This window comes from Hippocampus guttulatus, chromosome 2, assembly GCF_054856545.1.
Source record: "Hippocampus guttulatus isolate MCC_2025c chromosome 2, RoL_Hgut_1.0, whole genome shotgun sequence".
Lineage (NCBI taxonomy): Eukaryota > Metazoa > Chordata > Actinopteri > Syngnathiformes > Syngnathidae > Hippocampus > Hippocampus guttulatus.
In genome coordinates, this window is record NC_141262.1 from 17741282 (window position 1) to 18011703 (window position 270422).

The 270422-nt window shown below is 42.0% G+C and overlaps 10 protein-coding genes and 4 long non-coding RNA genes across 30 annotated transcripts; 9 read left to right on the forward strand and 5 right to left on the reverse strand.

Annotated features, from left to right (window-relative positions):
• Positions 1–70591: 70591 nt before the first annotated feature.
• tmsb2 (thymosin beta 2) lies at positions 70592–72243 on the forward strand. Its single transcript, XM_086099851.1, has 3 exons — positions 70592–70727; positions 71555–71659; positions 71802–72243. The coding sequence occupies exons 2-3, from the start codon at positions 71560–71562 to the stop codon at positions 71837–71839; spliced, it is 138 nt and encodes a 45-aa protein (XP_085955977.1). The 5' UTR covers positions 70592–70727; positions 71555–71559; the 3' UTR covers positions 71840–72243.
• Positions 72244–72666: 423 nt separating this feature from the next.
• LOC147208721 (protein Wnt-8a-like) lies at positions 72667–77414 on the forward strand. Its single transcript, XM_086099864.1, has 6 exons — positions 72667–75516; positions 75613–75646; positions 75769–75907; positions 76225–76350; positions 76453–76595; positions 76695–77414. Exons 1-6 carry the CDS (start codon positions 75446–75448, stop codon positions 77259–77261), a joined length of 1080 nt encoding a protein of 359 aa, XP_085955990.1. The 5' UTR covers positions 72667–75445; the 3' UTR covers positions 77262–77414.
• A 312-nt stretch (positions 77415–77726) lies between these two features.
• On the forward strand, positions 77727–79442 carry LOC147208722 (protein Wnt-8a-like). The gene is made up of 6 exons (XM_086099900.1): positions 77727–77788; positions 77857–77890; positions 77981–78110; positions 78327–78452; positions 78561–78703; positions 78885–79442. Exons 1-6 carry the CDS (start codon positions 77727–77729, stop codon positions 79440–79442), a joined length of 1053 nt encoding a protein of 350 aa, XP_085956026.1.
• A 3730-nt stretch (positions 79443–83172) lies between these two features.
• On the reverse strand, positions 83173–86033 carry syce3 (synaptonemal complex central element protein 3). Of its 3 annotated transcripts, XR_015097588.1 has the most exons (5): positions 85233–86033; positions 84900–85066; positions 84591–84753; positions 84192–84303; positions 83173–83184 (listed from the first exon to the last, which is right to left on the reverse strand). XR_015097588.1 is itself a non-coding variant. In XM_086099927.1 (3 exons), the coding sequence occupies exons 2-3, from the start codon at positions 84985–84987 to the stop codon at positions 84587–84589; spliced, it is 255 nt and encodes an 84-aa protein (XP_085956053.1). In that variant the 5' UTR covers positions 85233–86033; the 3' UTR covers positions 84459–84586. The 3 variants fall into 3 exon arrangements, 2 of the variants coding, with proteins under 2 accessions (XP_085956053.1, XP_085956040.1); XM_086099927.1 differs by lacking the exons at positions 83173–83184; positions 84192–84303 and having other exon boundaries at positions 84459–84753; positions 84900–84987; XM_086099914.1 differs by lacking the exons at positions 83173–83184; positions 84192–84303 and having other exon boundaries at positions 84459–84753.
• A 67-nt stretch (positions 86034–86100) lies between these two features.
• Positions 86101–88622, forward strand: foxi3b (forkhead box I3b). 2 transcript variants are annotated; one of them, XM_086099885.1, is made up of 3 exons: positions 86103–86233; positions 86309–86858; positions 86982–88622. In XM_086099885.1, the coding sequence occupies exons 2-3, from the start codon at positions 86345–86347 to the stop codon at positions 87557–87559; spliced, it is 1092 nt and encodes a 363-aa protein (XP_085956011.1). In that variant the 5' UTR covers positions 86103–86233; positions 86309–86344; the 3' UTR covers positions 87560–88622. The 2 variants fall into 2 exon arrangements, with proteins under 2 accessions (XP_085956002.1, XP_085956011.1); XM_086099876.1 differs by having other exon boundaries at positions 86101–86858.
• A 13307-nt stretch (positions 88623–101929) lies between these two features.
• gabrp (gamma-aminobutyric acid type A receptor subunit pi) lies at positions 101930–107696 on the forward strand. Its single transcript, XM_086099990.1, has 10 exons — positions 101930–102198; positions 103790–103855; positions 103933–104045; positions 104117–104184; positions 104294–104511; positions 104986–105068; positions 105250–105387; positions 105493–105645; positions 106597–106790; positions 106872–107696. Exons 2-10 carry the CDS (start codon positions 103803–103805, stop codon positions 107202–107204), a joined length of 1353 nt encoding a protein of 450 aa, XP_085956116.1. The 5' UTR covers positions 101930–102198; positions 103790–103802; the 3' UTR covers positions 107205–107696.
• A 201-nt stretch (positions 107697–107897) lies between these two features.
• afap1l1a (actin filament associated protein 1-like 1a) lies at positions 107898–133594 on the reverse strand. 6 transcript variants are annotated; one of them, XM_086099944.1, is made up of 19 exons: positions 133449–133594; positions 117989–118114; positions 117820–117903; positions 117658–117737; positions 117140–117275; positions 115765–115860; positions 115471–115685; positions 114997–115176; positions 114705–114788; positions 114042–114117; positions 112966–113070; positions 112682–112893; positions 112401–112546; positions 112231–112300; positions 111514–111628; positions 110590–110757; positions 109200–109375; positions 108995–109120; positions 107898–108769 (listed from the first exon to the last, which is right to left on the reverse strand). In XM_086099944.1, exons 1-19 carry the CDS (start codon positions 133504–133506, stop codon positions 108743–108745), a joined length of 2280 nt encoding a protein of 759 aa, XP_085956070.1. In that variant the 5' UTR covers positions 133507–133594; the 3' UTR covers positions 107898–108742. The 6 variants fall into 6 exon arrangements, with proteins under 6 accessions (XP_085956070.1, XP_085956064.1, XP_085956099.1 ...); XM_086099938.1 differs by having other exon boundaries at positions 114693–114788; XM_086099973.1 differs by lacking the exon at positions 133449–133594 and adding an exon at positions 126456–126566 and having other exon boundaries at positions 114693–114788.
• A 1322-nt stretch (positions 133595–134916) lies between these two features.
• Positions 134917–176150, reverse strand: ablim3 (actin binding LIM protein family, member 3). Of its 6 annotated transcripts, XM_086100040.1 has the most exons (23): positions 175754–176132; positions 169531–169665; positions 155563–155746; positions 152896–153011; positions 151438–151564; positions 150767–150860; positions 147793–147880; positions 147569–147627; positions 147374–147445; positions 145224–145388; positions 144781–144810; positions 144546–144672; positions 143355–143450; positions 143014–143064; positions 139311–139427; positions 139120–139190; positions 138799–138967; positions 137404–137433; positions 137060–137115; positions 136801–136867; positions 136688–136698; positions 136522–136602; positions 134917–136092 (listed from the first exon to the last, which is right to left on the reverse strand). In XM_086100040.1, the coding sequence occupies exons 1-23, from the start codon at positions 175764–175766 to the stop codon at positions 135979–135981; spliced, it is 2073 nt and encodes a 690-aa protein (XP_085956166.1). In that variant the 5' UTR covers positions 175767–176132; the 3' UTR covers positions 134917–135978. The 6 variants fall into 6 exon arrangements, 5 of the variants coding, with proteins under 5 accessions (XP_085956166.1, XP_085956140.1, XP_085956128.1 ...); XM_086100014.1 differs by lacking the exon at positions 134917–136092 and adding an exon at positions 171532–171570 and having other exon boundaries at positions 136599–136698; positions 175754–176134; XR_015097617.1 differs by lacking the exon at positions 136688–136698 and having other exon boundaries at positions 147374–147627; positions 175754–176134.
• On the forward strand, positions 135995–150772 carry LOC147208728 (uncharacterized). Its single transcript, XR_015097622.1, has 4 exons — positions 135995–136130; positions 147203–147245; positions 147334–147452; positions 148698–150772. It is a non-coding gene; the product is annotated as an uncharacterized LOC147208728 (long non-coding RNA).
• A 6299-nt stretch (positions 176151–182449) lies between the features above and the next one.
• LOC147208729 (uncharacterized) lies at positions 182450–185499 on the forward strand. Its single transcript, XR_015097628.1, has 3 exons — positions 182450–182766; positions 183040–183124; positions 185076–185499. It is a non-coding gene; the product is annotated as an uncharacterized LOC147208729 (long non-coding RNA).
• A 44-nt stretch (positions 185500–185543) lies between these two features.
• sh3tc2 (SH3 domain and tetratricopeptide repeats 2) lies at positions 185544–201547 on the forward strand. 2 transcript variants are annotated; one of them, XM_086100060.1, is made up of 23 exons: positions 185544–186926; positions 186997–187139; positions 187724–187822; positions 189499–189630; positions 190265–190392; positions 190531–190636; positions 190740–190883; positions 191667–191862; positions 192002–192075; positions 192179–192374; positions 192592–192728; positions 192849–192899; positions 193431–193735; positions 194037–194231; positions 194613–195473; positions 195562–195782; positions 196792–196958; positions 197097–197274; positions 197358–197508; positions 198350–198472; positions 198549–198699; positions 198777–198973; positions 200627–201547. In XM_086100060.1, exons 1-23 carry the CDS (start codon positions 186856–186858, stop codon positions 201251–201253), a joined length of 4653 nt encoding a protein of 1550 aa, XP_085956186.1. In that variant the 5' UTR covers positions 185544–186855; the 3' UTR covers positions 201254–201547. The 2 variants fall into 2 exon arrangements, with proteins under 2 accessions (XP_085956186.1, XP_085956193.1); XM_086100067.1 differs by having other exon boundaries at positions 190268–190392.
• Positions 201548–202862: 1315 nt separating this feature from the next.
• On the reverse strand, positions 202863–209972 carry LOC147208731 (uncharacterized). The gene is made up of 3 exons (XR_015097635.1): positions 209779–209972; positions 206818–206882; positions 202863–203103 (listed from the first exon to the last, which is right to left on the reverse strand). It is a non-coding gene; the product is annotated as an uncharacterized LOC147208731 (long non-coding RNA).
• On the forward strand, positions 209580–218192 carry LOC147208732 (uncharacterized). Of its 3 annotated transcripts, none has more exons than XR_015097630.1 (5): positions 209580–209658; positions 209858–209893; positions 210589–210813; positions 214327–214453; positions 217452–218192. It is a non-coding gene; the product is annotated as an uncharacterized LOC147208732 (long non-coding RNA). The 3 variants fall into 3 exon arrangements; XR_015097632.1 differs by having other exon boundaries at positions 209596–209658; positions 210382–210813; XR_015097633.1 differs by lacking the exons at positions 214327–214453; positions 217452–218192 and adding an exon at positions 211133–212910.
• A 1639-nt stretch (positions 218193–219831) lies between these two features.
• adrb2a (adrenoceptor beta 2, surface a) lies at positions 219832–224042 on the reverse strand. Its single transcript, XM_086100109.1, has 2 exons — positions 223887–224042; positions 219832–223592 (listed from the first exon to the last, which is right to left on the reverse strand). Exon 2 carries the CDS (start codon positions 223590–223592, stop codon positions 222342–222344), a length of 1251 nt encoding a protein of 416 aa, XP_085956235.1. The 5' UTR covers positions 223887–224042; the 3' UTR covers positions 219832–222341.
• Positions 224043–270422: the final 46380 nt, after the last annotated feature.

Below are 270422 nucleotides of genomic sequence, written 5' to 3' on the forward strand. Positions count from 1 at the left end.
GATGAAACGCTAGCTTCGGTGTTAGCACCGACAATAGATGTGAAAATGAGTGTGAGAAAACACAGGTGCCCCTGTTCTTTTTTGTGTCAAATGTGCTCATTTACAGTAATTGTGCTGAGTGCAGTGGAAAACAGAAGACGGGGGGGGGGGGGGGTCGGACATGTTGAGGGAGAGGTGTTGTAGCATGCAGCATGGGGTTGGATGGGACGATCCAAGAGGAGGTGTACGGAACAGCGAGGGTGCGAGCACACTGTGTGCTTTCATTAGCACTCTAAATGCTAATGAATAAGTTCCTAGCTTTGAAGATGCAGCCATGTTAAATATGCAGGAGCTATCCATTGCAGCACATCGAGAAAGAAATGGAAGAAGGGAGAGGTGCAGAAGTAGGGGTGGGAGGACGGGAAAGGGAACAGCGAGCTGTCCCCTTTACTCTAATGGGACATGATGTTTTAAAAATGGGCCATATGGAACCTGGAACTTCCGAGAAGAAATCCGTTAGGAAAACTGATGAAATGAGAATCGCTGCATTAATTGTTGCAAAGAAGCATTTGCGTTACATGTCGCTGCGTATCCGGCCGCTCTTTCTCCCTGCGAGACAGATGCAGAGTTAGTCATTAGTGTTAAGTCAAAAGACATTAAGCCAAGCTGCGTGTGGCGCAGTAATGACCAGGCAGTTTGAAACGATGACAACCAGGGACAAATCTTAACGGTTTCATTTTCATTCCTCCCTGAAGGAATAAAGAATGTGCCGTTTGGTTTTAGGGGAAAAAAACTACACAAGTATATGAATTCATTCATTTTGCATCAATACCTTCCTCAAAAAGTGAGTCAATGCGTGCATAATGATACTTAACTGATTCGGATACCATGTCGTTCATTCGCAGGTTGATGACTTCCCATTAATACCCTTGCCAAAGTGAACGCCGAGCTGACGAGGCCCTTTTCTTTGAGTCGCAATTAATATGCACGAGAAGACCTGTGCGTGAGACCTGATATGAAGATGACAAAGCTATCTGATGCCTTGGCTGGAGGAAAGAACGATGCTATTTATTGCTGAAACATCAGAGGAAGGACAGACAGAGGGTGGGAAGTCAGATAGAAGTGAGGTTAGATTGGAGGACTGAGTAGGATGTAAACAAAATAGAAAGCTGGATCGGTGACTTCAGAAATACGCTGATGTCAAACGCGAGCCAGGGAATCAAGGAAAGTTGGATGAAAAGGTTTAAAAGCTGAAGGAAATTTGCATTTGTAGGCAGAGGGAGCATACGTTGGAGCCTAAATCCCACAGAATGTGTCACGTTTGCTGGGGAAATACTTTGATGTCAAAAATGCTGTGTTTACCGGAACATCCTTTGGAAACGATAACACCGCTGGAGCATCCACGCTTTCCGTACCGTCTACAGATAGTTGACAGCATTAAAGCACATTACTGTTCCATCGGCACTGCTGTTCGTTCACGGTGTTATGAATTATGCCGTTTAAATGGCTTCCCCTCTTTATGTGAGCTCTGGGCAGGGTCTGTGGAGAGCAATCTAATGGCAGTAAATGAATTCATGCCCAGATAATGCGTAGGCTGCACACACAGCAAAGCAACAACAGCTGTCACAGAGAGATGGGGAGGTAGGAGAAGAGGAATGCGGAGAGTTGCATGAGCAACAGCAAAGAGAGACGGGAGCTGCAGAAGAGCGCAAAAAGCAGCACGCCATAGATGTGCAGAAGTGTAACAACAAATGGCTTGCGTTCGTGTGACAATGGGAGAAGATCAGTGATGCAACAATACCTCCTATGTGGAGGGGAAACCGGTTGAGACCGAGAGAGATGTGAGAAAATCTGGTGATTACCTCAGCATTTGTTATTCTCGAAGTCAGAGGTGTTAAATTCAAGGACCAGGGACCAGACCTGGCAGCCCAGATCATTTTTTGCTGCCTGCTAAAGCTTAAGTTTTCAACGCCTCATGTTGCAAACTGTCTTCACCTTTTTGAGAATTGCAAGATTTTTTTTTTTTTGTTACCAGTCCCCTTTTACTAGTTAACCATCAATTTGTTGTGCATTAGGAATAATATGAGGCAACATTTTTATGGTTGCACAGTCAAAACAGACCGCTGATGGAAACCATTACCACACCGTGACCCCCCACCCCCCTGAAAAATGAGTTTGACACCCCTGCTCCAAGTCAGAGGAAAAAAAACCCCCACAAATGGGCAAGAAGAGAATGCAAACGATACTTCACAAGCCTTCAAATTGTCTCTCTCTGAGAGCCATCATATTCCAGTGGTCAGCGCTCACATATTGATTCATATTATTTTTTTAAGGGCAAAATTCTCTTTCTGCATTTGGCAGCACTCACCAGGCCATCTATCGCAACATCTGTGTACCCGCCCATGAAGTTTTTTAATTAATAAGATTTAAAAAAAATAAAGTGAATGACGGTTGAGTATTTTCTCCTGCCAATGACCTTCATCATTGTTGAACAATGGATTGAACATTTTTTTGTCACAAAAATGTGTGCGTGTGTGTGTGTGTGTGTGTGTCTGTGTCTGTGTGTCTGTGTGTGTCTGTGTGTGAATCTTTGCCGTAGTCACGCTTCACCCGAGAGTAAGTAATGCTACTGCTTGCGGTGGGGAGTGTGTGTGTGAAAGGAATTGAAACATCTCTCAACAAACGATGGTGCTGTAGATGCTTATGAATCATGGATGGCAGGGGGAGCCTGTTTCAGAATGTCAGATGTCTCTTTTATCTGCGGGGAGCATTTCAACACAAAGTAAGGGGAGGTCATTCAAAGCGGGGTGGTGCAATGGTCAAAAAGTAAAAAGGAAAGATGGTGATTGAACAAGTGGGAAATGCTGGCAAAGGGAATACGATCACACCGTCACCTCGTCAAATGTTACTGCCACCCCCGCTAATCGCTAATGAGGCCCGGAGGAACACTATGCAGTCTTAACCGGGCGTGGACTACAACCTCAAAGCAGGGTCCCTTGTCATTACATTTGATTGGTTCTGCTCCTAATTGTCACCTCGACCAACCATCTTCGTTTCTACCCCACTTTAAAATGTCTGCTTTGTACTACTGAACAGGTCAAGGAGTAATTTGAAAATGTCAGCGTTTTCAACATTTACCCTTTAAACCTTGAAAAGGAATAAAATCATCAAAATGAAACATTGATCAGTGCGAATGTTTTTATTTCATCAAATCATTCATGACTTTTCCATACAATTTATTCTGTCAAGGGTGATGAGGAGCCGGTGCCTCTCGAAAAGCAGACTACACACTGAACTGGTCGCAAGGCTATCCAAGTGCACATAACAAGATAGGCAACCATTGTCTCTCACATTCATACGTACATTCCCTCTGAGTGGGCACTCGACTGATGGTGCCTCTAATAGATGTCAGAGACAAGTGAACCATCACACCATCAGTGACACTATTTATTTTGGTATTTATGATAAAAGATGGCGGCCCGGTAGTCCAGTGGTTAGCACGTCGGCTTCACAGTGCAGAGGTTCAATTCCAGCTCCGGCTTCCCTGTGTGGAGTTTGCATGTTCTCCCCGGGCCTGCGTGGGTTTTCTCCGGGTACTCCGGTTTCCTCCCACATTTCAAAAACATGCATGGCAGGCTGATTGAACACTCTAAATTGTCCCTAGGTGTGAGTTTGGGCATGGATGGTTGTTTGTCTCTGTGTGCCCTGCGATTGGCTGGCAACCAATTCAGGGTGTCCCCCGCCTACTGCCCGAAGACAGCTGAAATAGGCTCCAGCACCCCCCGCGACCCTAGTGAGGATGTAGCGCTTCGGAAAATGAATGAATGAATGAATGATAAAAGACATTTCATGACACATAACATTGACTATTCAATGCTAAGAGTCCAAAGTACAGGGATTTTAGAGTGAATGCCCCTAATTAACTTTGCGGAGCTGAAGCTGACCAGCAAATTTGCAGGCTTCTGCGGCAGTACCAGAGGTGCAAGGGGAATAGCACTGCGACGAGATGTGAAGTATCACACCTGAGACTATTCAGGTCTCTTGGTGTGGAAAGCAATTGTCATTATCAGAGATGCTGGCGTGGATGTTAACATGTATCTAATTATCAAGAGAAGCCAAATCATGTTATATGATCGCAAGGTTCTGCTTTCAGTGAAGTCTGTGAAAGAAATTATCCACTGTACCCTCCAGTTTGGAGGAAAAGCAGTGTGAAAGGAGATATTGATGTGAATTTCCTTGCTGCTTCCTTTTGGGGATTGCTGTTTCAAACCAATCAGTGAAAGGCACGCTGTTTTGGGTCGTGATCATTGGACTGATTTTGCCAGTGACCAATTTTCCAGTTTCTTTTCAGTCGGATGTCTTCACTTTCGACAAGCAGCCTGATCAGACGATAATTTGATGAATTGATGACGTGAGGATGAAATTCAGTCCAGGAAGTGTGGCCCAAACTAGCATCCGCGGCGAAGTCGAGGGGGTGGGCTAGTTGGAGCAAACAACATGTGCCAAACGGAGGCGAAATCAATGCACAAAAAAAGTCAGAAAAAAGGCTGGAATACATTCCAGATGGAATTTGGAGGATCATTCCTGAGTGATGGCTCATCAAGCTTCTTTCACAGCACATCTAATTGCTTTTAGATCTGTTCCTATGGAAACTGCCGTTTTCTTTTAAGCTGCTTAGACGGGGATGTTTCGTCACCTTTTCTCATGTGGGGTTGCTGCCTCTGCTACACGTGAGGTTTGGGAAGAATGCGACACACTTTAATATGCACATTAGCTTATTGTGCCTCTGAGGTTAGACAATCCAACAGAAGGTATACGTGGAGAGCAGGAGAAGAACGTTTACTAGCAGACAAACATATTGCATGTAGAGTGATGTAATGAGATCATAAAAATGGCCACGAAGCGAAATGTGCATTGGCTGGTGTTTGCACAGTATAATGAGATTGTGAACATACCATGAATAGAGTCAATGATACAACCGATGCAGACAAAATTGCCTTTGTTTTTCATTTATACCTTGAATTCTTACGGTACAGATAGTAAATGGGTTTTTCTAATGGATTTCGAACCTTGTTAGCGAACACATGAGGAAATGCGGTAAGGAGAGAAAAAAAAACGGTATGTTATATGAGTATATTACTGTATTTTATCCATTTTCTGCCTTTCATTACAGCTTTTCCAACTCTCGGGTTTGCAATAACACTTCATAAAATAAGCTCACAAGTGTGTTTCTTTTGCCTCAAACTTGCTCTTGGCAGTCTGACGTCAATTCTAGTTGTCATGCGATTGATTCTGTGTTGTGTGGGACCACCCACACTGCCACTTTCATCTAGTCTCTGGGTTTTTATAGAGTGATGACACAGAATAACATCTTTGGACAGACTGTATATAAAAGGGATGGCGGACATATTTAAGACTCATCCAAGCCACAATGGTTTGATTCTGTCTCAGTCCAATTCATGACATAAACTGGTATGTAAAGCTCTCAGCTCATTGAGTCAGGTCAAAATTTAGTTTCAAATTCCTCATTCCTGTTCAGAATTGTCAAACAACGAGAATTCACTGAAAATCAACACAATGATGGTAGATTGTTGGCAATCGTGGCAAATTTGTTCAGCAAAGTGTATATTGCCCCCATTCCCTTACAGCAACCATAATAGTTTGATGCTATCAAGATCAAGTGCATGCAATGCAACAAATGTGGTGTTTTATCAACACAGGAACAAAGTGCTTGAGGAGATGAGGAAACAAGACTATGGGCTACAATTCACTGGAGATGCATAATAAGGCTTGAATTGCATTTGATGATAGGCCATGAGTATGTTTAATGTAGGTTGTGTTGTGGCTCTGAGGGATCATCAGACTATTATTATTATTATTATTATTATCACTAGTATCTCTATGCAGAAATCTTGGAGATCAACATACTTGCAAGCGAGTCCGCAGCTTTCACTTGAGCTGATGTGAAAAGAGTCTGTCTTCAGCATATCTTCAACCCAGACTTATTCATCCATTTTCCGATCCGCTTATCCTCACATGGGTCGTGGGGGGTGGGGGGGGGGGGTTCTGGAGCCTATCCCAGCTGTCTACGGGCAGTAGGCGGGGGACACCCTGAACCGGTTGCCAGCCAATCGCAGAGACGAACAAGCATCCACACTCACACTCACACCTAGGGACAATTTAGACTGCAGGGGTGTCAAACTCAGGTCCTGGAAGGCCGCTGTCCTGCATGTTTTCCAAGTCTCCCTGTTGCAACACACCTGATTCAAATGTTCAGATCATCAGCAAGCTCTGCGGAAGCCTGACATCGAACCTGTTCATTTGAATCAGGTGTGTTGCAACAGGGAGACTTGCAAAACATGCAGGACAGCGGCCCGCCAGGACCTGAGTTTGACACCTACGATTGAGAGTGTTCAATCGACCTGCCATGCATGTTTTTGGAATGTGGGAGGAAACCAGAGTGCTCGGTTTCAGGGAGGCCGGAGCTGGAATTGAACCCGGTACCTGTGCACTGTGAGGTTCAACCCAGACTTATACATCAAATACCTGTACACTACACCCAGAAAGAAATATTAAAGTGAATCATTTGGCACACTGTTTATCACAATTTGACTGTTGTCCATATTTTACATCATCTCTTATAGATAGGGAGATATGCACAAGAAAAAAATGCCACGTGGAATTAAAATCATTGTTGAAGTGAAGGTGAATTGGAAGTGAAATACCTTATCCTACATGATCATCACAAGCACTAATGCACTAAGTACTGTATTTTAATTCCGTTTAAATTCTGCCAATCCACATCCCAGCCACAGTGCGCCTCTGCGCTCAGATGCGGACAGCTTCCAGAAGATGCTGACGAGTTTACAGGTTCGGCCAAACAGCTCTTATCTCCAGCTGGCAGCTGGAAGTGGCAGAAATAATTCAATGTAATAGCCATTGCTGTTGCGTGATAATGGCCACACTCCTGTCATGATGGGAGACTTCACACCTTTTTACCCCTTATAGCATTGCATCTTTTCCGCAAGCTACTGCCATTAAAAGCATCAACAGCTAAAATTTCATCTTCCCTCAGCTTTTTTGTTAATGGTTGCCGAAGTGACTCACAGCAATGATTCAGGGTATACAGTATTTCAGCAATCTATTGAAAATGGTGTCGTTATTCTTATTTTTTTCTTTTAAATGTACATGTCCAGTTGGCAATAGGCATATGCAGTCATCAGTGCAAGCAAAGTGACACGAGCAATTCCCCAGCCACTGTTGGTGATAGGGGTCAGTGAGCGCGATGACTTTTCCCATTGGCGAAAAAGTCGGCAGTATTCAGATTTTCTCAGGTACTTGCCTACTCGGCTACTTTCACTCTTTATCATGGGAAAGGATGGATTTGCAAAACATGCTTAAGAGAGGATGCTGTGTGAGGCAAGACCTCCAGCACAACCACACTTATGAGTGTGTCACCCATCGCTCTGTGAGAAATTTAAGGCAAAGTTAATGTAATACTGTCACGCTGTTTACATTTGGGGAAACTGTGATATTTTTGCTCACAGTTATCATCCCATCGGAACCTGTTAACGGCCCATGCCGAGTTGGCAATCTGACTAAGGAAACAATAAACACACGCGCACTAACAAATCCTACTCCCATTTTATAGTTTTTTTCGACGCTGACATTCGCATATATCTCATGTGGGTTTTATTACATGGCACACTTTGGTCATGTAGATGAGGTTCTCAAAATCTAAACCCATGTCAATGTCAATCAGTACAGAAGTCCCGGGTTCGAATCCGGGTTCCAAAATTCCTGTGTGGAGTTTGCATGTTCTCCTCGTGCCTGCGTGGGTTTCCTCCGTGTACTCTGGTTTCATCCCACAATCCCAAAACGTCCATGGTTGATTAATTGAGCACTCTAAAATTGTCCCGAGGTGTGATTGTAGAGTATATGCATTGTTGTTTGTCAATGGGTGCCCTGCGATTGTTTGACAACCAGTTCAGAGTGTATGGCGCCAACTGCCCGATGACAGCTGGGATAGACTCCAGCATGCCTGCAAGCCTCGTGAGGATGAGCAGTTCGGGTAATGAATGGACGAAGATGATCTTTCCATATATTATGCATTAACATTTGCACAACTAATATCCAAAAACAGCTTGCCAAAGACGTCATCTTAATTCATTCCCGCACATCGCCTACTATGCAACCATTGAGGAACATTGTTTATCTACTGAGAGAAATTAGTGAGTTTAGCAAAATGATGCTGTTGTTCTGGCATGTGACAAAAGGCGGCGTGATATTATTTGGGGAGCCTGTGTGGACATGTCTCTGAATCTCCCTCCAACACTTTGCACATCTTATTCACGCCCACACGCATATACACAAGTGACAACACACTTACACACACACACACACACACACTCACACAATCAGAACGACGGTGACAGGCTTATTCATTTTCTTTTAGGAGACAGAAGTTTCCTTCATTCTTTAACTGTGATTGCTTTTATTTTGTAGAGGAAACAATAATTGTTGTTCAGAAGTTTACCAAAAAGTCAATCAATACAGGACACTTGATTTTACTCTCTTGATGCTTTACCACCTGCCTACCACGAGAGCCAGTTATGCAAACCTGTTCCGTATGCTTCAAGTCATCACCTCCAAAGCTTGTGTATGTTGCAAACAAACACGATTCTCATAAGCAACATTCAAATTATTATTTCATAAAACGCTAGGTTCACAAATTGACAAATTTGGTCATTTGCAATGCTAATGTTTTTTAGCAGTGAGTAGATTACTAAAGAAACAAACGGCATCGTAAATGGCACAACAAGCAGCATCTTACAGCTCCCGGGCACAGAAACAAAGGTCATGGCAACTTTGGCGAATGAGAGCAAAACTAGAGTAATACAACTACAATATTCTAAGGCTATGCTCTGCTTGGGGAACAACAAAATGGGTGGAGCATAATTTGCAGCAAAAATGACTTTTTTTTTTTTTTTTTTTTTGGACAAGCAACGGCTGATCATTTACCAACGGATCTTGTCAGTAGACTTGTATTACAGGAAGCCTGAAGTATTTCTTTAAACGTCCTCTCTTTGAAGCAGTTGTTTTGCGAATATTGTAGCACATATTTTTTTCCCGCTGAGCATTCAGTGCACCTATTTTTTCTTCCTTTATTCATCTCACTTGCGCTAGTGACTGGCTGTTACACCGTAAAATTTAAAGATTACACCTAACACTGTATTAACGTTTGCGCAGTCGTGTTTTAGGTTAATAATTGGACAAACAATTGTCATTTTTTATGGTGTATATATATATATTTGAAAGGACAAATATATATACTGTATATACATGTATATTTGAAAGGACAGGGTATATGAATGTATATGTTTATGAAGTGCAAATGTCTAATTCCATCGTCTTGTAATAATTACGGTGGTTAAGAAGACGAAATGACAACTGTGGATTTAGTTTATAAAAAGTGCTGTGCAAAAGTCCCAAATTCGACAATGTCGGTTTCCAGGATCATTGCCTCGTCCTTCGACACAGAGAAGAAGTCACAAAGAAAACCAACGAAGAAGAAGTGCATACACCGTGGATTGAAAGCGTAGTTAACTTTGTTAGGCCATCAAGTGGGAGCTCAGTCACGTGTACACTCATCTACACGCATGCGTGAATTTATTTTTATGAGGTGTTTAAAAAATAAGGTTCTCTCATGAAAATGTAACAGGTTTGATGTTAAGACTGGTTAAAAAATAACCTGGATGAAATTCAGAGTTAAGTTAACAAAGTTAAGTCAAAACTTGATAGATTTAAAACACCCTACCAAACCACCTCTAAAACTGGACAGTATTTATCAACATTTATAGATTTGTCACTCTGGCGATGACGAACCAACCAGTGAACAAACCACCACTGGATTACGTTACCCGTGTTATATTGGCTCAGCATGCTTGCATCATTCGGTTGGAGAAGGTACCTTGTTTTATTTCCATTAAAAAGTATCACTAGACATAGAGCATTGTCCAGCCATGTGCTGTAAGTACTATGCAGTGGAAAAGGGGCATATACCATTTGCTTGGTTGTAAGCTTGAATCTTTCGGGCCTCTGTTAACCTGCATATAACCCGGTTGATTTATTTAACGCTGGTGAATGCTTGCACACAAACTTTCCGGAAACGGATTTAACCCATGGTCAATCCCTCAGACCTCATGGCGTGAACTCGCCATTTGAAAGTTATCCCACCTAAAAGGCCCCATTAGTCAGCCCTGAAGTACTGCCACAGCCCAGAAGGTTAACTACAACTAAATGCAATTTCATCCCTGGCTCTGGTCTCTGAGACCTGTATGTGAAAATTGGACGAGGAGTGGACTGACTGGGTAAATAAAAGGCAGAGAACGGAGCTGCTGGCCACAGACGGAAGGGTATCTGAGAAGAGACATATTTCACCACACTGAGACTCTATTTTCGGTCTTATCATTGTAGATGAACATTTTTACGCATGTGAAATTAACCTTGAATTTCCATACCCATGCAGTACAATGAGGGGCTCATGGAAGAGAGATTAAAGCAGAACCTCTTTATTCCACAGGATGGGTCTAATTTAAAGCGTTCTCACAGCCTGTGAATTCAGGAACAATACTGAGTCGTCGTACATCAAGGTCACCTCTCATAGCTCTCAATGAGGTTGAAACGTTGCTGGTCTCACCAAACAATGAATTCATTATTACAGTGGCATTCCTTATTTGTCGTAGGAGTTTCTTCAGTGGTCTGACTGGCAAACAGTCAACGGTCAAGTCTGCCTTTTGCATGAAGTCAGCGGCCGCAATCCAGAAGAAGAAAAGCGCTTTTGAAAAAGGAGTTCCTCCAGTATTGAGTCTTCTTACGAGATCAGGGGTTGGCAACCCAAAATGTTGATATATTGATATATTGGAGCAAAAAAAAAAAGTCTGAAAATTAAAAAAATATACGTATATTTAAGCCTTATGTAAACCTTACAATGAAGGCAACACATGCTGTATGTATCTATATTAGCCTACTATCAAAATGACTGTTGGCTACAAATACACAATAAGCCTTCATGATGAAATGTTTTTTTCCCCTGCAGTGAATCCTGTAGAGCATGGGTGCCAAACCCACTTTGACCGAAGATCTACTTTTTGATCAAGCAAACTCCCGCAATCGACCCGTTACTGCAGACACGTGCATACGCATGCACTTACACACGCATGCCATAATGAGCAACAGCCATAACGGCCCCTAAGATGAATGAGGCTTGGGATGCACTTTTGCAGCGTGTTTACTATCGTAGCTTTCGTTTCGTTTTGTTTCGTAGCTCACGTGTACCATTTAAAAATGTTTCTCTTGGCCCTCCACATTCAAATTCTTTGCCAGGACCCTCAGTGAATTCTACATGAAATGCTGTTTGTTTGTTTTTATGTTGTTTTTTTACAACAGCCACCTGTCCTGCTCCTGCTCATAAAAACGTGTCGCAGGCTACAATGCAAATCTTCGTTGACAGAAATGTTGAAATTTAATTCAACAACTTTTTACAGCATTGGAAAACGTTAAAAATGTGTTTGTCCTCCGACAGAAACCATATAAAAACAAAACATATATTTCCCTCCCCCATCTTTTTCCATTTTTAAACATGTTTGAAAAAGCTCCAGGGAGCTACGAGGGCGGCACTAAGGAGACGCATGCGGCTCTGGAGCCGCGGGTTTCCAACCCTTGTACTAGATGGTGTGGTTTTATGCTACCTCAAACAGTGAGGAAAAAAATATTGATTTGCCTTTTTGTGTTGTTGTACGGGAGTAAAACCTAATCTTTGGTCCTACTAGAATGCAGTGGTGGGGAACTGCTACACTTGATGGTATTCACTGTCCCACAGGGCAGTGAATCAGAGATGATCTTTGATCGTGTGGAAGGCATCAGCAGTCAAAGCCTAAACTAAAATGTTTTTTCATCATAGAATTTTTCTATTTTAAAGATAGAGATTAAATCCTTCTCACACAGCAGACCTTGTACACACACGCACACATACACACCAAATTCACTAATAGCCCAAGGCTTATAAACATAAACAGCAAGCACAAATGCTTACATGAAATTGCCTTTGACAGAGAGGAAGCCTAGAAATTGGATTCATGAAATGTCTTGCAACTGACCTTTGGTTCTGCTGAAATAAAGTTACGGTTTATTGTCAGTGTTTTACTGTGTCGCAGCAATGGAAACATGCAAAGACCTCATCAGACCTTGTGTATCAATGTATTTTTTTGAACGCATGGCTCGGCCAATTGAATATTCCTCATCAGACTTTGTCATACAGAGACTAGAAACGAGAGCCAATGTTTTTGAGAAAAAAATGTTTTCTTGTGCAAAGACCAATGTGGAAAAAGAAAACCCACCAAATGATTATTTCCTCTGCAGAGCACACTGCCCACATTCAGAGGGAATAACAAAGTAAATAAAAATAAAACTAATTTGCCATTACTCAAGCAAACCAATCTCCTCCTGGATTTCTTTATGGTACCTTTGAATATGTATATCTATGGAATATTTTGGCTGTGTCTGTAATTGCCGCAATTATCTCCTAGTTTTGCTCGTTTTTGACTTGCTTGAACAATGATTTTTAATTAGTTATTTTCTTTTAATATCCACAACAATCAGAGTTACGGGCATAACAAGTTAATTGATTTCTGGAACAAAATATGGATGATGAGTGACATTTGGCAGCTCTGTACTGGAAAACCACAAATGTATCAACAATTAGGATACTGATTGATAAAGGATGTATTTTTAATGAACTTGAATAGGAGCCTGATTGACAAGAATCTTGAATCCTTAAGATTGTGGCTATTGGACAAAACACAAGTTGAGAGCAAGACAGCGTGTTGGAAGTGGAAAGACCTGAACTATCCTCTCAAATATGGCGCCGCAAAGCTTCAGCTAGTCACAAGATCAATATGGAAAAAGTGTTGGAAACCAACAAATCTCTCGTTGACATTCGGATGACTGCCTACCTTTGTGTTTTTCGAGCCACAGAGCAGGATGGCTGTCACTTGTGATTTACGATTCGTTTTGCCTCAGCACATCACTATAAATCACTGTCAGCACAATTAGCCAGCTAGGTTGTTCATTGCATGTGACGTTCCATTAAGGTCAGAGGCGAGTCAGATTTTTTGTCATTTGTGATGCAAGATGTATCATCTTTAGAAGAGTGAACGCCCCTGCATAGAAAGCTACTCATGTGTTCAGGAAGATATAATCCCATCCAGACATGACTACTACTGTCAGAGCAACACACAACTGTTCAACTGTTGTTATGACGTATGAGCTGAAAAGCTCCATGGGCAGATATCATTTACAATGGAAGGGTGACTCACCGTCTCTCCCAGGGATGCGAGCATCCTGATGCCTCACACCAGAAGGTGTTCAACATTGCAAATAAACCGACAACAATTGTGAAACAGATTTATTATCTTTGGACCTTGGAGACAAATCAGATATTGGTAGCTTTGCAACAAGCTTCAGATAACAATAAACAGTGGACAATACATCGATTAAAAACTCACTGATGGAAAAAAAAGAGAGAGAAGTTAGGATTTCGTGTGTGTGTGTATAATTGATCATATGTTCCTTATGTTGACTTATAGAGTGGGAGGAGTAACTCCACCTCCTCTTGTCGTTGATTTGCGGATCAATATTTGATGAAAACAAGGGGTAGCTGCATGCGTGCAAGCACATCCATACAAGAACCTGCTCAGTGTGGTAGTGTTGGGCAAACAACAGCACAACCAGCAGGAGGACGACGAGCTGGGAGAGCATGACGACGTGTTTCATTAGCCTGCCCTTTTTTTGTATTTTACTTACTCAGGCTATTTCCTGCGGGCTCAAGAACCTCATGTAAATACATTTAATAAGGGCATTCGAGCATACTAATTTATGATCAGAACCCTCACGGTACACCTCACCTAACCATTATGTTAATAAGGTCAGCCATTGCCCAAGTGCATTACTTAACAAATCCTTTCATGAGTTCACACCAGCATCTTCGATTCATTTATTTAACTCATTCCTCCAGTAAACGGTTCCAGGGACGCTTGAGCCAACCCCAGCTGACTTAAGGTTCATGGCAGGCTTCAGCCTAGATGGTCATCACACTCGTCAATCACAGGGCGGAGTCCACATCTGTATAGTAGAATACTGAGGGCAATTCAAGGATACTTACCCTCGAGTCTTCATTAAAGACCTACAAAATAAAATACAGAGGTTATGTTTTACAGTCTCTTTTATCCATGGGTTGAGGTCAGGGCTCTGGGCTTCTTCTCCTCCAACCGTGCTGGGTGCATTTGCATGCGGAACGGTGCCCATTGTAATTGCGAGCCCACAGGCCAAGTCCTCTTCGCTAATTCAGGATATGTTCTAATGCAACTGTTTGGCATCACAGTGGCACAACGCAACACATTATATTTACGGCACAAAAGGAAGAAGGAAAGGCAGAAAGTAAATTGAAGACAAGATTATTTGAGTCAGTATGGCTACCCAATGTTGCATAATAACCTCACTTTCACCACTGATGTTCCCGAAAAAGACTGAGCTATGGGGTCAGAGGTTGAGCTGAGCAGAATGTGGACCGATGGAGTGAGGAGAAGAGTATAATGGATAGATGTGACTGCCAGGACCTGTCGGCAGAGACGAATGGATGTTTCCAAGATGAACCAAGTAAGACATTAGAGAACGGTGATGTCGTGAATCATGTTCCAACAAGTCTGCTCCCTGTGCGCACTTTAGTGACTGTGTGGGCGAACAAAAGATTAAGAAGTGTGTGCGTGTGCAGAGGAGGGTCCCAAGCTGCGGGGTTCTACCCCTAACAGTGGCCCTCCAAGATGGGAAAAGTGTTCTGAAATTGATGTAGGTGACATCCGAGGGGGACAAAGATGGATCTGTGTGTCTGATTACGGGAGAAAAAATAGCAAATCAATGAGATAGAAATGGCAAACAAAGAATACCAGAAAGAATGGGGAGCACGCAGCGGGGAAAAAGACAGGGTGATCGAAAACCTATAGAAAACAACGTTGTGAATATGTAAATAAATGACCAAATCATAGTGAGCAGAAAAATGCCTCCTAGAAGAACACAGATGGAATGTAAAATTTTATTGTAACGGCTGTTTTAGATAAAGCATGTGGAATTGAAACATGGGTGCAGATGGAAATGGGGACAGAGAGGACACGTCTCCCTCAGATTTATGAAAACCACGATGTGTGCCCCCCACTTTTGCCACGTTTGGCGACAGAAATTCCCAAATAAACAGAGCACATTGAGGCGGCGTAGCGTATACTCTGATTAAACTAGCGATGCATTTCAATTATACATTAATGTCGAAATTTTTCATCCTAAATAAGAATTTGATTCACTGCTCTTCCTGAAGTGGGCTTACAAGCCAGACATAGGCTTCTTTTCCTGACTTCTGACTTATTTTCCCACATCCAGGATGATAACGGGCATGAAAACACTTGACAGCGTGAGTATTATCTGGCCTGCCCAAGTGACCTGATGGACATCCTTAAATCTTTCCCTCCCATTTCCCTGTTTTCTCTTAAGCTCCACACACAAGCCTCAGATGCGTGGGAGAGGCTTTTAGCACAACAGACGGCAGGAATGATTTTCTGTCCGAGAAGGGCACCTTGGTTCACAGGGAACCAGATTCTGCTAAAGCTCAACAAAGGATTTTTGTGGTTTCCCCTAGCAGAAAAGAAAATTGTTTTAAAAAACAAACAAACAAACAAACCAAAAAAAACGGACTAACTGTAGAGTTAGGGAATCTTTTGTGTTGTGTGTGTGTGTGTATTATACTTGTTGAATGGAGCAGTTGTTTAAAAAAATTTAAAAAATACCAAATTCCAAGAGGTGGGTCTATGCTTGCATGATTCAACACATTACAGTTAAAACCAAACATTAGCCAGTTTTAACGGTGTCTTTAGTGCCGATCTTTCAACTTTAATAGCCTTCAAATTACGTGTATGATGTGAGGAGGAAACATCTGGTCAAACACTTTTACTCGGCAAGTACATTTCAAAGCCTGTAGCTTTTAAATTTTCCATCCATCCATTTTCTGATCCACTTTATCCTCCTAAGGGTCGCACGCCGTGTTGGAGCCTATCCCATCTGTCTTTGGGCAGTAGGCAGGGGACACCCTGAACCGGTTGCCAGCCAATCGCAGGGCACACAGAAATGAACAATCATCCGCACTCACACTCACACCTAGGGACAATCTTGAGTGTTCAATCAGCCTGCCATGCATGTTTTTGGAATGTGGGAGGAAACCGGAGTACCCGGAGAAAACCCACGCAGGCCCGGGGAGGACATGAAAATTCCAAACAGGAAGGCCGGAGCTGGAATTGAACCCGCTACCTCTGCACTGTGAGGTTGATGCGCTAACCACTAGACCACAGGGCTGCCCCTTTTAAATTGTATTTGAGTGATTATTTGAAATAGTATTTTTAATATTGCCGTAGTTTTTTTTTACTCAAGTAATTGCACTTTTACCCAAGTAGAGAATGTCAGTACGTTTCCCATCTCTGCTGGACAAGCATTTGTCCGTTAGGCTGGGAGGGAGATGATGGTATTACAAGAACCACACTCAGTGATATTTTTTGTGATCTGGTGTGGTGCCGCCCCACCCCCCCACCCCCACCACCCCTTCCGGCCAACGCAAATAATTGCTGCTCTTTTGGCTATTGACATTCGGCATGGGCGTTAGAAGACAACTTCAACAAATAATTATTTAGTTTAATATGCTGATTCCACATTTAAACTACGTAACGTTTGCCTTGTTGATGAAAAAAGAGATGGAGGACCTCATCAACACATTGGATTTACAGGTCAGGTTTGGTTGGGGAGCAGATGGAAACTCATTGACCATGTGCCTCAATGCCCACCCCAACATGCAGTCTGTTCCCCCCCAGCAATATCCATAAATCTGTCTCATATCCAGGCTTCCAAAGGCTCCCTCTGGGCCATGAACACCAGCCAAAGGTCCAGACTTCATTCACTGTTTAAAGTCCATTGATAAAGCAAGACCAGAAGCACTCGAAAAACTTGGTCCTCTGTCTTGCGATCTAAATATTGGAACACCAACCATTCTAGACTGATGGAGTTCAGGGATTACTTGCGAACCCAGACGCCTACTTGACTTCATGAGCACAGTCACTAGAATCACCAGTGGATGTTGCTGCCAAGTTCAGTGAGCCTGCGTATGCGCATACCGCAGAGTCATTGGTACTAGACTGAAAAAAAAGAAAATGAAACACTAGATATCTTAAAAATACTGAAATAATCTGTTAGAATCAATATTCAGGCTTTGATCAATTCAAAAAATATTGAATTGGTGCAACCTGAACATTTTAACTTGAAGTAATACTATTTTATTAAGTCAGACAAACCCACTGGTTTTGGTTGTCCTAATTTAAAATAAATATAAGGGGAGTCTTCTTTGCAATAAGCTCCATTCAAGCCTATAAGTCTAAATATGGCATTCTGAATATTATGAGGTGTTGCCCCCGTGACCCGACCCAGCATAAGCGTTAGAAAAATAGTGTGGATGGATGGATGTCAGTTAGTCTGTCACACAGTTAATCATTGGTACCCTGAGTCATATCTGGTGAGAACATGCAAACCGCACCTGTCCTGCCAACAATTTGGAAACAAAGACCATCTTGTGCTGCATCGCTCTCCTGATGACTTCAAGGGGTTTGTATTAAACCTTTTCAATGCTGGAAATTACCACAGAAAAGTAACGCGATAGAATTCTTATTAATCGATGAAACAACAAGATCATTTTTTTCCGTGTTGGGGGTGGGGGGGGGCGTTTGGGGTAATACGGCATTATTACAACTGATGTAATTTCACTGGAAATCTCCATACTGACACAGCACAAGGGCAAAAACATTGTTCCATCTTCAGTACTTTTCTAACAGTATGTCTTTGTTTCTTTTTCATCTAATACCTTTTCGTTCAATTTCTTTTTAAATGTAACGTTCTGCGTACATGACCTTTGGGAGCAGATACTGAAATGCATCTTGGACAGAGGAGAATGCTGAATGATTGCATCCATCGAGTGTCCTATCTGGTGAGCGTGAGTGTCAGCAGATGCTCTGTGCTTCTCCCCGCACATCGGAACATATGGCTCTATTCGGAGAGGTGCACTTGTATGAATATTAATCCACTTCCAGCATGCAATAAATGCCCTCACAGGAGGCCAGTTTAACTTGAGTTCCCCCCTGGTGGCATGAATACTGGTGGCATGTATTCAAATGATTCATCCCACGAGTTAGGATGCTGAAGGAGTGAAATGAAAGACGGCCCCACCCGAAAGCGAATTTCACTGTTCTGATTATGTTTTTATTGTTTTGTCCTGTTGCGCAGTCAATATTCCGTCTCACCTCATCCCTCATAATTTAGCGAACAATTGGATGATATTGGCCAGATTATTTATTTTGTTCCAAAAAAGGTTATACGGGGTAGTTCAATAAAGATGCAGATAATTGTTCAAGAAGGTAGGCGGCGGGCGGCTTTATCCATTCATCCAATTTTGATAGAGCTTTCCCTCATTAGGGTCACGTGTGCATGGGAGCCTGCCCTTGCTTATGACTGGAAAAACTAATAATCATGATTATTTTGATTCATATTAAAACCACCATTAATCAACACGATTATTCATTACTCATTGATTTTGTGTGTCGTGTGTTTAGTTTTACAGTAAACTCCAGCGTCAAAAATGTTAACGTATGCTCAGGGAGAGCAAATGAGCATGTCACACAATTGTTATTAACAACGCAGGGGCACCACACCACATCATTCAGCACATTAAACGTTTTTGTTTGATTCTGATCTTTTTGTGATCACGAGAAGCCAAAATTCAAATGACCATTAACTTTTGATCAATTGCCCACCACTAGCCTTGCTGTCTTTGTGGGGGGGGAGGCGGAGTTCAGCCTGCAATGGTCACCAGTCAGCAACAGGGCAGCACTATCACCTTGCAAACACAAAAATCCAATTCAAATCCATGTCATCGTAATCTTCAGTTTTGTGCCGGGAAGGGCTTTGTGAATAAACCAATTGAAAGATTCCGAAGAATATTGATAGAACCAGCACTGAGCTTTCTCATCAACACACCTTTGATGAAAAAAAGTCCCAATCGTAGAGCACAGAAGTCTTGAAAGCAGTTGCCGTGACCTCTTGCATGAATGGATGAAGCTTGACAGCAAGAGATAACAACAGCTCCGGCTGGCTCAGCGCTTCATTCTGGTTCTAATCGCTTGTTGTTGGTGAGATTGTCTCTCGGTACTTTTCCAGGATGTTATCTTGATAACGTGATCTGGTTGTTATGGAAACACAAAGTGAGAAGCCATTAGACTGAATAATATACTGAGCTCTTCAGCTGAGTTGAAAGGTACAAAGGTAAAAATAGGCAAATCTAACAGTACAGCTCAACAGAAGTAGATTCATATCAACTGTACAAGAAACTTTATGATGAATTTGGAATTCTTAACATCTTTCAACGTGAACTGTCTGAAAAACAAAATGATAGGAATTTGAATTTGAAAGAAGTCTGGAATATGATAGTGGAGTTTCCGTGGCACAGCAACAATAGGTGAGCAACACTTTTTTTTTCAAAGTCAAGATGTATGAATGAGTTCTTAATTTTTAAAATCTATTATTAATTATTATAGTATTGTAATTAATCTTGTTGCATGTTGTCTTGAGAGGGAAGAAATTTCATCTGTGCTGTACATACAGCATATTTGACAATAAAGTTGTACTTGACTTGATTATTATGCATCCATCCTTCCATGGCTCAGCGTTTCCCAACCCACAGGTTGGTCGTTCAATCCCCGGCCATTGAGACCATGCCAAAGTGTCCTTGAGCAAGATATTGAACCCCCAGTTGCTCCTGATGCTGCGTCATCAGTCGAATGAGGTAACCGCGCAAAGGTTGAAAAGCGCTATAGAAGTGACAACCCATTTCCCATTTAACCCTCCCAACCCTGCTTTGTTGCACAATGTGACCAGGGATACATCGATACTTCATCATACATCGATACTGTCTTTTAATTCGGCTCTTTTTCTGAAAATGCATTAGATTGATGCTTTTTTAAATGTGAAATATTCGACAATTTCTTCCAGGGAGCATGCCCCCAGACTCTCCTAGAGTGGTTGGATGCGCTCACACCCCCCCCCCCCCCCCACCCCCCGAGTTGTTTCATCGGACCGTAACATATTTTCCCACATGCATTTGAGAGCGTGTTTCAATTTTTCTTTGTAAGATCAGTGCTTCTGATGGTCTTTAGGCCAGCAGAGAAGGCTTTGAAGACCCTGACCACATGCCACTGGTACAAGTGTAGGCAAGGAGACCCACCAGATATTCCCTGTCATTATGAGGTGGATGATTACAAAATGTGTCAGTTGATAACATGAATAATTATCCACGCTTGCAGTGAATCAAAATCTTTTTCAAGGACCCATGGCAGTCGACTGGTAGACTGTGAGGGATGTAGGGGGAGAGAAAAAAAACAGTTTGTCCATGTTGTCATATCTTTTGTGTTAGTGTATGTTACAGCTTGTGCAGCGTATCAGTCTCACAGTGGTTCTTTTCTTGCTGTCCTCTCTTGAATAAAAAGGAGCAAAGTGGAAAACCATCCACCGCAAACTGAAGAATGTCAAGCTGAATGCAGCTGAGCTGTGCAATGGGGCCTGAGAAAACCACCACACCACCAATGGCCCTTGTCGAACACTAATCGTCAGTTCACAATCCACCGTTTTCTGAAATAAATCTGAATTCAATCCCGTCAGGAATATGAAATGTAACACTTTTGTATCTTGCCTATCTGAGGTTTGTCGGTCCTTCCAAGAATCTGAGCATTCTTCGAATGAAAGAATCTGCACTATAGATACACATTTAGATCAGGGATTGGCAAGTGGTGGTCCCGGGCGATGTGCGGCCTGCGCCCATACTCAGTGGCCCCTCAATTATTTGTTTTTAAAATCAGAAACATGTTTCCTCTACCACACCGGATCAGTTTTAAGTTTAATTTAAATAACACCATTCACCATTAGAAGGAAGGCATCACTTCTTTGCGGGTTTTCTACATCAGAGAAGAAGTGAGAGCACGCCATGACGGTAATCAGAAAATTGTGTTTTTCGGGTAAAATAGGAACCAGGTTATATATTCACCGAATATAAAGGCAGACCTCGGTGCCTCATTTACTTAGAGACCATGAAAGGTTTTGCAGCTCTTATGACTTGCCCAAAAAAAAAAAAAAATCACTCAGCCATTATCTTGTACACTGAAGCTAGCAGGACTGCTCTCGTGGCTTACCTCAAATCAAAGCTACACAAACAACAGTGATTTTTTTTTCCTTATAACAACCATTGATAGTTCCTTTAAAGTGCATGGCGGGTTATTATAATTTATGTCCTCCAAAAACATGAACATATTCAATGTTGTGAATTTTTAGCATCGATCAGTGGTAGTTTTAAGAAATGTTACAGAATATGTCCTGAAGTACAGTGTGGTGTACCTCTGACAAAGACAGTTCAGATGTTCTTGATCTTGCTTCCTGGCATTAGCTATTTGCCCTAATGGTTCTACTCCTCCCAACAGTGAGGAGTGCACCTGCCCACCTGCTCCTGTTTAATTGACACAGGCTGGATGTTTTCACCCAGCAAGAGACCCTAAATGAACAAACTGCCATCAGGCTGCTCTCTGCGCTAGCGTAACTCAGAGATCAGAGTTGTGGGGACAGACACTCCCATCCTTTAGCCCTTCCAGGGGTGGAAGCCAGGCCTTTCATCCCTGCCCAGGCCCACTGCCAACAACAGAGTGAATAATTCACCACCTTCTGGATAGTCCAGCCAAAACATAGTTTTGCTATATGTTCGCATCAGCATATAGCATAACATGCTACTTTTTCGTTTTGTCACAAAGGATGTCGTTATACTGCTTATTAAACAAAGACGTGTTGGTATTGACTCGATGCTACTTTTGGGTAATTTTGTGAGTTTCTCTGAAAGATGTCACAAGAAAGCTGATAGGCATGAGTCCTTGGAGATTGCACAGAAATGAATTAGATTGTTTCTTTCTCCCTGATCTAAATTGAAGTTCCAGGAGCAGGTTTAGTAAAATCTGCTTTTATGATTGAACAGCTTATGACCTACTCATCACTTTCAGGAAAACCAATTTCCTTGATCTCTTTGTACACACTCTCCACTCAACACCTTATTACAGGTATTTGAGTGATGTGTGTGTGTGTGTGTGTGTGTGTGTGTGTGTGTGTGTGTGTGTGTGTGTGTGTGTGTGTGTGTGTGTGCGTGTGTGAGTTTTAGGCGTTATTATGATGTCAACAAAGGGGCTCTTGATTTTTCATTTTAGCTCAGAAATGAACTGGAATTTCAGAAATATTCTGAAATGATTGCAAAATGACAGAGAAGTGTGAATTCATCCTTCCTTTGTCTCAAAACATTGTGTTACGAAAGTGAAACACAAAAACACAAATCACAAATACTATTTTAGTGGTCAGCAAAACCGAGGACATTTATCTTGTCTATGTGATCAAAATTGGAAAGATGGCAAAACAGTATTAGTATGTGAAAAATAATGCAAGAAGAACCATATGTTATGTTGCATTTCATCTCTACAGAAAAGAATAAAGTTTGTGCATTATTTGTGACAGTGGCTTGTCTCTGAGTGAATCTAACCTTGATTTGTCTATTCACATGGACTTGAAAACAGTTCATTTTAAAAAACAGAAAGTTATGCGGTTGTATCTTGAATCTTGTTTACTTTTGAAATGTATTCTGCTACGGCTTCTAGTTATCTGTTAAAAATGTAGTTAGTAACATCATCCAATTGCAATAATATTAAACGTTATTAAAGTTTAGTTTATTATTAATCCTTAGTTCTGGGGTTGTAGAAATTGTAAAGCTATTCAAACGCTTTGCAGTTTTCCCTGTCACTCAAGCCAATATTGTTGTCACTCATTTTCCTTCATATCCACTTCCAACAATTTGGACAGTATATAGAAGAGTGACAAAGCATATAAAGAAGGCCTAAACTACAATGATGCAATAATATACGGTTTAAATATTGTGCAATCATCTTCCAAGAGACTTCATTTGAAGTAATACTGTCTCTCCTTTGCCATTTCAAGAAAAGATTTGACGCTGAGATGGAATTTGTTCAAAATGTTGAGCTGCACAGTCAGGCCTTGTTTGCTGTGCTTTGGAAACATCCACATTCTTTCTGATCAGTTAATCGTGAGCGCAGAATCAAACCACCAGCAGTGGAAACATGGAGGTCAACTACTCCTAATGAGATTTTTCTGATGGGTCTTCAACTTGGCAACCGACCACATGGAGCACCTTTCCCTCATTTAAACCAGAAAACCGTCTCCACAGATTTTTTTTTCAAATTAAATGGATGATAGAACAATGGAAATACTTATCTTGGAATATTTTATTTTGCCCTTTAAGTTCAAACCCCATTATCTTTTTCCCAATCACTGTCAATGCATCAAAATTCCCCCGCACAGAACAGCACTTTAATACCCTGAGCACAGAGGTTGCGAAGATGAGGAAATTAAATGCTTAAAGCATCAAAAAATTCAGTGTTGCTAGACTTAATAGATAAGATAAGCGATTCATTTCTGCCCTTATAGTGGTGTGGTGTGTTTTTTTATTTTTTCAAAGCACTAAACTCCCCCTAAAAAGGAAGGCTATGACATTTTCTAAACTGTTAACCAGCCAAGGTACATGCCATTGCTTTCGGGAAGAAATGTCCTTCTCATCTACAGTAGGCATTCAAAAGGACGATATGCTTTTCATAAGACTATAAAATTATGTTTAATTCAAGAATGTGCAAGAGGAAGTTCACCCATCCATCCAGCTTCTTCCATTTAACGAGAGTTGGGTCACCGGTGCAGCAACTTGATTAGCGAAACAGGGACTTTAGACAATTTTATATGATGAGTTTAATGTTTTGGTATCTATATGTAATACAGTACCCGGTAATGTACTCGCACTAGCTAATAGTAAATGTACTGTGTTTGCTATATCTGGGTACTTGACATGCCATGGTTTGAGGGCAAGCAACAAGCTGTGATTCCATTTTCCAAGCTCATTTGATGGACTCTGTATGACATTTGATATTATAAGTTCTAAATATTGATTAGCAATATGATCTATTTTTTTTCTTTCTTATGTCCTTCCCACACAATGTACATGCCTATGTTTAACACTACAGTAGTACCTCAACATACGACCGTCTCTTCAGGCGAAATCTTCATCTCCATACGAAACACTGAAAAGATTGCCTCTTATTACGAAAGAAATTTCAAGATACGAAAGGTAAAAATACAGTATGGGCTGCTAATCGCAGCTCCGAATTGCAACATACGTATAGCTTCTCTGCCATTGGCTATTAACGAGCATCTTCCTGGCATCCCATTGGTCAAGAGGACCGCATAAGTACCGTATACGTCTACATGTGTAGATTCATAGATAGGTAGATATGTGTGGATGCAGCATCCTCGTCATCCACCCCTCGGGCCATGAGACGTCCCAATAGTCTTACGTAAATGTGAATCACCCAGAAAAAGTGTTCACCAGTCGGGCGATCGCTCACAATGCTGATGTTTGCCTTGGACATTTTCGGAGGATTGTTCGACAAAAGCAAACCGTCCTTGGATCAGTCCTTTCCAAAACACCAGGCAAAAAACACTTCTGAAATAGAACATGAACTAAAGAGGGCAAAAAATGATGAGGATACAGTTCAAAGTTAAATTACCATTATTTTTATTCTTTACACTTTTCCTTGTTTTTTCCATGATCTACAATTCTCATTTATTGTGCAATAATCTAATTGTAACACGGATTTGTTACATATTTTGATGCATTTTTATGGTTTAGAAAACATTTATGTCTGTATTTTTTTTGGGGGGGGGGGGCGCTTGGAATGGATTCGGGCATTTACATGGAAAACGTGTCTCGGCTTACAAAATGTTCAAGTTAAATTTCTTCCAGAGCCAATTAATTTCGTACTGTTCAACAGGAACTAAATACACTACAAAGATCAACCAGCATGGATGAATTACCTGGGACATCAGGAGACAATATAGGAGGATCTAACAAAGAAAACAAAACGGGCCAGGCTAACATTCTTTTGAGCCATTGTCAAAGGTTTGGTCATCTCTAATAAAAGCTAGTAGGGGTTGCTCAATTAATAGAATGAAAAAAAAATCTAAAGGGAATGATCAAACTGTTTAGCAAGATTAATCCAAGAGAGATTATTTTAATTTCTCAATGCCCCCACAGCGGTGACCTAAAATTAATTGTTTCTACAGAGGAAGAACCCTTGAGACGGACACGGGAATGTCGAGAGAAATTCTGGGTAATTACATAAGTGTGGAACATTTTTATGTGAAAAGACAATCTTGGGTGATGCAAGGAGAAAGCTGACCTGAGGCGAGGGAAGAGCAAATTGTACTGTTGACATTATTGCACTGCTGAGACTGGGATGGCTTTCACAAAGAATGGCATCCTGGAACATTCATTACTGCAAAATCAGCCCCTATCTCATCAGTATCTACTGTAAATAGGGCATTGATGTGTGTGCTTAAATCGGAGAACTAACAACAGAGAGGTCCATCTAAGGCCGGGTCTAGACAGGCAGGTATGAGGGGGGGCAGCCACAAATCTTGAGGGGGCATTGTGCCCCATCACCTTTTACCATGTCTAACTGACAAATTCACTCACTCGATGCGACCACACAGTCTCTTCTCGGAGAATCGGCTACGGCTTTGCTACGAGAAGAATTTAATTACACAGTTTTGGTTGTTGTTGATGACTGAACAAATAAACATTGTTTGAAACTTTCTTTCAAATAAATGTTTATATGAATTGAAATTAAAGCAAAAAACGTAAAGGGATATTTAATATATTATTATATTATATTTATGTTCTGCATTTGCAGCAGTTTTTTTCTATAATTACTGTAATTTTACAACATGAGGAATTTTCACGTACATTGAATAACTCTTAAAATGATTTTTAAAAGAACATAACTGGTCATTATGTTTGCTATTATTAAACAGTGACTTTAGTACCAGGACAGTTGTCACTTTAATGCCCCATAATAAAATTAAGTGGTAACAGATCACCTTCATATCACACAGACACTCACTTTCCTCGAGTTTATATATTGTGCCAGTTAACTTGCGAAGGACTGGGAGCATCATATTTTATTTTCCCGTGTGATTGTGTTTTGGGGGTCCCCTCTGTAGGCTGTAATGCACTATTGATTTGTTGAGCAAATGTGTCTTTGTTTTTTTTTTTCTTGCTTCCCCCACTGAACAATATCATGAAAAAAAATAATGAAACACTATTCCTCTGGATTCTTTGTTACTTCTGGTCGTAAGGGGAATACAATATAATTTGGTCATGTTTAATCTGAAATAACAGCATGTCAAATTGCCCTTGTCTCTACAAATCAATAGCTTGGGGATTTTAGAATATCCTTGAAGAGCAGTCAGGTCGAGAGCTGTCACTGCTAAGCCAACATACCCACTCTGATCTGCCGCCCCCTCTGGGTTAAAGAGATGCAAGAAAAAGGTTAAGCCTGTGATAATAACCTAAAAGGGCAAGATAGTTTCGCAGTGTAATGACTGTGAGTGGCACATTTTTGTGTTGGGCGGGGCACAGGTAAGTGAACCACAACAGTTCAGCAAAATATGTATCACTGAGCATGGTCCTTGTAATACCAGGTGGTCTCCAATTGCGCACATCCCATGCGTGGCCGACAACTTTGCTCCAAATTATTGAAAAATGTACAGTAGCCTCGATCTTTTCAGAAATTCAGTCATATGTTTGTTTGGTTTCCACTGACATTTCCAATTCCATCATTTCATTTTGCTCATGTGTTGCTCTCATGTGTGTTCCATGGTGAGAATCATCAGTGCAAACTAAGGCATCAGTGCAAAAAAACCCCTTCAAAATAATGGCATTCTGCACCACTTTGACACCTGTTCCCAAAAGCACATGAAGTCTGTTCAGGCTAACACGCCATTTAGCGCCTGCTATTTCAGATCTTAAAAAATCAGGCCCTGAGACTCTTACAACGGCAGTAGTGACATACCATTAATTTAGTGACGACTCATTACTGCCACTATCAACATTACATTACACCAATTAAGGCAACAAAGTGATTGTGTTACATCCAAACTGTGAATGAATTAAGTGTAAACATGAAAGTGTAAAATGTAAATGAAATAAAAGCAATTCAAACATATTATATGGGTGATAGTAACATAACCAGAAGATAACATTTGTCAAGAAATTTTCCAGTTTAGCGGCAGAAGTCAACATTTGCATTTGGCACCTCATATACACACATTGAAAAAGCAAAACTGCAAGAGGACGTATAATTGACACAACTCACCTATGTCGTGTGCGTGTGTGTGTGTTTGTGTGTGTGTGTAAAGGGTCGGGGAGGGTGGATAAATCTCTACAAAATGGAGGGATTGAATTGTGGTGATGCTTATGAAAGAAGACAAAATGACCAGTTATCAATGAAAGCACATCAGGTTTTCAGCATGCACAGCCTATTTTAATGTCAGCTAGATACGTGTTGAGCCCAGGAACCAAACCAATCCTCTATCTGATGGAGTCAGTGAATTGGCTTGTCCTCAGCATACAGCAGGCAAAACTCAGGGCATAGAAACAAAGACATGTCTTGCAGCGATTTTGACAACTTTTCTTTTCCTACTTCTCTCATCGAACTAAGCTATTGTCCTTTGGGCACTATCCTGACCCCCCCCAAAAAAAACAGGCTCTTTCAAATTCTTGACAGGAAGCAGATTTTCTCAACTTTGCACAAATCTCACAAGAATTCTTACAAGCCCTGCAAATAGTGTGACCTTGTCACAAACATCCATTTGGAGTAAACATGCAAAACAGTACCTTGAATTCTACTTCTGTGCCACTGATGATCCCACACAAAGTGTTTGGCTCCATCAACGAATCATGAACCATCTGCCCAGCCGAGTCTGAGCATGGCATGAGGGATGTCTCTCTTGTTATCCTTTATTAATGAGGCATTGTACGTTTGCCAAAGAATTACAGCGCCACAAGCAGATAATATGCAAATGTCCCTTGCTTCTGTGAAACGTCAGCGCTGTGTGGACACTTGGCTGAAGAGAGGGGTGGAGCTGTCAACTGATCACCACCTGGTGGTGAGTTGGCTCCGATGGTGTAGTGAGAAGCCGGTCCGACCTGGGAGACCGAAAAACTATGGTGAGTGGTTGTTGGGAAAGTCTGGCAGAACCCCTGTCAGAAAAGGTTTCAACTCCCAGCTGGCCAAGCGGATTTCAGCTACAGCGGTTGCTGAGGCAAAAACTCGGCTGTGGGAGGAGTTTGGTGAGATCATGGTGACTGACTCCTGAACAACTTTGAAGAAATTTTGGTTCACTATCCAGCGCCTCAGTGCACCATGAACACTGTGCATAGTGAATATGGAGCACTGCTGACCTCCACTGGGGACGTTGTGAGGCAGTGGGGAGAATACTTCGAAGACCTCCTCAACTCCACCAGCACGTCTTTCTTGGAGGAAGCAGAGTCTGGGGACTCTGAGGTGGGCTCTCCTATCTCTGGGGTTGAAGTCACTGAGATGGTTAAAAAGCTCCTCGGATGACATCGGCCCGGATTTCCTAAAGGTTCTGGTTGTTTTGAGGCTGTCCTGGTTGATACGCCTCAGCAAAATTGTGACTATCGGGGACAGTGTCTCTGGATTGGCAGACAAATGTAGTGGTCCCTTTTTTTAAAAAGGGGGACTGGAGAGTGTGTTCCAAATAGAGAGATCACACTCTTCAGCCTCTCTGTTAAGGTCTATTCATGGTAACCGATTACTGTCCAGTGGGAAGTTAAATCTCAGATTCAGGAGGAGCAATGTGGTTTTCATCTCGACCGTGAAAAAGTGGACCATCTCTACAACCTCTGCAGGGTCCTCGAGTGAGCATAGGAGTTTGCCCAACAAGTCTACATGTGTTTTGTGGCCTTGCATAAGATGTTCGACCGTATCACTTGTGGAGTTTTTTCGGGGGTGATATGGGTTGTTCGGTCCTTATACCACCAATGTCAGGGTTGGTTGGCATTGGCAGCAGCAAGTTGGATTCGTGTCCAGTGAGGGTTGGACTCTGCCAAGGCTGCCCTTTGTCACTGATTCTGTTCATAAACTTTATGGACAAAATATCTAGGTGCATCGTCTGCTGTGATGCAGACTAATTCGTTCTATCGTGCTTAAGAAGGAGCTGATCCAAAAGGTGAAGCTCTTGATTTCCTGGTCGATCTACATTACTGCCCTGAGCGATGGTCACGAGCAGAGGGTCATGCCTGAAAGAACGAGATCCCGGATACAAGCGGCTGGAATGAGTTTCCTCCACAGGGTGCCCAGGCTCAGCCTAAGAGATCAGGTGAAAAGCTGGGTGATTCAAGAGGGAATCAGATTCAAGCAGCTGCTCCTCTACATCAAAGAGAGGCTTGAGAACTCCTTGGGATCCCCTGGGAAGAGATAGAAGTGGCTGGGGAGAAGGAAGTGTGGGCTTCCCTGCTAAAGCTGCTGCTGCAGCGACCTGGCCACAGATATGTAGTAGAAATGGATGGATTAATTGATGGATGCATGGGTGAAGTTTCAGATTAAACCTAAAATGCTCTCTAACCTTTCAGGTGAACATACTTCAAACTACATTTTGCACAACTTGCAGCAGAATATCAATATATGCAGTAATAATGTATTGAGATCAAGTAAACCTTTAGGTGTTGTATTCTTTTAACACCATATACTGGATGGTAGATGTCGGACAAAGAAAAACGTCATCTTTAATCTGTAAAAAACATGCCTAATTCCCTTATAGAAAGTCTTACTTCACTGAGCAGGATGAAATGGAACAGCTTTTCAATTTGTTCACGATGGTCTTTGACATTTCAAACGTTGTACACTTTCCGTTTGATTTCTTTTGATGCCTTTTTAAATGGCTGTGCAGATCCACTTGCAATAACTTTCTATAGTGCAAGCTGTGCTTGCAGAGGTTTGATCAATAGTAGCTTTCGTGATTTAACAGCACACCGAAGACAAAGAGAATGTCATTATGGCTCGCAAATGGCAGCATGCGGTGTAATTAGAAGGAAATTACCCAGAGGTCAACTCACACCTGAAGCGAAATTCCATGGCTTGGGCAAGACGGTGATGGAGCACAATGTTTGGTCAGGGTAGAGACATTAGTTTGGATTCACTAAACCACTGGGTTGTACTGTATGTGTAGTTTAAAAAAACGTCTCTGCAGTAAAATATCTACTGGCTCTTCTGAGAAAATCTGAAAAAGGACTACCCAATCCATAAATCCACTAAAATGACGATGACCGAATGACCTAAAAAAAAACCCCCCAATAGCTGTAAAACAGTTGCAGCACAAACAAACGTTTTAACGGGACAAATGAAGCATAAACGTAACAGACTATTTGCCCCAATTTTTGCATGGGATTGTGGCCAAACTTCAACCCAGGTCTAGCATGGCTGCCATCTAGTGGTGAATAGTGATATTACAACTTGAAACTCGTTGATCCCTGCACACCCAAAATTTGGCACCCGTGCATTTGCATATGTGCAACGTGTATGTTTTTAGGTATTTGTCAGTGTTGGTTGAGCTGGGCATGGGTCGCAGGCATGCTGGAACCTACCCCAGGTGTCTTTGGGCAGTTGGCGAGGTACACCCTGAACTGGAGGGTATAGAGCTCTGCCAAGGTTGAATCATCTTAAACATATTACACTCCGACCTTTTAGGGGCAGCTCCATCTGCTGGATTTGGTTGCTCCTCTTGGCCTCGCTGTAAGTGGACCATAACCTGACATCAATTCTAAAAGGAAAATATCTGGTTTGGAGCTGATAAATAATTAAGATGCATTACAACCTCCCCTACTGTGACTTACATCGACTACAAATCAATCTCAGCTCCCTTCCTACCACTCCCTGCTTTTCAGGACATGAACCAGGTCATTATTCTCTTCCTACTGGCATGGAGTTCAAGCATATCAGCTGCTGACCAAAATGCAGATCGTGCCTACTTTCACTTAAAATTGTACTCCAGGGTGTTGAAGTCAGAGTTACTATTTTTGTAAGCTTGCAAATGTACTTACAGATTCGTTTGCTGTTGTCTTCCAAAATCCGACTGTTCAGGATACCTGAAAGCACGGTAACTCTTGGTTGGGATGAGGCCAAGGCTTTCAGGGGATGCCTTATCCCAGTAACACACTAATCTTTAGTGAAGGGAGAATGAACATACATTAGATCATACATTACACTGCTGCATCTGGCTGCCACTGAGCTGGAGTAACCATGGCAACAGGCTGCTGGGAGACATTCGAGTGAGTGTCAGCTGGAGTCAGTTGGCCTCCAGCTTATGAACACCGAAATAGATTAGTCTATTGCGAAACCATAAACATCACACTTGCATGTAGCTTGATGGCTTTCGTTGTCGCTGGAAGTTGAAGTAAGATCATGGTGGGATGCACATACTCACGCACATGTTTTCGGGCAAGGATCCAACAAAATGGTCGACATCAACGCGCTTGGGTGCACGCACATCCGCTTTCAGACACTGCTCAGGGCAACGTGCAATGCAAAATTATACGGAGAGCATCAAACAGATGAGGGCAGGGCAAGGACAGGAAGATGGAGATAAGCCGTCCTTTGATTTGTTTGCGATTGCTGCAAATGGCTTCACCAGTGAGCAGGGCATCAACCTCTGAGATGAATCAGGTCATTGGGAGATGTGAAAGTCATTGCCATGTTTTTTTGAACGCGTTATAATGGCAGTAGAAAACCATAAACATGCAAGTGTCTAAAAAGAAGAGGGTTGTTTACATAACTAATAGCCAAAGCATGAAGACTCTCTGCCAGCTACAAAGCGAAAAGGCAGAACAGCGAGAGGAAGGAGGAGGAATGAAATGATAAGAATAAATCCATAGAGGAAGAAGAAAAGAGCTTCGATGAAGACTGTTTCTGGAACCAAACAGATTCGAAAACAAGCAAGAGGCTGAGTGATATCTAATCCTGTCAAGTGCTTTTAGGTCGGTTTAGCAGGTCATGGATTATATAAATGAGCAGAAATAAGGTGGCCTTGACAAAAACATTCAGGTGCGTAATACGAGAGGAGAGATTATTTACTGAAGAATCATATCATGAAATAAACATGAGGAATCATTTTCTCACCCCCTTTAATCCACCTACTCAAGTAGGGCATGGTTGTCTCTCTCCTCACTGTAGCAAATTTACACTTGGGAGAATTTATGCATCCTCCCAGAGAGGACGCTCATGCTACTGAATATCCACACCATTCAACACAATATTTACAAGATAAAGTTCACTTGCCAATAGTGCATGCTGAGTCTGCCATACACAAAAGTGATGCGCTTCATCGGGTTAAAGATTGGTGTTGCAGCTTTTTTTACCTCTCCACTCTTCGATTATTTTCCTGTCCAACCACTCTTTAGGCGGATGCTTTTCTCCCTGCGATCCCATCTCATTTTTATGGCACGTTAATGTCCGTGCTAATTAATCTCATTTGATCCTAGATGAATTGATGTCATTGTTTTGTCACTTTTGGACTCAGGTAATTAAAAACAATACAAGGAAGATTCTAGTGATGCAGGTTCATACCAATTTGTTCAGCGCTCCTAAGCACCATTGCGTTTTCCGCCGAGCATAATTATCTAGCCTAGAATAAAAGTGAGATGTGAGCTGCTTTGGGAATATGTGAAAGCGAGGAACTCTGTTCCAAGTAATTGAATAATTTGTGACATATATACAGTGCCGTGAAAAAGAAATTGAATTGTCATTTGTAAAACTGCATTTTGTATTTCTTTGGGTTGTCTCTGAGTGATATTCGAATCGGCGTTCATGGTTTTGAATGTTTTGTGTGTGATAGATATGAACCACCCCCCCCCCACCCCACCAGCCCCCAGAATTCAGGACGGGGGGGCAAATACTTTTTCACGGCACTGGACTGTATTTTCTCAAATCGTGTCTGGTCGATTTATTTATTCACCTCTAGAGAGTCTGCAGAACATTCATTAAGAAGAAGTGTCTATTTCAGAGGAGACCGCTACTTGTATGAATGCTTGAGCATTGTCTTCAATATCGACTGACTGGTCAATGGATAGTTGTTACTACTGTGTTATACGTCATTCAAAGTGGTGAACTATTTTATTTTCTATTGGCTGCGTGGCTACAATGACTTATGCTCATTTAGGGTAATTTCGGGGGGTTTTCGACTCTAGTGGGTTGCTTTGTCTGAGAAATAAAGCCTTGGTTGCCTTTCCTTTCTACACGCGATGTCCTCACGCGGCACGGTACTCCGAAGCATTTTTCGTTGCCGGTAAATGTTGAACAATGCGATTGAGACTTGGCAACTGGATGAGGACTATTTGAGGATTGAACCTCTTACATTTATGTTGGGTTGATATCAAATGATATGCACGCATCAAGCTCTGTGATAAACTGCTGGCTCACACCCATCTATTTGATTAAATTGATCCAAAAAACTATTCAGAGCCATTAATCATTAAACTATAAGCCTCTAAAACCATTAATGACTATTTAAAAAATGATTGAAGTATGTGTAATAATGTCAAATTAACTTTCACTTGGACTTCAAGGTCACTGCTGATAAGTAGCAATATTACTGATTGAAAAAAAAGTGTGTTTTTAGCAATTGGCAATTGCTATCGTAAACAATTTGCATACAATCTTGAATCAACACAAAATCTGCAAAACTCATTTCTGATGGATGAGCACATCTGCTGCCTATTCATGCTTGCGTTCACATTCAACTTTGTCAACATAATGTACGGGATTCCTTTTTTTTTAACGTATCATTTGACATTTCTGTGCGTGTATACTTTAGTATTTCTAAACATGAATTGTTGCCACATGCACTGCTACTGCTCCGTCTGCTCAGTCTTACTGCCTCATGTTGCCTAGAGTTTGGAATTTTTAAAGTTATGTTTTTATTATTATTACCTTTCCTCACTGATAAAGCTTTATTCTATTCTATGTGATTCTATTCTGCACTGCATTATATCTGGGTAGCTATCTTTCAACCAAGTGATGAAATTGGTGTATACTGTACTTTACTTCCTTCAAATCTCGATTGTTTAATTCCTAATTGACAAATTTTCGTAGAGACGTTTTCTATTGCTTTTTTTTTTTGTGCCAGCTTCAGTCTATCCCGCTCCTCAAGGACCAATCCTACCTCTCCCCAAATATCAATCACTTGAATGAGATTGTGCCATTAGAAAGGCCTTAATGAGTTTAACCAGTGAGGTGGGAGATGAATTGTGGAATCAATTTAACACATTGTTTAATACTGACTTCACACTGTATGTGGCAACTTAAAAAGATGACTGGAAAAAGGTTTTGCTTATACAAACCCCAGGCGACACAATGATCTCTCTCTCTCTCTCTCTCTCTCTCTATATATATATATATATATATATCACACATACACATGCACAGACATGCACGCCTCCATGCATGGACATACACACACACGTGATATAGTTCACAGAAAATTGTAAATATTGTCAACACGAGTTGTACCTACTGCTGATACTAAAGAATAGAGAAAGAGAGAAATATTTTTTTTTCCGAATGAAAGAAGCCTTGAAAGAGCATTGAAAATCTTTCAAAACGGCTGACAAGAAGGTGAGGTGGCTGCTTGGAAAATGGCTGGCAGTGAATGAGTCAATGCATTTCATGTATCAGTGTGTGTGTGTGTGTGTGTGTGTGCGCGCGCCAGCAGTTAGTTTACTGAGAATTGTCACACGGAAAAATGCAATAGCCCTCCTATTTAGCCGTGTTTGGAAAGGGCACTGGAGAGCTCCGGAGGCAGGGTGTTGGTGGCACTGACCAGGAATTGTAACCGGAGAGAAGGCAGCAGCATGCTCCACGACACTGCCAGCACCCTGATGAAAATATATGTATGTTATCATGTCAGTGAATGAGGAAAAAAATAAGTTTACAATTAAGTGAAGAGCTGAAAGCCTTTTTTTCTCAAACTGTCCATTGAGTTGCTTGGTTGATGTGCATGAGTATAGATTTCCAGAGTTGGGTGTATAATTCATAAGGAGCCTCCAAGCTTTGTTTGAGGAGCGCACTCAACACGTATAAAAGGCTGCGAGCTTTGCTATTTGAGTGTTGAAAACTTCGGAAAGGTCGAAGATGTGTCTCGGTCTTCAAATGAATCTCGCAGAAGAAGTCCGTTCGGATATAACAAAGTTCCCTTTAAGTCAGTTCTTTTGGTACAAGTTCAAGACTCGAATTAAGTGGTTTCACATCGCAGTCTGCAAGTCAAAATGCTTTTATTTTGCGCTTCATTAAAACACATTAAATAATAAAACTGAAGTAGCACGGCCAAAAAAAATGCAGTCATCACGACTTACAATGAAAAGTAAATGAGAAAAAAGAATGCAAAACTACAGTACAAATTACAGTGGAAAATGGGTGGAGCTCTTGTAACTCCCTGCCAACTCAAAAGGCCCATATTATGTTATGTTATGTTATGTTACGTTTAGTTATGAGTACCACTTCTATTGGCTAAAGAAGAGGACCGAGGTGCAACACCTGATTTCACCGCTATTGATAAGTGTTGGTGTAAGTGACTATAGAAATGAGTTAGTGTACTCTATATGTGTGCAAGTAGGTCGTGACGTAAATCAACCGAAAGGCATTTTTATAGATGTCACGACTACAGTATATGCCAGGTGTCACCAACCTTTTTGAAACTCAGAGCTCCTTCTTGGCTACTGATTAATGCGGAGGACTACCAATTTAATAGTATGCAGTTTTGAAATAAATTTGCTCAAAGTACCTTCATATGTTACAATTAATGATTAATGATCTTCACTTCTGAGATGACACTGATCACATTCGCGATTTCTCACAATAATTATGAAACAGATTCATCTCAATTGGCCACACTTTCTTATAAATATCTGCCAGTGTTCACATTTTGAAATGATTGCTTTGACAATATTCCTGGAGAGTCACAGACACCGGTGAGCTATTTTTGGAATAGGCCCGCGGGCTACTCATGTTGTCCTTGAGGGCTCCCTGTTGCCCGCGGGCACCATGTTGGTGACCCTGGCTATACCATGTGTTGCATGTAGTTCCTCTCCTTTAGGGAACATGTTCTATTATCACATTTCGTGATGCCTCCCTTATTCTTCTGATTCACAGTAGCAGCAATTTGAAGCAAAGATTATCATTCAATACATCCTGATTTATATAGCGCTTTCGCAACTGGTGCAGCTGTAACAAAGCGCTTAACAAAACAGTTAACATAAAGTAAAACAATAAACACAACAGAGAATAAAACATCCATTGTTGATGTCCGGTTGCCCGTCGCATTACGCGCTGATTATAAACAATCCCATGGTTCATTCTGAATGCTGCCTTTGTCATCTTTGTCAAATGTTACTGTATACAGATGATTTCTAATTCATATGCATGTATTCATCTTTCATGCTTCAAATAAATGTCATCTGAAATCAACTGGGTTCTTAGTCAAACAGCTGAATGCCAGGCTTGCACAGGACACAAGAATCTCTGGTCTCTGTACGGTCTTTGCCTGGGGATTTTCCACACCTTGGAAAAAATAGCAACGCCTGCCATTCAAGTTCTGCAGCTTGAAGTCTACAAGGAATTTGCTGAAAAGACTCAACTGGGGGGCTAAAATGGGGCAGATTTATTGTCTCCTAACAATTTCATGGCATCCTCAGCATCGAAATGGTCGAGTCCTCTCTGTTATTGGAAAGTCATCATCCACGAACCAGAAAGTGCAAACTGCATCGCTCAGTCAAAGGTTATGCAGTTTCTTTGTCTCACACCATCCCATTTGAACAGCGAAGAAATCTGCTAAGATGCAGAGTGATGAACAAACACCGACACAATGCTTTATTATGTGTTTGTGTTGCATTGTTTTCGTCAGTCAAGTCAATTTTATTAATATAACACCAATGAAACGTAACAAGCACAAGCTAGGCAAACTCTGAAAGGCAATAAGAAAAGTTGAACACAATCCAGGCTCTGTGGGGCTTTTTGTTGATGGATGGGTTTTCCTGGCTCCTTGTGACCAGCAATTTCTGTTTGTACTTTGTCGGTGTGTGCTTTTCTGGAAAGATTTTTTTTGTTTTTTTTTTTGTCTGAGCCTGCATTTCTAGGATCCAAAAAAAGATGATTCGGTTCGGTTCTGAACCAGACATTTCCGACCTCTGGACAGCGTCAGGAAGGTCATTCCACAGGAGAGGAGACTGATCTCTCTCCTTCATATCTCATGATCCATAACGAGTGAAAATATATCTGTGATATGACATCTATGCTGTTTGTAGACTGTTTCCAAAAGGTGACAAACGCCAAAAGGCGGTAACATGAAAGGGATTAGATTTTAGCGCAGTTGTTATGTAGGTTTGACACTCCTCATTCAAATACTGACCCACTTCATGATTGCCCCACGGCCACACAATTAAGGAAAAAAGGATAAGAACCGACAACGTGCCTGCGGCTTGTAAAATTTTGCATCAGGGGCCAACCTTGGAGGAGCTGAGCAATAACTGTTTCTATTTCTATTGTGGGGAAACGCCTACATTTTTTGGAACCATAACTGTGCTGTTTCTGGGCGCATTTTGTGGAGGAGGGCTTCGTCAACGTAAGCTTTCACATCCACAAAAAATATATATTTTTTTCATGTTTCAAGTCATACAGCCACACCTATACGCACACACACACACACACACACACACACACACACATACACTAGTCAGTCCACCACAGAGTGCTCTGGGCAGCCCCAAGGGCGCGAGGCACCACAATGCTTCATGCTGGTCAACCCCCCCCCCCCCCCCCCGCCCCCGAAGTGTCCACTGAGGCAGCAAGTTCGCCAGGCGTTACCATGGAGGTGGGAAAATGTTTCTCCAGTGGGCACCTGGCCGTCGTGCTCCCATGGCCACCTCAGAGTGCACTATGGCAGGCCATATTTACACATGACGTCTCGCTGAATTTCAACCGAGCCAACGCAAGTAGAAACATGCCAGCCACGACAAAACTCCCGAATATCGGCAACTACCAAAAACAGACTGTTTTCCATATTAAGGACAACAGCAACTCAATCAGAGGAAAAGCTTATATTATATATTTAACCCATTTAATCCCACCGGTTTGTGAAGGACAACAATCAGCCATCTCGTTACCTCTGTGTCCCGCGTCCGAGACGCGCAATTTTCCCGCGGGACGCACAGTTCCAAATAATGTGCGTTATTGGGAAGCAAGGAAATTTCTCAGTCAAGAAAAAAACTAAGGTCAATAATTTTTCCAGCAACGATCGCAATTTGATAATCGCCGCCATTGTTGTTTTGATCTCGCGTTAAGTAATCTCGCGTGACGAGATTTCCGTTCTCAGATTGGTGAGATTGGCCTTCACGTCGCGGAAAGCAGACGATTGCCAAGTTGTGTAACGTTAAAAAAAGTGTTGCGAAAGTTTATTGCGGAGATATCACAGAGGAAGCAGCTAAAGTTGGATAGTTTTTTGGGTTATTAATCTTGTATGCCTGAATTATTTACATTTTTGCAGCATTTGTTTCTAAGAAATAAACCTAATGTCAATGTATATTGTTGTTTTTTGTGTTATTGTCATATACGATTGAATAAGTAGACCATTTCAGAATTTGAAATTTGGGACTCTCTAAATGCATAATGGGTCTCATAATTTTCTGTTCAGCGAGTCCCTGGGACTCGCAGGGCTCAAACTATAAAATTATCACTGAACAATGATTTAATTTACAGGGCTCTAAATTTTTTTATTGCTGATTACTTAAAAGGGCTCCCAATGACACCTGATTTTGACTTTTAAATGTCTGGGAAAAATTTGGGATTAAATGGGTTAATATGAATGAGAAACTAATTAGAATGTTTAAAACGACAAGGGGCGGCCCGGTAGTCCAGTGGTTAGCACGTCGGCTTCACAGTGCAGTGGTACCGGGTTCGATTCCAGCTCCGGCCTCCCTGTGTGGAGTTTGCATGTTCTCCCCGGGCCTGCGTGGGTTTTCTCCGGGTGCTCCGGTTTCCTCCCACATTCCAAAAACATGCATGTCAGGCTGATTGGACGCTCTAAATTGTCCCTAGGTGTGAGTGTGGGCGTGGATGGTTGTTCATCTCTGTGTGCCCTGCGATTGGCTGGCAACTGATTCAGGGTGTCCCCCGCCTACTGCCCGGAGATGGCTGGGATAGGCTCCAGCACCCCCCGCGACCCTAGTGAGGATCAAGCGGTTCGGAAAATGGATGGATGGATAAAACGACAAGCATTTTTGGTCAATGAAAATAGCTTGAAAAGGGGCGTCCTGGCCATTTCCAACCCAAAATACTTTGTAAAGCCGATAAATGGTCAGAGATTAAACCTTTCAGGGACAGTGTTCACTGCGGTGGACAGCTTATGATGTTATCAGGTGATAGGGTGCATGAAAGTGTTGAAAAGTAAAAATAAATTCTGGCATGTGACCCTGGAGGCGTGATGGCGCCAGTTCACGTAGAGTGTTGCATGTCAGGAGGAGGATTTCAAATGTATTCCTAAATTGTATTAACCTTTCAGTTAGTATGCACAATTTTTCAAACAAATGGTCCTTTTATTTATTTATTTTTTTGCATATATAAAGGGATTTGTGCTGCTCTGGTCTTGTCATGAGCAAAAGTGTGTTTTTGTAATCTGTCTGACAAAAATGAGTCAGAGTCAGTCTCAGCTATGTTAAAGTGGAAGTCAAGTCAAATTGGTCCAAGGTTCATGCTTACGGTCTAATCATATTGAGCACTTACAGTAAGTGGCCTTTCTGGTGGTCAGGAAGAAAAAAATGCATTCTTTCGTGAATCAACACTTTGGCATTTCTTGACAGAGTACAAGGATGTGTCTATCTTAGTTTCAGAAAGTGGCAAAGACTCTCTGTTGGGGCTGCATGCTCCATCCCCGGCAACTCTGCGGGATCATGATCATTCTGTGAGATGTCAACAGGAGTTAATGAATATTGCCCTCCACGAAGCCGGGCTAATCTTGCCAACAAAATGTCCCCTCATTTATAAGATCTGCCATAATACCAAGTGGGAAAAAGACAGCATGCAGGGCTCAACCGACCACAGAGGGATTTTTCACACTTTGATGCCTAAACTGTATTCCTTTCTTTATTTATTTTGCTCGTAAGTTGAAATTGGGTGCTGTTATTATGAGGGGATTTGTTGCAAAAGAAGACAAAGGAGCAGTCTGGAGTCCTACAAGGAGTGCCTTTTGTCTTATTTTATTATCGGTCCCTTTTCCCACTCTCTTTTTGTTCTCGCTCCACTTTACTCAGTTCTCTCTGATCGTGATCTCCTCCCAGGTGTGAACAAGTAATTGGCTTAACCTCTTTCATGTCTTCGTTTTTGGGAGGAAAATGTATTTTGGTCTCAAAAGGCGGAAGGCAACTAATTTACCGTGTCACACTTTCATAGAGTTTTTGAGAGACGGAGATTTTTGATTCAACTGAAAACTTATGCTGCGCAAACTCAGAACTTCACTGGATTTGAGGTCAGAATATGCAATGATTGTCATACCTCTATTTCTTCACTGAAACAAATGACTCCGATGAAAATTAAAATAAATAAAAACTGGTTTTGTAACAATATAGCAATCAAAGTGAGCCTTTAAAAATGCTTATGTACCATTAAAGGGCAAAGGAGAATCAATCGAAGCAGTTTTACAACATTCCACATTTGTCTTTATTGTCTTGAGAATCGCAGGACACACAGAAACAAACAACCATTCGCTCTCACAACCACACCTATGGACAATTTAGAGTGTTCAGTCAACCTACCATTTATGTTTTGGAACATGGAAGCAAGCTGGAGTACCCGGAGAAAACCCACGCACGCATGAGGAGAATATGCAAACTACATGAGGCCGAATCGAACCCTGGATGTCTGCACTGCGAGGCGGACATGCTAAAGAGTCGGCCACTGAGCCGCCCTATAACATAATTGAATTAATTTGACTAATTAATTCATTTCTTTGATTACCCACCATTTATTGAACTGATTTAACTAAGCCTATTATATGACCATTCATCATTCTTAATCACATAACCAGTGAGGTATGATTAGTTAAATCTATTCTTTGGTAGTTTCCCTGTTTGGTACGCAAGGGCTGTCTCCAATAATGACATAACAGACCGATTATTCCCAATTTTAATTCAGCAACTCACAGGGAATAAACAATCCTCTCCTTTTTCTTGATCCAAATTATTCTGCTAACTTGCATGCTTTCATCTTAATCTAAATGAGAGAGACAAAAGCGCGTTACATTTAAGTAGCTGTCTGTTCAAAGTGCTTTCTGTCACTGTCACGCCGCACCGCGAGTGATTAGAGTTGAGCGGCTCTGGATGGTTTCCACCTGTCAGCCAGTGATCAAAGAAAAGTCTGTTACTTGCCTCTAACATCTTATGCTAATTCACCGGTTTAGTTAGGTTGATTTGAAACATGAAAAAAACAGTGGCCTCTGTATCCTGCCTCTTAAGATGCCTTTACTCCTGAAGTGTGCTGTAAAGATGCTTCCACTTCACATTTAGCTTCTTTGGTTTAACTACTTGTAGTTCTTTTCCTTCGTGAAGACACGGGTACTTGTAGGGCATGTATTGAGTTAAGTGTCACATCTCGGATATACAGCAGGTTTGGACTTAGTCCAACATAATATACTGGAAATATCACCGGAGTCAGGCAGGAGCCTTGCACAACCCCCAAATCATCACTTGTCAGCAGACCCCAAAAACATCATGTTTTTTTCAACTACCGGTATTAACATTGCATCATCAAGGAGACCATGCCATTTTCTACACCTTCGATTGGTCAATAATTTGTAAAAAATAAGAACATTCTGTCAGATCTATGTCCCACTGAGCAAAAAAAGACTCATTTCTCATTAAGGGCACTTTTACCCTGCCTGGAAGAAATCAAAACCTGGATGGCACTAAAGTTCTTGAATTTCAATGAAAAGAAGACAGAGGTCATACTATTTGGTCCCAGTGGCCCTTGTACATCCTGTAGACTTGGACCCCCTGTCTCCTTATCTTAAGTCAACAGTCTCAAACTTGGGTCTTAAACTGGACAATGATTTTAATGATTTGGCCGGCAAATTGGTGCTGTTGTTAAATCCAGCTTCTTTCATCTTAGACAGCTGGCCAAAGTAAAACCTCTCCTCTCTCATGAACACTTTGAGACAGTAATTCATGCCTTCGTCACATCCCGGCTCGATTACTGCGATGCCCTTTACTTTGGAGGCAGCCAATCCTCCATTAAGCGCCTCCAGCTGGTCCAGAATGCCGCTGCTCACCTCTTGACTGGTACTCGTAAGAGAGAGCACATAACTCCTACTCTAGCATCCCTTCACTGGCTCCCCATACATTTTAGAGTTATTTTCATGATCCTCTTATTTGTTTTCAAATCTCTAAATGACCTCGCGCCACCTTACCTCTCTGAGCTCATCCGCCCCTACACACCTGCCCGGACCTGCACCAGACATTAGTCGAAGTACCAAGAACCAAACGGAGGCTCAGAGGGGATCGTGCCTTTTCCGTTGCTGGTCCCTCTCTCTGGAATGACCTCCCACTGAACATTCGGCAAGCCTCCTCACTGCCCATCTTTAAAACCGCCTCAAAACTCACTTGTATTCTTTGGCATTTGACTCAGCATGACTCCGATTTGTTCCTGGTTTTGCTGTTCAGTGCCTTGTACCGTCTTTGTTACTGATTTGTTGCTTTACTGTTGTTCGTTGCTCCATGTACAGCACTTTGTGTGCAGCGATGGCTGTTTGAAAGTGCTCTATAAATACAGTTGAGTTGAGTTGAGTGTTGTTGTTTGGTTTATGAATATAAGTTGCATGCAGACAATTGTTGGATATTATAACGTTTATTTTGGCTGGTAAAAATGTTCAGTCATCGACTGACAACAAAACATCACTCCAAAAAGTGAAATTTGGCAGAATTATTTTGTGTAATAGCTAGCTAGAAAAGCTGTAAAAAGCTTTTTGATTACCTTGTTTGTTGGCTAATGGAAGGTGTGTCTTTAGAAATAACACAGGAAGAAAGGTTTGAGTCCTTTTTTAGATTCTTTTTGAGGGCATTACCAGTGAAAGCAAAGTGTACAATTTCATAGCTCCCAAAGATAAATAAACATTGCAAATGGAAAATAGGTTGCCTTTAAATGTATTATACATTGTATCATCTCCTGTACACATGCATAGGGTTGCTTACTTATAAAACTAGTCTCTTGAAAACCCACTGCCGTCCAAACAAGAGGGTTGTCTGGTCCACTCCCACTGGCCTAAGACTAAACTCTAACAATAGTATTTTTTTCCGCATTTCGTAATTTATCTAATTTCCCTGATATGATTAAATATCTCTCTATTGATCTTTGTTTCAAGACCAAGCATGTCCTTGTTAATTTCGCTTCGCATTGTATCTTCGTTAATATCACACTCTTGATTTGTAATGACCACAGTGACTTCAAAGTGAACTACACTTTACTTTGCACATGAAGGTGTGTCTAGCTCATGACTTTAAAAGTCTGGTTGGAATTAAGAAATCAATTATTTTGCCCTTCAGCTACCACTTCAGTTCAAACGAGAAGATGGCACAGAAGGCCAACCTCCAATAACGGACACATGCTTGTGAGCATTTCATGAAAATGATGCATGATGGCACAGAGTACGATATTTAACTTCATCCATGTGGTAGCCTTTAATCAGACAACCTTGACAAGTTGCCATCACAACAAACAACATCAGTGCAAGTTATAAAAAAATATTTTATTTTTATAACTGCTGAATAAGATAACATTTAAAAAGTTGGTTGCAAGTCGCTGATGGTGTGGTGGTGCACTCGGCTGACTTGTGTGCGGGCAGTGTGGGATCGCTTCCCGTTCAATGATGGATTGGATGTGGGTGTGAATGGTTGTTCACCTTCAGGTGCAGTCCGCCTTTCTTTCATCTTTGAGCCCAATTCCAATGAAGGTGGGACGTTGTGTTAAACATTAATTAAAAACAGAATACAATGATTTGCCAATCCTGTTCAACCTATTTTATTGAGTAGTGTTTATCTGGCATGTGCGTGCACAGACTTGCTGGAGCAGAGGCATCTCCACGAGGATTTTGGAACAGTTTCCATGAGGGATTGGAAGGGGGAAAAAAGAGAGAAGGGTACATTCTCCAGCTAGTGGAAAACAGACTAAATCATTGTAACATCAAGAAAGAGCTGAATAAGAAGGCAGTGTGTGTTCAGACCGCGGGTCTGTAGAGAAATGGAATAATCTCATGTCCTTGGGCTTTTCAAATGGTTTACACACCTTTTTCGAAGGCCACTGAGGGTTAGAGTGAATTATATTCCAATTTCCACCACAGACAGTTTCATATTACGTGTAGATAATGTCTTCCAAGGGGCAATGCCCCGTATCAACTGGGACGTTTTTAAACCAAGGATTTAGTTTACATTTTGTTGTTCTGGAACCTTCTACTTGAATGAATGTCCCATTCTGCTTCCGAAATGGGAACTCCAATTGCAATGAATTATAATGGAGATTGTGAGTGTGATTTTTTTTTTGTTTTGTTTTGTTTTTAGGCAGCTTCTGATCTTAAAGGTGAAATCCCTTTGTGACAAGTAGGCTTTAGCATACCAAAAATCAAATTACGAACTAGCACGTTACTCAAACATATCTCAACCAGACATGTTCTCTTCTCTCCCCCATTTAGGTGAATGTTGAATATCGCAGCACGCAGCGCGGTATTTAGTGAGCTACTGCGTGATGTGTGGCAGCAGAGAAAACAGTGTGCCTCGTTATCCTCCATTTAGACTGTTCCTTAAATCAGTGTGGAGGCCATGTAATGAGTGCTGCTGAAATCACAGAGGACAGGCTGAAGCTAAGTGGCTCACAGACCAGGTGCCTCTCAGACACAAACCGCACACAAACCAGATCTTCTGCATCTCTGCCCGGGTAATAGCCTGCTGTTGCTAAGAAGCACCTATCTAAACACACTTGCATCGCTCTGCATGCAGAGAGAATAATCAATCGTCATTCAAGAGACAACAGAAGCAAAAACCAGCTCTTTTTGACAGCGGTAACCCAATCTCGCACAATGTTACATTGCAATTAATGCTACTTGGCATATCCTGCATCTTATTTGGCTTTTCTGTCCTTTCAGGAAAAAAAATGTCACGCGCCCCAACTCCACACCGTTGTCACACGATGGAATCATCACAAGGCTTCTTTCTACTGCACAAAATGACACTGGTTCATATGCCTTGATTTCTGTCGCACTGCTTTCAGGCAGTGGCTGCAGTTATTGTTCTTCAGAAGCAGTCTGGGACATGCTTGTCAGTAGCTGACACAGATTTTTTTTCCTTCCGTTTTTGAGGAAAGAAATGTAAGAGCCGCTTTCTTGCAGTCTTTTCCCGTAGCTCATCTCAACTGACAATTTTGGAGATTGGAGGATGAGCTCAATTAATCTTCTACGGTTTACCAAAAGCTATAAGTAAATATTTTTGCTTTTCAAGTGACTCATCACACCCTATTTTGTTGATCGTCGCTGTCATCTGTTTCAACAAATATTTGGAAGCAACTAACTGTGTGGTTTGTGGCATGTATTGCTTGTTTGGTTGAACAAAACACTGCAGTTCCGCTGTTTGAATTGCAAACATGATTATTTTGGATGGGTGGCATGGTGTTAAACTGTTACAACAAAGACTTTTTAAGCGACTTTTCAACCTTTCTTGCGGAAATCAGGCTGAGATATGATCATATCCTCCTAATGGGGGATTTTAATATCCATGTGTGCTGTCCGGAAAAAACGCTAGCAAAGGACTTCTTAAGACTTATCGACTCTTTTAATTTCGTGCAGTATGTGACCAGCCCGACACATGAACAAGGTCATATTTTAGACCTTGTCCTTGCTTATGGTCTACCGGTGTCAAATCTGGAAGTCCTTGAAAATGGGATTTCTGATCACATGGCAGTTTTATTTGACGTAGTCTTATCGCGTGCTGCTGTGAAATCTGCCGCTCCTAGTTTTAAACGCCGAATTTTTAACCCTCGCACTGCTGGTCGTTTCTCTGATGCCTTTAATAACCTTTGCGTATCCTCGTCTAACACAGAGGAACTCACCTCTTGGTTCAACTCATCATGCTGTGCCATCCTGGATTTGGTGGCTCCTTCAAAAACTGTGCTCCCAAAACCTAAACCCGAGCCATGGTTTAACGACATTACCCGCGCAGCTAGGCAGGGGTGTCGCAAAGCCGAACGCAAGTGGAAAAATGACAAATTGCATGTCTCTTATCAAATTTGGAAAGACTGCTGGCGTAACTACCAGCTCACAGTAAAAGAGGCCAAAAGAGAATATCTGTCGGACCTTATTCAAGCTAACCGTCACAACCCACGCGCACTATTTAAAACAATAGATTCTGTACTCAAACCCCCTCTGCCTACTTGCTCGGATTCTTCACCCGAGATGTGCAACAGATTCCTTCAGTTTTTCATTGGTAAGGTCTCTACAGCTAGGACTCCGGTCTCAAATACCGCATCTGACCCCTCTGTCCATGTTCCATGTTCAGCTGTGCTAAATTCTTTTGAAACTGTGTCCTTGGCGCTTTTGGAGGATGTAGTTCGCCAGACAAAGCCATCTGGCTCCCCTTGCGACTCTCTTCCCCCGCACTTCTTTCAGGAGGTTCTCCCGAGTGTTGGCGCATCAGTCTTGGATATCATCAACAGCAGCCTCTCTTCTGGTGTAGTTCCCCAACAGTTTAAACATGCTGTGGTCCAACCCTTGATCAAGAAAGCTGGCCTTGATCCAGATGTGCTGTCAAGTTTCAGGCCCATTTCCAAGCTGCCTTTCATTTCCAAAATTCTGGAAAAAGTCGTGCACATGCAGTTGAAAATTTTCTTGGATGAACATAACATCTTGGAGGTCTTCCAGTCAGGTTTCAAGACGATGCATAGCACGGAGTCAGCCCTGTTACGCGTTTCTAATGACATCCTCCTGGCAAATGACTCTGGAGACCACGTGTGTCTAGTTTTATTGGACTTAACTGCAGCATTTGATACAGTGGATCACAGTATTCTGCTGTCTCGTTTGCAGCACTTGGTGGGCATTGGCGGCAGTGCTCTTGAGTGGTTTAGGTCCTATTTAGCTGACAGAACCTTCTGTGTCAGCCTTGGCTGCTCTGAGTCACGCACTGCTCCCCTGTCATGTGGTGTTCCACAGGGCTCAATTCTGGGGCCTCTGCTGTTCTCGCTGTATCTGCTCCCATTGGGTTCCATCTTAAGGAAACATGGTATTCCCTTCCACTGCTATGCAGATGACTGCCAGATCTATGTCCCACTGAGCAAGAAAGACGCCTTCTCATTAAGGCCACTCCTATCCTGTCTGGAAGAAATCAAAACCTGGATGGCACAAAATTTCTTGGGATTCAATGAAAAGAAGACAGAGGTGATATTGTTTGGTCCCAGTGGCCCTTGTACATCCCATCCTGTAGACCTGGGCCCCCTGTCTCCTTATCTTAAGTCAACAGTCTCAAACTTGGGCCTTAAACTGGACAGTGATTTCAAACTCGATCGGCAAATTGGTGCCGTTGTTAAATCCAGCTTCTTTCACCTTAGACAGCTGGCCAAAATAAAACCTCTCCTCTCACATGAACACTTTGAGATGGTAATTCATGCCTTTGTCACATCCCGGCTCGATTACTGCAATGCCCTTTACTTTGGAGTCAGCCAGTCCTCCATTAAGCGCCTTCAGCTGGTCCAGAATGCCGCCGCTCGCCTCTTGACTGGTACTCGTAAGAGGGAGCACATAACTCCTACTCTGGCATCCCTTCACTGGCTCCCCATTCATTTTAGAGTTATTTTCAAGATCCTCTTATTTGTTTTCAAATCTCTGAATAATCTCGCGCCACCTTACCTCTCTGAGCTCATCCGCCCCTACACACCTGCCCGGCGCCTCAGGTCTGTGGACCAGACTTTATTAGAAGTACCAAGAACTAAACTGAGGCTCAGAGGGGATCGAGCCTTTTCTGTTGCTGGTCCCTCTCTCTGGAATGACCTCCCACTAAACATTCGGCAAGCCTCCTCGCTGCCCATCTTCAAAACCCTCCTCAAAACTCACTTGTATTCTTTGGCATTCGACTCAGCATGACTTAGATTTGTTCTTGGTTTTACTGTTTATTGTGCATGTTAAATTGCTCCATGTACAGCACTTTGTATGCAGCGATGGCTGTTTGAAAGTGCTCTATAAATACTGTTGACTTGACTTGACTTGACTTGTTGAGCACATCCGCCTCGCAGTACAGAGGTCCAGGGTTCGATTCTGGGCTCCAGTTTACATGTTCTCCCCGTGCCTGCGTGGCTCTTATCCGGGTACTCCGGTTTCCTCCCGCATTCCAAAAACATGCATGGTAGGTTTCCATGAACACCCATTCGAGCATTGTATCTACTGCGCGAAAGAACCATGCCACGTACTGAAAGAAAAGATCAACCATGGTCTTGACGATCAATATTTGCAATCATCTCTTTGATTCAACGTTCAACAAATAAACAAAATATAACATGCCATGTGTGTCTTGCGCAGCAGGGAATACATCCAACTTAATAGGTCAAGACACGACATAACCCTGCGATCTCGCTTCCTCTCTCTCTCTGACTCTCTGATAAGCAATCTGTAAATTTGAAAGGTGTGGAGAATATTTCTTGTTCATGACAGTTGTGACCGGCTGTCTTGCAGCCACCATAGCTCAGTAGCCCAAAGCTCGCACAATGTGGCAGAAAACTGATCATAGCGAGTCCTCCATCTTTTTTGTTGGCTGGAGGCTTACACACCGAGGCATTCTGTGCAAGGCTTAGGCTGAGATCTGTTCACTCGCTCAGCTATCTAAGCACTACAAATGCCCTACAATATGCTAGAGTGCCCACAGGGGAAATAAAGCTTCCAGACATGAGACTCCATCACCACTGCGCTCAAGTGGGGGAAATCGAGGGGCAGAGAGCGTTTAAACATGCCTGCCTCACTGGCCTCCTGCGTCTTGTTAAAAAGCTGATGGCCACTTATAACAGAAGGGATAGCCGCGATGATGAAATGGAGGACAAACCGACAGCAGATGGTGAATTCGGAATAGAAAGAAAAACACAGTGTCTGCGCCCAGCGTGTGACATGCCATCGGTAGTCTATCAGCGGTCGAAAATATATCGTGACAGATGAAAGGGAAAATGACGCACTTTTGTTTTTGCTTCCATTTTTCATGAGTTAAACTCAAGGGTTTAAGGTTTTTTCTTTACAGAAAAATCCTTTTTGTCTCATAAACTGTCTGACTCTGTGCTAGTGAGAACCTCCTGTGGGAATATTTGAAAAATAAAAGTGTCCCTTTTTCGGACAGAGAAAATAAGGAGCAAAAACAAACGTGTTGAACTGATATTTTCATTTAGTGTATGAAATACGCTTAGCTATTGATATTCAAATGCCAAACAATTTGCTTAGATTGCTCTCTGAAGGTACAATTAAGCCAAAAAGCTTCAGAACTGCTTTAATTGACATTTTTGCAGATGTGGAACGTGCAAATGCTGACGGATAACAACACCTGTCTTTCGGGTCTAAGAAAATTTAGGTAAAGACACTAACAATTTCCTTGGATGGGTTTTGGAAAATATTCTATCCAACAAGCAATGACTCAGAATCTATGAGAGGAATGTAAATCTTTTTTTTTCAAAGCGGCAACTGCTCAAGAATTGATCCTTTCATTGTAAAGAACTTTGGCAAGGCTCACAACCGACTGAGTGAGTGTGAGCGCGGATGGTCGTTTGTCTCTGTGTGCCTGCGATTGGCTGGCAACCGGTTCAGGGTGTCCCTCGTCTACTGCCCGAACACAGTTGGGATAAGCTGTTATAAAGCGGATCAGAAAATTGATGGATGGGTGGATCTTAATTAATCAAATTGATCTGTTGGAAATGTCCAAATATAAGTGAAAATAAACAATCACAAACTTTACAATGCACATGGTTTGGGCTGGACCTTTTAGGAAATCAAACCTTCGCCAAACACTCACATGGTAGTCAATATCACATAACTACAATAATTACAAGTCTGGACGCAAACTCTCTTTTTTCTTTTGTTCATGTGGTGAGATGTAACTTCTTGATCATTTCTTTACCTTTTTAAGTGACAACATAAATACAAAATTGGGCCAACTAGTATTATGTGTCATATGTGTTACACAGTCCATGTGAACCTACTCTTGCTTCACTGCGAACACTGCTTTTGCTTGGCAAGTCATCCGATGGAGGAACGCAAGTCCTCAGGCCAAACATCACACCAGCAGCCTATGACCTTAGCTGTGTTAATCTTTCATGAGAAGATGAAACCGCTTTATCACACTGTGTTATTTGAAACGGTTAAATGTATCCAAGATTAAGGTGATCCAAAATGACGCTATCTTCCCTTTGACTGGATAGAAGGGCTGAGGCCCTTCAGGCTTGATGGCAAATCAACGGATTTTAATCATGCTGCTTATTGTATAACTGCCGGTAAAAAATAAATAAATAAAACAGAGAACAAGATCGTTAAAAAGTAACATCTGCTGCAAAACATCATGGAAAACTGTTATTTGTGTCCCGATAAATCACAAAATGAGTCTAACCCCCCCCCCCCCCCCCCAAATTGGCAAGGAATCATAAAATTTAGGGCAACAAAAGGAAGAAATCTCGAGAGGGGACCAAAGATGGAGAAATGTTCCTTTTCCGGATGACCAAGCTGCAACGGATGCCGCTGTACAGTGTCAGTCCATTCAACAACCCCGAATATAACATACCAGATCAAAGAAAGAACAATCAATGGCAACATGTCAAATTTTGAATAGCTACGAAAGAGCTTTCAGAATTTTGTCACGTGATCAATATTGTGTAAAAACAGGACAGTCAACCATTCACACTCAAGTCCACACTTATGCTCACTGAGTGGCAATCGATCCCAGAAACGGATCAGGATTTTTATTGATTATATTTTTATTGATTTCCTGCACAGCTACAACTTGTGCTACCTCCTTAACTCTGTGCATCTATAGATTGTGTTTCTGTCGCCTTTCTGTCTCTGAGCAGACAGCTTGGTGTCTGTGTTAAGCTGTCAAAATGACTTATCCATGCAGTGGCAAACATATGGGCTTTACGTGTGTGCCTGTGTGTGTGCCCGTGCGTGTGTGAGTGTTTGTGTGTTCTTTTAACGTATGTCAGCACAAAAAGGAGTGTGAAGCTGATGAATACACTGGTTGAAAATGTCACTTCACATGAGCGTGATTGTAATTTCAAGCTACTCTCGGAGTCATCGTATGGTGCATTGACAGCAAGGAGATAACTGGTCAAGGCGAGCAAAAATAAATAAATAAATGCATCCCCGCTCACTTCTGTCTGCACTTACAGCCCGTCGCTTCTATCTATTATATTTTTGACAAAACAGTGTATTTAAAAACAAACGCTTATTGCAGGGAATATTTTAATAGTTGATGTGCACATAACCACATGGTGTCATATCTTCCCCCCCTACCCCCCCTAGTGGATACCTGCTGTCACAAGCTCAATGAGTGTGCGCGCAGATAACTGCGGTCCCCACAGCAAAGTCAGCTAAGCCCACTGCCCTTCCTCCCAAAGATAAACCTCTAAAGCTTGAATGACAGTTTGAGCACTGTAAGACCTCACACGCACCCACACGCGCCCTGCTCTCTTCCAACGCCTCTTCGTCTATCATCCTCTGCTCCATTACAGTCCAACTGCAACTCCTCTGTTCATCACTGGGGCTCAATTTCAATAGTTTCAAGGCAATATGCAAACGTGAAGAAAAAAACCCCGACATCTTACAGACCATATTTTATGAATGAAATAATTCAACATTGAGTTTTGACAGCTCTGAAAGTTGTTATTGTTGAGTTAGGGTTTGACATCACCTCACTGAAACACACTGAACTCTCCTGCACTGCAGACAGCCATGCCCCACCCAGCATGTTTATGCCACAGCTTTTCTGTTATTGTATTGAAAAATGAAACATCCTTTAAAAAAAATCTTTCCATGTTAGAAAAGTAAAGTTGTTTTGGGGGGGCAAATATTATGATTCGAGTCAAATGTCAAACCAATAAATGTACTGAGAAACAGCAATGTAACAAAGTAACGTTGTCACGTAGCAAGGTGGGGGTGGACCCCAAAAAGCAGGCAGGAGGGAGGAGCAGGGTGTATTTGAAGAATTGTATTTAAAACAAAGAAAACTAAATCCCAAACAAACAAAGTCCAAAGTATCAAACAAAACCCATGACTAAAGCTAAAACATAACAATTAACTAAACATAACAGAAACTAAGAGCAAACAGCAACACACATGACAGTAGCAAGAAGCAACAATGACCCGACACCGAGTGTTCGGGCTGGGAGTCCTTTTAAAGCCCTAATTAGTTATGACCAACAGGTGTGCAGCTTCCGGGGGAGCCCTACAGTGCCACCCGTTGGTCCCTAAACCGAATCATGACAAACGTAAAGTAAAGGTACTTAGGCCAGGTCCACATTGCAGATAAATCCGACCCATATGCGACCTGTACCCCATTTACTTTAGTTTTATTTATTTATTGTTTGATTTATTTTTTTTAATGACAGTCTGAACGGCTCGACTTTGATTTCTTCAAATCCGACCTGGACCACTTTGGCTAAATTGACACTGTAAGTCTTCATGCTCAATTTGGGTGATTTCCAAGTTTTCTTTTTGTGCGTGTGTAAGCGTTCACATTCCATATGAAATGCAACCTCAACCTCAACGTAGTGTTTAGGGAAGTAAATGTGGTCCAGCAAGTAGTGGCTCATCAACTCATAAGATAAGATAAGATAAGATAAGAAAACCTTTATTTGTCCCACACTGGCTAAATTTGCAATCTACAGCAGCAGAATTGAAGGGGGGGAGAGAAGAAAAACAAAGTCTTGCATGCACATAATAAATGTTTCAGAAAAAAGAACTGTACACAGTACAGAATGCAATATAAAATATAGATACAGTATATAAGCATGTATGCTATGTAAGGTGGATGTGCTATTTACAATGTATGGATGGGGTGAGTCCAGGTTTTCATGTGTGTTTATACTACAAAGGAGAGATGCAAGAGCCGGTATAAATATTATGGGGAAATAATACATTTAAATCAAATATAAAGTCAACACTGTGACTCATCAGGATTTTGCAGATGACATGACTTTGGTGACGTCTCCATGAAGTGAGATCGAACAGCCTTACCTCATTTCTCTCCAATATATATAACTCCTCTCACATTGGTGCACTGAAGATATATGATGACTTGATGGTGCTTACAGTTTTTTTTAACTGTCTAATTTTGAATGTTTACTCTGTGAAGAGCACTTTGGATGCAGCAATGTTATTATTATTATTATTATTTTTTTTTTGCAAATTCAGTACAGTCTAAAATTGTAAACATTTATGAGGAGTCCATTTTATTTTTTGAACAGGTTCTATGGGGCCAATCATCTTTTAGCATGACCAAATCTGCATGTTCTGTGTCCTTAAAATCAGGTTAGCAACTAACGATAGATGTCACGAAAAGAAACTTCTGTTTTTTTCTCTTTTGTCACATCGATAGTTAAACATTTTCATCACCAGACTTTGCAAAATCAACAGTCCTATGTGATATCGAAGACGGCAAGCTATTTGTTGTTTTAATGATGACAGAGCCTCAAGGAGTGAAATGTTGTCTCTTAAGTTAAATCCCTGTGTGACGCAAGAGCCACAAAACTAATCTTAGCATTAAAAAGTGGCCAAATGGGTTGAATAAATCAATCATGAATGTATTTACTCTGATAGTTTTACATGACTGTGAAATGACCTCAACTACCTTTCTGCCTCTGAGCAGCAAATTTCTCAGAGCGATTATCATCACCTTTCCTGCCAGCGGAGCTGCCAGCGTTCAGTGAGTGGCACATTATCATTCTTCATCTTACTAGTTCAGCATATTGGAGTGTGACACCATCCCAGATGTCATCATCTCAAGAAGAGCCTTCATTTCTGTATGATAGAAAATAAAAATATAACATTTTGAAGGAAGACTTGAATCCATTCAGAACAGGATTTTTCGAACAGATGTAGATGCGTATCCAGAATATGTCTCAGATGCTACAGATGTTCTGCACATTGCACGACGTGGCTGAACCCGACTGGAATGGACCATGGTTTGAAAAAAAAAAAAAAAGATCTCACACACACACACACACACACACACACACACACAAACACACACCTGCACACAAGTGAACAATTTGATCTATGGACACACTGCAGTGGAAAACTGCAACCATGTGTGTCTAGAGACTCAGTGTACAGTATACTGTCCTGGATCAATTTTATGAAATCATAAAACTAGTGTGATGGTCCAGCAGGAAGTGGCTTACTACAAATAGAAGAAGTGGGTGAGAATAAATTAGAATGTGGATCATATCAGATGCTGTCTCACACCTATTCACTAAGTGTGCTAAGAAATGTTTTGTTTGGGTTTTTTTGCATTTGTGAATGCTGACGTGCTTTTTGACTGGCTGTTACATACGAAATATTGCGCTACTAGCGGCTGACTGTTGGCCACTCATGAAAACAAGATGCTGAACCCTGCACACTGTGTAAATGTTCTGTCGGGTTCGTCACAAGGGGGCCGATTTTCTTGCCCATTGCAAATGTAGCACAAATGCAGTCAAACAATGCGCTTTGATATTGGCACGCACAAGTGCGTTTTGCCACGTTTGCGAGGTGGTGGAGGACCCCAAAAAGCAGGCAGGAGGGAGGAGCAGGGTGAACTTCATAAGTTGTATTGATAAAAACACAGAGAAAACTAAATCCAAAACAAACAAAGTCCAAAGTATCAAACAAAAACCATGGCAGAAGCTCAAAACTAATAGTAACAGAAACATGACCTAAACATGACAGAACAAACAAACATGACAGCAGCAAAGAAACAAACAAAGACCCGACCCTGAGTGGTCGCGCTGGGAGTCGTTTTAAAGCAATTATTACATAACGCCCAACAGGTGTGCAGCTGCAGGGAGAGCCCTACAGTGCCACCTGTTGGTCACAAACAGAATCATGACACCCTTATGCAGTCTAACTGCAAGATCTCACCTAGTGGATGATGTAGTCAGCCGTGCATGTGACCCAGGCAATTGGAGACCACCATGCACTCTTGATCGTGCGTCAGTGTGTGACTACCACAACCCCAGCCCCGCCACCCAATAGTTGTGCCACCTGGTGAGAGGGGCACTATTAAAATATTTTACAGATTTTAATATTAATCATTTCAATAGATTAATTTCTACAATTATTTAGATTGTCCCATGTGGTTGTCATGTTTATGAATGAATGGGGGCGCAGCAGCACCGTCTGACGGTGGTCCCAAACACAGTAAACTAGCCTTTCCCCACCACGAAAATAAAGACTTGGCCATTTTTATGGTGAGCGCACAGGCAGGCACCTGTCTACGAAAACACAGCTGAGGGGGCCTCAGTGTGCAGCGGGCTTTAAAAGATCTCGCTGCTAAAATGTCACCAGAATAATATGCCGGTAAATGTGGCATGAGATTCCTTACACTCCACGATACAGCATGCGCCCAGTAAGTCGCAGTTCATCGTTCACGTCCCCCTTATTTGAAAATTTTCCAAGTAATATTCTTTTTATGGGTTTTATAATGCACGAACAAGTCCCAATTTAGAATGTGCGCCTTCAGTGTGGTGCAACGTGCCGCAACATGCTGGGCAGCACTGAGGTCTGCTGGAAGAGATACAGCCCCATGCTGCAGTAATAGCTATTGTAATAAATGGATACATCACCAGGCGGCCCGGTAGTCCAGTGGTTAGCACGTCGGCTTCACAGTGCAGAGGTACCGGGTTCGATTCCAGCTCCGGCCTCCCTGTGTGGAGTTTGCATGTTCTCCCCGGGCCTGCGTGGGTTTTCTCCGGGTGCTCCGGTTTCCTCCCACATTCCAAAAACATGCATGTCAGGCTGATTGGACGCTCTAAATTGTCCCTAGGTGTGAGTGTGGGCGTGGATGGTTGTTTGTCTCTGTGTGCCCTGCGATTGGCTGGCAACCGGTTCAGGGTGTCCCCTGCCTACTGCCCGGAGATGGCTGGGATAGGCTCCAGCACCCCCCGCGACCCTAGTGAGGATCAAGCGGTTCGGAAAATGGATGGATGGATGGATGGATACATCACCCAGGCCTTTCTGTGAAAGTTAATGTTAAAGATTGAGTTGTGTGAGATTCATCAGAGGTTTCGTCGACATTCAACCTCTATAACCGTCATTAAAGTGAAGAGTGTGATTCAACATGTTATCACTTTATAAGACCAAAATGAAGTTCAACTAACGTCACAGAGGTTTCAGGTTACATTTACATAAAAATGAATCTTCTGTTTTAATTTGCTCTTTTGCTACAGTTACTATTCCAACGGCCACTAGAGGTAGCCTATTTTTGGTACTGGAATGGTCTAGTGATTTAAATTGCATACCTGTCAACTTGTACGTTTTCCGCATTTTTTATACGTTTTTTTATCATTTCAAATCATGTACTGCATATCACACCTTTTATACGGAAAAAAAAACAATTGTGAACCGATCTCACAAAGACCATTTTGGCTCAAATCCAGATCGTCTCACCTGCTGGTAGCCAACGACAATGCCGTCGTAGATCGCTCATATTGTTACGGCAAACCAGCAAAGGTAATCCTCAATCGTATATTGTTTTTTTTCATCGCTGCGTACGGTCGGATTGTTAAAGCATGATGTGCGCATGCGCGGCAAACTGTTGTATGGGTTTTTGTTGGTTTGTAAGGGGAATCATAATCATTTATAAGGGCAGCTATTAGCCGAGGTTGACAGGTATGAAGTTGTAATGTCTTAAGAATATTTTGAGCTAGACAATATTGAAGTTGTGGGGCTTTTTATTTTTTGATCGCACACTGAAAATTGAGTCACTGTGGCAGATAAGACGCAAGGAGAGATGTGAGGGCAAACAGAGATGACCCATGTTGTGGGTCAAACGTCTCACCCTCTGTGGCATTTGTTGAAGAAAACATCACTAATGAGATCAGAGTAGGTCAGGTCACACTCGAAGACAAGTGCAAGTTAAGAGTTGCAAGCTCACACACATCTTAGTCGTAGTTTTGGCAAAAGGTGTTCAGGGTTCGAACACATTGAACGAGAGGGGAAGAGATTGGCGGTGGGCTGTTAGAACTTGATGAATTGGAAACATCTGGATGCACAAGTGCTTCCATCCTTCTAATTACCTTCATCTGCCTCCTCACTTGCACTCTCATTTTGCATCTTTCCACCGACAAATCTATAACCAATTTCCCCATCTATTCATGAAGTGCCCTTCTGCTTATCTTCCAAAGATGTCCATTCTCCAGCTATGGGTTTGACTAAAAACCGCATCGAGTACAGGATTTGCATGCAAAAAAAAAAGAAAAAGCATAACTAAAAGACATAAATATACACGCGTTGTTTGAAGTAAGATTGCTCTCTAATGCCATCGTCATGGTAACACTCCCTCGCTTGCAACAGAGCGCATCCAGCAGGAACCAGTGTGAGAATTCTTATGTAACGACAGAGCCCCACGCATTTGTCAGGAGACAGGCAGATAGATGGCGTGACTCAATGCGAGCCCGCATAGTAAGAGCATCTGGATGTATCTGGATGTACCCCTGTGTTTCCTCAGCCATGCACACGTGCACATCAGAGACTGAGGCATTGCTACACAGAAAAATGTGAAACTAGCTGGTTAACGAGACGTGGCATCACAACAGGCTTGAGCATCGGCATACAAATTAGTACTTCTCCTTCCCAAAGGCAGAGGAGGAGGATAAATGAAAATGCGGTCACTAGGGGTATCTCTGCGATCGAGTTAGTAGATGGGTACTTTCTCATAGCAAAAGCAAAATGGGTATTATTGAGGAAACAAATACACCTAGACGTGCAGCACTGGGTGTTAAGTGTGAGGAAATGAGCAGGTGTCCACCCCCTCGCCCACTTGTTTACTTGAGCGGCCAGCGATGATTTGGGTATCAGACCTTCAACATCACATTTGGAGACGTGTGATATATGGCTCACATTCATGCTTCTTTTTACCAGGCTTCCGCTACTTTTTTTTTTTTTTGGCAACGTTGTAGCACAGTCATTAGTGGAGCTCACACATCCAATCAGCCAAAGGCACATTTCCCATGAAGAGCAGACAAACAATGAACAAATCATGTAGAACAAATAATTCCTTCAATTGAGCGTTCTCTGAAGAGTAAGCAATTGTGATATCCAATATTCAAAATATACCGTTTTTAGCACTGGCCTTGAGTATGCACACACACATGCGCACACACACACACGCACACACATTTTAAAAAATGCCCCCCCTGGACATTATAATGAGTAATAAATGTGGTCAGCAGTGGGCCAAAGGCCATAGCGGTCTCAGTTTTAGATCAAATGTTATACATGGTGAAATTGATTTTGGTTTGGGGGCATTCAGAAGTACATTTAAAGTGTGTATGTTGTTCTCATATATGCAAAGAGCCATTGTTGGGCAACTCAAGTTAAGTGAAATTATGCAAACATTTGCAGATCTGTTTGAGGAGAGATACTTAAAGGAAAGACACAACCTCAAATCTTACAGATATATCTATATCTATCTATCTATATATATATATAGAGAGAGAGAGAGAGAGAGAGATAATCCAAAGAAAAACAAAGCAATACCGATACCGCTGGTCAGGCTTGGGGATTAGCGGAATTTCACATGTTGGTGGCTTGTATTTTTATATATTTTTTAAAATAATTATAGTGGAATCTCGGTTCAAATATGATTTGGTTTAAAAAATGATTTGGTTTCTGAACAAGTTTTTAAAAGAAAAATTGCCTCGAGTTCGACACTATTTTCAGTTTACGAACAGTTTTGGCATGGCTGTGGAAGCTACTGCTACTTCTTTGGCTGTCGCTGCTGCTGCTGCTGCTATGTGGCATCCAAGAAAATGTATTTGTACACATGTTATACACAAATCACCAATATATTTGTGGATATGAAAAATGTGAAAACCGTGGATGTATTTGTGTGCATAATTTCGAGACACTTACATTAGGACAATTTAGAGTCTTCAATGAACCAACCTGGGAAGGCCGATTTAATTTAATGTATTTTGTTCAACATGCAAAAGACGGGGACAGTATAGATTATGCACAGCTTTTTCTTCAAAGTTCTGAAAAAACATGCAACAATGACAGCAGCAAAACCATGACAATTTATTTGCCACATATTTGTCTTCATACCGTATTTTCCACACTATAAGGCGCACCTAAAAGCAGGTCATTTTCTGAAAAGCCGGCAGTGCGCTTTATAATCCCATGCGCCTTATATTTGAATCAATATTCTGATTTCTTGGATGTAGTCTTTTAAATGTTGTGTAAAGTGCTTTGTTACATCTGCAGCGGTTGTGAAGACTCCAAATAAATAAAGCTGTATTGTATTGTATTCCCTTTAGCGTAGCTCCATCTCGTGGATGCATAACGCAACCCTGGGCACTCTTGTAGCTTCTATTCTATGCACCTTATAATGGGGTGCACCTTATATATGAAAACCGTTTTAAAATAGGCCATTCGTTGAAGGTGCGCCTTAGACTCAGAAGTGCGGAAAATACGGTAATTAAGAAAATAAATAAATAAATAGATCCTGATCAGAACGGCAGCCTTCCAACCGCTGAGTTCAAATCATCTAAGCTTTGTTGTGGAAGTTGCAGTGGCAGTCACAGGCCAGAAACCAACTAACAATTGCTGCTTCAATTTGTCTTGTTTGTGAAAGCTTCCTGGAAGAAGCCCAGCCCCAATCATCCGGCGCGGTCTTTGGTGCATGAAATCTGACTGTCAGGGTCCGCTGATCTTACCTGCTTTTGCTGTTGCATTTCATTGGCACGCACAAAAACGCACATACTGAGCTAGATAATTGGACTCGTAAAGCTAAAAGACAAGTGCACAATCTCCTTTCCCCGACGTCGTCGAGTAAGTGTTTTGTACGTGCGTCGAGCGTGGAAGCCTTTTTCTCTTTCAGGCGTGCCCCCCTGAAACCAGGCAATTTCCTGTCGAGCAAGCGGACTGTGACAGCAGCAGGTGCGTAATGGGTAAATCTTTGGAAAGAGGCTGTTGCCAGAATCCAGCAAACTCACTCGTATTAATCCTCGGGATTAGCAGCTTTAATTCTAAACACGTTTTAAAAGTTTTGTTTCCTTGCTGAAAATGGGTGCTGCACACGAGGTGAATGTTGAAGTTTGCCGAAGCAATCCTCGACTGGATGGTACCCGCTTTGACTTGTAGGTGCTCTGATAAGAGAGTCTCTCGCTAATTAAGCCTTTGATCAAACCAGTGTTTATACAATAAGTCACTACAGTATTACGAAACCCGCACTCAGCATGCCACCCTGAAGACCACTGAAAAGTGGCAGTTTTAATCTCCTTCGCTGACACATTGCTCCCATCCGTCTCTTTTGGGAGGGATTTAGACGAGGGCATAGAACAGTAAGGGTGAGTACTTGGTGTGCGAGCCTTATTGGAATTCATCGAGCGTTGTTGACTCCGTTCATATAAACAGGTGGCTGCCTGGAGATAACGCTGCATGCAGCACATCGTGTGTATGTTGCACCCTTACATACACACACACACACACACACACACACACACACACACACACACACACACATGCACATGCACACGCATATACACACATACACACACACGCATACACACGCATACACACACACACACACACATGCACATGCACACGCATATACACACATACACACACACGCATACACACGCATACACACACACGTATGGAGAGTTTGGGATGTGTATTGTTTTAAGGCATGCAAAGGGGAGCATATTAACGTCCCCAATTCAGAAGAAGCCTTCCTCAACAGATGTACGCGCATATCCATGCGGTAGGAACAACAAAAGTGTTATTGCTCGGTTGCCTCTCTTGCAGGAAAGTACATGATAAGAAGACGGGGGAAGGCTGAGGTGGGAATTTGGCCCTCATTTTCCAGAACATTACATGACTGAAGGAGGTTTGACGCTGTCATTCACCTGTGTTGAGCGTTTGTTTTGTGATGCCAACACGGAAGGGTGCCAGTGGTGACAAAAAGAGTAATATGAGGACACATTTATTGCATCTATCATGGCTGATCAGTGCAGTCGACAACAGCAATTCAAAATTCAAAACATGAATGGGATGAACATTTTTATGGCAGGTATAAATGAGGAAATGTTCCTTGTGTGGGTAATGAAGGTTTTACAACGGTGACCATGGAACCCTTGGTCCGACTTATTTTATTGCCATTATTGTTTCAAACATTGTCTAAATTCAAACAATTGAACCATTAGCAGAAACTGTTCAAAATCCTTTACCTATTTACGCAAGGTCTCATTGACCTCATAGCCCTCCAATTGTACCAGTTCATTTTAAAAATGGAAAGAAAAAAAAATTGCAAGACGCATGAGCACACACACTCGAAATGATTAAATTTCAGACAGTCAGTGGTCCATAGTTCCTGTTGAACTGAATAAAAGCAACGTGTGCGTGTGTGTGTGTGTGCGTGCGTGTGCGTGTGTGTGTGTTTGTGGGTGTGTGCGTGGGTGTGTTTGTGGGTGTGTGCGTGTGTGTGTTTGTGTCTCTACTGCTGATATCTGTGAGCTTGTCCCACTTTAAGAGCCCATCTCAATGCTGACCTTGGCACCTCATTTCAAGCTCTTTATTGATCTCTCAATATTACAATTTATCCTGACTAAACCAATTATACATTCAAAATGTGTCATGAAGACTTAGATTTGCTGTTAAGGCATCCTTTAAATGGGATTTGCCATTTCGCATGTATTGTATTGTATTGTATTTCCGTTTATGATGTGAAAGATGTGGACATTTCATTCAATAAATATAACTGACTATTCTTTTTCTCAGCGGTAGCGCATATCTGACCTACTTACACAGCTCGACAAAGAAACCTATGACACAATTATGAACGGTGGGAATAAGATGGGGCACCACGGTGCTCAACCTCATAGTACAGAGGTTGTAGATTCGAGTCTGACCTTTTTGAGTGGACTTTGCATGTTCTTCCCGTACCTGCTTGGGTTTTTTACGAGTTTTCTAGTTTTCGCCCACATTACAAAAAACATGCATGTTAAATTATTGCAACACTCTAAATTGTCCCTAGGTGTGATTGTGAGGGTGCATGGTTGTTTGTCCATGTGTGCCCTACGATTGGCTGACAACCAATTTCAGGGTGTCCCCCGCCTACTGCCTGCAGACAGTTGGGATAGGCTCCAGCATGCCGTGACCCTTGTGAGGATTAGCAGATTAAAAAATGGATGGATGGCTGGATGGTAATAACATGAAGAAATTTGTTATTTCAATAAATAAATTTTAAGATTTAGCATAAATTGACATTTCTACCTTAGTAAATACTTCATTTATGAAACACCCCTTTGTGTGACTCATATATAGCAATCTTGTGTGATGTGTAATACCGTAAAGTACATTGATCATCAAAATAAATTGGGATACACTGAGAAATAAGGTATAGTAATTCAAGGGGGGATGAATATTTGTTCAATCAAATATTCATGTGGTGAATGCTTTATAGGATGCATAACTTAGTTGTCCATAAATCCCACATAAATCTTGCAGAAACTTGAGTCACTGACTGAAGAGGCGCCGTTGACCACAACACGCTCCCCACTGCTTGAAAATACCCACAATTTATCATTAATCATTCATGTTTTAGCCTCATTACATATATTTTGGAATCTAAAAGAAAAAGTTGTTAAATGAACTAGTGAATTTTGGCTCCCTGCAGCTGAATAGGAGTAAAATACATGGCTGTTTCTAGGTCCATTCCACCCCATTGCTGACACTCCATGAATGAATGAAGTGAGGCTACTCCCATATATATATATATATATATATATATATATATATATACATATATATATATATATATATATATATATTTTTTTTTTTTTTTTTTGGCCAACTGTGAGAGACTGCCAAACTAGAGATTAAACTCTTAATTGACTTATTGGCAGCCAAAGGGATGGGAGGGAAAGGATGAATTGGACTTTGGGGCCTCTGATTTGTTCCGGAATTGCTGTTAAAGAGGAATGACACTGCGAAATTTGGCCATTTTGACCACCTGTGCCGCGGTTTTCGAATTTTATGGCTTCGAGGCCCTGTTGGGACCTCCCCACCCCACCCCCACATAATGAATCGTGCTGCAGAAAGGTTGACTTCTGGAGCCCTGTCACTCCTCAGAAATGGCCATTAAGTCCCGTTTTGATGAAAAGTGAGATGCCATTTTTTTGATCGTTTAACATTTTATGCATGCAAAGGGGTGCTGACTGGGTTTTATACATATAGATATTGTATCTATCTATCTATATATCTCTCTATCTATTGGGGGTGGGGGGACTTTTCTAAAATGAAAGAAAAGAAAAAAAAGAAAACCTGGCCATTGAGAGAATAAGTCATAGAGCACTTGTAGCTGGCTGGGTTGGCGAGAAATAAACATTGGCCACATAACTACAAGATTGTCACAAAAGACGATGAAGTTTGTCTCCAAATAATAAGTATCTCTGTTGAGTGTAATGCACTTTATTTAAATTATTTTATTATTACGACAAGGTTTTTAGACAATGATTGTGCATTCTTATACTGTACTGAAGTGATTTTGAGATGAACATTATAATGGAGTCACTGATAATGGAAACTGAGTGTGAATGGTTGCCCGTACGTTCACCTGACTTGTTTCAGTTAGTGTGGGTTCAGTTTTCTCTTGGTGACGGAGTGAAACAGAGCGTGAATGGTGGCTTGTCTCTGACTGGCGACACGCTCTGGGTGCAGTCTTTCGCCCGTAGTCAGCTGGGATGAATTCCAGCACCCGTGACCCTGAACAGAAGTGGTGTCGAGAATGGATGGGTGGATGTTGTCATGGAAGATAAACAGTTCAACTATTTTCATCACTGTGGCTACTGGTTTCCCAATGTGGCACTCACAATCACAATGTGGTGTATAGTATTGAAAAAGTGACTTGAAAAAAAGGAGAAATACTGGAAAGTATACATACCATTTCAGTCTCCTTAATGGAGACTTCTTTCTTCTTACTTTTTTCTTTTCTGATTGATATAAAAATGATTTATTAGATACAATCACATAACGGGGTAGGACTAGATAAGTTTTTTACTTCTTCCTACTCCCTTGAACATAATAACTGTGTTGAATGAAGATTGATTTCTTTCTTTTTACTTTTTTTATCTACCTTATTTTCTGTCAAATTATTACTGTATATATGTTTTATGTTCAATAAACAAACAAACAAACAAACTCATGCTATGTTCGGTAACTGCAAAGCGAGTAGCTGGTTTGCAAATGTGCTGTCATGAAATAAATGTGCTCTCTCAAGTTCTTTTTGGAGAATGGAAGGTCCATACCTCTCCCCACCATCCAGGAATGGGTACAGACTCTCTTTGTTTTCTTTCTTTTTATTTTTATTTTTCTGAACATAGAAACAACTAACATGCACATAATGACTACAGCTGCCTGTCCTGCCTCCCCAACGGACCTGCTCCGATGGACTTAATCTTGACGGAATCACAAACGATTGGGTGGGATCTGGCTGGTGACGGACTTTGTCATGTGACATTTCCCCTAGTCTGAGTTTCAGAACAATATTTATCTGGTAGTCTGACAGCATGACCGCTGTGACCAACAAAAAAAGTTGTGCAATTTGATAAAACCATCAGTGAAGGCCTACTTCTGAAAGCCATGGGTTGCTAAACTATACTTTTTTTCTTTTTCTTTTTTTACTTCGTACTTGTTTGCGAAAGGGTCAAAAATAAGAACAGTATAGAGGACAATAAAGCCATTAGATTTTAAGAGGAATGTTTCCCACATCAACAGGTCTGAGCAAAAAGTTATGACTCTCTGCTAGCTGATAACATGGAGTACAAATGTGCTTTGTTCGTGGCATCCCTCAGCTCCTGTCCCTGTCCACTATCATCCCTCATCACGTTCTATCTCTGCCATGGTCCTCCGGCTGGCAAGGTGCGATAACTCCACACCAAGAGACTCCGCTTGGTGGCCCGGCTGATAGAACACAGGACACCAATCAAACGCAGCATCATTAGTCGAGGAGAGTTCATGAGGCGAGACAGAGCTCTTATCCGGTCACACTAAAGCTGCGCTGTACTAACTCATCCTGCACAAACACCAGCTGCCCTGAGATGCCTCCCATTTGTGTTGACCTGCGCTCTAACACTGTCTCATTGCTGTGATCGTATTTGTGTGAACAGTGGATTGTTGTAGACTGCTTTTAATGCGTGTTTGTTAGCCATGACACCATGTACAGTACCTAGCACCAGAAATGACAATTTACTTAAGCCATAAGTGATTTTGAAGTGTGTTGTTTATCACTTATGATAATCATTGATTCTGAGATTTCCTTGTCTTCATTGGGACCACACATACATTTTTTTTAAATAGTGATTGTCCACATTTGGGTTACATGGAGCCTATACCAACTGACGTTGAGCAAGAGGTAGGGTACAACTTGCCTCTAGCCATTTGCAGGGCACATTTGGTCAAATAAGCTTTCATACTCACACCGATCGTTAAATTGGAGTCTTCAGTGAACCCGACATGCTTGTTCTGCAAAGTGGGAAAAAGGCCGAGTACACAAAAAATTTCCATGCAAGCACAGAAAAAAAACATTCTCACTCTCCAAAGTATCCACAATGTGCCTACCATACACATACATACAGATATATTTGTAAATATGCCTTCAGAGCATCAGTTTTGACAAAACGGATGTAGCCTTTTCTTTCATTGGAAACACAAGAAAGTACGTATTTATAGCATCTATCGCATCTCGCTTTTGGGAAAACCTGATTTACTTTATGAAACCAACATTGCACAGCTATGCATTATTACTGGGGCTAAAATTGTGAACCTGGATCAGTTCGTATGAGGTTCGTTACATAAAAGGCATGATGCTGCCATCTTGTGGCCATTGTTATACACAACCCTAATCATGCAGTAGTACATTCATAGTACATCAATGGTTCTCAAAAAATCTCTCTCTCTCTCTGTCTTCGGGCATTAGGCGGGGGACACCCTGAACTGGTTGCCAGCCAATCGCAGTGAGGGCGTCGCAGGGCACACAGAGACGAACAGCCAGCCGTGCTCACACTCACACCTAGGGACAATTTTGAGTGTTCAATCAGGCTGCCATGCATGTTTTTGGAATGTGGGAGGAAACCAGAGTACCCGGAGAAAACCCACACAGGCACAGGGAGAACATGCAAACTCCACACAGGAAGGGCGGAACCCGGTACCTTTTCAGTGTGAACAAAGTAAAAATAAATATATATTCATCTTGACATTCTCAAAAAGCAGCATCGAGACATCGATACACACAGTGGGTCACGAGAATATTATTTTCCATCGGCAAGCTATCGCGTCAGACCGACCTGCCAGATTTTTCATTGATCTTTGTCAGTCAGGAACCAACCAGTTTGTTAACATTTCACACAAAAAGGTTAACAGGAAGGTTGAGGTCCATTCTGAAGGTCAAAGACTTTGCAAACAAGATAGGAACTCAATCTATGATTTGTAACGCACGGATTAGAATGGGTCATCTCTTCGTGTTATGTGGTGCATCAAGGGTAAGTACCATGCCAAGCAACCACATGTTTTATCTTGCATTGACTACAAATGTAATTGAGAATCCAAAATCTATTTCATTTCATTTCAGTCCACGTATATTGATTTTTAACACTGTTTTAAAATATGAGTGACCCAACACAACACAAAAAAAGTCACCATAGTCTGTGTGTTTACTGCTCCATCGCTAACGACACACCACTTAATGTGTGGTGTACTTTAGTTGCCCAAATTTTATACACCTTGTTCACCGTTTAAAAATAAATAAATAAATAAATAAAATGTCCTCTTCAATAGCACATGTTCATGGACATATTGCTGTCAAATCAGTTTGTTGTATGCAATGTCTGCTTTTGGACCATTTACCTGGTTCAGGGTCACGAGTGAGCTTGAGCCAAAGCCAGCTTACTTTTTTTTAATACCCTGCACTGGTTCCCAGTCAGTCGTGGGGAATATATAAACTAGATGTAAATTTTCATCAATGAATCTAATATGCATGATGTTTTATTAAAATGTGTGAAGAAAGGGAAAATCCCTGAGAATGTCATTTTCTTTCTTAACAATTCTAAAGGTTAAGAAGGGATCAAAATTGGAATTATGGTGCAATGCAAAATGTCAAACACCATAAATGTGTTCAAGTCATGGCGTTTGATCATTTGCGGAGAGCTCGATGATAGTTTGTACATCATCCCACTTCTCTTTTGCATACGGAATCCGAACTCTCCAAGAAGTGTGTCGTCTTGACGTGTCAAGTGGGCCCAAGCGTCGTTTGAATGGCCGACTCAGAGTGAGTGATGACGGTTGTGACGGTCAGACATTTCTGTGCATTTGGGCCTGAGCTGAACCCCAACCTGCTCAAGTGTTTGCACAAGCCTCAATCATGCACAAAACTACCTTATTCAATGCCCATCGGCTCTATTGTCAGTTTATGTCTTTTGTGTTTTTTGATTATCTGTGAAATGTTATAACATGCACCCTGGGGCTGCATGGTGAACCATTTAGTTAGCACGTCTGCCTCACACTCGAGAGGCTTTGGATTTGAATCTCATCTTAGACATTTCTGTTTGGAGTTTGCTTGTTCTATCATTACCTGAGTGGGTTTGCTCTGTGTACTTCTTTCTACATTCCCAAAAAAATATGCAGAGTAGGTTTCGTGAATACTCACAATTGCCCTTATGTCTAAATGAGAGTTTGAATAGCTGGGATCGGCTTTACTCATCCGACACCCTGAACAAAATAAGCAGCAATGGATGGATGGATGGCCAGAAAGACATTTCTGTCTATTTGTCGCATATCCAGTTCAGAGTTGCTGGAAGCTCAAGCATAACTCAGCTGACTGCAGTAGAAAGGAAGACTACTCGTAGAAACAATCACCCATTTACACTCACATTCGCATCATCATTGGATGAGAGCAAAAGCCATCTAGTTCTCTGTATGGTGCGCACCACACATATACAGCAGAGGTGATTGCTCTAAGATCTCAGCTTCCCTTGCAGTGATCAAATATATGTGTGTACATACAATTGTGTGGACATGTCATTCACTAAATATGCGCTACAACGTGCTCAACCTTTGTTCCGAATCAGCTTCTTTTTACTGGTTACGACGGGAATCTCTTCTCATTCGTTCCCACAGCTTCACTGTGCTTTAAACTGTGTGGAAGCTGAGCGTCGACGGACGCCGGGCGAGTAGAGAGTTCAGTTGGTTGGTTGTCCCAATGCATTCAAGCGAGACAAGTCATTGGATAAATGCTGGTTTTGTCCCGCCCATTGGACGCTCAGCGTCTCTGGGAGTCTACGGACAGTGGGAGTGCAGCGGCTCAGTTTTTCTTCATGATGATTGGATGATCTCGCTAAGGCTGAATCTTTTTTGATTGACAACAAAATGAGCCAATGATCTTATGGTGAGAGCATCCTTTTCATTTTTTGGAAAAGGAACGGAGTAATAATAATAATAATAATAATAATAGATTTTATTTATAAGCGCCTTTCAAGACACCCAAGGACACTTTACAATAACAAAAAACACAAAACAATACGGTAGAATTCACGTAAGAATAAACGGACATATGTTATCATGTAGGCCGAAATTGAGCTTCCCCTCTTTGACAGACCAGCATTCGCCACTGATATACAGCGATGTGAGTTGAAATTCTGCGTGTGGGATTATGAGTAAAATTGAAAATAGAATACAGTACAAGGAAATATAATAAAGTACAATAAAATCCAATAAAATAAAAACTTTGTTCGCCAAAACGGTCGAATCTATATTTGAAGTGAGGTTACATTTCATCTGTGCTGTATGTTGCGCATAGAGCATATTTGACAGTAAAACTGACTTGACTTGACATTTATCATGTGAGTTGTTGGAGAGACGACAGGAAATGTATGTTAGAGCTTAGGCTCATTTTATATTAGTTTCCATGGAAAGAGGATGACGATTTCAAATCACTTTTTGTCTCGTCATAGTCCTCTTGAATGAAAGCCCGGTTAAAACGTGCAGTTCCAACATTTGACCAGCAGGTGTCAGGCTGCGTCTTGAAGGAGCGCCCTACTAATCATGACCACAACGAGGCGCTGTTGTCAAATGCATTCCAAAGGGCATCTCGTAAATAGTGCCAGAATAGCAATGCACATGCTGGCCAGACTCACAGATTGAGGGTTTCGCTGACTCACCCCGATACGTATTATGAGAGTGGCTTATATATACGGCAAGTGCCCTCACTAACTGGCAACAACCAGCATGCAGTGAACCCTTGGGAAGATTAAGTGGGGCAACTCCCATGTTTCATGAGCTCAGCGATAGGAACAATTCCGGGCTCTCATCATCACTGTTCTATTAGAGTCTGATGTAATCAAGTGCTGCTATCAGACACTAAATCAAGGATTTGACAAACGTCTCTCAAATTTTGTTGTTCTACTCCTTCCTTTCATAACTTTGCTGCTGTGAATTGGGAATTTCTCCATTGCAAGACTAATAAAGGTTTTCTTATCTTTCTTATCTTAAATTAGACACCATGATCAACTCAAACAGACTATTTTTTTTCCTACCAATGACATTTACACTCAAAAACAATCTTTTGAATTCTCTAAAAAATATATACAGTATATATATCAAAAACATTATTTGCTTTAACTGCAACCCACACCTTAAAATAAAGGCCGTAAAACATTGTCTCCAAGTTTTGATTACCCCTGAGTAATTTCATCTGCTATTATTGAATATTCTATTTGCTTGTTTACTGCAATATTTTGCACTGTAATGTTTTATTCTGGCTTTCAATTAAAATAATCAAGAGCCACCTAGACTAAGTGTACCAACCGTGGCAGTAGTCTCTGCGAAACGTACTGTATATGGGAGAAAATGACTTTCAGAATAAAAATGGTGTTAATTTAAAAAATAAATAAATAAATAAGAAAAACATTTCTGACTACTTGTGATACTGTCCAAAATTATAATGAATTTGATATATAGACTGAACATCACACAATAACTCATCTTTCGCCCATAAGAGCATGAATATTGATGCCAAAGAAGAAGACTGACTCAGGTCTGAGTCATTCCCACTCTTTTCTCTCTCTCTCTCTCTCTCTCTCTCTCTCTCTCTCTCTCCCTCTCTGTAACTCTCCCACTCCCTCCCTCCCTTTAATACCCCACACCCTGGATACAGGCAAGCGTGCACTCACCGGCAGATACACTCAAGCTCCCCTCTCACTCTCTTTAACACCACCCTTCCTTACTCTCCTCTCCGCCGGTGGATTTGAGGCCGCTGTTCGCGTGAAACCTCGGTAAGAACGTGCATTGTGTTTTCCAGCGTGTTACTCACTTCCGTGTGCCTGTGTGAGTCTTTGGATTGCTTGTCACTGGGAGTCAGACAAAGGATTGGGGTGTGGCTGGAGCACCGAAGGCAGCCTGCTGATGGCAGAAAGGGAAAGAAGATGAGTACAGGAATGGTTATGCACATGGTGATGAAGTAAGAATGGGGATTAGTGTTTGGGTAATTAGTTAATTGAACTGAGAAGATGCTCTTATCAGGGCTTGGCAAAGGTGGGTGTAGCTATCATTAGTGTCATGATCCAGATGACTTTGACACTCAAGATTAAAACATCGAGTCATGTGACTACTTGGTGGAATTGTGTGGCAGGCTTGTTGACAGTGCAATGAGGGCAGGACAGGCGTGACTGTGCCATAGGACACGTCAGACCTGAGGCTAGGTCGGGAAAATGACTGCAGTCGAGCACAGCCGGACTGCAGGGGGTGTATGCAGAGGGACAGAACAAAGACTTGGGCCTCATAGAAGGAAAAACAGAGACAAAGGAAAGTGTCGCCGGTTGAGTAAAACGAGGTGCTACATGAGGAGGTTGTGCATCATGATGGAAGGTGCTTCCACTCAGGCATCCATGTGGACACGTTGTTAGCTGCGCAATGCCACTCCCTTCACATGCAACCACTTCAGATGCTCCTATTTGAGTCATTCAAAGCCACTGACAAATTTGTCAACTCTTGTGATCATCTTCCCTAAGCAATATAACACTTCCTAAGGTTAAAGAAAATCTGTTGAATATTTGACTTGATCCGGCAAATGCTAAGGTGATTTTTTTTTTGGTCTTTACAGTCAAAATGTCCGACAAGCCTGATATGACTGAGATTTCCCGTTTTGACAAGACAAAGCTGAAGAAGACTGAGACAAAAGAAAAAAACCCTCTGCCCACCAAAGAGAGTGAGTCTCCGGCCATTATTCTCCGAAACAATGCACCTCATAGATTCTGTTCACTGCACCCCGGATGCAAGTAATGAACCGAATGAACTCCCCTGTCTCCTGGTGTGATGCTGTCCATTTTTTCTGCCCCTTTTTTTTGCAGCTATTGAGCAAGAGAGAAAAGGAGATGCCACACCTTGACTACTAAGCACATGAAGAAAAGAAGCTGGGATGCCACGGCAAAATGCACTTTCTTTTAATTATTACACTACTCAAATCTCCTACTTTGGTCTTGAAAAAGGGTGCTCTGAGCTCCCAGGGGGTTTTACCCTTACATGGGGTCCCTCTACCCCTTGAGAGAAAAGCGATTGCCTGGTTGCCCTTCTCATTCTGTTAGCTCGTAGCTAACAGCTCACCAATATTGCCAAACTGGTGAGTGGTGTTGTGATGCAGCGTCAAAGAGGCGGGTAACCAGGCCAAGAGTGGATGGGGGTGGGGAGGTCTCGTAAAAAGAGGAGAACCATTGGAGCCAAACTATCAAGGATGTTTTCTTAAACATTTTTTTACTTTTCATTTTGAAATAAATATCAAGATGTGGAACCTAATGATCATATGTATTTTGTCAGTCTTCTGTACATTTTCTGCAGTCCCAGACATCATAGATAGAATGAATGTGAACAGCAAATTCTAAAGCTGCCAAGTCGCACACACAAGTGGGTAGACACTGTAACTCTGACTCCCAGCAATCACCTTCTTGATGAGTGGTTGCTGCGTACGGAACCTCAGCTTTGCGATAAATGTAAATTCCGAAGTGGGAAATGTTTGTTGCTGTCAACGCCAGATTACAGTACAGTACTTTAAAAATGTCATTAAACTGCAGATGAATAATCAGCAGGTGCGGTGTATTACTTTATTGCATTTCTGCCTTGGAGTCGACTTATTTGTGTTATGTGAATATTCCAAGGCTATTTGAAACCCCCATCACTAATATATGATAGCCTTAAATCTTAGTCGCTAACTGCCGTTGCCAGTCATGACACCCCTTCCGGTCCTAAAGAAGGCTGTCACCCATGTGCTTTCGTGGTTCTATTTCTCCCACCTAACGTCTCCATAAATCTGCCATCATCGTATACATACAGTACATGATCCCCTAATTTGCCCATAGAATTTGTTAAAATGTAATTAATTGCGTTGCCCCCTATTTGACATCATTGAGATTTAACACAAATGATATGCTTGAGGTTTTTGAATTAAGCAATAAAATGATTAATAAAGATAAATAAAAGCCAGCAATACCCTAATAGTCGTACAAGTGCTACCAATAACAACAAAATCATCAACATCATATACTGTACAAGAGACTAGGAAATTCAATTAAAATCATGATATACAGTAAATATGATGGGCGCCCCGGTAGTCCAGTGGTTAGCACGTCAACTTCACAGTGCGGAGGTACCGGGTTCGATTCCAGCTCTGGCCTCCCTATGTGGAGTTAGCATGTTCTCCCCGTGCTTGCGTGGGTTTTCTCCGGGTACTCCGGTTTCCTCCCACATTCCAAAACCATGCATGGCACACTGATTGAACACTCCAAATTGTCCCTGGGTGTGGGTGTGAGCGCGAATGGTTGTTCGTTTCTGTGTGCCCTGCGATTGGCTGGCAACTGGTTCAGGGTGTCCCCCGCCTACTGCCCGAAGACAGCTGGGATAGGCTCCAGCACCCCCCGTGACCCTTGTGAGGAGAAAGCGGTTCAGAAAATGGATGGATGGATAAATATGATATACAGTACTGAAAACTAATCATTGGTCCTAAAACTGGAACGAATGCCATTTTATTCTCTGGAGTAGAACCTGGCTTTTTAGCTAACTCTTACTGCTGAGCAAGAGGACAAATTTACTTCAATAAGTAAAGAAAACATTTGAACAATTGTCTTATTCTGGTCATATGCATAACATATGAATAAGGTAGAGTGGGACATTTATAAAAATGTGTAAAATAGATGAGAGGACACACTTTTGCTTTATCCATTCTTTTGGAAAACTGTTGAATGATGTCGAGTAAATTATGTGATTCACTGCTTTCCTCTTCTACCATGCTGAAAAGGTGATGGTAACAGGGGTGTGTGCATGTTGTGGGACACACATTCCATTAATAATTATTATTCAAAATATGCTTATTGAAAGAAATGTTCCCACAGTGACAAGAGACAGCAATTAAAAAATGAAAATAAAATATTTAAAAAGTGAAATGTAAATTTCATTGTAATTGTTTTATTTAAGATTCAGTTTGGTGGGTGGAACAAGAGAACAATGGCATTTTAGGATGTAACATTTGGACTTATTTGGTATTTTGGAAACTATTTTAAATTTTTTTACATTTGCTCTCAGGACAAGTAGATTCACTCAGAAACTGCATGGTTGGGTAGTTGTTTTTGTTTACAATTGTTTACATTTTTTTAACATCCAAAATTAAGGCGAATGTCACATTTGCCCACGTAATTCGTCAGGATAGTTTCGATGGCACCAATACAATAAGACGCCCATATAATTTAGAAGACTCTTCGCACGTTAATTATCCATTAAAATTGTTAAGCGCTCCCTTAATTAAGGGCGGGTGGATTTAAATTAGCCGGTAATGCTGTATATCCTATCCAGGTCTGGAGTGCATCTGTGGTTTCAGTCATGTGGCGAAATGAATGCCAATGTTGCGGCCGATATCTAATTATAGGGATTATCCTTCATCTATTTATCTTTTCTATTGTGGTGATGTTCTCGCCCATTCGCCCGTCCATTGTCCTACACGCTGAGTGCGTTGTTATTGTCGGCAATTTTGAGTGGTTTATTGGGGGATTTGGACACGAGGAGCACATGTTGAAATCGAATGTTAATATATTGCGTCTCAGGGCGAATAACGCAAAGAAATGACAAAAACAGACGCGCTGAATGTCGATGACCGACTGCAGTCATTTTAAGATAAATCACGAAAATAATCAGAAGGTGTGAATAAATTGATTTACATTCCCAAATGTTGATTTTCAGAACCGGACGGGTCTCTGTTATTATTCGATTCCAACTCCAAGCTCAACCTGCATGTTTTCCGCAATAACGCTCTCATGGATTTATTTATACCGTCGTAAATTCCAGACTGTTTTCACACCAGGTTGTTTCGGTAGGAAACATCTATTATCCTATTATCACCAAGATGCCAATGTCGGCGATGTGTGAAGAAGTATTTACATGACTATATAGGCTCAGCTCCTGCAAGACTTTATGGCTTTGTCGTCACCGTGTGCCCTGTGGGACACTGGTGCCATTTCCCAAACCTGGAGGGGAAAAAAAGAGGGGGAGGAAGAACATCACCTTGTAAGCTAGGCGCATCATTTCAAATCTTATAATCTAATTAGTGTATTCTCCATCGTCTGTGCATTATACATATTTGCGAGGGGTATTTCCAGGATATTGAATTTTAATGCGAACGTATAAAGTTATGACACGTCGTCACTGGGTGGGAAAGGGCCCGGGACCAGATCGATGCAGGTGAATTCATGAGGGGTTGTTGAAGTGTCTGCGTTGTCTCTTTGAAGTGCACTTGTGCGCGGACGGCTCCTATTTGTCTACAGGCCGAGAGCATCACTGTCGTCTTTTTCACAGTGGACCGTTACTTGTTCGACAAACGTGTCAATCAAAGGGTCCACCACCATATAAATAAAATCAGCGTGGAGGTTGGGGGTACGCCTTGAGCTGACTCTTCTCTTTTTGCTTCTCTCATCTGGGACTCGTATAAACCGACGTTAGCACTTCAATCACCGTGATGGGAGCCTTGACGCTGCTTACTGTGACGGTTCTCTACACGAGTTGTGTTTTGCAGTCCGCATCCACTTGGTCTGTCACTTATACTTTTCCAAGGACGTACTTTAAATCTTACGTTTGCTGGCATTTGAATTTGGACTAATTTCTATGACTATTTTCTTTTCATAGGACGGTGAATAATTTCCTCATGACTGGACCAAAGGTAAACGCACCACGCGGTGATTTATGCAAATTCAGCGAAGGACTTTATCAGATCAATAATATGAATGATCTCGCGTTTGGCTGGGCGCATCAAGAAAATGAATTCCGTCTCGCTCCCTTCAGGCTTTTCTTACCTACGCTGGCAGCGTGCAAGTGGGCGCGCAGAGTGGAATACAGGAGTGCAAACACCAGTTTGCTTGGGACAGATGGAACTGTCCACAGAGTACGCTTCAGCTATCCACACATAACGGCCACCGAAGTGGTAAGAAACAATTCGTCGTTTTCAGCAATTGCAATGAAGGAATGCGCTGAGAAATTCGAGCGTCGCAGGCTGCCACGCGGCTCTTATCTCTTCGAAATCATCAAAATTGTACACGCTGACAGTCATAAGTACGACACTACTTGCGCAAAATATTCCCACCATAAGCGTCTCCAAGGTGGAACTGAACTGCATGTTACGCACTCATTACACGGGACTGTTGTCATTTACGCACACATTACGCACGGAGTAACCATGCACGCCAATTAATTGCACAGTCTAATTTTGTTTTGTTTTTTTGATACTCTGACTTCTCCTAGCTACAAAAGAGACATCCTTTGTCCATGCCATCAGCGCTGCAGGGGTGATGCATACTCTCACGAAGAACTGCAGCATGGGAGACTTTGACAACTGCGGCTGTGATGACTCCAGAATAGGACAGACAGGTATGACGCGCAAAAAGACATTCGGATCAAATTATTCAGTATCACTATTTTTTATTTATTTTTTTGTCTTTATGGTGTATTACGGTTTTTATTCATCTTCAGGAGGCAGAGGGTGGATTTGGGGAGGCTGCAGTGATAACGTGGCGTTTGGAGAAAAGATCTCCAAACAGTTTGTGGACGCATTGGAAGATGGTCACGACTTTCGTGCTGCGGTCAACCTGCATAACAACGAAGCCGGGAGATTGGTAGACATTGAACTACTAATGCAGATTAATAAACACAGCCCGCAGGCAAAAATAATCGTTTTATCGTTTCAACTTAAGAGGATCTTTCTGTCTTTTTAGGCAATCAAAGCCACCATGAGGAGAGCCTGCAAATGCCACGGAGTGTCCGGAAGCTGCAGCATCCAAACATGTTGGATGCAGCTGGCCGACTTCAGAGAGGTGGGCACTTACCTGAAAAATAAGCATTCTCAAGCCAAGAAGTTGGAAGTAGACAAGAGGCCGCTGAAGGCTGGCAACAGCGCAGATAACAGAGGCGCCATTACGCACGCCTTCCGCAACATCCCGCGGACGGAGCTCATTTTCTTCGAGGACTCCCCGGACTACTGCGTCAGGAACCGCAGCCTCGGCTACGAGGGCACCGAGGGACGGGAGTGCCTGAAGGGGGACAAAAGCATGCGGCGGTGGGAAAGAAAAAGCTGTCGCAGGCTGTGCTACGAATGCGGCCTCCGAGTGGCGGAGAAGCGCATCGAAGTCGTCAGCAGCTGTAATTGCAAATTCCACTGGTGCTGCACGGTGAAATGTGACAGATGCACGCACATCGTTACTAAATACAACTGCGCGCCCAAGGAAAGTGCCAGAAAAACACACAACAAAGCAAAACGAAAACACCGCCAGCGTGGACGCTGATTGGCACCTTCGCGCCGCACGGATGTGGTTTTCTGAACCTAATATGCTCTGTATGCTGTCGAATTGCACTTCATGTAATACACTGGATTATGAAGACCAATCACTGTTTAAAAAAAAAACCCCCGCTGTGCTTGTTGAGCATACATGGTCAATTTTCTCTCCAAACTGTGATGTTGTATATTAAAATGACTTCATAAAATGTTTTTTTTACAATATGAAATGAACACGTCTGGTTTGTCCCAAGATGGTCTCACTTGTATATTGGTGTCATGCAGCTTTGGAAGGAAAATAAACTATCACCTATAACACCAAGTCTTTGAAGTGCGCATATAGGCGTTTCCTAAATCCGTTATCCAATCAGCTTTTTGGCCGCTTGGGGGACAAGGCACAAAGGCTCCGTTTGTTTCTTACTTAAGCTGCAGAACACGGGCGCAAAATAAGTTTGCCGGTCGATAATTGGTCAAAATGGCGTACACGCCGTGGCTTCTTCCTGCTTTTCTTTGCATGATGTGCCCAGGACACGCCTGGTAAGTGAACCACAACTTTTAGTTATTTGTACTCTGAGAAAGGAACTTTAATCTTATTTTCTTCCCAGGATTGCTGGTAACTTTTTGATGACGGGTTCCAAGGTAAACGACAATTGCCACGTGAATGCAGAGGGGATACTTGGAATAAATTAGCTCAAATAATGAACACAAGCGCCTTCGCCTTTCCTATAGGCTTATCTCACCTACGCCAAAAGCCTGCAGGTTGGTACGCAGAGCGGCATCGAGGAATGCAAGCACCAGTTTACGTGGGACAGATGGAACTGTCCAGAAAGCGCTGTCCAGCTCAAGGGACTGAGACGCGGTGGGTGACCTCCCAAAATACGCCTGATTATAAACGTGGAGTCACGCATTTGCAGGACCCCCCCCCCCCCACACCCACACACAAATTTCGGGGGAATTGGGGGATAAACTGCACAACACTTTCATGCACTGTGAATGCATGTTTCCAAGTAAATGCTCGGCTTGAAAAAAAAGTCATTCGAATAAATAATTAGGATGCATCTGTGGTCCTTTTCAGCCACTCGTGAGACGTCATTTGTACACGCCATCAGTGCTGCAGGAGTCATGTACGTTCTGACCAGGAACTGCAGTATGGGAGACCTCGACAACTGTGGCTGTGATGTGTCAAGGAATGGCAAAATTGGTAACCGCGTTATTACAGATTGTTGCTTATCACATTCTGTTAGAATTAAGTGCACCCCGCTCGTTGAAAACAAATTCCCCGCACTTGAATTGCGCTTTGTGTGTCAAGGTGGACAAGGCTGGCTGTGGGGCGGCTGCAGCGATAACGTGGATTTCGGTGAGAGGATTTCCAAACAGTATGTGGATGCACAAGAGAGCGGTCAGGACTCGAGAGCTGCTGTCAATCTGCACAACAACCAAGCTGGACGTCTGGTAAGTGTTGTCACTTGAAATGGATGCTTGACTGGGTGTCTAAGTGATAAGATCAAATCAAAATGGGGGGGAGGGGGGACGTTTTAGTAGTAGTTAAATGCGAACATGAAAAGCGTGAATGAACTTGATGGGTTGATTGACGGGAATTAAGGGGAAAGACATCTTTCTGGTGTCCCAACAGGCCGTGAAGGCGACCATGAAACGTATCTGCAGATGCCACGGCATGTCTGAGAGCTGCAGCGTCCAAACATGCTGGTCACAGTTGTCCGACTTCAGAGGAATCGGCGATTATTTGAAGGTCAAGCACAGTCAAGCCCAAAAACTGGACATTGACAAAAAGCGCAAAAGGGCAGGGAACAGTGCAGAGAGCCGCGGGGCCTTGGTCGACGCCTTTGGCAGCGTCCCCGAGACCGAACTCATCTACCTGGAGGATTCCCCAGATTACTGCAAGAGAAACATCTCCCTCGGGCTGTACGGCACTGAGGGCCGGGAGTGCGTGCAGCATGGCGAGGGCCTGACACAGTGGGAGAGGAGAAGCTGCCGCCGGCTATGCCACGAGTGCGGCCTGAGGGTGGAGGAGAGGCGAGCGGAGGTGGTGACCAGTTGCAACTGTAAGTTCCACTGGTGCTGCAAGGTCAACTGTGACGACTGCTCCCAAATTGCGGTGAAACACGTCTGCACCAGGAGGGAAGCCACTGAAGGACACGCCCTCAGACGCAGACACCGCGGACCCAAGTAAGACGAGGTTGCGCGACAGTCTTCTCGATGAGGGCCGATGTCTGAATTGTCATCATCTTTGCACTTTTTAATCCTCCTTTCACATTGCGTGTATTTATATTAAATTGTCTCCGCCTTTGAATAAATGGTTCAACATAGGAAGCACTGTGTTGTTGTTTCTGCATGCCAAACGAATAAATATTGCTTTTCTTGGGAAGCAAGGCATTTTATAAGAACCTGCAAGGGAAGTAAGTTGTGGGCATTCGAATTAGAATTGCATGAATACACTAAACAGAGGATTACAGGGATAACATGGTGCAGATGACACCTCTGTCAAGGTGTTGATCCAGCAGCACTTTGATGCCAATGTGTATTGAATTGGTTCTCAAGCGGCTTTGACTGACAAATTAGTCAAGGATTTGCACCACTGGAGGACGGGCGTGTGTCTTTATAATCTGGGAGGATGCCAAACTCAGTCTTGTTGTCACATCCCACATTCAGAGCATGCTAATGGAGAACACAATACATCAAAGTTCAAAATGGAGTTGGGTGGGAGGGGGGCAGACACTGACCATTTTCTCGATTTTCTCCAAGTAAACGTGCGCACAAAGCATACTCACAGTTATGCAATGAAAAGGGAATTGTTTTGGTATCAATTGTTTCACTTGCATGCAAGTTCTGTAAGACCTCCTTCCATAGTTCAATGACTTAGCTCCTTCTTTCCTCTTTGACTCCTTGTCGCAACTAAAAATCTTCACTCAGCTAGACATGTCATAAATCTGCAACTGTCTCAGTTGAATGAAAGATGGCATGACTATGTATTGACTCCTTTGTGGGGTGCATCCTTGGGGCAGAAGGGGGTAGGAGTCTTTTTCACATTTTTGTCATACCTTTGGGCCAAGAAAGGAGCAAAACCAGCATTATATACAGTTTCACAATTAATAAGGCTGAAAAAAGTGGGCTTCCGTTTCAGGCAATGAAGGACAAAATAACCTAAGTAAAACACTAAAATAAAATATTGACTCTGAAAACAAGAAACCTCTTAGCCCCTGATCCTTCCCATTTGCCTGTTTGCTCCTGGGAAAGGCCCATATTTCCCATGCCGTCCTGCTGTGCACTAATGAAGGCTTTGCCCCACTGGTGGTCCTCTCCGACCCAGCCCTTATCTCTTTCTCTCCACTGGCGATATCCATGATTACTTCCACATTGACACCATAAGGGAATCTGACCTGAAGTCTGCTCAAAATGACCACATTTGTTCTCAACCATTGTACTTTACTGAACTTGTTGTCCAATAAGGTCAGATTTAACACTCTTTTCAAATGGGGGAAGCCTGTTTCTTTGTTTGCACTTTTCCACAACGTGGTCAAACGTATTTCACAATTACAGCAACATTTGCTCTATTATCATACCGTGCTCCATGTTGACCCCACGGTGGCAAGATCCTGCCATTTAGCAGCGGTAGAGTGCGTCTCAAAATCAGGACAGTAGAGTATAACAGTAGAGGGGAATGGAGGACCCTCACAAAGACCCCCCAGGAGGACTCATGTATTCACCCAGACAGACTTGAGGGTCTAGGGGGTGGATCACACCGTGATTGATCACCCCCCCCCCTTGCTGCCCTCCTCTATCACCCACGTGTGAGATACAAAGACAAGTCTCGCTACATGATTGGATTTAGACAAAGCTGTGATTTGAAATACAACGATCAGATGCGGTTTCTATGACAGCAACACTAACGGTCAAGTCACTCACTACACTGCAACTTTTAATAGGTCACAACCTCCAAACAAAATGTCTGTGATGACGACATTCGGGTGGGGGAATGAGCACAAAAGTGATTTTCATGTAGAGGAGCCGTGTGCATGTAGTCATGTGTCACTTGTACATTAATAATGACAGCCCATAAAAATCAAGAATAAGGATACTACAGGTGAGTAAAAGGTTAACTTTTGATTAACTTAACTGCTACGCACACAACACGTAATATGCTTCACAAAATGTCACTAATTTAAAATGATTTAATCCATCACACAGAAAAAAGATACTGCAGACGATGTAGTGACTTTCAAGAAAAAAAAGTGGACAATACCAACTATGACCAATAGATGTCAGTGTAAGACTTCTGGCTACAGATATTTTTTTTAATCAAGCCGTTGATTTTGTCTGTCTGCCTGTCTGTCTGTAAAAGATCATGTTTATATGCAGTGGTCATCTCTTTGAATTGATTTAGCAGTTTATTAGTCACACCCCAAGTAGTTTCCAGTTGGAACTATCAATTACCACCAGAAAAACAAACAGGATGATGTCAAGCTGTTTTCCCCTGCGACCCTGGTGAGGATCAGCGGCTCGGATAATGGATGGATGGTTATTTTTTAACCTTATGACAATGTACCTCATTTGAAATGTTTCAAATATGGTCCTTCATTTCCCACACGAAAATAATACGTTTTTTTATCAGGTTTTTTTTTCAGCATTGTCACGTTCGTTTGAATCTACTCATACAATAATCTTCGGGATTTAACTGCTTTATTGTTTTCTACATGCAGAGGTTTTGTTTGAGATTAAACGCTCATTTACACGCATACGATATGACAAAGCACAAAAATGAGCATTGGGATCGTCCTGCAAAACAAAGAGGGGAATTTACTAAAAAATAAAAAACCAAAAAGTGCACAGGTAAATCACAACGCAACTCGCTTGCACCCATGTCTTTCAGAAAATGAACAGCAGAGGGTGGCGTTGTCAAAAGAATCCTACAACAGAGACCAGTTTCGAACCCAAGTGGAATACCTGGCTTGCCATACCGTTAAATCGATGTTGTGCTTTTGGTGTCTTGGTTTTATGGTAGCTTCAAGGTTGGCCTCCTAACTGGTATGAAGAAGAAACGCACACATGCACATCTTCCTTTGCCTCTCTCTGCAGGAAAAAACAGAGCCAAGTTATTTTAAAAAAATGCAAACGTCCAGGTGTGTTTCTATTCATGCGACTATGTGTGTGCGCTAGGCATTCCCACACCATGATGCTTCCCAATTTGTTTACTCCTGTCACTGTTATAAACCTTGCCTCGCTAATAGCCTTAAGATCAGTAAGCAAGGCAACCCGACTCGATTCACTACTGTCACAAAAAATCATGAATCAAGAGAGTAAAACATGACATGATCACGAGGAGAAAAACGTTGTGGCCGTTCACTCAATGCAAACGGCAAAGTGTGCACGCCACAGGCAATGTTTGATGCTCGAAGACGAGTGTAGCAATGCATCATTTGGTCCAAGTCAGCTTTTTATGGGCGCTTTATTGTTCAGATTCCCCAGGGGAAAGGAGGTGATTACCCATCACACACACACACACACACACACACACACTCACACAGAGCACAGAAACCTGAAGCCAAAAGGTTCAGGATTGTGTCCTGTGCCAACACCATGCATGCATGTTTCCATAAGCAAAAATGTCCATATATGGGAACTAACCCAGAAAACCCAAATACATATATTTCTTCAAAGGTCATTGCTATGAATTTTTTAACAGTGTTAAATAATAATTGCCCAAAATAATAAAAACAAAACAGTGCATCTACTTTTGCACTCATGATTGCTAGTTGACTTCACTGAGTTATTAGAAGATGACCTCTGCTCTCTTACATGGTTTCCAGGAGAAGCTTGCGGCGCCTGCTGGGGCGCCTCCCGGATTTTCAGGTGTTCCAGCTTGTCAGGGTGGCCGACACAAAGGATCAGATCACACTGCCTGAGCTGGGTTTGGACTGCAGGTAAAAAAAAAAGAAAAAAAAAGAGGCGAAACAAAACCTGGCTGACTTTCTAAAGATAATCAATTTAAACAAGTTGAGCGTTGCACACTTTTAAAGATGTACGCAGACTGTGAAACAGATTGATAACTGCCATTCAATTATTCATTGGCCTTATACTGTAAAGTACACGTGCATTATCTACTGAGATCAAATCCAAGAAAATTCTGCCTTTACATGCCGAACACGGATCAGTTTCGATTGGTTGTTGTTTGCATTGATAAAGCTAAATAACGTGCCAACATATTACCCTATGCTTATCTCTTGATAAGCTTCAACTATATAAACTAAAATCGCAATAATATTCCTATAGTTGCATGAATAACTCTCAGTGTCCATCAACCTCTGATCATTGTAATGACTACATATTTGACACAGATCTGATATGGCCGAGCGTCATTGTTGTGGCTAGAGAGTGCATATTTGAACAATAGCAGGGAACGCAGGATCTCTTTTATGTAATTAGCTGTTTGTATTTTTTTTAACTTCATCATGTGACAGGTTTATTAAAATGGTTTGAAAAAGAATCGTATTGAATGAAGGTCGTTTGGGATTAAACAAATCTTGTGGCTTCTTTAATTTGAGCTGGTAGGGAGAAAAGGCACGTTTACTGATCGTGCGCTTTATTTTTATTACTGTAACTGTCGCCTTCGGCAGAGAACAAGTCACAACATTCTGCTTGATGGATAAGCCATTTGAGTAAACCTTCAGTTACTTTCATCTAACCCACCAGCGGGTTACAATCTGACAGGTGTCATGTATAACAATGCAACCCAGCATCGGGGACACCTCCAAGCGAGGCTAACTTGCATAGCAGTTATCCACGTGGGGCTATCCCATTGCAGATCGAGGGCAAACTGTTACATTTTGGGATTTGCATAGTTGACAATCGATTATCAATGTCATCCTCAGCCTTATGACAAACAGTAAGTGATGCTTTACTGACATTATTATGAAAGACGTACGTGCCAGTTGATCCATGCAATTAGACAGTGAATCCAACCCTTTTAGGATACATTCCAGATCAAAGCAGGTGGTTGAGCAACACCGTTCAGTGCTTGTCCCTGTGTTATTCATCTGGGGGGAATCAAAAAAAGAAAATAACATGAGGAAATTACTCTGAATGTGACACGTCACTAAATTTGAAATGATATCACACCTATTATGATTACTGGTTGTAGTAAATCAAAGGCGGACCATATTCGTAATGTGAATGTGTATTTTTATTTGAATTCATGAGCATTTAATGACTGCAACAAATGTACTACAGTGAAATGTATGCAGTATTAATATGCAGATTAGAACTTAAACTTGTCGACTACTTGGCGCTGCTGTTGAAAACTTGATTGATTGTAAAACTTCACATCTGAGTGCGTGGCGCGTCATTGGGAGCGGGTTCCTGCAGTTCGTCCCCTGCCACTGCGTTTGAGGTTTTTTGACAAGCCTCTTCGAGAAGCAGCATTGAATCCCACAGTTCGGGGTCGGTCCGCAGAGCCGACATGTCGTACGCCATCCACGTCAGCTGCGCTGTCGGTGGACAGAAGCGCAGTGTGGTTTTTGGTGTTTTTGAAAGTTTTAAAAAAACGTTTTTTTAATTGCCCTTTGGCCGATGCAACTATGACAACATTTCCCACACTTCAACGCAACCCAGTAATAGTTCAAATGTTTCGTACCAGATATGTTTTCCATGTCCTCTATCATTCGTTCCAACGAGTTTTCGACGCCCGCTTGGTCCCCAGGAGGCAATGTCGGGTCGGCCATCTGCCCAACAGGTCCACAAATTACTTGCGACAGCGAGACGTCGTTCGTTCAGTTGTTTTGGATTACACCGCTAACGACGCTAGCCAACAGAAAATGTATGATACTAGGTTACGAGGCCATTTTAGATTCACCAATATCCTCGTCTTTTCAACCATTTATTGCGAAAACAACAGAATCTTCCCCTAGATAACAGGCTCATAATAAATATTGTACAGTGAAATAAAATATAATGTCGAATAACTTACGTTAGGCAAGAGCTGGTCAGGCTGTCGAACAGGGCAGTGGGAGCGCTAAGAATATGGTAGACAGTTGGCGCATGGAACTTTCGCTGTGTTAAAAAAAAATAATAAAAACGACACGTTCTGGACGTTCTCAATAAAATAAAGTTCAAATTACAAGAGTTGCAATGATTTTAGGAAATTTACAATAACAGTTTTATTTAATTTCAAACAATTGCCTTGCATGATATGTGGAAAAAATATTCCTCTGAATGTAAAACAACACACAGAAATTACACAGACCTTTTCAATATTTTAATCATGGAATTGAAAACATATTTTCACCATTATTTATATTCAGTAAATGGCAAATATTAAACTTATCTATGTAGAGCACGTTAACTACAAATTACAATCAGAATAATGTGCAGTTGAATTATTATGCCTGATTGTATTAGTTAAAACAGAATAAGATCGTCTTTGTAAAGACAACAAACTATATGGCAGAGATGTATAGTCACGGGATACAAGCATATCAACGATTTGTGAAAATAAATAAATAACATAACAAACATAAATAATACACATGTTGGAATGTGACATTTGCATTGATATCAAAATCTCCATGTTGAAAGGACATATACTGTACTAATCTAAAGTCATTTTAAATTTTATGTATTCGCGTGATAAAATGCAAATAACTAAAAATAATGTCATAACGTCACTGCTTAAGTTTTAAGAAAAGACAAGGTTGAACAAAACGCCTGAAGCAACTCTACAATCCCAAGGGAAAAGAAGGGCTACTCACTCACCTAAGGAGAGAACCAATCAAATGAGAGTGGGGGCGTTTCCAGGAAAATAGATATAGCAGGTATGACAGGTGACAACTGAACATAGGAAAGGGAAAAGCTGACAAGCAAAGAGAACAGATACCACCCTTTGGATCAGCTCACTATCTTCAACAAGTTGAAAGAAAGAACTCGGGGGAACAGTCAAGAAAACTGACGGTTAAAGGAGCTCTCTTCAAGGTAAGAAGAAACACTGCTTCGACAATGTCTGGATTTGAGGCCCAGGAACAGTCTCCTCCACGTTGTGGCCCTCAGTTCCCGAGCCTTGGCCAGGAACCCCCTGAACTCAGCATGTACAGTGACTGCTTCTACCCTCCGCCATCCCTGCCAAGTCCTCAGCGCACCACGCCGACCTCCTATGAGCTGGGTGACTTCAGCACCACGTCCCCAAACCCTTACCTTTGGTTCAACAGCTCTGGGCTCAACACACCATCATACCTGACTGCCAGCGGTCCACCCGGGAACCCGGGACCTCCCTTTGTCCCGCAGCACTACGGCATGCAGAGGCCTTACCTGGGCTCGGCCGGAACAGGCGGCCCAGGAGGGGAGTTGAGCTGGTTTTCCCTCCCCTCACAAGAGGACTTGATGAAGCTAGTGAGGCCTCCTTATTCTTATTCGGCTCTCATCGCCATGGCTATCCACGGAGCACCTGACCGGCGGTTGACCCTGAGTCAGATATATCAGTATGTTGCAGACAACTTCCCTTTCTACAACAAGAGTAAAGCAGGATGGCAGAACTCCATCAGACACAACCTATCACTAAATGACTGCTTCAAAAAAGTACCAAGAGATGAGGACGATCCAGGTAATATTTTCAGAATAGCTTGAATTTATTTCTCTGTCTAATAAATGTGTGCGTGTGTGTGTGTGTGTGTGTTTAAATTATTATTGTACATCCTGTATTGTTTACATATTTCTCACTTAACAGGCAAGGGCAACTACTGGACACTTGATCCAAACTGTGAAAAGATGTTCGATAATGGAAACTTCCGCCGCAAAAGGAAGAGGAAGTCTGACTCCCTCTCTGGGGTCGATGGGAGTTCAGGAGCCCCCGAGTCAGGTGAAAGTGAAAGAGGCAGCCCCAAACACTCGGCTAACTCTTCCCTGAGCATCTCCCAGACGCCGGACAGAATTCCCTCGCCATCATCATCCAGTCCTACACCTTGTCTGAGCAGCTTCCTTTCTGAGATGTCTGGAGTGTCCAGTGGACCAGCCGGTGATGTGGGAGGTGATGCATTGAGCAGACCCATGCAGGTCAACCTCCCTCTCGATGGGCCACACAGGCTTCCACAGGCTGCAAATTATAATAGCTACTCCCCAAATTCTGCTGGCCGAGAGTGGCTTCCTCCGGTGCAAACGACCCCTATGCTCTCCTCTTCACCCACCCACTCTTCACTCGGGTACACTAGCCCCATCCTCAGCCACTACAGTGCGTCCAGTGGACACTTCTATCCCCCGCCGGGCTCAACAGGAATCATCTATCAACGTGAGGGCACTGAGGTTTAAATTAACACTAATTGAACTGAGGGCGGCCCGGTAGTCCAGTGGTTAGCACGTCGGCTTCACAGTGCAGGGGTACCGGGTTCGATTCCAGCTCCGGCCTCCCTGTGTGGAGTTTGCATGTTCTCCCCGGGCCTGCGTGGGTTTTCTCCGGGTGCTCCGGTTTCCTCCCACATTCCAAAAACATGCATGTCAGGCTGATTGAGCAGTCGAAATTGTCCCTAGGTGTGAGTGTGGGCGTGGATGGTTGTTCGTCTCTGTGTGCCCTGCGATTGGCTGGCAACTGATTCAGGGTGTCCCCTGCCTACTGCCCGGAGATGGCTGGGATAGGCTCCAGCACCCCCCGCGACCCTAGTGAGGATCAAGCGGTTCGGAAAATGGATGGATGGATAATTGAACTGATTGTAAAGACCAGATTTTCCGCAGAATTTAGTTTTCTTTTGCAGTAGAAATTAGTTGTCACTTTGAGAGGCAAACACAAACGCGTGCACACACACACGCACACACACACACACACACACACACACACACACAACCTACGCATGTTTGCGCTGACAGAGACAGTTGAGGTCACAAAAGTGTGTGACAACAGAATGAAACACCTTAGATTCCCACAGAAACATCTGAGTCAGCAGCAAAGAGCTGAAACTGTCTGAAACTATCAAATGAAGAGTCAGCTATTATCCCGACCAAAGCTGGTCCCTCTCAGAGCTGACTCATTTTTCACTGATCTGAGATCTGATCTGCTGACATCAGTCTGTTCCGCTTACTGTCTGTGATTCCTTGATGGTATCACACAAACACAACGTACAGACAGCAGTTTAGATGAGCGGTTAAATTACACCTTTGTCTACATATTATATTCATGAGAACCATTTTTGTTTTGCTGTCCCCTAAATCTGATGTGGGGATTTTCCAGCGTCTTGAAAATAGTCTTTGTAAATACGTATGTGTCTTTTAATCTTAATCCTTTTCATAACTCGGTTATTTTTACACCTGTTAATGTATTCTTAATGTCAGGTAAATGCTATGTTGTCTTTTTGATATGAATAAAATACTTTTGACATGCTGCATTTGCCACTTATTTAAATCAAATAAACAGTTTTTGCTTTAATTTCAAGAAACCTAAAAAGAACAAGAGCCAAAAGTAGAACGCAAGATTTATCAAGGAAAAAGTCATCGAAGAAGCTCCCGCAAGTGAAAGCGATGACCAATGGAAGCAGCGGGTTAGTGAAACCTGATCTTTGTGTGATAAATTGTTGAGGAGATTCACCGAAATGATAAACATCCTCATTCCCATGCTACCCCTCCCCCGACTCAACAACTAAACAGTCCCGGCACATCTGAATGTACTGCTGACTGGATGCAGCCCGATTCAACGGTCACAAGCATCATCGATGCTGGAGTGGGAACTGACTGCTAATTAAACACAGTTTTATCGATATCAATATGGGTCATGTTAACTGTCACCAATATGCTGCAGTCTTCTACTTCAACAATGAAAATGCAAGAAAACAGTTGAAAACAAAGGTTTTATTATCATTAGTTTGTATTTGTGCCCTTTATGTACATTTAAGATGAACACAAATTACATTGGTTCCATTTTAGTAAACTCATGACATGATATAGTAAACATTTCATAATGTACTTTGGAACTTGTGATTTGCTCATTTACTGTGGTCAAGTTGTATGGATGGTTACTATGGTGTACCTTTGTCTGACACTCCTGAACATACTAACATACAGTAAATTACCCACTGATAAATGTCAGCCCGAGGCCTTTATTTACCCTGAAACAGAGGCAGCATGACATTCATTTACACCAAACACAGAATGAAAAAGAAAGAACGAATAATGAAGGGAAGACAGAGAGAGAGAGAGGAAGAGAAAAAGATGTGGATAACCAGAATTTATGGCATAAATGACAACGCAGATTGCGTGTGGTTGCAAGGTGAAAAGATCAGCGTAAGAAAATTTGCATTCTGGACTGATTTCAGAGTAAGATATGAGGTGTCATTCAAATAAATCCAAAATATGAATTTACTTTTAACCATGCATAATGTCATGCCTCACTCACACTCATTTGGGGGTGGGGGGTGGCGACCTTGCCAAATTTATATGCAAATTGTTCCTCTTCACCTATAATCAACACCATGGAGCGACTATTCAAAGATGTTGCTTTCACATTCTAAAAGTTGAATAGTTTATTCAGCCCAACTGTTTTTTTTCTTTTCTTTTCTTTTTTTTGTCGTCCACACTTTAGTGCTTTGATGTTTGAATCGTGATATTCCAAATGTCCTGCACAGAGGAATAAGTCTGGCCGCTCACACACGTCATATGACGTGTTATCCCGAATGTTTCAGAAACCAGAATTCTGACCTTAATGTTGATGGCATGTAAACATTGTCAATGTGGTCTCACAAATCCACAGAGAAAAAGGTTTTCTTGACTTTACTCAATTTTATTTCCTCAAGGGGCTGCATGACAATACGTCTCCTTAAAAAATGTATCTGGATACAAATTAATTATTTTTTTACTGTACAGATGGTCATATCCATGAGACTCCGTTATCAGCACATCCTGGAGTCTCATTTGGACCTTCAAATGAAAAATGCAAAACTGTTAATCACACCATGGAAAGGGATGACAAGGTCAGAGGGAGTCACTTTTGATTGAGCAACGGCGAGCAAAATAATTTACTTTGTGCTCCCTGAAAAATATGGGGCCCTATTTTTGTGTGTTCTAACTGCACATAGGTGCAGTTTTCTTTCTTTTGGTATTTTCGGAAATGATAAATGGGCATTTGCGCCGATGTGGGAGTAAACACAGCCGATTTGCTTCCCAGTCAATCGACGCAGCTCCTCTCATTCCCTTCAGCGTAGGTGAGGCGCGCAAACCACATGGATTAAAAATAACCGACTCGCTCGAGTCTCGGCAAGTACATTTATAAGGAATTGGAAGATCACCACTTACAGAGGATTTAAAGTTGGCTGCTGTGAAGGGGACATTTGGTAATTGCCTTTAATTCCCTGATTGCACATATGTTGCTTGACACCCCTCACTGAGGTGTTGTGCCACCTGGCCACCCCACTGAAGAATGTCTGGCTACGCACCTGACGGAGCACCCGGTCAGGTGCAGCATGGGCAGTCAAAGTCCCAAACATGGTGAAGTAAACTTGCCCCAAAACAAAATGAAATGAAGATGTGCCAGTTATAATATCAAGCCCACGTGTGTCTATGAAAATAGGACCTCTGGTATCAAGTTGACTTCATTTGAACAAATTCTTAACCGGGGAAATCCCATTTACTAAATAACATAAACATGAAACAAACATTAAAATGACTGTAAATATGCAGACATAATGACTGAGGGATGTCCCATGCGGCATCCATCACACGCACCTTCCTTTGCCTTAGGCTGTGGAATTATTGCTCAATACAGTAATGCGATTAAAATCTAATAAATCCTCTCCCCCACCTGCAGCCTGTCTCGTGGCAGTCTCACACACACCTGTCGAAGTAACGGAATTCGCCCACACGTGTTGTTTGTGTGTGTGCGTGGTGCGTGCGTGAGCAGTGCAAGATGTTTATATAATAAACTGAGAAAAGAGCGATTATCACCAAGCTGCAGAGCAAGAAAGCATTAAAAGCACGTCCTTGCACTCTCACAGCATAAAAATCATTTTCAGGTGGAGGTTGTAAATCCAGACAGGTAGTGGAGTTTGTAGAAATTAATGTGAGCAAATGTATTCCTTCACTTCAATACGATCTGAATTCAAATGCTAAATGTCCTGGTACCACATGAACCCAAAACAGACACACGCGCACCTCCTGTTTTTACTTAAACAGCCATGCTCTATAAAGGCTGTTTAGTAAACGGCAGGGGAGAACGTCAAGCCTGGAGAAATGTGGTCATGCTCTGTGCTCCAGCAGTGGGTTTAGGATTTACCAGTTTACTGTTATGTGTAAACACACACACACACTCCAGACACACGTAAGCAGGTGGTAAACACACCAAATACCTTGCCATTAGTCCACAAGTATTGTGTCCTTTAAAGGTCAACAGAAAATATGATTGTCCTCAACCACATCTTGACTCAGAATGCACAAAATTGACCCAATCCATAATCTTTTAGTTAAAAAAAAAAAAAAGATTAGAGAAAGCATTCCTGACAATAGCGTTCAGGATACGGTCTATGAAATAGACAAATTCCATAAACCATGACAAAACAACTTAGTCCCAAACTATAATCCAGTTAAGGCAAAGTCCGAAAACCTTTCCAGACAGTGTTCCAAAAATGCAGCGTCCTCTGAGTAACATCCATCCACATCAGATCTTGTAGAGTAAGGCTATGAGTGTTCTCCCCTTCCTAAACATGGCTTATATACACGATTTGTGGAAAAGTGAAGTTTAAAGACAAACAGGAGCACAGAGAGAGGCTGTGTATATATGAATCATTGCTATTTCACCCTAAAATATTTTCCATGTCAACAGGCAGTAAACATGGTGATATGAAGAGGGCTTGCAGAGAGGGAGGGAGAGGGAACTCCACCAAAAGTGGGAATCATTCTGAGCTGAAGACTAAGTCCAGTATATTGCAAACAATGTCTTTCATTTTCATTTGTTTTAAATCTACCTTGTGGTACGTGTCCATCACAAATTTAGGAGGGACCGTGAAATTCAACATCCTCACATGCGTGATGCTTAAGTTCATGTTTCCTCTAAAATTGTGATGGACATGCACTTGGAATTATATTTCAGAAAAGAATAATGAATTTTCAAATCAATATTTTGGGGACTTTGTGGGGGGGGGGGGGACCACACCACAGTACAAAGAGAACACAAAGGGTGGTCTCATGGTTTGCCCCACCTCAGTGCGGAACGCCCCAAGAAATAAAGTTTTTAAAATGATCTGCAAAAGCTTCCTACCATAGTCCAAAAGAATGTAAACCCACAGCATACCTGCCAAGTCCTCTTTTTTTTCTCTCGATAAAAAACATTTGGGCTTGAAATTCAGAAATGAATATAAGATAAGATATCCTATATATATATGAGACAAGAAATCAACATTTCCGCCTTTATTTTAGTAGTGGGGGGACGGGTGTGCTAAATTGACTGTGTGTGTCCTATAACAGCAATTATTCAAACAATAAATTGTGCCAAACATTGACACTTACTGTAGTTTCAGATATGGGTTTTGCCTGTGAAGACTATTTTTTTGTATTAGTTCGAGTTGCAAGCCACAAATTAAAAAACAAAACAAAACAAAACAGAGAGCAGCCTAGAGAAGAGGGAACATTTACAGTATTGCGCCATTGCACAATCATTGGTTATTAACCATTTAGAAGAAGAAAGAAATTGCTAGTATACGAAGTAACAGACATTAAATGGGCAGAGCAAAGAAAGCAAGAGAAGCATTTTGAAAGCTGGAACGGAAGACCCAAGGCCAGGCTGGAATTTTCCAAAACCTATCCAAAACAAATTTGCTCACCCGCAATTTTGAATGTCAATGGATTCCTCAGCATTGACCAATTGTGAGATGGAACGAAAGGCCCGTCATTCCCGAAACATTCCAAGGAAATCACACGCTATTTTTAGAGCAGGCTTGTTGGCTACTCATCTGGTCCTTGTGGGGGTACACCTGGTGACTGCAGGTGAGAGCTCATAAACTTAATATAAGCACTGAGCAAACATGGGAAGGAGATGCTTGGATTGTTGTCCTGTTCGCACTGTGATTCTGTCTAGCCATTTTCCCCACTTTAGCCTGTCCGAGAGGACTTAGCACAAAAAGTGTGTCATCCCAGAGCGGAGACTGATCACCCTCCTTCATTGGATTTTTTTCTTCTTTCTTCTTTCTACCCACATTCTTGCTGCTGGAGGCTGTAAATTTCCCCAGTGTGGGACAAATAAAGGATATCTTATCTTATCTTATACATATGATAAATAGCTGTCAACACTGATATTCAAACCTACAAGCGAGTTGTTGAAAACACTTAGGTGAGCAATTGAGCTCTAAATACGAATCACACAAAACACATCTTGGTTCGCTGTACATGTTGCTAACATTTGTCAAAGTCAGGAAAGTAATGACAAAAGGGAATAATGGTCCCTCAACATTTTTATTTTTGCATCTTCTCATTTGGGCTGAGCTGGTAAAAGCCAAATTGTAGTACACATAAGATTTATTACACAAGAATTCACCCTTTTACCACCATTTTAATTTGGTCGTGTTAAACTTATTAACGTCAATCTTCTCAATTCTGAACACTGGCTGGACCAGTGTCGCTGGTACAGAATGTGTGCAAACACAATGAACCGTGTAGGTACATTTTGAGGCAGCAGAGGCCGCTGTTTCATCAAATCAAACTGAGCACAAGTGCTGATACCAGATGATTATTTTTTTTAAATCTTGTTGTCTCTCACCCTCCATCCATCTCTCCACAGTCATATAAATAAAACAATTAATTATTATTTACAAATTATCCATCCCTTTTCAACAACCTGAACAGGGTCGCGGGGAGTTGCTGGAGTCTATCCCAGCTGAATTCAAGCAGAAAGCAGATGACACACCCTGAACTGGTCGCCAGTCAGTCAAAGGGATCATACAGAGACAAATGACCATTCACACCCACATCCACCCCGTCACTAAGTGGGAACCGATCCCAGTCTGCCTGCACTCAAGTCATGCGAGTGTACCACTACACCATCAGCAATTTCTGAAAACATCATGAAATGTAATTTGAACAAATGTGTAATTTTAGAAGTCAAAAGGCTTAGTGTTAATCAGCATCCACGAAATAGTTCTCAGCTTCAAAACGTTTGGTAACCCCTAGAATAAACGATCTGGTCGAGGGGCCCAACTCAATGGTAGCATTCATCAGGGATAGTGCTACACTCTATGAGGGGGCTAATTAAGGCTCTCCAGCATTTTATTTGCGATTTTAAAAAAATGTAATGCGTCACCCCCCGTAGGTTTCAGTCAAGCCTCCCCCTTTAGTCCCAGGAGAGAAAAAAAAATATCCTGGAGCTATGCCTGCCATTCACCTTGACCAGGACGTGAACCCCAATCTGTATTTCAAAATTTAGCAGTGTTACACTCTAAAGCCATCCAGGCCACTACAAGCGTGATCTCCTTTTCTCAATTACGGTACCATCTTGTTTTCATTGTAGAGTTCAGAAATGTTCTGAAAATAATGTGTATTACTTCAAAAATCAGCACATAAAACACACCCAAAATGGAGAGCAGCTTCAAGCTGTTCAGTCCGCTCAAATCCAGTCTTCAGCAAAATTTCAGAAGTTTGATCAAACTGGCAGCCCTTTGCATTCATAAGTGCCCATGAGGCAGCACGCAGATTCAAACACTCTTGCAGTGTATCGGCAACAATCTGATCAAACTATATATTGCTTGGCTGTTAGGGAGCAAAACAGGGCTTGATTCCTGAAAAGAACGACCATGTGCAGATGGAGATGGGCTAATGCCTCACACAGGAAATTTGCATCATGCACACAGCTGTGGGAGTAGGCGAGGGACTGTCAATTTGTTGTCCGGCCATTCATCATGAAACTCCCAAAAGATTGTTACACACCAAAGTAGCAGCCATGTGCCTGAATTATTATGCCTGCAACGTCACACTAGTGTTTGCTGGCCAGACTGGTCGTCGGATGCTTCCATTTTCCACTGGGCTTTTCATCAATTGCTGAGTACATTAACTGGCACATACAAATCGGTGTCCTTGGTACTGTGGAAAAGCGGGAAAGATAGGATATGTAAATGTGCATATGTGTGGGTGGAGGAGTCTCTGCGTCTATTCCGGAATTTGCTGCAGGAAAAATCCCTCGACAGTTATCAGCAGTCCAGCAGATCTCTTTTGACTGGTCCTCTCATGCAGACACAGAGAGGGCCAAATTGCTCCCGGTGGACAGTTCAGACAAACCTGCTTCACTTTTGCCTTAACGTCAAGTCCACATGGAGGAATCAAATTGGAAAACGATGTTACATATTTTTTTTCCAGTCATTGTGAATGAAGCCATATTTCATGAGTATGCAAAATGTATTTAAATGTAAGTTAACAACTTGTTTAGTTTTCATTTTAAACAATAATTCCATTATGATTGTCTTATAGAGAGACGATAGCCGATGATATTATAAGTTAGGAATGTAAAGAAATACTCCGTTGTGTTTTTATTTTTATTTTTTTATTGTATTGTTTTGCAACAAGGTGGCACAATGCTCGACAAGTTAGCATGTCTGCCTCACAATGCAGAGTTCATGGTTTCGGATCCGGCCCTGGACTTCCTGTATGGAACTTGCTTGTTCTCCCCGTGTCTGTGTGGGTTTTCTGTGGGTACTCTGGTTTTCTCCCACATTCCAAAAAATGAAAAAAAGATTGTCCTAAAGTGTGATTTTGAGCGCAAATGATGGTTTGTCTATGTGTACCCTGCGATTGGCTGAGCACGCCTGCGACCCTCGTGAGGATAAGTGGATCAGATAATGGATGGATGGATGGATGAATGGATGGGTGGATCATACCTCAGGACGCTTACTATATGATATCACCGAAGCGACTCAAGATAATTTCAGATTCAATTTTGGAACTAATAGAAGCAAGTGAGGAAAAGTGTTCGGGATCCACAAATTAAATAAATAAACACAAGAATTATGTTGCAATAACACAACCGTTCCATGAAATTGATATTTTATCCTTGAATATGTACACAATTTTGCATGTAATATATTTCTTTTTTCTTATGCATGGCCCTCCCTTCATGATTATGAAAAAAATGCACATCTCCTAAATATACTGTACATAATGCAGGTGGCAATATCTCTTAGGTTCTTCTGTCAAAGGCTATGTGGTTCATCTGTCACAATGTACTTTGTAGGATAAAACACCATGTTCTAATATTACCACACGAAACTTTATATCAACAAACGTTTCATATTACGCAGTCTGATAGTTTTCTTGTCACATTTATCCACTATCGCAATGAATGATAGAATTCTCTAATACAGGGGTAGGGAACGTCAATTATTCATGATCGTTTCAGGCCTCTACAGAGCTTGCTGATGAGTTGATCAATTAAATCAGGTGTGTTGGAGTCGGGAGGGATCGGAAACAGGCAGGATATGGTTCTCGAGGAACCGGAGGTCCCTACCCTTGCACTAAGACAATGGAAATGTTAGTTAAGGCAACAGTAGCCATTGTTTTCCTCCTGAGGAACGGGAGCCCTTCAGAGCATGACATGCTAACATATTCCCTGTTGTCGTCACTTCCATCCTATGGAATGAATGAGCTGCTCTGGACAATAAGTACTCCTGACACTCGGCTCATCTGAATTTCAAGCAGAGAGGCAAAAGGGACACGACTTTTACTGGCTAGAGGCGGGTAGAGAAGAGATGGTGAAATAATGGGGCGGAAAACAAATTTTTATAGAACGTGAGAGGTGCAAAATGAGAACAAAAGCTGATGGGGGTCAAAGAGAAGGTAAAGCAGATGCATTGATTTGTCCCTTTTCCCTGTTAGTTGCCACGGTTATGGTTGATTAGATGAGCTGACACTGTGCAGGATCCCGCGGAGCCACCGGGCCAGTTGATGGATTCACACTTCAGCAGCTTGATAAAAGCAGACTGGAGCAGCGAGAGTCTGGGATGAACACTGCACTCACTTTGATTAGATGCGATTGCTGAAACTCCTCCATCAGATGTGAGTTGAATGTGAACCTGTGGACCATTAACATGAATGGAAAAAAAGAGTAGGGTGGGGGGGGGGGGGTTGTTGCAAACCACTTCTATATCCATGCTGTGTTTTTTAATGAGGCAGTCAATGGGCCCATTTAAGCAATGGACTATTATGACATTTGTCAGCATTCAGGGTGTGAGGCTTATGAACATTCTGATTAACTCCAGCACGCAGTTAGTGAGCTTATGCTTCAACTTTTAAAACAATGTCTTACATAGTACAGTAACAAATGGAGAGCATAATGTCCTCGTTCTAAACAGATGCAACTCGTGGAAAGAGGAACAGAAGTTGAGGCAAGATATGTGCTTTTTGGCAACAAAATGGAAAGGGAAGTACAGGCTGTTCCAGGTAGCTCTCTCTCTCCTATAACATTTATCTCTCTGCTTGCACGCCGCATCACAGTGCTGCTAACGCTTCCCCTTGTGGCAAACACGCTTATAGAATTCCGTCATGTACCATTGCTCATGGAACTATCTCAATACACAATACTGACGGAATTACTGATGGAGTGTTCCATCCAACTGCTGCTGAACTTTTGAATCCTGAATGGTTGGCTCAAAATCAAAGCAGTCCAACACCTAAGCTTGGGGAAGGGCAAAATAGAATTTCAGTTATCAAAAGTAAACTTTTCCTTTTACTTGAATTGTAGACATTTAAGTCCAACAGGAGGCTTTTTTGGGCTGTCCACCATTACCTGAATACACACAGGGCCCATGTGAACAAGGTGTCTAGACTCCTTAACACTTTACCAAGAGGTCAGAGGAAAACTCTCAAAGTATTTGATAAGTATCAGCTGCTCTAGGGTTAAAAACATTAACATATATTTATATTAACAGTAATTCAAAGAGCCAGGCTTTACATTTCAATACAAATGGTCCTTCATTTTGATAATTGAAATATAATTACACTTAAAGAAGATCTACTTAATTTTTTTTCTGTAACATCATCAATTTATCAGTGGCATTAAAAAACAAGAAAAACAAACAGTAATATCATTTATCATGTTTGTTTCTGAGTAAATATATCGTCCACAGAAAAATGTTATCACGACAGGCCTACCAATAAATAATGTATACTCAGTACACTGACGAAAATGAAATATCTATTATGAAGCCGCTCAGCTTCTCTTACACCAGGCTCGTGTTTCAATTCTATTTTGAACACAAACCTGGACTCCAAACAACGCGCCATATTGAGCCATTTAACGACAGAATGGTACAGCTGCTTTGGATATCAGAGTGTGCGACTAAATTAACAACAGTGAAAGAGAAATACCGCTCGACGGACACTGCAGTGTGGAAGGTGATGTGCAGATCCTTTTAGCTACCAAAGTATTTAAGTGCTATTTCGCGTAAGCTATTTCCATCGGTACACACCATGACTGTACTGTAAGGAAACAATAGTGTGAAACCCTGTGCGTGATGTCATCGATAAACACAGATGTTGCAATTTTAACATTTTGCCACATGTTACCAAGGCGGGATTTTCTGCTGTTGTTGTTCCATAAAACATTTACGAATGGGTGAACTTGAAATAGCCGAACAGATTATTATCTGGTAAAGGGGATTCTCTCATGAAAACGAATTAACTGTAGCGATCACTCACTCAAACAGTTCTTGCTTTATCACATTGCACCAGCGACATTTTGATTTATCCGCATGCCACTAAAGATAAAAAATTAACATCTCTACAAGTCATGTTTCTGACAAAAACAGTGACTTTCAGTAGATGAGTGATTTAATAAAGGGGCAGCGTAGCTTAAAATCAGTCACTACAGGAGTGAGCTTAGTATATGTGATTTGTAGGTGATCCGGTGTTATGTTAGTGTAAAATGAAACACAAGGAGGCAGCTATATAGGCTATTTCTTCGTCTTGGTCTGAGGCACAAATGTGGCGTCCTTTTTGAGTCGTTTTGCTGATAGAGTTGATTTTGACTTGCCACTTGAGGTCCGGAGGGCCTGGAATTCCAAGCGGATCGGAAAATGGATGGATGGATGGATGTTTCCTGATGTGATGGCACTATTAAGAGGTGGATTAAAATACCAACTGAAGGGCGGCATAATGGCTGACTGGTTAGCACATTGGCCTCTCAGTTCAAAGGTCCAGGTTTCAAATACCAACTCTTCAGGTGGTCCAACACAATGCGTTCAAAAAACTTAATGACAAAAGATGCCAGACTGACAAGCCTGTAGTCATTCAATCCAAAAATTCCAGGTTTCAGTGGGACTGGAATGAGGGTGAGGTGTTTGGTAGGTAGTTCAGGTCGGTAGGAGGGAGTCAGATTATTGCCAGTGCTGCAAATGTCACTCCCGATTTTGGTAGGGGTAATTAAAAAGCAGAGGTCATGTTGAAAATGTTTTTACCTTTTTTTTGTTTTCGGTACTTTGGTTTCATTCCACATTCCAATACAGTATGTACCCTGGAATTGACTCTTATTCCAAAAATCATCAGGGATTGACTTCAGATCATCAATAACCTTTATCAGAATAAGCAGTAGAAAATGGACATATATCTGAACTCTATGACATGACGGCGACATTTTCCATGCAACATGTTGAATGTTTTTGTGGACGATTTTGTGCACGGGGAGAACGTATAAACTGTACACAGGAAGGCCTGGGACCGGAACCAAACTCTGCACCTCTGCACTGTGAGACGGACGTACTAACCAGTTGCTCACCGTGCCAGTGTTTGTTCAATGAAAGACAAACAACTGATCACACAAAGATTGTTCAGAGGAAATGGTGATGCCACAACACTGTACATGTTACATCTGGACATGGTAACCATCGCAGTCATTTAAGAGATATTTATCCCTGTCCCGTGCACTACATCCTATGGCCTTTTCATTTGTCACATAATGGCAAATCACCGGGCCAGTGCGTGGGCAGGAATGTTTCCTTTCACTGGTGCTAATGCAAAGATGAGGGCAATGTTATGTGAAATGCAGTGACCTCATCATCGCTTATTCATCCTAGAGACACACATACATACTCCAAGAGAGAGAGATAGAGAGAGAAAGTCTATTATCATCTCAGCTCCATTCACCTTGGCACTGCTTTGATTGTGTGTGGATTTTCGATTTTGACTGTATCTCTAATTTGAGTCGGTGTCTATTGCAAATATATAGATAATATATAGAATTAAAATGATTCAATCATGGTACTTCGGGATATACAACCACTAAATGAGGAAACCAAAAGAAGAAGGCATAAATCATATGAAGATGAAAAAGATTTAAGATAACAAGTGATCTATGGGATGGTGAAACACTCTGACAAAGATGTCAAAGTGAGAAAATAAAATCCATTGAAATATACTTGCTGGCGTGCGCACACGCACACACACACACACACGCACGCACACACGCACAGTGACTTATCTGCCGAGCTGACATCTCTGCTTACACCATAATTATCACAAACTAGTAACACAAATACATCCCCTCCTCCTAGCGAAATAAACAGTATTCAGCTGTCAAATTGTCAGGCTTATGAGCTCTCCTCTTCTCCAAGCATTATGTGCTATTAAGTTGTTTCTCGTTCCAAAGATATTTTGTGCTTCCTTCGCAAAAGTGCACAGACTCTTTGCAAAATAAAACAGCAGAGAAGACTGAAGAGGGAATATATCTGAAGATGTGACTCACTGAGATCCTTGAAGTCAGTGGCACAGTTATTGTGAGGAGGAAAACAAGGAGTTCATCGAGAAGTGCAAACAGCCAGCTCGATCATCACGCTACAAAAAAAAAAAGTTATGTGTGTGACTGTGAGCAGTTGGTTGGAGAATTTATAATGTAATTTCCTTCCTCCACCAAAAATCTATTCTGTTTCTGCTTCCTTGTAGATGCCTCAAACAGTGATTTCACAGGACCCAAGACCACATGAAACTCACCTGCGCTCCGAAAAACAAAGTACATCATCAATCTGCGACGTTGGAGGACAGCAACCTTGACAGCAGAATAGCACTAACATAGTTCCCATGTGGCCCAAAAAAAAGCAACTACATTGTCTACAAACGTGACAAAGAGTGACTTGGACAACGACAGGCTGATGAAAAATGATCAGACTTCATCGTTACGAGTTCCACAATACACCTAGCTTTGAATCAAAGTCAGTGCCTTCTCTTTTCTTCTCTTACCCTTTGATCCTTCTTCTGGAATATGTCGCCTCTAACGCAGTCATTATAAAAAAGAGATTAAGCCACAATTTTCTCCCAGGTCAGCATTCCGTTCAAGGCAAACTAGGGATTACTGACAGGTACTCTGGTCAGACTGATGTCACTATTTTGCAAAATCTTTGTGAGTAAGGGACTGGTGTTACAAACCCTAAATATGACAAAAGAGAAACATTCACATCGTGACGGTGATGCAAGGGAGCAGATTTAGAGTTGAGACGTGCTTGAGAGGATGAGATCGGAGGTGCAGGAGGAGGTGATTGTCAGGGTGCGGAGGAGCTCAAGGGTGTATTGAGATTAAGTTCAGGATGTGTGAGGATGAGTGAGAGAGAACAGTCAAAGGGGTTGAAGGACGTGCATTTGTACTTTCGCTTAATGTTCATTTGAGAGTGGAGGTGAGTGAGGCATGAGTGAAAGGGATGTGTTGCAAAAGAGAGAGGGGAAAGGAGGAAGGAGGGGGCTATAATACAACAGCTCTGTTCGGAGATGACGGCAGCTGTGCAGAGATGTGGGGAGATGTACAGATACTCAAACAAGCAACATTACCAGCACGCCGGGACCAAATGAGAGCTTCATTGATGGACTGACATTTGGATGCTACCATAACTAAGAGATTAAAAAGACGAATCTCTTTTCCAGAAAAAAATTAGAAGACGAAACAAAGAAAGGAGGGCAAAGAAGAACAAGGTGGACAAAGAAATCCGGAAGATCTTCGGTGCATACCCAAACAGGTAAGAAAAGAGAGAAAAGAAAAATCAATCAAGCAATTGACGAAACTTTCTTGGTTTAGTGTAAAAAAAAAAAAAATGTACGTAGTGGTAGACATGCATGCACATGGGGTATTTTATGCATTTGAGTAAGTAAAAAGCATCTCGAGGAAAAAGGGGAGCAACACATAGAAAGAGCTACGAAGATAAACCAGAGGAACAAAAACAGTATAAAAAATGTGGGCATGAATTTATCATAGCTGACTGCAGAGTAACAAATTACATCTCATCCGTCTTCACTCTCATAACACCCATTAGCAAGGGAAATCATTGTTGCCATAAACATCGTTTAAAATGGCACCACTTCGTGAATAATACATAGATGGAACAGCTTCCCCTTAAGTAAGACTGCAACCGGACCACATATTTGGGAATTGCTGGAAAACCAAAAAAAATACTTTTGCCATTTTTATTCTGAGAGAGGATGAAGTCTATTCGTGACAGGGAGATTCATTTCGGGGACATGCATCACTCATCACACAAAGGTGAATCCTTGATGAGTTAGCAATATAATTAGTTATGGGACTGGCTTTGTGAATAAACCATGAGGCAACAGCTCCATGAATCAGCAGGTGACACTTTCCATGTCCTGTGAAACTTGCAAGCAAGAAAACAAAACAATGATTTAATAGTCATTCCTCTTCACGGATTTCAGTCCTAATTACATACAGTATGCAGGACTAGTGTCATGGGAATTTGTTTCGTTGTCTTGGTTTCCCTGGACAAGACACTCATCATGGAGCAACAGAGTGTAGATCAGCGCAATACAAACTAGGTTCCAGGGGCCATTTGCGACTCGCAATCCATTTTTTAGCAGCCCGCGACATGACAAAAAATTAAATAAAATCATTCACCAGATGTCTGATAAAAGTGTTTGGGCAAGAATCCTAACCCTAAGCCAACCCTAACCGAAACCCAAACCCCCATATACTAATCCCAAACGCTAACCAGGAACCGAAGCCGTAAACCCCTAATTCTAACCCTAACCCTAACTGCCTAACCCTAACACCAACCCAAACCCGAACCCTTAACCCTAACCTAACATTAGCCCTAACCATAACCCTAACCCCTAACCTTAACACCAACCCTGACCCTAAAGGCTAACCCTAACACCAACCCTAACCCACGAACCCTAACTTCATGTTTATGTCAGGGACGTCCCTGCGTATATCAGCAAGAAAATGCCAAGCCACATTCTGAAGGTGTTACAACAGCAGACTTTGCAAGAAGAAAGTGCGAGACTGGCCTACCAGCAGTCCAGCCCTGTTTCCCATTGAAATTGTGGGGCACATTATGATGTGCAAAATACAAAATTGCAAGTTGAAGTTGAAAGAACAGGAAAGAATTCCAATTTCAAAGCTTCAACAATTAGTATTCTCAGTTTCCCAACAATTAGTGAATGTTAAAAGGAAATGTACAGCTTTTGTGCATCAAATTCCAAATAACAGAATACCCCCCCCCCCCCCCCACAAAAATATATGACATCCTACAATAAATACAGTCTGTATAATGATTTATGGACACAGAGTATTTCTTCACATTTGTTGTTGCTCAGCTGCTGATCCAAAATGCTTGTCCAACTGCCTACGCCGCTGAGCATGTGCCTGACCTTCACGCTCGGGTGAGACACCCCGGCTCCACACTTTGGGCCACGGAGGGTGCTGAAATTGATTTCACATTTTCGTCTGCGGTCTCCAGTGCTTGCATGTTCTCCAGCCATCGCTGGGGTGAATGGAACGACTCACAGCTCCTGCCAACCATTCAGAAGCTGATGAAAGGATACAACCGCTACCTAAGACCCAATTTCAATGGTACAATCAAGTTTGATCAGTTGGTATTATCCATTCATTGGTTGAAAAAGCTTCTTGTGTCTCTCTGACAGAGGGTCCTGTGGAAATTGGGATGAGTCTTGACATTGCAAGCATCGATGCCATCTCTGAAATCAATATGGTACAATACTCAGCCTATTATTTTTCAGTGGGATGCGTCTTCCATGTGAATGAGGCAATGAAAAAAAAAAACAGTTGCTGATTTCATACACCAAGGTGTTTCTTTCCAGGACTATACTGCAACTATCTTCCTACGCCAACGGTGGCGCGATTCCAGACTCGTGTTCCCAGGGAACGAGAGTGTCAGTGTGGATGGACGCCTAGTGTCTCTTCTTTGGATCCCCGACACCTTTATTCCTGACTCAAAGCGCTCCTTCTTGCATGATGTGACGGTGGAAAACCGCCTAATACGCATCTTCAGCAACGGGACCGTTCTCTATGCGCTTCGGTACATTCCTCCAATTTGCTTCACAACCACAACACATCGGCCATATGCACCAAAAGAGCTATTGTACATTTACTAAATGGCATGCAAGGGTGAGTGAGCAAAAGTTGTCATATTGAAGTGCTCACGAAAAGCTCTAAGGTTTTATTAGAATCACAGTTGGTCATGAAACTGCAGCAATTGCTACACTATCTAAGCCAAAAGTGACAGACTGAATTATTTTAGGTGCGCCTTATAGTGTGGAAAATACGGTATTCAAAATACCTGATACCTTGTATTTGCATTTTCCATGAACAGCTGAGGGTGACTTTCACTATCACAAATCTACATTAAATAGTGAAACCTAAACATGGAGCAAAACAATATTACGTATGACATGTCCTGCACATAAATTCAGACATTCTCACATAGACCCTGTCGCTTTCTTGAAAAAGAAAAAAAAATGTACACACCAACCGGCCAATGTTGTCTCAACAGCATCACAGCTACCATCGCCTGCAACATGGACCTGACCAAATACCCTATGGACAGACAGGTGTGCACCCTGCAGCTAGAAAGCTGTGAGTAACCGCAACTCCAACTCACTGACACCCACCCTCCTCTCCACCACCTTCCTCCATATCATCATCATCATTCCAATCATCCTTTTTGTAAGTATAACACTGACTACAAAAGGGTTGCGCTTGGCTGAGTTCAGAAAACTCAGAAAAGAGAATAGTGTTTTGGTGTGTGTCTATTCAGGGGGCTACAACCTGCAGGATGTTGTTTTTTTCTGGACCAGAGGGAACGATTCAGTGAGTGGTCTGGACACACTGCGGCTGGCTCAGTATAGCGTGGAGAGCTACTACACATCTGTGTCGGAGGCTGTGTACGAGACTGGTCCGTCAGCTACATGCAGTACACTTGGGAATTATTATACATTTCTAAAGGGTTCATGTGTGTATATATATTTGTGTGTGTGTGTGTGTGTGTCGTCATTCACAGGACACTACCCCAAGCTAGTGCTGCATTTTGCACTGCGCAGAAACGTGTTGTTCTTTATCTTGGAAACATATGTTCCCTCTACTCTCTTGGTGGTCCTCTCCTGGGTCTCGTTCTGGATCAGCCAGTCCTCTGTACCAGCCAGGACCTGCATTGGTTAGTAACAGATTCATCACCGTCACATATAGGGATGGAAATCGAAAAGCGGTTATTTTTGAGAACCGGTTCGCAGTTATTTGAACCCTTTGAATCGTGTGCTTGCATGCCTGAATATTCTGTTTGTTGATACCTTTTATGTTACAAATTAATGATGACGTTGCACACAAGAAATATATTTTGTTTCTGAGCTTTTCTAACAGATACTTACAGTAGGTGTAAGTATCGTAGTGGAGTATAAAAATGTCTACAGTCCAATATACATAACTCTCAATTGTTGATGTAGATATTTGATGTGTGAGATTTTGTTCGGTATTTTTGTTGCGACACTAATGTCGCATCCGTTGCCAAAAGACTGCACTTCCACGTTCTTAAGAAAACAAGGATTCTATAGCTCAAAACTATACTGGACGTGATAGACAAAAACTGACATGAGTGGGATCGGATTCATCGAAATATCAGATTTGGTTCTGTAATCCACTTTGGGTTAGATAGATTGTGATTTTCAGAGAAATTAGTCTGGGGAAAAAAAAAGTTTTTTCACCATATGTGCTAATCACGAGTCCACTGTACTGTCGCCCTGTAAAATGATTAACAATTATTTGGACATGTATGTGTAATGTGTTAACGCAGAGCTGTGCACTACAAAGGTCACTTCTTGTGAAATGCCTTACTAAATGAACACGGCAATACAGGATAACACTAAATAGGAGACTCTTGAATCAATAATTACCGTACAAGCACCCAGACAGCAGTTCAATTACATGGACGAAAGGTAATTGAATCAGGAGACCTTATAGTCTGATTAATAGAGACGGTATAAGAACTAGGAAGGCTGCGATTGGCTGACAACCAACCAAACCAACCTCAGAGTCAAAGTTCCGTGACCCGAATGAGGACGATGGTAAAAGAAAGTGGAGCTACACTGACATGAAACTGATCTGCTCATAGGTGTTACTACAGTCCTGACAATGACGACTCTGATGATGGGCGCTCGCACCTCCCTACCGAATGCCAATTGCTTCATTAAGGCCATAGATGTCTACCTGGGCATTTGCTTTACCTTCATCTTTGGAGCCCTGTTGGAGTACGCGTGTGCTCACTTCTACACCATGCAACATCAAACCATAGAGGACTTGCACAGGGTGGGCCAAGCTCAAACCTCAGCAAAAATATATTTGGGTGATTCTCACATGCTGAGAGCGACAGTTTTTTTTTTGTTTTAGGATCTTGTGAGAGAGTTCAACGAGTCCAGTGGAAACGGCTCCATCACCATCGTCAGCTCCACCCAACCGAAGAATTCTGTCATCATGAGCTCCCATGCCGAGGAACCGACCGAACAGTCAGACAACAGTGACACAAAGGCCACCGGTGAAACCAAGGCGAAAAAACCAGGCCAGGGTTGCGGCCTGTCGTCAGTGAAGGATGCTTCGAGGAGGGCAGCGTCCATCTTCATTGTGGAAAATCCACACAACATCGATCGCCATGCCCGCACCGTTTTCCCCACGGCATTCCTTTTTGTCAATATTCTCTACTGGCTTTATTATCTCTTTCTCTGAGAGCTGCTCACAAGCTGCCGCTGAGTTCGTTTCACCACCCCGCAGCTGCTTTGCAATCCCGATGGAGACCCCGGGCCAGTCGCTTGGATCTGAAGTCATCATACACTCTTTTGGTTGAGAAGTGATATGTAAAAAAAAAAAAAACAACTTTCAATCAAACGGTGAAGCTTCAAATGAATAGAGAGCGGCTGTCACTACCAGAAACCACGTCTACATACATCACATCATGCATGATAATCACATGATTCTACCAAGCCTGGAATTTGCCCATTGACAAATCAAAGAAGAATGAGTCAACTAGCAGTAAAAAAAAAAAAAAAAAAGTAAATAGAAAATGTCTCTTTCAGCTGCATCACGCTTGATTGTGTTCCATCTGACTGCCTTTTCTTTGGTGTTTTTAAATACATCGTTTGTAGCAGACAGACCATGTTCTGTAATCACTTTCACAGCATGTAACGTTAGAATAATAAAACAGTGATGCAGGACAAGCTGGTGTGCTGTTTTGTTGTGGATCATTGAGGCTATTTTAATTTCAGGACGAGCAAACGCTGAACAAATTCTGATTTGTGTGAACATAATAACAAAAATCATTTTTGATACTGCTGCATTAAAGGGCATAAGCAGGCAGGAATATGAAATATTGAAAAAAAAAGGTGAAAAAACAACACCGCATAAACAAAGGAAAATTGCAGATCTTTTTAAATGGGATCCATTTAATGACTTGAAGGGGATGTAGACAACCAGGTCAGAGAATCGTAAAGTGCAAAAGTCAACCACAGGATTTGCAGGTAAAAGAAAAAGGTAAGACTTCCTCACTTTGACAGGTGTGAGTTACATTTTCGCATTAGATCTGTTGATGAATGACTCCCCTATCAATGGCAAAGACCACCTGCACCCTAGGATAAGTCGAAATTGATGTAGGATGTGTTCAGATCCTCAACGAAGAACACATCCAGTAAAGCATGCCCTTTTAAAAAATGGCAGAATCAAGCTCTCGGGAGCCTTATGAAAACACAGACATGAACTACACACAAAGCTCAAGACAGAGAAAACAGTAGTCATAAAAAGGAAAAAAAACAATGGTAATAAAAAAAATCAATCAATTGGTAATTGACTTTCAATCATCTTATCACGACACATCACATTTTTCTTTTCTCATCCAAAAACATAGCCACCGCAGCCAAGATAATCTTACATTTACATGCATTCACAGTGCACTGTGCTTTGCAACATTCCAATACCCTCCATATCTCATTTGTGCTGACCAAGTGGAGTTTCCACGTTATTTCAGGCAAAACATTGCAATGACGGTCTTTGGATTTCTGAAACGTCAAAGTCCTTTGGGGCGCTGAAGTACAAAAGCATTATAGAAGATGTACCTCCACCCTGTGGTTATTTCTGTCATTACAACATTGAATCGTTGGAGGTCTGTGCTTCTGAATGCTGGTGAGAAGTTATTCTCAGCAGAATGGCAGGTTGCGACGATTACGTCCTGTAATCAGTTCCATTCACTGTAAGGACGTCTGAAGATGCTGCCTTTAAGTTTTTTTCTTTGATTCCCATTCCTGCAAAAAGAGAAGAGGGCAACAACAACAACAAAACAAGAAAATGAGACATGACAGAAAGATACACTCGCCTCACTCAATGGCATCAAAAACTTATTCAGAACAATAACAATGCACAATGGCATTATTTGATTGATTTAAAAAAATCAACAGAGCTCTTGTATTGGTTGTAATCATTGCATCATTCAGGCAAGCAAGCATACAGGAAGTGAGCTAAAGGATTACCTTTGCTTTCTGCATGACAGTTCCTGAAGACGAAGCGTACACAGAGGGAGGTCTCTTGCGCATCTCCGAGGCACAGTTTACTGGTAAGCTATCACTGTAAATATTGGAAGTCTTCTTTCTGGATCCCTGTGGAAAAGCAACAAATTCTATCATTGTACATGAAAGCGAGGGCGAGGAAAGACCAACATTCCTCCGTTTCAAATACCTTGACAGTGGGGACAGTTTCCACGGGTGCACCCAGGGCTCCACCCGCCAGGCTTTTCTTCAGGTTTTCTTTGACTTGGGCCAGTCGCAGTTCCAGGTCCACTCGCGCTGCTTCCTTCGCCCGACAAGCCTCTTCCAGTTGGGACACACGCTGGTTCAAGAGGACACATCTCTTCTCTGTACACACACACACACGCGCGCACACACACACACACATGCACACCCAGCTTGTTTACTTTTTGATGCAGAGCAGTGTGTTTTTTGACCAGAACAAGCCCAGAGGTGGGCATTGCAATTTTTTGATGAATGACGACTGAAACCCCCCCCCCAAAAGAAAAATACTAATCACTGACGGAGGTGAATATTCATCCGCCAGTGCAATTGTCACGAACTCCTCTCCCAATGGCCATCGCTGATGACTGATGGAAACATGCCCCGCCTGTCTCGCATATGTTTGTCATCACCGCAGATTACTTGATTAGACCGCATTGATTATTTTTGTGCACTAGGTGGCAGTATGCACAAATTAGAGCACGATAACAACTAATTAATGAGCGAAGAGATCAGAAAGTAGCTTGGAATACTGGAGACATTTTTGCTGAGAAATTCTTCTGAGTTTAGTTTTAAATTTCTCTTTTGGGAAGAGGAAGTAGGGTGAAATAGGAGATTGTGTATGATGCAGACCCACACTCTATTTCAGAAGGTGGAGGTAACGCACCAAAAGTTGTTTGCCAACCGCCCAGAGGCAGAAGAAGAAGAAGAAGAAGCTTTGATATTCTTGCTTGTGCCATGTTTGCAATCCATTGCGGTCTACGTCAACCTTTTAAGATTAAGATTAAGATATCCTTTATTTGTCCCACACTGGGGAAATTTACAGCCTCCAGCAGCAAGAATGTGGGTAGAAAGAAGAAAGAAGAAAAAACAAACAAACACCGTTCAATTAAGTGCAATATAAATACAAAAGGGATAAATCGCAGTGCTATTTTGAATGGATATCGACGCTCAAATGCTTTTCCAAGTCCATTGTGTTCCTGAACCGTACAAAATGGCGTAACCCTTTCATAGTTCATTATATAGCGAATCGTGTCCACATTTGGACACAGCATCAGAATATAGGACTGAATATTATACCTGGGGAAATTAATAAAGCATTGAGGAATGACATGTTATTGATGTTTTATTTATCCCTTCAGGCAAATTCTGTTCCCAGTCAGGCCAAAATAATCTGGGTTTACGGAGGTCAGACAGAGCAGACCCATTCGACGTGCAAGCCTTTTGCAGGATTTCTAGATAGAGGTTCAAGCAAAGGTGAGGAGCTGTGGGGATATGATGAGCAAAAAGAAAGAGATTTTCTTTTCTTTTGATCTTTTTTCTTTTTTTTCCTTTCTTACCAGAAGCCGTTTGCAGCTGTTCCTTCAGCTCTCGCTTCTCCTGTCGGAGCTTTGAGAGCGTATTTCGAATGGCATCCTTCTCTTTTTCCAGCTCTTCTTTTTCTTTCACGTATCGCTTCGCATCCTCCTCTGCTCGAGTTTTCCCATACCTTCCATACTGGTTCGAGTCTGAGGAGAGGTCAAACAGAGCATTTGTTTATCTTTTCACGCTAATTAATGATGAATCAAGGAAACAAAAACTCTCACATTCTATGTCCTATTCAATGAAGGGATGATGACATAATGTGGCACATAGCGACACACACATCGGTGCAGAGGTAAAGGTCATGAGGCGAGATAACGAATCTAATGTGGCTCATAAATCTCATGTTACATCCTGAAGCTGTCAACCTCTAAGCATGCACACTCCTTTTTTGAAGCGTCACAATGTCGGCGCAGAGGCCGGAGAGAGAAAGAAAGGACAACGGCAGTATCATGTTGCAAAACCCAGAATGCTCATCTCCTCTTTGTGTGGGAGAGCGGCCAAGGGACACAATGGCCCGCATGGGAGCGGCAAGCGGAGATTTTGGATAGAGACTGAGACATGATGGGGGAACTTTGAACCAGATAGAGGCTGACATTATATTTTATGACAAACAGAGGATTGGTCAGCGCCAGCGAGCGCCGTCTGGGGTTCCTGTGTTAGGCACGAGTCAGATGTAGTCTCAGTAAAACATCTGGAAGTCCAGCAAGAGTTGTCAAATGAACGAAGGGGGACACATTTTGTGTACGTTTCCATGAGGAGCTAGGAAGAAATGATTTTGGAAAAGTTTTATATGAAGATATTACCGTTGTCAAAAGGATCTCCTTTCACACCGACTTGCAAAAATACTTTTAGATTTAATTAATCTTAGTCCATTGGGAAATCTGACTGAAAAAACTTACTTGAATCTGTTCGTTTGAGGGAGGTTAGCGGTTTGGTTTTGTCAGAATCACTGCTGGACAAACTTGAGCGCCGCTTCTCTTGGTTTCCACACTGCTTTCGGCAGCTCTTCATAGACTGCGGGTTGAAGAACGCAGGGAGGGGATGGGGTGCAAGCAAAAAGTTCAAATACTCAGCCACGTAGAGTGAACCCACGTTGAGATTTATTGACTTCTGACAACGGAGGTGTGTACACGTGTGGGTTGGAGGTGTTTAAATGCATGTCGGTGGACTGATGTGAGGCGTTTACAGGCTCTTAAACGAGCGTGAGTGACCCCTTGCCTTCTTGTCACCATGATGATGGCTCTTCTTCCACACCCCCACACACACGTACACATTCACATAAGCAACATCCAAACTGTGCCCAGGAAGGCCGCAGACCAGATTCAAAGGCTTAACTTCAGAACTGTGAGGCAGATGGGCAATCCACAACCCCACTGCGTTGCCAATCATGAATTAAAATCATAAATAACTCAACCATGAAACATTCCGCGGTGTGTAGCGAATCTATATTATGACTTACTTTTTGAATAAAACCACTGAAATGAATAAAAATCTTCATGGTATCGAAATTCATTGAGAGGCACCTGTATGCAGTATGCACATTACATAACTGCATTTTGATACTCATTTGATCAGAAAAGAAAAGTGTGCTCAATCTCTGTGTGTGCGAGTCCAACCTGCAAATCCTCATTTGGGACTTCGTCGTATGTTCTGGAGTCTGTGTTATTTCCGGATGACGTGACCCACCTGCATAAGAATCAGAGAGTGGGGCAGAAATTATGTTTGCTTTCAAGGGGTTCTGATTATGTGCAGGCCCCGTTCTTAACCCTAAAATTGGCTCACTCACAGGAAGGAATGGCGAGCGGCATTGCGGATATTAGCAATGGTCTCCACGTCGACGCAGTCATAATGCAGGGACTCTGGATCTGTTGTCGAGCCAGTTTCTGCCAGGAGAACCCCAAGCCATCTGCCGAGGTCCTCAGAGTTGGCTGCCTGTGAATAAGCAGGACATTCTGAATCTGAAGGAGCTCACTTCTTTGGAACTTATTGCGCTTCATGTTGGTTCAGTAAAGGTGAAAAAAACAAAAAAAACAATAAGTAACCAGCAGTTTAACAAACACTTCTCACCTCGAGAGCGGCAACAGTGGTGCTTGCTCGTAAGATTCTGAAGGCGATGGGATGCTTGGGTCCCAGGCCTGGCACCAATTCACAGCCATGCAGTGGGAGGGAAGGCAAGGAGGTCTGATGGTCGCCTCTGTCGTGATAGAAGTGCAGGAAGCCTCTACACACACAGCACCAGTGCTCCTGCCACTCTTGGTGGACGAGCACTGACAGATAACCTTGAAAGCAGAGAAATAACGTCATGAACTCTGAGGTCATATCAAGAGATACAAAGAAGCGGCCCCGCTGACCTTGTCGAGGGTCGTTGTAAACTGTTCGAGGAGTCTTCTTTTTTGAGAAGCTGATGATGCGTGTGATCTTTCGACCTGCGGCAAAGGCTCCGCGCTTCACCTTACCTAAGAAATGGAAATGCTTTTATAAATATGCTTGACATTTGAAAACTTTGAACAATATAACACTGATTTCCATTCAACATTTTAATTCATTGGCTGAAAATCAACACAACGCAACGTCTAAAGTTCCTTGATTTTCTCTGATGTCAGAACTCTTGGTTGGTGATGGTAAATCTTAGTACATATGTGAGCCCCGTTTGATTAATATGCCAATAATTCAAAATCATAAATCATTCTAAATCCGTATAAGAATGTGCAGAAAAATCGACACACACACCACAATAAACTCGATGGCCTTTAGGTTGACGATCACTATGGCGTGTTTCATTCGTGTAGTGTGACCTTTAATTCCATTCAGAACGATTTTCACTAATGGCCACTGACCCTATTTTGCCATTGAGAAAAAGTCCTTCGGGGGACTTCCCAGTCAAGTATTCCCAATGGGGACAGATTATGAGGACATGTCAACGTGGAAGAAAAAAAAATCACTTATTAACCCTTTCAGGGACAGCGGTTACTACAGTGGACAGCTTATCCGGTTATCAGGTTACAGGGTGCATGAAAGGGTTAAAAAAAATCCTGGTCGTATCTTATGTTCTGGTAGTCAGCAATGTATTTTTATTTCTATGCCACAATTCTTGCAATTCTAATTGCATTGCGCATGGTGAAAAGTTAATACGGTGTTGTGACAGTTAAACATAGCATTTAAGTTTTATTGCTGATTTTTGATTTCATCAAAGCCTAAATTTCTCCATGGAAGATTGCGGTTCACCCCTATTTGGACGAAAATGTTTTTGGACACTTTTCAACCGATCAGTCATTAGTTTCGTTATTTGTCAGAGAAATACCATCTAGGAACACGTCAATTCCATCCATTTTCTATATCGCACATCCTGTTCTGGCTCGTGGCAGCGTGAACATTCAGCTATCCGAACGTACACGGAAAAGGAGCTCCATTCATGTCTTCTCCTTACCACTTTCTCTGAGGTTCTCGCCCATTGATATGCCAACGCTGTCTGAATCGGAATTGTTCTTCTCTGTAGATAACCTCTGAAGAAGAGCACACATGCATACAAACAAATGGATTTATTGACTGAGACGCTTTTCTATTCGATAACCCAAATTCGATTTTTTTAGAGCCGAGTTTTCAAATGCAATCTGGGGTTCGTGGGTTGTGCAACCAACAACTCCAATGCCAGTTCCACTTGTCCTGTCTCTAAAAATCTATCTCTGGAATTTGTTTCGCTCACATGCGGTGTCGACCATAAACACATGACATAAGAAGATAAACACACCTATTTTGTTACTGGTTGCGTTCCCTCCCTTCCTTGGCTTTCATTGATGGTGGTGGTGGAATCAGTAAATTTTGAAGGGGGAGTACACAGCTCAACAATGACTCACCTGCAGCCCTATCTATTATTGACGTCTTAACAATCCCTCAGTTAACACATCTTGCCTTTGCTCTGTCTGCCAGACACAGGTAGTGATGTTTGCTCTCTTTTGACATACAATTGATTAGGAAAATTAATGTTGACAACTCAATTGCTGCCGACAGCTGACTTTTTTTCACCGCAGCTGTCAAAAGGAATTCTAATTTGCGGGTACAAGCATAAAAGTCCTGTCACCTGTTGACTCACCTTGTCGAGTTCGGTTTTCCTCAGAATGACGGGCGACGCGGGTACCTCCGGCCCGGTGCATTGACCCTTCACCTCTCTGACCACCTGTAGGGATCATTTATTCAAGTCAAACAATCTCTGGTGGCGTTGTACTGGACTGTTTCATATTGAGAGATACTAAAAAGACGTTCAAAAAAAGAAAAATCAACACATTAACATCAAAACGACTTTGCTTGTAAAGGACACGTTAGCTCAATGACAGTGTGTACCAAATGGAGTGGACGATCAACGCATTAAATCATATTGCGGTTACCCCGAGCCATCTCTCCGCTTGCTCCTTGCTCTGCACAGCCAGCACCAGACCATCTCCGTTGGGTAAGGTGAAGCGGAGTTCATGGTGCTTCCGTTTGCTGTCTTTTGGGGCGTAGACCACAGTGCACTGGGGTAGCAGCAGGTCTACGTATGGGCATGTGTCTTTGGAACTCTTATAACACTGCACAGTGACACACAACAGGCAATAGTACAAATGATTGCGAATACTGTATTGGAACCTCAACGATCACATTATTAGGTCTCATGAGGTTGAACGCTAGAGGTATCAATTTAACAATATTCCTATTTTCATTGTAATGGTCTGTGCCCCAAACGAGATGTGTCAATAAAGCACCCAGGTTAGCTGTAGAACATTGCAAACTACAACCACAATAATACTGTCGTATTATTCCAATTCAACACGGATCGTAAAAGATTGTGCTCATAGTCGCAATGTTTTCTGGCATTTACTCACCTGTAATCGATTCTCCCGTATAACCGTGAGCTGTTTGGTCCACTGGCCGAAGCGTTTCTTGCGTAAGAGGAAGGCACAGATGTGACAGTCCCTGGTCGGGGGCATGGAGCTCTCATCTGAGGGCCACTGATGAGTGAGTCGCACACCGGGGCTCCTCTCTTCCTCGTCTTCCTCGTATGACTCATAGGAGCTGCTCAGAGCGTCAGAATCATTATCTGAGACAGCAGAGGGAGGTATGTCAAAAACCTTTTCCTTGAATTACATTTACATGCCGGTATTAACGTATGAACTCACAAGAGTTTTTACGATGGGAGTTGATGCGAGTGGTTGGGTAGTTGCTGTCCGCGTCTTCATATCCATCCTCGATGGAGTTGGGAGGGCTTGGTCTGACTACAAAAACAAATTAGTAAGTATATTATAAAAGAATTGACTTCAATTATTATTATTATTATTATTATTTTTAATGTACTGTTTTCCACCATTGCTAAAACACATTTCTTCAAACCTGAAGCTGTTTGTTCACGTGAATCGACTATGGTATGCCTTATAGCAGGCATGTCCAGCTCCGGGCCTGGAGGGCCGCTGTCCAGCCTGTTTTCCAGCTCTCCCAGCTGCAACACACCTGATTCAGATGATCAGCTCATCAACCAGCTCTGAAGCAGCACTAGAACGTTCCTAATTATTTGAATCAGGTGTGTTGCTCTTGGGAGAGCTGGAAAACAGGCAGGACAACAGCCCTTGAGGACCGACTTTGGACACCCCTGCCTTATAGGTTTCTTTTTTACAAGTGAGAAATGAACCACACCAAATCTGCTCCTAAAATTAAGTACAGTGAAATTCCTCTACAACAAAACCTACCTGTACATGGGCAAAAATACCCCCAGGTGTGAAAAAATCATCATGCATTAACACCATTCCCACTTTCCTGCCCCCCATACAACGAAAAAAAAAACCCTGTTGCATTATACGAAATATTTTTCTCTGCTCTTGCCTCGTGACGAGATTCACTACAACGAAGTCTAATCCAACAGCGACCTCTACTGCTTCATTCGGAAACGGCAACAGCAAACACCACACTGGTTTAAACATGCACAGTAGTCCAGGAAGTATTTGTTATTGTTAGTTTCAGACGCAACAAGAACGTTGCATTGCTAAAATGGCTAAAAACGGACCTTTGGATGTCAAGCAGCTAAGACAAGAAGAGCTCTGACACTGGAAGAGAGGGTAAAAGTGATCAAAATGAAAGATGGAGGAAGCAAAATAAAATACATTATCCAAGAAATTGATGTAAGTGAAAGTGAATGCTGATCGTAAATTTCGCAATTTCGTTCCCTTTTTTTCTTTCTACACTGACTATATGAAGTGTCAAATAAGTGTATGCTGATACTTATGCACTATTGGAATAAAAATAAAGAGTACACATACGTTTGTGTGTGCGTGTACACAAACATTTGTGTGTGTGTGTGTGTGTGTGTGTTTACATCTGAGATCAAATTTGCTACAGTGAAAAACCCCCTGTTGTGAAAAAATTCTTGCTGCAAACATGATTTAGTTGTCGAGGAGTTCCACTGTATTTCAAGTCACGAGAAACACCCGTATGTTTTATAATGTTTGACAGCTGATTGGAAGTGAATCGGGACAGGTTATGTCAAGGAAGGACGATGTTTACCTCTTGTGATGATGTATTCGGGCATCTTGCCCGGACTGAGTGGCACTGCCTCCTCATAATAGTCCTCAGGCGGAGGAGTTGTGGGCAGAGGTGGAGCGGAATCTGCTGAATGCACAGCTGAAGAGTCTCCGCAGTCCTGAAAGATGAGATAGAAAGATACACTATGTCTCAAATGTCCTCAATAACTCAGAGCGATTTGTTTGCTCCCAGCCAAAGGAGTTATTTTATGAAGGAGATACAGAGACTGAATGATTCCTTGGGTGGGGCCCTAAATCTTAATTTACAGTGCGAAGAGTATGTGGGAAACCCCGCAACATGGAATACGCAATCTTTTACTCCCCAAGGCCTCTTCAATCATGTACGCATCGCAATCTTTGCTTACATAGTTAGTTTTGGAAAAGAAAGGCGGGAAAGACTAACAATGGACTTTCAATGATGTGGAGAGTCTCACATATCACACCCACACCCATTTCAATTTGAAACCCGCATTTGGCTGTTCGAAAAATTAGGACACTGACCTGTTTCAAAGTCTGACTTTGTGTGTCTTTTTCTAGCTTTGAATCATCAGTTACATCCTTTAGGTCTCCGAGCTCACAGTCTGCAAATAAAAACAACTCGCGCTTCAAGACAAAATTACAGGTATGCCCTCTGTACTGTTAAAGTGCTGAATTCGAACCCACCGAACTTCTCAAAGAGCGACTCCACAAAGCTGGTGCCGTTCCTGTACACTGCTGAGTTGACATAGATGTAATCTGTTCCTGAAACTGGAATTTAAAAAAAAAGGCAAAATTGAACACTTGTGGCTCGGCAACTTATTTTTACACTCTTCCCTCGATTTCTCTTATTGACCTGATGGCTGGATCTGCTGCAGGAGGTTCCAAACTGAGGTCTTCTTCTCCTGCGTGGAGGAGCTCAGGGTCTCCTGATCCAGCAACTTCAGGAGAGCATTCAGCTCACTCACCAACTGCTCCATTGCTGCATTGAGATAAAATGTCAGGGGAGACACGGAGCGGGTGAATCAGCAGAGAGCAAAGGTCGGCCAAAAGATGTCTAAACACGCATTGCATGCACGTAAACAGTGTCTTTTGACTTTGCCGTATATTTTGCTTTTCTAAACCTTTCACCTTTCACAGTCTGTGAACATCACTCTCCTCTTCCAATCAGAGCCAGACTAAACAATACAAGAATAGAGTGACAGGACAGATGTGTACAACTCCTCATTAAACCAGGAAACTTGAACCGGGGGCTGGGGGGAGCAAAACAAGCGGATTAATCCTCAAACTAAAAGGAACCAACAATCATTCTTGGGCAGCATCTTGGAAACAAGGCTGGCTCACAGAATGGCGAGCAAAGTCAAATTTCAACCAAACCAAGAGGCAAAATGAAAAGTTTTGACAGTGTGTCGAGATATGAGACTGTGACAAGAAAAACAGATTAGAGAGCAGATTTATGATGCAGCAGCCAAGCTTTTAATTTGTAGACTCACTCTTTATCACAGTTGGGAGATGTTAAGGCGTGCACACACAAAAGCCTGGAAGTAGAACACATGTAATGACACACTTGTTGGAATGCTCACATCGTAAATTGGTGTGAGACGTTCTACTTTTTGCTTTTACAAAGAGACACATTTGAACCTACAATCTATTTTCAATCCCTGGAATTCCATTGTTTCCTCAGTGTGGTTGGTTGTCATAGTGATAATACAACACATAAACCTGGACTTGGTGACTAAAGTCTCATAAAAAGAATACAGATGTTGTTTTTTTTGTATTTTTTATGGGGTTTTGCTTGGTAAGGATACAGGTGAAGATTCGCCCCTTTGATCAAGTCTCCATCATTCCCATCTGATGTAGCAACAATGTCTTGGATCATGAGCTCCAATAAGGTAAATACCAAAATGTGCCGGCTTTCAGCGTGATGCATTTCTCCATCCATATTTCGAAAACAGCACTCATTAAAACGGACATCTCTGCTGAATCAAAACTGTTAACAAAAGCACAACAAAGTGCACTAAAAATCAGCATTATTAACTTTTTAATGACAGAATTTTTAAAAATACCACAGGTGTACCAACTGTTTGCGGCCAATGGGCGTCTATAGTCGGTGCACCTCCAGACTAATCGCCAGTGAAAAAGTAAAGTAGCAGCACGGGAAAGCTGATAGCATCTGCTGGAAATGCCCCATTATTCCCACCTCTCAACCTGCTGCAACCACCATTTTGTTTGAATTCCTGTATTATCTGAGTTGATGCTAGACACAAGCAAGTGCTACCAAAGGCGTAGCCGCCACCTACCCCGACCACCACCACCGCAGTTGTGTTGAATGCTTTCCTCCAACAATGTTGTGTGATCTTGACAATCGGTTGGAGTCACTGCTCCTGCCCCCGGTAGCTCCATAAATCGACCCCCTTTAGCATCTAGCACCCGCCACCCGTCCCTGTTACCTGCTTCATTTTCACAGTCCAGACACATTAGAACCTGCTGAACCGTGCATCTTGTTGGGGTCAGCCATGGGACAGTCACTCAGCCAGAAAACTCTTTGTTGGGAAGGCAGCCATATGGCAATAAGGCCTGGCCCACTAAACACACACACACACACACACACACACACACACACACACACACACACACACACACACACACACACACACACACACACACACACACACACACACACAGACTCCTCAGTCTGTATTTATTAAGGTGCCACAGTAAATTGGTTCAGTGTATGCATGCGCAAGTTTTAGGAGCGCATTAGTTACGCTTTGACAGTTGTCATCAGCAATGTATTTTCGCCACTGGAGTGAGAGCGAAATGGCTTCCCACCCCTAAGCAACAGAGATATTTTCCTGAGGCAGATCGTCCAATGGGCTGAACAATGGACCACCAATACTCCAGTCTAAATGCAAATAGAGCTGCAGGTCCATGCTGGTAGAGTGTGTTTTCCCGCTCCTTTAAAAGCATTTCCTTATATTGTACTCAAACCAACCACACTTGTACATCCTGTAAAGTTGGCATGAATAAGTGATTCATGCATGGATCAGCCACTTTGACCCTGCTCATTATTACGTGATTCACTGTGCAAGGGGGTTTGGGAGGCTCACGAGAGTCGGATCACTTGGCCTCGTGAAAGCAGTCTCTCTGCCAAAGGTTGCAGCTGTTTAGATTATCGCTCTGGATTTAAACTTGCGCTTTCCCCAACACTGGGGGAAAGGAAAAAAAAAATAACAACTCTTGGTGCAGTGTGATTCATTCATTTCACATTTCAACGAGTCAGCGCGAAATCAAATCGAGTAAATTAATCAAGGCGGTGCCTTGACACAAAACTCTAACACCAAAATACTCAGAATTGAGCTCTAAAATTTATCAGATTTTGACAATTGCTGAGCTATGTTTTCCCTGCTAACATAAGAATTTGAGTGTTCTACTTATCGGGTGAGGCACACAACTATACGGGCGAATCAAAAGTCATGCCTTCATATTTACTACAGGCTAAATCTTATTAGAAAAGACCACACATTAATCTACGTAAAATGTCCAACTGTTCGGAGGTGTTGTGTATTTGTCTTACAAAGCAGTTGAGGGAAACCCGAGTAAGATGGAATTCACCTTTTAATTAAAGGCAGACAAAGCTCCATCTTTGACCACCCTGAAATTGTTGACAATTAAAATATTTACGGGATATTTTCAACCTAAAATTCATAGCATGGTAATGTGAAACATTAAATAAACAAATAAATAAATAAACTAAATCATGCTGTCTTTGTTGTCCCAGCAGGAATGCTTGAAGCTATTCAGAAGCTTTGGCCTCTGTCAAACATTGACTTCCTCTCACTTGTATGACAATTGCTGGTAAACACCATACGCATTCCTCACCTTGTTAGAAGTGAAAGACTCTGCAAAGTGCGGCCCCTGACTAAAGATGCAAGCGTCGACTTTTTGTTAAAAGCAACTCTGCAAGGATGAGGAGAGGAGAAGCAGGGGAGGAGGTGGGTGCTGATTCGGGAATTAAATGCCGTCAGCAAACAGAGCACCTGTGCTAACATATCCAACAAAGCCTGATATGAAAAAAAATAATCTGACCTCAGCCGAGTTGTTTTTCCTCCCTAAAAGGATTTGCTGAGTCTGCCGCAAACATACACATCACGCTACACACTGACACACACATAAATGACTTTTGTTCTGGGTGACAGCTCAGTCATTCAGCAGCCACGTTGCTTCACAATATTGTTGCACATATTCCAGCTAATTACAGAAGAATTTGGCTACACACCGACTCTCCCGCGAGTTTCCCAATCAGCTGAGATAAGGCGACCAACAGTCACTTTCACAATAATGCAGCTAACGTTACTATAGCACAATTGACCAATCGGTACAGTTGGGTTCATTGTTTCCAGGGTTTGGTGCCTTAACACTTTCTGGTGCCCGTCTGTTAGTGGAGCTAAAGGATCGATCGAGACCCTCGTCTGTTGATTGTTTATGAGAGAATTATTACTTCTAAAGTAAAAGATTTTTTTATGATCGGCCAATACAAAGAAACATAATTGTGCAGTGGAACACAAATGATACACGGTACTGTAGAGCCACCTTTCTTTGCAAGTCTTTTGGGCTATGTCTACACGTCTTTGCACATCTAGTCGATGAAATTGTTGCCCAGCCTTATATACAAAAGAGCTCAAGCGTATCCAGATTGGAGAGAATCTTTGAACAGCAAATTTCAAGTAATTGCCAAAGAGTGTCAATGGGAATTAAATCTGAAATTTGACCGGGCCATTCTAACACGAAAATATCCTTTGATCTAAAGCATGCCGTTGTAGCTCCTGTTTTTCTGCTTACAGTTGTGTTGTCTTGCTGGAAGGTTAATCTCCTTCCCAATCTTTTGAATTGTCTAGCAGGTTTTCTTCCAGGGTTGCCCTGTACTTAGCGTCATCCACCTTCCCATCAACTTTGACCAGCTATCTCCCCCAATCCTTGCTGAAGAAAAGCGATCTCACAGCATGATGTTGCCACCACCATGTTTCACGGTGGGGAGGGGGTGTTCAGGGTAATTAGCAATTTTTGTTTTGTTGCACATAGCGCTTTGTATTTATGGCCCAAAAAAGTCCACTTTGGTTTCATCTGACCAAAGCACCGAACCCCATATTTGTGGTGTCGCCAGCATGGCAAACAGGACTTCTTATGCCTTTCTTTCAACAGTGATTTTCTTCTTGCCACTCTTCCGCAAGGCCGGATTTGTGGAGTGCACAAATCAAAGTTGTGGTATCGACAGATTTTGCCACCTCAGCGGTGGATTTTTGTAGCTCGTCCAGAGTGACCATGGGCCTTTCAACTGCTGCGCTGGCCAGTGCGCTCCTCATTCATCCCGTCAGTTTAGATGGGCAGTTATGTATTGATAGGTTTGCAGCAGTACCATATTTTGGCACATTTTGGGATGATGAATTGAACATTTTGTCCATGAGATGCTGAAACCGTGCGATATTTTTTTATACAATGTAACCATGTTTTAGACTTCTCCACAACTTTATACCTGACCTATCTGGTGACTTTCTTGGTCTGACAAATGGCTGAGGCCTTCATAGTACAAGTGTCTTTATACTAAAAGTAAATTACACACAATGGGAGTCTCTTTAATCATTAGGTGACTATCCTCCATTATTCGCTGAAAAATGTGGATGTTGGCACATTTTTTTGTAAACCTACCATCTCTTATTGGCTAAATCACGCGCCGATTCACTTTTTTGATGCTTAGGCCAGTAACAGGATTGCTTTGGCACTATCTGGTGGCATCTTAGTCTCAAGGATGTTGGCGCAAGATAAGACATCCGCATTCAACAAGACAATTTGTATGTTGTTGCCATCTTGTGGCACCTAAGTAGCAAATGCAAAACTTTTAGGAGGGGGTGCCAATGACTCGCACTCTTTTGCCATTCCGGTCTGAATATTGAAGTTGCACTTTACCTGGTTCTGCCAGTGAAAAGGTGTCAGTAGAAACACGCGGAGTGAAATAGGGCATTGACTCCAATCCAATTTGATTTATACATGTTGCTCTCTCCATTTCTGAATAACCAAATGAACTCAGCAACTGCTTTGAAACAGGATTACATAAAACAAGCGGATGAATGAAACAGAGCTAGCCAAAAAAGATGGTACCCTTAGCCTTTATAACCAAACTCAGGTCTGACAGTCCCTGTCCATGTCAACAAACATCACTGCATCCAACGATTTCTTTCTCTTGTTGAAGAAAGTTTGATGACTTGTGGCTGTGACCAACCTTTCTGATGCCGCAGCACGTTTTACTACAGAATGTTGTTTTTGGATTTCATTGCATCCTGACGAAATTAAGGATATTGTGCCGGATGCTATCAAAGCAGCCCCAAGCTTTGGTACAGTGTTTTTCTTTTCTTGTGTTTGATACCTCATTTCAGCATCTGTACACATTGACTCTATGTGACTGCCCAAAATACTCAAATTTTGTCTCATCTGACCAAAATAGACACTCCCCAAATATTTCTGGCTTGTCACTATGCATTTGGCACCTTCCAGTGTCACCACTTTCAAGTGATTTCAGTGATCCCAGTGGATTTTATTTTCTTTAATGAGTACCAACATATGCTTGCACATAACAGACAACAACCAAGATCCAACATGTATCCATGGTAGAAAAAAAGCCAGATTGTCGTACTCTGGCAAATCAAACTGAATTGTATTACAAAGCACTACAAAAAGAAGCAAAAGGTTGATCCCACAGAGTCGCTTCTAGCTGAAAAGCTGCCGAGTAGTTTTTAAGTGGAGGTTTACACACTCCTAACCCTTATTCAGCCAGGAATAAGGCATATAGAGCATTGGGCAAAGCTTACCCTCTACAGCAGTCGCTGAGAGTCCGACCATGGTCCCAGGTTACAGAGTCCAGAGTCTTGGCCTGGCCGTGTTGGTGGAGGTGAGCTCCAGCCTGCCTGCCTGCTGCTGAAATCACAGTCCCTCCTCTCCCTTCCTCCCTCTGATCTGTTATCTCTACACTCCCTCCCTCCATCTGCCCACTTCTCTTTTCTTTTGGGGGCAGGGGAGTTACTGCTGCTGCTGGTGTGTGTGTGTGTGTGTGTGTTCTTATTAGATTCCTGTCTGATCTAATCCGAAAGGATTGGGCAGCACCTGGGATAGTTTCGCATGCCCAATAACACTCCTGTAGTTATTTTTTTATTGCAGGTTTTATTATTCTTTGTAATTTTCCCTCAGCCCGTGTTATTAATTCAAAGTACAGTAGCCATTTGACAGAAGAACTTGGAAGATAAAATTCTGTTCCAAGTGATGAGTTTAACCGAAGGGGTTTTTTTTCTTTGCAAAAGTGAAGCAAAGAAAAGGAGTGGAGTCAGTTGAGGTGGGAGGCAAGTTGGAACTTTTCAAAGTGGCTTAATTCTTGCCCTCAGGCTGTGACATGATGAAACACGCCTTCACTAACATCGGCACTAACGTGACAGTTATAAACCCTCCAGCACAAAACAATATATAACCTCAACAACCCCTTTCACAGAGCCATACTGTTATCCTAAAATGTTGCCAATTATACATTTTTCAGCAAAAGTCAAGAACTATCATGAGTGTTGGCCAGCCACATTACACACACCTCCCGCGATCATATCAGATCCAATATAGTGTGTAGGGAGTACAAGAATAATAATGTGCATTCGGTGGTGTGAAAGAAGTAGAAGTGCGCCGCATCATTCTGAGTCCGGCTTCCGAAGCAAAAGGTCAACAGAGCCCGCTTTGAAATCACTTTTCCCTCCCATTGGTGGAATCTTGAATGCCAATTTAAGATCCAAGACCCTGTGTACACATCACTCACCCATGGATAATGAGGCATTCAGGGAATTGAACGACCTTACAACTACAACTAAATAAAAAATAAATTAAATCGCATTTCTTAGTATAAAAATGTCTGTTATTTCATCCCAAACACAATTTTAACACCGTGTTTTATGGGAACTGCAAGACAGTGCTATGATCCACTAGGGGCCCACCATGCTTGGTTGAAATGGGTGTGTAGGAACACGAGAGTCCTGACCTCAACCCCATAAACACACCTTTGGGATGAGCCAGACCTGTGATTTCGAGCCAGCAAAAATATATTATGGAATCCATCAGAACGGACAAAAAAATAATTATCCTACAGACGCACATGCTCAAATCTTGTACAATGTCCAGTAGAGTGTAACACTCAATAAAATAAAATAAAAGGTGTCTTGGCAATGGATCACATTCTTACTACGCAGGGTTTAGTATTTTTGTCCTTTTCACCCATTGTTTCTAGAGTGTAACAACGGATTCAGCCTCAGAGGACCTTGACTGACCTTTGGTCCTGTTTTGGCAGATTAAGATAAGATAAGAAAACCTTTATTAGTCTCGCAATGGAGAAATTCCCGATTCACAGCAGCAAAGTTATGAAAGGAAGAAGTAGAACAACAAAATATAGGAGCTGCTGGAAAGGCAGCCACTCTCGCGGCGCCATTTTGAAGTCAAAATAACAAAAATAACACAACACAACACATAGGGCACAGACAGTCGTGCAATCTTCACCACTTTTCTGCATACACTTTGTTGTCTGAAGCAGTTCTAGATGAAAGAGGAGAGAGAGGGAGTCAGCCAATTCAGGCACACAAAGATCTCACAAAGAACAAAATGGAGAGAAAAAGAACAACAACTTGTGAGGGGAATTTCTCAAGGAAAGGTATCTATGATAAATATATATAAAGTTTTTTTTTCTTCTCCAAAGTCCCCTTAAATGATTCTGGTTGTGACAAACAGACAGACACGCCCTTTAAGCCTGGTTATGGTATTTCAAAACCACTCCACACTGTGACCAAACGTGACCCCCCGAAGCCCGGAGTAAAGCTGTGAACTCGCAAGATGATGGATGCCAGAGGAGGGACAGCAAAAGCAAACGAAGCCATAAAACACAACTTTACCTTGAAGCCTAACTGGGCACGCTCATTGTCATGTTTTTGAGTCAAACCAGGCAACCCCCAGGAGTTCAGCCCACAATACCAAATACAAGTCTGACAGTCCAGAGGCATCTCCCTGGGAGAGCTGCATGTAATGAAAACTGCAGGGCTTTTTCTTGGAAGTCCATCCTCCTTCTTTATTGTCTTTGGACATGTTGGATAAACAAACATTCTCAAACCTGATCGGACATGAAAGTGCGCTGCAGGTCTAAGACTTTGGTCTGCGGGATGTGAAAAACAAGAAAAGCTTACTTTCATGAAAAGGATAAATGTGGTCACACATCATGTGAATCACAGCAGAAGTTAAGTTAACATTTTTACCTTACTATCTTGTGAGGATTGGTCAAGTAACGTCACAACCTAAGCTGGAGAAAGGTAACATTTCTGAAACACTGATCCGATACGCGATGCAGCCTGAAGGTGTGTGTGGCCCACATGCCGACAACGGTGGGGCGGACCGGACGGCCAGATGTTCTTGAGAGTATTTCAAATTGCACTACGTGAGCTGTGCCAACAATGCTTTGTCTCTCCAGCATGTGCCACCAGTCCACTCCCACCCTACTCTTCAAATTCCAGGCATTTCGCAAGAGTGACGGCTCTCATCTCATGTCTAGACGACATGTCTGGGCATTCATGGACTGCTCATACAGTCCATTCTGCAGCCTTAAACCCAATGTCTTTTTAAATACGTTTTATCCCAATCAAGCTGTCTGACACTTGTAACGTGTGGCGGTGCGAGTTGAGGGGGTAGCTAGCCATGGACATGTGCTGTTGGCTAGCCAAAGGGTCAAAGATCTGTAGATTTCTACAAGCACTTATTTATTTCGAGGAGCTCACTACTCGGCTTTACCACACGTTACTTGAGAGCACAGTGGTCTGAGTACACCAAACCGAGTGCAGGGCAATAAGGGGAGTGAAAAGGTCAAGGAAAGAGAAGAGACCTACTGACATAACAAATTCTGGACACGCCACCATATGGAATGGTACCGTCGCAGCATAATGACTGTTACACACTACGCTGTAGGTCAGGAGTCGCCAACCAGCATTGCACGTTGATTGAACACTCTAAATTGTCCCTAGCTGTGAGTGTTAGCGCAGATGATTTTATCCTGTATTGATGCACCAAGTCACCTGAGTTACAAGACCCCAGCATTCACATGACACATTTCTCAGGCAGTGCAACGCTAGGAATGACACAATGAACACAGAATGTATGCTTTGATACTGAATGTACAAAAGCTATTGTTGGTTTCTTTGCATTTTAAAACCATCCAACAACACAACCATGTCAGGATATTTCCTGGTCACACAGAGCTACAAACTGCCTGAAGACTATTTGGCGAACAGTATACGTAGGTTGAAAATTTGAAACAGGAGAGAAATGTCTCTCTTTTGCTCTCACTTAGACCGGAAAAAATCTGTTTTAATGAACACAAATAGGCAAAATAATACCGTATATCTATCTTTATTTGCTACTTTTTAGTCGCAAAGTGTGGTGCATATAGCCCTAGAATTGAACCGCAGATTCTGTTTGGGGACTACCCCCCCCCCCCCCCCCCCCATACCCAGTCTAGTTAAAATTGTATAACCTAAGAGGCAAGGTGCGGCTTGCCACTGTTATCACCAGTTGCCATTCTTGCTACTAAAGCATCAGTCAAACGCCATCATGACTTGTGTCATTATTAAAACAAACAGATTCTCCCATCAATGAGAGTCTGTGATGTACGCACCTTCGTGACATGCACAGTGGGTGAAGCAACCCGAAAATATGCCCTCTCCCGATCCAATTTGGCCTCGCGTGTAGACTCCCATCGACTTAGCACTTCTCCCAATATTTTTATTAACAGAGGTCTTGTTTGGTTCACCTCCACTTGACCGAGCAATGAAAAATGTAGTGCCCCCACCCCCTGACCCCCCATACAAATCTATTTTCGTAAAAGTTGAACTAAAGTGATTTAGTTGAGTAATAGGATCACATATGAGAGCTGTATGTGAGCAGATTTGCTGTTTGCAACACATGCATTACCATTGGCCTGTGTTTTCATCATGACTGATTGACAGCTGCATCTCACTTCCCTCTTTAAAGATGTCAAATGAGCCTCCGGCGTTTACATTCCACAGCAAAGTAGATTATTACCACTCTGTTATTACAGTTCTCAGCTCAAGAAGAACAATTTGTGGGAGGAGGGGGGGTTGCTTTTGGATGCAAATGTGTGTTTGGATGTTCAAAACAGTGGGAAAATCAATTAATATATATAATATACTGTGCATAGAAAATCATTTCATCTTCATGGAAAAAAAAGTCTCCATCTAAACCTTTGAACTGCGGTTTAAATTTTGCAGTAGTTCAAACCCTGCCGATAGTGACCCATATATTTTTATTTTCTAATGCGTGTAAAAGACAAGGATCGCATGATTTCCATCCAACAAAGGAGACACAAAGATCCATTTTAAATCTTCAGGAGCCTTTCAAAAATAGTGAATTCACTTGAATTCTTAGTGCTGCCAAGAACATGCTTCTCAATTGGACCCACCGGATGGTATGCAAAGGGCCCCCGTGTTCCCTACAGAGATGGTCTTCCTCCCTCTGTTGATGACATCACATATCACCTCCGGCCTTCTGTTTCCTCTTCCGGTCAGCTGACGTGTATCCACTTTTACCATACTGTCCCTAGTGACCCTCGATGCTTTTCAAGATAGGACTGAATGCTCTTGCTTCTACTGCTGTAATTCAACAAAGTGACAAAACAATAGAATGAACCACGAGAGCAATCCCATTTTTTTTGTGCAAAGAATTCCCATCCATGAGTAAACTGCAGTATCACCCACGACATTTTCCTGTAAACTACCTTTATGAATAAGCTTATAGAAAATAGGCTGTAACTCTTACAACTCTTAAACAAATTGCCGAACAAGCAGGAGGGAAGCCGCTTCTGATGTCAACATGTGGAACATGTTTGGAGAAGTCGGAAGGATGTACTAATTAATGAGGGAAAGGGGGAAAGCATGTTCTTTCCACTGTTTTTATTACACTCAGGAAGATGCTTCGGGTTATTATAAAAATAGAGCAATGGTCTCACTCTGATTAGAATAGAAGCAAGACAATCTTGTGAACTGCGCCATTTATAATTTTAACCTGAAATGATTTGAAAACTGAGCCTCAACGGACTGTTTCATCTCAAGATCGCAAATGAGCCTCTGGCATTTACATTCCACCACTCTGGTATCCTAGTTACTTATCTCTTGAAAGAACAACTGGTTTGGATGGAAGTGGTTGCAAACACACACACACACACACACACACACACACACACACACACACACACACACACACACACACACGCTCATACTCAGTCTAAAAAACGGTGGCATGGGTGCATCCCTAGTTTCCGTGGTGATGAAGAAGGGTTTCTGCACATACCCGGTGAAGCATTAAGTGCCCTATGAAGGGAATACTGAGGCTTTGATGTTGACATTTGGTTCGGACCTGTGGCTTCATTGGATTGGATTGGATTAAACTTTATTGTCAAAGAAGTAGGAAGCAGCAGTGACAGTGGTGAGCGGCTCGCTGGGGAGTGATATAGTCGGGGCGTCAGATAAATGATTGATTCGAGAATGGTTGCTCATTAACAGAGTTTTGAGATAGCTACCTCAAGTCAAAAGTATCTCACATTTTGTGACAGTTGAGTGGCAAGCCAAAATACACTCAAAGCACAGTACTAGAAGGCCTTTGTGCTTTGAGTCTTGGCGAGATGAGGAATTAGAATTGATAAATAAGAACTGTCCCAATACGTGAGTTGATCCGTTCCATCCGAATGATAATTGCAGTGGACAGGAAATAATCAATATGTGAGAGCTTGTCATGCTTGGACACACAGCAGCAATGTTTCCCATTGTTTGCGAAGTGACAGTGTTCCCTCCACTAACTCCACATATAACACTTCTATCCTAAATGTCCGCTGTTATCCATGACTTCCTCCAACCTCCTATCTAATCTTTGTTAATAGTTTACGTACATGACCTTAAAATGCCCTTGAAAATAACTCACTGGGGATTTTCCCCGATGTTTCCAAATGCTTTTTTGATGCACTAGCCCATGACAGATACTGAAAATAGACAAATGGGCATTGGCTTGTCAAGAAATGGTTGGAGGTCAAAGATCACTGACGAGGAAAGGACACGTCTGGAAAAGCTCCTCCGCCATTCTTTTTTTCGCCATCTCTTTCTGTGTGATTAATTCATGTCTGAGATGACAGTGAGGGCCTGACTCAGCCTGCTGCCACACAAAGACCCTACAGTGCACTCGATCTTATTCAGTGCACAGTCCAATGAGCTCACCACAACGCTATGTTTGCCTCACACTAAAGTATTCACTGAGAAAGATGCAAGTGGAGTCACTGTATTGTACCACGCATCTCTCTACAGGGTGCTTACGTATAATTGTACCTTGAAGGGTATACTGGAAGTCAAAAATATAAGCATTAAGGTGAGGCTCAATAAAACACATTGGGGTGTCCAGTTCCTTGCTCAAGGGCACTCTGTTGATGTTTAAGATATCCTTTATTTGTCCCACACTGGGGAAATTTACAATTGACCTGTTTAGGAAGCAGGTAAAGCCTTTACACATCAAAATGCAATAAACTAGATAGGAGATTCCCTCTCAGTATATCCTGGATGTTGTTATTGTAGCTGGGCTTCCTCCCTTTCTGAGAATAACATTCACTGACAATACAGTTGCTATCCCCTGACACAGCGGTGTCTACATCAAAGTTTGAATAAAATGTAACTCAGAGATGATCTTTGAATGCCTGTAAAGTTTAAATTGTGGAAGTAGATCAGTCGAGTCAAACTGCCACCAAGCATGATGCCACACGAGACTTCATCAAATCCCGTGAAATGTACGTGAGCATATTAAAAGGTCCAGCGTGTAGAATTTTTCCGCCTACTGCCCAAAGACAGCTGGGATAGGCTCCAGCTCGCCCCGCGACCCTTGTGAGGATAAAGCGGATCAGAAAATGGTTGGATAGACGGATGTGTATAATTTAGTGCCATCTATCGGTGAACTAAGAGAATGCAATGACCTAAACTCAAAGTGTGTGCATTTTGAAGCACGTGCAGTCCAGTGCCTGAGAGAGACCACACTTGGCAAGCCTCCCATTCTTCAGCAAAGGTGCAAACAAAATGTCACCCCAAATGACTTCTAAAATTCCCTCAAGTGATGAACTAAGCGCATGGCATTTGTTACACCTGCTGTAGTCATCATGTTGAGGAACTACATTCACCTACGTTTGTCTCCTTCGGCTAAGCTTCCGATAGAGGAGGTATACCCTACGTTACATAATTAGCGATGACTTCACCTATATTTACATTTAAAAAAATAATAATAAAAATAAGAAATTACACTGATGTGGTAGAACATATATATTTTTTTCCACTGTCATTCGAAGGACTTCATTAAAAGATTGGAATTTACCAAAAACAAAACCAACAGTGTTTAAGCTGAAGGTTTTCGATGGTGAATGTTTCCATCATGATTCTTACGGGAGAAAGTGTTTTGAAATACAATCAAATCTGAGGTTTCACTGTATTTGCAGAATCCTGAACAGTGTGTTGTTTGGCAGATGGTGTGTAGAAGAGATGCCAAAAGGTCAAACAAAAAGAAACCGAAGGGGGCATTGATATGAAGCGTAGGATGACTTTCTACTGTTGCGGCGAAGGCTCCTCTTTCCTTGTCCTCTGCTGCAAAATCAGACTCAGAACAATGACCGTGTTGAATTTTGTGACAAACACAAGCACTTTGTTTTGTGCAACTGGAGTCAACTCCCAATACGAACAATACGGAGGAGCATTGCTTGCGTGCAAGCATACTGGGGTCGCAAACATGAACAACGGTGACGACAGCAGGGCGCATAATCACGCTGCTGATATCATGAGCATACAGCTTTGTGTCACCAGAAATGGCCTGCCAATCATTTTGAACAAATACTCATTTGCATCGAGGGAGCGGGTTGTCATTATATTTGCAGGGGCTGTATATTCATGCGCCATTATCGCACAGTCTATTTAGTCCACAATTTCTTCCATATGCTTCCATGCAGCTTGACAATGGCCTCGATTCATCATGGCTGCTAAGCTACAAAACACACATCTCAACCACCGCAGAGCGTTTGTTTCTCTATAGGGACAGACGCTCCTCTTTCTCACCCACCTGATGCTCAGAGTGCATCTGTACGACTACAGGAACCACAACTTTATGACAAAGGCCCTCCAGATGTATTCCATTCAAGAATACATTTACAATGATCTAATGGTGACTCCAAAAATCTATAAATATATATATTTTACTTATATTTGATCAGATTGGATGGAAACTAAAACACAAATAGTTCGGTAATAACACTACACATTGTCCAAGGGAAAAGAAAAGTTAAAACACAGTGTATATAGGTTTATGTCCTTTCCGTAATGGTCTGCTGAGTGAAAGTGTCCATAAAATTTCGTCCTTTAATAAGTATTTTATGTTAAACTGGCTGGAGTCGTGCAATGAGTCTTGATGACTTTGCAAGAATAAAACTATGCTGTGCCATTGTGTGTAGTTTGCAATATGTTTAAATTATGGCGAATTGTACCAAAAGTGGTACAATTTGGAGTTCAATCAAAAATTTCTGGAAATATCTGCTTCAGAAGTAGCTGCGTGGTGTCACGTGACGTCAGCAAATCTTGTGAGCCTTCAGCACAGCAGTACTGCTCAGGGTTGACATTTTGTTACATGCAAATCTTTGCAGTCCACGAATGTGTGTGCCCACGACCGTCGTGAGGATAAGACGATTAAAAAATTGGATTTGAGTGTGTCGGGGCCCGTGACTGGGTTTGCCAAGGGCCCCCAAATGATGACAACGCCCACCGGGTAGGGCTCAGCTTTACATGTGAAATGAAAAAGAATGATGCACCTCACCTTAGGTCAAAGCTCACATAGGAGGGGTAGGTGGGCTGCTCTGAGTCTAGTAACAATGGTTTACAGTACAGGGGGAAATTGTGCCGCTCCTCCCAGTAAACTCATGAGCCAATTACATTTTTGTATTGTTGTCTGTGTCAACACAAACCACCATGGATAGATAGATAAATAGATATATAGATGGACAGATAGATTTAAAAAAACACTGGCGGTGAAGATCCTATATCAATCTCATATTTCACATGACTCTACATGAGTAAACCAAGAACCGCATCTAACATGTTCACGTCTGTTGTTGCTTCGCCTCACACGCCCACTTGACTAAGTTGACACGTTAAAAAATATCCATTTGAACTCACATTTGGTGCCGTTTGAAGTCATCCCGCAGCTGAGGATGCCGTCCATAGAAGAATTCATGCACTTTCACGGCGATGTAGTGGACCAGCTTCAATATTGTGTGTAATAAAGACGCTCCATTTGAACCGCTTTCTGCAGGAACTTTGGGTAGGCCGCTTTCTGCTCCCCGCGGTCCTAGCACCTGCTTTTTTCTTGCCTCAAATAAATTATGTTACCGGAAGTCAAACCTTGTCAACAAATTCAGATACTACCGAGATACACTACAATCAGTCAAAAATGACCGGCCAAGTAATTTGTAGATGACGCTGTGGGTGCCCACGCCGCCATCAAAAGAACAGTTAACATAAAATGACAAAATAATCCAACAAAACACATAAGACACAAACAGTTATGCAATTTTAACCACTGTTCCTGCATACACTTTGCTGTTTGAAGCAGGTATAGATGAAAGAGGAGCGAATCAAAGTGTCCTTTTCACCAGTAGATCAAAGACGTCATGCTGAAAATGTGCACGCGTCTGCTGCAACAAAAAGCTGCCGCATCCATTAATGAAAAAGAGATTGGCTCTCATCTCCTGCCCCATGTAAATCCGCTTCAATTCCAAGCCGCTCCTTTCTTCTCATCGTCGGCTTTCTTCACTGTCAGGATGTAAATTATGTCATGTTTTTTTTTTGGTGATATAATTCATCGATAAATTGACAAATTAACTGACAGATGAATCGATTTTTTAAATAATCATTAGTTGCAGCCCTAATTTAATGGGATAAATGAACACAGAATAATGTTATGTTTTCAAGTAAATGTAGATCTATTTCTTTTATTTTTATTGATACACAACTGATCAACCGGTTTAAGAGCTGAATGGAAAAAAAAGGAATATATTTTTTAATGAACCAATTCCAGGGACAATGGCTGAATAGAACAAATCATACAAGACTTTTGATAAAGTAAATCAGCAGGCCAGATTAATGAATGGGGCAGACCGCATGTGATTTTTCTGGCATACTTTACGCACCCGTGAGCTAGACAAAATTATTATATCAATTTGTTTTACGTTGCTTCATGTGAACTATTCATGGATTATTTGTCATCTAAATATTGGCTAAAATGATATCTCGCATATTTAAAGTAGGCCGCCTTAATTTACCACGCAATGCTCAACACCACATGCAGGGCCTTTCAAGGTGCCCTTGCAACGTTTGTGCTCAAATGTCTCATTTGATTTTTAAAATGGACAGACAGGCCAGATCGCACAAACCCTAACCCGTCAAATTGCAGTAGTTCTAATGAATTTAATCATAATGAATGAACCAATGATTTAATTCAAAACAAAAATGTGAAAGCTGGGTAGGTTGATTTCAAACGACCGCTGTAATCATGTTACTCAGTTTGAGATGGTCACTGATCTTATACACTACAGTACCTACTAAGTATTCAGCTATATATGTCAAAATACATTGTACACAAAGAGAGAGACAGAGAGTGTAAGTTTAATTTTAGTAACAAAATCCAAAATAACGGTGTTCAAAGGAAAAATGTCAACAACCCAGAATTTTAAGCAACATGGGCGAAATCCTTGCTCAGCACTTTTTTTCATTAGGAATCATAATCCCTGTATAGCTACAAAATTATTGGATATTCCTTTTATATCTGTTTGGGTGACCGCTGTCTGCAACGCTCTAGTGCAATTAACTCCAAAACAAATGGAAAGATAATATGGAGTCGGTGGCTTGTCTTCTGTTATCGGTGAAGTGTATCCCACGTTCTCAAATGTAACGACACAGTAAATGCATTGCCATTCATTTTAAATCATGCAACCTTGACATTGTTGTCCTGCAAATCTGTATTTGCTCACTTTGGTTTTTCAAATTTACTGTAAGTCAAATACGTTTGAAAGTACTTTCCACTGCTCGTTGTTTCTTATTATTAGTCAGTACAAAGCAACACCATATTTTGAGTAAGAGTGCAAAATCTGGGGGAAGAAGTGATGAGACTGCAAAAACCCCAAAGCAAACAATCTAATTCTCATCCATCATCATCGTGTATCCTTTGCACTAATAAAGTGACAAAATTGTAATACTTCAACTACATTCTACTTGTTCAGATTGTTGGTGCTGCACACTAATAAAATATATGTAAAAAGTGTAACAAATAAGGCAAAGCCAAAATTCTCATCACGGTGTCAAAGTTGGGCAACCGATGTAGTTATTTATTTATTTATTTTGATTTCGTATGTTGCGGACGTGCCTTCCTCAGGCCTTTCGCAATAAAGAAAAGCACAAGATGGCATCTCCAATTCCCAGTCTGTATTGCTTACAGATCACTCCAGCACGTGAACACACGAGCACTGTTCCTGTGCAGACAGGTCTCTGAATCATACGAGTCGGTGCTGGTGTGGCCACAACTTGGTTGATTGCTCGACGAGATCTAGAACAGGTTCTCAGCCATGGCAGTGAAACGGTGCAGAAATCTCCGTAGTTGATCATTTCCTCTCGAGATGTATGGCAGCATTTAACGGATGTCCACGCGCTATTAAAAGAGTCGGGCCTGTTTCTTGAGCTCATTCCTCTTCCATAAAGCCAACCTGTCGAAATCCTCGATGGTCATGCCAAACACTTGGACAAACTCCTCTGGGGACAGGTGACGCTGGGAGAAAGAGGGGGAAATCCCTTGAACCAATACAGGTATCATGATTTCAATTTCTTCTGTACATTTCGACATGATCCTTTCGATCTGGACAACCAACAGTTGAGTGACACAGTCAAATGCGAAAAGTCCAATGCTCCTGACTGTAGCTGAAATGGAACTTTGAACTGTGGCAGTAGTATAAAGCAAAGTGGCTCGTGTTTCTGCCCTGGCTACTCAGTGCCACATGGCTAATTCAACAGCAAGAAGAAAGAGTCCAGAATGTATTTCGAGAGCTGAAATGTTGATGCTTCACCCCCCCCCCCCGCCCCACCCCGCATGTTTATCACTTTACTTGTCGCACATCAGAGTTGTTGTTGCTTATTTGTAGCCTTAGTATGAATTTGAAATCAGTTAACTTGGTTCCACTCGGGTAGGAGCACAATTTACCTCTAGTCTGGCTCTCTCCACATCTTTGGGAAGCCTGTTCCTCCCTCTGGTGGTAACAATGAGCGCTTCATAGGGGTAAATCTGCAATCCAAATGGGCCTCTCTTACCTTCATGAACACTTTGATGATTCCAAACATCTCAACAGACTCAAGTGTCAAACCGTTACCTTGTAATCCGCTGTAATTGAAAGAGCAGGTAGTTAAATCAGTGCAATGGAGCACACTTTGACCATTATTAAAATAAATAAGATTAAAATGCTTTAAATACATTTCCATGTACCTCGGCTTCCCCAGTTGACTTCGTTGCTACTGTCGTACTGGTACTGGTAGCAGTCGGCACTCTGAGGCTGCAGGTGGTTCAAAGTAAAACAGAGTCCGTTTAGCAAGTGGAAACAACAAAATAGGCACAAGTTTGTGATTGTGAAGTCGCAAAATGTGAGAAAGTTACAGAGGCATGCATACTTTTTCAAGACTCTGTACTACATACAAGTACCAAACATTCTCAGGAAAACGCTTTGTTGGATTCACTGGCGTCTCACCCGTTGTATCCCATTGCGTCCATAACCTGGAAGTGACGCAGACTTGCACACATAATCTGAAATAAAAACATGTATTAGTGCAGTGCAATGTCATTTTTCTAAGGTTTGACACGTCGATAGAAATGTAGCATCAGTGACAAAACACTGCCACAAGATGGCGCTCACCTCTAACAAACATTTGATGGCGGTGGTCACAGGAGTGCTGTGCAGTAATTGTGTATGAAATCCCACCATTTACACGTCATAATGTTTACACTTTATAACATTCACTATTCAAAACGAAAGTGTAACTTGCGTTGTAGCGCTATGTGTCCGTGTACCTAAAATTGACAAAATCCACTCACCAACGTCAGTGCTGTGTTGAAATCGGGGAGCTGTGAAAGGCAAACAGTCAGATCATTAAAACGTCTTAACCGTACCATCCATCCATCCATCCATTTTCCGAACCGCTTGATCCTCACTAGGGTCGCGGGGGGTGCTGGAGCCTATCCCAGCCGTCCTCGGCCGCAGTAGGCGGGGGACACCCTGAATCAGTTGCCAGCCAATCGCAGGGCATACAGAGACGAACAACCATCCACGCCCACACTCACACCTAGGGACAATTTAGAGCTTCCAATCAACCTGCCATGCATGTTTTTGGAACCAGTAAAAAGGAAATAATATCTTCAGGGCAATGAAATATTCAAAATCTAAAGATTTATTTATTTTTATTAATGCTTGGGGGGATCACACTGAATCACAGGTACAATATGAACAAAGAGGCCCAGTTAGGAGAGGAATCAAACGCAGACATTTTCATCGCTCAATATGGTTTCAGGTCTTTGTTGCCTTCGAGCGAGAACCAACAGAGTGCTGTTCACTTGTGTCCCCTCCCATTTGAGAAAGGGCTTTAATGAGAGATCTTACCGCTCATAAATAAACCAGGATATGGGACACCAGCTGTGCAGGGGAGAGCGAGGGAGTTTTCATACACACATGAATGGATGGATGCATGCATGCACACACGGAGCCATGAAGAATAGTGTGTAGAGAAGACGCCGGACGAGGAAGAAGTAGGAGGAGGATGAGAAGTAAGATCGAAGTATAGTAGCATGCAAAGCAGCAAAGAGGGAGATGACGAAAGCGATGGTGCATGCAAGTGAAAAGAAGCGCTTGGAAAAAAAGGGGATGGTGTGAAGGCAAGCTACAGTGTGAATATCAGAGGCTAAAATAACAGCCTCAAATGGTGCAGGGCAATTTGGAAAAAGTCTTTTATCATGATATTCTTAGTTATTAAAAAAAAAGATACAGCATACTACTATACTACTACTGCTAATCTTTTCTCATTTTATTTTGTGACCTTGGACCTGCACCAAAAGAGTACTGCATCCAGTAGCGCTGCCACATAAACGTATCAAATGTAAACAGTAGCAAAGTAGCCAACAAATTTTTGCACAATGCACCTATCAATCCAAATAAGAGGCATAAAACTAAAGGTTGACATTTTCAGGAATAAAATAAAAGCAATGAAAATATTTTTACAAAGCCGTTTCAAGTTTCTGATATCTGTAGCCTGATATCTTTTTGGACTCGCATTTTTAGGGTCTCCATGTGCTCTTTTGGTCTAGGTTTATCAACATTTGGTCTTGGTTTGTTAACTTTCTTGAGGCATAGTTTGCGTACGACCATTTCCTGCTCCGTACTTCTGTTGTCGCGACTTCAGGAAAGGGGGTTCATAAGGGAACGGGGTGCTCGCTTACATCCATTGATGGTGTAAGTCGTGGCGTTGTAGCCTGTAGTGTTGAGGGTTTCCTTGCTCCCACTTCGAGAATTCCTTGCACTGCCCCAGGGGTCGTTGTCATAGGAACCAGATCTGGCTTTCATCTCCTCCTTTAGGATCATCCTACCTATGCCACTCCCACTCCCAATCTGAGAAAGAGCACAAGTCGTGTGAGAGGAACAGACAAGGAGGATCGTTCAGGTACCATAACCTACAATATGCATCATTTGTGGTGTTTCTGACACTATGTTGAAGCGGGGGGGGGGGGGGGGGGGTAGAAGGGGGGTAATGAAGCGCGTACTCTTTGAAGACTGTGATTCCAACTCTCTTCATCTCCCCCTGTTGAGAACCGTCTCCGTGGTACCCGATAGGCTGAGCAGCAATAAAGATAAAAGACATTCCCTTCTGAGTGAAAGGGAACTCAGGTATACTGTGAAGACTTGGGTCCAGTGTAAGCAGTAAACCATTTGGAGTAAAACGAGTCTTCCATACCCCTGGGGGAGCTGCCGTATGGGTAGTAGTCACACTCCGACTGGGTGTATGGCTCAGGAGAATAGGTGGAGAGTTGGGAGGATGTCAGGATATCCTCACTGGTCCTACTCTTGGTTGCTGCGTTCAGATGATTGTCTGTGAAAAAAGGAGACATTTGGGAGCGAGAATAATACAGGCAAAGAAAAAAAAATCATGTGTAAGTGATCATAGACCAATCAAATATGACATTTTGGTCTGTCAAATGTTTAAATAGCTGCCAGGATGAATCGGTGAGTTTGGTGAGCCCAAATTTGTCATCTGCAATTTGCTTGCTACTCTGCTTTTGCCGCTTTAAATATTCAAAAAGGCTGCTGATAAATGAGGCTGTTGGCAGTGCAGCCAGAAAACCAGAATGAAAAGAGATGTGTCACCGTGGTTTTTTTTGTTTTTTTTTGCCGAGACGAACAGGATTTCTATAAAATTAATTATCCTCTGATTCATACCGGAAAATTCCCTTTCAGCTTCACAATATATGAGATGTATGGGTGTACGGCTCACAAAAATGGCTTCCATATTAGCGACAAAGGCATTTTGTGGCCTTATCTTTGCTCATAGTCACACCTGCCTGAGGAGGGAATTGCCAGCACCTGTAGACGGGCTCCTTAGCACAGGGGACAGCAGTGAAATACGCAAAATAAATGAGCTGTGTCCTAGTTTAGATGCTGAACTTTTGAGGACACAAACTAGGGAGGCAACGCCACACATCCAAAAACTGCGTCCACCACATTTTAAAAGAGACAGTCAAGAGTTGTATCACATCTCAAGATTGGACCAATCTGCCTAACTGCACCAGTCAGGCTTACATGTCGATGTCAAAATGAAACAAGCGATGGATTTGCTATTGCTCAGGGTTGCGCAAACAGTTCTTAATAAAGTGCCGCATTGGCCTCGAGGCTACATTTGCTAACATGGTTGCAATTGGGGTTTTTTTCCCTCCCAACAGCAGAATTCTCATAAAGCTTAAAGCCACACAATAAGACATGCTTCCATCTGAACCAGGCTTCTTTCAAATATAATGTCAGATACCAGCCAATGTGGCACTTGAAATGTAAATAACAGAATGTCAATTGAATTTGGGTGCGCAGGCTTTCAAAGTACCGTGTGCATTTCAGAAAATAGCTTAACACAGGACGCTTAAGATACGTGGAGTTTACGTGGAAGGAAAACAAGCTCATGAAAATCACAAAAATGTTCATTTCCCCTTCATAGCCCCATTCACTTTTCGACATCGTTCGAGGGGATCGACGTTTGAGCCAACTGCAAGAAAATAGGCTCTTTTAACCCGAGTCCTGTAAGGGCCCAGCCTGAGGCGGGCTGTCGTTTCATGAATGTGAAGCAATCACATTGATTGTCACTCTGCACAAAAGCACAGTCAATGGAAGTCAATGGGCTTGACATGCAGTGTATTGTCACATGGATCGTTCCTCGCTCTGTTAGCCAGTAACCATGATGCATTGAATTCCAATCCGCACAATGCATGACACCGGTGACGGACATTGTTATCTTTGAGACACACGCTTTCCACTTGCCTCACACCACATACAGATGTACACAAGTACGTTCACAGCAAAGTTGTGTAGGCTGTACAGTGCTGACATGGCGTTCCCAAAACGAGAAGAGAGACACAGACATGAATAGAATCTACGGACTGACTGAGTGGAACAGCGAGAACGAGAGAGATTACTTACAGTGGCAAGGTCACCGGGTTAAATGGAGCAGGAATGTGGAGGGGAGTGAAAAAATGTGATTGGATGCAAGAAAAAAAGAGGTGAAAAGAAAAGGGAAATGTTACTGGAGCACTCCTGTGGGAGATGTGACACACTAACCACGCATATAGAGGCATATTCTCCCATTTGCCCAAGTCAGAAAAAGCGTGCCGATGCGCACTGTTTCAGCTGCTTAAGTGTGTCACTTATGCATCTTCATAAATGTACACACGCGATGTGAGTGCGCGCATTCTCCCGTAGACTTAGCGACTCTTGCCTTCCGCGCTCTAAAGGCTGTACTAAGGTCTAGCACCTCTCGAAAGCAAAAGATCATGTTGCATGTTTTGAGTCATTTGACAGCCACTGACAACGAGTGATGACTGTTACTCGACGAATCGGCTCATTTGTGCTGACGTGCGGGCTGGGGGCACACCTGTCTCATATACGCTCACTGACTGCCCAACAGCCCTACGACATGGCAGTAACGGCCAAATGTTGCCATTGTATCACATTAAATGGTGAAAAAAAAGGAGGAGTGCCAGTGGACTTTGAAGAACATCTCCAAATGCTGCTGGGACTTGCAGTTGAAGTGCCGGTCACAAATACGGACAGTCATCATAATAATGGGCCTTAAATTACAGATTTTGGGTGTATTTGATCCCTGGCAACCGGGCCAAGTCTCCATGCGCAACATTTCCTCAGTTTTGCACCATGAGCATGGTATCCTGATTCATCCATCCATCCATTTTCTGAACCGCTTTATCCTCAACAAGGCGTGCTGGAGCCTATCCCAGGTGTCTTCGGGCAGTAGGCGGGGGACACCCTGAACCGGTTGCCAGCCAATCACAGGGGGTATTCTGATTGATTTCTGAAATTGCTTGTATTGGATAAAATAGATCTCTATGTAATTCGTATGTCTCGTGGAAACTCCACAATCCGAAAAGTAGGGCCACGCTCAAGACTTCTCCAAATCACGCCTCTTTGTGGTTGCGCACATATTTCCAGGTTACGCATGGTAGGTTCGTTCAAATCTACAGGCGGGTGAATCGCTGCATTTTGAAAGTTTCGAAAGGCGCGTAAGGGATTGATTTAAGAGCGCACGCGAGAATATGCCCCACAATGAATAACACCAAAAAATATTTCCGTAGGCCATAAATAGCTCTAGCCTGCAGAAACTGACAGATATGAAATAAAATAAGCATGTTTATTAAGTAGTACATAACGGGCCTGTAATCCCCAGCCGTGCAACTCTTGGGAATTTGGTCTCACATCACTTTTTCACATTTTGTTTCAGTTCAGTTGGGTTTCATTATTGAAGATTCTCATGAGTGCATGGATAGATTACAGCCTGTCATGTAATTAGCATAATTTTCACGGACAGACGTGTAACATGCACAAAAAACACAAAACTAAAATCAAGGCCACTTGCTAAACTAATGTGCTTATGTCATATAACCGTGGATTCAGAACACGGTCAATTTGTAAAAAAAAGCAAACAGAGCAGCTTGTGTTTGGAGAGTGTGAAAATTCAGCAGCTAATAGAGCAGCTTCCAGTGGATGACTGCCGAATAGTCATCGACCATCTCGGTAGAATCCTAATCATCTCTGTACTGAATAAATACTTTCGATTATAATAGAGTTTGTTGTATGCATGTTCTAAACATGTGATATGGTGTTTCCCCACACATTAAAAAGCGTGACAGCTGAGCAGAGTTGACTTCCTCTATGGCAAAATCTTAAATATCTCACGTCAAGTGCTGTTTGTGGTTGCTAGCAAGGCTTTTTTTTATTGCTGTAGTTGAACTAACAACAATTGGAACATCAATACTAATCCATAGCTGGTCCTAAGGGGATGTTGAAAGACACTGACAGATCAGTAATGACATCGTTGTCGAAGCACAGCATGACTACACTGACAGGAGGACAGGCAGGCTAAGGCGGGGCTAACTGCACGGTACCCGTTCTCTTATAGATGGGAGGCTTCCTGTAGATGTTGGGCTCCCCTGAGGCTGAGGAGAGAAAGAGGAGATGGAAAATTGAAACGCAGTGACATAAAAGAGGAAAGGCTAGAGGTCGTGAGTTGCTTTTGGAACAATGGGATGAAGAGAAGAAGAGAGGCTGTGAAGGAAGATAAAATAAGGTCAAGTACGCCGTATGAAAGGAAGGATAGGCCGAAAGGGATTATGTTTACGGAAGAACAAGACTTTGTGACATACAGTGTTGGTCACATCTTGTCACTCCCGAGGAACGTGATGGTATTCCTCTCAGTGATTAGTGGATTGGTGGTGAGGAGTCCTACCTGGTACGTGAAAGTGTTTTGGGGGCTGGATGACGGTCGGTGTGCTGGACCGTCCCTCTTGGCCGTAGTATGGTGAGCTCCTTCCACTCTCAGGTCCTACAGCCAATCACAGTAAAGAAAGCTGGATAAGAGGCACCCCACACCAAAATATCACTCAAGCACTGAATAGCAGTTTGAAAAGCTTGTACGAATCAAAACGTTACAAATTAATATCACATTAAATTATATACAGAACAGTTTTTGAGAAATGGATTGAATGCACATTTAGCTTTTTGTGAGGCTTACTATGGCTTTCTGCGACACAGTAAAATATATTGCAAGATGGAGACGGTAGAGAGGCGTCATGTGAGTACACTTTTATTGCTTTCTACCTTTGAAAGGGGCCATATCACGCTAAATCAACTTTTTGGATCTTTTAGCCATGGTAAAATGCTAATTCCTCATCAAGAACACCCTCAAAGTTTCCCTCCATTCACCCATCACGGCACATTCCCTCTCAATCCTCCACTCTCAGCACCAATTTTTCCCATCCAAGAAAATGACACTTTGTACATAACAAAGTGAGGAGCCACCCCCTGAAAGCAACGGAGTTGAGGACAAGTGCGCCCGGTCTGCCTGGTGACAACCTATTACTACAACCACCAATGAAAAAACCACGGAACTCATAATCATAAACATAATAAAAATCATCTTTCTTGGCCAACTATGTAGAACACACAAGGAATTTGTCTCCGGTAGCGCAGGCAACACTAAGTATTGCAATAACAAGCAACTATGATAAACAAAGACATGACATCAACGTATCTAAAGATTTTCCGTAATGTAAGGGTACCATTGTGCAGCAGTACCACCCAATGACAGCTGTGCAGAGTCATCGAGCACAGATAAAGTGATCAGTGGTGGAATACAATACTATGATGGTTCTGCAGTTGGTGCAGATAATTGGTGCACAGCTTTTTTAAGTGACCAGTTGCATACCTTTGTAGGACAACTTTGGGTGTGCAATTACTCTACAGTATACAATATGGTCCCTCAGGACAATGAGCAGAATATAGTGAAAGATGCTATGACATAATTGCCATGTCAGAGCCAACAAGGGTCTTGTTCAGGTCCACTGGAAAATTCCGCTCCTGATAATATGGAAATATTTTTGCTTATATGACTTGACTAGCAATTTATTGAAATGCTCACCAGGATAACCAAAGTGCTGCGGAGAGCGAGGCATGATGGGTGACATGCCTTGACGACTGTAGTTTGGGGTGTCAATGTAACCTGGACTGGAGCATCGCCTCTGCTTCATGTCCAGGACGTCATAGTCCTTGACACGTGAGAGGTGGAAAGAACGAGACGACCAAATGAAAACACAGCAGTGGTTTCAACTGATCTTCAGTGCTCTTGCCAAAACAGTGTGAAGGGGAATGCCTACCTGAGAATAGGGAGATAGTGTCCCAAGTGACTGCAGAATCAAACAAGGCAGACATGTTATTTCAAAGTAGCAATTCATCAAAGTAAGAAAATACAGATTACCGGTATGTATGTACAGTTGTGCTGCCCCTTGGCAAGCGTCCATACATCAGAATAATCAGAACCAAGCAGCTTTTGGAGCCCAACTGAGATGAGTCAATTCCAACAGTGCGAACATGAAGTTTCATTTAAATACATCTTAAAGTGGCCCTACCGCAATTTGCAATTGCTGGTTTCATCGATTTATTCATTGATGGTATTTCATCTATCCCTAATAAAAATGCAGCGTGCAAAGAGATATGCTTTCTACTGGGGTGTCTGTCTGAAAAGAAAAAAAAAAAAGGAAAATTTTCCTTAAATTACAGACCAGTGCCACATTTGGCCTGGTGTGTGCAGCAGTTGTACCTCCCCATAGCTGTAAGTCATGTCTAGCCTGTCATCAGAGGTGTATCTCTGGTAGGGCTGGTATGAGGAGCATATCAGGTCTGGCTGCTGGACTTCATATATGGCCTTGATCTTTGGGAGGGCAGCTAGGTCCTTATAATCTAGGAACTCATTCGCCAATCTGGCCTGGAGAGAGGACAAACACACACACAACCACCAACACAGACACAACAGCAACCACATGAACGGCACCCAGAAACAGTCGTGTGGGAAGTCCACTAGCGATGGCAAACAGAACATGCGGCCACGGAGCATTCTAAGCAGACACACGAACACCTTGCCCAAGCACATGTATGAATGCATGTGCGGCGCGAACATCTGAAGTGTCTTGACAGTCGTTGACCTTCAGGACGAAAGACAGCTCGAGAGAGGGAGGGGGAGGGGAAACAGCATGGAAGGCACGTGTGCTTACACTGCATTTGTCCCTCTTCCATCACCTTAACCACAAAGGTCATTGATTAAGAGATGGAAGCCAAGCATGGCCGAGCAGAGAGCAGTGACTCCCACTTGCATGCGGAAACCACATGCTCACACTGACAACACGCAGCAACACTCAGCGGTCCGCCGTGCAGAGCGCCATGACATGTCCAGTATATGAATGGAATTCTGGGAGACAGAATGACAGTCATCACTGCTGACTTAGTTAACTTTGTTGAGTCCTAAGTATACTATGAAGCAGTGACCAGCCACGACATTTTGATCACCACGTAATGATTTGCCGCGTTGGATAACATTATAGGAGTGCAAGTGATCAGAAAACTCTGGCCGCTCAGTGTATCTCTTGATTTGCAGGTACAAATGTGTTTGAGAATTTGGATCACAAATTATAATTGACTTATATATGATTATTGTCTTTTATTTTTAAGGATTCGTATTCTCCTTCGGCCTTGTGTTTGTCATAAATATTGTACCAAAAAAATGCTCAATGATTTTCAAAAAATCTCTGCGGAATAATGGCGCATAGAGAAAGGAAAGGCCCATAAAATTAATGCTGGATGAAATGAAGACTTTGGTTTTTACTGCTTTCAACTTTGAGTAAATAATACATTCATCTTACTGACAGAATACAAGCAAAGGGGTCAGTATCTGTGAAACCACAATTTGGTACAGATCTATCCACAGTAGAAATGTTCTACCTTGCCGCAGGTACCGTATGTCCGTACTGTTGCATTTGCACACTTTAAAACAAGACACCAATTCTCTCTTTCCACTGCACAGTACTGGCTTTGGTTTTACTGCACTTGGTTTGTGTCGGTCAATTTTCCACTTCAACACAGTATTGCCGTACTAGTTGCAGGAAACCGAAGAAACCCATCCAAACAACAACGGAGGAGAACAAGTCTCGGCATGTGGCTGATGGGCCGAATCAGAATCATCTTTATTGGCCAAGTGTGTACAACACAAGAATTTCTCAATGGTAGTTGGTGTCACTGTAGTACTACAGAAAAAATACATTATAGTATCACAAAATATACTTTGGAGAGATACCCTTAGTTCAAATGTACCAATGACAAAGAGTCATTAAGGATTGGAGAAAAGATTAAGGGCAACAAGAAAACAGAGCAAATGTAGAAAATGTCGAGTGGTGGAGACTGTCATGCGTAAAGCTGTAGCAAGCACAACAAAGGCACTCCCGGGTTTATGGCAACAATACAATTTTCACTGGATACGTTTGGAACTCTGGCCGGTTAGCTACTAGTACTCTACTTGGAGCAAGAACTAATCCAAAAATGATGAGCTGAGTGGGTACACACGACCGCTGTGCAGAGGAGATGCAAAGACTCCGCTTATGACACTGATCAATATTGTAACCATAAATCTTTATGGATACAAAACATTGAAGGAAGGACAGCAAGACACACATGCATGCAGGTAAATTAGTTTCTTGTTGTGTTGTTTGTACAATACGACAAAAATAAACTGCAATTTGTGACATACAGGAGCACAGGAAGGGAACAGGCCATGGGAGTGAGCAGCCCTCAGGTTGGTCCTTAGCACTCAATTCACGGAATAGTCTTTTAGTCCTTTTGTGCGTGTTCTAATTTAAGGGTTGTCTCTGTGCTGATGGTAGCAGGAGGGACTACAAGATGCAAAGACAAGTGGCTACTTACACATATAACCCGATTGGGAGAGCCAATGGATGAGCCTGGAGGAGAGATGGAGGTCTCTGACAGGCGTCTGTGCTGTGAGGTACCACCACACCCCCCAAAAAAACCCAAAACAAAAAACAAGTACATAGTATTGAGAACTCGGCATTTGAACACATTTGATAACCCAACAAATAGAACCCTGAGTATCCAGCTCACCCTGAGCCTCCTCTCTGCTCTCGCTGCTTGCTTGCATAACGGGTGCCACACCTCACACCCTGAGCAAGAGTGAAGGACAGAGATCAGCTCGAGAGCGGAGATTTTACATATCAATGTGTTTGTTTGCACATGCCAGAGTAGTGTGTGTGTGTGTGTGTGTGTGTGTGTGTGTGCGTGTGTGTGTGTGTGTGTGTGTGTGTGTGTGTGTGTGCGTCATAGCTCACCTGTCAGATACATTTCCTCTCCCTCTTTGAACATCAGGTTGCAGCGAGCACAGCGGGCACAGGTTGGATGGTAGTGCTTCCCTCCAGCCTTAATGAGGAAAGAAGAACAAACATTCCCACGAGATTTAACCTCAATTCACCACTTTGAAGGGGACATGTTATGGAAACATGACTTTTTAATTGCTTGCACGCAAATAGTTGTGTCTTTGGAGGGCCTGCCCATGCACAGATCAAGAGTCAAATTAAACAACCAAGTAAATCGTTCATCGGCCTATTTCGGAAAATTTCCATTTCATTTTCCAGCCTGCCACCAAACACCTGTCACTTAAAGCCAAATGTTCCACAAACTAACAAAGTTAGCATAGATTTGCCTTAGCTAGCAATGCTATAAATGTTAGCTTTTGACAGGCGGCACGTATACTTGGCAAGTTGTATACATGGTGCAGGAGTATTTGTCTTTGATGATGTGTCTGCCACATACATGGATGTACTGCAGTCGTGAAAAAGTGTAAAACTTGTCATGAAGTACGAGTGAAAATATAATGCCATCAGTTTTGGGGGGGGGGGGTTGTGTGTGTGCTTGTGTTTTTCAGACGCGTTTTATGAAGACAACTGGGAACTGTAGTTAAATGGTTAAACAATTCTCATTGAAAGTCTGCTAAATATGTCATCTGTTTAACACATGGTCACAATGGCCTCACAGTTCACTGAGGCATCCTCAGCAGATCGCGTGTATTTGTTCGAATCACATGCAAGCCAACTCCTGTTCAGTCCCTGACAAAATTAACAGATATTCCCGCGGGTCTGTCGATATGAGATGTGTTAGAAGTGAGTGTGGACAATACACTCTGTGTTTGTGTGTGTGTGTGTGTGTGTGTGTGTGTGTGTGTGTGTGTTTGTCATAGATAAGGAAAGAAGATGTGACCATGCAAGTGAAGGACACAAGCGTGTCACCGCATTGAAGCCAACACCATTCCATTGAATCCAGCCTCGTCCTCAACGCAGTTCTCACCCATGCGTCTCAGTGGAGCTGACGTCGAAGGCGTGCCCCCAAACCATCAACTCTACCTTTCTGACACACCATCAGGGAATTGCTATTTATAGACACTCTGCCGACATGTATGCGATGTGCCAAAGAGGCCTGAGCTGTTTCATCTTAATTCACTGGGACCGAGCAGGTATATTGCATGCTGTTAACACCATCGACTTTAGATGCTGACACCTGCAGATACGTTTTCTGTTTTTAACTAAACACTTTCTATGTGACTTGCAGGAAATTGTCTGTCTGTAATAACTGTAGTATATTCAAGAAGAAGAAGACAAATGAATATTTGTCTCATGATTTCCAAGAACAGAGACCTTAGTGTCGGTGGTCATATGGTATGTTATTCGTACAACAGCTGGAGTAAGGGCTGCATTGTCAGAGGCATCTGCTCTTGATATTAACCCTTTCAGGGACAGCGGTAACTACAGTGGACATCCTATCACCTTACAAGGTTACAGGGTGTTTGAAAGGGTTAAACTGAAATTCTGACTGCCCTGATGATAAAGTGGCATCGAGGATGGATGGATGATATTCTGCAAAAGTAGAAAGTGGTGAAACGAAGCAACGGAAGATGCCACCTCTTGAGATTCTCTTCTGTGGCAATGCATTTGAGTAACGACATTGAGCTTTGTGCTCCTGGAGACCACGCCGGCAAGCTCAAACATCAACATTAACTCCAAACAGACAGCAGTTCAGTTTCTACTCATTGGCGGTGCGAATGTGAGTGTGAATGGTTGTCTTGTCTGTCTCGATACAGTATGTGCTCCTTGAGTGACCGACAACCAGCTCAGAGTGTAGTCTGCCTTTCGCCTGAACTCAGAAGGCATATGATCTAGGCAACTTTCTACGACTCCGAACAGGATGATCAGTATCGGAAATGGAGGAATGTCATCCAGTAAGCTACATCAGCTCCATGCGTCAATACATTTCTCATGAAGTTAATTGTATTGTCCATAAAAAGCCTGTCACTGGAGCATCAAACTCTGACTGGTGAAAGCAATATGCGTGCACGGGAGCGTTCCTTGAGTGAGACGCAGATATAAGCAGGAAAGGGAGACAGAGGGTGAGAGTGAAAGACTTACTGATAAAGACGGACATTTCTCTGTGTCTATAAATAACTCGGAGAGGAACAAAGCATTTTACACCAAGCGTTCTGATGAGCAAAGGAGCTCAGGGACAACAAGGCACTGTGTGTGCATGCATGTGTGTGTGTGTGTGTGTGTGTGTGTTACATCCCAATGCCAGAAAACCATCCAAAGGTATTTAATCAATCTCTGCTAAATGTCTTTCATTAGTACAATCCAAATCCCCTCATAATTTTTCATTCAAAAGTTTTTAAACAAGTTTGCTCTTGTCGCTTGTTCTTTTTTTTTTAACCTTAACCTGATTCATACCAAAGTTCATGAATTCCGAACTCCTTTCTGCCAAGTCCTTTTTGCATGTGAAAATCTACCACCGTCACTTGACAGCTTTCCGCCATGTTTTGTAGCACTTGAAAATGTGTCTGCAATGATGCCAGACTCACAGATGCTAAATCACTTAATAACAATAATTTTTCTAAAAATTCAACAGTTAGACACTACAAATCATTTGAAACTTTACACGGGTTTCGGTGAACCATGAAATATGGTTCACCGAAACCGCTTCATCTCTAAATAGAGTGGAATGTTCAACAATTGTGGATGTTTTGGTTTAGTTGAGTAGGTCGAAATGTTTATCATTCTCCAATCGTAAGTCGCACACTCCCCAAGTAGAGCGGGGCTTAAACAGAGCCGAGGATGAAATGTGACTGCTCAATTGCGATAAGGCTGATTATGCTCAGTTAGCACAGTTGTCTCCCATTTGAGGTTTTCTCAATTACTGCAGTCATCAACACAGAGAAATCTCTGTTAGAATTGTGCCACTGCTGAAAGTGTTCTCCATTCTCACCTCCAGAACCCTTCCACTTATGTATCTGCAGCAGCCCTCGCATTTCACCCCATACTGGGCATGATAGTCCGCCTCGCAGTATGGCACTTCATCCCTGTGATAGAGAAACATATCAAAAAAGCTTCCATGGCTCCAAAATGTCAAAGTAAACGGTCGAGAGAAATCTCCAAACTTCAAATTTCAATTCATTCTTGGACCTCTGAATGCCTAATTTGTTGTTTCCACTATTTTTCCAGATAATTCTGAAAGCAGGAACTATCCGGTAGGGTCAAACGGTTGCCCTTATAAAACCTTTCCTCAAAGGAATATGCAATGTTAGATATACCATTTTTAATTGTCCTATAAATGTATAAGTACATTAATATATAGAAACTCACAATCCCACTTCAATTGAAGATCTTACCCAGTAGATTTTTCTTTCACATTCTTCTATTCACAATTATGTGACGGGCTTAAGTCACACCAATAAAAAAGTTGAAACAATGGAATCGTAATGTCATTCACAAATACACCACTTACTTTTTGATGAGTTGCAAATCACTGAAAAATCAAAGAAATGGCAACTCACTTGTTAATTATTACATTCTTAAGGACTTTTATGACCTTAGGGGGATTCAACTTGGAGACCCACTCCGCAGTACTGTGGTTTCTGTTCATCTTTTCATGCTCACTTGCTGATGTACTCTCCGGTGAGGACCATGTTGCACGTTTGACATCTAAAGCAGCTGATGTGCCATTGCTTCTCCAGCGCCAAGAGAGACTGACCTTGCTTGATCTCTGCTCTACAGCCGGCACAGTCTGGACAAAAAGAGCAAGAACAAAACAGAAGAGGAGGGGAGGGGCGTGGGGAATTGAGCAACAGAAGACAAAGAAGAAAATAAGATACAGAAGAAAGAAGAGGAGGCAGAAGCACAAGCAGTCAGAGGTATCCCGTCAAAGTGTAATTTTATTTCCTTCAAGACCAAACACATACTGATAAGGTGGAATGTGAGTCCCTTTCAATCAAATTCAGATTGTCTGTCTCTTAAAGTATTATCCTGGCCGAAATAGAACGATAGCTAATTCGGAAGCAGCTTGAAGCTGGAGCTATTGTTGGACACAAACAGAGGAGTACATGGTTGTCTGGAGTGTCTTGTAAGGCATTTGCAACAATAAAAATGACAAGGACACAATTTTGAAATCACAGTTAATTGTCAGATTAGCCCAATAGCACCATGTTGACTCTCACGCTTCAGTATTGGTCGTAACATCTGATTTGGGGGTGGGAGGGAGGTGGGGGGGGGGGGGTGACATACAAGAGCTCAACGCTTTTGAAAAATTATCGGGATTTTTTTTTCTTGCAATATTGTGATTGAAATTAGTTTTTCAAGGTCCAATTCTCATGCAGTTTTTTTTTAAAACACAAGAAAAAAATGTATCTGTATGAGTATCAGTCTATACGACTAAGGAAAAGTCCCTTTTTGCTTCAGGGCAATTTCTTAGGCATGGGAGAAGTATGCACGCTAGCAAAGGGACCACTTGCCTCGGCAAACTCTCAGCCAAGACAAACAGCACTTTGTGGTGAAAAACTGCTGCACTTCCAGTGTGTTTGCTGCTGCCGAATGTATTGAAACTGTCATTCAGTGGTGACAGCGATGGATCATTAAAAGACAATACTTTATTTCTCATCTCTTCCGGAATTGTTTTCAGTTCCAGTTTTCTCCTGAGTAATGATACATTTGTGTGATGATGGCCAGAAATCTCTTTTGTTCTTTCAGAGCGATTTGAAGTTGAAAGGCAGAATGCACATTTGACACAGGTAGCTGAGGGAGCTACGCTCAGAAATGTTGCAGAGAAATCGCAATGTTCTCCTATAATTAAGCACTTCAACATTTTGAAAGTCAGATGAAATATACAGTATATGATCATGCTTCCCATGCCAGTAACAGACATCGAGCTCCCCTTGATGTTTAGTGTTGGCAGCAACGAATGATGAGTGCGTTAAACTGCATCATTTTCGCTGGGCACATTGCTCTGACAGAAACTTGATTAGCTAAATGTGCTAAGTGGGCTAATGGACACATCAAATTAGAGTCTGCATCGCGCGGCTCTCAACAGAAGAGAGAAAGTAAGGCAGATGATGGACTTACGACTGGGCCCGTGGATTTTGATAGGTTCATTTGGCTTGGCCAGTGAGCCAGAGCAGTGCTGGCACACGCAGTCCTTTCCACTGAATGTCACTCTGTCTCCGATGGGAAAGGGTTTACTGAGGAGGTGAAAACAGACAGAATTTGAACATTAGTAAGTGCATGATTGTGGATCAAGTGCTGGATCTAAGAATATACCAAGAAATAGCAAAGGATTGCTGGCAGACGCTAGAATGAGTGACTTAACCCCTGGTAATAAACCTTAATGGAGTATAATGAAAATAAAAATACATTCAAAATATTGCATAAAGGCATGAATGGCATGAATATGAAGTTAATTCTTGAAACGTGATTAACTAGGCCAATGAGTCCATAATGTCCTTGTGTGTGTGTGTGTGTGTGTGTGTGTGTGTGTGTTTGTATATGTGTGTACGCGTGCGTGTGTGTGTGTGTTTGTATAATAATATGTGTGTATGCGTGCGTGTGTGTGTGAATGTGTATGTGTGTGTGTGTGTGTGTGTGTGTGTGTGTGTGTGTGTGTGTGTGTGTCTGAGACTATAGGGCTGAAATTCAAGAGTGAATTGATTTATTTATTTTTTTACCTTGGCTTCGCAATGAGCTGCTTTGTCAGCAGTGCTTGAACATTTTACGATGTTAACATGTTGCATGTTTTTAACTAGCCACTGAAGTGAAGCTGTTTCTAGTTACACGTCACTTAGAGCCACCCTTTTGATCACTGCCCATGAAAACATTACACAGAAACCTGCTTTCTGATTTCATTATAGGTGAGGAAATGATGACAATCACAGAGGCGGGCATTGGTAGGAAGACTGAGAAGGGCGATGTGATGTGGATGATGATAAAGAGAAGAGAGATGATAACCATAACAATGCAGAGGGCAGGATCGGGGTTGGGACGAATAATGCAGGCGAATTAAGGTGGGACAAAATGTCAAAACCATTTTAGATTCTGTTCATCAGTTGTCACTATGATAAATTATCGTGAAAAGAATTCTGAACAGTGACGAGCGCGTCTGCCTCGGTCATGAAATCTGGGTCAGAATCTCATTTGGAACATCCGTTGAGATGTTGTTGCTACTCTACATCTGTAAAAACATGCTTCGTAGGTTAGTTGAAAGGTTTTCAAACAGTACAGTTCATATCCATAAATGTGAGTGTCAATGGGTTTTGTTTTGTTTTTTTGTATCTACTGTGCACGTGTTCTGTGCTTGACTGGCGACCCAGTCCAGGTTGTACCCAGCCTTACACCCTGATTCAGCCGAGAGTGACTTCACCTCATGTGCAACCCTAATGAGGACAAGAACAAAAGAAAACAGATGCAAGGAAATCCGGTAACCAAGTATGTGGACCTATAAAATCTAGATGATATAAACATAATGGCTTCTTCCTGGGTTAGTGCCGAATCTGTTTTGGAGGGATGAAAACTACAAGTTGGCTCAGCTGAAAACTAATCAACAGGAACATGCAGAATTGGACCCAATTCCTGCTGACAAATTGAATTCAAGCACACTAAGTATAGTTTACCAGTTCATTGTTGAAAGGTTGAATATCAGGATACAGGCAATGAAAACATCACAGTAACAATTAGGCTCGGAAAAAAAACCCTGCAGCTACTGTATATTCATCGCTCTACCACAAGGTGGAGAGTGCCAAGAAAAGAAGAGGTCAAGAAAAGGACTGCAAGCAATGTTACAAAGAGCAGACAGCAGGGAAGATGCGACCCGCCCTCTGGATTCTTGCTGTCTCGTCCGGTATGCTCCAAATACACAGACGTGACTGCTCCTCTGATGGCCTCTGAACACTTGGTGTCCGTTCAAGTTGTAACTTTTCACGCAGGATGAGAAGGAATGTCAAACATTGAAATGGAAAGATGGAAACTGTAACTCTGGTTTGTTCAGAAAGATGTTCGTGATGGACTACTTTTTCTGAAACACTTTTGGAAATGTGGTTCAACGACAGGAAATCACGGTTGCTGATTTTTCATTAAATATACCTGAGAGAAGTAACATCTTTATCTTAAATACAACATTGACCAGCAGCATCATTTCATACGGGGGTGCCAGGTCAAGGAAACATTGAACTCAATCTTATTCTGTTGGTCACATGCGCTCCATCATCCTAACACCAGTTCAAAATGTAAAGTTTCGTACAACTAGGGAAGGTTAATATTTGTTGTCAAAGGCATTCAAATTTAGACCATACTGTTACATTACGACCACCACATACGAGAGCTTGAACCCATTACTTGACTCGTCGGCCAGTCTGCATCAGCATTCAAAGCTTGAAGTCAACTAATCGTGTTTCTGGTCTCCCGTCTTGCAATCAGCCAATTTAGCGACTTACGACTCCTCTGTCGGCTGCTGACGCTGGACTATAGCCTACCGCTGAAACATTGAAATGTCCAGCTGACAAGGCAAAACAATCTTCATACCTCTGCACAAATCTAAGATTATAGAAATAAGATGGTGGTAGATAAGAATACCAATTAGCCTCGATAGCTTTGGCTATTCTGATCCCCACTCGTCTTAAAATATTCATACCGGCGGCATCACGTGACAGGTGGCGAGGAATGAGGATACATTCCATAGGCTTTTGTCAATCGATGGTCGCAACCGCGATCTTGTGTGATGGCGAGCATGTGCACATGTACCTGCAGACGCTACAGACAAAGCACTTGGGGTGGTAAGTCCGTCCCAGAGCGGAGACCACCTCCCCTGTGATGAAGTTGTCGCAACGGTCGCACCGTGTGCCATACAGTCGCTGGTAGTCTGCTGTGCAGATGTACTCGCCCTTCTTCTGGAAGAAGCCTGACCTCGCCAGATCACAGTTACACACTGTGGAAAAATGAATGGAAATGTATGATCATGAGGTACATTAAAAGGTTCCACAAAACATTTTTAAAATCACAGGTGTACCAAGTTAACTTTACATTACTACTGCGGCTTCTCATTTTAACATACTCTACATTTAAAAACGAAGAGCAATCGTTCCGAATTTTTGACCATCTCACAGTATGTTCGTAAACCTCAATAATGGCTTAAGGCGTACCATACACAGATCTTGTTCATATTAAGATACCAAAATTGTGGGCAAATCTTTTTCAAGTTTCGGCCTTCCCCGGATCTCCTTTCTCAATCAATCCATTTTTATTTTATCATGGCTGAAAACGATTTTCTTTCGTTTTCTAAAGCTGCCGCATTTCCCCGTGAAGTCCAGTGCACTTTGAAAAGTGTTGTATCAACTCGTTCTGGAAACGCCCACCACTGGTATAACATTAATTCATAAAAGAATAACATTTAGTTTAGAGCAAACATGAGCGGTTCAAAAAATGGATGGATTGATTTTTCCAATGACCATTCGTTTTTGCCTATCCCTTTCGCATGTCAAATATATTTTCGACACCGTTGCAAAACATGATCCTTTGTGAATGTAATCCCTCCTTTTTATCCACCTGTGTGCTTCTCGTGCATTTGTTTGTCTTGAAAATTCGCTGTGAGAGGTTTTCTCTCAACCAAATGTGCTCTTGAGGAAATATAACAGAAAAGTCACTGTGCACGGCTACAGCATGTGAAGAACCTGACAAAGCCCCAGACCCCAAACCTTTCTCCTCAACAAAAAAATGACACGAGGAAGACTGCTTTGCTTGTGTGGATATGTATGCTTGTGTGCCAAGTGGGCGTTGTCTCGAAATGGTGTACCCGAAGCAGACTTTGGCCTTCAGAATTTTGCCATAGAGCTGTGAATGAATTCCATTGGGGTTAACAGGACAGCAAAAAGGCCTGTTTTGCAGAACAGTGGTCAGAATGGTAACTGGTGTCTGGTTTCTTCCAGTTTCTGTGGTTAACCAACAAAAGGAGTTGATAGATGGTGCACCCTCATACTAGGGTGAAAAAAAAATTGTTACACGTGGCACTGATGAAGATCACATGTGACGTGTATGAAATCCAGACTGTCATATGACAAGACTGTCTCTTATGATAGGACATATTTATCATGATACCATTCATAATAAAATGGTTGTTTCCAACTATTAGTCTTTCAGATTGTGAGCATTACAAACACAGAGATGCTTCTGGTGAACTGGAGCACAGTTCTGGAGGAGACTATGCAAATTGGTAAAATGAGAGACAAACTGAATCTTTCTTTCAAGACAGCCCACAAAACGCCACCGCGACTCCAGCTTAGTGCTAGACTTGCTTTGGGCACAAAAATAGAGCCCTGAGCTTACACAAAAACACACACACACAACAGTAAAATCCCTCAAAGGGGCTCATTTAATCTCAAACTGTTTATGAGAGGAGTGTTATGACTTAATGGTGTAATAAAAGATCAATATGCCCTCACTTAGGAAGAAAACTGTCCTAGCAGCTGCAGAAGGTTGGAAACACATAAATCCATCTTTGACGCTCTGGCAGAGTGCATATGCAGAGGGCGGTTGATGAAATGTGACAGTGTGTATGGTGAGATGTGATGATGGATTTTTATCATTGTGACAGGTCATTGGCATCGAGGGGGAGGTGGCTGGAAAAGTACAGTCGAAGGGTAGAAAGTGGAAAAACGGGAAAGCAGCTCACAAAAATGTGTGTCAACAACATTTTCACAACCGCGGCCTTCAAAATGTCTCCACCACATTTTGATTCCCTCTAACTAGGGCCCTAGCAAAATCTTAATCACAGGCTATCTGATACAGAAGTGGAAAAGGGAAAGAGGCAAAAAAAAAGTGTCTTGAAATGTTTTAAAGACATTTCCCTCCCTTCTGCTTTCCAGTGTGTTATGCAGACTGTCAAATGATCGAATATTCACACTTTGCATCATGCAGTTCATTAGCATACCAACTCACAGCTGGCTCGCGGCATCTGCTCAAACTGGACTGGAGGGTCCGATCTTCTCCGGTTAATCACAATGTTTACTCCATTGATTGGCTGAGGCATTATAAAGAAGTTTCCTCGTCCTTTGCTACCAGAGGAAACAGAAGCTTTCCATGGTTGCCGTAGAGACATATCCCCATCTAAATTATGTTGTGGGTATCAGGCTGGTGGCGCATTTGTGGGCGCAGCTATGGATTGATTATTGAACAGAAATGCTAAAATGAGATGTGATTCTATTTGAACAACACTCAAGTGAAGATATCACATTTTCCTGTGTTTGATCAAGAATGCTCTTAAAGGCAGAATGCTTGTTCAAGGATTTTCGGTTTTGGGGACACTCATAATACCAGGTTTGGCAATTTACCCAGGAGGGATTTGTTTTTAAGGTTCCGGTTGCAGTTGCACTGAAAACAGCTGCACACTGAGGGCTCTATATTCAGGCCCAGAACAAGTCTGATGCAAAGCATCGTCAAAACTGTGCAAAGGGGCGGGTAAACATTGTTTGTTTTCACAGACGCATGCAGCTTGGCACAGTTCAGAAACTGGCAGTTGCGGGTCCATGCAGGAGTTTGAAGCATGCAAAGGACGTTGAAAAGGACCTGATAGTACACGTTGGTGTGTGAGACCGCTGCATAGCTGTTCCGCGGTGTAATAAAGATGGCGTTAGTAATGGTGCATTCAATGAATTGATTTCTAAAGCTATTCATCGCTATTTTTGACAAAACAGATTTATCCACTATCAAAATGATGATTAGCTGCACCCCTGCTTTGATTTATTAATCTTATGTCAACTATTTTTCAATTACTATCTTGGTGTGAGAAAATGAACGGCACGAGAGCTACATTTTGCTGCTGAGTTTGACTGATGGACGCAAGATGAAAATAACTGGCTAACTTAGCTTGTAGCAGACGCGTGCACATTTTCAGCATGACGTCTCTGATCCACTGGAGAAAGGACACTTTGATCCTCTCCTCTTTCATCTATAACTGCGCCAGACAACAAAGTGTATGCAGAAAAGTGGTGAAGATTGCATGACTGTTTGTGTCCTATGTGTTGTGTTGTGTTATTTTTGTTATTTTGACTTCAAAATGGCGCCGCGAGAGTGGCTGCCTTTCCAGCAGCTCCTATATTTTGTTGTTCTACTTCTTCCTTTCATAACTTAGCTGCTGTGAATTGGGAATTTCTCCATTGCGAGACTAATAAAGGTTTTCTTATTTTATCTTAAATTTTATTGGAAAGAACCTTCATAATTAAAAGCTGAAGAGAACACGAGGAGGTAATTTGGGGTTTGTAAATATCTGTTTGTAACAGGATGCCACGACTACTTTTAGACATGTATTAGAGTGTATCCTTGGACTATAGCAGCATTTTAATTCCACAGACCACTGCATGTTCAAATACACAGTAAAAGGACTATTCTTCAACAACTTTCAAAAAGTTTGATTTCAGAAAGTCAAAATTCATTCTTGACCCAAAAGCAAAACTTCCAAGTCCTTCCACGTTTTTGCTGCCAGAAGTGTGGGTGGAGTTGGATCAGAACCTAAAGTTTCTGCCCCTGCAGAGGCATGGCTTGAGTTGGCTCAAGGAAGAAAGGCTTTGGTTAAAGCTGCACATGGTAGCAACATACACCCATAAAATCAGCAGTCAAATGAAACGATAAAAAATAAAAATTTAAGTGAATCTTTTCTGGTCTCTTTCACTGTCCTGCGAACGCCTCAAGGCTTTTGAATGACTTCGTGGCTACCCGGTGAATATATACACAATAAGACCTTTTGAAGAGATGAATATATATTATACTACATTACCAAACATAATCAGATTTAGCCACGATTGGCTTCCAAAATTAATTTAGCAACATTTTAAATCCATCAAAGACTTAATTAAATGCATTCTGCTCAATTTCTGCTCAATCCCTGAGTGGATTGCTGATGCAGAGAAGCCAAGACGAGCCTTTTGACTTCATGTTTCTTGTTTCTGGCAAACCAAGGACTTGTGAGAGATCATGGGCCTAGTGATTGGAGGTTAATACAGTCTGGTGTCAGGAGCTGTGGTCATTAGAACTACACTGATTAGACGCCAATGGGGGGTCTGGGTGATTGGGTATTTATCTGCTGCCAACAGATGCAATTAAAATTCCCATCTCAAGTCAGCCCAGGATACAAACCTAGAATAGTCCAGACACCTTCCCTCTCTCTTCTTGTGTCTCAGCTTTAAGGTTTCTGCTTTAAAATATTATAGGGTGACCACGAGGCTTCTGCGGACACACTGTTGCTTTCATTTTGAAAACGTATACATGAGACACATAATATACCTGGCCAAAAGGTGGTTGCAATTAAGACAATACAATCTCCTCATAGCATCACACAAATCACATGCTGAACACAGTAGCAACTGAGATTTTGGCCAGAATGGCAAATGGTGCAAGTTATCAAAGCAAGTAATGCTGTTCAGAGTGTGGTCATGATGGGGCAGCATTCAATAGGTCACTGGAAAATGAGGATATGTCTCCTCTGGAAGAATTTCTTGGTCGATGCTTTCATACTAATACTGTCAAATGTAGCCCAAAAGGATTGACAAAGATGATGTCAACAAAGCCAGCCGGTGGAGGCTGAAAGCGAAATTCAAGAGCAGTTACTTCGCAGTGGTCCTTGGCTGGAGACAGATGGGTGCTCACTGGAGTCTCTTCAAGCCAATCAGGATGCTGAGGACGTCTGTGGGCTGATGAGTGCTTCATTAAATAGTGAATAAGGATGAATGGAAACAGGGAAAAGATTAAAAATGAAATTGCAAGGAATGTGGAACCACTTCCGAATGCATCCGGAGATGAAGGTTGTGGATATTGTCTGACACAGGAGGATATTTTTTGCTCGGAGACACCAACAATTTAACACTAACATACGCACACATTTAAAGACTAAAAGCGAGGTGATATTGGGTGAAAATCCTTCAGTACAGTCATGTTGGACGTGAACAAGCAGAGAATTAATCCCTGTCAAGTATCGTGCATCGTGGAGAGCCGTTGGGGAGAAGTCCCATTGCCTCCCGCACTCGCTTCTCTCCCTAGCAACCAGGCTTTGGCGTGGTGATTGGACTAGCGTACCAGTGGTTGCTATAGCTACAGGAAGCGACCCAACCATGTAACCCCCCCACTTTTAACTCTGTTTCTCTTTCTTTTTTTTCTTCATAACCTCTCTTTGTCTTTTCATTGCTGTATATCTCAGCTAAGGCTGGTATATGCTGAATCTGACAACAGATAGCGGCACGGCGACATGATGAGAGAAGATGTTATGAATGCAAAGGATGAGTGATGGGATTAATGGTATCTTAAAGGGGGTATTACGTACTGAAACGTGTTGAAAAGAGCTTCTAAAATGATGCAATGAAAGAGGTGCAGGAGATCCCTAGTATTTATCAAACCTGACTGATAACTCCTTTCCCCTTCATTAAAAAAAAAAAGTGATGTTTTGTAAATATTTTTTGTGCATTGGTTGCGCTGTAAATGGATGACTGTTTTGCTTTTGCATTCATGTCTATTTATTTGCATCTACATTTGTTTAAAAAAAGGCACTCAACCCAGAAATCAGAAAGAAACCACAAGGGAGCGAGAGGGGGAGAAAAGAAACCACGCTCGAACTATCCTCATTTTGAGGATAATTTGAGTTAGGCAAAAAACTCCTGCACAAGCATATGACAGTTACAACAGTTACAATGAATAAACTATAAATGTTCATGTCATCTAGAAACCCTGCTGCTAAACTGAGAGGTGGTAAGAGACTCACAAACTACACACATAAACTGATTCCTGATTTGAGCTGATGCAATTCTTCAGACATCAGAGTGGTAGCCAGTTAGCCTGGAAATCCAGACTCATCTTGGTAAGAGCGATTGAGTCCGGTGGGTAGTCGTATGAAAGGCATTTCTAACGTGGAGCAAACCTGAGCAAACAGACATTGGAATGAACCAATTAGCAAATAGCGGACGTGACTTGTGGAAGTCTTGTAAGCACTTCTTTTGAAATAAACGCTTGCACTGCTGTCAGTTGTTGGGGTTTTAATGACTCTGTGTGTTTCTGGTCAATTAGAACTGAGTTTAACGTTGAATGAAACAAGCCCGCGACTCTCCCGCGCGCCATTGTGAATGTTATGATGATGCACTTCCACTGCCGAAGAGTGATGTGGTTCACAAAGAATACATCGCAGCAAATAAACTATCTTGACCGTACAACCCATTTCTTACATGTGAAAAGAAAGTGGGTACGGCTTGTGAGCCTCATAGCCAGAAGGGAACCTGGTGACCCCTCGTGGTAGGGTGGGAGGTGTGTCATCACAAGGTTCATGGCATGACCTTTGGGGTCTGGCCTACTCTTTTTCCTTATCTCCGTCTCTCCTCTCAGGCCCACCCGCCTGTCTTCTTTTCCAGCTGTTGCGGGTCACTGGCTTGCCCGTTGCAAGCTGTTGCCCTCCCGGATGGTGACTGACTTCTGTATCAGGGCACGTTTGCGGATGGGGGCCTCTGGCTCTCCTGGGGCTGTTCTGGGCACCTATGTGGAGCTGGCAGACCATCATACGTCCCTGGGCATTGGTGCTGTCCTCTTGACCCTGTACTCACGCAGTAGGCACTTCACCGTGGTCCGAGCTTCCCTTTTGGATGGGAAAGGCCAAGTCTGCATGTCTCATGGTGTTGGCACAGCAACTTCAAACACCAGATGACTTTCATGCATGTATGCATGACTATGTTAATTTAATAATATCCGTAGTCAGGCCTAAAGGATCTACAGTAGTTGCTTGAAAGCTTCTTTCCCTCTTTCCATTAACTCCCGAGGCAGTTGACTCAAATTTTCCTTTGTGGCATTTTGCACATGTTTGCAAGTTTTGCACATGACTTTTGCATATCCCTGTGTGACAGTATTTCAATATTGATTTTTGTAGCTTCATCTCAATACATATTTGCATAAATATTGTTGATCATCAACATTCCACACCAATGGACACTTTACAGTGATCAAGGACTTTCTGTATTATTGCATATTTGTCATATCTTAATTACCGTATTTTCCGCACTACAGGGCGCACCAATTCTATATGCCCCCCACCCCCACAGAATTTATATTGTGATTTCATCATTTGTGAATACACAACAAAGGAATAAATAACTACGACTGACATCTGATCGTACTGTTGGAGCTACGATCAAGGAAATGCCAATGCATTTTTCGGAGGCGGTCATGAACGCCTCTCGAGTTGACCGGAAGAAAAGAAGGCACGGAGACGGACAAAGACACACCTGTATTTGTTGAAAAAAGGAGAGCTGTGGTTGTGGTTTTATTTGTTTATTTTTTAACGCAGACTTTATGAATGGTTTTCACAGTCTCAACAAATACAGGTACTGTACGTCTTTGTACAGTACCTGTACAGCAAATAAACTATCTTGTATTGCTTGATTTTCTGTTTTGATGCATTATTTTCAATTTTCATAGTTTCATTTAAGTACAGTAAGAGTTAATTTACGTTTTTCAGAGGCAGTCATGAACGCCTCTCAAGTTGAACGGACGCCTCTCGAATTGAATGGAAGGAGCGTCGCACCATCTCGTGGAGGCATTATAGATTGCGCCTTACAATGCGAAGCGTCCAATGGATGAAAAAAATTTACAAAATAGCCATTCATTGAAGGTGCGCCTCATAATCCAGTGCGTCTTTTAGTGCGGAAAATACGGTACCACAACTATGAATCGCTTGAAATTGTGCAACGATGCTGTGCTTCATCTGCACCGTCAACTTGGGTTGGGTGATAATTCACGATGAATACATGATTGAAATCAATACAAATGCTTTCGATTAAAATGACCCCAAAAAATGAATAAAAATCTCGACAAAAGGTGTGTTGGAGTAGTGAGAGGTCTAAAACAGGCATCATATGGCTGTCGAGGAACTGGCATTCCCTATGAGATTAAACAGGCTGATAAGGGTAGTTCCGTAGTTGTTATGAACACAAGTGATGATGTGAAAGAAGCTATGAGACAATTAAGCACTACCACCTTCGATTAGATGTTGCCTTGTAATCCCACTGAAAGACTTATCAATGAAAGAAATTTCATCTTGAATTAGGCACTTGACAACAAATGGACCACTGAGAAACAGTTTGACTTCTTGAAGAATGATTGACCCACTGTTCTCGTACGATATCTGTTACTGAAGATTCACAAGTCTTAAACCAATCCACTCTTATTTGTAGCACTGAGTCTCTTGTAGAACCTCTGAGTCAGTTTGTTGATATCTTGCATCAGATACATTGTAAAAACACCTCATGTGGCAGACACTAGGGATGTCATAAGACAGTTAAGAGACATCGACTTACCAAAAAGATGCTTTTCTTGTTAGCTTTCATGTGTGAAAGTTTATACACTAACATCCCCCAAGAAGGTGGGGTTGAAGCCATGTATCGTTATCCCTCACATGTTGAACATGCTCTTGCAGAATTCCTTATGAAACTCAACAAATGTATATTAAAATCAAGCTACTCCACGTTGAACAAATCCTATTTGCAGTGCATGGGCTCTCCCTTTGCACCGAATTATGCAGACCTCCATATGGGGTTATCGTACATTTTTAGTCCTAACGACCCATTTCAACACAATGCAGCATTTTTTAAGAGATACAATGATGACATTCTGTGTGTGTTTATTGGCTCAGAAAAATCATTATCCCAGTCCAGGGATTGTCTTAAAAATACCTTTGCAGCACAACACAAATCGGACACACTTTTAATTTAAGATTTAATCATTTTTGTCAATAAAGAAAGAACTCTGGACACGACTATTTTCTGCAAGGAAACTGATAGGACCGCTGCCTTCCTTGGAAACAGTCATAACCCTAACATCCCATATGGACAGACAAAGGAGGATTTGTAATAGGGAACGTTTTTGACTCTGAGGCCCGAGTTATGACAAAGAGATTCACCCAAACCGGCTGCAGAAGAGAAACTTTGGAGGTGGCATACAGCCGAGGCAGATATAAGAATATAGATAGTCTGGTAACCCCTACAATAGCACACAAAAGAGAAATGTGTCACTTTTATATCTGATTATAGCCATGTTAGTCTCACTGAGTCGATTTTAAAAGAGGCAAGCACCTTTGAGGTTCTGTGGTGTCTTCCATGTAAAAAGAGACTAAACTCTTAGTAACAACTGGTTGGCCGAAGACATCCATGGTAATTATAGAAGTGGCAGATGCACCTATTATGCTCACTAAAGTATACTGTACAGTCACTCACAGACAGGCAAAAAATGTCACATAATAAACGCTGACCTCCTCTTATTCTCTTATTATAGCTCCAAGAGGTAGTAAACATATTTACACTGTTTTTAAATGTTGATATAAATAAAACGTGGAGCCCCCTTTGTATTGTACACTGTTCGATTTTCTATTCTCTTGTGTATTTTGTAATTTTGACACTGCTGTATGTCGATTGGCTTTGCTAGAACTGACAGTCTCCCAGCTCTCACTCGTCTATTAATTACAGCAGCTGCCGATATAAAAGGCTGGCAGCAGAGCCAACACATTAATAGCCTGATGAAGCCCAGAGAGGCGAAATATTTTGTATGTTGAATAAATTAGCTCACCTTCAAACTGTGTGTGGCGGAGCCCTCCTTATACGTGTTTACATACACATACCTGTATATAAGTCTTTAATATTATGATGGCGATACACAAACCTTCAAACCAAGTAACAGATTGTAGATCCATTAGTTGTCTTAAATGAAAAGTGATCTGAAGTCAAAGAAATTAGATTTTTTTTCCCCTCATAGCCACACCAGTCATCTGATCTCAAGCCTATAAGAAGACACTTTATACTTGCCGAAGGCAAAAAATGAAGGCAGCAAGATCAACAAACAAGCCACAATTGAAAGTAAATGAGGTGAAGGCCTGGTAAAGCATCACCACAGGGAGAAAATTGTGTTATGTCCAAAGGCTCCAAGGAATGTCATCACTATCACAAAATAGTCAATTATGGCTGTATATTACAATTATCTGCGGTTGACTGACAGCCAGCTAAGGCTTAACCCCACCTTTTGTACCACAGTCAGTTGGGATAGCATCTAGCTATGTGTTTGTCCACAGACACTGGAGTAAAATGGAGGAGATGAATTATAAGTATGTGTTTTTAAACAGACTTTTGAGACATTTGAAATGGAGGAATGGTGCTGAATTTGAATTCCTATCACTACTTTAATCACATCTCAATTGTATAAAGGCAAACTCCTTTTCCAAAACACAGTTGTCCAAGTGCTGCCTTGAGTCTAGACACTGCGGTAACAATTATTCAACAGGGCACAGTCAGCCCTTTTGAACATGCATCAGACTGGAATATCTAGAAAGTGGGAGGGAGGACAAAAGAAACTGGAAATATCTGTCATCGTTTGAGAAGTGACAACAATGTAACAGAGGCCAACATTATTGTTGAAGGTCACGCAATGATTTTTGAGGACAAAAAAAGAAAAAAAAATCAAAGAAAAAAATAAAATGATTCAACACACCCATTTCCGATGTTCATAAATAGAACTGACCGAGAAGGCAATTATCTGTTGACACAGGATTGTCACCCAGGTGAGATGGCATTTGCCACACACACACACCCAGCATGACAATGTCATCCTGTCCCATGATGAGAAATTGATTTCATGGTTGAGTGGCAGTCAGCACGAAGGACAAAGTGAAATAGTCAAGATTTTCTTTCTTTCTTTTTTTAAAGGGAGAGGAGAAGAGACGGAGAGGTGGCTAAGCAAGTGAGCAACGGTAGCAAAATGTAACCTTAAAGCACATATGTCAAAGTCAAGGCCAAATCTGGCCCTCCACATCATTTTATGTGGCCCGTGAAAGCAAATCAACCATGTCAAGTGCCATGATGCCTGTTCAAGTCTGAACCAAAATTTCAAATTGTCATATGTAATCAAATACCAATACCAGTAATCAAAAACAATAACAGTCATTATTCTTGACTGATTTTAAAACTAGTTATTCTTCAATTTGTTGTGAGCTGTGTATGTAATATGTGGAGGGGATTAAACATTTATATGGTTTCCCAAAATTCATAACGACCCTCCAAGGGGGACCGGACCGTAAGTACAATGTGGCCCGTGACAAAAATCAGTTTGACACCCCTGCCTTAAAGGAAGCTTGTTCATTAGCAGCTATAGAAAAACATAGCGACCTAACCAAAACAGACTGTACCAGCAACAAGCATGAAGTCATAGATGGAGTTTAGAAAGTTCAAAAGAACACAAAGCACATTTGTGTGTGAGGAGGAGTCAGACACTGAACAAAAAAAATCTGCGGAAAACTGCTGGCTGAGCAGAGGCCCGCATAGGAGAGCACATTATAGGACGGGATGTGGAATTGTCTGGCCACACAATAATGCCCCATTACCTCACTTGGACGGGGAGAGAGCTCTCTGAAACATGAGAGGGCTGTTTGATGTCCATCCGTGAAGGTTTTCTCTTACTTGAGCAAAGTGAAGCAATGAGGACTAGACAATGGCAGAAGAGTGGGAGAAATACAGTATAAACCTACTTGATAGTAAACCGAAGTTATGATGTAATGTTTCGGCGACACAAACAACCCTACCCCCACCCTCTTCTTTTCTCTGCTGTCTTCCTCTGTTCACCACCCCTTTTTTTTCCCTCTGGGGCACAAATAGTGCCTTGTGATTGGTTAATAGCACCATAGAGATGCTGAGAATATCCACCAACCAGGGCACGGGTGCCCCATCAGACCGTTACCATGGCAACCCTTAACAACCACAGTGATAGTGCATGTGTGTGCTGAAATGCATGCACAAATACACATATGGCCTCATGTACAACAAACCATAATAGTGCGCGCGCGTGTGTGTGTGTGTGCGGGTGCGCATGTGCGTGCGTCTGTGTGTTTCTGAGACAAGTACATGTAAGGAACGTGTTATACCTAGCCCTCAGTGTTTTCATGCAGTGTAGAATGACATAATGCTATTAACATACACAAACTTCACAAACTGTGAGACGATTTGAACAATATGCTTTCTGGAGTACACATCTATATTTGCTGCACCCCTAACAAATTTATGAGCGCAAACACAAAGACAGAGAAACAAATGGATGAACAGATGGTGTGAAAAAACAGTACGCGAGCAGGGGTAAAAAGCGTTCTGAAAATCGGAAATGTGATGGTGCCAAACGTTATCTCCGATAATACAAGAGGTATCAAAATGTATCAATTGTTCGACAACTAATAAACAATCGAATGATTATAAAATATGAAATAAACCATTTGAATGATTGTGTAATTGTTTAGAGCCCTTATTTAACTTCAAATTGTCCAAATCTTCTGATTTCAGTGTCTCAAAGGTAATTCTTTTCAGATTTCTGTCGTGCTTCACGAAAGCAGACAGATTATCATTTGTGCTCTATCAAAATACAGTCTCTATTAGTTTTAAGTTTGAAAAGCAATGACCGAACCAGTAACTGAATCAGTTTCAAAAAGGTTGCCGAGTTCAATGTCAATCCCTCTTATCTGATATTGCTTAACTGTTGATTCATCTGAAAACTCATTTTTGTTCTTTAGCTTTTGACTCACACTCAGGCTTCATTTTTAGTTTTACTGTTTTTATGCGTTCTACTCTCTTTGTTATTAATTTATTGTTTTATTGATTGTTGTGGTATGAATTATTTTGTAGCGGTGGTTGTTATAAAGTGCAGTAGACTAATCAATTCTAAAATAATTTAATCGTGACAACCACACGACTGACACTGATCCTTAACACTGACTGACTTTCCAATGTTTGTGCACTTAAGGCAAATATGAACTTTTTATCCTGATAAATGTATGAATCACTGTATTGTCTGCTCTTTCAATGTGACACATCCGAGCAACCGGTGACAACCTGTTTATCTATGGCGTAATGTTAACATTTGGTTGAACGGCTTCTCACCACTTTGTACATTTTGTTCCGATGAAGAGTAAAAATTCTTCCACCACCATGGGTGGGGACCAAGCATCATTATTTTAATGAATCAAATGCTGTCCTGCTTAGATGAGAATATATTTTCTCTGCACTTGATTATTCATGCATTCCAACTGATGCACACAGATCAAAATCATTTCGCTTAAGGCAATGGGATAACATGTTATTATGACATCTGAAGCCTTCTTCCTGCTTTCCAATTTTACAACGTACTGTACGATGATAATCATGTGCTAATATATCGTGGGTTTATATTTTTAATGCTACATCGGTCTAATATTTGTAGTTTATGTATTATTTTAAAACAATGATGGGACAATTAACCTTGTTCCTAAGGCATCTGAATTTTATTGTATTGTGTATGTGTATGTCATTGCGACATCTCTATTGCAGGGCTTTTCCTCAGTGGTAGCATGGAAAAATCTGGGCAACAATGTCATTAGACAGCAGCATACAACAGGGGAAATCCCTTCTGAGTTGACTGAACTATTACAAGCTTCCTTAGCAGCAGTCTAAGAACCCCGCAGGGCAACTCTGATCCGCTCCAATCCTCACTGTGGGCTAATAGTAGCACTCAGCATGGGGACTAAAATGGATTAGCAAGAAGATTCGCTATTCTAAACAGTCGATGCAGGTTGTTTGCAGAAAAAGTAAGGATGTGACTCAGTTCTTGTTTCTGGTGTCTGGTCTGCCTTGAATTAGCAACAATTGCTGCAAAATTCCTAACTCCGAGTTGTCATGGTGCAGGTCTTACCTGTGCAGGTGAAACACTTGACATGAAAGTGGGTCTCTTGAACTCGAACCACCTCTCCTTTGCACAATTCTCGACACCGTTGACACCGAATTGGCCCACTACTTGGCTCGCCTCCCATTGAGCCTCGGCGATACGCTGTGGTGGACAGAGAGCAGGCACAGTGTTGAAACATGATAGTTTTTTTTTACCAGACCAAAAATTGTTTTAAAGGTAAGAATTAAGTTTGAATAAATTGTTGGTTTACTACGATACATGCGCAAGTGCATAAAATTGAACCGAATCAAATCGTTCTACTTTGAAATATTGTATATCGACATACGTATTGAATCGTCTTTTCGGAGAGCCATAGCTTTGCAGATTTACATACAGTACTGGCAAGGTCATTCAAATGTAAGTAAAATGACAACAAAAGGTCCATTGAACCAGACCCTCTCCAACTGAGCCGTACCAGATCGTAATCCCACTGAGTCGAACTGAATCGAATCATTCCACTTACAAATCGAACTGTCCTTGAATCTTTTTGTAACGATTACATTTTGGTTTCCTAAAATGAAAACCGATTTTCCAATTCAAATCGTTTTTTTTTTTGTTACACCCCTACTAATAGTGTTTATCCTGAAGAGGGTCGCGGTTGTTGGAGGCTATCCCAGCTGACTATGGGCGATTGACGCACTACACTATGAACTGGTCGGTAGTCAGTCACAGGGCACATATAGAGGCAAACAACAATCCACAGCGACATCCACGCCGTCACTGAGTGCAAACTGATCCCATGCTGCCCGCACACAAGTCAGGCGAGTGTACCATGACACAATCAGCGACTAGTGCATTATAAAAGAGTCCCATTGTATTCACATAAAGCACATGAATCAACAGCTGCAGTCATGCTTGCTCATTTGGCTCTTCATCTTCCTCAAGGAGCATCCGAGTGGATCGACAAGGGTGGAGAGGTATAATGGCAGGATAACCATCTGGTCTAGCTTGTCACCTAAATAGCTGACTGAAGGACTTTGCTGCTTCAGTGGTGGCAGCACATGGGCTGGCGCGCTCAAGCTACTGATTCCATTTCACTGGAGGATTCTCGAAGGGTTCGCAGTACTTAAGATGTCTAAGAGCCTTGCATGCCTCATATCCTGTGTGCTGTGAGCTGGATGATGCTATGTGCATCTATGTAGGGCATGTCTCTGCATACTCTCATGGACTGGAGGCAGAATGTATACATGACTGTATGACTGTCGATTTTTACCTTCCTGTTCACATCCAACGAGTGGGCATTGGAAATATGCAAGCTTGATTCCGTCCTACTCTCTGTCTCCCACAGACTAGACACTGTTAATTCATTGCCCCCCCCCCCCCCCTTCCCACAATGCTGGTCATGCCAATGGAATCCACTACTCCATCAGATACTTTGGACTGAATAATAATTATTCAGTTTATTATTATTATTAACTGCCATTAATAATAATAATAATGACTCTTCCTAGTAGATGTTTTTGTATGTGTTCGGAAGAGAGAGAGAGAGAGAGAGAGAGAGAGAGAGAGAGGTAGACAGGACTGCATATTGTTCATCATAAAACCAGAAGGAACAGCAGTCATCCCATCAGGTTAGAAAAAGCAATAACGGGAACATCCAGTAGCTTGTTCCACATCCTACTCTATAGGCAGAGATTTATTTAGAACATTGACCTTCCAAATTTTTGCCGATACAAACAGGCAAGTCGGGAATATTCTCAGCTCTCAACACACAGAAAAAGTTCCAACCAAAAAAATGAAGTCATCATGGCTTGAATGGTTGGTTCAGTTGGAATTATTTCACCTGACGTGCCCGATTTAGCTTACCGTAGTTAATTAAATGAAAGAAATGCTTGACTGACTTTTATAGTAATGCAAAAAACGTCTACGATATACCACAATATATTTTCCTGCTGAGCCTGTATCACCGACACCAGATCCGTAACACAGAACGGGTGATCTGGAGCAAAAACTAGCGGCTTCACCTACCACATCACGCTTCCTCTGACGTTCGTTTCACGCAGCTGGCTGCAGGTGACAACACAGTTGACAAATGATAAGAAAAAGAGAGCCCACACATTCAATGACCTCAAGAACCACAGAATTACGACATTCTATCCAATTATGTAAGTGGATTCATTGCCATTCAGCCCATTCGAGCAATCCATCCTTTCCCCGTGACGGTGTGGTGAGTCATTCCTTTCACGATAGGCGCCCAGCAACAGGTGTAATCCCAGACTAAATCATTGGCAAATGCCCAAGGAGAATCCCGCCTGGAGTTGACAGGTGATAAGAACAGGGCCTTGGTCAGTGAGGCAGACAGCATCCCCAGAGACCAAGAGATTGCTACTATTTCTGCCTTGGACATGACAGTCACGGCAAAGAGTATGCTTGGAACATGGCCGCAAGGGATGCTGGGAAATTGTTGGTGATGGGGAAGGAAGAGATAACAATCACTAAAGAAAAGCAGTCTGATGACCTTGTGGGGTTGTGTAGCAAAAGTGCAAGTAAAATGAATACATGCATGTAAACTGCATATATATCTTTATTGTTTTAAAGCCAGGCATGATGCTGTATATAATTTGATGTAATATATAATATTCAATTATATGATTTGAGTACACGAGACTGGAAGGAGTCCGTTTAGAAAGGGAGAAAGGCTGGTGTTGTGTAGTTAAAGCTTTTTGCAAAATGTCACAAAACCAGTTTAGGATTTTGGTTACACAACGGTGACCACACCTTTTGCCGTTCCTTTAATCCGTCTAATGATTCTAATGAATAATGAATCCTTACTGAAACTTTGTGTCTCTCTTGTTGCATCTCTTTTTGCAAAACCTCCTTTCGATTCAAACAAGATGCCTAGAGAAATCGCGTGTTGAGACAGTCGCATGATTAAAGGTCAACGAATATGCCGACCTGTGAATCTAATCTGGTTAACATTCACACATGTTGCTCACGAGAGTTAATTCACCTGAGCAGGTCTCTTTGAGAATAAGTAATCTTTGTCATTGTGAGATTTTCATGATCAAGCCGTGGTCGACAGTGGCAAATGATCAAATCTCCAGCCTCACCTCACCCTGCCGTTATCATCCTTGAACTGAGCCAAGACCTTGCAGAGGAGCATTCATCAAAGTGATGACTGCCCAGTCAGTATCACTCCTAACATTCTGCTTCAATGCCACTGGAGAGCAAAAGGTTACACCGCCACTGACAATGTGAATGATCACGCATCTGACCAGAGGCCAGGGTCATGGACAAAAGGGGAAACGTCATACAATTGTTTATCTTACCTGTTGAGTCCAGTATTAGTCTATTTCGGAGGGCCCAATCAAAGTTCTATTTTACATTCCCTGCAATCCTCTATATATTAAAAGATAAAAACTGACTACACTTCCCAAAGCTAGACAGTAACCATAATAAATTTCACGTACTATTATCATGTTTCTTAACAATATGAGCTAAGCTGAGTAACGTTTTTATTCAAATTTACTTTAATTTAAAATGATAATGATACAACATTGACATCTTTATTAAATGGTCATTTATCAAAGACAGCTTTAATAATTCAGCGCATGACGATGTGAAATAAGGATTTTGACATTTGACAAAGTTATCGCTATTCTGTTTTTAAAAAGCTCCACAAATGTATTGTCTATATACTATATATATATATATATATAGTGTACTCATTTCTTGCCAAAAAAAGGCTTGTTAGCATTGTGCATTTTTTATGGTCTCACAATATATGCAAAATTAGGTCATTTTTATATCTCGAGCATGTTGCCCCCCAAATACAATTTGTATGTTTATGATTGAACGTGTCATATAATTAGGCTTTCTACTGAACTTTTTCAAACCTCGAGACTGAGGTCAATGTTTATGGTACACAGGAATCATTGTTTCTGATGTTATAGCTCTGCTAGGCAAGTCAAAGAAATCACCTTTGTTAGTGATGTTTGGCCCTGCAGATTTCGTCAGGTTCCAGAACTCGATAATTGGTGTATTGATCATCATGTGTTTTATCCCATCTCATGTCATTCTGACCTTTAAAACCTTTGCTTTTGCCCACTTGTGTGTGTATGAAATTCAAGTACGAATATGTGACATCTACAGCCCAGCTTGGCCTGCCAAGCAGGTACACTGGACACAATAATGCCAGTGCTCAAGGTGATTGGCCAATGGATGAAGACAGACAGACTGTGCTGTGTGTGCGAGGATGGCCTCTGGTCAATCATGCCCAATGCAGTAGAAAATGCACTCGCTTTGCCTTAACAGGCCTATTCATGTATGAGCCAGAAGAGAGCCGGCAGGAACAGGAGGACACATGTTGACCGACTGGAGGAAAGGATCTGTCCTTCGTTACACTCAGATGTGTTCATGCCGACAGATGCATGTTCCACCACCATCTGCCTGCTGTGACAGCGCTGACACAGACCTGGAGCATTTAGCCAGCAGTAAACCATGACATGGTGTTGACGTTGCTTCATGTGCGCTCATTCTTCAGCCCTTCACATCCTGATGACGGGATTTGCTTGGTGGCGGAAGTGCTTGGTTGAGACTTGAGACTTGAGACTTGAGCCTTGAGCGACTATTGTGTCATTTTCAGTCGACAGCAAGTGGCAAAATGGCTGCCCCCTGAGACGGACAAAACCGGGTGGATTCTGCTGCTTAATTCATATGCAACAAACGTGATATTAATCAGAACACCATGATTGCACTCGTGGAGCCACATAGAACATATTGATTTGTATACAAATATTTTGGTTGCTGGAGTGCCTGCCCACCCATCAGGTGTGACATTTAAATTTAAAAAAAAGGAAATAATTTGTTACCTGCTGACTGTTGTCCTGAAAATGTATCTGTGATGACAAGCATACATTTATGTGACCAAAATATGTTTTTTAGGTGAGAAAAGGAGTAACTCAGGGGCTTTTAAAACCCCAAAATACGAGCACATAGGGGGGTTTTTTCCAGGTGTTTACATGGCAAATATTGCTAAGGTTTCCAAGATGTAAAATTTGTGGAGGTAAAACCTGGGAAGCAAGTTCTTGTAACCCAAGAGGTACCATGAAAGTGTTGTCATTTGTAGCTTGAACGAAACCAGCATGCAAGTAAATGGTGGCATCTGACATGCACACAACTTGGGAGTTTGTAGGCATGCAAGAAGCACCACCATGAGAATTAAGAGAATTGGATGAATGATGAAGGTTCTTCAAATGACAGACTAGTGTATGACTGATGCAATAATGTATCAGTCAACAATACACATCAGGTTCCCCTGATGTGACATGATCAGAAGTGGAAGCAGGACTGGAAGGGACTGCAGTTGGTGGTTTTGAACTTTTGCAACACATGGGATGTTTTTAAGTTTCCTCTGACAAATCTCAGCTGTCTTCCCCGTGAATTAACAAGGGGCAACTTGTACAAATGCACAACAGCCACTGAGCCACCCGCCCTGCGGGAGGAAAGCCCTGATTCAGCTGACAGGGGATCAGGGTCAGAGTCAGCTGATACAAGATCAGTTTAACATCACGGCAGCCCCCGGGTTAGTCTAAGATAAGTACAACAGGGGGCTCCGGGGATCTTTGTCATGCTCCGAATCACAATCACATAAAGTCCACGAGACTAGCAGCAGGCTGCCTGGCATACATGCAGCATTCCCTGCTCCTCCAATGGCCGCATGATGGAGAAGTGACAGGTGAACTTTAAATGAAGGAAACAGCTGAAAGTCTGTGGGGGATGAATATCTGTGAAAGTGTTCCTTTAAAAATATACAACGTGATAAATATCCATTTAAACTGCATGAGCATATTAGAGCCTGTGAGGAGTTGTAGTATGAGTCCATGTTTGGGTGTGAATAGAGACGAGAATGAGGAAGAAAATAATTGAGGCAACTGGAAGCAGAATTACCCCGTTGTCCCGAAAAAATCTGAACTTTGTGACTGACCTTGCCATATGATTCATTCAGTTTTATCATAGTAGCCAACATGGGCCAAAATATTGGGGACCCCTTTCAACACAATGAGTTTGGCAATCGGCACCTCAAGACAGCGGTGTGAAATAACGGATCATTTTAAGCTAATTAAAGATATGATTCTTGTATTGAGCCGCATATGACTGTTCAGGTGTAACTATAACGATCACATGGACTACTGTTGATCTACAGTTGTTCTTCCCACTGCTCTCACCTACTGTATAGGAATGGACTTACCATTAGAGCTCATGATGTCCAAAGTGTTGTTCCCAAAAACAAGGTCGTTTCGTCGAAAAATACTCCCAGACACTCAGAGTAGTGTTTCCGAACGGTGTCATCAAAAATGAATTTCCGGTGAAGGTAAATGATGCTGCGTCCTCACTCACTCATTCTTCGCAATGCTGCTTCCAATCCATCTCTGAGAAAGCGTGGAAAAAAAAGGCAAAAAAAATTGAATAAAATCCGAAAAAAATAACCTCATGTTACTGATGTCTCTGATTGTGTTTTATTTCGACAGAGAAACGGACAACAGTTAAAACACAAAGCCACCTTGTTCACATTCTTTCTCCCTGCCGGCTCGGTAGCGGTGTGCTCGCCGTGTTGCTGACACCGCGCGCGTCTGTCACAAGCCCACAATAGTCACATTTTTCCGGTTCCGGTAAGTTGTTTCAAAATAAAGTAGCAGTTGCAAGTTTGACTTCCAAATAATGGTTGACTCGCAATCACCAATTAAATAACGCTTAAACACAGTTTCACATCATCAAGATATCCATTATGCTCACTATTTTCTTTGTGTTAAAACACACTAAGTTGTCTGTCCAGATAAATAATGTCCACTCATTCCTTGATGGAGGGGAAACAGTAGCCCTCAAGCATATTCCTGAATTCTAACCAAGTTTTCAAGACAAGGGCTTGCACCTCGACTGAGGTCAGGAACAGGAAAACTGGTTGAGGGACTCCTAATGCTCGTGTTACTTTGTGTATTTTATGGGTTGTTTGTTTTAGTTGATTAATAGGAGTGGTGAGCCGTGGGTGCAAACAAGGCCTTTTCCGCTGGCCTAAATACGAACAAAAGCACTGACCTCTAACTAATGGAATCAACATTTATGCCATTAAATTATATATATTTATTCTAAAAAATGTATATTCTCTTCATAATGCAGTGTTTCTCAATATTTTTTTCAGCCATTATGTTCAGCCTCGTCAGCCTCATCTGCACAGAGCCTTCAGAATCAGCGGCTAGCCTAAGTCAATTAAATTAATCAAATTGTAAATTCATCCTCACAAAGCCAGAAATCTGGCCCTCAATGATTTCAGCATTTTTCTGTCTTCTGGTTGGTTAGAGCAAAACTCTTTAAACCCATATTTGACATGAAAAACACAATCTGCACAAAATTATGCATTTGCAGCCTGGTGAGTGTTGCCTGTGAGTATTTTACTTAAAATATGAATGTTTTTGTCATTCGAACTGCATCAGATGGCAATGTGGCAGTTGCATGCAGTAGTTTTGCATAACTGTGAAGGGAGAGTGATGGCTCCCACAATTTGAGCAGGTACGAACCTATATTTTCATTCTGAAAGTTTCCTTTTGTCAATGTAACTCATTACTTGATGCATCGATTCTGTCTCCGGGGAGTGACGATGTCACTCCTAACTTAAAAAGATCATCGTGATTTAACGCGCTCTCTAAAATAATAATAATAATAATAATAATAATCACCTTTATCATCATCATTACCTTGTATAATGCCGATACAATGAGGTGGATATTTGTAGCTTGTCTTGATTTGAACCATGGCTAAATGTGTTAGAAAGGGAACGCCAAAAAATCCTTGACAGTCTTTTGGAGAAGAGCAACTCGGCCAGGGTTGGCAAAACTGCTATTACACCGCCCTCCTCTGGAAATTTCCCGTAAGTAAATTACTGTCGCTAATTGGATTATTTACTGAAGAGTGAATGCAAGAGACGAGGTTAATTGTGAGGCATGGTTCACAGTTTATGATTTTTTTGGGTAATTATCTTCACTCATGAACTTCCTTTTGTCTATAGGTGCTAAATCGTGTGAACTAGGTTATTTGCACCACATGTAAACGCTCTGAATAGCGTCATAAAGAAGGGGGGGGGGGCAATGTTAACATAGTAACACTGTGCAAATATGGTGTTAAATAAATGTTCAGCACGCTGGTATCGAGTATGCCTCACAGTTTTGAGGTCCGGTTTTTGAATGTCGGCTATGGCCTTGATATGTGTGCTCTTCCCGTGCTTGCATGAGGTTTCTTTGTGTGTTCTGTCTTCGTCCCATTTTCCAAAAGGAGTCATGTTAGGCTAATTGAAGATTAAATTTGTGTAAGTAAGAGATGGAATGGTTGTGGGCTAGCGACCAGTCCAAGGTGTACCCCACTTTATGACCAAAGTCAGCTGGGATATGTTGGAGATTGTAGAGATCTCTATGTGTGTGTGTGTGTGTGTGCGCGCGCGCATGTGTTGTCTTTCTTGATCCGACCACTGTATCCAGAGGAAGCCCTGCTTGCGAAACGCAAAGGAAGCTGGGCAATGGGTCAACGGGATGTGAATGGCGCCTCACTCTTCTCCATTGTCATTTTTGCTCACTGTTGTTTTCTGTGGCCTATTAGTTATTTGATTCACTCCTGTGTGCCTGTTGGTTCTAAAGGGTTCCTCTTAAAAAAAGAGCGTAAACATGATTAGATTGTTTTCGTACTACAAATAGCCATATATGCTTCAACTGTTGCTTTATTGCTGTGTTGTGCTTTATTTAGCTATACAGCATGTGCAATAATTTTCCATTAATGGGAAAAATAAACCATTTTTTCTCGCTGTGATTTTGAGACACCAAACTCATTTAGTTCTTCTTGACACATGTTAAAATATGGTCACAACCATGTGACTGCTTCCTGAGTCGACCTTCAGTATAAATTTCCATTCACATGAATCTTGCTCTATAATTAAAATGGTGAATTAAAAACACCCTAAACCAGTCTGGATTTAAATGTTTACGGTAGCCTGAATACAGTGAAGCTAATGTGCAGATGTTGCCATTGGTTTAGATATACCTGTAGAAGGTTCAGCTTGGCTGATGTATACTGACAGCAACTTGCAAAATGTTCCATTTCTGCCCCTCCTTTTCAATGATCGTTTATCGTGGGCTCAGGGACAATTGCCAGAGCGCTCGCCCCGGGCACCAAAGGTGCTTTGCATCAATAGTGTTAAGATGCTCTCTCCATGGAAATTTAATCAACTTTTCTGATTATAACAAGTACTTATAAGTTGTTTGACGGTAATTAGTTCTAGTAAAATACCGTAAGTGTCATTTGTCCAGGTGGGTCTATGCCCTCTGGTTCCAAATGCTGACTACGCTCTTTGTCAATCATCTGCTCTGCATATACTGTATCCTACGAACTGTTGGGAGAAAAACAGGAAGATGGCCTTCCCGTGCAGTGAGGGCAGCAGGGCAGGTCACGTTAATACAGCAAGACTGTCCACTGAAAATGGGCCAGAGTTAAAACTTTGGGGACAGTATTAAAACCAGAATGTCAGTGTTGCGTTAAGACTGACAACGAGTTGTGTGATGCCAGGTGAGTGATTCCATTCAGTCTAATGAGTGTCACTTGTCAGCTGCTTGACACACAATATGCCTGTTCTCCAAAATGTAACATGTAAATGAGATGATCTAAGAATCCAACTGTCTTTCCTCCAATCTGGAAGTCAATGCCTCACCAATTTATGTTGAGTATTGAGTTGAATAAACCTCAAAGGTTTTCTCAATTGGCCATGTAGGTTTACAGGAAATGGACTTGATGGTATATAATAACTTAAATTGCGTTGTGTCTATTTTCTTCTGTGTGTTTTGTTGCCTTGTGAGAAAGCGTAATTTTTGCTCAGTGGGACATAGATCTGACACAAATCTGCATAGCAGTGGAAGGAAATACCATGTTTCCTTAAAATGGAACCCAATGGGAGCAGATACAGTGAGAACAGCAAGTTTGATGTACTTTTGGATGAATGGAAAAATATTCCCACTTTCCAGAAGAGTGGAAACTACAGAAAACACACAAAATAAATATTTCTTCTATTCTCACCTTTTGTTGGTGTTATAGACAGGGGTTCGTGTACTTCCGTTGATATTGTGTATGAATACAATTTTGGACAGATGTTTTTTTCCCCCCACACTTTCACTGCCTTCTAATTCGTTCAGGGTGTTTTCTCTAGGCAGTTTGTCAATCAACATCTCTGTGTCCCTTACCGAGATTACGTATCAGCTGTCTGCTGAATTCTTGACAATAATTGCCCTGTTCTCCACACACACACACACACACACACACACACACACACACGCACGCACACACACACACACACACGCACGTACGCACGCACGCACGCACGCACACACACACACAGACACGCACACGTTTGCAAACAGAGCAAAAAAAAGGTCTGTGTCTGGCAGTGGTGCATAGCCAATTGCATGATCACATGTGCAGTGCAGGGCTGATCTGTTCAGGGTGACTTTGTCATTGTTCAGTTGGGACTTGGAATGTAAAATCAGTTCCAGAGTTAACATTGTATTGTGTTGGCAAAAACACGGAATAATCTCTCCTCACATGAATTTAGGTTGATCTAAAACATAAGTCACACTTTGCAATTAAATTATTGTAAGTAAGTGAACAACTTTTGAGTTGGGGGACTGGTTAGCACCTCCGCCACACAGTGCAAAGGTGCAGGGTTCGATTCTAGCTCCGCCCTTCTTGTGTGGTGTTTACATGTTCTCCCCGTTCTTGCGTGGGTTTTCTCTGGGGATTCCGGTTTCCTCCCACTTTCCAAAAACATGTATAGCAGGTTAATGGAACACTTTAAATTGTCCCTCGGTGTGGGTGTGGTTTTTCTTCTATATGTGCCCTGCGATTGGCTGTGAACCAGTTCAGGGTGTCCCCCACCTACTGCCGGAAGACAGCCGGGATAGGCTCCAGCAGGCCCGCGATCCTCGTGAGGATTAGCGGATCCGAAAATGGATGGATGGATGGATTTTTGAGTTGCTTTGCTATACATGAAAAGTGCTTTAGAAATAACGTTGAGTGATTGATTGAATATTCTAAAGTGTCCGTAGTTGTGACTGTGAGTATATGCTGTTGTTTTTTTCCATGTGCCCTGTGATTTGTGGGCAAGCAGTCCTGGTTGTGCCCCACCACTTGCTCAAAGTTATCTGGGATAGATTCCAGCTCACCCATGGACTTATTGGGGATAGACACTATAGACCAGGGGTCACTACTCCTTTTGAAATTGAAAGCTACTTGCATACCGATTGATTAACGCAAAGGGCTCTCAGTGTGACACACACAAGTGAAAGACATTTCCTCAAGTTACCATTAATAATGTGATAATTATATGTTATTATTAATAATGAGTGATATTCATTCACGTAAAGACAGTGAGCATGCTGATGAGTTTTCACAATAATTTGGAATCCGATAAATAATAGTCAACACTTTTTAAAGTAGGCAGCCGTCGGCAAGTGCTCTCATGAGCCTTGCTTTTTTTTGTTGTTTTTTGGTTTGTTTTGTCACTTTGTGTTTGTTGTTAGGTCGTGTGGACCTGATGTGGACTTTTTTCAGCATTTTTTGGCCACGACATTCATCAAGGAGGAAACTCTGTGCTTGGTGGTTGCGCCTTCTCGGCAACATGGGTATACCAGCACTGTTTTTGCCTGGGAGGAATGTCGGTGCCATTTGACTGTCGTTGCTGGACAGTCCCGGGGCGCTTGTGTCTTGCACCTGTCATGGGCAGCATTTTTCACAGCCCCACTTTGTTCAGCGGAGAGATCGGTGCTGTTGAACGGTCTGCGGCTGGATGGATGTAAGGCTTGAGGAGCCGACAATGAGAAGAAAGGAGCGTTAGCGCGCAGCGCCGATGCGGATGTGGAACTGGGAGTCGCGGCTTGGAATTGAAGTGGATTTACATGGGACAGGAGATGTGAGCCAATCTCTTTTTCGTCAATGGACGCTACAGCTTCGTGTTTGCTTTCAAAACTTAGCTTGTAGTAGACGTGTGCACATTTTCAGCATGACGTCTCTGATCCACTGGTGAAAGGACACTTTGATCCTCTCCTCTTTCATCTATAACTGCCTCAGACAACAAAGTGTATGCAGAAAAGTGGTGAAGATTGCACGACTGTCTGTGTCCTATGTGTTGTGTTGTGTTGTTTTTGTTATTTTGACTTCAAAATGGCGCCGCGTGAGTGGCTGCCTTTCCAGCAGCTCCTATATTTTGTTGTTCTACTTCTAACTTTGCTGCTGTGAATCGGGAATTTCTCCATTGCGAGACTAATAAAGGTTTTCTTATCTTATGCTAATGAGTTTTCACAATAATTTGCAATCCGATTAATAATAGTCAACACTTTTTAAAGACATCTCTGCCAGTGTTCACATTTTAAAACGATCACATGTACCATATTCCAAGAAAATCACAATGTCCCATCGCTGCCAAGCAATTTTTAATCAGAATCAGAATCATCTTTATTGGCCAAGTATGTAGAACACACAAGGAATTATATATATATATATATATATATATATATATATACTGTATATATTTTTATTTTTTAGAAAATGCCCGTGGATTACTTCTGTTGGCCTGGAAGGGGGGGGGGGGGGCAACACGTTGGTGACGCTGCTGTGGAGAGTTGATAGGTGGCCTTAATGGTATGTGAACTGAAGGGCAGGGTAAGGTTTTAGACCATTTCGGAAATGAAGACCGGCTATGGTGACAATTCGACAAACTGGATTGGATTAGGGTTTTTTTTTCATCCGTCAACCTCTTCACCACAAACCGGTACGACTGGTGTTTCAGAATGAGGAAACAAACGGAGTGCCTTCTTCTCGTCGCGAGACACAAATGGTTTTTAAAAGATTTAAAATTACCGCAGCATTGTACGATGGGGGAGAGGAAGCGTTTATGGTAATGACATTGTAGGGAAGTGAGAGAGCCACTAGGGGAGGAGTTAACGTCCGCTGTCAGTGGCATGCGGCGTGGGACAGCCTCTGAGGCGTTTAAAGGCAAATGCAAGCACACGCTGACGTGAGCGAACAATTCGGAACTCCTCTTACTCTTTCTGCCCGGCGGGTTTCAGACAACGTCAAGCAGCGATCGTTGGCAATGCATGGCCAAACGCAGACAGAAAGCACTACGCACACGTGTCAGCACAAGAGAAATTGCTCGAAGAGTGGAACAGAAAAGAGGTAAAAACAAAACAAAACAAAACACCGACTTTCGCTTTAAACATAAAAGCCTTGCTCTTTCTCAATGTCAGAAAAGTGCCTGTTATCATATCTGAACCTTGTACTAACCATAAACTCCCAAATGCCATGCAGGAAAGTGATTTGATGTGCTCGACTAAAACTGCGGTCTTATGTTGTACTTTGTTTTCCTGTATTGAACAGTTGAATGCCAAAGACTGTCTAACCTGAACACTAAAGCAACACTTCAACTCCAGTTTGTTTGTTTGTTTGTAGTACAAATGCCACTCTGCAACAGTGGGAATCTCCCTGCAGGGAACTCTGTCCTAGACCCACAGGCATGCAAGTGAGCTAACTGGGGGTAAGTCTAAAATTATATACCCTTTGTCTCAGATTACCAAACCACATATTCCAAATCTAAAAATCACGATTAAAAAACCCCTGCAGAACTCTCTCAACTTTGCAAGACCATTAATTTACACAACCAGGTATCACACATGTTTCTTATTAGATTGACTGTTGTTTACAGAGTGGCCCAATTGCACTTCTGGCATCAGTGTGTGAAGGATAAGTTAACTCATTCATGGTGTGTGAACACTGACAAGGCTACACAAGCTGTATCTGTGATTTATCTTGTTTTCAGTGACATGAGACCTTATTGACATAGTTCAGAGTGTGCTGCCATTTATGAGAGGAATCTGTTTGATGTCCCAGCTGTCAGGAAAGTGTAGCTCGATCCACACAGCTGTTCTCTGAAGAGGATATTGTGACTTCTACATCACAACGACAAGTCACATTCCGATTTTGGCTATCGTTATTTGTCTTTTAGGGCCAGGTTTTTGTACTATAGACAACTGTTGTCTCCTGTCCACCCTTTGGTTTGTAGCAATGACCGAGCATGTGACACTGTCACCGGAGCAGAGATTTTATTAGATTAGACACAAGCGGTTGCGCTCTGAGAACAAGCCATTAATTTAACACCCAATGGCACGATATATTCTGACCACTCGAAATTGATGGCACTGATCTCTCCCTCTGACAATCAGTGCACAAAACAGGGAAAGACAATCAGGTACCTTTGGTTAGTGTACTTCTGAGGGCGTAAGAGATTTATTTGTGTAGCCTAAATAATGGTTTGATAGCAGACAGTAAGAACTATAACTTCTAGAGCTCTGAGCAAACAAGATTCACAGTGTCAACTTTACACACAATCGGACAAAATTGTTGGTACCCTTCCATTCCAGAACGAAAACTCACAGTCACTGAAATAACTAGAATCTGTGGCCCAACATAATCATTTTCAAAAACACAAATGAAAGTGGTCTAGGCAAAAATAATGGTGTACCCCTGACTTAATATTTAGCTGTGCAGTATTTGGAGGCAGCCACTGTCATTACACAATTTCTGTAAGTCTCAGTGAGACGAGTGAGCCTGTTGATAGGTATGCTGGCCCGCTCCTCAGCAGTGAACTTACTCCAGGTGTCTCAGCTTTGAAGGGCAGCCACCGACAGACTCCACATTCAGCTCATTCTATAGATGTTGAAAATAATTTAAAGCAGGTTTCAGTTTAAGGCCACTTTAGAACACTTCAATGTTTTGTTGTTAGGCATATTCCTTTATGTTTTTCCCTGTGTTTTGTGGGTCCCGGGCAGCATGTTTTGCACCAGAATGCCTCAGGATTTCATTGTACCCTGCTCGTATTAAAAACATCCTGTGCCAGATTTAGTACAGCAGCCCTAGAACATAAACGTGCCTCCCCGCCATTTCACAGTAGGCAGTGTGTTCTTTTCTTTATACTGAATGCAAATGGCATCGATTAGGATAGACCGGAAGTGACCTGGCAAAAAGCAGTTTTGTCACAAAGGACATTCCATCACGAGCTTTGTTGCTTGTCAGAATGCATTTTGGTGCAGTTTTATTTTAAAGTTATTTCAGTAATCTTTTAATGGAAAGGCACCAACTGTTTCATTTGTGTGCATGAATGAAGTAACTCATTCATGGGGACTCACTGAGGTGATGTTCGTAAATCTATTTGTATGGGAGCAAGATCACGGGTCTGAAAATGCTGTGTAGTCTGATGGGAACATTTATTAGCCGGTGTGAAGTTCAGCCATCCATCCATTTTCTGTGCCACTCTTTTTCATAAGGGTTGTGGGGAACCGGAGCCATTTCAAATGAGAAGTGGGGTACACCCTAACCTCACCAGCCACTTGCAGGGCATAATATTGGATAAAAACTATTAACACTTAAATTCACACCTATGGAAATTTTAGAGTGTTCACTTGACCTAACATGCATATTTTATCATGTAGGAGGAAGCCAGCGTACCCCGGACAAAACCCATGTGAGCCAGAGCAGACCAAACTCTTCACAGAATTTTTCCAAAAACAATTCGTCCTGATTGCTAGGCAAGCATGCAAATCACTCGTTCCACCGTAAGGCCGTTAAAAAGAAAAGCCAGAGTACTGTTATCCCTTGCTTCATTTTTTCGCGGCTTCAGTACATTGCGTTTTGTTTGCAAAGTACTGTATTCAGAAAAAAAATGCCATATGACTCAGACGTTTTGTACATACCTGTACGCATTATTGGTTCCCGGCGTGACGTCGACCAATGACAGCATGAGTGGATTTATCCGGTGAGGTGATTGGCTGCGCATCTTTGCAGGCCTGCGCAGCATCTTTCCTTGTGTCTCGTCACGCTGTTGACTCTCTGAATTGAAGAGTGCTTTGTACACTCACATACTGGATGGGGGGGGGGGGGGGGGGAGTAATTAGGCTTGTATGAATTAGGCCGCGTCCACCAACACAAGTCTCTTCGCCTCAGAAGGCAATGCGGAGTAATTATTGTAAACATCACTTTTTACATAAATTTGTTCATGCTTGTATTGTAATTGTGTTGGGCAAAATTAGTATGTGTGCTTTTGATATCATAACACCGTGACTGTGGATGGTATGTTAAACAATGATTTATCGCCCATGATGAGTGATGTTGACTGTAAGAACTAAATGTTGTTTTGTTTGTTTGTTACTGAAGACAGATTCCTTTCAAATTTAGCCTTCAAATGAATTTTAGTGTTTCTTCTTTAAATGTGTGCTTACTCTAAATGAATTGTGGCAGACTATTAAGAATACGGTGTTCATGTGAAAATAGCAGAAAAATCTCACAGCTATCAAAATATTGCCCTTTGACACACATTAATAATAAATTATCCAATGACCCAATGAAGAACTTGTTTTCCATTCTCCTGATGTGAAACATTTGTCTTTCATTGCTTTCTGTTGAGTTTGCTGCTACAGGTTGCTTGTTTCTATAAAACAATAAAACATTTGTTAAACATGAATACAGGAAATGATGACTTTAAGACATATCCAGATGAAGAAATACTGTTCCGTATCAGGAATGGTGGGACTATTTCTTTGGAAAAAGAAATAGTCCCACCTTCTTTGGTAGGAAAAAAATGGAGCAAATTATAAATTTGACAAAGAGCTGCATAAAGTCTTTTATCCTGATAATCTGCAGCTCTATTTATATCTCATCCTTAACCCCAAACAATGATGCACCTTCTTCATTTATGGGTGCAGGATGGCTGTGCCCTTGTGCGTTTCTTACTCATCAGAGGGCAAAGAGATTTGGGACGTGGATAAACTGATCCTTTATCTATACCACCATGTTGCTCTTCCCTCTCATTTTCTCTGACCTTGCTGCCTGCCATTTCATAGCTTTGCCTTTCTGTGCATATCAGCAATTATCCCAGCAATTCACACAAAAGACACACACAGTCTCTATTGTGACACACATTCTGAGCATATTTTAACAGTCCACCCCTAATACCCCCCACCCACCCTCACCGCCACCCCCAAACACACGACAGAGGGAAAACCTCTGTGAGGTCGTAACCCCCCGCCCCTACACACACACATGAATTGAAGAGTGCTTTGTGCACTCACACACTGACTGGGCAGGGAAAGGGACAGAGAGAGAGAGAGAGGGAGACGGCGAGGGAGAGGGAGAGAGGGCTGGTGGGTGCAGGTGGATGGACACAACGATACGGTGGGACTGCGGAGTGGAGCCAGACTAGAGACGGAAGAAGAGATGCGGCTTGTAAAGAAGGGACACTCAACCCTGACTGAGGAGGGGAGGGAAAGACCAAGCAGGAGAAGAATGTGAGTGCAGAAATAGGAAAGGGAAGCGGGCCTGTCCAGCAGAGAGGAAGAGAGTGAATTGTTGTTCCAGAGGCAGGAGGGGAACTGATGGGATGGCATTGATCCCTGGGAGCTGCCGCTTCTTGGGCCAGATGGCGTCTTGTTGCTGCAGACCACTGCTCAACTCCTCCTGCTGTGGACCCCTCATCAAAATGTGCCTCTCCTCCTTCACAGGTCGGTCCCAACCCACTTGGCCCCCCCTTCCCTGTCATGACTAGTAGTGGAGTATAGTTCTATGTGCAACATGGGTAACACACTAAGCCAAGAAGGTAACATTGAAGGGCATGGTGTGTTTTTCTGTTGTAGAAGCATGTGCGCCTGCAAGTGTGGCCCCAGTGGTTCTGTCGGTGCTGTGTTTTGTGTCGTGGGATGGAAGAGAATGGGCTCTTGTCCTCTCCAACATCATGTCATGTTGCATTGTGTGGCCAAGTTGTGTATTCCATTGTGTCTTTGTGAACGCTTTGCAGGATACCTTAGCACTGACACAGCATGTTGAAAAATAAGGAAAGCGCAGTTGTGACTGTAATTTGTTCAATGTACTGTATGTCTGAAAACGAGTGCGCACTCAGGAATCATTGGTTGTGTGCGTCGGGAGGATTCTTTGACGTCACCTGATGTGTGCTCTCAATGATGCCGTCTTCCCTCAAGCCAAACCCTCCTTACTAACGTTTTGTATTAGTATCACCTGTCCCAGCCCTTCCTGTTGAGACGCAACAGTTTGTGTGAATAGCGCTGATATGTTCCGTTCCTCTTCACAGATATATCTCCTGCTGAGCTGGATGCCTTGTGGAGGGAACCAGCATATACTCTCGGGGGAACCCACGAACACTTTTCAAGAAATTACATCATGACAGAAGGTAGCCTGTGTGATGCAGCAGATTGCTTACTGCGCTTTTCATAATCAAATTTGTTTGACAGACTTCCAAGGGACAAACAGACAAATCATTGAGAAAGTGTTTGTGTAAATTATTTTTGCTTTATGGAACAAACCTTGGGAATCCTCTGACCTCATTTGGATTTGCAATACAAAGCATCTCTCTGACTGACAGTGATAGCAAAACAAGAACAAAAAAACCTACTCAACCTTTAATTTATGGTGGAGGCGTAATGTATGAGGAAGTAGAGCGGGAGGATTGCTGAAGGTGAGTTTCGTGTGTCCCGCTTTTTTATTTTTATTTTTTTAGCCTTCTTCCCTATCACTGTGGAATAAACCTGAAACCAAATCGATTCTGGGCTCATTCGTCACTTTGACATGATGAACATGTAGAGGAAGAGTACTCTGACCGTGATGGAGGTGTGTCACATACAGATGAAACACAGATCATCTGGTGCAGGTTTCGCACTGTGTGCGTGTGCATACGTCTGCTTCTGTGACCGCATGACCATAAATTAAAGAAAAAGCAAAACACACTTCAATTTAATAGAAGGTAATGGAGTGGTAAATCCTGTGAGGTATGAAGGAGTGTCATGCATGACAGGATCAAAATAACCTTGGTGATAATCATGTCATTGCAGCACACTTTGAACAGCACTCTTCCCCGCCCTCGAGATAACATTCATTACACGACTTTCTTTATATTAGACGCACATCTTTAATGCAGGGGCGGCCCGGTAGTCCAGTGGTTAGCACGTCGGCTTCACAGCTCCGGCCTCCCTGTGTGGAGTTTGCATGTTCTCCCCGGGCCTGCGTGGGTTTTCTCCGGGTGCTCCGGTTTCCTCCCACGTTCCAAAAACATGCGTGGCAGGTTGATTGGACGCTCTAAATTGTCCCTAGGTGTGAGTGTGGGCGTGGATGGTTGTTCGTCTCTGTGTGCCCTGCGATTGGCTGGCAACTGATTCAGGGTGTCCCCCGCCTACTGCCCGAAGACGGCTGGGATAGGCTCCAGCACCCCCCGCGACCCTAGTGAGGATCAAGCGGGTCGGAAAATGGATGGATGGATGGATCTTTAATGCAGAGTAGGAAACAGAAAATATCAATTACATACTGTACCTTCGAGATGGTCAAAATTATTGAAACAACTTGGAGTTACAAGAACTGAAAAATTCACTGCCATGGACATTTATAGTCGTCAACTGGAATCTAACTAGTTTACTGGCACTGATTTATATTCGTCAAGTGTGGGGTTTCTCAATTCAACTCAACTAAAATTTGCTTGTTTGTAGGGCCATTCCATGTGTTGGTTTATCGTTTGAGGTGGCAAAAAGGCAAAAAAGTCTACTTTTATCTGATCGACCAATTTCTTTTCACAAAAAGCTTGTTTTTGCCGGCTTTTGGTTCAAAGCTGTTTTTTGTGGTTACACGCACCCATGTTCTATTGTTGATGATGTGAGAATCGGGATGGGGTGGAGGGGTGGGGGGCTTACAAGCAAACTTTTTGGGGAAAGAAGCAAGTCTACCTTTTTTGTTTGGGTAGGTTCTGCACGTCAACTCCAAAAATTAAGATTCAGGTTGTATTTTTCTGTAAAAGTGAATTTCAGACGTTGAATCCCTTCATACGTGGTGTGGTATTAATAAAATGTGGTCTTCTATCAGGCGTAGGTGAGGAGGAGGATGGCCCCGTTGTGGAGTCATGTGAAGGAGAACCAGAGCCAAATAACTACTGGAAGCGAAAAGAGGCATTTCTTAAAGGAAGTCGGATGACACTGGGCGAAAAATGCTCCCCAGGTATTTTCTGATGCTGCACTTTACACCAGTAGTCCTGAATAGATCCCGTATGGTATTTTAATTGAGTTTGTTGTTGCTTTGAAAGAAAAGGACATCTTCAAATGAATATTACGGTACTATTGCATGTGGCCTGAACGACCTCGATAAATGGAGCATTTGACACGGTGAAAAAATTGTTTGTGACTCTTAGAAGCTTTGTAGTTTTAGTGCCGCTGCTTCTCACCGTAATGGACTGACAGGCCTGTACTATATTTTGACTAATGAAGGGGTTTTAGTCAGGCATGCAAACAGGACAAATTTACCTACTCAGCGTCTTAGGCCCATCACACCCTGTAGTTTCTGCTTTTCAAATGGATTTAAATGGCCACATGGAGAGTCCAGTCAGCAATCTAATAGCATTGTTATTCCTCAAGGGACTATGCTGGTTCTCACAGAGCATCTCGCTGTAATATGAGCTGCCATAGAAAGTCATTAATGAACTTCTGAAAGTTTTTATCTTGCTTGCAGGCAGTAAAACCAGTCCACTTTTACTTTTAGTATGCTTTATGGAAACAATAATTGGAACTTTTATTTTGGGGGGGGGTTGAGCTTTCTTTCTTTCTCACATCTAATTGATGTAATCTGTACTGTCCAGAAGTTACTCTCCTTTTCACTGGACGCCGACGCTCCAGTGAGGACCCAGACCGGGCTCTCCAGGAGGCCTTGCGCACCCGACTCCGAGTAGTGGAGAGCAATAGCAAAGATGTCATCCAGCTGTTTAAGGTGCGTGAACATGATAGACATCAATAGATTGCAGAAACATGGCTGTGAATATTCGCATAACGCGGTGAGGTGTGTGGTGTTACACAATGCAGTGTAAAATGCATTGGTCGATTGTTCTGTTCGGCTTTGTTCTTGCAGGACCTATCTGCACGTCTGGTGTCTGTTCATGCGGAGAAGGACAGCTTTGTCCTCACATTTAAAACTGTAGAGGAACTCTGGAAGTTTTCGACATATCTAGCATTAGGTAGATTTTCTTGGAGTCTAATTTGTATATTCGCGTTACTGCAATATTGATGTCCACTGATTTGTGTTACCATTCTGGCTGTTATGATTGGCATTGTTGACAGGTTACGTGGCACGGTGCTTGGAGAACTTCCTGTGTGATCAGTCCTTTTGGCTAGAGCCAAAATTGCTCAGCGACTTGGAGATTAATGTAAAAATAGATGAGGATCATTTGGCCACACTCTACCTTGAGCTTTTACTCCAGGAAGGTAGGAAATAACACGCACAAGGTGTATACCTAAGTTTTGTTTACTTGTCCTCTTGAGTTATTGTTAAGCCTACTTGGGTATTTGAAAGATGCTCTGCAGGTGCAATTCTCATAACTTCAAATGTATGTTATTGACCTAAATCTTGTAATTATTTACGCTGGGGTTCAATCAGTGTAAATGATTGAAGTCCAGTAAATACACCTGTCATTCATAATCCGTTGGTTCTTGGAAAAAACGTACGTACCTTCAATACTGTCTTTTGCTTCAACACTAGCAATTTTATCATTTCAATAATAACAGCTGTTAAATTTGATTGCTGCCACTGGAGATGCCTGACCCTCATTAATATAATAAAGCCTGTTTCCTGTCAAGCAAATTAGTTTTACTGTTGTAGGATGTATAGCTTCAAAAGTAAAGCCTTCTCATGTCCAGACGTTATTCTCATCCGAATAAATCCTTTGTGATGCTGAGCAGTCGCATTTCAACTGATGTGACCTTCATATTTTTCCACATTCTAAGCTCTTTGATTTTACACCAAAGCTATTACTATCCTACTTGTTGTACTGCAGACGTATGCAGGGATCATTTCAGGAATCAAAAATAGTTCCTCGGGCAAAGTAAGACTGCAGTGCTGCCAAACCGTGATGAGATTTACTTTAACTTAATTGAGTTGGTTTTAAACATCCATCATCCATGTCTAAGGGACAGAACAAAACAGAATAAAAACACTTGATATCTTTTGAGTTGTCTAAAGTGTGCATTCATGAATGAACATTATTACAGGATCTTTCTTTGCTAAGGCACTGTGCACAAGACATGACGAGGATGATGAAGATCAACTGTCTTTCAAAAAGAATGATCTTCTCATGGTGAAGGACACAGGACAGGAGGACATGTGGGAGGGCACACTGCTCACCACTGGCCATCATGGCCTCGTGCCAGTCACCGCCACTCAGCCGCTTCCCTACCCTTTCTACCAGTGAGACTTTCTCCATTTGATTTTCTCGATCGCGAGTTGATGATGCAAGATGAAATTCTTGCTTCATCTTGACTTTGGGTGACTATGTGCACAAACAAGCGGTATAAATGTCTACTAATCCATTGTCCCCATTGGTCAGGTGGTTCCTGAGGAATTACCCGGGCTATGCAGGGTGCTCGCCAACAGAAAAGGAAGCGTTTGAACATCCACTTGGTAGAATCACACACGCACACACATACACACACACTCAGTCCCATTCTCTCCAAGTCGTTTATGGCGACTCTTATCTTTTTTTTCTCCCTATCAAACTTGCCAGTGACAGGTTCGTGTGTAGCCGTGGTCGACTACATTCCGTTGGTTCAAGATGAGCTCCAGCTAAATCAAGGGGACGTTGTCGAGATTCAAGGTCTCATGGTGCGAGGCCTTGGCATCTTCATCGGAAAACACTCCTCCACTGGTCAGACTGGCTTTATCCACAAGGCCCACGTGAAGCCTCTGGACACCCTGTCGCTGTAAATAAGATTCAATCCCATTGCACAGTATTGCTTGAAAGTTATTGGTCCTTTCCACACACAAAGCAATTCATGCTTAATAAAACCACGAGTTACCTTGTGTTTTCCTACCAAATTAATGCATGTAGCATAACTGCACTCTAGACGGGGGTGGAAAGCATGAGAAGACCAGGGCCACAGTTCAAATGAGAATGCTGCCTTTGTTTCTCTTGTATAGACAAAGACATTTGGTCTTTCTGACCGAGGAGGAGCGAGCCACGTTGGCTCAAACCAGCCTGTTTAGCTCCGAGCCGTGTGATAGCAACCTCCTGGAAAGGCTCTTCTCATCTGACATCAGCTCTGTATACAGGCTAGGTAAAGATCGAAAGACTCGTCATCGTCGGCTTGTAAAATAGTCACAAAATAAATATATTCCGGTGTCAGTCGTTGCTATGAGCAGGAAATCTTCAACCCAATGTTCATCTGTGTTTCCAGACAGGCTGGATGAGTCTGACTTCATGTATATCAGGAATCGGCCCAAACGTGGTAAACACTTGCTTATTTTTGAATGGATTAATACTACACTTATGCCAAATCTCATTTATCATAACAACTCTTTTTTCCAAAATTTTAACATTCATGCCTTGCCTAAAAGTAATTTACTGTTTAGCTAAAACACAAAAACAATCAAGTTGATCCCACCTCATTGCTGGCTTGTTTTCTTATTGTCCAGAACATCAAGGAATAAAATATAAAGTAACGTTTTTTTTCTAATTTACAAAAAGTCCCTTCTCTATTGTATAGATAATCACATATTTTGTTCCCTTCCGACAATGTAGTGATTCACATAATTAACTTTGATGTACTTTTTCCCATTAACGGTCACAATCACATTGGTTCTGTGATTGACAGACGGCCGGTCCATGACTTGATATGTATTCCAGCGCCTGTTGTCACACTGAACAGGATAAAATGTCGAGAAAGTGGATGGACCGGCTGTGTGGCACTCGCATTAAACAAGCTTTTTTTTTTAATCCCTTCATTTGTGTTCCTAAAATAATCTTTCTTCCTTCTCAGATCACAAGGTTCCTTCAAGCACTCACCAGAGTGTCATGTCGGAGAGAAGCGGCGGAACGCCTCCGTACCACTCCTCCCCCCGCCCATCGCTATCGCACTCATCACCTCGCGTGTCACTCTGTCAGTCCCGCAATGCTCTGGCAGAGGAGGGAGAGCACCTGTCCTTCACTTTAGATGACACATTCAGAGAGCTTGGTGAATTCCAGGAGGACCCGCCTCTCTTCTTGAAGGAAAACATTTGGGAAGGGGACGAGTCAGAAGTTAGTGACCCAACGTTGATCCTGCTAAACCATGACCAGTTTCAGGTCAGCAACGGTGCAATCCACCCACTTACAGTAATCACTTGCAAGCCAGGTGCTAAAATGTATTTTATTGGTTAGCTTCCGGTTCATGGCAATCAATTTCTGTGCTGTCAGGCTCGGAGTCATGCATGACTCATTTTTGCGTGATCATTTTTCAGTTAAAAGTTGCCACCACGTGACTTCCGATACTTGCAACACCGAATAATGCTCATTGTAATTGATGTGATTCCAATTCATCATTTTATACTTACGAATCAACAGCTGCAAGGAGACTCTTTTTATGTGTTTGTTTGTTTTCCCCTAGGAAGACTTCCTTCCCCTGTATGACCTCGAGTGTTCCTTCCTGTGGGTGACCTTCAATGGGAAGGGCGAGAGTGAACTCTCAGGTCAGCTTGAAGGTGTAAGGGAGTGTGCAAAGCGGATGGGCATGCATTGGGCACGTCGGCGAGCGTGCTTCCTCTTGGGAAGACTATGCGCCAGGAAGCTCAAGCTATCGCAGGTCATTTATATTAGATACACCTTAATCAATGTGTCTATTGTCCATCGCTCAAAGGATTAAAACCTACTCCTACATATGTCAACAATTGCCTTGGCTCCAAGTTCAAAATCGAATGAGATCCAATACAGGGGCTGTATTAAAACGAAAGATGATATTGCTCACTTGTAATTGACACTGGCAGGCAGGTATTAATTCAACAATTAATTTATTAGCCTGGTAGGTTGTGACATAGAACTCAATTTTGTCTTACTGAGAATGGTCTATTCTGATTGTGATGTATTGAATATCATTTCGATGCAAACATTGCTATCCATAAAAAAAATAAAATACAAAATCTGTGCATGGATCATTTCTGATCAAAATTCTCCCTTTTTACTTTAGGCTCGTGTATACTACGAGGAAGCTCTGAGTGTTCAAGTGGACAGTTTTCGTGACACACCGCTGTTGATCGCTCTCCTCACCAACCTCACAGCCGTCTACCTGAAGCAGCGTATGACAGACAAGCTGCCCCTCACCCTGGAAAAGGCCAGCGCCGTGCTTCTCTGTCTTCCCAAACATACCTACACGTCCTCTGATGAAATCGAGCTGCTGAAACTGCTTCTGCGGAGGTCGATGGTAACAGGGGATAAATATCTGGAGGCCCGTGTTTGCTACCTTATCTCCAGCCTCTTCCTACTTCTAAGGAAGCCTGATGACGCTCTTCCCTTTGTTGAGCGCTTACAATTCCTCTCCTCAAGTCTCTCGGCGAACGACGGATCTGCGATAGCACCTCTGGACCTCAACTGGCTTTTGAGCTTGCTCTATCACCGTAAATACATGCCTTATCTGGTGCTAGCTTCTCTGAGCCTTGACTCAAGACAAGACCACTCGCTCCATGACGCCTTCCAGAGGATTGAGAGGTTTATCAGAAACTCTGCTCGCCTGAACCCGTTTTGGAAGGAGGAAACCTCCCTGCTCCCTGCCCAGGTTGTGGTTTACCTCCTTCAGGCGCTGGCGATAGCTGAGAAAGAGGGGGACTTAAAGCCGCAGAGAGACCTATGTCTGGGCTTGGCCTCAGTTTACCAGCAGTATGGCGCCCTTGATAAGGCTGTGTGCTGTGCTCAACGAGCGGTGGAGACTGGAGGCTTCATCAATGAGGAGGAAGGCTTTGAGGCCTCTGTGCTGCTTGGCTGGCTGCTGGTATTAACAGGCCAAGCTGAGAAGGCTCAGGGTGTCCTCCAACCATTGCTTGTCTCGCTTCAGGTATAAAAACACTCGAAACTCATTTCTCTTTTTGCTTATTCGTTGAAGAGTTACTTATGTTCTGTTTTCATGTTCAACCACTTTGCAGGGATCAGATAGCTCCACTCAAAGAGGTGTCATCCACAACCTCTTGGCTTTGTGTCTGAGGCAGCAAGGCCGCATACCAGAGGCAGGCTGGCAACTCCACTCGGCCTTGGTGATATCCCGGGAAAGTGGAAACCAGAGGAATCAGGCCCTGGCACTGGCCAACCTGGGCTGCCTGGCACTGGATACTGGGGCGTCGACACTGGCAGAACGTTTCTTGGTCAGGTCAGATACCCTACTTCATGATGCAATAGTGACAGGTGCAGTGAAGAGAACACAGTACTTTAAGTACATAGAGGGCAAATGTCATATTGTTAGCACTCAGAAAGATATATGAGGTAAAAGGAAGCACCGGACAAGCACCCCAACATAGGTGTACAGTATGATGAGATCCACCACAATATCTTAACAATCAGTCATAATTTCACTCGGGTCTTGAATTGCATTTCTTCAGACTGTGCAACTGGTCATTATACACCCCTTAGTGCTACTTAACAAAGAACTGTAATTTCCAGACTACAAAGCGCACCTGATTAAAAGCTGCAACACATACAGTATATGTAGCCGTAAAGACAAAATTGGCCATTTATTAGCCGTGGCTCTCCCTCCAAGTTATAAAAAGTAGATAATTGCAAAGAAGTGGTCACAGTGATGGACTTTAGGGAGCCGGATTCACTGTGCGCCTGTGTTAGCGCCTGCCATCTATTGCCAATGAAGGTGGGAGTCAGTAGCCATTCAGCAGAGAGATGGGGGGAAATTTCATTGGTTATATGTGGCAAGACTAAATATATTGGTGGCTTGAAATTCGCCAGTAAAAATTCAGAAATAAACTATTTGTAATCTGGAGTAAATATCTAATGCTACATTGTAAGGTTACAAGAATTTGAGGAGTAGCTGAAGTCTGACCAGTTAACTGGGACAAGTAAAGCATTAGGTTCGTCGTTATTGGAAAATGTGCTAATTTTGTTCCCGGCACCACTGACTGGGATTGATATTGTTATCAGGATATACAATTGCAAGATTTTTGTCTCTCTCACATGCCACTTGGTCAAATCAAAATAAAGAACAATTCTGTCACATGTTCAAATGTCTATTGTATTTCTATTGTAGAATAAAAAGCTTGTTGACTTTTCTCAGGATCTTGCCGGTTGAAATTTCCAACAGACTTATCGCTCAGCTCAGTAGTCCTTTGCAACTGTGTTCTAGTATTTGACACGAGTTTTTTTTTTCCTAGATCTCTGCAACTTTTTCTGGGACTCTGGGAGAGCCCCACCGATGAAGAGCATGTGCAGACCTTCCTTTGGCTGGGGAGGAGTTACAAAGACAGGGGGAAGAGTCACCAAATCAGGGCCTCTTATGAAATGGGACTTCTGATAGCGCTGCATGCTAGAAATTTGCCCAGTAAGTTTGATGAATAAACACAAACGTCAACGTGACCCTAATTGTACTTTGTACAACCTCTAGCGGCGAAAACGATTTGACAGTTACAGCGTTAAATACAGTATTTTGCATTAAAAATGTGCTGTATTCCCTGCCTAGGTCAGCTAGTGGTGGCAAAGGTGCTGAGTCGGCTCTATTCAGACCTGCTGCTTTACGGACAAAGCATTGTCTATTATGAACACTGTGTGTCAGTAGCCAGAGAGCTGAAAGATAAGAGACTCGAAGGAGAGTACCTTGAAATATTAAGCAGCCTCTACCTCTCACTAAATACCGAAAGGTGAGTTGGAATCCGCATTCAGCGTTTCACAACATGCTTCTTGATGACAAACAACCAAGCCAGTTTTCAAACATGTGGTACAGATCGTCTCGTAAATCTTTGGATTACACCAAGCAAAGCCTGAGGATTTCCATTGATTTGGGCAAAAGAGAAGAAGAGTCTGAGACCTGGTTGCAGGTGGGAAGGATCTATTATCTCATTCACGAGGATGAGCTGGCTGACATGTACCTGCAGGTGAGAAGGGCTGTTAACGATACATTTATGATTGCATGATGTCTGCTAGATCAGAAATTTAGGGATGCTGACAATTTCAGAACACATCTGAGAGGGGGATTTTCGGCGCAGGGGTGGCCATCACATTTTGTTGCTCAGTAAATGCGCACACGCAACTTTAAGTCTGATAAGATATATATGCCATTTTCACACACACACACAAGCACACAAAGCATTGTCTAAAAATATTTTATTCCAATTCAAAAAGTATAATGGTAATGTTTGACTACCTGTTACACCTCCTCGCTTGAAAAACAAAACATAAGCTAACTGCAACATATTAACACCATATATAGTGACCTATGGTTAAATGCAGTAAAAAAATAGGCCTGGTCATGCTAATGTGGTGTATTGAGTAGTAGAAATAAATAAAAGTTGCTCATATCTTGGTTGTTTAAGTAAGGTAGGGCTCCTAAAACCACAAATCAATATAACTTAGGGCGTACCCTGCAGCCTACTGCCCGAAAACGGCTGGAATAGGTTCCAGCACGCCCGCGACCCTTGTGAGGATAAGTGCATCAGATAATGGATGGATGGAAACGACTATGCTGTTGCATATAATAATAATAATAATACATTTTACTTATAAGCGCCTTTCAAAACACTCAAGGACACCTTACAATCAAACAAGAGCAATTAAACCACAGATAAAATAATAAATAATAAATAATAAAAGAAGAGATGAGTTTAAACTGAGTATGCAATTTTAAATAGGTGGGTTTTGAGATGAGTTTTGAGTGTGGGAAGAGAGTCAATATTATAATCTTATTTTGGACAGACCTTAAGTATGATTGATTGACAGGCAGCAGTGAAGACAGCCCTGAGAATGAACGACCCTCATTTCTCGATGAGCATCTATGAGGAAGCGGGGGACGTCTATTTTAAAGGACACAGGAACAGGATGGCCTCATTACCTTTCTACAGGGCAAGTGGAAAACACTATTTGTTCAAAAGTTGCTTTTGAAATGTGTTGACATTCATTTTTTGTGATTTTCTTAAAGGATGGCAGTTTACCTTTTTCCCGAAGTATCAGAGACATCCATTCGGAGTTCCGTTTGTTGAGTAAACTGACAGAGCTGTTAATGGAACAGGGGGAACAAGAAGAGGCTCTGCAATATGCTACGCTAGCTGTTGAAATAGCTAACAAAACAGGTGTGAGCAAGGCTACGGAGTTACAACTACAATCGGCTTACAACTTCAGAACAGTGACTCCGTTATCGTTTTTACAGGTGTGCATATAAATGAGCGGACAGCCTACCACCGACTGGCGACAGTTTACTACAACCTTCAGCACTATGAGATGGCTGAGAACTACTATCTCAAGTCCCTGTCGCTCTGTCCGCCCGTCATGCAGCACCCAAAGGAGGCTCGCTACTACACTCAGGTCTACTGCAGGCTGGGAAATCTCACTCTGCACAAGCTCAAGGTAAGACGGGGACAATCACACCTATGATTCCTTTGTGCAAATGCTAAGGGATGAGCATGCACAGGTCTGTAAAATTCAGTTTGGTGATCAAACTGGCGCTTAGGTCGCACCTACTAATTAAAAATAAATAAGATAAGATAAGATATCCCTTATTTGTCCCACACTGGGGAAATTTACAGCCTCCAGCAGCAAAAATGTAGGCAGAAAGAAGAAGAAAAAAACAAACAAACACCGTTCAATTAAGTGCAATATAAATACAAAATGGATAAATCGCAGTGCTATTTACAGTTGTTTTCCACATCATTAATTATTATTGCTATTTTTTATTCAGCAGCCTGACAGCAGTTGGTAGGAACGAGCGTCGGTATCTCTCCGTCTTGCAGCGCGGGTGTAACAGTCTCTGGCTGAAGGAGCTACCTAGTGCTGTCAGGGCGGGCTGGAGAGGGTGGGAGGGACTGTCCATCATAGCTTTTAGCTTAGTTAGCATCCTTCTGTTGCCCACCTCCTCCAGAGTGTCAAGGGAGCAGCCCAGGACAGAACTGGCCTTCCTGACCAGTCGCTCCAGTCTCTTTCTGTCCCGGGCTGAGATGCTACCTGACCAGCAGACAATGCCATAATGGATGGCCGAGGCCACCACCGAGTTATAGAAAGTCTTAAGGAGCGACCCCTGAACCCCAAAAGACCTCAGTTTCCTGAGTAGGAAGAGTCGGCTCTGTCCTTTCCAAATAACAGACACATAAGCCGTACCAATGCAAGCGAAAACAAGATCTGTCATCGATCGACTTAGTCCAAACTCTTGTGCAGTGGTTCAATTTTCAATGGTCAAGTCAATCACCTTCACCTTAAAATGCTACATGATAGCCATTTGGAAACCCTGGAAAAAAGTGACCACATTTGGCCATTACATGATCTGATTAGCGGCCCGGTGGTCCAGTGCTCAGCGCGTCGACCTCACAGTGCACAGGTACCGGGTTCAATTCCAACTCCGGCCTCCCTGTGTGCAGTTTGCATGTTCTCCCCGGGCCTGCGTGGGTTTTCTCCGGGTACTCCGGTTCCCTCCCACATTCCACAAACATGCATGGCAGGTTAATGGATCGCGCCAAGTTGCCTCTAGGTGTGAGTGTGAGCTTGGATGGTTGTTCGTCTGTGTGTGCCCTGCGATTGGCTGGCAACCGGTTCAGGGTGTCCCCCGCCTACTGCCCGAAGATGGCTGGGATAGACTCCAGCACCCCCACAACCCTTGTGAGGATAAAGCGGATCAGAAAATGGATGGATGGATGGATGATCTGGTGAGACTTGAAACTAGCTTAGTCTCGGCCACTAAACACAGTACCTCTTTATCCACCCAAGTCTGCCATTAGAGATTTTATTTAAAAAAATATTCCATTTACTGTAAGTTTCATTGTGAATTGTTCACCCAGTTAACAGTCTTTCGGGAGTGTCAGGGATTTAGTAGTGTACAATTTCAATTATTCCATTACTGTTGACCCAGTCATAATAACACTTTGAGGATATGTGCAAAAAAAAAAATCCCAGCAATGCCATGGCCCTCATTAGGCTTAACAAGCGTTTCATTTTTTTTTGTTTGTTACTTGAATTCTGATAGTAAAACATGATGCATTTCAATTCTAAGGCTATACGCTTCCTCTCCAGGATTCGTTCGATGCGTTGGGTTATTTCCACCTCGCTCTGGCAGCCGCTCTGGAGGATCGAGCAAACCCCGAGGCTCTATACGTAGTGTATATGAAGTTAGCGGAGATCCACGGCAACCACATGCCTGACGCTCAGCTATGCCAGCTATACAGAGACAGCGCCAATAGCTTGAAGAGAGTTCTGTCAGGGGCAGAGGACTCCGCTGTGAATGAGAAAATTGGAAAGGATACAAGTGAACACTGTGACAGTGACCCATTCCCAAGAACTTCTGGGATACAAGCGGATACCCACAGAGATGCTGAAAGACTGAATGAAGTTAATGAAAGACAGCATGACTACATTCCTCCTCGTGACACGAACAAAGAGTTTGGTGATGCCACTGCATTTATTAGCTCACAGTCTTACAGTGAGAGTATTTTGACGGAGTCTTTTGACACAGCCAGAGAATACATGTCAGACTCCTGCAGCTCCACGGACACTGTGCAAACTTCTCCGAAACAGATAGATGGGAATGATTTGACCAGTAACACAAGTCTCGATCCCGACAAGGAACTGGTCACGGATCCACATCTTCATCAGAAAGACCCCGCTGACAGAGGCGGCGGGGTAGATAACCTTTCATCCTGAGTGGATTCACATGCGCACCCTTGGCACTTTGTTCTTCATTTCCTTTGTCTCTAGACATATGTGTCAAAGCCAGTAAACAAAACACAGTGTTCCAACAAAATGACACTTATTTATTTAGAATGAGATGAGGGTTCTTATGAGCTTTCTATTGTCTTTTTATGAACATTGTCAAAATGAAAGAGTTTTTCTATGTCTTTTATACCTCTGCCCCATACGTCAAAGAATATGTTAATAAGACTAAGAATACATTTTAAAAGATGACAATTCTAATAAATTATTTTTGACTAATGTTGACAGTGAGAACACTCAAGAATTATTTACTACCGGTTTTTATTGACCTTGGGTGCTTTTTGTGACTATTGCTTGGTTCCAGAGGCGATACCTTTTGGAGGGGCATGTGCTCAAAAAAGTTAAAAGGGCCCGAAAAATGGGGAACTCCTTTGCAGTAGCCAACCAAAAACTGTCCCAACAGTAGATCAGCAAAGCTAAGCTTTAAGCTTTGAGTGTGCTGCCTTTGCTAATCTTGTAAGGGCATCTCTGACCGGTTGCGCAGCTCACGTTGTCCTCTTCTCTCATTCCATTTTTGTTTTGTTTATTTGTTTTGGGCGGGCAGGGTCAAGCAGCATTTTGCCTTGCTTGTGCTCCTGGAACTGGACAAAGACGTAGAGTGGAGACTGCCTTACCTGACTCTTCTCAAGCTTCTTGACATACTTGATGTGACACTGGTATCCTGACGATTTTGATGCCGAACCAGCACACGAGAATCTGTAGCTGGTCTCAGCTAAGGTCTCCGCGAACAGATATAGAGATGGTCCGTTGACGCGATCACAATGACGTTGCTTTTCAAACCTTCTGTGTTAGATCGTCCTATAATTGTGAATCAGAGTTCATCAAGCGGCATAACATGACTTTTTTTTTCCATAGATTGGACAAAATAAAAGAAAACTACAGCAATAAATCAAAATGACTCTTTAAATGAATGGAAACAAAACAAACATGTCAACAAAAAACGGATATATATTACACACATGCTAATATAAAATAGCGATGTCACACACAAACTTCGTTTATTTATTTATTTATTTTTGCTCTATTGACTTGTTTGAGTTTATTTCAAATATTTTTTCCAATGGGGTTCTTCCCACATAAGAGAAATAACGAACATAAGACAGAAATAACGAAATTATGCTAGCTCAAGGAAAAGCAATTCTAGACGATGTGATTCTTTAGTTTAGCCAGATGGGGGCAGTCTTGGTTAAAAGGTGATTATGGCCAGTGTGCCACCTCAGCTGCTCAAGTTATTTGCAACAGGTGAAAGACACTGAAGTCGAACGAGCTTGCCTAGTTGTCCATCTTGCTTGTACTATATTTTGTAGGAGAATGTGAAAACTCTGTGGAGTGGACGTCAAGTGAACAAGTCAGGAAGAAGAAAGTCAAAGGTTTTGCAAAATGAAATGCATGTGGATATGTACTTAGGAAAGAAAACAAGGACCCCTGAAAACAATTGAATGGGGGGTGGGGGTTAACGTGTTGAAATTTAACAGGCTAAAGAGTTTGCACACATGACCTGCATACTGAACAGCCCCGCAGTTTCTTCCTCCCCCACAAGCATAGCAAATCCAAACCTCTATTCAACTCTGCCAAAACAAGCACAGAGTTGTGCTTCCTTTTTTTTTTTTTTTTAGTATTCCCAGAGTTACCAAAATATTCTTTTTGCCCAACGTTCCATTGAATGCAAAGAAGGACTTGGAAAACCACAGGAAAACACGCTTGAAACAAACAAAGTCAAACCTGGAATGGCAATCCCTGGCCGTATGGTTCACAGGGTGTTGCTTGTAAAGTGGCTGAAGCTGAAATAACAAAAGCAACGTTTTGTCACTCTTGGGCTGAGTGTTTGTAAAAGCCGGCGAATTGTTGAATTACTTTTGTGTGTGCAGATTAACAACACTATTTGTACAAATTAAATAGTTAAATTGACTGTTGCACCTACGCTCAATGTATAATCTACAAGAAGACATATATATCTAATATCTTGCTTCATAAACAGTACACCATAGGATAGGATGCTTCTTATTAGCTTTATCAAATGATTTGAGTTTAAAAAAAAATCTCATTTCATAATCAGGCGCTAAAAAAATTAGCAAAACATTTCCGTGCTGCAAAATCATTTTTCTACGTGCAAAGGGAAAGTGTGGGTTCCCAGTTTCATAGTAGAAGGCGTGAGATCATGCTTACACATTTGTTGGTATGGTGATGAGACTCAGATAAGATAAGATATCCTTTATTAGTCCCACACTGGGGAAATTTACTGGAGCTGCGTTTAAGCATAACAGTGTGCGAGTTTTGGAAAATAGATGGAAAGCAGACATTTAGGCAGAATCTGTGAGCTGGGGACGTCTGAGCGCAGGGGATTAATCAGTAGCTACCCCAGTACCTACTCTAGCTTTACTCCACAGACTTAAAAAAAAAAAAGTATGATTGCCAGTGAGCGGTCACTTGGGAGAGGATCCAACTCCATGCAGGCCTGCACTGGATAAGCAGTTAGCAAATGACAGATGAGTGAGCCGCCATGTGAATCGTGTCAGGAGAATGTACACGATTAGAATCAGCAGTTTGCACTGATGCACACTCCTCAGACATCAAAGGGATGCTAAAATGGCACACCCAACATTTTGAGGAATGATGTTGTCGTAAATCTGTTATTGATTATGTAGTTTTAGTCATAGGCTGATCCAATGTTTGCGAACTTCCTCGAGGCAACTCAGAATGTGACTGGCTGACTAGCGTGTAGGGCCTTTGTAAGACTGTCCCACGATTTCTGGACAGGCTCCTAATATGACAGCGTCCTGGTTTATCTCCTTCCACACGTGGGTCTGTCTTGGACAGTTTGGCTGAAATCAGATTTACATTCACATTTGAAATCCAGCCACAGGGTCTGTTTTTGACAGTTTGGGCAGAAACTCACAAGTCACCTGTTGGAAATCAACGGGCTACAGACTATCGTTCCAATAACGCAGCCAGTTTAGAGCAGTTGGATTTACATCTCTGGAGTCTGGACCAGTGCAGTGTAGATTGGGGGAAGGGTGGAGTCGGTAGTTGTGTTGAATGTGTTCCATGATCTGTGGTTCGCTGCATTGGCAACTTGGGTCATTTGCATCTCTCATTTAAAACCTTTATTTCATTTTCAAAACATCATTGAGTGCAAGCTCTCATTTTCAATTTTGTTGACAATAAAATATTATAACAAAAATATAAATGTAAACATTAAAAAAAATCTACATTCAACAGCAGAATACTTCTTGATCATACATAAAAAGTGCATGGTAACAGTTGTGTGTTTCAGGCATTGTAAATGGATTTGTCCTGGAAGATGCAGCCAAAAAAAATAATCTGAAAGCATTTTATTCCCAGTTAATTCTTAGTCTGCATGGGGAACTTTGAGCAGTAAACAATCACTTCAGCATGTTGAGTGATTATTATGAGATCAGTTTAATAACGTGCTGGAGTATGGTAGCATGTTGCCTTTTATGACCTAATAAATGAAAACGAGCCCGTGCATATCTCATCGTACAGATAAAGGTGCCCATCCCACCTTCTGATATAAAGCGCAATGATGGTTGGAGTTGCTGTGGCCAGTAATGAATCGGAGCGCAGAATGGAAAACAGGCCTGTGGTTTTAGTGTGGAGACGGAGGCGTCTTCATAGAAATATGGCGCCGTAATAATCCAAAACTTATAGAAAGACTGCTTCGATCAGCCATATCCTGCGCTAGGAGGACATTTTGTTTTTGTTTACTTGTTGACTTGAATGCAAGTCTTTTGTCTCGATTTGTGAAACCTGACTCTTTCCGCACAGTGTCCTGTTAGTGTGGTGAAAGATTTATTGGGGTTTTTTTTGTTCGTGGTTCTTGCTCTTGGGAATACTATGTGATTGGTTTTAAGTACAGTATATTGGTGTATACTGCATATGTTATGGGGCGGCCCGGTAGTCCAGTGGTTAGCACGTCGACTTCACAGTGCAGAGGTAGCTTCTCTTCCAGCTCCGGCCTCCCTGTGTGGAGTTTGCATGTTCTCCCCGGGCCTGCGTGGGTTTTCTCAGGGTGCTCCGGTTTCCTCCCACATTCCGAAAACATGCATGGCAGGCGGATTGATCACTCTAAATTGTCCCTAGGTGTGAGTGTGGGCGTGCATGGTTGTTTGTCTCTGTGTGCCCTGCGATTGGCTGGCAACCAATTCAGGGTGTCCCCCGCCTACTGCCCGAAGACAGCTGGGATAGGCTCCAGCACCCCCCGCGACCCTTGTGAGGATAAAGCGGTTCGGAAGATGAATGAATGAATGAATGTATATGTTATGTATCCCCCATCTGTCATTTTACCAACCTAACAAGTGTGCTCGGTTGAGAGGGCACCTTATATTTTGGGGTCAGGGGGGCATCTCCGATCCGTTTATAGAGGCTTTGCATGATGGCGGGACAGCTAGGTTTGCTTCTGCAGTATCCATTTGTGTCCCCTGTACAATTTTGCACATTTGTAATACCGTCTTCCAGCAGTTTGACTGTGATGAACTTTTCCAGTCTTCTACTGACACAATAGTGATTGTGCAAGGGATGTTATCTGGTCTGTTGTTTGGTTCTCTCTCACTTCTGTTTGAAATTTCACCTTTGATTGCCATTTCACCTTCAATTGGATTGGTGTAATGCTTCTTCACAAAAAGGAGCAACGGCAGTCCAGCTACTGAGTTGTTCCCATGCTATGACCACCCACCACCTCTCGCGGTGAACAGGAACGTGCTCATGACAAGTGTTTTTTGAACACAAGTGGCCTCCTGGAGATCAATTTGCTCAGCTTGTTCCTTTCTGCACAAAGATGCGCGGAACAGTCCCGCTGATTGGTTGTTACCCTTCTACAGCCCCTCTCCTCCTCCCCTGGTGTAATGGCCCGTCTCTCGGTACCACGACAACTCCCTTGACAAGTCTGTTCTTGATAGCTGAAGGAAACCAGAAACATGAACACGAGAGGCCTGCCGGAATTCAATTTGATTGTCCTGTTCCTCTTTGGACACAGGAGAGCGAATCGCGGTCCTGCTGCTGTCGTGTTTTCGTCCTACGCACGCCTCAACCTCTCCTGCTGTAATGGCATGTTTCCTAGTACTGGATTTCTTCAATGTGCTTGAATTTTGTTGGTAGATACACAAATGCGTATGTGCCACCATGAAGGAGCTTTAATACTCACTACCCGAAAAAAACATCTGTTGGCAACAAAAGCCGCCTCGGATTGCCCCGATTAGTGGCAAGGGTACTGAAAAAATGCAACTCCGAAGGGGTCATCCAGAAAAGGATGGAAGAGGGAAATTCAATACCATTTCTATAGGGGTGTCCTGCTATCTGCCTTTCCATCTGTTTTCTGTCCCCCACTCAGCAGGTGAAATTGATTCTCAATTTTTATTGCTTCCTAACTGGACAGGACGCAGAGGCGTGATTGATTTGCAGTTACACTATGATGATTACACTTTCCTTCATTTTATGAGCAGAGCAGTAAAAACATCCAATACATCCATTTTCTCTACCTTGTCTTCAATAGGGGACAGGGGACATGGAGCCTCTCCCGGTTGACTTTGGACAAGATACTGCGCTGAAAAAAAAAAAGTACTAGATTTTCGGTTACACACTTTTATTAAAGCAACACTTGTTATTTGATTATTTTTGATAAAAGCACGAGAAAATTACATCGATTTAGCACACTTTAGTCATGTGCAACCGATTGTACATGTTTGTGTACGTGAACTCTCACTGCCAGCAGAAGTCACCGAACATCCTCAAAGATCTTTTTCACCCTGCCTACAACCTTTTTGAACTTTACCATCTGGAAAAAGATTCAGTTCCATAAACACATGTGGACCCACACACAGTTTCTACCACACAGCCATAACCACGGTGAGCAACCTCAAACACAAATCATGAGACCAAATTCCTGTGCAATATATGATGGCCTATGCAAATAGTTTGGTGTTGCTGTGCGGTAAATTAAATAATGTTGATGTGTGAGTGATGTGCAATTGTATTAGATTTTTTTTTTAATTACCTTTTGAGAGTGTATCCTGGTTACCTTAATTTTGTTGTTCAGTTTTGTACAATGACAATAAAATATCTTTATCTTTTTAAAACCAAATTGAATACATGATCAACAGAGCGACATAAATATATTATGATTTTTTTTTTTTTCCAGGAGAGCCTAGAGGCTTACATAGTTCACATTCGGAACATAGCAGATAAGAGACTTGCAAGTGCTTCTGCCTCTTGCATCTAATCTATAAATACAGAGCAGCTCAAACTCTGGTGAGCAAACATCATGGCTGGCGGTATTCTTTTGGAGGAACGTCAAACTTGTGAACTCATTTGAAACAGCTTCACATGAAGAAGAATTTCAGTGCAAAATGGGGGGCTAAAAAAACAAAACAAAACAAAAAAACCCCAAAACTAATGCCTTGCAAATGTAACTGCGAGGAGATTTGTAAAATGTGGGCTTAGTATGAGACTGTAGGATCCTGTGATACTGATTACCACAACAATTTCGAATGATTCATTGGCAAAAACAAGGCCTTATATTTTTCAAATCTCAAAACATTCTACATTCAAGAACAATTGATGGCAGTGCCTGCAAGAGCACCGCTGCAACAATGAACTAATGAAAGCTGAAGTGTAAATCTCCCACTCTGACAAGTCATGAAACTCAAGACAAATGAGTAGAACACATGAGCGGGTGGGTGGAGGATGGGTGAGACCGATACTGAAGCGACCTGCGCACAGATGCAGGAAAAATATACCCCCACTCACACAATAATTCAGTAACACTCAATGAAGAGGGGGCGGGGGGGACGGATCAAATTTACAACTGTAAACACAACATCAGTAGTCTGTCAACCTGCTAACCAATAATGTCCAAATATATACATTTCCTGTGAAGTATAGCATGTTCGGCAAAAGTATGTCTGCACAAACATGGCTGAGATTTTATTGACATCAAGGGAAATTCCGTTTGCAGCAGGACTCAACGTACATGCGCACAAGTGCTCAACATAAATGAGTACAAGCGATGTGGTTTATTCGAAATTTTTTCTATCTTGGTCAATATTTCTATACATTGGATTTTACTGGACTGGAAAATATGCTCACACACTCAAATGTATTATTAATTTTCTTAACACACTAATTTAATGATATGTCATTTTATTATTCATAAAAAAAATAATTTTGCAGACAAGATGTGTGTGAGAATAAATCCACGTCAGCAATAAATTTGTTATTGAGTTACCCCTTTGACGGAGCATTTTTACTTCTTCAGTGGACCGCTGATAAATACACTCTTAATAGTTTAAGCAGCACACTATTAACACCGTTATGCCTTTCCCCCCAGTCCAACCCTTTACACTCAGAAACGGACACGCACACATCGCGCACACACACACACACACACACGCACATGCACACAGACACGCACATGCACAATTTGTGTGTTTTCCTCTTGGCAGAGGTGTTTAGTCATGATGTAATTTCTGGATGGTGTAATCTACATCTGCCATGAATCAGGGATTCCGATGACAAGAATGCATCCTTAATCTTGCTTTTATTTTTGTTAGTGTCTCAGTAGCATGGCCTCCACTTCAAGGGAGGAAACCCCGGTCTGTAAGAAAATTCAACCAACTCATGACGTTGTTTTCAGCCGTGTGTTTGTGCAAAGTGGAGGAGCCCCAAAGTGCAAACCTTCCCAAAAATCTAAAGCTGAATGACTGTTTCCGCGCTCATATCCTCGCCTGCTTTGAGTGGTTGCTCATACTAGTAATTCAACAGTGCTTTCACAACCAAAAACAACAATGGTGCGCCACTTTAGTCTGGCAGGCCAAGCCCACTTTCTTTCTGTACGAAAGAAATGGGTCAGGACAGGCCACCCGCAAAAGCTCGGCCCTGGTTCAAAACGAACTGTGCAATCAAATTTGTTTATTTGCTGAGACGTATTCTTGGCGAGTATTGTCACGCGACAACAGAAGTTTCATCCTCACAGCATTCAAAATGATACACGGGAGTGACAATAGTTTGTTTCATTCGGCTTTTTTTTTTCAAAGCCTGTTGCATGAAAGGTATTCCAACAATTTCAGTCGAATCGCACTACGTCTGAATTGGAGTAAATTGTATTGTATAAAAATGTGTAGCGCACTTCGTAATTAGTTTTTTTTTTTATTACGTTACAACACTTCCATTTGTTTTTGGCAGGTCTGTCTGAACAGGAAACATTTTGACAGCGTTGTCTTCTATACAAAAACACACACACACACACACACACACACACACACAAAAAACCTCCCACTCGGGTGAGGCCAGTAGAGAATCTGACTGAAGCAACGCGACGTAAGGTAAGACCCTGCAACAATGCTGAGTTGTCGGACATGTTGCTTCAATCCCATTTTAGGTAATGAAGCTCACATTAGGACATTGAGAAAAACATCAAAATGAAATGATCTGGATACACTTACAGTATGTAGGGAAACTCTTGTATCCAGAATGAGTTTATATCGATTGCTGACTGAATATTTGCCTTGTCGTACGCTGCAGGGCAAATCTGTTCCCGACATCCAATCAGGAAAGCATGTGAGTTTTCTGCAGTTTGGATTACCAATGCACGGTCAGGACTGCAGCCGATGCTCAAAAGACTTATGATACCTTCAATGACGAGAGGAATCCAGTAATACTTGCTCTACCTGACCTCCCTGCTACATCACTATTGATTTAATACATGGCCTCATGTTTTATACTGGTTTCCATTTCACACTGAGCACTCCTCTGTTGAGTTACGTCCGCTCTTGGAACGTCCTGTGCTGCATGACAATAACCATGAGAGCATTATGTTGAAGTACATGTACACTCCTTGACATGCTCGGTATTTTGCTTTTCCAACATGACATACACACAACCCATGCATGTAGCGCCATATTAGGAATTCCTGACACGAGCTGAACTCTGCAAATTGGCAGTGTTAAAAGTTTGGAGACAGTGTTGAAAACAGAATGCTGGTGTTGCATCAACACCATACAGAAAGCTTGCAACCGCTACCCATTCCTGTCACTTTGGCGCTCCAGTGGCGCACGTCCTGCAGCTGCCACCCGTTTCTGCGGCTGCCACTGGGTGACTTTGTGACATCTGGGAACCGTCCTTTGAGGGAGGATTACTGTCATGATTCTGTTTTTGTTGAGATTACAACATTTTGGTTTTGTTTCCTTGTGTGCTTTTGTCTTCCTCTTTTGGTTTTATTTCAAACTTGTCACCAATATGCTGATTGCTTTCAGAAAACTTGGATGCAACATGAGCATCAAAATGCATGACCTATGGCTCAGTTTCTTGAGAGTCCGGGATCAATGAGTGATGAGCAGGGGAAGAGGTTCCATCAGGACATAAAAGAGATGGAGACCAGGCATCAGGCACACTGGGATGCTGTCAAAATGGCTGATTACTGTTACTGCTGAGCACTCAAGGTGTTTGAAGAAACAGAAGTTCATGCCCTGAATGACGAGGTAACGTTCACTTCACATGTACTTACCTTGACCAATTTCTGTGATTCACTTGACAGAAATTGAAGTAAAATGTAATTCAAAATTCTGCTACAAGACATGATTTTCTCAGAGAAAATGATTTGGGACGAGACACCTTTACGAAAATCAACACATTATATCACAAACACGTAATCGATTCAGTCATAAGATAGGAATTTTCAAAATCAAATTAGCATTAAAACCTGACCTGAAGGAAGAATACCGATGCCACTTTTTGATTCAGCGGCGCAAAATGGTCAGTTCAAAAAACATAGACAACTGACACGTTTTGTTTTCGTAGCCCAGTACTATGGATATGATCAACAACAATGATTGGCAAATTCATGCACACCGACTCCTAGACCAACCACCCCCACCTCCGCTCGCCACAAAGAAAAGGGAGGATAGAAATCTTCAAGCTTCTTGGTACCCACATCAGCAATGACTTCACATTGACACATCAACGGCATATTATGAGCATGGTTCAACAAAGACTGTGTTTCTGGAGGGAGCTTTGAAAAAATATTGAATTCCCTTCATACGGCCAAGCGACTTCTTTGGATGCACATTGGAGAGAATCGTGACTGACTCCATCAGAGTCTTGTTTGGAAACTGGACCGTACAGGAAAGCAGGGCTCTCCGGCGTGGCATTAAAAACCGTACAACCCACCTGTGGAGTAACCTTCACACCACTCCACCACCTACGAGATGACAGCCATGTCAAAAAGAGGGCACAAAACCTTCGGAGGGACAGCCCACATCCACAGCACACACTTTTCAAAGCTCTCCCATCCCAACAGAATTTAAAAAAAAAAAAAAAAAAAAACTTCTACCCACATGGGATCTGACTATTGAACAAGTGACATCTCAATCTGTCAAACAAAGTGAAACCAATATCGCTTCATGTTAATAAGCAGTGGTTGAACCGGCTACGGGTCTAATTTGATTATATAAACAGCCGTACACCAATATTTAACAAAAGATCAAGTGTAGCCAACTGTTCTTAAATGACCATGGATTATTTTACTTTTTCAAAAATATCAATAGAGCAACATGATCTGGCCACAGAACACGTTGTTTATATCACCGGTAGTACTAAATAATTTGCTCTGCTAGAAGTTTCTCAAGCAGTGGTGGAGGATACTATGTTTGTATTGACATGCAGCCTGAAGCATGCCAATGAGTGAAAAATGTCCTGTGTTCCACTGCTGTTGTTCTGAAAGTCATGTGCCCCACACAATTATTATGCGCTTGTAATCTTTGAGACATTAATATGCTGCAGAACATTTACTTTCATGGCATTACCATGCACTGCTGCGCCAGCCAGAATGCAGCAAAAGGTGCCTGGATGGTCAGTGTTGGAGCAGGTAGTGAGAAAAGTGAGAATCCCTTGACACCTTAAAACAGGTATAGGCAACTTAAATGATGGAAATTTGATGGAAATGTTTCTTTTTCTTTTGATATGTGTATGCTCCTGTCTTCAATTACAATAATAACCATACGATTATTCGCCCTAACCCCCACCCCTTCCTGCAACGGGCTGTCTTGCATAAAACGACTGAAAGGCAAACCAACATCAGGTGCAAGCATTCAATTGTTGCATGCTTTCACCAAAATAATCTTACTTCAAGACTGTAATATTATATTATGTCCTGCATGTCTTTCGAAATTCCATAATGAATAAACTGGCTCGCTTATGTGAGAACACTGAGCAGGATAGGGCAGTAAAGGTCATCCTGGAAATATCTTTTCCCCTCTGCATCGTCGCGGGTACGCCAAGCCGTCACAGCAGCCGCAGCTTGTCCAATGAAGACTCTAAATCCACCATATATGTTTGCAACACTATGATGTCTTGAATATATCCATGTTTTTGGAGGACACAAATTCAGTAACTCCTCATTCACTTTCATTCACTTCAAACAAACTGTCATCTGTACTTTTGAAATCAGTGTTCTAATGTTGACTTAGTTTGAAATCTTTCATGGCTGTTCGAATCCCAATGAACATTGTTTTTTGCATTTAAATTTGCTGAACATAAAATCTCTGGTCTGTCTTCGCTGCTCAACAAGAATAAAGTTATTTTTCCAGAAATTAATTCATCAATAATTATTCAAGGGCAACTTCAAGAATGAGCGTATGCAGCCCTTGGGCTGCCAGTTGCCCATCACTCCTAAATTAAGTGGCTGGAGAAACAGCAAGCTTACTTAGAGCATCTCCGTCTTTTCAAAAGGCAAAGTCTTTCAACACGCTGCTGGATCATTTCTTTCTTGGTGGTCATCGATCATGCTACATTTTATCTTCTGGCTGGAATGTGGCGATGAGCTCACAGGCAGGCTAATTGAATGGAGTAATGTTAAATGTCTAGATCAACGAAAATGCTCAACACACACTCATGCACACACATACGCAACAACCACCTGTGCCCATACACACACTTGCAGGTAAATTCTCCCCTGTTTAAATCCAATGTGTCCCTTCCTAGTACTGATATCATTGATTCATTACCTTTTAAAACGACCAACTTGATGAGCACAGATCAATCAAAATACATCAAATTGATCCATTGATGTAGTAGATGATGATACCTATTATAATAATAATACCAAACGAATGAAAAGAACGATAAATTGATGAGGGAAAAAAAAGATCATCATAATAGAGAGACGTATTCATTTAACAATTCATATGTACTGCATCATAGAGCTACTACGAGTGTTATATTTTTACAGGACTTTCATGAAACTAATCAAAGTCATCCAAGTACGACAAAGAGCGCTCATTTTGATGCAGCACATTTCTACACACTGCATATTGCAACCACAATGCTGAACATTTTGTTTGATTAATAGCCCAATGAAAGTGTCAAGCAAATCTGAATGTTATTACCTCGGGACACGCAGTCAGGGTGGTCAAGGCCTTCACTGCTGGCCTAAACACCATTGGAAGTACTGAACTGCATTTGCTCCTTAGATTGGGATTTTCTTTTTCCCTCAGTTGGGGACCCATTAAGTCACTTTAAAGTCCACTGAAGGCCCACCTAATGGCCGTCATTTTGTGGCTGGTAGGTATATATCAAATAAAACCAAAATTAAACGACTAACTGCATCAATAACCTTGGCAGCCTGGGCAAAGACAGAATGGGCAGGAAAAAGAAAACAGTCATTTTGCTTCCTGGAACACAAATACGGTCACACGTAACACGGTTACTAGAACGCTAGTTGTCAGAAAATCATCTCAATATGTAACATAAGACAAGAGGAATGTGTTCTGGGAAAGTGTTTTCATCTGTAGAAAATGTTGGTGGGGTCAAAGTCACACATTTCTCTGACATCCCATGAGATCAGTGCCCTCAAGTTCTTCCACACTAAACCATCACCAGTACCAAGTTGGATGTTTTTGTTGAAATCTCTTAAACCTCATTTGAGAACTAAGTAAACTAAAACCCCAGCACATCCCCTGATTATGTGGTGTGTCTCATAATTATGTTTGTTTTAGATTATTCCAGACCAGTATTTTCCAGCAACAGTCTCCGGGACAGTCCAAAGCAGTCAAACTGGCTCAGTCAATTTTCTTGGTTGAGGCTTACCGGTGCTTACAACACGACGGCTGCCGCTTATCGAAGGTATTAACACACAGGGTTTCTGGAACAAAGCAACTGTGATGTTCAGGAAAGGCAAATTTATTTTTCTGCACTTCACAACAAAAATGATGAAGCTTGAGATAGCAGACAAACAACACGACTGTGGTGTTGTATAAGGCTTTGAAAGTGGCAAAAGTGAGACCGTAACAAATGCAATTACCTATCATTAAGAATACAATATCCCCTACACAGCACAGAGTTAAATAGAGAAACATTGATTGCTTTGGCAGCCCATTATGTCGGCTTGTTATTTTGCTCAGATAATGGAGCCATTTAGGAGAAAGGACAAGGTTAAATTTGAAGCAACTGCATCCATGTTTTTTAGCACCACCCGATTCCCTCTAATACCAACGTTGAGAGCCAAATAATCAAAAACTAAATGTAGGGCATCTTGGTGACTCCAAAAGCTTCAAACCCCCCGAAACCTACAACATCTCAAGTCATGCAAATCCTAGAAATGCTCACCTTCCCAACAATAACATATAGTACATCCTCTGTTTCAGTTTTGTTTCCAACAATTCCACAACACAGAGACAGCCCTCATCACAATATCCAGTGACCTCTCATGACTGGCGAGTTAGGTCTCCTTTCCATTTTTTTGGCTGTCCAAGATTTCATTTCAGCCTTGTAGAAAATATCATTTCACACATTGAAAGATTTTACACTGTATGTTAATGGTTCACTGCACATCTGTTTGACCTCAGTCAGTTTAGTCAATTGCCATCACACCCCTCCCGCCTTTCCTCTGGTGTTCCCCAAGGTTCTGTCCTTGATCCGATTCTATTCTTTATCTACCTCCTCTTACTCAGCAATATTTTTTTCATGAAATTAAAATGTATTTCCACTGCTAAGCAGCTGAAACCCATCTCTGACTGTCCACCTCAATCCTCCTACCCTCTTCCTTCCCCAACAGTATACGGGAAATCTGATCTCTTTCTCAGAAATAACGGTGAAATTATTGGCACCAAATCCAGCCTCTTTATAATCAGGACTTTTTCCATCCAAATCAGTAACTCCTTCAAGAGACGGTGTGTCATCCTCAATAGCACTCTTTCATTTTTGACACATTTCCTCCATCAGACACAATGGCTCCATTATAGGCATCCATCCCTCTCACCTAGCAATACTGCCACTCTCATTAAGTCACATCCTGTCCTGAATTGTGAAACTCACTTTTTACTGGTTAACCTTTGAAGTCAAGATGGCACCCGAGTAGGCAGCCGTCGGCAAGTGCTCTCATTAGCCTTGCTTTTTTTTGGTGTTTTTGTGTTTGAATTGTGAAACTCACTTTTTACTGGTTAACCTTTGAAGTCAAGATGGCACCCGAGTAGGCAGCCGTCGGCAAGTGCTCTCATGAGCCTTGCTTTTTTTTGGTGTTTTTGTGTTTGTTTTGTCACTTTGTGTTTGTTGTTACGTCGTGTGGACCTGATGTGGACTTTTTTCAGCATTTTTTGGCCACGACATTCATCAAGGAGGAAACTCTGTGCTTGGTGGTTGCGCCTTCTCTGCAGCATGGGTATACCAGCACCGTTTTTGACTGGGAGGAATGTCGGTGCCATTTGACTGTCGTTGCTGGACAGTCCCGGGGCGCTTGTGTCTTGCTGCAAGACTCTTGCACCTGTCATGGGCAGCATTTTTCACAGCCCCGCTTTGTTCAGCGGAGAGATCGGTGCTGTTGAATGGTCTGCGGCTGGATGGATGTAAGGCTTGAGGAGCCGATGATGAGAAGAAAGGAGCGTTAGCGCGGAGCGCCGATGCGGATTTGGAACTGGGAGTCGCGGCTTGGAGTTTGAAGCGGATTACGTGGGACAGGAGAAATGAACTACCGGTAATCTCTTTTCGTCAATGGATGCTACAGCTTCGTGTTTGCTTTCAAAACTTAGCTTGTAGAAGACGTGTGCACATTTTCAGCATGACGTCTCTGACCCACTGGTGAAAGGACACTTTGATCCTCTCCTCTTTCATCTATAACTGCTTCAGACAACAAAGTGTATGCAGAAAAGTGGTAAAGATTGCACGACTGTCTGTGTCCTATGTTTTGTGTTGTGTTATTTTTGTTATTTTGACTTCAAAATGGCGCTGCGAGAGTGGCTGCCTTTCCAGCAGCTCCTATATTTTGTTGTTCTACTTCTTCCTTTCATTACTTTGCTGCTGTGAATCTGGAATTTCTCCATTGCGAGACTAATAAAGGTTTTCTTACCTTATCTTATCTTATTTGTAAATTGTGGTTTGTCTCAAAACTCAAAGACCCCTCATGCACATCACACCACAACAACTTGACTGGCTGCTGTGGTAGCAAATACTGTATCAGATCATACTCCCCACATTAAACGCAATCAATAAACTTGCCCTTTAGTATGTCACCAACATGCTCCACATTGCAGTATCTCACAATAACTAAACACACATTTCTTGAAGCCTCCCCCTATTACCTCCAAACTCACAATACAAATCCATATTTGTGTGTTACAAAATTATGAAGTCAGTACAACGCAGTGTTTGTGCTTTTAGTTGTGCAAACCTCTGTGGTTTTGCGCTACATATGAATAATTTTAGAAATAGTGCTACAAGAATCACTGTTAGTTTCAACATTTAAAAAAACATAAGATTCTGCAGAGTTGTGTTTTCTTTTTTTAAACGTGTATTGATAAAACATCTCTCAGCCCCCTTTAGCACCAGGAGATGGAAAAAAAAATCCTCGAGCCATGCCTGATACCACAGACAATACAGTTTTAGTCACCTGCTGGATTCCATGTAATTGGCTGGCATTACAGAATTTTCAAGGGCCACGTTAACAACGAGTGCTTCTTGTTGGGGGGGAAAAAAGAGATCTTCTTCCACCCTCATTTAATCATCTTTCAGTTTTATAGAGAGGAAAATGCTCATATGCTGCCACCAAAAATCTTATTGTCATGAACATTACAGTACTTACAAGATACCGAAAGCATTCAACATGTCAATTTTCTTTTTTTTTTTACAGGAATCAGTTACCTGTTCTCTTCTCTTGAATGTCCCGAGGATGCCGGCCAAGAGAATATGCTCAAATTGGGATGGACAATTTGCTCTGCTACTCTGAATGTCATCAATTGGGAAGGAAAGGTTTCCAAAATGTATGCTCATTGAAATCAGCTGAATTTGCTGAATTTTTCATCCCAAGTCTTCAAGTGGCACAGCCAAGCCCATGAATCAGCTGTCAAAGGCAATGTTCACATTTAAACATACAGTGCATGTGGTTGACAGCATATGTGCATCAGTTTCGTGTCTGTTATTCGATTGAATAGCAGCAAATATTACATCAGCAGGCTGCAGAAGCCGTGATGTTTTATTACGTTTCTTTTGGCTGAATCAAACCCATCCATGGAGTCATTACTGCTTTTATAACCTCAGGTCAGGTGGAGCTAGTTTTTCAGAGCGGGACCACGAAACTTGAGTGAGTTTTTACATGCGACTGTGTGTGTATGCTTGTAGGGGAAGAAGCCCCTGGGAGCATCGGGACTGCAGACATGGTGGTGCCTTGTTCGCTTAAGTCGCCAAAATGTCAGGGGACATTTCAATCTTTTGGGGAGAAACTTTTCACACGCTCTGACCCTAATTGCTGTAAATCACAAACACAATCGAGAAACTGGATCTTATAGACCAAAGCAGATCTATCTATCTACTATCCCATCTTATGAATTGTTCAAAACATGAGAATGCTGAATTTGAGCTTCAGCATGTGATCCTCTTAAGACAGATGCTTCTGTGCATTAACCCATTCATGCACCCTGTAACCTGATAACATAAACTGTCCACTGTAGTAACCACTGTTCTTGAAAGGGTTAAAGTCAAAGCAACAACCATTTTGCATTTGATCATGTTTGGGCCAAAGACTGTAGCTATAGGAAGCAAATAATACAATATAATAATATCAATCAATTCATGACATCCATTCATTTTGCAAAAGTCATCCTTTTTTTTTTCAATTGCTGATCCTATGCAGGGTCACAGGAAGCTATACCTCTAACTGAATTGTCCTGAACCAAAACTCTAAGGTTCACCTTTACATTTGAGGCTGCATAACAGACATAAATACTGTAGATGTAACGATAATGACAATCACAAGCAAAATGTGTCCCATGGCTCTTTGTCCAGAACTGAATCAGGAATGATGCTCTCATGACACTGAGTCGTTCATCTCTGTTGTCAGCTTGTGTGCAGTGACTCGGTTAAAGACAGCAAGCAGTTCACAGACATTTCACAGTGTGAGGTTTGTGTCCTGTCATAGCAAGAGATTCTACTCCATGACAAATGAGGAGTCAGTTATACATAATGGGCCTCTTGTTTTTTGCCTTTGGCGTTACCCAACAAAAACTATTATTGACAAAAAAAAAATCTTCCATTTGCAGTTATTTAACACATTCATGTAACTTCAAGAGAAAACTTTAATCGCTTCAGGGGAGCAATTAATTTAATGTGCCATGATAAGAGAATCCGTAAAAATAAATAGAAAAGAATAAATTATAGCTTAGTTATGTTGAAATCCTGTGTATAGTTGTGTTTTAAGTTCACTCTAAGCATGCACGTATGATTATGTTTATATATTGCAGCGCTGTGAGATAGTGGTCAGCACATCTGCCTCACATTTCTGTGACTGTGGTTTCAAATCTGGGCTCAGAAACATGTGGAGTTTGTCAGCTGGGTTAGGCTCCAGCTCAACCGCGACCCCATATAGAAAAATGGATCAATATCTAAATACTGTATTTTAAGCCTCAAAAAATGCAAATGAATACTCAATGAACATGATGCAAGTATCCAGGTAAATCCAAATTGAAGGCAAATTAGCTTTGGTTTTTGGACACCGGTACTACACAACATAAACCTACATAATGTAATTAAATTTCATGATAAAATGTCATCTTTTAAAGATAAATAATATTATCAGGCTCAGACACTGTCCAAGAAGTGCTTTATAAGTTCAGTTTCATATATATATTTTTAATTCACATTATAGTGTGTGTGGTGCACAACGAGACTGTCATACATACGATACAGCTTAACCTCGAATAGAGAAATAGGGGAAAAATTACACCACTGCAAAGTAACATAAATAACACAGTAATTATTATTACATAAATACACACTGACAGTGTCTGTGGTGTATATCACCATCTTTGTAAAGACGGATGGTTCCGCACTTGTTACATTTGTATTAGATTTAGCTCATGTGATTGCTAACTTTTTCGTTCTTTTCTCAAAATAAGATGACATTGAAAAGAAAATGGGGGAAATTTAGAAAACAACAATAACTTGTTGGTTAAGGTTATTATGCACTCACTTGCATAATAATAATAATAATAATAATAATAATGATAATACAAATGTGCATTTCAGAACTCCACAAAAGAGTAGACCTCTTCTTGTTGGGCCATTTAATGATCAGAAAATGAGGACAATACATGCCACACGTAAATAATTTAGTTCAACAGCTCCAGCTTTTCATAAATATCACAGGACATCACATGATGCAACAGACATATACCCACAACAAACTTGTGCATGAAGGAGTTGAAAAACATCGAGTAAACATTGAGCTGCAAGAGCGGCCACTTATCACACAGTGGCTGAAGCATATTTAGTATTAATAATTCACACATCAACGGCCACAGCACTCCACCAGACAATCATATACTGTATATATGCAAAATCACAATAAGAGTCAGGTCATGTGAATAGGCTAAGTACTGAGTGACTTTTGGTGTTCTTTGCTCTAATCGTAAAATTCTACAAAATATTTTCCAGTGCTGCTCACACCATTGAAGCCTAATGGCCATCAAAGTGAACTTATACCATTGCACTTACACACAGTAATGCTTAACCAACTAATATGAACTCTCTTGTTTCACTTTTTTCCTCATCGGGAATTGAAACGGTGTCGTGATTTCTTTAACTTTCTTTAACTCTCGTTGAAACTGTAGATATCAATTGGGTTGTGGACTACACGAAAAGTAACCGCTTAGGAGTTTGAATTGAGCTGCAAGGAGAGGGCACCGCCAGGAGGGAGCAGTGTGGATATACGACAGAGTGTGGTTCAAAGCCGTCATTAATGGGAATAAACAGATTACTTGGAAAAGAAATAGCAACAGCCAGCACATCAGCACAAATACAGGTATACCATTCAAAATGCAAAAAAAAAAAAGACAGCTGTGTTTTTTACGCACCTGAAAATTGACAGCGAAATTCACAGGTGCACGTAAATAAATAAATGTAGTTAGGAATCATGAACTTTTTTTTTTTTTTGGGACACAATACAGTGAAATGACATCTTGGGAGCATTTGTTATGACATTAAACCCTTGAATACTTTATAATCATTCACAAAGAAGAAAAACAGGGTGGGGGGGGGACTAAAAACGTGTTTTGTTTTTCACTTCACACACATTTGACATATAAAGACCCATTACATGCGTCAATTTGCTCTGCTTTGCCACGCGAGATTGAACCGAGAAATACTGTGCACAGAGATACAAAGTTCATGGTCAGCCAGGGCAAGACTACACTCACAAAAACAGAGGTTACTAACACTGACTGTGTTCCCTCCTGCGGCCATCTATTGCGACATTTAGCAAACTGTCGCCACCATCAAAATAAGTTATCATAACCTGACTCAAGAGATTCTACTCCCTCAAAGCAATTGAGGCTGAGAATGTCAGCTGTAGCTCCTATAAAGTCGTCCTCATAAGACTCATTTTTCAAATTGGTCCTTTGGGGAACGGCATCATTCAAACAGGGAACTTAGTACAGCGATGTTGTTTTAAGGGAGGAGATTCGATCTTGTCGCTTGACAGCGGCGATAATGGATTTACTGTGTATATGACATGAAGATGATTCGTACAAAAACACGTCTTGGCCGCTTGTTAAGTCTCGGCTATTCCCGCCCTCCGTGGGGTATGTGAATACACACACAAACACACACACACACACACACACACACACACACACACACACACACACACACACACACACACGCAGAGAGCCACAAACACTCAATGTTCATGTTGTAAACACGGTACTCTCATTCAAACACAACATTTAACAAAACACTTGTGCATTCATTGGGTATTACATTCAAATGAACCAGTGCACTCAAGGGAATTAATTGCTTGCTCAGCAAGTGCCGCTGACAGCATTTCGAACAGTATGCTTTTAAGGAAACGTTAATGGTGAAAATGGAATTGCTGATTGCTCTACAAATGTGCAGGTTTTCATCACAAAGCCAACAGAGAATGCCCCCAGGCGTTGCTCAGCTTGTACCGGCGAGACGGAGATAACTGTTATTTATCAGTGGCGCTATCTGCTACACAACCTCCCATGGAGCAGGCTGTAAAAGGGAGGTCAAGCTTAGCGGGGGCCTCACAAAACAGCCGAAAGGATTTGATCCCATACCTGTTGTTCATCTATCGCATTGTCACCAAACACTGGAACCTCAGTGAAGACAAAACGAAGCTGGAATGCTTTTGGAATGTCTCACAAATAAGCACCACCGATGGGGAAATTTGAAATCTAGCCGGATGAATCGACAATGCATCCCTCAGTTTTTTGTTTTTTTAAAGCGAGGATAGATCAAACGGCTTCAGTGCTATCACGTTGTGGCAATACGAATGTTCAAGCGCGCTTTCAAGATGACGATGTGGTGAGGTAGATGAAATATCAACAGAATGATTCAGCACAATCTGTCAACAGTATTTCTGCAACACGATAAATATAGTTTCCTCTAAGCAGAATCCTGCGCCTCTACCATGCTTCTTGACTGGCCTTACCTGCCAAAATCAATAGGTGCATGACAGCAGTGTAAACATGAAAGGTGGTGCCCTTTGGGCTAAAAGTCTCATAGTTTAAAGTACAGCCTTTACAATCGCGGGGTCTTTGTTGCAGTTCCCGTTGGAGTCCACCGCTCTGTCCTCAACATTGTCAACACATGCTCCTTGCTCCAAACAGCCCTCGAAGGCGTCACTGTCTTCTGAGTTGCCTTTACTCCGCCCCTGCGGCTCACTCTGCCAACTGTGTCTATCGCAGATGTATCCATTCATAGGTCCCGCTTTGGAGTCGTGGTTCCCTTTGAGGCAGAGGATTTCCTTAAAGGCATATCGAAACTCCGGGCTCCGGCAGTAAATGAGCGGATTAAAGGCTGAGTTTGCGTAACCTATCCAGTTGAGGATCCTAAAAGTCAGGTCGATGTCTTCCACCTTCCATATGGCAACCACCACGTTGAGCAGAAAGAAGGGCAACCAGCACAGAGTGAAGATCCCCATGATGATGCCCAGCGTCTTTAGGGCTTTGTGTTCCCGCAGACAAAATTTCATCTTCTTCTGGCCCCGCCCGATGTTGGCGTCGATGGGTTTGAAACTGTCGCTGTTGTGAAACCGCCCCACGCTTTGATCAATCTTTCTGAGCTGGCGCTTGGCCTCCTGGAAAACTCGGCTGTAGACAAACACCATGATGACCAAAGGGATGTAGAAGGAGATGATGGAGGACGTGATGGCATAAGCCATGTTGGTGTAGAATTCACAGCAGTTGCTATCATTGGCGCACTCTTTCGCTTGTTTATCGTCAGATATCCACCATTTCATGTGGATGGGCAGGAACGATATCAGGGCGGCGATAATCCACACCAGCACCACCACAATGCGAGCCTTACCCTTTGTCAGCAGGGTCTGGTAACGGAAGGGCGAGGTGATGGCCAAGTAACGGTCTATGGCGATGACACACAAGGTCTCAATGCTTGCGGTCACACAAAGAACATCGGTCGCCGTCCAGAACTCGCACCAGAAACTACCAAAGTGCCAGGTTTTGAAGATGATATAACAGGCACCGAAGGGGACCACGATGAGACCCATGACCAGGTCGGCGCAAGCCAGGGAGGTGATGAAGCAGTTGGTGACGTTTTGCAGACGCTGGAAGCGAGCAATCGCCGTAATGACCAGGATGTTGCCGAAAACAATACAGAGGATGAGCGACGACATGATCATGCCCAGCACAATCATTGTGGCCTCACTGAAGCCCTCCTCGCTGTTGGTCACATCTGATGTAGAGTTGATCATCTCTGGGCTCACATTGAGGTAAAGCGGGGGGCTTGGACTTCCCATCTGCAGAGAAGCGACAGAATTCCATTAAAAAAGAAAAAAAAACCCCTACAATCTTAACAGTGGCTTGATGAGACCGAGATAGTGTGCAGAGAAAAAAATACATGTAAAAGAAACTCTTAAGAAAAAAAAAGTACTGAGAAATGCACACCCACATGTTGGCCGTTAGTTAAATTACCCACCAAGTGTTGCCAAAAAAAAAAAACCCCAAACGACTCTATCCAGTCCTGCAAAGGTTCAGCAAAGCCAATTTTTAAAGCTGATTTAACCGGTTGACCGTGAAGTAAAAGTCCTGACCTCAACAGGTGGTTTCCTTCCTTGACTTCCTCCTGGAAGAAAAGTCACCGTTTGATGACTTTTTTGTTGAAAAACTTCAGCGCCACGTCTTTCTTTTTTCGACGCACTTTCTCCTTTACTGCCGGTGTTCTCACTCAAGCTGCCTCAGTTTAGCAGCACTGCTTCTCATGTGTCTCTCAGGCTATTTGTCAGCGCCCTTATAACATGCACTGATGACATCACGGCCCGGGCTCAGCCAATCAGGAAGCAAACAAAGCAGAGGGAGCTGTGAGCTTCAGAGAGTTTGAACACATTGTCCCTGCAGCTGTGACTGCCCGAGACAAAAGCTGCCAATACAGAACTACTTTAAGTTCTAAAAACTAATGACAACACATGACTGCATTTGGTTGCATCATTTTCCAATTCACAAAATGTGTTCAGTCATGAATTTGGAGGGCTTTGGTTCTAAGTTCCGTGGAAATTGCACACACATGCAGTGAAACTGGTAAGCTCAAACTCATTTAAGTGTTATCGCTGCCAATTTTCCATGCAAAACACATGCTCATTCATGGTGGTTACTAGTCGCCTTGTGCACATCCAGATAAGAGATGCCCTCACGCAAAAATAAAATATATAAAGCTGCTTGTTCAATTTGAGGGCTACGCACCACCCCTCAATAATTTACAGCCACGGCCCTTGCTTTTGAGTGCACCCAAAGGAAGGAGGTGTGCATTTATGAAGAACTCACATTATTTCCATCTGTCCTCACGTCTTCATTACAAGCTTTCCAGACACCTTTCATATGCATTCATCGTCAGGCTAGTGTATTGAATATATGCGTGTCACATATTTAGCTCGCGGAACACACAAAAGATAAAATAGTGAGGCCAGACAGACAGTACTGCCACACTCAAGGGGGCGCACACGAGCACGCAGACTCACATTGCTGCCACTTTTCCTCGGATGCTTTTTTGTTTCAAATCAAAGCCAAACATGCAAGGTATCGAATCTTAATCTTAAACGTGTCTCCAAACTGGGCTACCAATCAAAATGGGGATCTAATGAACAAAGAAAGACCAACTCGGGAGCTTAAAGCTCTGACTCAAAAACATCAGGGAAAAATAACAGCTCAGAATTCAAAGTGAGAGGGGACACTCATGAGGACTTGCCCATTACTCTATTTTTTTTGTCACAACAATTTAATTAGTAGCTTACTGAATGCGTAAGAAATGATTGTGGCTAATTCACTCTCTTGGAAGTACACACTCTTGATGCTCATTTCAGCGCCTTACCAGCGAAGAACCTCGCCACACAAGACAACGTTAACACGGAGCTGTCTGGTTTATTCAACACAACCTAGCAGCTATAGTTATTGTAAGAAATATTATTATTATTATTATTAATAATAATAATAATGACCTTTTGTAACTGTGACATGAAACAAAATAAAACTACTGCATAATTACTCCAAAGAGTAACATATAAAAGGAAATGATCATATAAATGTAAACAAAATAAAATACAAGTACAACCAACTCTCTAATTAACCCATCTATCAAATGACAAAAGGCAAAAAAAAATAAAAAAAGAACTACAATTACATAGAATAGAACCAACACTCGAATTAACCTATGAAATTAAAGCAAAAACAAACAAACAAAAAAAAAACTAGAGTCCGAAGAGAAGATATATACATATTTGCAGTGTGCTCTTATCTCAATGCTTCGTAATTCTAATTGGTGTGCAGACAGTTCAATAAAGTACTGGCTTTCAAAGTGTGGATTTTAGAATTAGAAAGTCAGCAAACAATCCACCTCAGTTTCTTGTGTTTGTTGACCAGAACACATCGGTCATGCTGCCAAGTACCGTATTCAAATGTCAATTTAGAGGGGATGGCTGAAGCTGTGCTTACAGCACATACTGCTCAATATGCCTGCCTGAGCTTCAGTGCCCACTGCAAACATGCCCTACTGCAACGTCTTCATATTCGGTCATCGAGGGGTGACAAATTTATTTTATACTCGCTGTACTTTCGGGAGGTTAGATCACAGCATTTCGATAAGATTCATTCACAAAGAAGCCTTTGATATACTTAGATGTGAATAACATCTTGTCCTGCACCAGGAATCAATGATGCTTCATGGAGGTCCATGTGCTGGTGCCACAGGCGCTGTCTTTTACCCTTCTGCCTCACAATGAGCTCTTAGAGAGTTCCATCTGACCCGTGACGCAAAAGGAGATCCAATCAAGTCCACCTTGTTCTCTCTGTTCATGTGGCAAGTCACGTAGATTTGCGCCGCATCCTGAAATCAGGCAATCAAAGTTACACGCATAGAAATGGAGAGATAGGACACTAATTTCCACACTTCATATCTTAATTTAATGATTACATTCAACCAAAATATGATGCAATCAAGAAACGGTTTGTGTTAAAATATGAATTATTAATATTAAGGACCTGGAATTGTAATTTGCTATTGTACTTACATTATCATATAAAGTTTGATATTAATTGCTAACGTAAAGTATGTGCTGAAAAGACAATGCTTTTCTTTGCGCATATTCAAAAGCGGATGAATGAATTCTCAACAAGCATTACGGGCCTGATGCACTCTCTCGCTTTCTTTACACAAAAACTAGCTCAAGCAGATCCTGCTCGTTGGCTGTCCTGGTGTTTTTGCAAAAGGATCTGCATGTTTGATTACTCATGACTGGCTTCCTCTGTCCGAGATATTTACATTCCTGCATCCTGTCATTTGCTAGCCGAATGGCATCACTATTGCCAAAAAGATGGCAGCTCGACGCAGAAAATTCCTTTTGAACATCATCGACACCGTACAATCAACTGATTTAAATGTTTTCGTACCCCTTAGTGGTTTGATGACCCAGCCTCTGCCTTCCACCTCCCCATGCGAGAATTTTCCTGAAGAACAATACCTGGAGCTGTTATTTCTTCAGGGAAATGAGAGGAAATGCAAGGGCCTCAAAACGCTCTCCACCTTTCGTTCTCATGTGGACGCTTTTTACTGCTTTTGTGCTTGTGTGACGACAATACCTGAGCGGCACCAATGAAAACAATGTGAGCTGAAATCACCAAGGGATTTCCAGCCGGTTAAAGCAAATAAAAGGAACTGAATTCAGCAAACATTTGTCATTTCTCCAATTCATGGCAAATATTTATCATTATTTTGTCTCCAGTAGGCGTCCCAACTTTAGGAAAAAAAGACAGAAAAGCATGTGCATGCATTTTCCAACACACACAAAAAAATATTCACCAATCACGACCAGTCACAGTCCATTCAATCTTTTTACCAGGCACTTTGTTATGTAATTAGTCGGCACAAATATATCCATCCTGGGATCAATCCAGACCAAAAACAATTAACCGATTTGATTTCCAAGGCTCCTGTGGGACAGTTCTTCTGACCCGTGAAAATTGCCAAATGACAACCAAGGACCCAAAATTCAGTTTGCAATGCCGTGAGTGCACGATGGCCTTGGTGAAAATTCATAAATTTATATATTTATTTTTATCAACATCATATATTGATTGTTAACTGGAAAATGATATGCTTGTATTGTTTGAAATACAGTCGTAAAGTGCAAAATCAGCTGGAAACAGAACACTTGATGACATGACCTACACACGGGGACCATATAGTTTGGGAGTGAAATACAAAACGCATGGTTTCACACTCGAACTTCTGTTCAAATACAGCCGGGATCAATCTGCTACCACACGGCGCTAATCCTGTGAGTTTAATGTGTGCTCTCTGGCTGCATCTGAGTAAAGAGTTTGGTATGTGTTGTCAGTGCGACTTTTTTTTTCTCATGAGGATGCTATGGACCACATCCAAGGAGATAAAAGAGAGACAGAGAGAAAACAAAAACACCACAAATCAATCATTTCAGACATGGCTCACTACAAATCACAAAATATACTTGATATTTTCATGTTTCAAAGTGTCGTAATTATAATTTATACAAAACATAATGTGATCGATTTTTGTATTGTAGTGTTTCAAAATCTCCCAGGCATGTGCGAAAATGTCATATCTTTTTGGGCCACAATCTCATGCATTGGGGCTGATTTTCTTCAGATGGAACTGATGCCTTTGACAAGGTGGAAGGAATTATGATCAATTTGAAATAACAGGCTCAGTTGGCGCGCAAAGCCTGGGTTTATCATGAAGGCACAACTCATGTGAGGAAAAGGACTTCGAGAACAAAGCAAATTTATTTGAGGTAAATCAGATGCCCTTTAAGTAGTAGCAGGTGTGTGCTGACTGCCATTTAACATGCGTTTGAACTCAATGATTATGACGATAACGCATATATAGCCCAGTTGGAGTGGAAGGAGAGTGAACATAAAGAGGCATCTGTTAGTTGACCGCTTGTTACGCCAGCTTAGCAAAGTAAAATCCTTTTTTTTTTTTTGTAAATTTCCACCCTTTTTACAATTTGTTTTGCATTGTGCTTAACTGCTCTGCACTATTTAGTTTTTGTTGGGACCATTTTTTTTGCAGAAAATATCGATGTTCATCTCGATGCTTCTTGAATTGGGAGCCCATCACAGCATTCCCTTTTATTTGTACTTTTCACCCTTTATTATTTTTGCTTCATGCTAAACCATGACAACGTCTTAGCCTTGATATTCTTTTTTTTTTTTCTTTGTGGAGTGGAAAACATCAGCGCTATTCAACTTTTTTCTTCTTCTTGTTGTTTACGCCTGTACAACCACCAGGAGCTTGAACCTAACATGGCCGGTCAGCATGCCCTGGGCAAGAAATGCCTCATGGAGGAGATCTGGAGTGGGATGAGAGCCAGCAATAAAATAATGTAACATTAAGCAATGGAGAGAACAATATGGAATAGGAGATTTGAACCATTCCTTCTTGATATGTGTCACATGCCAAGGATGAAATAGCGGCTGTTCGAGAACGGCTGTTTGTTTACATTCAAACCTCTCCTCCTGTAGGCAACACGACATACAGTACATCATGCCAATGTGATCACAAAATTAAAATACGAGCATTCACCTCATACTGTTCGGTAATAATAATAATTTAAAGAAAATAATGATCATAATTTCAACAGAACGGAGGTTGCGGGTGGTGTGGCGATGGTGGAGTTCAGTCAGGTAGGGCCGGGGCCAGATGATGGAGTGCTGTGGAGGTTGTGAGGAAGAAATTAAAGTTGATTTTTTGGCAAGGAGAGCCAGTAAAGTTTATGGAGGAGAGGAATGATGTGGTCAGAGCGTCGCTTAGCAGGTGGGCAGCAGAGTTTTGGATGTGCTGACGTTTATTGATAAGAACCCACAGATGCAGTAGTCCAGGTGGGAGGTGATGAAGTCGCGGATGAGGGCTTCATCAGCTGACGAGAGGGTTCGACAGAGGCAGGCAATGTTCCCGAGGTGTTAGAAGACAGATATGTGGATGTGCTTTATGTGATGTTCAAAGAAAAGGGTTTGTTGTGACAATATGTTAAGATTACGGATGTGATCACGGAGATGATAGAAGGTGTGGGTGTGAAGAATTCAGTCTTGTTCCTCTTTGTTATCAAATAATATAATATATGTTACCATATATCGACCAACCTTTATGATGGTGAGAACCTCTTGGGCACTAATTAATGTGAAGAGTTACCAGTTTGATTCACGCTCCTGAAATAACAAATTTGCTTATGTTATCTCAATGTAATTTTTAGTAACGAGGAAACATTGATCATGGAAATGATTTCTGACAATAATGAGGCGGCCCGGTAGTTCAGTGGTTAGCACGTCGACTTCACAGTGCAGAGGTACCGGGTTCGATTCCAGCTCCGGCCGCCCTGTGTGGAGTTTGCATGTTCTCCCCGGGCCTGCGTGGGTTTTCTCCGGGTGCTCCGGTTTCCTCCCACATTCCAAAAACATGCATGGCAGGCTGACTAAACACTCTAAATTGTCCCTAGGTGTGAGCGCGGGCGTGCATGGTTGTTTGTCTCTGTGTGCCCTGCGATTGGCTGGCAACCAATTCAGAGTGTCCCCCGCCTACTGCCTGAAGACAGCTGGGATAGGCTCCAGCACCCCCTGCAACCCTTGTGAGGAAAAAGCCGATTGGAAAATGGATGGACGGATGGATTAGGAAACAGAAACATTCTCTTTGACAAATCACGATGTCCCATAATTGGTGAACTATTCCTCGGACAGCCCGGCAGGCTACTCGTGGTCCATGCGGGCTATCAAGAGTACCGTCATGATGATTTAAGAGGACCACACATACATCAGAGCACAACGCTTCACCTAACCACTATTCCTCAAAGTTTTCCATAGGAACAGTCATCCACAAAAAAAAAAAAAAAAAATCCTAATATTTCAATATGAATTCTGAGAGGGCATGTAAACTGCTCGAGCACAACTCGAGCAGGACAGACTTACATTATACAGTATGTATGTCTGACAGGACCAGGGGTGGGGTGTGGCCATTGGGAATTTAAAATAATTTTCCTGTTTTTCTGAGCCAGTTCAACCACACCCTTCTTAACCCCCACATGCCCCCCCCCCCCACACACACAAACACATATGTTTTTGAATAACAGACCACTTGATTCGTCTAGGGCAGCCATCAACAGTACACTTTTTTTTCATCATCATCATCAACAGATTTATGGGTGTGTGCACATGGACTGTGCATTGTTTGTGTATGTGTATGCTTAGCTGTAAGGGAATCGGAATCAGTCTTAAGGAAGCGTCATTTATTTGTGGAAATTCACTATTTGTGAGTGGCTCTGTCCCCATCCCCCGTGAAAAGCGGGGCCTCACTGGAATATGCAATTTCTACTTTACCTGCAATTTTACTGCAATATTCAGCGTTTCATAATTTCAAAAAAAATCAATGAATCAAGTTAAGTCAACTGTATTTATAGAGCACTTTCAAACAGCCATCGCTGCATACAAAGTGCTGTACATGGAGCAATTTAACATGCACAATAAACAGTAAGACAAATCGGTAATAAAGGCGGTAGAAAGCACCAAACAGAAAAACCAGGAACAGATCTAAGTCATGCTGAGTCGAATGAATGACATGAATGAATCAAATTAAAGCTTGAACGTCCCAGCCCATTAATGACACTTAACTACAATTTACTTTACGGTACGCCTTAGTTACATGCATGTGTATACAGTAATCCCTTGTTTATCACGGTTAATGGGGACAAAAACCATCCGTGATAAACGAAAATCCGTAAAGTAGCGACCAATTAACATATTATACAGGTAAGAAAAACAAAACAAAACAATATATATATTTTTTTAAAGTCCGCAAAAAGTCCGCAAACAGTCCGGGAGAAGCTGCAAAACAACAGCGAGTCACATCGAGCAACATATAAAAAATCCGCGATGCACCGAATCAGCGATAAACGAACCGCGAAATAGCGAGGGATCACTGTACTTAGTCTTACTGTTTAGTGCTCTCTACCGTCTTTGATACTGATTTGTTGTTTTGCTTTAGTGTTTTATATGTTAGTTGCTCCATGTACAGCACTTTGTGTGCAGCGATGGCTGTTTAAAAGTGTTCTATAAATACATTTGAGTTGAGCTGAGAGTTGAGATGTGTAACCTTCCTTCATAAGCGTTCACTTCCCAGTGTGAAAAGAACTGGTTTCAGGGCACTTTGTCATCCGGCCCTCTATGTTTGTTTTTCCTCTCCATTCTCGGAATTGCGAGTCGCCAACAAACATTTTGTGACAGAACATGAATTTATAGAAAGTAATGTTCATGCTCCAGAGCACAGGAACATATACAGTACCGTCCTCTTTCTTTGCTTTGGCCGACAAATGATTGGTCTCGTGGGATTCGCTGTGGCCCGGATTGATCCGCACTCACATGTTTAACTTATCGGGCTTGAGAAGGTTTAAAGGTGAATGCTGTAATTCACGCTCTGTAGCAATGAGTACATGCATGTCCTTTATCTTGGGATCTTGAATCAGAATTCATTCCGAATTAACCTGAGGTTTCAAGCCATAAAAAATACACCTGTGGTTTCATGGCCGGAGAAATATTTTACCCAATTTAAACATATATTTGAAGAAATTCTCTTCACTCTGATTGTTCTCGAAATGTCCCCAGCACAAAATGTTGTTTACGCAATTGGATCTTCGGGTTCTTTGAATTTTTATTAAAATTCCAAAGGAGCATTGGCAGCCAAAGGAGCCCTGATTGTGCTAGTGAATAGGAATATAAATAAAAGAAGAGCTTCCTTTTCTGTAGCTCACAAACAGAGAGATGGGCCCAAAAAATATCAGCATCCGCAGACCAAATCGAGAGTTGTCAAGATTATTCAACGTGATGCGAACTATGAGGGGTTTGTGTTAACTGGGTTGCGCTACCTTGAGTCGATGACCAAATAAAGGGGAATGTACTCCTGGAGAGAAAAAGAAAACACAGCTTTTCGCTTACACAATTATACTTTTATAACCTTCTTAAAATCAAAACTGAAAGTGTCAAATATTTGATACCCAATTTATAGTATATATATATATATATATACAGTATATCAATAAAATTGTTGTTGCAAGAGACTTTGCTTTCATCCTCTTATGACAGTGGTTCTTAACCTGGGTTCGATCGGAGCCTTTGCCATGGAGGTTAAGACACACCCGACTCAACATGTCAATTAGTTATGACAAGCCCGCTTGGCCATCACCGGCTGCAGATGATCGCATTACATTTCTTGTGGAATCAGTGCAGCTGGAAATTTAGTTCACTCAGTATACAATGTGTGACTGTCATGACTTTTTTTTTTTTTTTAATATTTTAATACATGCTAACCATGTCGGGCAGAGAAAGAAAGTGGTCGAGGGAATATGTACAACATGGATCACGGACCGTGATGGGACTCAGGGATGCCAAGTTGAGCAACTGTAGTCTCGCATTGGCAAAATTGAAGGAACATTTCTTGACATATAATCATAACATTTCTTATTTTGTTCACAGTTAAAAAAAAGAAAGTATGTCTCTTTCTATTGTTAATAAATGTGTTTTTATGTCTTGAATTTGTAAAAAACATATTTTTAATTTTTCACTAATGAAGGGTTCACTGAATGTGCATATGAACTGGTTGGGTTCGGTACCTCTCATAAGGTTAAGAACCACTGCTTTAGAATGTCTAAGTTTGAGTGTCTCCCTCCACTTGCCACAAGAAAGCACGTAGCTTGTTATGGTTCTCTATGGCCAAGCAAATCTGCATTGCTGAAACAAGTGGGAATGTCACTGCCGACACCTCCCACCCCCCACCCTCGTTCCAGCGGTGATTTACGAGTAAACAAGGCTGGCTCGACTTTACCAGTTAAGGAAACAACTCCCCGTCTGTTGTTGGCCAACCTTTGTACCTCAGCCACGTTGACTGAGTTAAAATCCAGACCTTTTTTCTGTGCATTGCCCCCAAGGGACCACTTTTGTTTGTCACCATCACATTGTCAAGTGCCCTGTTAAAAATAGCTGTGGTCCTAAAATTGTTGTGATACACCGAAGCTACAAGCTGGAAATTAGATCCTAAAGAGGATTGTTGTATTTTCCTGTGAGAGAGTGTGAGAAGGCTAAGCAGACACTCGAGATTAGATCTTTATGAGTCAGTCAATAATATTCTGGAGGGGCTGTATCCTGACGTTGTTTAGCTTATCAAGCGATAATCATTCATGCAGGTACAGAATGTCCGAGCGACTATGATGGAAACACGCATGCAAATAGAAGACAAACGTGATGATGAATAAAGCCCAAATTATAAATGATGTCTTTTGAAGTCAGAAACCTTTCAGAAATTACAATGTATTTGGGGCCCGAGCACACCATGCAAAGGCTCCAATGGAATTGAGTGCTGTACCTTCAAAACTGAAGGCAGTAAGAACCATAAAACAAGAAGCGAATGCGTAGAGAACCAGAAAATAAATTTTGGCATTGTCACTTGGGATCCAGGCTTCAGGCACTTATTGCCAGCAAAGATGTTCATTGTAGTGCGGTATTAAAATTGTTGCAACGATTATTAACAAACACGTAAACGGTGTGAATACTATTGAGCGCCCAGTTCGTGGATGGAGTCTACACGAAGTGTGGTTCAAAATTTGATAGCAAAAAAAAAAAAAAGTTTGTGACCGTCTGCGAATGTCCGGCGAATGTCTTTGCAACCTGTTGTAATTTGAACGAACACTGACGTCAAAACGAGATTTGCTTACACGCACACACAGTAGCAAACCTTCACCGCTGTGAGCTTGTTGAGTATATTTGTTGATATTACTTGCAAAGCTGTGTTAAATAGCATGTACTGTTCACAAGGCGGAGGCTGGCGTGCGTGCCTGCGTGCACGAGAATGTTCTTCTGAGCATTCGCAGAATAAAGCAGCGAGTTCACTTTTTAATGAAGCAAATAGGAGACTCCAGTGTGTAGTGTAGGCGCTCTCACATGACAAATTCTAGGCAGTCAAGTCACATTTGCGTGACATTTATATTAATTACAATAACTGTTCAATGCTAAATTACTGATGATATTACCATTCCATGAATTTAGATGCTTGTAGCTTGTAAACAAAATTGGTGTAGTGGTACACTCGCTTGATTTGTGGCAGGCAGCATGGGATCAGTTTCCACTCAGTGGCGGGTGTGAATGTGGGTGTGAACAGCGATTGACTGGGGACCATTTCAGGGTGTAGTCTGCTTTTCGCCTAAAGTCAGCTGGGATAGAGACAAAGATGAGGCTTGAAGTCAAGATGGTGCCTGAGTAGGCAGCCGTCGGCAAGTGCTCTCATGAGCCTTGCTTTTTATTTTTTTTTTTTGGTTTGTTTTGTCACTTTGTGTTTGTTGTTACGTCGTGTGGACCTGATGTGGACTTTTTTCAGCATTTTTTGGCCACGACATTCATCAAGGAGGAAACTCCTTGCTTGGTGGTTGCGCCTTCTCGGCAGCATGGGTATACCAGCACTGTTTTTGCCTGGGAGGAATGTCGGCGCCATTTGACTGTCGTTGCTGGACGCTTGTGTCTTGCGCCTGTTACGGGGCAGCATTTTTCACAGCCCCACTTTGTTCAGTGGAGAGATCGGTGCTGTTGAACGGTCTGCGGCTGGATGGATGTAAGACTTGAGGAGCCGACGATGAGAAGAAAGGAGCGTTAGCGCGGAGCGCCGATGCGGATGTGGAACTAGGAGTCGCGGCTTGGAATTGAAGTGGATTTACATGGGACAGGAGATGTGAGCCAATCTCTTTTTCGTCAATGGACGCTACAGCTTCGTGTTTGCTTTCAAAACTTAGCTTGTAGCATACGTGTGCACATTTTCAGCATGACGTCTCTGATCCACTGGTGAAAGGACACTTTGATCCTCTTCTCTTTCATCTATAGCTGCTTCAGACAACAAAGTGTATGCAGAAAAGTGGTGAAGATTGCACGACTGTCTGTGTCCTATGTGTTGTGTTGTGTTATTTTTGTTATTTTGACTTCAAAAATGGCGCCGCGTGAGTGGCTGCCTTTCCAGCAACTCCTATATTTTGTTGTTCTACTTCTTCCTTTCATAACTTTGCTGCTGTGAATCTGGAATTTCTCCATTGTGAGACTAATAAAGGTTTTCTTATCTTATCTTAAAAAAAGGAGCCTCTGTATCCGTGTGGATAAAAACCAAATTTGAAAAAAATAATCTGCCACAATTGAAAATAGAACTTGTGATAGACCATTCACAGGCCTGGACAACATTAACAACATGAGATATGTCTTCATGTCATAAAAATTATGAAATGGGTCATCACTATGACTTTTTTTCTTCTTCCCCGCGACTATTTCATTCTTTTACCCTTGGAAAACTGCATATGCTATGCCGTCTTTTTCGTAATTAAAGTGTCCCTGTTGACTTCTCCTTATATCAACCAAGTATGAAATTGGCCACAGACTGCTGGAAAATCCCATTATTCCTTTGAAATGAGACGTAATGCCTTGTAAGATGCATTGTACACATAATCATCATGAGCAATGGGTAAGTCTGAGAATCACAAAAGCAACAGCCCGCGTGATGGCTTCCTTTGAGCATTTATCATCAGCATTGCTGCTTTGACGGTGACATGTTTTATTCTGCCTTTTCTGACACAGTATGGATTGATTCATGATATAAATATGGAATTAGAATAACGAGGACCAAAAAATGAGCGTGCCTTAATGCAACTGTATGGGGGAGATGAATTCAATACATTTTTGTGTGTAGCAAACACAAATAATTAGTGACACCAGACCTTGCCACTGTCACTGAAGTGTTATTTCAGTCGCACATTGAGCAAACCCATGCTTTAAAATGAACCTGTTTCCCACCACCAACCAAAACATCGTTACAGCATTGTCTTTCTAAACGCTAACAAACAGTTTTCAAAGACATGAACCAGACAAGATATTACATAAAGCCCTTGTATTTTATCCTTGTACATGTTGGACCTATTTTGCTCACTATTGACATTTTGATGCAATTCATACAGCTGTACTCATATTTCATTTTTATTTCACTTCATTGTAGTCTAATATTTGCACTGTTGGCAATTGAAAAAAAGAATTTTGAAGGGATCATTTTCATTTGCGCTTATTCTTTTTGGAGAGTTTTTGCATTTGAGTACGGTGATTTAAAAATACAGTCTGATCGTTGAGAAAAAGTGGGGGAAACTCTTTTACCCAAAATACGGAGGACTGTTTCCTGTAGCTGCGCCGACAGACCACAGCATGCTGACACAGCTTTTGTCGACAAACGTTGACCTCCGCAACTAATGGTCACACGGCCACACACAGTGATATAGAGTACAATAAAAATGATCCGCATTATGTAACCGTCATCTGTGTCCAGTAAATATCATTGCACAAGTTAATGAATAGGGTTGCACAACCATAAAACAAAAAAGGTTAATATGTCTTTGGAATTGAGAACTACTAATGTGCATTAACTGGAAGTATGGTGTTGTTCCAAACTGTTTTACTGACACAAGAATGACAACAATACTGTTTATACTTTATATACAGTACATATACAGTACTTTGCGTGTTTTCGCCTTTGGTAGGGGGTTCTGGTCCTCATTAAAATCTAACTCACTAGATTTATTGTCTGATTTTATTTTACCGGGTACTTGTTAAACTTATATACAGTAATTGTACTCAAATGTTTATGCAACATTTGATTAACCTATACTTTCCCCCTGTTCCGGAATTTTGCATCAACGCTACATTTATATAATAGCAAGCTCTGAACAGATGCTCTCCATTTTTTTTCCTCAGTTACTTCTAGCCAAACTGTGACTGTGCTACAAACCCTCAGAGAAGTTGTGCCATAATTTGCTCTTTCACTTCTCTTTGCACGTACAGAGTGTGCTTGATTTACTTCCTGCCCTTATGTATTTCCTGATCTGTGATTAAACTGACTGACGGTTGACTTTCTTCTTGACAAAAAATACCATTCTGGAACAGTGCACTGATGGCTCGTGGGTTAAGATGCTGTCATAATGATGATTGTTTAATCTCCAACAATTTAAAGTTTGGGCCGAATTTCAAATTGTACAACGTGGGCCCTTTTCACTGTGATAGTAACACCACTCTGTGTAATATAGTATAGTGCTTAAATAGTTATTGGTGACAGAATAATGACGTCTAACTGCAAGCTGTCTGTCCTCAAGAATAATAAGTAGCAGCCACAGCAATTTTTCCAATGCACTGAAAGTGTTCATGCATCTCCGATAATACAAGTGGTTGAAAGTCAAGCATAGGAATGTGTTTACCACAGCAAACATTTGCAGCGAAGGCAAAGGTGACATGTATATTAAAAAAAAAAAAAAAAAAGGTAGTACATTGTACAGCCAAACCTACCGTATTTTCCGGAGTATAAGTTGCAGCTTTTTTCATAGTTTGGCCGGGGGTGTGACTTATACTCTGGAGCAACCTATGTGTGAAATGGTTAACACATTGTACACATCACGTTATTTTCACATTAAACTGCAAGAGGGTGCTCTCGGCCTGTGTTGATACTTTCCACGTTGGCGGTAACTGAGAAAATCAACTGACGATGACTCTGACGTAAGCGATGTAGAAGAGGAAGCACTGCATTTTCTACCTCCGGAGTTGGCGGAGTTGTTTAAAAGTGACACAGAGCATGAAGATTTCATTGGATTTCGTGATTTGGAGTGACGCTGATGGGTTTGGTAAATTTGTTAGCATGTTCTTTGTGCTATAGTTGTCTAAATAACTCTTAATATGTTACGTGAACATGCCAGGCACATTCACAGTTCGTTGTTTAAGCGTCATGTAACGTTAGCATATCGTACACTTATTCAGCCTGTTGTTCTCTCGTTTTATTTTTATTTTAAATTGCCTTTCAAGATAGCATGCATGTTTTTGGTGTTGGATTTTATCAAATACATTTCCCCAAAAAATGCAACTTATACTCCAGTGCAACTTATATATGTTTTTCCTTCGTAATTATGCATTTTTGGCTGGTGCGATCTATAATCCGGAGTGACGTATAATCCGAAAAATACGGAAAATGACCACTTAGTCGAGAGGCAGCTGGAAGCCATTAGAATTATGCATCTCTTGTCATTTGTCTTTTCAATGGGCCGTAGTAGCCGGTGATTCACACCTCTGTCTGCCATTCTGATCAAACAAAGCAAGAGCACCTACTTTAGATTGGAAATTTAGCTTTCACGGCACACGCAAGAAAGACTTGTTCTTGAAGTCCACGGTCTTCAAAACGGTGAAGGTTTTAGACATCAGTGCAGATTAGAATCATGGTAACAATTTCCCATTTTCCTTGAAGGGAATTTCCTGCGGATGATTAAGGGACTATGATAGAATGTTAATGTCAGGACAGGATGCTGTGCTGAATGACAGAGTGGGCGTGTGGGGCTTTGGAACTCGATTGAAAAGACTGTTGAGGTCGATTTGTGTCGTGCCTTGAACATGGTATACACTACCACAACATTTTTCATCAGCCACTGGCCATGTTTACATAAATGTCAAAAGTATCCACAAATACAATCAAAACATATTTTGACAAAATTGCCTATCGTCTATTTTTCATTCCATATTCATACATTCCATATTCATACCATATTCCTGTTTCCCAATAGGAGCAGTGTCCAGTCCTGAGCTTGGATTTTCTTAATGGACATACTGGACATCATTTGCGGTCGGAAGTATTCTTACGCTCATCGTGGTTCTGAAATTCCTATTTATTTTGGTCATTTAATTATCTACGTGGCCGTTTTTCTAAGGGTGAAGCGACATGGCTCAGTGATCGAGCGGTCATCTCCCAATCCAGATGTTGTGCGTTCAATCTTCGGCCAGTGAAACCTTTTCGAAGTGTCCTTGAGCAAGATGCTGACAGCCCCCCCCCCCCCCCACCCCCCAGTTGCTCTTGATTCTGCGTCATCAGTAGGTAAATGAGAAAGGAGTGTAAAGCGCTCTGAGTACCAAAAGGTAGAAAATCGCCATATCATTGACAGCCCATTTCCATCTTCAATGATTTTCAACATTAAGAATTTTTATTTTGTTTTTGGATTTTCTCTAGCCCACACATGCACTTACATTGATTGACTGCTGCTGGCAGTTTTTCTTTGCCAACATAAAACTGATTTAAATGACAGCACTCAATGGATCTACTGATATGCAGCATAGTGGGGAAAGTGCAAGGTAGTAAATACACAGGAAGGAGCTATTTCAAAACACTTCAGGGCAAAGACTAGACTGGGCCACTTTTGTTCACGTTTTAATGATGATACACAATTTTACACTTATTGTATCAATGTAAAATATATATGGCCATTGGCTCCAACAAAACTGATCTTTCATTTGCTCAAAAATTAAATTTACTCTTGAATGTGCTTACAAGATCACGATAAGTGTTTATTTGAACAAGCGTGAAAACAGAAAGAGTTCAAATGGAGAAAAGAACAAAGAGGGACCTAAAGGCAACTGTACATCTTACGGGATAAGACATTTAACACTGAACAAAGTGCACTCATCAAAAGCTGCTCTAGCAGCAAGATTAAGACAGCAAACACTGCACGTCTTGTTAATGCTCTGACTTTGAAATCAATTCACACCACTTTTGCTGCACTAAACTGATGCAAACGTTAAGACAACAACGGTATTTGTAGCAGGCTTTGCCATCGTGCTTTGTTGCTGTTCTAAGTTACACTTGTGACTGCTAGTCCTCTACAGTGTGTTATTTTTGTACAGAGTGGAATATAGCACAAGTTATTTAGATGTGCCATGACAACCAAGGTCTGGAAGAACACTGTACCAACTGTGACTTTGTAACTGTATGACTTTGGTGGCGTCATGCTCTGGTGCTGCTTTGCTGTCTCCACATTCCTCAAATTCACCTCACCTGAATGTCTAGATGGCAAAAACATTGACACAAATGGTTGTACCAACAGAACGATGATCCCAAACACATATAAAAAAAAAGGTTTTGGAATGGATCTTAACAAGATTGTTTTTTGTAACTTTTTGGGGGGGACCCTTATCACCACCAACAAGGAGAAGCAACGATGGCAAAGAGGCAAAGTTGATGCAGCAGAGAATCAGAAACTGAACTTATTGTGACACTAGTAAGCAGTAAACACATCTCTGTTCAGTAAAAATGGCCAACTCAAGTCAACAATAATGAGAGAGGAACAGAACGTACACTGAGAGCACATTTGAAGGTTTTTACAGCTGAGACCTTTTGTACACACTGGGACCACATTAAACTTGGAACGTGTGACTCAACCTTCGCGATGCCATTTTCTTTTGAACACTGCTTTCTTTTTGCTTGAAGTCAGTGCACTTTTAATGGACGCTCTCCAGTGACAATTCTTTCATGGCCATATATGGGCAGTCGCGAGACTGCATCTTGACTATTGCCTCAATACCCTTGAGAAGTCCCATTTGACATTGGGTTATGGGCAGGGTCCAACCTGGACCCTCTATTTCAAAACATAACTGATGAGCATACGCCATATAAGATGACTTAATTGCTCCAGTGAGAGACAAAGATAGCAGAATCACATTGTCTGCAAAAAGCTGACATGCAATACTGAGGCAACAAAAATGGATCCCCCCAAGAACTTGGCTGCACACCTAGAAATTCTGTCGAGAAAAGGTTTTCAACAGAATTGGTGACAGAAGGGCAGCCTTGGTTGGGTCCGGCTCTCATTGGAAACAAATCCAACTGATTGCTCAACACCGGTCGTACGACAAGGAATCCTGTAACCCAAAGTCCTCACGCACACCACTCCAACTTGACCCTGCTGAGGGTGTGGTGCTGTTCCACCGCCAGGAAGATAGCCAAATTCTTCCTCCTGAAGGTGAGATTCAACTTCCCGACGGACTGTCTTCCGCCCAAAAAGGGAATGGTCATTTAGTGAAGGGTGACTGTAATGCAGGGGTGGTGTCTTAGGCAAGGAACTGATAGCAAGAGTGTATAAGTAGTTGTGTTACAAATTCTGCCCCTTTTCTCCTTCATCACAAAGGCTGTAACTGAAATCCGAGCGTGTGAATGGTTTCTGATCAAATCTTTTTTTTTTTTCATCAGGTCACCAGCAAGAATATACGGTATATATGCTTTTGTTCACAACGGTTATTGGAACATAAAACAGGGCAAGCGACATGCATTAGTGCTCATCGTGACCTCATCATTGCAGGTAAAAAAATTAAATCCTCATGATTATTTTGAAGGCACTATTCAGTGGGCAAAACAACCTGTGTCTGAACAATAGCATGTAAAATACAGTATGTGCAACCTATCTCTTGTACTGTGGAGGGACGATTTTTCTCTCTGCAGGCAAAAACATGGAGGTGGATAATTATTGGTCATTAGACGACCGGTACTAATAAGAGGAAGCCTTGTAATTGTTCCAAAAATACATTTTCACAATTTGAAGACAAGACACCCATCCCCCTTGTGACGTTCTACTCAGTCTGTGAGTTTCTATTGATACTTGCATTGGTTACTTTTCAATGCCAAAGAAGAGGAGCTGTCTTCTTCTTTAGCATGATTCTTGGGAGTAAAGACACAACCAAAGGTGGAGGACAAAGGGGCATAAAAGCACAAAACAATCACCTTTTGCCACACTTTGTGGAGAAAAAAAATATATGACCAGGAACAGGTTTACATTAAACATATCAATTTTTCTAAAGTGCTTGCTTACATTAAGTTTGGCAAAGGAGCCTTTTTAGAGTATCCTGACTTTGGACAAGAGACACGGTATATCCTGGACTGGTTGCAAGTCGATCGTATGAACATGTAAACAACCACAATGACACCTATGGATAGTTAAGGGGCATCATTTGACTTCAAGCACGGGCACAGGGTGGACATGCAAACCAGGGGCATTACTTCAAGAGATTCGGCGCAGGGAAGTGGTCTTTATGGTGCTAACATTGGCCAGCAGTTGGCTATATGCCCAGGTTCTCCCCACCAATGGCTGAGAGGGAGTGGCATCCTCGCAACCTCTCTCACCGAAGTGCGCCACTTCACCATTGTTCCAGTGTAATGCATTTTATATATTATCTAAAACATGTACAAATTCCTTCTATATCCATACCTATCCTTTTAAAAATCTATTTATTATATTGTGTTTTAGAACAATACTTAACCATATTAATTTCATATGGACCTCTGGCTAAAAGGCTGAAAGCCTGAGGCCAAAATGTAGCGAGCAGTACGTACCACATTGGGTATATTCAAATGATTAATTTGTTCCCAATAATTCTCATTATGCTTGTTCAAACAATATTTGGGCTCAAACAAATCACACGACCTAATGGGGGGGGGGGAGGTAATTCTCATTGATGCTAGTTCTAGTGAGATACACTGAGATATCTTGACCTTGTCTAATGTTGTCTAAGATGTGTAATATTTCAGTTGATTATTTGGTCATATTTAACCAGAGAAAGAAAACAAGAGGCAGCCATTGTAACAGTTTGTGCAGGTCAACACTTTTATCATTGGTAGTCTGCCAGTAAAAGGTGCTGCTTCCTCCCTTTTGGTCGATGAAAGCAAGACAGCGATCTTTTAGTCTGATAGGTCAATATAGGTCATTTCCTGTGCTGTTTTGTTTGTGCAGAGCGACGACTGTCGAAAATGCAGACATGGAAAATATAGCTGTCCATTACACACACTGCACAAAGAGAGAGTTGACAGGCAAAATAGGAAACAACAAACACATCCATAATGTTCGACCAAAAAAGCATCCAGACACATAAATAGTTCATCAAATAAACAATGTGTACACCTGTGTAAAAGCATTTTCATATCTGTCCAGGTGCTGTATAATTATGACCGTACTGGTTATTTTATTTATGACCACCTTTATTTACTTATTCCCAACTGTACGGTATACAGTACTGTAGTCTCATATAAAAAGTCCATAAATTCTTTGGGATTGTTCCGACTGCACATGAATATTAAGTAGGATAAATGTTCAGCGGTGGCAACAGTAATCATGCTCTTTACTTAAGAAAAATAGGTCGTAAAAGTAAGAATTCAAGTTTCCTCACTTGCCATGTGCTCATACCTAGGAAAAAAAAGGGAAATGAGCTAGCATGGCTCAATTTTTATGTTACCCCTAACATGTGTTTTCCATAGCTTTGCCAACGTTTAGAAGTACAAGAAAAATTGACATTAGCTAATGATTATAACCAATGGAAAAAGTACACTTCACTTGCATGTGTTTTTTCTGAGAAGAATTTTTGAACACCGGAAGCTCATAGTATTAGGCTGGCGCAAATAGTCAAGGCAGCCCATTTGCCAACTATCATTCTTGGAGCCAAAAGCATCAATCAAGTCTTTTAAATGAGGTGATGGATGGGGAATATCTTCTTTCTCAGAATCGTTTTCCATCATCATGTATAATAGTTCCCTGCGGGTGGCGTGGGTGTGGGATTCGTTTTCAGCCCTTAAATTTCATCGGTTTTGTTATTTGCTTTCGACGGCTCGATGCAGTCACCATTCTTAGGTTGTCATAGGTGCATGCAAATAAGTCCTCACCTCTTGCCTGCGCAGCTTCTCGGATGCACCACAATGACCAGGGGTTCTTGCTGCTGCTGCTGGAGGTTGAAGCTGGTTTCAGCCCGAGTTAAACTACACTTGTGTACCTGATGCTCCCTGCTAAATGTTTGCTGACGCACGCCGGTTCAAATTGATCAGCGCAGAGCTTGCAATACTTACTTTGGGGACTGCTCCCTGCCGACCACAGTTGACCATGTTTTCCTCCCTGCCGAATGACTCTCTGATCCACCGGTCACGTATTTCTTTGTCCTTTGGAAAGCTGAAGAAACCTTTGCCACTCCCTTCGCCATTAGTGTAACCAACTGCCGCGCAATGAATGAACCATTAAGTGCTAATCATGTGGTGAGCAACTGAACACGTAGAGCACACAACCGCAAGCCACAGTAGCCACTAATTTGTTTGGCTTCTGTGATATCACATCTCCGGAAATACCCGAAGACGAGAGAGCTTCAGATTCAAACTGCAGATCACATATTCTGATTTGTAGTTTGTGATAAAAAACTGTTTTTTTATTGATTCGAGTCATGCATTGTAAAGGGGCTCTAGAGGACACATGAAAAACTTTTCAGTCTTTCGTCTCGGACCATAAAACACCTGCAACAAAAAAAAAATTGTTGAAAAACAGACTAATGATTACAATGTGTTTGCATACACATGAATTAAATGACATTATTGGGTATTGAAACATCCCGCCGAACAAAATCACCCAGTCACGTTCCAGAAAATAGATGTATGGATGTCTTTTATTCTATTTGTGGACAATGGTGCACTTCTGACTTTGTACACTGAAATAAAAAAAGATCTTTTGAATTAACTTAATTTGAACATGATTAAAATGTGGTAAACTGATTAAATTTCAGTGTTTTCCTCAAATAGAAACAAATGATGTGTTTTTTTCCAAAAAAAAAGATACAGTATATATACTACAACTACTAATTCTGAACCTTTATTTTCCAAAATGTAAATCTCTAGAAAGAATAGGAACAACACAGTAGAGAGTGGGATGAATTTGTTTGGTTTTTAAGGAAATGATGATTGGGACCGTAATTCAAACCTTGCCACGGGGAGTTTGTTTGTGTGCTAGTTTTTGTTTTGATGTCTGGATTATCACTTTGAAGTCTTCTTTTCTGCTAGCCAAGAGACACAATGTTCAGCACTTACCAGAGGAAGAAGCAAATTGAGATTGCATAAGCGCTTAGTAACCTAGAATGAGATCTGTTTTATTTTATTTCTTGGCTGTCACATATTCAGGAGAAACTAATGTCAACCCAAATCCTTCAGGAAAAGAAGTTAAAATAATTTGTTTATTTTTATACGGTGTGCTGCCTGTCATTGTGAGTCCAACAGATGTGCTTTGCATTTAAATGTGCAGAGTTCACCTTGAATAAATATTCAACTGGCAGCCTGTTGCAACCCAAGAACAAAGCACAATATTACGATGACCTCACTTTTACCACGAACAATCTACCAGAGCTGTGATGCTTGAAATAGAGTTGAATTCAATGACTTTGAAACAATCCACTCGTCACTTTTAAATTTCAAATTTTATGGTACTCTGTTTCAATTAAATGGATGTAATGAAGTAAAATACAAACAATGAAAACAAAAAGAACATTCAAAGTAAAATGGAGAAGTATCGCTAGATACAACAAACCAAAATAAGATCCAATACTTCAGCTACATTCAAAGGCTTTTACGAATTTATTGAAGCGCTTCATTGAAACTGGTTGTGAGGTAATCATTTTATCAGTCGCAACCAATTATCATTATTTATTCGGACAGCATTAGGAACGTAACGTACACGAAATTCGAAAGATACCAATAAAGACAACGTGTGGTGTGTGTGTGTGTGTGTGTGTATATATGTATATATATATATATATATACACAACGGCTATGTGAAGTACCACCTGAAAGTCTCATGGAAAGTGTGAATGCAGCACTGAGGGCAATCCCTACCGTAACGATCACGGAAACCAATGAGCTGATATACGCTTCAGCATCAGTGATCCTTGAGCTGCTTGGCTATAAGAGCAACCATGGAAGCCATGAGATACGTTACCCACCATGGAAAAAACGGTTGGAGGCTAAGATCAAGGCGGCTCGGAAAGATGTGAGTCAATTGACGGAGGCCCAGAGAGGTGTGATGAAAAGGCCAATACCCGAGAGGTACATCCAGATGACCATACCTGAAGCACTCGAAACTGCCAAACAAAGGCTCCAAGCCTTGTCCAGCCGCCTAAAGCGGTACACGAAAGAGAATGAGGCCAGACGAATAAACAGGCTGTTCGCAACACAACCTGCGAAAGTGTACGCTCAGTGGCAGGGTCCTAACAACAGAGCTGACCCACCAAGACTGGAAACCGAAAGGTACTGGAAAGGCATATGGGAGAAGGAGGTTGCACATAACAGCAGTGCACAATGGCTGGCGACCCTGAGAGAGGAGCACAGCAACCTCCCTGAACAGAACCCAGTTACCATAACAGTGGCAGACATACAGGAAAGAGTCTCAGATATGAAGAACTGGACAGCACCAGGCCCGGACATGGTCCACACCTACTGGCTAAAGAAACTCACAGCACTCCATGAGCGCCTAGCAGCACAAATGAACCAGCTGCTGAGGGATGGGACTCACCCAGGATGGCTAACCGAAGGGCGAACGATCCTGATCATGAAGGATCCCTCAAAGGGTGCAGTCCCATCCAACTATCGGCCAATAACCTGTCTCTCCACAACATGGAAGCTCATGTCAGGCATCATTGCGGCTAAGGTAAGTGGACACATGGATCAATACATGAGCGAAGCACAGAAGGGCATTGGTAGAGATACCAGAGGAGCCAAACATCAGCTCCTGGTTGACAGAACAGTCGCACAAGACTGCAGGTCCCGACGTACCAACCTGTGCACAGCCTGGATTGATTACAAGAAAGCCTATGACTCGATGCCACATACATGGATCACTGAATGCTTGGAGTTGTATAAGGTGAACAGGACCCTAAGAGCCTTCGTTGCGAACTCGATGAGGATGTGGAAAACCACACTTGAAGCCAATGGCAAGCCACTTACCCAAGTGTCCATCAAATGTGGCATATACCAAGGTGATGCACTCTCCCCACTGCTGTTCTGCATAGGACTGAACCCCCTAAGCCAAGTAATTACCAAGACAGACTATGGATACCGCCTCAGAAATGGAGCTACAATCAGTCACCTCCTCTACATGGATGTCATAAAGCTGTATGCTAAGAGCGAAAGGGACATAGACTCCCTGATCCACACAAAACCAGGATCTACAGCAGCGACATCGGGATGTCATTCGGGCTTGAGAAATATAGTCGGATGGTGACTAAGAGAGGAAAGGTAGTCCGCACTGAAGGGGTCTCACTCCCTGAAGGAACAATAGCAGACATTGAGGACAGCTACAAGTACCTCGGTATACCACAAGCCAATGGCAACCTCGAACTGGCAACAAGGAAAGCGGCTACGGCCAAATACGTCCAGCGAGTGAGGCAAGTCCTAAGAAGCCAGCTCAATGGCAAGAATAAGACCCAGGAATAATAAGGTGGCCAAAGGAAGAGATTCAGACCACGGACGTTAAGACCCGAAAGCTCCTAACCATGCATGGGGGGTTCCATCCCAAATCCAGCACCCTGAGACTGTACGCAAGCCGAAAGGAAGTAGGCCGGGGACTAGTGAGTGTGAGAGCCACTGTCCAGGATGAAACATCCAAGCTCCATGAATACATCAAGGAGAAGGCTCCAACGGATGACGTACTCAGAGAATGTCTCAGACAATGGGGAACAGAGGATGAGGCGTTGGAAGAGGGACCATCATGGGAGGACAAGCCCCTACACGGGATGTACCACCGGACCATAACTGAAGTGGCCGATCTCAAGAAGTCCTATCAGTGGCTAGAGAGGGCTGGCCTGAAGGACAGCACAGAGGCACTCATCATGGCTGCTCAGGAGCAGGCCCTGAGCACCAGAGCCATTGAGGCCCAGATATACCACACCAGACAAGACCCAAGGTGTAGGTTGTGCAAAGAGGCACCTGAGACGATCCAACACATAACTGCAGGGTGTAAGATGCTGGCAGGGAAAGCCTACATGGAACGCCATAACCAGGTGGCTGGCATACTCTACCGAAACATCTGTGCGGAGTATGGACTGGAAACCCCAAGGTCAAAATGGGAAACACCTCCGAAGGTGGTGGAGAATGACAGAGCGAAGATCCTGTGGGACTTCCAGATCCAGACTGACAAGATGATAATGGCAAACCAACCAGATATCGTGATCATAGATAAAGGGCAGAGGAAAGCCGTTGTAGTGGATGTAGCGGTCCCAAGTGATGGAAACATCAGAAAGAAGGAACACGAGAAACTCGAGAAATACCAAGGGCTCAGAGAGGAGATGGAGAGAGCCTGGAAGGTAAAGGTGACAGTCGTGCCTGTGGTGGTCGGAGCACTTGGGGCAGTGACCCCCAAACTAGATGAGTGGTTGCAACAGATCCCGGGAACAACATCGGACATCTCAGTCCAGAAATGTGCAGTGCTGGGAACAGCAAGGATACTGCGCAGAACCCTCAAGCTTTCTGGCCTCTGGTAGAGGACCCGAGCTGAATGAGGGACGGACACCACCCGAGGGGGGGGTGAGACGAGGAATTTTATATATATATATATATATATATGATAAGTTGTAATCGGTTTCTAGGTTGCCCAGCTTTCATTCTCGCCATGATCTCTCAGGTCAGTTGCTGCCTCGCTCAGCATTTCATTCATTGGGGCTGGCCTCCCAATCTCATCATCTGCATTCATTGGGGCTTGCCTCCCAATCTCTGGTATGACCTCCTCCTCTGATCTGGCAGCCTGGGGCCCTTCACCATGGAACCTGCGTTGTACCTCATCAATCTCAAGTTGTGACAGCAGTTGCCGTTTGTGGATGTTGGAACACTGAGCTACTAGTTGTTTCGTGGTCAACCGTGACTGTGGGTTTCGAAGTAACCATTTAGCCCACATTCTCTGCATGTAACTAGGGTTGCTTGAGTAGTAGCATTCCAACAGAGCCATGTTATCGCATCTCGCCCATCTCCGCTTTGTTCCAGTAGCCCATTTTTCATCAAGGTGCTCTGGTTCCCCAGCACCTGACGCAGACCTTGTTTGGCCGGGCGACGTCTGAGCCGGCATGTCATCCATTTTACTGTCTCTCATCATTGTATGAAGTAGGGATTAGCGTGAAGGATCTTGCCCAAGGACCCACACTGGATGGTGTTATGTGCTCATTTTTTGCCCCAGGTGGGATTCGAACCACCGTCTCCCGTATGCCAAAACCGATGCCTTACCAACTGAGCTATCCAGCCGAGATATATATATATATATATATATATATATATATAGCAAATTCAGAGCAAATAGTTCTAAAGCTACAAAGCAGCATTGTATATATATATATATATATATAGAGGGGGGGGGGCTGTTCTTGTATATTGTAATTTGAAATTCCGGCTCCGACCTTCCTATGTGGAGTTTGCATGTTCTCCTTGTGCCTGCGTGGGTTTTCTCCCGGTGCTCAGGTTTCCTCCCACATTCAAGAACCATTCATGGTCGGTTAATGGAACACTCTAAATTGTCCCTACTTGTGATTGTGAGCACAAATAATTGTCGGTGTTCATGCCTTTACAGGTTGTGACAGTATAAGCGCATTTGCTGGACAAGGAAAACTCAGCGCTCTTAAACTTGTCAAATGAAATAGGACATTTTAAGAGTCCTTTAAATCCTCGGGAACATCCTGGGACGTGTCGGAGGAAATATGCAGGGACATGGAGTCATTTGCCTGCAGGATGTACCGTCTAACATATGTGATGCCAATGAGCTGTGCAACCTGCTGTTCTGAACAAAAAGCGGGGTGGGGTGGAGTCCAGCCTAATTCCCCCTCGCAGGGACTGCTTACAGCTGCATAGACAGCGAGCCAAGTAGCAAACAGCAGTCTGGATGCACTGCCTGGAAGGGCAGACAGACATACCAGAGCCAAACGGTCATGGATGGAAAACTGATGACAAAGGTGTGTTTATAATAAAGTGTAAACCATCTTGTAATAAAACTGCGATATTATAGTTGATTCTTTACTAAAAATAGATACATAGCTAGCCGAGCTACCCATATAGCTTGCATCTTGGACAGAGCTGTTAGTTTGCAGACTGCTCCTGCCTTGCCAAAAAAACAAACAAACAAACAAACACAAAAACTGAAGTGCACAGAAATGTGCAAACTGAATAACCTGCGCCAACTTGAGGGAAGGGAATGATGATGTAGAAGTTGCCGTGACCATGGGTGACAAAGATCATGATGATGACGATGATGATGATTATGATTAGTATTGTTATTATCATTCGGATGGTAAAGACCAATAAATATAAATTTAAATGCATATGAGTGTGTAAGAAGGTGAGCTGTAACAAAAATACCTCTTGGGAAAGTCTATCAAGTTGAAATCAAGTTCAAGTTGAAACTTGGGGCGGTGTGTGTGTGTGGGGTGGGGGCGGGGGGGTGGGGGGGGGGTTGGATTACAAATGATGAAAAAAAAAATCTGCCTCACAATAAACAAGCTCAGCAAAAGAATCGAGTGAGGTATTCTTACATTGTGTGGTGCACTCCAAATGATTAACAGAGAAGACCTCACACTTAACCATCTGTCCACCAACAATCAAGAGTCTTGTCCCCCAACCAGACGTCTCGCGCAATCAAGCATAGCCTGATTTAGTACGCGGACTGACGTGAGGGTCAGTGATGTGCCACAGGGGATCCAGACTGTCCAAAATACAAAATATAAAGAGAAGTAGAGGCTACGCTTCCCGTTAGTTCATCTAGTAAGTCCCATCGCAATGTCGATTTCTTGCCAGCTATTCTCATTGTCATTTCTATTGTGAATGACATAGAGTCCACATTGTTGTATATAAACACGCAACTCACACAGTTGGTCTTCCATTTCTGGGGTCAAGCAAGAGACCACGACCAGCCCTTATTTGGATATGCTTCAATCTTCAGCGTAAAATTAAGATCAACTAGTCATAACTCGGAAAATGGTGTTGACCCAACTCAAGAGGACTATTCTTAACTTGTTTAACATTTCTGATTGTGTGGCCTGATCATTTTCAGAGCAGATCACGTGGGAGAAAAGATTCTATAGCATACCCCACAACACAAGAAAATAAATCTATTGTGCCATCAGATAACATCAGGACTTTGCTGAATTTGGTCGGAAGCAGGGAATTGGACTCCAAAACTGATAGTGTACTGTATGTGCCAAGCTTTTTAGATAAAGCTCAATCGTAGCTTTTCATCTACAAAGTACCTGGAGCTGCTTTTTCAGAATAGCATCCGATTTATCATAATGTCAAGAAGGCAAACGTGAGCCAGGAAAAGACACACAAATTGGTCCGCTTACTGTTATTTTAATGTTTCAGAATAGACAACATGGTGAACCAATATATTAACATCTCTAGCATGATTTAAAATAGTTCTAAAGCTACAAAGCAGCATTGTGTTGACATTCTTACAGCGGGCTGAGGCTCCGGTAATCAGTGGTGGTCCAATTTATACTCTTGGCCGAAGTCATCTGGAGAGATTTTCTACAAAATACAGGGGTGTGTCTTTTCTTCCAAAAGAACATTTGTCAGGTCAAAGAAAGCCTGGTTAGCAAGCTGTGTACAACCCAAGAGTGTTCAACAAATGACTTACTCCAGTCTAAATAACTACCCCAACTCAAGTGAAAAGAAACTGTTTCAGAAGATTACTTCAACATTTTTCTACATGGCACAAATACTCGCTGTTTTGAGAGGGACACGGTACAAGTGGTGCCTTGTGCTCAAATGATAGTGTCGTCATGCGGCTCGAGGTGTTTTACAGCTGCTAGACGCCACTCAGTTGACGTTCGGAAGTGTCATGTTCCATGCTGGCTCATGACCAACTTTCAAGCGTCAGGGACAGTTAGCCAGACCTCAAGCACAGTCTGCAGTTGACCACAACGCCAGAGGGTAGGCAACGGCGTTTGGAATTTCATGACCACCTCAAAAATTCGGTGGTATCAAAATCGCCTGCTCACCCCAGGCATCTACTGTTCTTCATATGCCCTTGATAGTCCCATTTTGTCTCATTCACAGGGTGTCATGGTTGTTGGAGTGTACTGCTGTCACAAACCGAGGCAAACAGAGCAGGACTTTTCAGTGCAAAAACACCCTAACAGCTTTGAATGTGAGTCCACTTATTAGTAAACAACTTTGGGTGTACAGCAGGGGTCACCAACGCCAGTCCTCGAGGGCCCCTATCCTGCATGATTTAGATGTTTTCCTCCTACAACACATGCGCTTGCTGATCATGTGTCTGGTGCATCTTTGGCATCCAGCAGCTTGCCCTTTGGCTGTTGGCATTCATGGCAATCGGGAACCTAGTTAACCTCGCACCACCACTCTGGTAAATTTGGCATGTGTGGTTAATTTCTCCCTCTATAAAGTTTAGTTTTTGATTAAAAACTGCTTATGTATCGAAACATGTAAAATCCATCTATAATGGTCCTCTTGAATGACAGGGCAGCTGCAAGGGATTTACCTGTATATAATAACCTAGACTGCTAATGCCATCTTCCTCGCTGAAACGAGAAGCGAAGCCACAGGTGGTCATCCTGTGTTGCCACTGTCTCAGCTTGTATTTAGTGTGCACTGATTTCTTCTCTGCGGTTTCTTGTTATTTTGTGTCGCTGTTGCAAAAATGGCACAGTGTGTTGCATGCAGCTGTACCAATAAGTCTGGGAGAGGCTCTGAATGCATATTTCATTGGTAAAAATGAAACTATACATTTTCTTTCATACCCCTCAGATTCCTATTCAAAGATTCTTCTGCATTATGTTGTCAGAGCTGTGAACAATGAAATCAAAGTGAAGTCCATTAAAAAAACAAAAATCAATTAACAGTAACTTGAGTTTACTGCCTGCAATCCAATACCTCAAGGGGCATCATGTCTGTTATGGGATTCATTTTAAAAGGCTTAAACAGATGAAAAATCCCTTGAAATCAGTCAATTAGATGAATGCCCGGACTCAATGCGTTTTTATGACGTGCACCTTTGTTCTCTAAATCTAATGTACCTGGGAATTGGAAGAGGTACAGTACGTCACAAAGGAAGAAAAAGAAACCATGAAAACTTAATCGGACAAACTAAAATAAAACAAAAAAAGAAACTAAAAATGAGTGATCTTTGCACAAGATGGCACTAACTTTCTAAAAGGACAAAAGCGGGATTCACGGGGCTAATTTAATCCAATTTGAAGCTATTTGTACACAATCTGGTAAATTCTGCAAGTGTTCTCGCAGATTGTCTCGAGTTGTTTCCCCCTAATAAATGAGATATGGGAAATCCACCCTGAGTCTCGCAGTTGACGGGCGGGTCTTTTGAAGAAAAGGAGATGCCAGGAAGAAGTAGAAAAAAATGAAAAGAGAAAAATATGGTCTCGTGGAACACAGGTGCGGTGCTCTGGGGCGCGGTTCATTTGTCATTGATTCTGCTGTTACCCCTGCTGCCACGAAGCTCAAGCTGCCATCCTCGAATAAGATTGATCTTGTGTGGTGGCTCCACCTCTTCCTCAGCTGATTGATGGTCAGCCGGTATACACTGGTCAAGCGTTGTTGGGTTTCAAAAGAAGGGGTTGGGGGCTTCAGTACCTGGTCGACTGGGAGCAGTATGGTCCCGGCGAGCGCTCCTTCATCCTCGATCCGTCTATGGTCCGCAATTTCCACTTGCTCAATTTTTCATCCTATGCGTCCCTTGCAGGGAGCATTTGGGAGCTATGGGGGGAGGTTTGTAGTGTCTGTACTCTTATGTTGTCATTCTACTTCCTTGTTTTTCAGTTTACCTGGTGACTGTTAGTGGGCGGAGTCTGCTGCTGCGTACCTGCTGGTTATTGTAATCAGTGGTGTGTGTATGCCCAGCAGTGGTTCAAGTTCCACAGTTCCTAGAGACATATATTTGAATTGGATATTTTGCAACCTCAGTAGCATTCAACTGCGAAGGAACTAATTCCTAGATAAAAACTTCTTCAGATGATTTTAAATGGATTTGCTGCTTTTTAAAATGTTATTTGGAAACTGTATTATGACGAGAGTTTCAATTCCTGGCTAAGTTATACATGCACAACTGATTGTTGCGAAGAATTGTGTTGATTGGCGATCACAAATGTTTGTTTTTTTTTTGGTAATCTTTACCTACATTTTGTTTATTTTAATACAACTGCGATTGTAGTGTTGCTGAAAATAATTACAGTACTTCATAGAAACTTGGATTAACTTCTGAAGACGATAGCAGCCAGTGTTCACACATATCGAGCGAAGACTTCCTGCCTCATGGAGAATCTCCATACTGTGACATTTGCTGTGAAACTTGTGAAAAGGTTAATGATAGATGAAACAAATTGTACAGCACTTTAGGCTTTTGACCCATTGATTGCAAGTAAACACTCTGATGAAGTTCATTTAAAAGGAGTCTCTTATTTTCACACGTACACACCTAACTCCTCTCTCATGGGAGAAAAATATGATACAGTTTGCTTGCTTGCAGCTGTGCATCAGTTTACGATGCCCAAACCTGCAGGGAAGTACAGTTTCATGATGTTGCTTATGCTTATTTAGTTAAAAATCCTCTTCACCTTAACTGGAGTGATTATTTAATTGGCAGACTAGTCAGACCAGCAAGTGACCTTTTCATCAAAAACACAAGGTTAGCCTTTCTTTTGGTGATGACAAGGATTAGAATGCAGAAAACCGCTCAAATCAGTCAACTGCTACTGATACAGCTGTTACTCATCATCTACACATTCCAACTGTGGAAACACCTCTTCTGCCTACACTTCTTCCACATAAAGGTGGACGCAGCAGGAAACAGTGAAAGTTAAAAGGTGAAGACCAGGAAATAAGTGGTCACTGTGTATCAAAGGAAATACATTTATGGAAATATTCAAGAGTATCCAAGGTAAGCAATATCAATTCATCAGCCCACACACAGTGAAGTGATTTTGAACAAGAAGTCATGCTGCAAATCATCTTTTGCACAAAATTATACTTGTCCTATCATCATGGCTATTGGTGATACTGTTAAAATGTCAATATATCTTTAAAAACATCTTTATTCTAATTACGGTAAATATCACTACATCGTAATTTAATGCGAAGCCTGAATGTTTTTTTTAATGTTATATTTCATTTTCGATGACTTCCATTTTCCCGGATCCATTCGTCAACTTGTCAAATGCATGAGGTATCAAAAATTGGGAGAGCAGTTGGAGCAAGAATAGCCCACGATGCAAATGTCATGTAAAGTTAAGCAACTGATTGGACTGCCGAGGTAACTTAGGTGAATGTGAGAAAAGATCAAGAATGTGATGACTCTCACGGAGAAGATCATGAACAGCAAAAGTTTGCCTCATTATCCAGAGTCTGTGGAATCACACAACACTGTAATTACACGATTGTAATATCCTCCACCAGAGTATGAAGATCAAACCCAGATACAAAATATGATAGTCATCATATTAATCAATCCTCCCATTTTATACATGGTTTGTTCTAGGATCAGAACTGAACTCAAGCCTATCCCAGCTGAGTGGCAGGCATGGTACACGGTGGACTGGTCACCAGTCAAATGCAGTTTTATCATCATATCTCGTTATTCATATACAGTATTTTCTTCATACCATAGTTTATGGTTCTAAGCTTCAGCGAGGAATTTAATTTTGATTTTGAACACTTGACACCTAATATTATTGCTGGTCTTATTAAGGTCTCCATTAAAATGCATACATTTAGTTACCTGACACGAAAACTGTCTATTGATGTCATCCTGAGTTGACCGGATTGCTTTTTAAAATATTTCAATTCATCTTTTACAAGGTTTTAGAAAGGTTCCGGCATGTTTGTCAAACAATACAGCTGTTTCGTGAAAATGCAGTCACAGTGTTTAAGGGGAAACTTTTTTTTGTTTTTTAAAATATCCATCTATTTTCTGATCCGCACAAGGGTCGGAGGGGCATGCTGGAGTATATCCCAGTTATCTTTGGGCTGTAGGCGGTTGCAAGCCAATCACAGCATTTTTTTTTTTTTTTAAGGCAAGTGGAATTTCTCAAGTTGGGATAGTTGCATCATGGTCACAGAGTCATGAGTGAGATCATGCGCCATGATAAGTCACAAAGTGAAGAAAAATGATCAAACAGGCACTCAATTGGCTATTATACAAATGTGACGCTATCTCATAAGATACCAGCTGCTTATTTGTATACTAACTAATGGGGACATTTTTCATGCAAATCAATATGACGCTGATCATTGTCAAGTCCACTCAAGCAGGAAGTATTCATAACAAGTAAATCTGAGTGTTTTGATGGGAGGAGGGGAGGCCAGCACATTAGTTCATGATTTAGCTATAGTGGACATCAAAAGTCTCTACAGCCTAGTTCAAATACCATTTTTTTCTGGGTTTAAAAAAAAAAGACCAAGATAACTCATTTCAATACTCACAATGTCACTTCAATCATTTTTACCCTTGTTCTCACACCAACTCGGTCTATATTTATGCATACTTGTACATGTCTATTCTTAATTTTGGCATGCCGTGAATTTGTGGGAATGTGGGTGCTTGCGTGTTTATTGTTCATTCTGTCATCATAAAGCAGTACAGTCCACAATACACCCACCATATCAATCAACAGTCACAATTATTGGTGACAGATTGCCACATAGCTGTCATGATTCGGTTTAGGGACCAACAGGTGGCACTGTAGGGCTCCCCCGGCAGCTGCACACCTGTTGGCCATTTGCTAATTAAGGCTTTAAAAGGACTCCCAGCCCGAACACTCGGTGTCGGGTCATTGTTGCTTTTTGCTACTGTCATGTGTGTTGCTGTTGCTTCTTGCTACTGTCATGTGTGTTGCTGTTTGCTCTTAGTTTCTGTCATGTTTAGTTCATTATGTTTTAGCTTTAGTCATGGTTTTTGTTTGATACTTTGGACTTTGTTTGTTTTGGATGTAGTTTTCTTTGTTTTAAATACAATTCTTCAAATACACCCTGCTCCTCCCTCCTGCCTGCTTTTTGGGGTCCACCACCACCTCGCTACGTGACAGAAACTAAGAGCAAACAGCAAACACGTGACAGTAGCAAGAAGCAACAGCAACACACATGACAATAGCAAAAAGCAACAATGACCCGACACCGAGTGTTCGGGCTGGGAGTCCTTTTAAAGCCTTAATTAGCAAATGGCCAACAGGTGTGCAGCTGCCGGGGGAGCCCTACAGTGCCACCTGTTGGTCCCTAAACCGAATCATGACAATAGCGGTGCAGGGTTCGATTCCAGCCAACTTTAGGTGACTCGTCTCCAATCAATCACAGGGCACATATTCTCGAGGCAACTACATACAGCAGGTTTTCTATATCTCCCAGCACCACATCAAGCGCATGCATGAGATACTAGAAGACAGGACACAACACCAAGAGAGATTGCTTTAGCAGTGCAAAAAGCACAGCAGCGGCACAGCCATCTGCACTTTTGTATTTGGATGAACAGGAGGAGCACTGCCAAAGCCGAACAAATTGACCTCCAGTTGGGTTCCAGCAAGTTGGGCTATGTGCTCACAGCCTGGCAAGACGCAGCCCGATTAGCATTTGTCAGAGAGCACTGGAGTTCGCGGCTTCACCACCAGTGGGTTGTTCTTTACACAGACAAAAGCCGACTGAGCACATTTGTCGGATGTGAAAAAAAATCTGTCTGCCGCCTGCAACATTCTTGAGCATCACAGTTTTGCTATGGGTCAGTGATGGTCTGGGGAGGTATATCCTCCTCGGGTACAGATCTCCATCTGCTACCCAGATGCACCCAAACGGCCGTGAGGAACTTGGATGAGTTCCCTCGGCTCATTGTCAAACCATGAGCTACAATCCTGAATCCAGTCGAGCGCCACCGCCACGTCACACCAAAGACAGTCCAGGAGCAGTCTTCTTGGCAGGTTCATGCCCAGATGCGAAGGTCGATATGGTCTGGCATGTATGTAGATCTGTTTTTCTTTCAGTTTTTGGGCCAGGTGGATGGACAGAGTCTCGAGCACACACTTGTCATCATTAGTTAGGTTCATAAGCGCTGGAAATAGGGGACCTTGTTGTCGAATTAGGAAATTTGATTTTAGTCCTGCAATTGTGTTGAGGGAAATATCCCTATGGATGTTTTTTGTATCGCTTGTTGACTTGGAATTGTTAAAAGTACAAATGAGTAATAACATTATAGCACAATGTTGTGAAAGTTAAATACTGTTTTTTAAAAAATGTTGACAGATGACTCAAAGATACACATCATGGTTGTTGTGGAATGGGGATCAATATTACAAAATTAAACCAAAGGTATGGATATGGATTAAAATCATTCATATGTACATCTAAAATGGCGCCACAGTTGACAGCCATCGGCAAGAGCTCTTCAAGAGCTTTGCTACTTTGTTTTTGTCTTTCGTTTGGTCAAATGGTGTTTGTCGTCCTTCGTGTGGACGCGATGTGACCTGTTTGCAGCGTTTTGGCCACGACATTTGTCGAAGGAGAAAAATCCTTGCTTTTCGTGGGTGTGCCCTCTTGGCAGCACACGTGTGCCAGCACTGATTTTGATTTCGATGGAGGGAATGTCAGTGCTATTTGACTGTCGCCACTTGACAGCCCCCGGGGCCCTTGTGTTTTTTGTGCGTGTGATGGGCATCATTTTTCACAGCCCCGTTTTGTTCAGCGGAGGTGTCGGCACTGTTGGACAGTCTGAGTTGGTGCGGCGGGATGGATGGCTGCGAGATGAAGAGAGAGGAGCGTCGGCATGGAGCTTGGAAGCGCATTTGGACTTGAGAGTCTGCGCTTGGAATTGAAGCGAATTTACATGAGATGGGAGAAGTGAACCGAACCAATCTCTTTTTTCGTCAGTGGAGGCTGCAGCTTCATTTTCAAACTTCGCTTGTAGCAGACATGAGCATATTTTGAGCATGACGTCTCTGATACTCTGGTGAAGGGGCACCTTGATTCTCTCCTCTTTCATCTTGAACTGCTTCAAACAACAAAGCGTATGCAGGAATAGTGGTTACGATTGCATGACTGTCCGTGTCTTATGTGTTGTTTTTCATGAGTATTTTATGTTAACTGTTCTGTAAAGCGCTTTGTGTTGTGAAAGTGTGTTATAAATAAAGATACATTGTATTGTATTGTATTGTAAACATGCATCCATCATCAGAGCCACTTATCCCCACTATCCTAGCCGTCTTTGGGCAGCTGGCAGGGTACACCTTGAACTGGTTGTCAGACAATCACAAATAGATAAACGATGAATACGTACTTGACTTTGGTGCAAAAAGTGTGAGCTCAGCTCACATTCAGTGACTGTGTGAATGGTTGTCTGACTCCATATGTGCCCTGTGACTGAGTGACGTGCAGGCCAGGAGGTATTCGACCTTTGGCCTGAATTTAGCTGGGATGGGCTTCAGCTCCCTTCGGCCCTGAACAAGATAAGCAGTGCATAAAGTGGATGAAAAGACAAATGGTATTTTGTTCTCAACTAATTACATGATGTAATTCAGCTCGAGATTTTCTACTGGTATAGTTCATTCAATGAGTTCTGTGAAATAGGATTTCAGGGTTTCCTTAATCTTTTCAACAGTGTTTTGTTTCTTGGTATCAATGTACTTTAGCAGCCAAAATTCTATACCACAAGTGAAAGAGCAAATTGCATTATTGTTGAATTATCATACAGTCAATGTCTCTCTCTTAAACTTTGCTACAATATCAATAACTGTCCAGACACAAAAGTCATTCCTATCATATTCATATGTATTTTTCCCCCCACTTGAGTGGCAGGGGAAGCACCAATCCAAAACAGTCATACCTGCATATACACAAATATGATTCATCTCCTCTTTTCTTGGACATTTTTTCCACCACACTTTCAATTGTGACAGTTTGTAAAACTGATTTGCATCACACTTGTAGAACTTATTCATTTCCAAGTTCTCCTTTGGGGGTGCAACACCTGTTGTTATTTTTCTTGATTCTTGAGAATTCAATAGCATCTTAATAACAATATCAAAACGATATACTTAAAAGAGTTGTTTTTTATTTTATTTTTTTGAAGGGATTCATTTACACAGAATTTTCTGAAGAACAGTATTAGGACAGCACTGAATGAATAAAAGAGAGATTGAATCATAAGAATAAGTAATGTTGGAAAAGCTAATGGCATTGATTTCAAAGCTTTGCAAAGATACAATAGAGACAGTTCCCAGTTCAGTGCAATCAAACACTTTTTCAGTGCGAAACCTATTTTAAGAAAACCAGAATATAAAACATTGTCAGTGGACAATGTTGTTTATGTCTGGTCCCCATCATTTACACAATGCAGTGGCCTGTGATATAAATCATGGGCATGTCTCAAATCTATTCGTTTTTATGAACCTCCTGGCTTAATATATAAAGTAGTGTTACAAAGTTATGTATGACTCCAATTGTGTGTGGTGATTTTTTTTAAAAGATTGAAAATGCCTGTTAGGACTGAAATTGTGTGATACTGTCTGCCTTTTGCCTGAGGTCGGATTGGAAAGAGAGAGGCTGCAGCTCCCCACAACCCTGAACAGTATGAGCTGGAGAGAAAATGGATGGATGGATGCACTCTCTCTGTTGGTTGCAGTCATTTGATAGAAAGCGTTTTGCTCACAGGAAAAATGTTGCTTGTGACTCTCTGTCTGCTTGTTTGGTGACTAAGAGTATAAATCCCCCGTCCTTTCAAATGAAACTAATCAGTTTGTTGCTACAAATTAGTTCCTTGAGCTATCCTGAAAACCAAATTAGTGTCCCTTCCTGTTTCTGAGATTCCTGGAGGTAATATTTTAAAAAAAATTAAAAAAGACTATTTCTAACCAAGTTTGTACCCCGATCCAACCAATGTGCAGTACATAATTACTTTTCATAATAAACAGTGAAGCAAATTATTGGATAAAATATTTTTTCTTTGAGTTCTTGCACTTTACACATCTTTTCTTTTTATTTTGTAATTTTTATTATAAAATGTCAAAATTGAAAAGCCAACCTGTAGGATGCAATGAAAATAACACTTAACAGGCATGTTAGATTAATAATTTAACACTATTAAATGTCACGTGTAAAATTATGTTTACCACTGTTAGTTAAAAAAAAAAATCAGGAATCTCAAAACATTCTTGGGGGCATTTTGTAGTTCCAGATGTCTCCAAAATGCTTTGATTATGTTGAGAATTTTTCACCTTCTGGGACTTGACTTGAAAGGGTTCCAATTTGTCTTTTATGAATCTAACATGAATATTTTTTGAGCATCCAGAAAAAAGAAGAATGGGGAGAATATACTCCATGCAAGAAGGCTCTCGTCAAGATTTCAATCCAAAATCCCTGATCGTGAGGCAGACGAGTGCTAACCACATGCATCACCATTATGGTCTTTTGTTGAATCCATGACATCACAAATCTCAAACATGCCCTTATCTCCATGGTACTAAAGAAAATACCTGTCAACAGGCAGGCCTTCCAATACATGGAAATAACCTTCCCACTGTCTGAGCTGAAAATATAATGAACACAGCGAACCTGGCAGCTGGTGGAAGCAGCCCCTAAATATCTTGTTGCGTCCCAGGTTGTTATTTTCCCATGGCTGCCCATTATTATCAGTACCTTGGAAACACAAAGTAAAGAGGCGCAGCTTCTGATGCAGTAGCGTGAGTGACAAGGGTCAGAAAAGTCACACAGCATGGTGGTAAAAGCTCTGCTGATTAGGGCCTTTCAAACACTTTCTTCAGCCTGTTCACTCTGTTCCTGTATTTTTCAATGGGTATACACATAGTAGGTAGTGTGTGTGCGCGTGTGTGTGTGTGTGTGTGTGTATGTGTGTGCGGTGGCAAGAACAAAGGGTGTCTGCTACTGTACATTTGTGCGTGTTTGTAAGAGCATGTTACAAGGTCAGAGCACACAGAATGACAGGACAGTATTACCTCGTTTTTTGGCGGAAGGGGGGGGGGGGGGCAATCAACCTTGACCAATATTCCAGGATTCCAAAATCTATGTTTGGTGCAAACTCATCACCATTAAAAAAAAACAAAAAGCTTGTACTGGGGCCTTAGATGATGAGAAAGGAATTGTGAACAGTTCAGTTTGATGTAGCTGTCACTGTTGATGCAAAACTTTTAAGAATACGCTAGAAAAGAAAGACACAGTGAGAGAAAGCCTACTAAAACATCTGAAGTTTATTTGGAGTTAATAGGATGCACTTGAAAGGGTGGCAAGTGCACGCTGACTCCAGTTTCACATGAGTTTGAATGGGATTGTGCTGTGACACATTTTAAACTGGCAACCAGTTCAGGGTGTCCCCCGCCGACTGCCAGAAGACAGCTGGGGTGGCCTTAAGCACGCCCGCGACAACTCGTGAGGATAAGCGGATTAGAAAATGGATGGATGGAAATCTAACTATGGTCACCACCGCAAAACATAGTTTGCGCAGAGGAGAGCCGGCAAAAAAAATGAATTAACACACACACACACACACACACACACACACACATAAAATACTCATATGCATGTAGCCTTTCAGGATTCCTCCAGATGGTGAGATAACAAAGCTACGTATGTTGTGTGTTCATTTCCTCTAACGTGGCAACAGACGGGAATTCATTTGTACGGTGGCCTTGTTCAAAAACGGCCAGCAGATTCCTGCACGTTCCTCCACCACGCAAGCTGTGTCACTCATGTTGAGGTTGAACCCGCTGAGTCTGTATTATCCCATATGAGCAGAAAGTTCTCTGGCAGTGATAAGTGACTTCTGCTGACAGACGCCTCTGAAGCGTCAAATGAACTCCACGGATCTGAAATTGAACGATGGGCAATGCGTGCAGAGATTCGGCTGCTGTCATCATGTTGTTTGTGTTCCTTCTGTGTGTAACAGCACCGCCGAAAAGTGTCTTTCACTCCTCACGCCCGCATTTTCAAAGGCTGCTATTCAGTCAAATGAACGTTTGTCATCGCGCGGTGTTGCTGAGTTTCAGGCTTACTCAAAATAAGGTACGTTTAAGCAAAGGCTGAGCTGCGTGTCTTCAGTTCCAAAACATTCAGGAATGCACGCCTTTTCCAGGAAACGCAAATCATGAACTCATGCCGGGCTTGTGGTGAGGTGTCGGCCCTTTCATGACACGAGACTGTCACTGGCGATCACCGCACACATATCGGTGAAATAAAACCTTGTAGTCCCGAGTGTCAGTGATAAATTGCAGTTCAAACCAGGACAGCATCAGGCCAAATTTATTTCTCAGCTGATGATTTTATCCATGTGCCTCTTCCCTAACCACATGTTCGGATTCAAGTGAGTGACTTTAAATCAATCTGTTATTTTGGTTCAGCCTGCACACGTGTTGACTTTTACCAGAAATTTAATGAGCAGATCCACATTTTTTAAATTTTATTTATTTATTTATTTATTTTTATGATCCACCATTCACACACCAACGGTAGCAGTAAAAGAGCAAAACGTTGTCACGTGCTTGTAAACGTCGAGTTATTATATCCGAGTGCACATATAAAAAGCCCCCAACATGATCCTTCTTCCTTACTTCAAATTGGCGTGTCCCAATGACAAAAATATCAGGGAGGGAAATTAAAACCTTTAATTCTCTCTTCCACAGCCGCCAGCGTGCCAAAGTCACGCTCACAATCAAATGCTGTTCGAGGCCTGATTTGAGGAGCGTGACATCATTGTTTTATCAACATAAATAGATCATCAGTCAGCACTGTCTGAAGTGTGTATGACCTAGAAAAGTATGTGAACAGCCAGCCGCCTGGAATAGAAAAGGTGGCAGCGGGTCTCACTGGTCTACGAAGTTTCTGATCGCTTCAAGTACACAGTAGTGAAGGAAAGCAACAAGCATTGAGGCCACTGATCTGAAGTCTACTCCAGCCAGTATATGTGCGATGATAATTTCTGGTTTGTGTCTATAGTCTTACTTGCAATAGTGTGGATATAGTTGGCAAAATCTGACGCGTTATCATGTATAAATAGAACTGACAATCAAACAATCGAAATCTAAAAATAATTTAACCATGGCTAAAATTGAAATATCAGAATAAGAAGTCAGTCTTTAAACACTGGTTGAATGATGAGGGTGCAATAATTGTCTAGTTAAATTTTTTTAACAAGACCTTTTAACAAGACAGATAAACACAACATCATTTTGGTTTTATAGATCATCATGAGAATGATGCTTTGGAGCCAGCCGGAAGACGCAGATTTGCAAATTGGATTGGTTGCTTCTTTGAGTGAAAAACACGGAACAGGCCTTTGTGAAATCAAATAAGTGGAAAACGTATTAGTCAAGCAAATTGTTTATTTACAAAATTACATCAATTTGCAAAATCTCTTTTTGAAAAACTCAAAGGAAAAAAAAGTGTCTTCACTAAGTTGTTGTTGTGCAAACATCTCCAGAACTGTTGCACAATATTCAAAAAGATTAAGTCATGTATCAAACACATCGGAAAATTGGAAAAAGGTTGGCACGTGACCCATGCAAAGATAAGAGAAAGAATAAAAATGTAGAAATGTAAAATAAATAAATAAATAAATAGAGACAAATGATTAAAAGAACCAACTACTAGTTTAAACATCGCTTGTTAATTAACAAAATATTTTAGACCAGTTCGAAACAGGTCTAAGTTGTGGCGCAGGTGGTTGAACGTGATTTTAGTGGATTTGATTGAGGAGCAAGCAGGCAGACTCGATGCTCCATAGACATGTGTGGTGGATGTCATAAATATGACAAGAGCCTGCAGTGCAGTATTGTAGAAATAAATTTATTGAATTATTATCATCATCATCATTTTTATATATTTTTTTAAAACAGTCATCTTGGCCTTGTCACAGCTATGCAATGGTAAGTGACAGGAAGGTGTCGTCCAAGTGCCCACTTTGCAGCAATGATTTGTCATCATTCTGGTCAACTTTACATCATCCGCAAGTAGAGGTCTGCTTGCATGTCTTCACCAACATGCTTTGCACGTTTCAATCATCTGCGTGGACTCCAGCAAGTTTATTTCTGCTTCCTCAATATCAAAAACAGTGTGCCTTTCCTGTGCTAAATTTAACGGCAATGAGGGGATGCGCTTCATTTGGCCAGGAAGCAGGTCGGCTGCGTTCACTTCCATAGTGGCACAAATGCGCCTTTCTAGATGCGCTGTTCAGCTCTCACAGTGCAATTTCCAAAGGCAATGTTTGGTCAAAATATACAGTAAATTGCACGAGTTTATGCACATTTGAATGACAAAGTTTCATTGTACACTAAGCCTGTGACATCATCGCCTCACAATTTGTGTTTAAAGTAGGAGAGGAGCCGGGAGCCGGATGTAATTAAGCTGGTTATGGCTGAGTGAAGCTCTCAAATTGGAGGAGCTTTTATCGCAGGCTGTCTTTCAAGCTGCAGGTGCTACACAAGGTACTTTAAACTTACACAGTTGATTCCACTTACCTCTGCTTTCAAGAACAAATGGAAATTCATGCCATGAGAACTCAAGTGGGTGATGCAGGCATTATAATGCTCTTGAGAGAGTTTGATGAATACAGTTGAGTTGAGTAGAGTTGATGTAAAAAGTAGTCCTCCGTTAATCATATCATATAATTTGCCCTTTTCCTCCGTTTCTGGCAAAAGGTTAATTGACGACTCATGAATGTGAGTGCAAATGGTTGTTGTTCTTCCTGAGCCCTGCAATTGACTGGTGAGCAATCCAGAGTGGAGCCTGCCTTTCACCGGAAGTCTTCTGGGGCAGACACCAGCAACCTTTAGCCCTCATGAGGAGAAACGGTATCAAAAACGGATTCATATCTGCGGTTTGTTCGTTGGCTGCGAATTAATTACCGATAGTTTCAGTCGTTTTGTGGGCAGAATTAAAAATATAGTTGAGGCACCTCACAATTTCCTGCAATTTAATGAAAATATGGAGGCCCATTAGATTAACAAAGGGCAACAAATTGAGTAGTTTTGTTTCATTATACAGTGGACAGCTTTTCATGTTATCAGGTTACAGGGTGCATGAAAGGGTTAAAATGCAGTAGACTACATTTGCACGGCCAAAGTACAAATGTTTTTGTGTAGATGTCTCCCTGGTTCTGCCTGTGTGACTTGGTTAATGTTAACTTGATTTGCACATCGAGGTAGTAATGAAGATGAAGACTGAAGACTCTTTTTTTTTTAACCTCCCTTTTGTACTTGCTCCTGCTGGTTGTCATGCCAACACAAATGTTGAAGGAGAGCAAGAAGCTCAGGCTCATTCATTCGGGTTTCCATCCTTAAGGGGGAGAATAAAAGAAAAAAGACAAATGAGAAAAGAAGATTGACCAAAGGCTTATTGGACATAACAGACGGCCAAGTAAAAGCCATGCTCTTTCATGGAATTAAGGATGTGCACTTTTTGGCATAAATACCCTATTAATAAAAGAGAGAAAGGCATCCTATTTTAGTTTGACCACTAAAATGGGACTGTTGGGTACACTGGTTAGTTAAATAAATTATTTCAATTCTTTCTGACGTGTGCGCTCAAGCTTGTTGCACTGGCTCATTTCATCCCAACTTGTTCATTAGAGAAGTCAGAAGCAGCAGGCAAGGAGAGGACAGAATTAACCTCTCTTTGTTTGTCACAACAAAAACAGTCTTTGTTTTTTGATGCAATAAACTGATTTGTGAGAAAATGTGGAGACAGTTTTGGTTTTTAAGAATGCAAAATGCAACCGTGGCTTTTTTATGTGTCTTGCTTCTTCAGGAGTTGGCTCTTATTAAAAAAATAATAATAATAATCCCCACGTATGGCTAACGGCCGTCTGTTTGGCGAGTCCTTGACCTTGGTGAGTTGCGTGACGAATGGCACTTGTGAAACACAACTATTCATTGATACAATGTGAGAAAGAAGGAGATATAGATTTTCGGTGGTAACTGGGAATTGGGTCTACCCTTATCTGTTTGGGAATTAGGTCTACCTATATCTGTGTGCGTGTGCGTGTGTGTGTGTGTGTGTTACAGCGTACGGATTCATTATGTCCCTCGAGGTATGTTGTAATGAGGTTCGACTGTATTTCAAAAGTACACTTAAAATATACTCCCTCCAATTTAGGATAAAAAAATGTGTACTTCTAATCTTCTTCTTCTTCTCCTTTCGGCTTGTCCCTTTTCAGGGGTTGCCACAGCGAGTCATTAATTTCCATCTTTCCCTGTTCTCTGCATCCTCTATTCTGACTCCAACTACCTGCATGTCTTCCCTCACGGCATTCATGAATCTCCTCTTTGGCCTTCCTCTCTGTCTCCTACCTGGTAGCTCCATCTCTAACATTCTCCTACCAATGTATCCACTTTCCCTCCTCTGTACATGTCCAAACCATCTCAGTCTGGCCTCTCTAACTTTTTCTCCAAACTTTCCTGTCTGAGTTGTCCCTCTGATGACCTCATTTCTGATCCTTGTCACTCCGAAGGAGAATCTCAGCATCTTTAACTCAGCCACCTCTAACTCTGCCTCCTGTCTTTTGCCTATTGCTAGTGTCTCTAGACCGTACATCATGGCTGGTCTCACAACTGTTCTGTAAACTTTTCCCTTCACAATATACTTGAATAAACAACTTTTTGCTAAGGGGTAGTAAGTACGTTCTCAACGCGAATTGGCTGCCGACGCCAACGATGTATTGGGCCAGCCGGAAATAATGAAGGAATGTTGGCTGATGGACTGACATGCCCACCGCTGGAAATTTGTGTCAGTATTGGAGCACCACAGAACTGTTAAGCTACTTTAGAATTTCACTTGATGGTGGTCATTCGCAGCCAATTGTTATAAACACATTGAAATTTACATCCCACCCGTTCTTTCAAAGAAATGGAAGGAATCTTAGTAGCATATCCTCCATTTTACATCAGTTTTTTTTCCCTGTATATGACACACTGTTCAAATCTTTTTCTAATTTTCTGACACTTCCGAGTCAGATACTTGTAGACATCCTAGCACCTCCTGTTGACGCCAATTCCTTCCAAATGAATATGCGCTCTCAAGCCCTGAATGGAACTTGTTTTTTCCTTCAGGTTCTGTGAACAGACAGATCCCACGTGATGAATAATTCAGCTTCTTAATTGTGAGGGATGCATTAGCAGAATTTGTATGAACAGGTTTGTGTTCAGAAGCGAGCAGGCATAATTGTGGAATTTGATTGCTCTCCATCTCCACCTTCATCTCTGACGTGTTGTTTATGATGAAAGATGAATGAAAAACTTAATCAACTGGCATCCACCTGCTCAGTCACTGACATATGATTAAATGAATGAATATTGAGCAAAGATTTGGAAAGACAGCCAAGTAGATGATTCCCGTTTATACTTGGATGCTTTACAACCAGCGATAAAGTTTGCAGTAAAAGTTGTAAAGTTAAAGCTCATAGTAGTTTCCAAGCTTGTGCATCATAGCTGAAATCAATACTTGTGAAATTAATGCACCTAAACAGAAAATAACAAGTCATCTTTAACAAAACTATTAAAGTCTTAAATTAGTTGACATTTGCCGGATATGTTAATATCAAAAGTATATTTCTCTGACATAAAATATACTTTAGGAGTGGATTAAAAAATGAGTTTTAGAATTTTGTTTGTATTTATTTTAATTTTATAATTATTTAATTAGTCCACTTCAGTGGTGTAATGAACCAGTGCCTAATGAGGTTGCGAATGAGCAAGCTAGCAAGCAGTTAGCCTGGCTATCACGTGGTCACAAATGAGGGGGGTCGGCATGTTACACAAGTGGTTAGCACGCCCGCCTCACAGTGCAGAGGTGCAGAGTTCAATTCTGTCTCCGGCCTTCATGTGTGGGGCTTGCATGTTCTCTCCCTGCCTGTGGCTTTTCCGCGGGGACTCCGGTTTCCTCCCACCTTCCAAAAATGGCAGGCTAATGGAACACTCTAAATTATCTCTTGGTGTGATTGTGAGCGTGAATGCTTGTTTGTCGTGTGCCCTGCGATTGGCTGGGAACCGGGTCAGGGTGTACCCCTCCGACTGCCCGACGTCAGCTGGGATAAGTTCCAGCATGCCTGTGACCCTCATTAGGATAAGAAAAAAAATCTATCTATCTATCTATCTATATATACTGTATATGAGACAAAAATGATGCACATGATAGCAAATTATATGATCCTTTCTGCAGCCTTTTCATTTTTGAAATACAAATGACCCAGGATGCAAACCTCTGTGACGGTGGTTGCTATGACAGCAGGCATAAATACAGACTAGGGCAGTTGTATAACCTAAAGAAATTAGATAACATCTAAGACATCTAGGATAAGATAAGGTCGCGTAATTGCTAACAAAGCAATTCCAAAGCCACACCTGCAACAAACCACTGCAAAGTTGTGTGGTGTACATTATTGTAATTTTTATTACATCAGCCCAAGTTTTATAATCATGCACCTGCCCAGGCTAAAGGGGGAAAAAATGCTTAAAATGTTCCAAAGAGAATGTGCAAAACATCTCAAATTGTTCATGACCTTTTCATTCCATTCTCTTGGTACAATGGGAGTTGTGGATACAAGCAGTCAAACAACCATCAGTTAATATAATATGTTTTATCTGAAGAACCATAAATCGATAGTTGGGCATAGTCCATCCATCCATTTTCTATTCTGAAGCGCTTGTCCATGTTGGGGTGAGCCAAAGCATATCCCAGCTGACTTTCTGCACGAGGTGGCGGTACAGCCTGGACTACCACAGGGCACATTTAGACAAATATATATTTACATTATGGACATACGTACAAAAGCATCACGTTTGAACTTGATCTGATTTTTGGGGGTGAATGTGTGAGGAAGCCAAAGTACCTGTGAAAAACCATGCAACCAAGAGGCAGACATCTAAACTCTGCCGGCTGAAGGTGAAATTTGAATCCCAACCGTTACTGTACATATGGTAATAATCAGAGGTACAATCAATCAAGGGGAAAATGAGTCAAACCCATTCCCCAAAACACCAGTTTAATTGAAAGAAAAAAAGCCTAAACTACAGTTTATATATATATATACAGTATTTATATGTTATGTGTTGTGTTTATTATTTTACTTTGTTAACTGTGTTGTTAAGCGCTTTGTTACAGCTGCCGCTGTTGTGAAAGCGCTATATAAATCAGCATGTATTGTATTGTATTGTATTGTATATACTGTATAAGTAAATAAAATACTCGATTTTTGGTCCAGTCATTTCAATTTGCTTTCTCAAACATTCAGTGAAAATTTGATATGGCAGTTTTTGTTTTAATACTGTATATATATATTACAATAGCTTGTGTTTCCATCTTGATTCTCCTCACTAATAAAAGGAAAAATGTGACTGTAGCCAGCATCTCACTGATTATGGTACAGTTGATTCCTGGCAGTTAAGTAACACTGAACATCCGTGTCTCATATATAATA

Coding starts and splice junctions, on each gene's coding strand:
- tmsb2 (XM_086099851.1), top strand. CDS start 71,560: ATGTCCGACAAGCCTGATATGACTGAGATTTCCCGTTTTGACAAGACA. Junction 71,660..71,801: donor CCCTCTGCCCACCAAAGAGA/GTGAGTCTCCGG, acceptor TTTTTTTTGCAG/CTATTGAGCAAGAGAGAAAA.
- LOC147208721 (XM_086099864.1), top strand. CDS start 75,446: ATGGGAGCCTTGACGCTGCTTACTGTGACGGTTCTCTACACGAGTTGT. Junction 75,647..75,768: donor TCCTCATGACTGGACCAAAG/GTAAACGCACCA, acceptor CGCTCCCTTCAG/GCTTTTCTTACCTACGCTGG. Junction 75,908..76,224: donor ACATAACGGCCACCGAAGTG/GTAAGAAACAAT, acceptor GACTTCTCCTAG/CTACAAAAGAGACATCCTTT.
- LOC147208722 (XM_086099900.1), top strand. CDS start 77,727: ATGGCGTACACGCCGTGGCTTCTTCCTGCTTTTCTTTGCATGATGTGC. Junction 77,789..77,856: donor ATGTGCCCAGGACACGCCTG/GTAAGTGAACCA, acceptor TTTTCTTCCCAG/GATTGCTGGTAACTTTTTGA. Junction 78,704..78,884: donor ACAACCAAGCTGGACGTCTG/GTAAGTGTTGTC, acceptor GTGTCCCAACAG/GCCGTGAAGGCGACCATGAA.
- syce3 (XM_086099927.1), bottom strand. CDS start 84,987: ATGGCCGACCCGACATTGCCTCCTGGGGACCAAGCGGGCGTCGAAAAC. Junction 84,754..84,899: donor GGACATGGAAAACATATCTG/GTACGAAACATT, acceptor GTCCACCGACAG/CGCAGCTGACGTGGATGGCG.
- foxi3b (XM_086099876.1), top strand. CDS start 86,258: ATGTCTGGATTTGAGGCCCAGGAACAGTCTCCTCCACGTTGTGGCCCT. Junction 86,859..86,981: donor AAGAGATGAGGACGATCCAG/GTAATATTTTCA, acceptor CTCACTTAACAG/GCAAGGGCAACTACTGGACA.
- gabrp (XM_086099990.1), top strand. CDS start 103,803: ATGCTTGTCCAACTGCCTACGCCGCTGAGCATGTGCCTGACCTTCACG. Junction 105,069..105,249: donor CACCCTGCAGCTAGAAAGCT/GTGAGTAACCGC, acceptor GTGTCTATTCAG/GGGGCTACAACCTGCAGGAT. Junction 105,646..106,596: donor ACCAGCCAGGACCTGCATTG/GTTAGTAACAGA, acceptor ATCTGCTCATAG/GTGTTACTACAGTCCTGACA.
- afap1l1a (XM_086099938.1), bottom strand. CDS start 133,506: ATGAATTCTTCTATGGACGGCATCCTCAGCTGCGGGATGACTTCAAAC. Junction 111,629..112,230: donor TCCCAAATGAGGATTTGCAG/GTTGGACTCGCA, acceptor TTCAACCCGCAG/TCTATGAAGAGCTGCCGAAA. Junction 109,376..110,589: donor ACAGCTGCAAACGGCTTCTG/GTAAGAAAGGAA, acceptor GTGTGTGTACAG/AGAAGAGATGTGTCCTCTTG.
- ablim3 (XM_086100040.1), bottom strand. Junction 137,434..138,798: donor GACTTACACCATCAATGGAT/GTAAGCGAGCAC, acceptor TGCCTTTCACAG/CTCCCCGATTTCAACACAGC. Junction 136,093..136,521: donor TGGAGAGAGCCAGACTAGAG/GTAAATTGTGCT, acceptor TCTTTCTCCCAG/CGTCACCTGTCCCCAGAGGA.
- sh3tc2 (XM_086100060.1), top strand. CDS start 186,856: ATGCGGCTTGTAAAGAAGGGACACTCAACCCTGACTGAGGAGGGGAGG. Junction 186,927..186,996: donor AGACCAAGCAGGAGAAGAAT/GTGAGTGCAGAA, acceptor TTGTTGTTCCAG/AGGCAGGAGGGGAACTGATG. Junction 192,076..192,178: donor AGCGTTTGAACATCCACTTG/GTAGAATCACAC, acceptor CAAACTTGCCAG/TGACAGGTTCGTGTGTAGCC.
- adrb2a (XM_086100109.1), bottom strand. CDS start 223,592: ATGGGAAGTCCAAGCCCCCCGCTTTACCTCAATGTGAGCCCAGAGATG.